This window comes from Mobula hypostoma, chromosome 6, assembly GCF_963921235.1.
Source record: "Mobula hypostoma chromosome 6, sMobHyp1.1, whole genome shotgun sequence".
In the NCBI taxonomy this organism is placed as follows: Eukaryota; Metazoa; Chordata; class Chondrichthyes; order Myliobatiformes; family Myliobatidae; genus Mobula; species Mobula hypostoma.
The window spans coordinates 96,738,368-96,983,742 of NC_086102.1; the positions used below are offsets into that span (position 1 = coordinate 96,738,368).

The following is a 245,375-nucleotide window of genomic DNA, read 5'->3' on the forward strand; positions in this document are numbered from 1 at the left end:
TACTCTACTGCTCCATGTCTGCATATCCACACTGTCCTTTACGCTTCTGCTCACAACTGCAAATCCACACTGTCCTGTGCTCTACTGCTCCATAACTCCATATCCACACTGTGCTGTACTCTACTGCTCCACGACTCCATATCCACACTGTCCTGTACGTTGCTGCTCCATGACTCCATATCCACACAGTCCTGCACTCCTCTGATCCATGAATCCATATCCACAGTGACCTGTGCTTTACTGCTCCATAACTCCATATCCACACTGTGCTGTTCTCTACTGCTCCACGACTGCATATCCACACTGTCCTGTACTGTACTGCTCCACGACTAGGTATCCACATGAACCTGTGCTCCACTGATCCAATGCTCCATATCCACACTGTCCTGTGCTCTACTGCTCCATGATTCCGTATCTACACTGTCCAGTACTCTACTGCTCCACGACTCCATATCCACACTGTCCTGTGCTCTACTGCTCCATGACTCGATATCCAGACTGTCCTGTGTTCTGCGGCTCCACAATTGCATATCCGCACTGTCCTGTACTCTGCTGCTCCACGACTCCATATCCACATTGTCCTGTGCTCTACTGCTCTAGGACTCCATATCCACACTGTCCTTTACTCTACTGCTCCACTACTCCATAACCACACTGTCTTATACTCTACTGCTTCACGACTCCATATCCACACTCTCCTTGTGCTCTACTGCTCCATCGCTGGATATCCACACTGTGCTGTTCTCTACTGCTCCATGCCTCCATATCCACACCGTCTTGTTCTCTACTGCTCCATGACTCCATATCAACACTGTCCTGTACTCTACTTCTCTATGACTCAATATCCACAGTCCAATACTCTACTGCTCCATGACTCCATATCCACACTGTGCTGTACTGTACTGCTCCACGACTCGATATGCACACTGTCCTGTACTCTACTGCTCCATGACTCCATCTCCACACTGTCCTGTGCTGTGCTGCTCCATGACTCCATATCCACACTGTCCTGTGTTCTACTGCTCCACGACTCCATAACCACACTGTCCTGTACTTCTCTATGACTCCATAACCACCCTGTCCTGCCCTTCTTCCATTTTTCAGAGAATTCTTATATGTGTGATGTGCAGTTGGCCCATTCGCCCTAACATTAACTTAATAATTCTTGACCTCACCCACAATATCCTTATTCTAGTCCTTTCCTTCACACTCCTGCAGTCTGAAACTCCTTTGAAATATTCTATTTATATGCTTCTAACGAAAATTGCATCTGAAAGAAAATCGCCAAATACCTGAGTCCGTTTTCCAGAATTTCCTCATTTAAGCTTTTTTTCACCTATAGAAATTTATGAATGAAGCTTTCAGGCCCACTCAACATCACTTCCCAGGAATATATTATTCCAAATCACTTGGTGTCTGTTTTGTTGGAACAGCTTGTAACAAAGATCCTTGGGACTTCTTTGAAGTTAAAGATCCAGCTATGATAGGGTAGGATGATACAGAGGGTATTTGAGGTTAAAGATTAAGTTGTGATAGGGTTAGGAAGGGTACAGAGGGTATTTGAGGTTAAAGGTCAAGCTGTGATAGGGTTAAGAAGGGTACAGAAGGTATTCGCAAAGGTGGTGCAATGGCTGACAAATTTTAGTTACGAGAAGAGATTGTGGCTCTTTATGACTCAGAACATCTGAGCAGAGATTTAATGAGGATTCATAAAATGCACATCAGATTTTACTAGAAAACCATTGCAATAAAATAACTTTTCGAGTTATGAGGTCTCCACTTGCTTGCTCGGCAGATTCTAAAATTGGAACTGGTATTTTGCCTGTCATCATTGTTGTTACTTGATAACACTAGCAAATATGTTTAGGCATAAACTTTTATTGCTGTAACTGTGTTAATCAGTGTTTTATGGCAGTTATAGACATACGCTGCATTTCCGTAATTAAGACTAAACAATAGTCAGTCAGCCAGTGGGTGCCGTCCCGAATCCAGGGTTGGCGGTTATGCACCTCCATTTTCTTCAATCTTGCGACAGCACCGAGTACAGTCTCTCCTCCAGTTTGTTCTCGCTGGCCGCCTTGTCACCGCCACCGACGCCCCCACCAAACTCGAGCCCGAAGCCGTGTCAGCCTCCAGCCGTGGCCGCTTCTTCGAGCTCAGCCCTTCCTTAGGCGGAGGCCTTGGGCAGGTCCAGACACACGGTGCAGCACCCAAGTTCATCATGTCTCCTCTAACTAGGTACATAGCATACGATTCATAGATACGTGGTGAGGCTTTAATCTCTTCCACGGAAGATGACCGTTGGCTCACAAGGAGCTCATCCACCCTTTGTCAGGTCTTGTTTTTTTTAGTCCTGCTTGGTGTCCTCACACTCTCCCAAATCACCAACCACCCGACCACGGCTCCCGTCCGAGCGCCAGGTGCCTGCCACCCCCCACCCCCCCAATCTCTTTGAGCATCCAGCGCCCAACTGGAAAACCATGGTTGAGCGGCTGGCGACCAAACCGGAGCAATAGTGTGGTTTTCCATGGCTGTTACTGGACAAACATCAACTCAATTCCTGGATACCAATATGATCCCCTAGACTTCCTCCTGTCCACCCCCAGACAGATAAATGGGCACTGGGCATCAGTGCCGAGCCTCGGACTCCAATACTGAGTAATTGTGTAATGGTTCATTGTCAGATTCAATTACATGAAAGTACTGGAAAAACAAGGCCTTCACCAAGAAATATGCAGAAAGCATAGCCAAGGTGAAGGCACAGCAAAGAATCTAGACATCAGATGTGAAGTATTCTCAGTATTGCTCTTTGTGACATGACTTAGTCAATGGCCTTGCTAAAGTCCACTGTCTCTCTTTCATCGATTTTCTTGGTAACTCCTTGTTAAACGCAACCTACCATGCACAAAGCCATCTTGACTATTCCTAATCAGGCCCTGTCCATCCAAATTCATATATATATATATATGGTCCTTTAGAATATCTTCCAATAATTTACCCCTGATTGATGTCAGACTCACTGACCTATAAGTTCCCTGTTTATTATTAGAGCCTTTTATGAATAATGGAACAACATTAGCTATTAACATTAATGACATGGGCATGGTATGGCCAAAGCGTTCTTGTCTTCTAGTGCAATGGCCTATTCACAATAGAATTCTGCAGGCTGGTATACTTCAGGGGGTGGTGCCATGTTCAACTTCCAGGTGAAGCTTAATTGTCACTCAACCATACCCATGAATGCAGCCAAGTGAAGCCGTGTTCCTCCGGGCCCAAGGTGCAAAGCACAGTACCAAAACCCATAGACAACACAGCACACACACAGACATATAACCACCAAAACCCATAGACAGCACACACACACACACACACACACACACACACACACACACACACACACACACATAACTACGATGGCTATAAAACATAGTCACAAATAGAACTCTAGCCCTGGTGCCTGAATGTCAGTGTCCTGACCTGTAGATTGATGTTGTCTTAGGGCCAGCTTTCTGCACACACCAGTCCTCATCACGTGTTGGTGTAGCCACAGGTGAACACAATCCAGCTCATCTTCCACTGATAGAGGGCAGCACCAATGGGAAGGGCCAGTCCCTAATCTAGCCAGGATATTCACCGTGTCACACCTTATCAAAGGCCTTACTGAAGTCCATGTAGACAACATCCACTGCCTTCCCTTCATCCACTTTCCTGGTAACCTCCTCGAAAATCTCCAATAGATTGGTCAAACATGACCTACCACACACGAAGCCATGTTGACTCTCCCTAATAAGTCCCCGTCTATCCAAATGCTTGTAGATTCCGTCTCTTAGTACTCCCTCCAATAACTTACCCACTACCGACGTCAAACTTACCAGCCTATAATTTCCCGGATTACTTTTCGATCCTTTTTTAAACAATGGAACAACATGAGCCATTCTCCAATCCTCCGGCACCTCACCCGTCGACACCAACATTTTAAATATATCTGCCAGGGCCCCTGCAATTTCAAAACTAGTCTCCTTCAAGGTCCGAGGGAATACCCTGTCAGGTCCTGGGGATTTATCCACTTTAATTTGCCTCAAGATAGCAAGCACCTCCTCCTTATCAATCTGTACAGTTTCCATCATCTCACTACTTGTTTCCCTTAATTCCATAGACTTCATGCCAGTTTCCTTAGTAAATACAGACGCAAAAAACCCATTTAAGGTCTCCCCTATTTCTTTTGGTTCCGCACATGGCCGACCACTCTGATCTTCAAGAGGACTAATTTTATCCCTTACAATCCTTTTACTCTTAATATACCTGTGAAAGCTCTTTGGATTATCCTTCACTTTGACTGCCAAGGCAACCTCATATCTTGTTTTAGCCCTCCTGATTTCCTTCTTAAGTATTTTCTTGAACTTTTTATATTCCTCAAGGAACCTTATTTACTCCCTGTTTCCTACACATGTCATACAACTCTCTCTTCTTCTTTATCAGAGTTGCAATATCCCTTGAGAACCAAGGTTCCTTATTCCTATTCACTTTGCCTTTAATCCTGTCAGGAACATACAAGCTCTGCACTCTCAAAATTTGTCCTTTGAATGCTTCCCACTTACTGATCACATCGTTGCCAGAGAACAACCTGTTCCAATCCACGTTTTTTAGATCCTTTCTAATTTCTTCAAATTTGGCCTTCTTCCAGTTTAGAACCTCAACCCTAGGACCAGATCTATAGGTGCTGGAACATGTCAGAATAGAAATGAAACACTAGTTTATTCTTGTGGAACATCCCATACTAATGGAGTAGGAATTCTTATGGATGAAAACATGGCAAAAAGTGTTTTAGAACATTGGGCAATATCAGAAAGAGTGCTCTTTGTTAGATTCAGAGGACAACCATTTGATTTAGCAATTGTACAGGTATATGCACCAACAACAGATGGAACAAATGAGGATACACATAAATTCTATGAAGAGCTTGAACAAGCAAAGAATGGATGCAAGTCTCAAAATCTCAAAATGTTATTGTCATGGGAGATCTAAATGCTAAAGTAGGACAAGGTGCTGATGGAAATACCATAGGAAAATTTGGACATGGGAAAGAAATGAAAGCGGTGACAAATGGGTAGAATGGTGCAAGATGAATAATCAGGTCACTATGAATACCTACTTTAAAAACCATCCAAGACGCTTGTTGACCCGGAAAAGTCCAGGTGATAACACTAGAAGTCAAATTGACTTTATTACTATAAACCAAAGATTTAGAAACTCAGTGACTCAATGCAAAACATATCCAGGTGCAGACTGTAATCGTGACCATAACCCAGTAGTATGTCATGTAAAAGTAAAACTTTAAAAAAACTAAAGAAGCAAAAACCTTGACTACTTGCAATTAATTAAAGAAGAAAACTTAAGATAAAAATTTACAATTGAAGTAAGGAATAGATTTCAAAGTCTAGAAATAGAATCTGTTGAAGATGATTGCAATCACGTAGAAATGAAATTTAACACTCTAAAGGATGCCTTGGTAGAGTCAGCAAAGTCTGTGATTCCTAAAAAAGCAACAAGCACAAAGAATAAACGGATGACAGGTGAAATCAAAAATCTAATGGAAGAAAGGAGATGGAAGAAAACAAATCCTGTAGAATATGAGTCCTTAGATAAAAAAGTTAAAAGCTTATGTCAAAAAGCCAAAGAAGAATGGTTAAACCAGGAATGTGAGCAAATAGAAAGAATCCTTATTATAGATCCAAAAAGGTTATATCAACAAATCAAGAATATCACTGATAAAAAGCTCCTCTGTTCTTCAGTGGATGTTTGAAAGCAAAGGACGGTACCATTATCATGGAAAAAAATGAGATTATGAACAGATAGACTGAGTATATTCAGGAATTGTTTGAAGACGATCGAGGCGAAAAACGAGAAATTAAGAAAAACATTGAAGGTCCAAGTATTTTAAAATCTGAAGTTCGTAATGCAATAAATAAGATGAAGAAAGGAAAGGCAGCAGGTCCTGATGAATTAGTAATAGAATAAATTATCACCCTTGAAGATTATGGAATTGAAAAACTTACTGATTTAATCAATGACATTTATGAGATTGGAATAATACCAGAAGAGATGAAAAAATCAGTATTTATCACTCTTCTTAAGAAAGGAAGGAGAATCCTATCTGCAGGCTGAGAATAAACGGGGAAGACATAAAATAAGTACAGAACTTTTGTACTTTGGAAGCTGGGTGACATCAGATGGCAGGTGCGACATGGACATCAAAAGAAGAATAGGGATGGCAAAAGACACCTTTACGAGAATGAAGAGTATACTCACCAATACTAAACTAGGCATGACAACCCGCCTCAGAGTACTGAAATGTTACGTTTATCCAGTTATGTTATATGCCTCAGAATGTTGGACAATATCTAGCAACATGAGGAAACGAATTGTAGCAGCAGAGATGTGATCTTTGAGGAGGATGCAAAGAATATCATGGACAAAACGAATATCTAACAAGGATGTGATGAACAGAGCAAACACAAAAAGAGAAATAATGTATGAGATCATGAAAAGGCAACGTAACTTCATTGGACATGTGATTTGGAAAGAGGAGTTAGAACGCATGGTAATCATGAGAAAGATTGAAGGGAAGAAAGCAAGAGGAAGACAAAGATGAATGATGATGGAGACAGCAGCCAGAGAACTGGAAATGAATACCAATGAATTGATCCACTTGACCCGAAACAGGAGTGAGTGGGCCATGGCAGTCAAAGCTCAAACTGGGCATGGCACCTGATGATGATGATGAATGCACAACTAGGTCTTGCAATCTCAAGAAAGATGTCCAAGACGCTCGTTTGCACCATTTGTTGGACTGTACACTGCTTCTGACAACTTCACCATGGGTTGCTACAGCAGGCAGCAAAACAGCACTTAATCCAGCTCCACCACTATTGAGCAACTTACGATTGGGGTCGATATGAACGACTTGATTTCCTCTAAATCCAGCAATGACTTTTAACTGTAAGACTCGTTGCATCTAGTGGCATGATCTCGGGGGTGGCACCCCCTCCACAACCAAACTTTAGCGCTCTTGTTTGGGTGGATGCTGTGTGTTGTGTCCCCTGTGTAACATCAGTACCCCGAAATAACATTCAGGCCACAACGCACCGTTAAACGATTAAGATTTTATATTTAAGTATGGGGTTAGTAGAGAAACAAAAGAAAAGGAAAACAAATAAAAGGAACCAATAATCTCATAAACATGTCCAGTGCACAAATGCTGGAGCTCACGGATTCCCTTTCACTGATCCTCCTTTGCTAGTCGGCCCCTGGGCTCCCGCCCCGAGGCCAGGCCCAGCGAGTCCGGCAACTGTCTCCTCAAGCCACGTCTTCTCTCTTCCTTCTCCTCGTGCCTTGTCCTCAAAGCCTGCACAAACTTACAGCTTTCACACAGACAGAAAGAATAACATCTATCCCAATTGGTTAGCAAATGAATACAATTCCCGTTATCAGTAATTATAACCCAAACAAGCTGTTACCGTTAACTCAGCAACATTACAGAGAAGCCATTTTATTATAACATAACAAAGAAGCCATTTTATTAGCCTTAGCAAATAACATGAAAGAAGAAACCCCTTACATAACCATTAAAATAAGACGTACAGAATGAACAATTGCACTTTTGGTTGGACCCAGAGAGGCCGTGGTGACTGAATACATCGCCATCATTGTATACATACTGAAGCTTGGATCAAACAGCATAAAAACTTGCTGGGGAAAGGCTCTTGTTTAGTGCCCTCCCACCATTGTATAATGAGGGCCTGGAGGCCTGGAGTTTGTTTAAAGGCATCTCAAATGGTTTACTCATGAAATGTAAGAAAGGGAATATTGATTTCATGCCAATAAATAGCAAATACTCTGCATTGGTAGAATGCTTTGCCTTGTACTGTGGAAAGTGGTGCGTTCCAAATTGCAATTTTTTTGAATAAATTACATTTGGGAAAGATAAACTATGAATATGCCAAATTTTCCAGCAAGCCTTTCTTCAGCTTTAGTGAATATTAACAGCATATACAAATTATTGTAAGTAATATTTCTAACTGTTTTAATGGATTTAATCCAGGAAATTATAAACCAATGAGTCTTACTTCAGTGGTTGGTAAGTTGGTGGAGAAGATCCTGAGAGGCAGGACTTATGAACATTTGGAGAGGTCTAATATGATTAGGAATAGCCAGCATGGGTTTGTCAAAGGTAGGTCGTGCCTTACGAGCCTGATTAAATATTTTGAGGATGTGACTAAACATATTGATGTAATGTATATGGAGTTCAGCAAGGCATTTGATAAGGTATCCTATGCAAGTCTTATTGCGAAAGTAAGGAGACATGGGATCCAAGGAGACATTGCTTTGTGGATCCAGAACTGGCTTGCCTACAGAAGGCAGAGAGTGGTTGTAAACATGTCATATTCTTCATGGAGGCCGGTGACCAGTGGTGTGCCTCAGGGATCTGCTCTGGACCCCTACTCTTCGTGATTTTTATAATGACCTGGATGAAGAAGTGGAGGGATGGGTTAGTAAATTTGCTGATGACACAAAAGTTGGAGGTGTTGTGGATAGTGAGGAGGGCTGTCAGAGGTTACAGCGGGACATCGATAGGATGCAAAACTGGGCTGAGAAGTGACTTTTTACATTAAAATTGAAATGTTTCAAACCATCGGTCTGAGCGTATCCCTTCTCTATTACCTGCCTACCTTCATTCTCGCACTGCCTCCAAGCTTTCTCTATTTGTGAGCTAACCAGCCCTTCCTCCATCCCTACAGTTCAGTTCCCACCGCGCCCACCCCCCCAACAATTCTAGTTTAAACTCTCCTCAATAGCCTTAGCATACCTCCCTGCCAGGATATTGGTCCCTCTCGGTCATGCCTGCCCCAAGAGAGGTCCCAATGGTCCAGAAATCGTGTGGATAGTCAGAGGCTTTTTCTCAGGGCTGAAATGGCCAGCACAAGAAGGCACAGTTTTAAGGTGTTTGGAAGTAGGTACAGAGGAGATGTCAGGGGTAAGTTTTTTTACGCAGAGAGTGGTGACTGCGTGGAATGGGCTGCCAGCAACGGTGGTGGAGGCGGATACGATAGGGTCTTTGGACAGGTACATGGAGCTCAGAAAAATAGAGGGCTATGGGTAACCCTACATAATTTCTAAGGTAAGGACATGTTCGGCACAGCTTTGTGGGCCGAAGGGCCTGTATTGTGCTGTAGGTTTTCTATGTTCTATGCATTTCAGATGATCTTTAGGGAAATGAACAAAATAGACTTTGGTTAAAATTTCCTCCTTGAAAGAATTATTTCCTCCTTGAAAGAGTAATGCACTTGGGAAACTGTGAGGTATTTTAATTTCTCTGTTGACCTGCACAAAATTTCAATTGTCCAGAAAAGCTTTTACTGGACTTTCCTTTGCGAGTCTGATTAGAGCAACATTTTAATCAATTCTAACTGCAGTCGTGACAGACAGTTTGCGAAGATACATAGGTTGTTTACCAGATCATCCTAGTTTAATAATTAAACCTTGTACAAGCAACCATTTTTGGTGGAAGTTTATCTATCACAGAAAACAAAAGGTAGTGTCCTGTGTGGCTTATTCCTTTGCAGTGTCCTTCATTATGGAGATGTGGTTTGTGCTTTTGCTTATTCTTTTCAATCCTTTTATGGCTGCAGGGTCTGGAGCCACAGAATTGGGTCTGATCTGTCTGAAAGGTATGTTATGTGACTGAAGCTCCATATTTGTCAATTTCCATCTTGTATGCTTATACCAATGTAATTATGTGAAACATTGCAGTGACCAATTGCACTTATTATTTGACTTTTGCGATCACATAATTTCAGATTTTAAAAATCTAATTATATATTAAACAATGCCAAAATCAGATTTAAAATCTCATTCAGAAATGACTATGAAACTTACAATGTTATACAGACTTGGTATGGTTTAGCTTCTTCTCACTCAGCAAAAAAGAACTTAAAAGACTTTTATAACAGCATTTGGGATCTGAGGATGAGCCAATCTGCACAAGCTAGTTCATGTAATGGCAGTGTAGTAGTGACTAGATAATCTGTTTTTGCAACTTTAAAGGATAAACGTTATCTGAAACTCCAAAATAGCTCTCTTGATCGTCTTCAGAATAGTGCCATGGCCATGTGTTTCTTTAAAGTTCTGAGACAAGAAGTGGTCAATGTTTTAACAATTCATTCACCACTACTTACCCCAGTGCACTGATCCAGCAGTATTGCATGCAAAGTTAGGGGAAATCTCAAGAATAAGATTTCAGTCTACAACTTCCTGGCTCAGCTAAGAATACTTCCAGCTTAAGAAAGCTGACATAGTTTTGGAATTGTATTCAGCAATACGGGGTATCTTTTGAACAAAAAATCAGCTTCTGAGTGAGTTTGATATTTTGTTCGTTATCATTCATTTCAGATTCACCAAATGCATTTAAAGTAAGAATCAGCCTGAAAGCAGCTCTTGGAGACGAGGCCGTAAGTTCATCCTCATTAGAGACATGTGTTACAACATGTTAAGTATGGGTGATTTAAACCGACTACAGACGGAAAAAAATGCTAATAATGCTTCTGGAATCCAAAATGAGTTTTGCTACATTAAAGAACTGACACTGGAATAGGCTATTTTAGATTGTGCTGTGCAATGACAAAGATTAATTAAGTATCTAATTTTAAAGAGCCACTTGGTGACCATTAAATGATAGAATTTTTAACAGTTATTTCAATATGAAAATAACATTTTCAATCAAAACAATTCGAACTATGTAAGTATGAGGGCAAGCTAACTGGGTAGACAGCATGAAAGAGTATGATAATAGAGAGGCATGAAAGAGTATAATAGCATGATAAGCACGATAATAGCATGAAAGAGTATAATAATAGAAAGGCAGATGCTAGCATTTTAAAAATATGCAATTTGCAGCATAGATGCAATGATTTAAGGCACAAAGGTACAACAGAAGAAGTGGCCCAACCATGGTACAACAGAAGAAATTGAAGATTTATAGGTACATCTTTGAAAATCTCTACCTTAAAAGGCTGTGGAGTCTCAAGTTAAATAATTTCTGGATTTTAGAGGGAACATGGAATCCAGTGATGGGGTATAAATGTGTTGTTGTAGTAGTTTAGCTTTAACCTCCTCAAAAGGAGCATTTGACAAGGTTCCACATGGTAGGCTTATTCAGAAAGTTAGAAGGCATGGGATCCAGGGAAGTTTGGCCAGGTGGATTCAGAATTGACTTGCCTGCAGAAGGCAGAGGGTGGTGGTGGAGGGAGTACATTCAGATTGGAGGATTGTGACTAGTGGTGTCCCACAAGGATCTGTTCTGGGACCTCTACTTTTCATGATTTTTATTAACGACCTGGATGTGGGGGTAGAAGGGTGGGTTGGCAAGTTTTCAGACGACACAAAGGTTGGTGGTGTTGTAGATAGTGTAGAGGATTGTCAAAGATTGCAGAGAGACATTGATAGGATGCAGAAGTGGGCTGAGAAGTGGCGGGTGGAGATCAGCCCGGAGAAGTGTGAGGTGGTACACTTTGGAAGGACAAACTTCAAGGCAGAGTACAAAGTAAATGGCAGGATACTTGGTAGTGTGAAGGAGCAGACGGATCTGGGGGTACATGTCCACAGATCCCTAAAAGTTGCCTCACAGGTGGATAGGGTAGTTAAGAAAGCTTATGGGGTGTTAGCTTTCATAAGTCGAGGGATAGAGTTTAAGAGTCGCGATGTAATGATGCAGCTCTATAAAACTCTGGTTAGGCCACACTTGGAGTATTGTGTCCAGTTCTGGTCACCTCACTATAGGAAGGATGTGGAAGCATTGGAAAGGGTACAGAGGAGATTTACCAGGATGCTGCCTGGTTTAGAGAGTATGCATTATGATCAGAGATTAAGGGGAGCTAGGTCTTTACTCTTTGGAGAGAAGGAGGATGAGAGGAGACATGATAGAGGTGTACAAGATAATAAGAGGAATAGATAGAGTGGATAGCCAGCGCCTCTTCCTCAGGGCACCACTGCTCAATACAAGAGGACATGGCTTTAAGGTAAGGGGTGGGAAGTTCAAGGGGGATATTAGAGGAAGGTTTTTTACTCAGAGAGTGGTTGGTGCATGGAATGCACTGCCTGAGTCAGTGGTGGAGGCAGATACACTAGTGAAGTTTAAGAGACTACTAGACAGGTATATGGAGGAATCTAAGGTGGGGGCTTATATGGGAGGCAGGGTTTGAGGGTCGGCACAACATTGTGGGCCAAAGGGCCTGTACTGTGCTGTACTATTCTATGTTCTATGTTCTATGAAACATAGAAAACCTACAGCACAATACAGGCCCTTCGGCCCACAAAGCTGAGCCAAATATGTCCTTACCTTAGAAATTACACATAGCCCTCTATTTTTCTAAGCTCCCTGCACCTGTCCAGGAGTCTCTTAAAAGACCCTATTATATCCGCCTCCACCACCGTCGCCGGCAGCCCATCCCACGCACTCACCACACTCTGAGTAAAACCCTTACCCCTGACATCTCCTCTGTACCTGCTTCCAAGCACCTTAAAACTGTGCCCTTTCATTTTAGCTATTCCAGCCCTGGAAAAAAAGCTTGACTACCCACATGAACAATGCCTCTCATCATCTTGTACACCTCTATCAGGTCACCTCTCACCTCCGTCACTCCAAGGAGAAAAGGCCGAGTTCACTCAACCTATCCTAATCCAAGCTGAAGAAACTAAGCACTGAGTCCTGCTTCTACTTATTATATTCCGATTGAGGTTTGTTGGGTAGATCGGGAGAGTTATCTTTCTCTGGTGAGGATCCAGTTTGGAGGTAGGTTGTTCAGAGTTTTGGTGAGGAAGCAGATTAGATGGAAAGGAAAATAGAACCTATACAAAAACACAATTAAACCTGAAATCTAACTGTGAATTTCAAGACGGTTAAGGATAAATTATTGTTATGCTCACACAGTCAGGGTAATGGGACTTACACAGGTGATAAGATTTAAGATTCACATCATTTTTCTATATGACAGTACAGGTTTGAGATATTGAAAAGTTATTACATAACTGTGATGAATAAAAGCTGAGCAGAGTTTTATTTATAAACCCAGGAATCCAGGATATGTTTGCCTATCCAGCCATTTGTCTTGAGGGATTTGAAATATGTAGAGTTGACAGTCAGTGCCAAACTGGGTAACTGATTATTCTTGAAATGAGAGATTAACTTTATCACAGCATCTAATGGAAATGATTCCATGAGAGTTTGACAGCTCTTTTAATCTGTCCCTTTTTTGTACAGAGAAGCTTTACCAAAATCACTGAAGCAGCAAGAGTGATAATCATGTGGGTTCGGACAGAGCTGAATGTTAAACATTACTGCCTGTGTTTGCTTTTAGAAAACGGAGATAGGAAATAGGAGATAGGCATGTGAATGCAGGCTTAATGATTTTAATTCTTGTTCAATGACAGTATGATTGGGATGACAATGAGCAGTTCTACTTTCAAGCGACAGTGGCGTATGGTATGAGAAAATTAATGAAACAACCATTCCAGTGAGTACTTTGTTGGTGAATCATGGGACTATGCTTTGATTGTCCCATTTCTTCCAGTATCATAACATAGGCAAACAATCTATTTTTATCAAGTCAATTAGATTGAAGATTCAATCATAATTCGAGTATACGTATGGAGGATTATGGAAGCCCCAGAAAGCCTATGTCTGGTCAGGCACTTTTCCTAGTGGTTATGGCTTGCTGAGTGCTGCCAATCTGTTGTATAGGGCAGAGAGATGCCGAGAATCACTGAGTTACAGCATAGAAACATGGAAAACCTACAGCACAATACAGGCCCTTTGGCCCACAAAGTCGTGCCAAACCTGTCCCTACCTTAGAAATTACTAGGCTTACCCATAGCCCTTTATTTTTCTAAGCACCATGCATGTACCTATCCAAAAGTCTCTAAAAAGACCCTAACGTATCCGCCTCCACCAACATTGCTGGCAGCCCATTCCACGCACTCAACACACTCTGCATAAAAAACTTACCACTGACATGTCCTCTGTACCTACTCCCAAGCACCTTAAACCTGTGTCCTCTTGTGGCAACCATTTCAGCCCTGGGAAAAAGAAAGACCTTCACAGGCGTTTTCTTCAACAAGCCAAATGCTGCTAGATAAGAGATTTTATTTCCCATAGACAAGAGAGCTGGGAATCTATCAGGCAATAAATCACAGGAAGTCTGAAACAGCCTCTTAGCACAGCTCAATCCATTCAGAGTGGGTGTGGGTGATATTAGTCTCCGGGGAGTCGGTGTGGGTGATGTGTGTCCCGGGAGAGTGGGTGTGGGTGGTGTTAGTCCCCGGGAAGTGGGTGTGGCTGGTGTTAGCTCCTGGGAAGTGGGTGTGGGTGATGTGAGTCCCTGGGGAATGGGTGTGGGTGATATTAGTCTCCGGGGAGTCGGTGTGGGTGATGTGTGTCCCCGGAGAGTGGGTGTGGGTGGTGTTAGTCCCTGAGGAGTGTGTGTGGGTGATGTGAGTCCCAGGGGAGTGGGTGTGGGTCGTGTTAGTCCCCGGGGAGTGGGTGTGGGTGGTGTTAGTCCTCGGGCTGTGGGTGTGGATGATGTGAGTCCCCGGGGAGTGGGTGTAGGTGATGTGAGTCCCAGGGGAGTGGGTGTGGGTGATGTGAGTCCCCAGGGAGTGGGTGTGGATGATGTTAGTCCCCGGGGAGTGGGTGTGGCTGGTGTTAGTTCCTGGGGAGAGGGTGTGGGTGATGTGAGTCCCTGGGGAGTGAGTGTGGGTGATATTAGTCTCCGGGGAGTCGGTGTGGGTGATGTGAGTCCCCGGAGAGTGGGTGTGGGTGGTGTTAGACCCGGGGAGTGTGGGTGATGTGAGTCCCAGGGGAGTGGGTGTTAGTGGTGTTAGTCCCCGGGGAGTGGGTGTGGGTTGTGTTAGTTCCTGGGGAGTGGGTGTGGGTGATGTGAGTCCCCGGGGAGTGGGTGTGGGTGTGGCTGGTGTTAGTTCCTGGGGAGTGGGTGTGGGTGGTGTTAGTCCTCGGGGTGTGGGTGTGAGTGATGTGAGTCCCTGGGGAGTGGGTGTGGGTGATGTGAGTCCCTGGGGATTGGGTGTGGGTGATATTAGTCTCCGGGGAGTGGGTGTGGGTGATGTGAGTCTCCGGGGAGTGGGTGTGGGTGATGTGAGTCCCTGGGGAGTGGGTGTGGGTGATGTGAGACCCCGGGATGTGGGTGTGGGTGATGTGAGTCCCTGGGGAGTGGGTGTGGGTGAAGTGAGTCCCCTGGGAGTGGGTGTGGTCTACATTAAATTAGTAGCGAGCTCTTGCAATGGGCTTTATTTTAATCTCTAATTACATGGATGTGCTTCCGAAATTGACAATGTCTCAATTATAGTTGCTCGGATGTTTGTCCAGGACAAAAGCAGTAACCTCCAGACTATTTACTTTCTGTATAGAAGTGCAAGCAGGTGGCAACTATTATAATTGTTGGTTCTAAAATAACTGGAAAATTAGGCGGGGAAATTGAATTGTTTTGAAAACTAGCATCGACTCAGTGAGCTAAATGATAAGGAAAATGCTAATTATAATAATTGTGCAGCATGTTAGCATAGTCGTCAGGTCACTCGTCTGAGTGCTACTGGTACCATGTAACCCAGTACTACCTGTCGCATGGTCAGGTGGTCGGCGACTAAACAGGCTCCCCCACCAGGCTTGCCTGCTGAGGAGGGTGGCTAGACACCCTGCAGGACAAAAACAAGACCTGTCAAAGGGCGGATGAACCCTCTCGTGGTGTCAACGGCCATCTAGCAAACACGTGCCGTGAAGCGCGAGAAGGGCATCCCTTGCATCGAAGCCTGGTCTGGCCATTCACTGCAATAGAACTTCCCCCAGCCGTCTTGGACCCCACCATGCCGCTGGATCCCGGAGGGGATGTCAAGAGGATGGGTCTGCACCTGTGCGACCCCCTACTCACCTAAAATCCATTCACGCACATGCTGTTCCTTTCTGAGGAGTGGGGTACCACCCACTAAATGACTGAAAGGAATCATCATCATCCTATGGGATGGATAGCCAGAGAGAGGGAGAGAGAGAGAGAGCATAGTGGATAGCACAATGGCTTACAGTACCAGCGGGCAATTGTACCTCCTCCCATGACTGTGTGGGTTTCTCCAGGTGCTCCGGTTTCCTCCCACAGTCTAAAGACGTACCGATTGGCAGGTTTATTGATCATTGCAAACTGTCTCATGATTAGGTCAGCATTAAATTGGGGAATCGGTGGGCAGCTCACTCGAAAGGCCAGAAGGGCCTATTCTGTACTGTATCTCAATAAAAAAATAGGTTTACCTGAGATGTTCTGTTCCCAGAATGCAGTAACGTAGTCTGTTTAAGGGTTTAGCATTGTAGTTTCTGTCATAATAGTGACAATCTGAAAATATGCAGTGAATAGTATCATGTGAATTTACAGTATTTTAAAGGAATAAAGTTCATTTGTTTTATAATAAGCTAGTTTCAACTAGAATTTCTGGGGGCAATTCAGAAGATGTAGGACAGATACATCCAAAAAATGAAGAAGTATTGTAAATGGAGGATAAGGCAACAAGGGAAGTCAAGGACAGAAGTAAAACAAAGAACAGGACAACTAAAAAAACCATATGGAGAGAAAAGCTGAAGCATGAAGGTAAACTAGCCAATAATATCAATCAATACCAAAGTTTTTTTCAAACATATAAAGGGTAAGAGAGGTGAGGGTGGATATCGGACCACTGAAGAGGCAGTAATGGCGGGCAAAGAGATAGCAGAAGAACTTAATAAGTATTTTATGTCAGTTTTCACTGTGGAGGACACTAGCGGTATGCTAGAAATTCAAGAATGTTAGGAGACAGCAGTGAGTGCAGTTGCATTGCTAAGGAGAAGGTGCTTGGGAAGCTGAAAGGTCTGAAGTTTGATAATTCACTTGGACCAGATGGACAACACCCAGTGTTCTGAAAGAGGAAACCAACGAGATTGTGGAGACATTAGTATTGATGATCCAAAAATTACTAGATTCTGGAAAGGTTCTGGAGGACTGGAAAGTTGTAACTGTCACTCCACACTTCAAGAAGGAAGGGAGGCAGAAGAAAGGAAGTTATTTATTTATTTATTTATTTTTACGATACAGTGCCGAGCAGGCCCTCTCAGCCCCCCAATCTGCATTGTGCAGCAACCCCGATTCACTCGTAGGCTAATCATGGGACAATGACCCATTAACCTTCCAACCAGTACGTGCAGGAAACACGTGCAGTCACGGGAAGAATGTACAAACACCTTGCAGGCAGTGTCAGGAATTGAACCATAGTTACTGGTACTGTAAAGTATTGTACTAACCACTACACTACCATGCCCCCCATTATAGGCCTGTTAGCCTGACATCGGTGGTTGGGAAGATGTTGGAGTCTATTATTAAGGATGAGGTTTTGGAGTACTTGGAGGCACATGATGCAGTACACCAAAGTCAGCATGGTTTCCTTTAGGGGAAATCTTGCTTGATAAATCTGTTGGAATTGTTTGAGGAAATAACAAGCAGGATAGACAAAAGAGAATCAATGGATGTTCAAGCTACAAGACCATGGTATTACAGGAAAGATACTGGCATGGATAGAAAACTGGCTGATTGTCAGGAGTCGAAGAGTGAGAATAAAGGGGACTTTTTCTGGTTGGCAAATGGTGTTCCGCAGAGGTCGGTATTGGAACCTCTTCTTTTAACATTGTATGTCAATGATTTGGATGATGGAATTCATGGCTTTGTGCCAAGTTTTCTGAAACTACAAAGATAGATGGAGGGGGAGGTAATGGTGAAGAAGTAGGGAGACTGCAGAAACACTAGGACAGATTGAGAGAATGGACAAAGGACAAAGACGTGGCAGGTGGAGGGAATAATGTGCAGGGGAGTGGGGAGAAAATTCAAAAATCAAAAATCAGAGGTGAAAGGGGTCTTAGGACTCCTCAGGTTGAATCGGTGGTAAGGAAGGCAACTGCAATGTTAAGTTCATTTTGAGAGGACTAGAATATAAGAACAAGGATGTGATGCTGAGGCTTCATAAGGCATTGGTCTGACTGCACTTGAGGTATTGTGAGCAGTTTTTGGCCCATTACCTAAGAAAGGATGTGCTGGCAATGGAGAGGGTCCAGAGAAGGTCCACGAGAATGATTCCAGGAATAAAAGGGTTAATGATGAGCTTTTTGTTGGCTTTGGGTCTGTACTCACTGGAATTTAGAAGAATGTGGGGGGATCTGACTGAAACCTATTGAATATTGAAAGGCCTAGATACAGTGGAGGTGGAAAGGAATTTTTTTTTATTTTCAGGAATTCTAGGACCAAAAGGCACAGCCTCAGAATAGAGGGATGTCCATTTTGAACGGAGATGAGAAGGAATTTCTTTAGCTAGGGAGTGGTGAATCTGTGGAATTAATTGCCACAAACGGCTGTGGATGCCAAGTCATTAAGTACATTTAAAACAGAGGTTGGGAGGTTTTTGGGTAATCAGAGCATCAAAAGTTACAAGGAGAAAGCAGGAGAATGAGTTTGACAGGGATAATAAATCAACCATGATGGAATGGCAGAGCAGTCTTCATGGGCGAGTGGTCTAATTCTGCTCCTGTGTCTTATGATCTTATAAGATGCACAGACCTAACTGCATTTCAGCTCCGGATTGCTTTAAGATCTGCCGTCAAGTATTTAAAAGGAACATTCTATGTCGTAACATAGTTCAGCTAAGTATATAACTTGCATTACCTATACTTGGTAGCCTGTAAGATTGAACAATCATCTGGTAGTTCCTCTCAGGTTTGTCTTATCTTGAACAGATAGCATTCTGCATCATTCCCATTCTTTTCAAAAACAATTGTACCTGTTCCGGAGACTTAACAAAATCTAAGGGCTGAAGATATCAGAATCAGAATCAAATTTAATATTATTGGCATATGTCATGAAATTTGTTAACTTTACAGCAGTACAATGATCTACTTATTAAATAAATATGAGTTACATTCTTCTTCTTACAGAAATATCTACATGCTATCTATTAAATAGTTAAGTTAAAATTACTGCAAAAATAGAAATAAGAAGTAGTGAGTTAGTGTTCCTGAGTCTATTTAGGAATCAGATGACAGAGGGGTAGAAGCTGTTCCTGAATCGCTGAGTGTGTCTTCAGTCTTCTCTCCCTCCTTCCCGATGGTAACAGTGAGAAGTGGGCATGTCCACACAATGGCCATTTACTATACTCGGTGCAGTAAGAGAAAAAGGGAAACTTAACAGAAACTTACCCAGAGCCAATGCTTCTTTCAAGTCGAAGCTTCCTTTGAGCCAAAGCCTGACACTCCTACTCTCACCACTTGCCTACTCCCAGCAATGGCCACGGCGTCAAAGGTTATAGGGAGAAGGCCGGGGAGAGGGGCTGAGGAGAGGAAAAACAAATCAGCCATGATTGAATGGCAAACTCGATGGGCCACATGACCTTATGTCCTGGGTGGTGGGGATCCTGAATGAGGGACGCTGCCTTCCTAAGGCACTGCTCCTTGAAGATATCTTGGATACTACAGCGGTTGGCACCCATGATGGAACTGACTAATTTTACATGTTTCTGCAACTTACTTCAATCTTTTGCAGTGGCCTCCCATACCAGATGGTGATGCAGCCAGTCAGAATGCTGTTCATGGCAGATTTGTAGTTTCCCAGTGTTTTAGCTGACAAACCAAATCTCCTCAAACTCCTAATGAAATATAGTCACTGCCTTCTTTATAGCTGCATCGCTATGTTGGGACCAGGTTAGATCCTCAGAGATATTGACACCCAGGAGCTTGAAATTGCTCACTCTCCCCACCTCTGATCACTCTATGAGGATTTGTGTTCCCTCCTCTTACCCTTCCTGAAGGCTGTAATCAGCTCATTCGTCTTGTTGACATTGAATGCAAGTTTGTTTTTGCAACACCACTCAACTAGCTGGTATATCTCACTCCTGTATGCCCTCTCATCACCAGCTGAAATTCTGCCAACTATCATCAGCAAATTTATAGATGCCGTTTGAGCTATGCCATGCCACACAGTCATGTGTATAGAGAGAGTAGAGCAGTGGGCTAAGCACATAAACCTGTCATGCACCAGTGCTAATTGTCAGTGAGGTGGAGATATTATTTTCAATCCGCACAGATTGTGGTCTTCTGGTTAGGAAGTGAGGATCCAGTTGCAGAGGCAGGTACAGAGGCCTAGGTTCTGTAGCTTTTTAATCAGGACTGTAGGAATGCTGGTATTAAACTCTGAGCCATAGTCAATAAATATAATGAGGTTGAATGGTATCGAAACAAATAGATTGTCGTAAAGCACCAAGAAAGCACAAATATGGATTCAGAGAAACTGCATGTTGTAATAGACTCTGTGAAAAGCACATGAATATGCAGAACATGGTAAGATGTGGATATTGTGTAGACAGAACAGATTCATTCAGTTGGGGAATTAATTGCTAATCTAGCAGTTCAGTACCACATCATGGACCAAAGGGCCTGTTCCTACATTCTAAGGAAGACAGGTGAAATATTTTAATATGCTACCCTCTTGTTAGTTGTGTAAACTGGATGCCAGGAAATTAATATAGGGTACAGAGGCCCATAGGCAATAAGTGACTGGTAATAATCCTCCCTGAAACATGCAGTAATAATCCTCCCGGAAACATCCAGTAATAATCCTCACGGAAACATACAGTAATAACCCTCCCGGAAACATACAGGAATGATCCTCCCGGAAACATGCCTAGAATTGGATGAAGAAGGTCCTTCTCTTATGTACCAGTTTCTTTCTGGCATTTTAGAGTGCAATTTTTAAGCACTTAGGATTCTAAAGCCTCACTGTAGCCTGAAGAACCTTTCATATCAAACTAATCCTCAATGCTTAACTTTCTAATATCCCCACGTTCCACAGCCGTACGGATTAGTAGGTGAATTGGCCACATGGGTGTAATTGGGCAGCATGGGCTCATTGAACTACGAGGGCCTGTCACTGTGCTTTATCTCTAAATAAAATAAATATAACATTTCCATTATGTTTCTTTTTATATTAAATATATGAATCTAGCAGTTGCAACATGCCTTACAATTTCAAAAACAGAATCAGGTTTGATATGACGGGCATATGTCATGAAATTCGCTAGCTTTGTAGCAGCAGTACAATGCAATACATGACAAATAAATATAGAGAAAAGATTGAGTTACGTTAAGTATACAATTTGAGAAGGAGAAACTAAATTCCAATGTGTCGGTATTTCAGGGGAATAAAGGAAATTACAATGGCACGAGAGGGGAACTGGCCGAGGTTGACTGGAAAGGGACACTAACAGGAAGGACAGCAGAACAGCAATGGCTGGAGTTTCTGCAAAAAATGAGGGAAGTGCAAGACAGATATATTCCAAATAAGAAGAAATTTTCAAAGGGAAGAAGGATACTACCGTGGCTGACAAGTGAAGTCAGAGCCAAAGTAATCCCAAAAGACAGAGCATACAAGGAAGTCAGAGCTAGTGGCAAGATAGAAGATTGGGACACTTTTAAAAACTTGCAGAAGGAAATGAAGAAGATCATTCAGAAGGAAAAGATGAATTATAAAAGGAAGCTGGTGACTAATATCAAAGAAGATACTCAAAGCTTTTTTAAGTATATAAAGGGTAAAAGAGAGTTGAGGGTAGATATAGGACAAATAGAAAATGATGCTGGAGATATTGTAATGAGAGACACAGAGATGGCAGAGGAGCTGAATGCATATTTTGCATCAGTCTTCACAGTGGAAGACATCTGCAGTATGCCGGACATTCAAGAGTGTCAAGGAAGTGAAGTATGTACAGTGAAAATTATGACTGAGAAGGTGCTCAGGAAGCTTAATGGTCTGAGTGTGGATAAATCTCCTGGACCTGATGGAATGCACCCTTGGGTTCTGAAGGAAGTAGCTGGAGAGATTGCAAAGGCATTAACAATGACTTTACCATTGTACTGGATGACTGGAAAATTGCAAATGTTACTCCACTATTTAAGAAGGGTGGGAGGCAGCAGAAAGGAAACTATAGACCTGTTAGCCTGACATCAGTAGTTGGGAAATTGTTGGAATCGATTGTTAGAGATGAGATTACGGAGTACCTGGAGGCATATGACAAAATAGGCCAAAGCCAGCATGGTTTCCTGAAAGGAAAGTCCTGCCTGACTAACCTACTTCAATTTTTTGAGGCAATTGCAAGCAGGGTAGACAAAGGAGATGCAGTAGATGTGCTGTGCTTGGATTTTCAGAAAGCCTTTGACAAGGTGCTGTTCATGAGGCTGCTTAGCAAGATAAGAGCCCATGGAATTAAAGGGGAGTTACTAGCATGAGTGGAGCATTGGCTGGTCATCAGAAAACAGAGAGTGAGAATGAAGGGATCCAATTCTGGCTGGCTGCCGGTTACCAATTGAGTTTCACAGTGGTCGGTGTTGGGACCGCTACTTTTTAACAATTTATGTCAATGATTTGGACTATGGGATTAATGGATTTGTGGCTAAATTTTCCAATGATACAAAGATAGGTGGAGGAGTGGGTAGTGTCGAGGAAACAGAGCCTGCAGAGAGACTTAGATAGTTTAGGCGAATATTAGCATTTATTTCTAGAGGTATAGAATATAATAGCAGGGATGTGATGTTGAGGCTCTATAAGGCATTCATGAGACCACACTTGGAGTATTGTGTGCAGTTTTGGGCTCCTTATTTTAGATTAGATTAGATTATAAGGACACGCAGTCCTCTTTTATTGTCATTTAGTAATGCATGCATTAAGAAATGATACAATGTTCCTCCGGTGTGATATCACAGAAACACAAGATAGGCCAAGACTGAAAAGCTGACAAAAACCACATAATTATAACATATAGTTACAACAATGCAAGCAATACCATAATTTGATAGAAGGACAGACCATGGGCATGGTAAAAAAAACGTCTTAAAGTCTCTCAAAAGTCTCAACATCTCACATAGATGGTAGAAGGAAGAAAACTCTCCCTGCCATGAGCTTCCAGCGCTGCAAACTTGCCGATGCAGCATCCTGGAAGCACCCGACCACAGTCCGACTCTCAGTCCGTCCGAAAACTTCGAGACTCTGACCAGCCCTCCGACACGGAGCACCGAGAACCATCTCTGCCGAGCACTTTGACTCCAGTCTCGGTGTCAGCAACAGGCAAAGCCGAGGATTTGGGGCCTTCCTTCCAGAGATTCTCGATCGCACAGTAGCAGCGGCAGTGAACCAGGCTTTTCAGAAGTTTCTCCAGATGTTCCTCCGTGTTTCTCACGTCCATCTCCATCAAATCAGGATTGTGCACGGCCCCTTTTTAAAAATATGATATCATTTCACCGGAGAGGTCGCGCGCGCTGCTTTTAGAAAGGATATACTGACACTGGAGAGGGTTCAGAGAAGATTCACGAGAATGATTCCAGGAATGAAAAGGTTACCATATGAGGAACATCCGGCAGCTCTTGGGCTGTATTCCCTGGAATTCAGGAGAATGAGGGAGGATCTCATTGAAACATTCTGAATGTTAAAAGTCCTAAACAGATTAGATATGACAAAGTTATTTCCCATTGTCGGGGAGTCTAGCACAAGAGGACACGACTTCTGGATTGAAGGATGTCCATTTAGAACAATGGTGCAGAGAAATTACTTTAGTCAGAGGGTGGTAAATCTGTGGAATTTGTTGCCATGAGCAGCTGTGGAGGCCAAAACATTGGGTGCATTTAGAAACATAGAAAACCTACAGCACAATACAGGCCCTTCGGCCCACAAAGTTGTGCCAAACATGTCCCTACCTTAGAAATTACTAGGCTTACCCATAGCCCTCTATTTTTCTAAGCTCCATGTACCTATCTAAAAGTCTCTTAAAAGACCCTGTCATATTCGCGTCCACCACTGTTGCTGGCGGCCCATTCCATGCACTCACCACTCTCTGAGTAACCAACTTACCCCCGACATCTCCTCTGTACCTAGTTGATCAGCCAGGGCATCAAAGGATATGGGGAGAAGGCAGGGGAGTGGGGATGACTGAAAAAATTGAATCAGCCCATGATTGAATGGCAGAGCAATCTCAATGGGCCAAATGGCCTACTTCTGTTCCTATATCTTATGGTCTTACATATATGTTTACTAAGTAGTTAAGTTAAAATAAGTAGTGCAAAATAACATAAATAAAAAAGTAGTGAGGGAGTGTTCATGGGTTCAATGTCCATTTAGAAATCAGATGGCAGAGGAGAAGAAGCTGTTCCTGAATCGCAGAGTGTGTGCCTTCAGGCTCCTGTACCTCCTACCTGATGGTAACAGTGAGAAAAGGGCATGTCCTGGGTTCTGGAGGTCCTTAATGATGGACAATTTCTCATATATTCTCTTTGTATACCTGCAAAGTCTTTCTCTTATCACAGCACTGTCCTGGGTATGTTAGCTGTATTAAAAATATTATTCAGAGAGAAGTTGTTGAAATTGTACCCCTTGCTGTTTTACAGTGTATCTGATGTGCACATCTGCGAGGAAACAAAAAGGATCTCATTTTATTTTGTGGTGACAGATCCAAATAATGGATCAAAACCTCTTCCCAAGACAGATGTGGAGAAAGCAATCAGGTATGCTTGACAGTGTTTTTACAGAAAGGACCATTTAATTTTTTTTATGAGATTAATTTTTGAGTTAATTTTCTGTTTTCATTTCAGAATGGTCAGAGCCAGATTCAATAACGCCTTTTCCCTGGACGAAGACACACTGGAGTTTGTGGGCATCATCCCCACGTTGACCCCAGTCCCAGAGCCACCTGTCACTGTGTGGCTGATCATTTTTGGCATCATCATGGGGTTGATAGTGTTTGGTTTAATTGTGATAATTGTGACTGGCCAGCGTGATAAAATGAAGTAAGTACATTAAAGTATATTTTCTACCTTTTCGATCCTGGATCAAATAGTTACGAAGTGAGAATTTTTCACTTATAACGTGAATAGAGTCCTTGTGAACAATCAATTGAAGGCATGTAAAAACGTCCTGAAAAGCTTCTCTTGTTTTTTGTTTCCTTTCATACAGTTAAAGGAATTATGAAAAACATAAGCATTATGAGTTGAGTAAACCATGTCTCAAGCTTCCTCCAGCAGTCAAAACAATTACTGATCCATTGTTTCAGCTCCACTTTCTGATACCTACAATATAAGATAAGATCCAAAATTCTATCTCATCCCTGAAAGTAGTCAACAAGCCACCATTCACAGTTCCGCCCCTATACGTCAGTCACTACACTCCAGTGTAAACACTTTAAACCATTTTTTCTAATGCTGCTTCCATTGTAAATGCATGGAGGTACTTATGTATTGACACACATTTGATTCGATATCCATACCTCTAATTCTTTATATAATTCTTTTTCCTTATCATTGTTGAATGTTGTTTTTTGTTGCATGTCGAACTAGTACATCACAGCAAATTCCTAATCTGTGTAAATGTAAATGGCAAATAAAATTGACCCTTGACCCTCACTGTAGTAAAAAATTCTAAAGATTTACAACCCTCCATAAGAAAAAAATAATGCTCATCACTAATGGGGTCATCACTCTGGCAACAGAAGGCCCAGAATCTACACTGTCACACTCTCTGAGAATCTTGCACTCATCTCTCATTCTCCAAACTCAGTAGGCCAATCTTATTCAAGATTGAAGGACAGATTCAATCTGTTGAACCTTTATTACACTGCTGCATTAGGCACAGACCAGTGTAATACACAACTGATAAAGTCTCACAACTGTCTTTCTGGGCTCTGCTGTGTTTTTGCCACGCGAGGTATCCAGATATCACCTTCCATCAGTTCTCTGCTAAGTCTCCTGACAAGACCACCAAGCCTACCAATCACTCAATCCTTGATTACCCCTCTGATCCTCAGCTATCCCTCCTCTGTCCTATCATCTCTGCTCTTCTCTCTGCTGCAAATTCAAGACCTAGTTGGGACCGCAGTCACTGCAGCAGTTAACGAGAAAATTTTAAGCAATCATGTTTCTATATTTCCTGCCCCAATAGTTTACCTTTGCTTCAAACAGGACTTCAGAATGTTCAGTTCCTCTGGACATGATGTTAGGTTTTCAGAAACTGTTTTGCCTTAACTATTATTTCAATCCTGAGCAGCATTCTGCATGCTGCAGACATGGAAATAATCTGAACACATAACCTGGAAGGAGGAGGAGAGAGGCTTTTGATGCTCAGGGTACAATTGCAACTTCATCACTAAATGTGTTGCAATCCATTTTTCAGTCCAATCTGGTTAGAAACGCAACAACAGACCAAATTAAAGCCAATTTTTATTCTTCAACTTTATTCCTTTTCAAAAGTGACTGCATGTTTGAAATACCACTGGCAACTATAGTTCTCCAGTATTTTTTTGGTTGACAGTTGTTGATGTTTAAGCCATTTTCATATTCTGTATTCTTTTTAAGTGCTTTTTCCATATGTTGTTGAAGGGCACAGAATCATCAGTTAAGAGAGAAAAGCAGGTTGTTTCCTTATCTACATTTGACCGGGTGTAATGAGACTTCAAGGAGTCTGGAATCAATGTCAAAGACTCCAAGCCTGTTCAGCACTGTAATTCTGTCTCTGATGCTTGTGATGTGCTAGTGGGCAGGATGCAGCCAAGGATTTGATGGAGAGCTCTATCTCAAAGATGTAATCGTAAAGCTGCTGCTGCCCAAGTTGTTTGTAAGACAATTCTCTCAAATAATTTTCAAATGTTTATATGGCAGCATATGGGTTGCAGGTGTCCTTGATTTCATAGAATCTATTGCCTGCATCAATGTTGCGTGCTCCCTTAGGTTTCTTAATGTTTTTCTTTAGCAGTCTGGCATTGAATTAAAGTTACTTAATTAGCTCAATTTAACTTTCCACTGTTGGTGTAATTCTGGCACAAATGCTGAACGCGTGATCTTTATTATGGTTGCACCTCCCTGTTTATTAGTCATTAAAATCTGTATGAGAGTGAAATTTGCATTGGTCATGCAGTCAATGGGTCCAATGTTCAGTAGTAAATGTATGGGGAAACAACCAGCACTAACACTCAGCAAGAAATCATTTGTTTACTATTTTAAAACATCGTTAATCTCCTTTTGAAACTTAGGAACTGGCTTCTGGGAGATTGCATGAGATAGTTGTAATTGCTGACTATTATCACTATGATTTGAACAGCTGATGACAGAACCACAGAACGATTCAACAACAGAAAGATTTGTGTAGCAAACTTTACCTTAACGTGGTATTCCAAATACTACACAGGAGCAAATGCAAGCTGTATGAGGTTAAGGGTAGGAATAAGAGAGAGAATAATTAGTGACAGAAATGCATTGCATGAAAGGGAGATCTTCATACCCTTAGTTTGTTCGCTGCTGTGGAAAGGTCAAGTGCATGACGCAGTCTTAAATCTCCTATACAAATTAAATGGTTTGTCCCTTAACAAGTGGTTCCTTCATCAAATCCTAATTGTTCCAATAAAATCATAATAAGAAATAAATAAACTAGGCTTTGTTTCTTTGTCTGGGTTTGGAAAGGGTTTATTCCAACTGCATATGGTAATATATTTTGCTCTAACATGCCGTTGCTGTTGCAGGAAAGCAAAAGCTGAAGAAAAGGAAAGAGAAAACAAAGAGTCAAGTTTCAGAGGGGCTGAGAACAGAATCTCCTGTCAAACACTGTATCAGGCGGAAGGCTGTCAAAATGAAGCATTCCATCTGTATGATGAAAAATTAACAACCCTGTAAAATCAGCTTTCTGCTGTCTGAGGGTCATTGCGGCCTTTAGAACTTTAATGGAAAAAATCACTTGGTCAGTGTTATTAAAATTAAATTATAACCTTTAAATCAGCTCAGTTTTACTTTTTCATTTTTAGAGAGTTCAATTGCTTCATGCTGAATGAAGACAAATGTGGAGCAATATTAAATGGACCAGCAAATAAATCAATCTTAAATTGTGTCTAAAGTTCAAGTCCTGTTAATCTCCCTTCCTTTTATGATGAATGTTTACTACTTCAGGGGTATTTAATTGGCACCAACAAATTATAAAAATATCTGGGTTCAAAAAGTATCATGATTTTCTAGCTGAAAATACTGTAATAGACAGTTTAATGATTTCAAACTTTCTGTGCAAGAAAAAATTAAATCCAAACTGATTTCAAACTTTGCTCAAATGGTGGCATTTGTACTTCAAAATGAACAGTTTGGCGACCTTGCACAGTTGATGGACCTTGGGGGAACATTTTTTGCATCTAGTGCGGACTGCGAGTGAGCTTTTAGCGGAATGAATCAACTCAGAAATAAGCTGAGAAACCATTCATGTGAATGTCATTGGATATGTTAATGAGAATCAAAAGCTATCAATTGGATGGAAGTTCTATTGGTCTAGATAGAGTTTACAAAGAATGGGTAAATACCAAAGAGAGGAGAGAGAAAAAATAACTGAGTGACTTAAATATGTATGTCAATTTGTTGTTATTCTGTGCATTTTTATGTCAAATAATTTGTAAACCTACATAAACTCTGCCATGTGTGCATTCGGTGCGCACATACTTTTGTCACAGGAGAAAAATTTGCACAACCTAAGATTTTTACGCACATTGACTACTAAAAATTATAGGGAACATTGATTCACACCCCTCTGTTACCTAAACAATCCCTTATCCACTGCTCTACCCCACCCTTTTGTTACCTTTACAATCCCTTATCCACTCCTCTACCTCCACCCGTCTGTTACATACACAATCCCTTATCTAGTCCTCTATCCCCACCGATCTGTTACCAATACAATCCCTTATCCTCTCCTCTACTCCCACCTCTTTGTTACCTTTATAATCCCTTTTCCACTCCTCTACCCCTACCCCCTTTTGTTACTTTACAATCCCTTATCCACTCCTCTATTCCCACCCTGTTACCGTTACAATGCCTTATCCACTCCCCTATCCACATCCCTCTCTTGCCTACACAATCCCTTATCCACTCCTCTATCCCCACTGCTCTGTTACCTGTACAATACCTTATCCACTCCTCTATTCGCACCCCTCTGTTACCTACACAATCCCTTATCCACTCCTCTATCCCCAGCCCTCTGTTATCTATACAATTCCTCATCCACTCCTCTATCCCCACCCCTCTTACCAACACAATCCCTTATCAACTCCCATGTCTCCACCTCTCTGTTACCTTTACAATCCTTTATCCATTCCCTTATCCCCACCCTCTGTTACCAAAACAATCCCTTATCAACTTTTCCATCCCCACCCCTCTATTACCTATAAAATCCCTTATCAACTTTTCCATCCCCACCCCTCTGTTACATATACAATCCCTTATCTACTCCACTATCCCCAACCCTGTTACCTTTACAACCCCTTATCCTCTCCTCTATCCCCACCCTCTGTTACCTAAACAATCACATATCCACTCCCCACCCCTCTGTTACTTACACAACTCATTATCCACTCCTCTATCACCACCCGTCTGTTACCAACACAATCCCTTATCCATACCTCCAGCCCCACCCTCTGTTACCTATACAATCTCTTATCCACACGCCTATCCCTCAACCCGCTGTTAGCTATACAGTCTCTTATGCACTCCTCTATCCCCAACATCTGTTAACTATATAAACCCTTATCTACTCTTCTATCCCCACCCCTCTGTTACCTACAAAATCCCTTATCCACTCCCCTATCCTCACATCATGATGACTGTTTCTAACCCGTATCCACTCCTCTATCCTCACACCTGTTACCTACACAATCCCTCATCCACTTCTCTATCCCCACCCCTCTGTTACCTACCTACACAATCCCTTATCCACTCCTTCATCCCCACCTCTCTGTTACGTACACAATCACTTATCCACTCCTCTATACCCAACCCTCTGTTACCTATACAATCCTATATCCAATCCTCTATCCCCACCCCTCTGATAGCTTTACAATCCCTTATCCACTCTCTATCCCCACCAATCTGTTACTGTTACAATCCCTTATCCACTCCTCTATCCCCACCCCTCTGTTACGGTTACAAACCCTTATCCACTCCTCTATCCCCAACCATCTGTTACCTATACAATCCCTTATCCTCTCCTCTATCGCCACCCATTTGTTACCTTTATTATCACTTATCAACTCCTCTATTCCCACCCCTCTGTTAACTTTGCAATCTCTTGACCACTCCTCTACCCCACCTCTCTGTTACCTGCACAATCCCTTATCCACTCCTCCATCCCCAACCCTCTGTTACCAACACAATCCCTTACCCACTCCCCTATCCCCACCCCCCTGTTACCTATACAATCCCTTATCCACTCCTCTATCCCCACCTCCCTGTTACTTGTACAATCCATTATCCTCTCCCCTATCTCCACACCTATGTTACCTAAACAATCATTTATCCACTCCCTTATCTCCACACCTCTGTTACCTAAACAATCCATTATCCACCCCTCCATCCTCACCCCTCTGTTACCTACACAATAGACAATAGGTGCAGGAGCAGGCCTTTCGGCCCTTCGAGCCAGCACCGCCATTCATTGTGATCATGGCTGATCATCCACAATCAGTACCCCATTCCTGCCTTCTCCCCATATCTCTTTACTCCGCTATCATTAACAACTCTATCTAACTCTTTCTTGAAAGCATCCAGAGAATTGGCCTCCGCTGCCTTCTGAGGCAGAGCATTCCATAGATCCACAACTCTCTGGGTGAAAAAGATCCACTCTCTATCCCCACCCCTTTGTTACATTTACAATCCCTTATCCACTCCCTTATCCCCACCCCTGCTACCTACACCAGCGGTCCCCAACCACTGGGCCGCAAAGCATGTGCTACCGAGCCACTTGGAAACCTTTCCTCATTCCCTGTCATGCACTGTTGAGCCATTACGCATAAGAGGTCATTACCCGTGCGTCATCCATGTCAGCGCGGGAAGGAGATCAACTCCTCGAGCTTGCAAATGACGGTGTGCTGAAAAGTATGTTTGACGTAACATCTCTGCCAGCATTCTGGATCAAAGTCAAGACTAAATATCCTGAGATAGCCACGAAAGCAATGAAAACATTGCTTCCATTTCCAACATTTTTCTGCGAAGCTTGAGTTTTCTGCAATGAGTGCAACAAAAACTAAATTGCGGAATAGACTGGACATAAGGAACCCCCTTCAAGGACAGTGTCGCTGTCTCCCATCAGCCCTCGATAGGACCATGTTGTTGCAGGGAAACAAGCCCAGGGCTCCCACTGATTCAGCAATATTGGTGTGTTGCAATGATTTTATATGTTCATACGGGGAAAATATGTGCTGTGTGTTTAATATCCAAGCGTTACTTAAGATGTTATGATGCTTTTGACTTATAAGTGACTTATATAACCATATAACAATTACAGCACGGAAACAGGCCATCTCTGCCCTTCTAGTCCGTGCCGAACGCTACTCTCACCTAGTCCCACCGACCTGCACTCAGCCCATGACCCTCCATTCCTTTCCTGTCCATATACCTATCCAATTTTTCTTTAAATGATAATATCAAACCTGCTTCTGCCACTTCTACTGGATGTTCGTTCAACACTTACTTCAAGCTCCCCTGCCCTCCTCTGATAATTGACTTATAACTATATTCATACGAGGAAAATAAGCGCTGTGTGTTTAATATTAAATTTGTTAGATAAACCCTTTTAGAAAGGAAATCGAGTGTATTAGCCACTTATCACCTATATTCCGGTTGTGATTAACACCCCCCTGACCTGTACAGAATCGCCGAAAATTACCTGTGGCGGGGGGGAGAATCATCTGCAGGTACACGCATGCGCATTGGTGCCCGCGCAAGACTTCATGGTCATTGTAGTATTTCTTTGGCCAAACTGCTACTCTTGTCCATTGGCAACCCTACCCCACCCTTCCCCCTCACCCCGGGTTGGCCGGTCCGCACGAATATTGTCAATATTAAACCGGTCCGCAGTGCAAAAAAGGCTGGGGACCCCTGACCTACACAATCCCTTATCCACTCCTCTATCCCCACCCCGTTACCGTTACAATCCTTTATCCACTCCCCTATCCCTACCCCCTTTTGTTACTTTGCAATCTCTTATCCACTGCACTATCCCCGCCCTTGTTACCTATACAATCCCTTATCCACTCCTCTATCCCCACCCTGTTACCGTTACAATCCCTTATCCACGCCCCTATCCGCACCCCCTTTTGTTACTTTACAATCTCTTATCCACTGCACTATCTCCGCCCCCATTATCTACACAATCCCTTATCCACTCCTCTATCCCCACCTCTCTGATACTTGTACAATCCCTTATCCACACCTGTTACCATTACAATCCCTTATCCACTCCACTATCCAGACCCCCGTTACCTATACAATCCCTTATCCATTCCCCTATCCACACCTCTCTATTACACCTATACAATCCCTTATCCACTTCCCTATCCCCACCCCTTTGTTACCTTTACAATCCCTTATGCACTCCTCTATTCCCACCCCTCTGTTACCTACACAATCCCTTATCCACTCCTCTATCCCCACCCCTCTGTTACCTTTACAATCTCTTCTCCACTCTTCTATCCCCACGCCGGTGTTAGCTCTACAATCCCTTATCCACTCCTCCATCCGCACCTATGTTCCCTCTAAACTCTGCATGTGTGCGCGTGCACGCACGTTTTTCAACCAGTGCAGAAAGGAAATTTATGTGCGCACGAAAGGTTTGTTACCTAAAATAATGTATTAATTAATAATTATACTTATTGAAAATAATCTTTTAGCTAAATGTTTCTGTTATCTAGTCAGTTGGTTTTTCAAATACCACAAAGTATGTCACTAATTTACGTCACCTCACCTTTCCTGTGTCCGGTTTGTACAGCTGCATCACGGTGGCAGCCATCTTTGGCGGACAGTGTTCATATCATAAAGTTTACAAAGATCTGTTTCAAATCCTGTAGATAGCTTACTAAATTTTTATCGAAAATGATCAGTCAAATGATCCTGTGGCTAAATACTGTCACAAGAAATTGATAAACATCACATACAAAGTAGCTTTACAGGTTTTAAGTGATGTCTTTGGTGAACTGGCTGCACTGTGCAAGATTCTGCAAAAGAGTGGCCTAACACCGATTCATTCACTTCATTTTGCGCGAGGCAAAATTAACAATATGAGAAAGCAGTATCTGGGGGACAATGTTTTGTGGAGTGACAAAGTTAAAGTTTTGCTAAGCCAACAACGTGAAGAAAACATCACAGTAGATACAAGTTCGTTGTTGACCTTTATAAATGGTCTTTGTGTTCATTTAGAAGAAAGGTTTCCTGAAGATGAGGTACAAGAATGGTCGGTGTTTGATTTCTCCGCAATTGCAGATTGTGACTTCACATTTGGCGATGAACAAGTTAATGCCTTATGTCTAAAATATCATGATTTTCTCGCTGAAAATAGTGTAATAGTTAGACAGTTTAATGATTTCAAACTTTCTGTGCAAGAAAAAATTAAATCCAAACTGATTTCAAACTTTGCTCAAATGGTGGCATTTGTACTTCAAAATGAACAGTTTGGCGACCTTGCACAGTTGATGGACCTTGGGGGAATATTTTTTGCATCTAGTGCGGACTGCGAGTGAGCTTTTAGCGGAATGAATCAACTCAGAAATAAGCTGAGAAACCATTCAGGTGAATGTCATTGGATATGTTAATGAGAATCAAAAGCTATCAATTGGATGGAAGTTCTATTGGTCTAGATAGAGTTTACAAAGAATGGGTAAATGCCAAAGAGAGAAGAGAGAAAAAATAACTAAGTGACTTAAATATGTATGTTATTTTGTTGTTATTCTGTACATTTTTATGTCAAATAGTTTGTAAACCTACATAAACTCTGCCACGTGTGCATTCAATGCGCACATACTTTTGTCACAGGAGAAAAATTTGCACAACATAAGATTTTTGCACACATTGACTACTAAAAATTATAGGGAACATTGATTCACACCCCTCTGTTACCTAAACAATCCCTTATCCACTCCTCTACCCCCACCCCTCTGTTACATACACAGTCCCTTGTCCAGTCCTCTATCCCCACCGATCTGTTACCAATACAATCCCTTATCCAATCCTGTATCCCCACTCCTTTGTTACCTTTAAAATCCCTTATCCACTCCCCTATCCCTACCCCCTTTTGTTACTTTACAATCCCTTATTCACTACTCTATTCCCAACTCTCTGTTGCCAACACAATCCCTTATGCACTCCTGTATCCCCACCCCTTTGTTACCTACACAAGCCCTTATCCACTCCTCTATCCCCACCGATCTATTACCAACACAAACACTTATTCACCACTCTATCCCCATCACACTGTTACCTATACAATTCTTTATCCACACCCGTATCCCCACCCTCTGTTACCTATACAATCCCTTATCCGCTCCCCTATCCCTATCTCCTTTTGTTACTTTATAATCCCTTATCCACTCCTCTATGCCCACCCCTCTGTTACCAACACAATCCCTTATTCACTCCTGTATCCCCACCGATCTGTTACCAACACAAACACGTATCCACCACTCTATCCCCACCACACTGTTACCTATACAATCCCTTATCCACACCCATATCCCCACCCTCTGTTACCTATACAATCCCTTATCCACTCCACTATCCCCACCCATCTATTACCTTTACAATCCCTTATCCACTCCTCTATCCCCATCGCTCTGTTACCTTTATAATCCCTTATCCACTCCACTATTCCCACCCTCTGTTACCTATACACTCCTTTATCCACTCCTCTATCCCCACCCATCTATTACCTTTACAATCCCTTATCCACTCCTCTATCCCCATCGCTCTGTTACCTTTATAATCCCTTATCCACTCCACTATCCCCACCGCTCTGTTACCTTTATAATCCCTTATCCACTCCACTATCCCCACCCTCTGTTACCTGTGCAATCCCTTCTCCACACCCGTATCCCCACTCTCTGTTACATATAAAATCCCTTACCCACTCCTTTATCCCCACCGCTCTCTTACTTTTATAATCCTTTATCCACTCCACTATACCCACCCCTCCGTTATGTATAAAATCCCTTATCCTCTCCCCTATTATTACCCCCTTTGTTACTTTACAATCCCTTATCCACTCCTTTATCCCCACTCGTCTATTCCCACTCCTCTGTTACTTATACAATCCCTTATCCACTCCCCTAACCCCACCCCACTTTTACCAACACAATCACATATCCACTCATCTATCCCCAGCCCTTTGTAACCTTTACAATCCTTTATCCACTCCCCTATCCCCACACCTCTGTTACCTACACAATCCCTTCTCCACTCCTGTATCCCCACTGATCTGTTACCTCCACAATCCCTTATCCACTCCTCTATACCCACCCCTCTGTTACCTATACAATCCCTTATCCACTTCGCTATCCACCCCACTGTTAGCTTTACCTTCCCTCATCAACTGCTCTATCCCCACCTGTCTCTTAATGTTACAATCCCTTATCCTCTCCCCTATCCCCACCCCTGTGTTATCTGCACAATCCCTTATTCACACCCCTAACCCGATCTCTCTGTTACCTGTACAATCCCTTATCCACTCCCTTATCCCCACCTCCCTGTTACCGTTACAATCCCTGATCCACTCCTCCATCCCCACCCTCTGTTACCTAAACAATCAGGTACCCACTCCTCTATCCCCACCCCTCTGTTACCATTAAAATCCCTTATCCACTCCCCATTCCACACACGTCTGTTACCTATACAATCCCTTATCCACACCTCTATCCCCACCTTATGTTACTTACACAATCCCTTATCTACTACCCAATCCAGACCCCTCTGTTACCTACACAATTCCTTATCCATGCCCCTACCCACACCCCTCTTTTACCTATACAATCCCTTATCCACTCCTTTGTGCCCTGACCTCTGCACCTACACAATCCCTTATCCACTCCTCTATCCCCACCCTCTGTTACCTACACAATCCCTTACCTACTCTGTTACCTGTACAATTGCTTATCCAGTCTTCTGTTCCCACACCTCTGTTACCTACACAATCCCTTATCCACTCCTCTATCCCCGCCCCTTTGTTACCTATACAATACCTTATCCACTTCGCTATCCACACCCCTGTTACCTTTACATTCCCTTATCCACCGCTCTACCCCCACCCCTCTCTTAATGTTACAATCCCTTATCCTCTCCCCTATCCCCACCCCTGTATTACCTGCACAATCCCTTATCCACTCCTCTCTCCCCATCTCTCTGTTACCTGTACAATCCCTTATCTAATCCCCTGTACCCACCCCTCTGTTACCTAAACAATCGTGTATCCCATCCTCTATCCCCACCCCTCTGTTACCTAAACAATCCCTTATCCACTCCTCTATCCCCACGTCTCTCTTACCTATACAATCCTTATCCACTCCTCTATAACCAACCCTCGAATACCTATACAATCCCTTATCCATTCCTCTATCCCCACCCCGCTGTTAGCTACACAACCCTTCTCCACTCCTCTATCCCCAACCCTCTGTGTCCTATACAATCCTTTATCCACTCCTCTATTCCCACCACACTGTTACCATTCCAATCCCTTATGCACTCTTCTATCCCCACTCTCTGTTACTTGCACAATCCCTTATCCACTACCCTACCCACACCCCTCTGTTACCTATACAATCCCTTATCCACTCCTCTATACCCACCTCTCTGTTACCTGTACAACCCCTTATCCACATCCATATCCCCACTCTCTGTTACATATAAAATCTCTTATCCATTCCTCTATCCCCACCCATCTGTTAGCTTTACTATCCTTATCCACTCCACTATCCCCACCCCTCTCTTAACGTTACAATCCCTTATCCTCTCCCCTATCCACACACGTCTGTTACCTACACAATCCCTTATCCAGACTTCTGTCCCCACCTTATGTTACGTATAGAATCCATTATCCACTTCACTATCCACACCCCTTTGTTACCTTTACATTCCCTCATCAACTGCTCTATCCCCACCCCTCTGTTAAAGTTACAATGCTTTATCCTCTGCCCTATCCCCACCCCTCTGTTACCTATAGAATCCCTTATCCACTCTTCTATTCCCACCCCTTTGTTACGTACACAATCCCTTATCCACTCCTCTATTCCCACGCCTCTGTTACCTATACAATTGCGTATCCATTCCTCTATCTCCACCCCTGTTACCGACGCAATCACTTATTCACTCCTCTAACCCCACCCTTTATTTACCTTTCCAATCCTTTTCCACTCCTCTATGCCCACACCTCTGTTACCTTTACAATCCCTTATTCACTCCTCAATCCCCACTCCTCTGTTCCCTGCACCATGTGTGGTGATTCACTTCAGCGTTTCACTGTCCTGTGTGTGGTAATTCAATTTTCAGTTTCCTGCCCAGTGTGTAATGATTCAGTTTTCAGTTTCCTGCCCTGTGTGTATTGATCCAGCTTTCAGTTTCCTGCCCTGTGTACAATGACTCAGTTTTCAGTTTCCTGCCCAGTGTGTAATGATTCAGTTTTCAGTTTCCTGCCCTGTGTGTAATGATTCCGTTTTGACTTTCCCTGCGCCGTGTGCAACAGTTCAAGTTTGAGTTTCCTGCCCTGTGTGTAATGATTCAGTTTTGACTTTCCCTGCGCCATGTGCAATAGTTCAGGTTTGAGTTTCCTGCCCTATGTGTGATGATTCTGTTTAGTTTTCCTGCCCCTTCTGTGGGATTCTGTTCTGAGTTTCCTGCCCAGTGTGTAATGATTCAGTTTTCAGTTTCCTGCCCAGTGTGCAATGATTCAGTTTTTAGTTTCCTGCCCAGTGTGTAATGATTCAGTTTTCAGTTTCCTGCCCAGTGTGTAATGATTCAGTTTTCAGGTTCCTGCCCTGTGTGTAATGATTCAGTTTTGACTTACCCTGCACCGTGTGTAATAGTTCAGGTTTGAGTTTCCTGCCCTATGTGTGGTGATTCTGTTTAGTTTTCCTGCCCTGTGTGTTGTGATTCTGTTTTGAGTTTCCTGCCTCATCTGTGGGACTCTGTTCTGAGTTTCCTGCCCAGTGTGTAATGTTTCTGTTTCCAGATTCCCTGCCTTGTGTGTGATGATTCAGTTTTCAGTTTCCCTGCCCAGTGTGTAATGATTCAGCTTTCAGTTTCCTGCCTTGTGTGTGGTGATTCAGTTTTCAGTTTCCCTTCCCTGTGTGTATTGATCCAGCTTTCAGATTCCCTGCCTTGTGTGTAATGATTCAGTTTTGAGTTTCCCTGCCCTGTGTGTAATGATTCCTTTTTGATTATCTCTGCCCCGTGTGTCATGGTTTAGTTTTGTGTTTCCCTGCTCCGTGTTCCTCTGCACTTGTGTCCATCTGTCCTTGTAGTCCACAACACCCCTCATTCAAACCAGCCTGGCACCATGCTTCTTGCAGCAAAACCAAGCCAAATCATTGATCTAGCAGACTATGAGCCTCTCTGATCAGTGTTGATCAACCAGGAAGACACAGTTGGTAGACATGAGCATATGCTCCAGCAGATCTTGATCTTCCTGCTGACACTCACCAAAATTGACGTGCTGAGCCAGCAAACCCTTCCTGCCACCCTTACCCTGAGTCTCCAGCCAATATGTCTTGTTCTGCTCTCCATCGTGGTGCCCCAACCTTTGTGATTGAATGGCAACCCAGGGACATGTAGAGGGTTACTTAACCTGTGTTCTCTGGCTTTGAAGCTGCCACCCACATTCCCCTCTGACTTATATAATCTGCCTCATCTCTGCAAAACTCTTGCCTGGGTAGCAGCACTTTGGGAGAAGAACTCTCCAAGTTGGGCAGACATATGCCTCTTCACCAGGGAAATGAAGAGGATGGTCAACCATTCAGTCAGTAGACGAGAGGCACCCAACTGACTCCCCCATCTTCGACAGAGTACCTGTGGTGTGGCTGGCTATGCGATCTAGTTCTGCACCCTGGTGCTAAAGTGGGTGGGACACTGAGGCCCTCATAGTCATGTTCCACCTTGGGTTATCTGGTGAAATTAGAGATGAATTGGCAGCCAGAGACCCTGTTGATGATCTTGAGACTCCATTTTGGTTGGCAATTGTCTCCAGGAAAGAAGAAGAGAGCGCTGCAGTGAGTACTCTAGGTAGTACTCTGAGTGCCTCTAGCCTCATCCTCATTGGTGTGGTCAACGTCCTCCAGAAGAGCTGATGCAACTGGTAAAGAACTTGACTTTCTCCGGATGCCTGTTCTGAGTTGTTGGGAAACCCGTTCAGGGAAGGGGGATCTATCACAGGTTTCACCATTCCCATCAGGTGTGCTGCATCTGTGCACCACTATCTTCTGGGGTGAACGACACACCTTGGAGCCCTCGTAGATTCTGCTGCAGCAGGCAATTTCATGGATCTCAGACTAGCAAGACATCTCTGAGTTCCCCTGATTTGTCTCCACCATTTGGTCATGGCCATTGTTCTGGATGGAAGAATCTGGGCCCTGCAATCTGCCACGTCTGTCTACATATCGAATAGCATACTGAGATTATCCAGTTTTACTTTATTCATTCTCCTGTGTTCCCATTGGTCTTGGGACACCCCAGTTAGCCCTCCACAGCCCACAACTTGACTGGTCCACCAATGGATTTTGTAGATGGTCTTCTTGCTCTCTGGCCATCTAACTACCTACTTCTGCTGGGGTGCCTGCCTACCCACCTCTCCCGGGCTGTGCTGAGTTCCTCCTGCGAGAGGTTTTCAGTAAGAAAAGGGCCATAACACTGCTACCTCATTGTACCTCTGACTGTGCATTTGAATTGCAGCCTTCCTGAAGAAGAGTCTTCCCTGTCAGCTCCAGACAGGGTGGCCATAGAGGTGTACATCCAAGATGCTCTAGTGGCTGTTTTCATCCACCCCTCCACATCTCCTGCTCGTGTAGGTTTCTTTCTCACAGCAAAAATGGATGGCGGACTCTGACCATATATAGCTTATTGAGGCAACAGTAAGATCACATTGAAGAACTGGTACCCTTTTCCCCTGATGACCATGCTTTTCAAGTTGCTCAAGAGGGCAACCATCTTTGCTGAACTGGAGCTCCAAAATGCAAACAACCTGGTCCACATTTGGGAAGATCGCTTTTAACATCCTCACTGGACAATACGACTATTCCGTGATGCTGTACAGTTTAGTCAATGCCCCTGTTGTCATCCAGGCTCTTATCAATGATGTTTTATGAGAAATGCTGCATCATTTTGTCTTTGTGCACCTGGATGATATACTCATCTTCTCCAAGACCTAACACAAACATGTCCAATATGTTCAATGGTCCTTGTTTACTCCCAACCGAAATATCGTCACACTGGAGCAGTCTCCTTCCTCTGGTTTATGGTCTCAAAGGAGAACCTACAGTAGGACCCTAGCAAGACCCAGACTATCAGGGGTTGGGTCCAACCCCCCACCGTAAAGCAGCTCCAGTGGTTTCTTGGGTTCACAATTTTTTTACCAGAGATTCATCCACAACTTCAGTTCTATCGCAGCATCCCTTACTGCTCTGATCAAATGAACCTCTGGTCTCTTTCGCTGGACCCCAGAGGCCAAGGTTGTTTTTCAGAAATTAAAGCGTTGCTTTGTAGTGGCTTCTGTTGATGTTCTCCCTGTCCCAGAGCTGAGCTGCCACTCACTGTTGAAGTAGACAACTCAGATGTTAGGCATTGGGGCTGTTCTTTTGCCCCCCCCCCCACCCAACCTGACCAGGACTACTGTCCCTGTGTTTTCTTCTCCTGATGATTCTCTCTCGCAGAGAGGAATTATGACATAGGGAATAGAGAGCTGTTGGCAGTTAACTTCTCCCTGGAGTAGTGAGGACATTGGCAGGAGGAGGCCAAACATCCACCTGTAGACTGGACAGACCACAAGAACCTGGTCTATATTCAAGAGGTAAAGTGGTTAAATTCGCTCTGGGCTCAGTGCTCTCTCTTTTTTAACTATTTTGATTTTATCTTTACCTACCATCCAGGTTCAAAGAACTAGAAGCTAGATGCCTTCTCCAGGGAATGTAAATCACTATATTTGTCTGCTGTCCCGGAATCCTTCTTTCTGAGTTCCAAGTTAGTGGTACCAGTCCAATGGGAGGTTGAGACCACCATCAGAAGGCAGATCTAGGCATCGGCTCACCTGGTCACCTTTTCATCCTGAACTCTGCCAATTCAGATGTGTTACAGACGGGGGGAGGGGGGCATTCATTATGAATCACAGGACACCTGGGTACTGCTGTAACGGCAGATTACATCAAGAGGTGGTTCTGGTGGCCAAGCATTGATGGGGATGTCAAATCATACAATGTGCCTACAGGAGTTGCTGCACCTACTGCCCATTCCTTTCCATACCTGGTCTCATATCTTCATGAACTTCATTACTGGTCTACCACCATGGTGAGATAATTATGGTGGTTGACCAATTCATAAGGCCTGTCACTCTGTGCCTCCCTCAGCTCTGGAGACGGCCAGCCTTCTGCTCTTACATCTGTTTAGAGTACATGGATGTTGTTTCTGACTATGGCCCTCAGCTTACCTCCCAGTTGTGGGGGGCCTTTGTCGGCTCTTTAGAGCTACAGTCAGTCTCACATCGAGACTTCAGCCCCCGGTCTAATGGGCAGATGAAGAGGACCAAAAGGACCTGGAGAAGACTGTGAGGTGCCTTGTATCAGGAAATCCCACCACCTGGAGTGATCACCAGCTCAGGGGAGAGTTGGCTTACAACACTCTGAACCGATCTTTGCTCAAGATCTTTGCCTGTCAGTTTGGTTATCCACACCCTCTGTTTTCCAAGCAGTAGTCTGAGATGGAAGACCCTTCTGCTGAGCAACTGCTCCTTCGTTGCCTGCAGAAATGAACAGAAAAATGGCCATCTCTTCTGAAGGCCTCTCTGCAATGACAGTGGCAAACCAGCCATCAGAGGTGGCTGAGGCCTTAATTTTATCCTGTTCTAAGTGTGTGGCTCTCCACCAAAGACCTTCCTCTGTGGGTTGAGTCTTGGAAACTGACACCATGTTACATCAGACTGTTCAAGGTTCTCTGTCAGATTACCCCAATTACTTACTGACTCCAGTTGCTACACACCATGCATATCAACCCCACCTTCCATGTGGCCTATGTAAAGCCCCTCCTGTGCAGTCCGCTGGTACCAGTCCCGAGATTGCCCCAGCTCCTCACATGACCGATGGTCAGCGGATGTGCACCACCATCAGGTTGATGGCTGGCTCAAGTACTTGTTGGATAGGGGGTGTTCTGGTGCAGAGGAAAAGTCATGGGTTCACTCCCATGATATCCTGGAACCGTGCTTGGTCAGAGACTTCTGTGTCACCACCCGAATCACCCTGGGCCTTCAGGCGCCAGTCATGGGGTGAGGGCTGGGGAACCTGCAATGCCTTGGTCAGACCACCTAAGGACGCTGGAGTCCTTCAGCTCCTCCTCCCTTGATTATTTGATTATTTTCACCTATGTCTTGCTTTTATCAGTGCACATGTGCCTGTTTTTGTCCATTTAAGTTCCCTCCACTTTGTTCATCTTTGCTCAGTTCTGAGTTTACCTGCCCTGCATGTAGTGATTCTTAAGTCCTGGCCTGTGTTCTCTACTAACAAAACCACAAGAAATGATTCTTTGTTCAACTTCATTTTGTCTCTGGACTCCTTTGCATTTTGATCCACCTGGTCGAAGTCTCTCCCTGTGTCCACTGGTTAAAGATATGGATCTTTACCTGAACAACCCTGGTTCATATCCTGCCTGGCAACCATCTCTGTTACAGTATGGATGGTGGCCACAAATAAAAAAAGTGGTTACTTGTAGTGTCATGTACCCAGTGACGGGTTAAAGAACCAGCAGAAATGGAAAACACCTTGGAGTCCAGTATTGCTATTAACTAATGGTATTTATTAGTAACTATACAATACAGTAATATAAATGCAGATAAATCAAACAGATTAGCAATGATTATATGTCAGTAAGTATATCAGTAAGTGTGGAAGTATATGAAAACCAAGCTTCTTCAAGTCTAGGGGTAAATAGATAGTCTTATGAGGATGAGTAAAGTTCGGTTCAGTTCGTGGTATTGAGTTGAGTAGTGATGGAGAGGGAGAGATTTGAGTCTTCAGGTGAGCTGACGCTGTCGATCTTCCCATTGTCCTCCGAAATCCTTTAGAAGTCACTGACTGTGACCACAACAAAAGGGTTCTTCTGTGGGGGAGCAATCAACCCAGGCGAGGGTTGGACACACAAATATCTTCCCACTGGTCACACCCTGTTCATACTGCGAAAGCCACTGATCGATCCTCCAAAACCCACTTTTTCTGTGGGCACAACAAAGCTCATTCAGTGTCCAAAACCATGTGTCTGAGGTCTATCATCTGACCTTCTATTTATCTGCCCGTGCTGAATACCAACTGCTACTCAAACAGCTCCTCCCTTTTCTGTCTGTAAGAATACAGAAGCTGAAACCAGTGACCTTGTAGAAATGTAAACATACTGTGAGCAATCTTCGCCCCTCTCTCTCTCTCTTAAAACAAGATGTTGGTGTTAAATACCTCTCTCTCTCTCTTTTCAAAAGCACAGTTCATGGAGTAATCGAGCACAGTCCATATGGGTAATTCAGGATCCCATTACACCCCCTTCCTTCAGAGAAAAAATTTTGACGAAGGCAAAATTTTTGTTTAACTGGAAATTTTAAGAGTTTGAAACAATACATACATAATCATCAGATGACAGAGCAAAAATATGTACAATTTCCAACTTAATATCTAGATAAACAATCAGCTATAATATTGTCAGTACCTTTCACATGTTTGATTGTCAGATCATATTCTTGCAATATCAGACTTCAATTTAATAATCTTCTATTCTTATCCTTCATCTTAGTTAGAAACACCAAAGGATTGTGATCCGTGTAAACCACAAGTGGTCTCTGGGCAGGACAAATATAGACTTCAAAATGTTGTAAAGCCAGAATAAGTGCCAGCAATTCCTGTTCAACAGTGGAATAATTTTTCTGGTGCTCATTAAATTCTTTTGAGAAATAAGTTACTGGGTATTCAATGTCAGCCACTCCCTTTTGTAACAGTACTGCCTTAGCAGCTTCGTCACTGGCGCCTGTTGCTATAGAAAATGGGTTGGAAAAATCAGGTACCTTGAGCATAGGATAATAACACAGGATGGTTTTCAGGTGTTCAAATGCCTCCTGGCAAAAATCACTTTATACAAATCTTTCACTCTTCCCTAGAAGTTTTGTTAGCGGGAGAGCAATGTCTGCAAAGTTCTTACAAAACTTACGATAATACCCAACCATTCCCAAAAATCTTCTTAAAACTTTCTTGCCTGTTAGAATGGAAACCTCAGCAACAGCTTGAACCTTGGCCTGTACAGGAGCCAGTTGGCTCTGGCCTACTACATAGCCCAGATATGTAACTGTGGCATGGCCAAACTCACTTTTAGCAAGGTTCACAGTAAGATTGGCCTTGGAAAGTCTGTCAAACAGTTTTTCTACTGCTGCAATATGCTCTTCCCACGTGTCATTCCAGACAACTAAATCATCAATATTAGCCCCTGTGTTTTCTAAACCTCTATTTTGAAATGTCTCTGGAGCATTTTTCATCCCGAAGGTTAAAACATTACATTCATACTGCCCCGAAGGTGTGATCCTCGGGAATGGAAGAAGGTGTGCATGTTTCTACCCCAAACACTGATGTTGTGTGGCATCTTATCTCTGATGCCAAGACCTCAGACTTCCCCAGCTTTAAGCAGTACACTGTCTTTCTAGTGCTCACTGGCCAAACAGTACAATTGTGTAGCTCCATGATCTGTATAAGGGATAGTTGTCTAGTGTTTCAAATTTCATCCTGAGCTGACAGTGAAAGCTGGTATATTTACATTTAAATCTTCGTATGTTGGGGTTTTAACTGAAGCTTGAGGTTTCAGGTGAGGAGGTAAATGTGGTACCTTTTGAGAGGGAATCTCCTCCTCTACATCTTTCAGTTAACTACAGCTGTCTGGAATAGGCTTTGGTGGGAGGGTTGTGGCAGCGTTACAACTTGTAACCTTCAATTGGACTATGACATTGGTGCTAGTCAGATAGATGATTGGAGTGTACTTTCACTTTAATTGTTCTAGTATATAACACAGAGAGGGGTCATGTTTTAAAGGGCCCTTTCTAAATTAGATAAAGCAGGGGAGTTCAGTTCTGTGTGTTGTTTGGGCTGTGTGAGGGCTGAGGGCTGGATGACCATGATTACAAAGAAGTGCCTGCGGTTTGACAAGCTCTAGCACCAGCTGGAAGCAGTATGGTATGTCTGCAAGGCACATGTTCCGCCGTGGTTGTCATGCAGTTTAAGGGAAAGCGTTCAAAGGAGGAATGGGTGACCACGAGAAGAGAAAGAGTGGCAGGTGGGTAGTTAGGGAAACCTCAATGCATCTTACTCCAGAACGATTTCTCATTGTTAGAAAGTGGTGGGAATGCAGCCAGAGCTGGTTCTGACACTGTGAGTGGTCAGGGTGTTGGATGAGCACTGGGCAGTATATGGGATTCTGATGCTGCTGCAATCATACACATGGTTTAAAGGAGGACAGGACTAGCAATTAAATCTTCCAGGATACAGAACCTACAATGGTGATGGGGAGAAGATGTAAATCAGGATAAAACATTGCAACTTTGATTAGTGCCCACCCAGTATTTTGCAAGGCTGCCTAAGAATGCTCTTCAAATCGGTTATAGAAACAGAAGGGAGACAGTCACATTGCTAGCAGGCAGAGGAGAAGTAATGTAGACAAACTGTAGGAATAAGAAGGATCTGCACTGGAGGTTCACCTGGTTTGGCAGTCTTTAATATGGGGCGAGGTTTGATACAATTGGCTTGTGTTTTCTGGAATGAAAGATGCTGAAGGATGCAGAGAGCATACATTTAATGTTGGAAAAATGTTGGAAAAAAAGTTTTAAAGGGAATCTGAGGGTCAATTTCCAATCCTAAAACCCCATCCACCAACACCACACAGACACTGGAAGGTGGTGGAGTCAGGCAGAATCATTATGTTTAAAAGATTTTAAAGAGACTTAAATATGTAAAGACATAAATTTGTGGAGCATAGAAGGACACAATCTAAATGCAGACAAATGGGATTTGTGAAGTTGGGCTGAAATGCTGATGTTGACGTAGAGCTACACTACAGGCTCTATAGTATGAGATTTCAACCTGCTGAGTATTCTTCAAGCAGTTGTGGAAAGGGATATCGACAGTCTGGTACCTACTGTCCTGAATTGGGTAAGGCCAATTTTAATATCATTAGAGAGGACCTGGTAAAAGTAGACAGTGAGCGACTATTTGCAGATAGATCTAAGCCTAATCTGAATTAGTACAGGGCCAACACAATCTATAAGGCCAAGGAGTCAGTCATAGAACATAAACAACCGGCACTTCAGGTCATTGTCTCTGCCAACCATCCAGTACCTATTTATGCCAATCCCATTATTTTTAATTTTCCTGTATTTAATTATTCCCTAGGTTTGGCCATTGATTTACACACTGGGACCATTAGAGTAACCATTGATTTGCACACTGGGACCATTAGAGTAACCACTAATTTACACACTCGGACCATTAGAGTAACCACTGATTTACACACTGGGACTATTAGAGTAACCCATTGATTTGCACACTGGGACCATTAGAGTAACCACTAATTTACACGCTCAGACCATTAGAGTAACCACTGATTTACACACTCTGACCATTAGAGTAACCGCTGATTTACACACTTGGATTATTAGAGTAACCACTGATTTACACACTCTGACCATTAGAGTAACTAGCTAGGGCCTTACTCTTTGGAGAGAAGGAGGATGAGAGGAGACATGATAGAGGTGTACAAGATAGTAAGAGGAATAGATAGAGTGGATAGCCAGCGCCTCTTTCCCAGGGCACCACTGCTCAATACAAGAGGACATGGCTTTGAGGTAAGGGGTGGGAAGTTCAAGGGGGATATTAGAGGAAGGTTTTTTACTCGGAGAGTGGTTGGTGCGTGGAATGCACTGCCTGAGTCAGTGGTGGAGGCAGATACACTAGTGAAGTTTAAGAGACTACTAGACAGGTATATGGAGGAATTTAAGGTGGGGGCTTATATGGGAGGCAGGGTTTGAGGTCGGCACATTGTGGGCCGAAGGGCTTGTACTGTACTGTACTTTTCTATGTTCTATGTTAACCACTGATTTACACAAGCTGACCATTAGAGTAACAAGTGATTTACACACTCTGACCATTAGAGTAGCCATTGATTTACACACTCTGACCATTAGCGTAGCCAGTGATTTACACACTGTGTCCATTAGAGTAACCAGTGATGTACACACTGGGACAATTTAGAGTAACCAGTGATTTACACACTGGGTCAATCAGAGTAACCACTGATTTTCACACTCAGGACATTAAAGTAATCACCCATTTACACACTGGACCTATTTAGAGTAACCAGTGATTTACACACTGGGTCAATCAGAGTAACCACTGATTTTCACACTCAGGCCATTAAAGTAACCACCCATTTACACACTGGGCCTATTTAGAGGAACCACAAATCTCTCGGGATGTGGAAGGAAACCCACAATCACAGATTTTTCGAACTGCACAGGCCAAACCAGAAATCAGCATCAAATTTATGAGGTAACAGCTCAATTAGCTGAGGTACTGTGCTGCATTTGTGGAACAGAACTGATCACAGAACTTCAGCTATGGCCTCGCTAAACTTATGTAAATTCTGTATGATAGCCACCCTGTACTGTCAGCTGATAAATATCCCATATGCCTTCACCTCCTATCTACCAGTGCTGCCACCTTTAGGGATACTTGGCTATATAACCCAAGATCCAGTCTCAGTATTCCCTAAGACCCTACTATTCTGATTTGGACAATCCACACTAGGGGTGTGTGAGAAGAGCTACTCTTTGGTCAGGGTGGCAATCAAGATTTTGAAGAGAGAGTTTTGCTGCAATTTTTCTGATTTGAGCAGCAACCAATCAGCAAGAGGGATTCATTCAAAAGGGCCATTAAGAATAATTCAAGTGCTGGCTGAGCATCCATTCTTTTAGAGTGTGCCAGTGTTTAGACTGGCTTTGGCGCATCAGGCTCAGGCAAGATCAGGTTTGGGTGAGGTATATTGTCTACTATGTTACTCTCCCTCTGTTCTTATTTGTACATTCCTCATCTATTAGTGCATCGTATGGTGAGAATGGCTCCAGGGCAGTGTTTTGTACAGTGTGTGTAATGTGGAAAGTCTGGGAGACCTCCACCCCACAGATAAGCATATCTGCACCAGGTGCATTGAGTTGCAGAATATATCCAGGAGCTGGAGCTGCAGGCTTGACTCTACAGGAGAATGAGGAGGTGATAGACAGGAGCTACAGGGAGGTAGTCACCACTAGATTGCAGGAGACAGGTAACTGGATGACTGTGAGGAGAAAGATGTCACAACAGAGGCATTGGGAACAGACCCAAATACAAGACACAGACACTGAAGTACAAGGAACAGGACTTGACTAGAGTAAGGACGAAGGGTCTGGGCTAGGACTAGGAATAACAGACCGGCAGGTCCAGGACATGAGACTAGGAACTAGGAGCCTGGGTGTGGACTCCGAGCCAGAGACTGGACAAGGACCCAGAACCTGGGTCTTGACTCTGGCTCGGATCCCAAAACTAGGCAAGAACATGACATGGCTACCAGAGAGAATATGGCTGGGGTCTTGGCTCCTGAGGCTTGCGGGCTGGGGTCTTGGAGGCCAGAACAGGACATGACAGAGCAAGGGTACTTCGAGGCAACCCCTGGGCAGGACGCGGGACTCCTGGGCAGGATGCAGGAATCTTACCCGACGGAGGCAAGGGACAGGAAGGGACAGAACCAACCGCAGGGTAACGGCAAATGGCCTGGCTTACCCGACAGAGGCAAGGGACATGAAGGAAGCTAGGTCCAGGGTAGCTCCAAGACTCAAGGCGGCCGGTAACCTCAGCAGGCTACGGAACAGCCAAATCTATATCTCGATGACTGCACTAGCCTTCCACCGGTGGGTTGCTCCAAGGTGAGACTGACGAGATGCAAGCGAGGGTCACAAGTGAGGCAACAGAAGGAAAGGAAGGGGTTTGGACAGGAACAATCCAGCAACTGAGCCCTGATCTCTGGAGGTATTTATGAGTCTGCCCAAACTAGAATCATGTGCCTCAATTAAAGTGCTCAACAGAAATGGGGTAAACCGGAAAACCTGGAACAAGGGTCAATGAACTGCGCCGTGAACCGGAATGCGGACTTCATGGACCGGACCATGACAAAAGAGGGAAAATGCACAGCCAGTGCAGAGTGCACCTGTGGCCATTCCCCTCAATAATAAGTATACAGCTTTGGATACTATCGAGGGGGAAGACCTACGGGAAGTTGGGGGGGGCAGGGGCAGGGGGAGCCAGAGTGACTGGGTCTCTGGCACTGAGTCTGGTGCTGAGGCTCAGAGAGCGAGGGGTGAAGAGGACTGCAGTACATACGGTAACTTGGTTCTGCAAAAGCCAGCACAGGCGCTCTTGTCAGCAACTCCTTCATCAACTGAAAGGCCTCTTAACATTTTGCATCCTATCTTGCTCCAAAAGGCTCTGAAGGGCTAAGATAACCTTTACCATCCTTTGCTTTCATCCTCCCTTTCTTCCCCAAGGGAGGGTAACTGCACAGAAGCTGATTTAAAGGGTGACTCAGTTTAGAGGAGTCCTTCATGAACCTCCGATAGTAAGCACAGAATGCAGCGAACAAGTGCAGAGCGCTCACAGTCTGGGGCCTTGGCCACATGGTCACTGCCTCTATCTTAGACGGATCTCTAGCTACTCAATCCCGTGAGACTATATGCCCAACATAGTTGTCTTGCAAACCTGCACTTTTCCAGGGGGCCCAGCACCTTCAGTAGCCTTGCTTCTTGTTCCTCCAAGGTGGACCCAAACACGATGAGATTGTCCAGGTATACCAACACCTCAAGCAAATTCATATCCCCCACCATTTTTACCAGGGCTCTCAATATGCCTTGGAGCATCCTTTCAAAATGGAAGAATCCCATTGGACATATGAATGCCATATTCTCTTTGTCAGCCTCATTCATGGGGTTCTGATAATATCCACTCCTCAAGTCCAGCACACTGAACCACTTCGCACCACTCAGGCAGGCCAGTGCGTCTTTTGTTCTCAGGACTGTATCCTGGTCGGGGACTGTGCCTGCTTAGAGTCCGATAGTCCACACACATCCATACCTTCCCATTCTTCTTCCTGGCCACCACTATGTTGAGGAGCAAGCACAGGGTGCTCACAATTGAAAGGCCTAGATACAATGGATGTGGAGAGGATTTTTCTTATAGTGGGGGAGTCTACGACCAGAGGGCACAGCCTCAGAATAGCGGGCTGTCCATTTTGAACAGAGATGAGGAATTTCTTTTGCCAGAGGGTGGTGAATCTATGAAATTCATTGCCACAGATGGCTTTGGAGCCAAGTCATTAAGTGTACCTAAAGCAGAGGTTGATAAGTTCTTGGTTAGTCTGGGCATCAAAAGTTACAAGGAGGGGGCAGGGGAATGGGTTTGTGAGGGATAATGGTGGAGCAGCCTGGCCCAATTCTACTCCAATGTCTTTTCATTTTATGGTCTTATTATGCAGGGGCCATATCCATAGAGCTTTCAGACATGCAGATACTCTCTAGTGTAGCTCCAAAACCCAGCACACAACTTGGCCAAGGTGGTCATCCAGACCACAAGGAGCATCTCAGAATTACAACACACTGCAAGCATTATAACATATGGAACCAACATCAACTGCCATGTTTTTAGTTATAAAGGATCCTTCAAAATGTACACATTCTCTGCACCATACATTGTTTAACTGAAAATATGAGGGATGATTGATATGTTCATGGCCTAAGGTAGAAGGAGTCATTTTTAGAAAACCTAGCACATTTATTTTTCAACATAATCCCCTCCTACATTTACACACAGTCCAGCAGTCGTGGAGCAGACGGATCTTGGACCTCCAGAAAGTGTCCACAGATGGGTGATTGATTAGTTCGTGGCTTAAGGCAGAAGATGAGTTATACAGCTCTCGTTACAAGCACCCGCAGGTCAACTCTTTGAGTGATTATGCAGGAAGTTTGAAGTTAATAACTCATCTACTTCTACCTCAGGCCACGAACTTATCAATCACCCCTGATAAGTTATTAACTTCAAACTTTCTGCATAATCACTCAAAGAGTTGAACTGCACATGCATGTAAAGAGAGCAACCTCTTAACTCTGGTAACAACCTCTCGCTCTGGCAGTGTGTGGTATCCACCTGCTTCAAGCAGGCTTATAGAAAAATACAAAACCTACAGCACAATACAGCCCTTCGGCCCTCAAAGTTGTGCCGAACATGTCCCTACCTCAGAAATTACTAGGCTTACCCATAGCCCTCTATTTTTCAAAGCTCCATGTACCTATCCAAAAGTCTCTCAAAAGGTCCTATCATATCAACCTCCACCACCATTGCCGGCAGCCCATTCCACGCACTTACCACTCTCTGCGTAAAAAACTTACCCCTGACATCTCCTCTGTATCTACTCCCCAGCACTTTAAACCTGTGTCCTCTTTTGGCAACTGTTTTAGCCCTGGGAAAAAGCCTCTGACTATCCACACGATTAGTGCCTCTCATCATCTTATACACCTCTATCAGGTCACCTCTCATCCTCCGTCGCTCCAAGGAGAAAAGGTTAAGTTCACTCAACCTGTTTTCATAAGGCATGATCCCCAATCCAGGCAACATCCTTGTAAATCTCCTCTGCACCCTTCCTATGCCTTCCACGTCCTTCCTGTAGTGAGGTGACTAGAACTGAGCACAGTACTCCAAGTGGGGTCTGACGAGGGTCTTATATAGCTGCAACATTACCTCTCGGCTCCTGAATTCAATTCTATGATTAAGAAAGGCCAATACACTGTATGCCTTCTTTACCACAGAGTCAACCTGCGTAGCAGCTTTGAGTGTTCTATGGACTTGGACCTCAAGATCCCTCTGATCCTCCTCACTGCCAAGAGTCTTACCATTAATACTATATTCTGCCATCATATTTGACCTACCAAAATGAACCACCTCACACTTATCTGGGTTGAACTCCATCTGCCACTTTTCAACTCAGTTTTGCATCCTATCAATATCCCGCTGTAACCTCTGACAGCCCTCCACACTATCCACAACACCCCTAACCTTTGTGTTATCAGCAAACTTCCTAACCCATCCCTCCACTTCCTCATCCAGGTTATTTATAAAAATCACGAAGAGTAAGGGTCCCAGAACAGATCCCTGAGGCACACCACTGGTCACCGACCTCCATGCAGAAGATGACCCGTCTACAACCACTCTTTGCCTTCTGTGGGCAAGCCAGTTCTGGATCCACAGAACAATGTCCCCTTGGATCCCATGCCTCCTTACTTTCTCAATAAGCCTCGCATGGGGTACCTTATCAAATGCCTTGCTGAAATCCATATACACTACATCTACTGCTCTTCCTTCATCAATGTGTTTAGTCACATTGTTTACATGTTTAGGCTTCAATCATACCAGTGCCCAAGAAGAGTAACCTGTCTAAATGACTATCGCCCAGTGGCACTTGCATCCACAGTGATGAAGTGTTTTGAGAAGCTGGTGTTGAAACAAATCAACTCCTGTCTGAATGGCGTCTTGGATAAGCTCCAATTCATCTACCGAAGCACAGGTCTACAGCAGAGGCCATGTCATTGGCTCTTCACTCAACCCTGGAACATCCGGACAGTAAAGATGTATACATCAGAAAGCTCTTTATCAATTACAGCTTGACATTTAACACCATCATCCCCTCAAAACTAATCAGTAAACTCCATGACCTTGGTCTCAATACCCTCTTATGCAATTGGATCTGGATTTCCTCACTTGTAGACCCCAGTCAGCTGGGATTGGCAAAAACTTCTCCTCCACAATCGCCATCAGCACAGGGACATCACAGGGATGTGTTCTTAGCCCCCTGCTCTACTTGCTTTACACCTATGACTGTGTGGCTAAGTACAGCTCCAACACCAGATACAAGTTTGCTGACAACACCACTGTGGTGGGCTGTATCAAAGATGGTGATGAATCAGCATACAGGAAGGAGATTAAAAATTTGGCTGAGTGGTGTCATAACAACAGCCTCTCACTCAATGTTAATAAGACCAGGAACTGATTGTAGACTTCAGGAGAAAGAAACCAGAGGCCCATGAGCCAGGAATTAACGAAGGATCAGAGGTGGAGAGGGTCAGTAATTTTAAATTCCTGAGTATCACTGTCAGAAGACCTGTCTTGGACCCATAATATAAATGTAATTGCAAAGAAAGCACAACAGCACCTCTACTTCCTTAGGAGTCTGTGGAGGTTCGGCACGTCAGCAAAAACCTTAGCAAACCTTAGATATGTGGTGGAAAGTGTGCTGACTGGCTGTATTACGGCCTGGTATGGGAACACCAATGCATTTGAATGGAAAATCCTACAAAAGGTAGTGGATTCGGCCCAGTACATCACGGGTCCAAATCATCCCATCCATTGAGCACATCTACATGAAACGTTACCGTAGGAAAGCAGCATCCATCATCAAAGATCCTCACCACCCAGACCATGCTCTTTCTCAATGCTGCCATCAAGTAGAAGGTACAAGAACCTCAGGACTCACACCACCAGGTTCAAGTACAGTTACTACCCCTCAACCAGGATGACAGAGCTGAGGCTGAACCAGCAGGTTTACAAGTAGATGATGGGTGCAACTTGAATGTAAGAAAGGACAAGCCAATGATTGGGTACAAATGCAGACAGTGTTAAATTGTACCACAGAGGCAAAATTCAAAAGGGCGAAGCATGCAGGACTGAAGGTGCTGTGGTTAAACATGTGTAGCATTCAGAATAAGGTAGGCAAACTGATGGCACAATTGGAGATGGATGGGTATGACATTGTGAGCTTCACTGAGATGTGGCTGAAAGAAAGCCATAGCTAGGAGCTTAACATCAAAAGATATACTTTGTCAAAAGGACATCAGGAAGATTTAGGCAGTGATGTGGTTCTGTTGGTAAGAGATGGAATTACCCCTTTAGAAAGAGGTGACATAGGGTCTGAGAATGTTGAATCTTTGTGGGTGAAGTTAAGAAACTGCAAGGGTAAAAAAAATTATGAGAATCATATATAAACCTCCTAATAGTTGCCAAAATGTGGGGTTGAGATTGCAAAGGGAGTTGGAAAAGGCATGTAATAAGGGTAATGTCACAATTGTAATGGGAGACTTCAATATGCAAGGGGATTGGGAAAATCAGGTTGGTGTCAGATTGCAAGAGGGAGAATTTGTTGAATGCCTATGCGATGGCATTTTAGAGCAGCTTATGCTTGGGCCTACTTGGGGAAAGACTATCTTCGATTGGGTGTTGCATAATAACCCAGATCTTATTAGGGAGCTTAAGATAAAGGAATCCTTAGGAGACTGTGATCATAATATGACTGAGTTCATACTGCAATTTGAGAGGGAGAAGCATAAGTCACATGTATCAGTATTGCAGTGGAATAAAGGGAATTATAGAGGGGTGAGAGAGGAGCTTGCCCGGGTGGATTGGAGGAGGATACTGGTAGGGATGACGGCAGAGCAGAGATGGCTGAAGTTTCTGGGAACCGTTCACAAGATGATGAATAGACATAACCCCCACAGAAGAACTTGTTCTCAAATGGCAAGAGTAGGCAACCATAGATGACAAGGGAAGTTAAGGATTGCACAAAAGTAAGTGGGAAGTTGGATGATTGGGAAGCTTTTAAAATCCAACAAAAGGAAACTAAAAAAGCTATAAGAAGGGAAAAGATGAAACGAGGGCAAACTAGCCAATAATATAAAGCAGGATACTAAAAGATTTTCAGTAATATAAAGAGTAAAAAGGAGATGTGAATTGATATTGGATCACTGGAAAACGATGCTGGCGAGGTAATAATGGGGGACAAAGAAATGGCAGATGAACTTAATGGGTACTTTGCATCGGTCTTCACCGTGGAAGACACTAGCAGTGTGCCAGAGGTCTGTGAGTGACAGGAAGCAGGAGTGAGTGCCATTGCTATCACAAAGGAAAAGAGCTAGGCAAACTTAAAGGTCTTAAGGTGCAAGTCACCTGGACCAGATGGACTACATCCCAGAGTCCTGTAAGAGGTTGCCGAAGAGATAACAGATGCATTGGTCATGATCGTCAAGAATCACTTGATTCTGGCATGGTCCCAGAGGACTGGAAGATTGCAAATGTCACTCCACCCTTTAAGAAATGAGGAAGGCAAAAGAGAGGGAATTATAGGCTAGATAGCCTAACCTCAGTGGTTGGGAAAGTGTGGGAGTCTTTTTATTAAGGATGAGGTTTCGGGGTACTTGGAGGCTAATGATAAAATAAGTCAAAGTCACCATGGTTTCTGTAAAGGGAAATCTTGCCTGACAAATCTGTTAAAGTTCTTTGATGAAGTAACAAGCAGGGTGGACAAAGGAGAGGTAGTGGATGTCATTAATTTCGATTTTTGGAAGATGTTTGATAAACTGTTTAACAAGATAAAATCCTGTGGCATTACAGGAAAGATACTGGGATGGATAGAGGAATGGCTGACAGGCAGAAGGCAGGGAGTGGGAATAAAAGGGGGCTTTTCTGTTTGTCTGCCAGTGACTAGTGCTGTTCCTCAGGGATCAGTATTGGGACCGCTACTTTTCACATTGTTTGTCAGTAATTCGGATAATGGAATTGTGGCAAGGTTTGTGGATGACACAAAGATAGGTGGTGGGGTAGGTAGTGCTGAGAAAGTAATGCGTTTGCAGCAGGAGTTAGAGAAGAATGGGCAAAAAACGTGGCAGCTGGAACACAGTGTTGAGAAATGTATGATAATGCATTCTGTTAAATGGAACAATAGTGCAGACTGTTATCCCTCTGCACCTCTGAAGGTTCAAACATCAGAGGTGCTGAGGGACTTGGGAGTCCTCATGCAACACTCCCAGAAGGTTAATTTACAGGTTGAGTCTGTGGTAAAGAAGGCAAATGGAATGTTGGCATTTATATCAAGGGGAATAGAATATAAAAGCAGGGAGAAAATGCTGAGCCTTTATAAGACACTAATCAGGCCGCATTTGGAGTACTGTCATTAGTTTTTGGTCCCATATCTCAGAAAGGATGTGTTGTCATTGGAGAAAGTCCAGAGGAGGTTCACAGGATGATTCCAGGAATGAAGGGGTTAACATATGAGGATCGTTTGGCATCTTTGGGCCTGTACTCACTGAAATCGACTAGAATGTTGGTGGGGGGGTGGATTTTATTGAAATTTACCAAATGTTGAAAGGACTAGATAGGGTGGATATGGAGATGTTTTCTATGGTGGGGGAATCTAGAACTAGAGGGTACAGCCTCAAAACTGACACATGACTTTTTAGAACAGAGGGAAGGAGGAATTTTTGTTTTTAGCCAGAGGGTAGTAAATCTGTGGAATGCTCTGCCACAGACTACAGTGGAGGTCATGTTCGTGGGTATATTTAAGGTAGAAGTTGATAGTTTCCTGATTGGTCAAGGCATCAAAGGATACGGTGAGAAGGCAGGTGTATGGGCTTGAGTGGGGTGGGGGATCAGCTATGATGGAATGGCGGAGCAGAGTCGATGGTCTGAATGGCCTCATTCTGCCTTTATGTCTTATGGTCTAACCATCAGGCTCTTCAACAAAAGGGGATAGCTACACTCATTTAAAGATTGGTATTTCATGCTCATTATTTATTTATATCTGCATTTGCACAGTTTGATTGCAGTTAAAAGTTCCTGGTGTTTACAGTTTACAGTTACTGCTCCATAGAAAATGAACCTCGGGATTGTATGTGGTTACATGTATGTACTCTGATAATAAATTTTACTTTGAACTTAAATCTCCTCTGTGTTCTTTCCTGTGTAGATATCAGAACACTATCTCACCAGGACAAGTCAGACAAGGCAATAAATAACAACCATCCTACAATGGCATTTTACAATTGAAGAGTAAACTGGAGAATTGACAGCCATTATGACACAAACTGGGCAGAATTCTCCTTGCACGGGGAAATGATTCAAATTCTGTAGTTTGAGCTGAACCATTGTCATTGCAGTAGATCATATATTCACAATACATTAAAAAATCATAATTCAGTATTTGCAGAACAATCTATTTGTGATTTGTTATGTTTAGTAACTTCAAAACATTAAACTAATTCAAACAAGTCAAGTCACTTTTTATTGTCATTTCGACCATAACTGCTGGTACAGTACGCAGTAAAAAGGAGATAACGTTTTTGAGGACCATGGTGCTACATGAAACAATCTAAAAACTACACTGAACTACGTAAAACAACACAAAAACAGACCTACCCAGGACTGCATAAAGTACACAGAACAGTGCAGGCATTACAATAAATAATAAACAAGGCAATAGGCACAGCGGAGGGCAGTAGGTTGGTAGTCTGATGGCTTGGGGGAAAAACTGTTACATAATAAACAGCCGAATGGCGGCGTCCGGGATTCCATCCATTTCTGTACTCCCACCGAGTATTTCGTTGGAGTCAGATGTAGCCCAATTTAATGTCCATTGGAGAGCAAAATGGACATGACAGCCAGCTGGCTAGGGCTTGCTTTTTTCCTGGCATGGACTCCTGCCCGTTTGCTTCGTTTCCACTTCCTTGCACACTGCTTACAACGTCCCCACCTCCGGCCACCAGCATCACACGACTCCGAGGACTGCAGGCACGATTCCCTCAGCAAGCAAACAAAGACAGGGGAATCTGAAGTACAGGTCTAACTTCGAATTTACTTTAAGCAAGTCACATCCACACGTCACGTGCTAGCGTGGTGGTGGCATATGCAATTAATGTATTTTATATCTTAATTATTTAAATGAACAAGAAGACTTAATCATACAATATATATGCAAGATTACTCAAATATCACTGAAATGTTAAATACACAGCACTCGTCCCTGCTTAGCTATAAACTCTAACTCAATAGAGAATGCATCTCAACTATATTCAGTCTATACTATATAATCCAACTACTTTAACAGACATCTACAGCATAGTAAACTTTAAATTGTCCCATTCTGGGTTAGAGATGGGGGCTTTCTTGCTCTCCTGGGATAACGTCTTTCCTGACAAGAGGGATCACTCTGCTTGGCAGGTGAGATTTGTGGTTGTGAAACAATCTCAGGTTCTGGGGCCTCCTCCGTGATGGTTGCAGGAGTTGACTCTGGGTCTACAGGAAGTGGTTTTGAAAGCTCTGGATACCTTTCTTCTTCTTTTCTCTCTTTGGATCCACTTCAATCGCTTTCTTTTTCTTTCTCACATTCATTCTCATCATCTTATCCCTCCTTTTTCACATTTACCAACATTGTACTCCATCTGCCAGACCCTTGCCTACTCACTTAACATATTTATATCTCTCTGCAGACTCTCCACTTAATTTAGAAACATAGAAACATAGAAAACCTACAGCACAATACAAACCCTTTGGCCCACAATGCTGTGCCGAACATGTACTTACTTTAGAAATTACCTAGGGTTACCCATAGCCCTTGATTTTTCTAAGCTCCATGTACCTATCCAGGAGATCCTTAAAAGACCCTATCATATCCACCTCCACCACCGCTGCCGGCAGCCCATTCCACGTACTCACCACCCTCTGCATAGAAAACTTACTCCTGACATCTCCTCTGTACCTACTTCCAAGCACCCTAAAACTATGAAACTATGCCCTCTCGTGTTAGCCATTTCAGCCCTAGGGAAAAAAACCTCTGACTATCCACATGATCAATCCCTCTCATCATTTTGTACACCTCTATCAGGTCACCTCTCATCCTCCATCACTCCAAGCAGAAAGGGCTGAGTTCACTCAACCTATTCTCGTAAGACATGCTCCCCCAATCCAGGCAACATCCTTGAAAATCTCCTCTGCACCCTTTCTATAGTTTTCACATCCTTCTTGTAGTGAGATGACCAGAATTGAGCACAATACTCCAACACGAGGAATTCTGCAGATGCTGGAAATTCAACCAACACACATCAAAGTTGCTGGTGAACGCAGCAGGCCAGGCAGCATCTCTAGGAAGAGGTACAGTCGACGTTTCGGGCTGAGACCCTTCGTCAGGACTAACTGAGGGAAGAGCTAGTAAGAGATTTGAAAGCGGGAGGGGGAGGGGGAGATCCAAAATGATAGGAGAAGACAGGACGGGGAGGGATGGAGCCAAGGGCTGGACAGGTGATTAGCAAAAGGGATATGAGAGGATCATGGGACAGAAGGCCCAGGGAGAAGGAAAGGTGGGGGGGGGAACCCAGAGGATGGGCAAGGGGTATAGTCAGAAGGACAGAGGGAGAAAAATGAGAGAGGGAGAAAGAATGTGTGTATATAAATAAATAATGGATGGGGTACGGTGGGGAGGTAGGGCATTAGCGGAAGTTAGAGAAGTCAATGTTCATGCCATCAGGTTGGAGGCTACCCAGATGGATTTCAAGGTATTGTTCCTCCAACCTGAGTGTGGCTTCATCTTTACAATAGAGGAGGCCATGGATAGACATATCAGAATGGGAATGGGATGTGGAATTAAAATGTGTGGCCACTGGGAGATCCTGTTTTCTCTGGTGGACAGAGCATAGGTGTTCAGCAAAACGATCTCCCAGTCTGCATCGGGTCTTGCCAATATATAGAAGGCCACATCGGGAGCACCGGACGCAGTATATCACCCCAGCGAACTCACAGGTGAAGTGTCGCCTCACCTGGAAGGACTGTCTGGGACCCTGAATGGTGGTAAGGGAGGAAGTGTAAGGGCATGTGTAGCACTTGTTCTGCTTACAAGGATAAGTGCCAGGAGGGAGATCAGTGGGGAGGGATGGGGGGTACGAATGGACATGGGAGTCACGTAGGGAGCGATCCCTGCGGAATGCGGGGGGGGGGAGGGAAAGATGTGCTTTGTGGTGTGACCTGTTGGAGGTGGCGGAAGTTACGGAGAATAATACGTTGGACCCGGAGGTTGGTGGGGTGGTGGGTGAGGACCAGGGGAACCCTATTCCTATTGAGTTTCAGGAGGATGGAGTGAGAACAGATGTGTGCGAAATGGGGGAGATGCGTTTGAGAGCCGAATTGATGGTGGAGGAAGGGAAGCCCCTTTCTTTAAAAAAGGAGGACATCTCCCTTGTCCTGGAATGAAAAGCCTCATCCTGAGAGCAGATGCGGTGGAGACGGAGGAATTACGAGAAGTGGATGGCATTTTTGCAAGAGACAGGGTAGGAAGAGGAATAGTCTAGATAGCTGTGAGAGTCAGTAGGCTTATAGTAGACATCAGTAGATAAGCTGTCTCCAGAGACAGAGACAGAAAGATCTAGGAAGGGGAGTGAGGTGACATAAATGGACCAGGTAAACTTGAGGTCAGGGTGAAAGTTGGAGGTAAAGTTAATGAAATCAACAAGCTCAGCATGCGTGCAGGAAGCAGCGCCAATGCAGTCGTCGATGTAGCGAAGAAAAAGTGGGGGACAGATACCAGAATAGGTTTAGAACATGGATTGTTTCACAAAGCCAACAAAATGGCAGGCATAGCTAGGACCCATATGGGTGCCCATAGCTACACCTTTAGTTTGGAGGAAGTGAGAGGAGCTAAAGTAGAAATTATTAACAGTAAGGACTAATTCCGCTAGACGGAGCAGAGTGGTGGTAGAGGGGAACTGATCAGGCCCAGAATCCAAAAAGAAGCGGAGAGCTTTGAGACCTTCCTGATGGGGGATGGAAGTGTTTGTATATGGGGACTGAACATCCATGGTGAAAATAAAGCAGTGGGGGCCAGGGAATTAAACTCATCGAAAAGTTTAAGAACGTGAGAAGTGTCACGAACATAGGTAGGGAGGGATTGAACAAGGGGGGATAAAACCGTGTCGAGGTATGCAGAAACGAGTTCGGTGGGGCAGGAGCAAGCTGAGACAATAGGTCTGCCAGGACAGGCAGGTTCGTGGATCTTGGGTAGGAGGTAGAAACGGTAAGTGCGAGGTATGGGAACTATAAGGTTGGTAGCAGTGGATGGGAGATCCCCTGAGCGGATAAAGTCGGTGATGGTGTGGGAGACAATGGCCTGGTTCTCCTTAGTGGGGTCACGATCGAGGGGTAAATAAGAGGAGGTATCCACAAGTTGCTGCTGTGCCTCGGCAAGGTAGAGGTCAGTACGCTAGACTACAACAGCACCTCCCTTATCGGCGGGTTTAATAGTAAGGTTAGGATTAGTGCAGAGGGAGTGGAGAGCAGAGCATTCAGAAGGAGTGAGGTTGGAATGGGAACAAGGTGTGGTGAAGTCGAGACGGTTGATGTCCCATCGGCAGTTAGCAATAAAGAGATCCAGAGCAGGCAGAAGACCAGAGCGGTGTGTCCATGAAGAGGAGGAGGGTTGAAGACGGGAGAAGGAGTCAGCGGTGGGGGTGGAAGAATCCTTGTTGAAGAAGTAGGCTCGGAGACAGAGACAGCGGAAGAAGAGTTCCACGTCATGGCGAACACGGAACTCGCTGAGGTGTGGGTAAAGGGGGACAAAGGTGAGGCCTTTACTGAGGACAGAGTGCTCTGCCTCAGACAGTTGAAGGTTGGAGGGGATGGTAAAGATCTGGCACGGATGAGAGCTGGGATCAGAGGGGGGAGGGGGGAAGCTGGAGGTGTCAGTGGAGAAGGGAGGGTTGGGGTGAGAGGAAGATGGAGTCTCTGAGGGCCCAGGAGCTGACGGTGGGATCTGAGGGAGACGGGGTTGCAGAGTGGTGGTGGAGGAAGGGGAGACAGGAGTCACAATAGCAGCACATAAAGACCCGGCCTGGAGTTCAAGGCTGGAGTCGCAGTTGGTGGTTGCGCAATCGCTTTGAAGGTGTCCATGGCTGATGCTGGACAATACTCCAAGTGGTGTCTGACCAGGGTCCTATATAGCTGCAACATTACCTCTCAGCTCCTAAACTCAGTTCCACAGTTGATGAAGGCCAATGCACCGTATGCCTTCTTAATCAAAGAGTCAACCTGTACAGTAGTTTTGAGTGCCCTATGGACTCAGACCCCAAGATCCCTCTGATCCTTCACACTGTCAAGTGTCTTACCATTAATACTATATTCTGTCATCATATTTGACCTACCAAAATGAACCAGCTCACACTTATCTGGGTTGAACTCCATCTGCCACTTCTCAGCCCAGTTTTGCATCCTATCAATGTCCCACTGTAACCTATGACAGCCCTCCACACTATCTATAACACCCCTAACCTTAGTGTCATCAGCAAATTTACTAACCCCTCCCTCCACTTCCTCATCCAGGTCATTTATAAAAATCACAAAGAGAAGGGGTCCCAGAACAAATCCCTGAGGCACACCACTGGTCACCAACCTCCATGCGGAATGTGACCTATCTACAATCACTCTTTGCCTTCTGTGGGCAAGCCAGTTCTGGATCCACAAAGCAAGGGTCCCCTTGGATCCCATGCCTCCATACTTTCTCAATAAGCCTTGCATGGAGTACCTTATCAAATGCCTTACTGAAATCCATATACACTACATCTACTGCTCTCCCTTCATCACCATGTTTAGTCACATCCTCAAAAAATTCAATCAGGCTCGTAAGGCATGACCTGCCCTTGACAAAGCCATGCTGACTATAGTTAATCATATTATGCCTCTCCAAATGTTCATAAATTCTGTCTCTCAGGATCTTCTCCATCAACTTACCAACCACTGAAGTAAGACTCACTGCTCTATAATTCCCTGGGCTATCTTTATTCCCTTTCTTGAATAAAGGAACAACATCTGCAACCCTCCAATCCTCTGGGACCTCTCCTGTCCTCATTGATGATGCAATGATCATTGCCAGAGGTTTAGCAATCTCCTCCTTCACCTGGGGTACATCTTCTCCAGTCCCAGAGACTTATTCAACTTGATGCTATCCAAATACTCCAGCACATCCTTTTTCTTAATGACTATATGCTCAAGCTTTTCAATCCACTGTAAATCATCCCTACAATCACCAAGATCCTTTTCCATAGTGAATACTGAAGCAAAGTATTCATTCAGTATCTCTGCTATCTCCTCCGGTTCCATATACTGTACACTTTCCCACTGTCACACTTGATTGGTCCTATTCTCTCACATCTTATCCTCTTGCTCTGCACATACTTGTAGAATGCCTTGGGGTTTTCTTTAATCCTGCTCGCCAAGGCCTTCTCATATTGTCAAAGTTGCTGGTAACTAGCAACTTTGATGTGTGTCGCTTCAATTTCCAGCATCTGCAGAATTCCTGTTGTTTGCCTTCTCATATTGTATCAGGAAACCTTCCTGAACACACCTAACAAACTCCACCCCATCTAAAACCCTTGATCTTGGAATATGCCAATCAATATTTGGGAAATTAAAATCTCCCATCACAACAACCCTGTTATTATTACACCTTTCCAGAATCTGTCTCCCTATCTGCTCCTCGATGTCCCTGTTACTATTGGGTGGTCTATAAAAAGCACCCAGTAGAGTTATTGACCCCTTCCTGTTCCGAACTCCCACCCACAGACACTCAGTAGACAATCCCTCCATGACTTCCTCCTTTTCGGCAGCCGTGACACTATCTCTGATCAGTGCCACACCTCCACCTCTTTTGTCTCCCTCCCTGTCCTTTCTGAAACATCCAAAGCCTGGCACTCTAAGTAACCATTCCTGCCCCTGAGTCATCTAAGTCTTTGTAATGGCCACAACATCATAGCTCCAAGTATTGATCCATACTCTAAGCTCATCCACTTTGTTCATGATGCTTCTTGTGTTAAAATAGACATATCTCAAACCATCGGTCTGAGCACGTCCCTTAGAGTGTATTCTTCTTCTAGTTTGAGCATCTTGATCTTAGGAAGGTGCACTTAGTTCACTGGAGTATTCTTGTATTAATCCTTCTATTGCCCTCTTTATAATCTGATCCATTACATTATCTGCCAAATCTTTTGTTTTCATTTCTCCATTGACTCCTTTCTTTTTAGCCTTCTATTCATCCAGCTGGGCTTTGGTCTTTGCATCTACTTCTACAAGCAGCTTTTTGTCTCCCACATGAAGGTCATGCAATGACCTTAATGGAAGCAGACTAGAATGCTTGCAACTTTTCTGAAGCTCGTTGAACTCTCTTCCAGCTTAAAACCAAGCCACATTTCATCATTAACTGCCTGATTAACATATTGGAAGCTTTCTCAGTTATGTTGCCTTCGAAAACTGTTGTAGTCAGATCACTACTTTCGTTACTTTCGTGATTCTTCAGACCAGCATGGTCTTTCCTTGGTCCAATATGCTTTCCAACCAGAGGCACAAAGGATGGTACCAACACCTGTTTGTCCTCTTGGGCAACGGTTCATGGTGCTCTGCATAGAGACAGTTGTGGCATCATTGAGCATCTTGCTTAATTTGCTTTCACATGGTTTCATTGCAGGGGATATGGCATGCAAATTGCAGATGGATCTCGAATCAACTAGTAGTTGTCTCAGCCAATCACAGCCCCACAATGCTGGCCCTTCTGTTTATACCACATACAAGCTCAATGTGGCTTGTTGGTTGTTGTATTTCACAGAGCATGGATCAGTACTTGGAGCTATGATGTTGTGGCCATTACAGAGACTTGGATGGCTCAGGAGTTATTTTTCCCCCAGTGTAAGTTCTTCATTGGATATCCACAGGCTTCAGTTTGGTATATTTGAAATGCTGTTCAAACTTATTTTGTGGAATGACTGAAGCAACTGAACCAGTGTCCAATTTCATTTTAATTAATTTTCCATTTGCTTCTGACATAAGCCATAGTGCTTGTCTATTTTTAATTTTCACCGTAAATCTCAAAGCTTCACAATTTGGTGTCACTCTCATCATTATCAGATTTTTCATCAACGACGTGCAGATTAGTGCTCTTTTTGAAACTGCAACTTAACTTTTTAGCATTTTCTTTTTCCTGAGCAGTCCATTTAGCTTTGTCTGCCTGACGTGTTGTTTATATGTGACCTGCTTTTTTGCATTTTCTGCAAATCTTGCCTTTAAATCTGCATTTGTTTAATGTATGTGGGCCCCTGCACAATGATAACACAATTTCTTTGGCCATACCAGTTTCTGTTTAGATGCTACAATTTTGTTCACGCTCTCTTTCATTCCTGACTGCAACTCAATTGTGTTTCTGTCTGTGGTTCCATTGAAACCGTGATTTCCACTGCTCTTTAAAATGTGAACTGTGCTTCAGATAGAAGCTGTTTTTGAATGCTTTCTTGTAAGATTCCACAAACTAAATGACCTATTGTTGAGGGGTCAGAGGGGTACTCTGTACTGGCTGCTTTGCCCCCTTTCGCTTTCCTGTCTTCTCTGTCTTGCACCTATGCTGTAACTACCTCTCTATCTGTTACCACCTCAGCCTCCTGAATGACCAGAGTTCATCCAGTTCCAGCTCCACCCCCTTAACACAGTGTGTTAGAAGCTGCAGCTGGATGCACTTCTCGCAGTTGTAGATGTCAGGGATACCAGAGGTCTCCCTGCCTTCCCACATGCCCCTAGAGGACCATTCAACAATCCTGCCTGGCATTCCTACTGTCCTAACTGTGTAAATGTAAAGAAGGGAATAATAAGTAAACTGGAGAAAAACATCCACCTACAGCTTTTTTAATCCCCTCTCACACAAGCTTCTCCTTGCTGAAGCCTCGAAGAGCCAAAGCCTCAAATAATATAATCACTGTAACACTCTCCGCTCCTACAGCGGCCACTCAAACAATGGCGACTCCACTTGCCCCTGCCATATTTTATATTTGTTCTTGCCAATCATTTCTGATCACTGCTCAAAACACCAACTGCTGCGAATTGATGCCTTAACTACTCAATCGTTAAACATTTCTGATCACATGGTGCTCAAAACATTTCCTTGCAAATGCATTGTTAGCATTGTTAATGTAATGGTTAGCACAACACTTTATAGTTCGGGCGACCATGACCAATACAGGTTCAACTCCCAGTGTACGGTAATGTAGTGGTTAGCACAATGCTTTATAGTTCGGGTGAATAAGGTCATAGAACCATAGAACACTACAGCACAGAAAACAGGCCATTCAGCCCTTCTAGTCTGTGCTGAAACTTTTTAAATTAATTTTTAAAATTTTTTATTTATCACTAACAAGCAAACGAACAAAACGAACAAAAAAAACCAACAGCACATCCACAAAAACCAGAACCACAGCAAAATCAAATTAACTATTGAGCAGCAAAAAGGAGAAAAATATAAAGGCAAAAGTAAACATACACAGCAGAGGTGCACTGCACCAAAAAACCTCAGTCCTCACCCCGTAAGAAAGCCAATACAGAGCCCCATATCCTTTCAAAGATGTCCCCTCTGTCCTCATTACATAGTCTCAGTCTTTCCAAACGTAAAGTATTTGCCAGTTCTCTCAGCCACAGATCGTACGTAGGCACAGAGTCCATTTTCCACATTTGTGAGATTAACTTCTTAGCAATCACCATTCCAAACAATACAGCTGCTTTTTCATGCATATTGGCTGAAGATAGGGAGCTTGTTGCTCCAAGGATGGCTATGAGCGGGTTTGGTTCCCACCGCCTCAGAGAAACAGTGAAAAATACATTTCCAGTATGCATAAAGCTTACAACAGAATGAATGTCACAAGTTACTGTTCACAGATTTACATCTATTACAAACTGGCATCAGGGTAGAAACTGTGCAACTTTTCTTTGGAATAATGGAGTCTATGTAGTGTTTTAAACTGTATAAGTCTGTGTCTAACATTGCCCGAACAATCATGTATACTCTTTAAACACTTATCCCAGACCTCCTCTGTCAATTCTGTACTCAATTCATCCACCCACACCTGTTTAAGACCTGCAGTATTCACCCGAGCTCCATTATGTAGGATCTGATAAAAATAGGATACCGCACTATGAGTAACAGGATCAAAATTATTTTTTGCCTCTAGGGACTCATGTTTGTCTAAAACCTCGAAGTTAGGTATATATTTCCGAACATAATCTCGACTTTGTAAATATCTAAAAAACTAGATGCAGGGATATTGTAAACTGCTTGTAACTGTGCTAATGAGGCAAAGTTACCATTAATATATAGGTCACTTATATTACAGATGCCTCTCTGTTTCCTGATGGAAGAAAACGGTATCATTCAGGTCAGGCAAAAAGGAATGACTGTCACAGATCAGAGTGTCAATATAAGTTTTTAGGGCCTTAATGTGTAATTGAATCCAAGTTCTTATAGTGCTGCCGACCATGAAGTTGTTATTAAAATGTGACTTTTTAACTGCAGTGGGGCGATTAAGGAGAGCTGGTAAGGAAGACTTCTTACAAAGCATTCACTCTATGAGTAACCATGCTGGGCACGAGTCTAAGGTAGAGGGTGGGCCTTTTTTCCACCATGCAAGAATCGATAGGTGGGCAGCCCAGTAATACACTTTATCGTTTGGTAGGGCATAACCACCTGTTTCCTTGGGCTTTGACAAGTGTTTTTTAGTAATTCTAATGGCTTTATAATTCCAAATAAAGGGTATTATAATTGAATCCAATTGCTTAAAATATGACAGAGGAATAAAACGTCGAATTGACTGGAAAAAATGAAGAAATTGTGGCAGTACAATCATCTTGATTGCGTTAACCCTCCCCACCAAAGAAATTGGAAGAGTTTTCCAAAAGTCAATATTGCGTTTAACCTGCTCAACTTTGTTTCGCCAATTCACTTGCAAAAGATCATTTGGGCTTTTTGTAATAGTCACACCAAGATAGGAAAAATTATCATGTTATTTTAAAGACCGTAGATATGCTGTATTAACCACAGCAGTGCCTGGCATTAGTTCACTGGCATTAGTGAAACTGCCAAAATTATTAATTAGAGTCAGAAGCGTGGGTATTGATGTTTGTGGGCTGGAGATATATAAAAGGACATCGTCAGCGTATAACGAAAGGTGATGTTTATGTCCATGCATATCAGTGGGAGATATCAAAGGGTCCTGTCTGATGCTAACAGCCAATAGCTCAATGATGACTGTAAACAAAAACGGAGAAAGGGGGCAACCTTGATGAGTCCCACGATGAATTGTAAAAGGGGAGGAAATATTCTGATTCGTGATAATTGAAGCAGATGGGTGTGAATAAATGATCTCAATCCATTTAATGAAGGATGGTCTAAATCCAAATTTCTTAAGTGCAAACATTATATATGGCCATTCCACTTGGTCAAACACACGTTGTGCATCTAATGAGATGACTACAGCCTCATCCACATGCTTTGCATAGAAAATATTGAAAAGATGGCGCAAATTAAAATACATATGTCTACCTGGCAAAAAGCCAGTTTGATCTGGATGAATAATAGAACAAATACGTTCTTTTAACTTATTGGCCAGGACTTTCACAAGAATTTTGGTTTCAATGGGCAGCAGCAAAATGGGGCGATATGATGAAACCAGCTCAGGATCACGGCCTGGTTTTGGAATCAGAGAGACATTGGCTTTACATAAAGTGGGTGGCAATCTGGAAGCTAACCTAGAGTGACTGTGCCAAAACTTTATTCCGCTAGTCCCATTGACCTCCACCCAGTCCATAACCCTCCAGACCTCTCCCATCCATGTATCTATCCAATTTATTCTTAAAACTTGAGTGAGCCTGTGTTTACCATGTCAGATGGCAGCTCGTTCCACACTCCCACCACTCTCTGAGTGAAGAAGTTCCCCCTAATGTTCCTCCTAAACCTTTCCCTTTTCACCCTAAAGCCATGTCCTCTCATATTTATCTCTCCTAATCTAGGTGGAAAGAGCCTACTCGCATTTACTCTGTCTATACCCCTCATAATTTTGTAAATCTCTATCAAATTCCCCCCTCATTCTTCTACACTCCGAGGAATAAAATCCTAACCTGTTCAATCTTTCCCTGTAACTCGAATCCTCAAGACCCGGCAACATCCTAGTAAATCCTCTCCGCACTCTTTCAATCTTATTGATATCCTTCCTATAGTTAAGTGACCAGAACTGCACACAATACTCCAAATTTGGCCTCACCAATGTCTTATACAACCTCACCATAGCATCCCAACTCCTATACTCAACACTTTGATTTATGAATGCCAGGATGCCAAAAGCCTTCTCTACAACCCTGTCTACCTGTGACACCATTTTCAGGGAATTATGTATCTGAAATCCCAGATCCCATTGTTCCTTCGCCCTCCTCAGTGCCCTACTGTTTACTGTGTATGTCCTACCTTGATTTGTCCTTCCAAAATGCAACACCTCACACTTGCCTGCATTAAATTCCATCTGCCCCTTTCTGGCCCATTTTTCCAGTTGGTCCAGATCCCTCTGCAAGCTTTGAAAGCTTACCTTGCTGTCCACAATGCCTCCAATCTTAGCAAACATGATGAAATCTGCAGATGCTGGAATTTCAAGCAACACATATAAAAGTTCAAACACGAGGAATTCTGCAGATGCTGGAAATTCATGCAACACACATCAAAGTTGCTGATGAACGCAGCAGGCCAGGCAGCATCTCTAGGAAGAGGTACAGTCGACGTTTCAGGCCGAGACCCTTCGTCAGGACTAACTGAAGGAACAGCTAGTAAGAGATTTGAAAGTGGGAGTGGGAGGGGGAGATCCAAAATGATAGGAGAAGACAGGAGGGGGAGGGATGGAGCCAAGAGCTGGACAGGTGATTGGCAAAAGGGATATGAGAGGATCATGGGACAGGAGGCCCAGGGAGAAGGAAAAGGTGGAGGTGGGAAAAATCCCAGAGGATGGGCAAGGGGCATAGTCAGAGGGACAGAGGGAGAAAAAGGAGAGAGAAAGAGAAAGAATGTGTGTATATAAATAAATAACGGATGGGATACGAGGGGGAGGTGGGGCATTAGCGGAAGTTAGAGAAGTCAATGTTCATGCCATCAGTTTGGAGGCTACCCAGACGGAACATAAGGTGTTGTTCCTCCAACCTGAGTGTGACTTCATCTTTACAGGAGAGGACGCCGTGGATAGACATATCAGAATGGGATTGGGATGTGGAATTAAAATGTGTGGCCACTGGGAGCATCTAGCTCTTCTTTCTGTTAGTCCTGACGAAGGGTTTCAGCCCAAAACATCGACTGTACCTCTTCCTAGAGATGCTGCCTGGCCTGCTGCGTTCACCTGCAACTTTTATGTGTGTTGCCTCCAGTCTTAGTGTCATCAGCAAACTTGCTGATCCAATTTACCACATTATCATCTATATCATTGATATAGACAACAAACAACAATGGTCCCAGCACAGATCCCTGAGGCACACCACTTCACAGGCCTCCAGTCTAGTAAGCAATCATCCACTATCACTCTCTGTCTTCTCCCACACAGCCAATTTCGAATCCAGTTTACAACCTCCCCATGGATACCTAGTGTCTGAACCTTCTGAACGAACCTCCCATGCGGGACCTTGTCAAGGGCCTTACTAAAGTCCATGTAGACAACATCCACAGCCTTTCCTTCATCTACTTTCTTGGTAACCTCCTCGAAAAACTCTGCAAGATTCATTAAACACGATCTACCACGCACAAAGCCATACTGACTATCCTTAATCAGCCCTTGGTTGTCCAAATACTTGTATATCCGATCTCTCAGAACACTTTCCAATAATTTACCTACTACTAATGTCAGGCTCACTGGCCTGTAATTTCCTGGTTTACTTTTGAGCCTTTTTTAAACAACGGAACAACATGAGTTACCCTCCAATCTGTTGGCACCGCACCCGTGGCTAAGGACATTTTAAATATTTCCGCCAGGGCCCCTGCAATTTCTACACTAGTCTCTCTCAAGGTCCGAGGAAATATCATGTCAGGCCCTGGGGATTTATCTACCTTTATTCGCTGTAAGGCAGCAAGCACCTCCTCCTCTTTAATCTCTATGTGTTCCATGACACTACTGCTTGTTTCCTTTCCTTCCATATACGCTATGCCAGTTTCCTGAGTAAATACTGATGCAAAAAAAACCTGTTTAAGATCTCCCCCATCTCTTGAGGCTACACACATAGACGACCACTCTGATCTTCTAGGGGACCAATTTTGTCCCTTACTATCCTTTTACTCTTAATATACTTATAGAAACCCTTCAGCTTTACCTTCACATCATCTGCCAAAGCAACCTCATGTCTTCTTTTTGCCTTCCTGATTTCCTTCTTTAGTATTTTCTTACATTTTCTATACGCTTCAAGTACCTCATTTGTTCTTTGTTGCCTATACCTGCTATACACCCCTCTCTTTTTCTTAACTAGATTGCCAATATCCCTTGAAAACCAAGGTTCCGAGGACTTCCGGGTCAGCAAGAGAATGGCACCGTAGGAAAAGGTCTCTCGACAAAAAAGAACGTAAACTGCCCCGAAGTTGAAATTAGACAAATATTTAGTATTGCATAACTATATCAATAAAAAGGGGCAAAGATGGAGTCTAAGTAGAAGAATGAAAAGTCCGCTCAGAAGGCTGATAAATATAAAAAGACACAGTAAGACGAGGGGCCTAGCTCCCCCATGGCTAGCCAGGACGGAAATAATGTGGAAGTATCGGTGAAACTGACTTTGATTCTTAGAGAGATTCGTGATTTCTGACAAGATATCAACAAACAGCTGGAAGATATTAATGGAGAAATAGGAAAAACTAATCTGAGGTTAGATGAAGCCAAAGCGAGGATTGTAGGGACTGAGGAGAGGCTGCAAAACGCAGAGGAGGTGATAAGAGAAATGCTGAAGCTACAAGAACAGCTCCAGTGGAAGTTAATAGACCAAGAAGGCCTCTCAAGAAGGGAAAATGTGAGGATCTATGGAGTTCCCGAAGGAGCTGAAGGTAAACCCGGACTGGTGATTCCCTTTGTGGAGAAGCTGCTTAGAGAGAACCTTGAAATACCAGACTCAAAAGACCTACAGATAGAAAGGGCCCACCATGCGTTGGCACCACAACCCCCGGCAGATGCCCAACTCAGATCAATTTTTGTCAGACTTCTCATTTGCAAAATGAAGGAAGAAGTGCTTAAGCTGGCATGGCAAAGGAAAGGCTTCATGTGGAACCACTGGAAAATCAGTTTAGACCACGATTACGCATCGGGGATCCTTGCCAGATGGAAGGAATACGCAGAAACGTGGAGGGTCCTGAAGGAAAACAACATCAGATTTCAGACCCTGTATCCAGCTCGGCTAAGAGTCTTTTACGACAAAGGGACAAAAATCTACGCTACAGTGGAAGAGGCAACGTTGGATCTAGTGGTTCGGGGACTACCCATAAAAATTATCACCCAACCGGAGTCGTTACTGGAGAAGATTTGGTGGTGGACATGGCAGCCAGTGCGGCAAGGACACTCCACTAGAACCAGAGTGTCAAGTTATAAGGAAAAGCTGCAAGTATTCAGATGCGAACGTACAGAAAGTGTAGAATAATTGAGAAATGTCTGAAAAGAGTAAATCATACTTAAAGGTAAAATGAAAGCTGATAATTGAAAATAATCTTGACAGAATAACTTGAATGATAGCAATATAGTCGAGACATAAAAAGGAGAGAATTCTCTATGAATATTCACACTGCGGGGGGCCCTCTAACACAGACTGGAGATAGGGGTTATCCCTCTGAACTGAGGCAGGTCAGTGCTCAGGCCTCACTGTTGGAAGTCGGGAAAAATTTTCAAATGTTCTATGTTCAAAAATGCCTAGGGCTTGGTTTTATATTCTGGTTTACTGTTGAGAAGGGATTGCTTACTGTTGGTTTAGAAAAGGGGAGTGTTTTTTTTCTATTAGAGAAAAATGCAAATTGAACTGGTAAAAATAATTTCCTATAATGTAAATGGGGTTTTGAATCCAATTAAGAGAAATAAGATTATGTTTAAATTGAGAAAAGAGAGGGCACAAATAGCTTTCCTTCAGGAAATGCAAATAAGCCAATCCGAACATGCAAAATTAAAAAGAATGGGCTTTAAGCATGTATTTTATTCATCATATAAATTGGGCCACAAAAGAGGAGTAACTACTTTAATATCAAGTGCTCTTAATTATGAACATATTTCAGAGACTAAAGACAAGGATGGATGATCTGTAAAAATTACAGGAAGAATAGAAGGTTTGAATGTTTCTGCTCCACCAGGCTGTGGATGGTCATTCTAAAGAAAAGATCTGGGGAAATTTTGGAACAGAAAGAAATGGACCAGAAGAGATACATGGAAAATAGTATTCAACCACTATTATTAATATTTTTATAACAACTATTACCATTATTTAGTTTAAGAGAGTGGAATTACAATTGCACATAAACATCTATTTGAGTGCCGAATTATTTTCTATATTATCTCAAAGTGCACTTGTGAAAAATTAATATAGATTTTTGTACAAATTAATATAGATTTACTCACATTAAAAAATGGAAAAGGTTATATATGTAAAAAAAAGTTTGTGTATTACTTGTGAATACCTTATCCAAATAAAAAGAAAATTAAAATAAAGGGAAATGAACCACAATCGAGTATATTTCACATACTGGAAATAAAGTGATTCTGATTCTGAAAAAAAAAGAAAACCAAGGTTCCCTATGCCTGTTGACTTTGCCTTTAATCCTGGCAGGAACATGTAAACTCTGCACTCTCAAAATTTCGCCTTTAATGGCCTTCCGCTTACTGAACACATCCTTGCCAGAAAACAACTTATCCCAACCCACTCTTCCTAGATCCTTTCTCATTTCCACAAAATTGGCCTTTCTCTAATTCAGAACCTCAGCTCGAGGATCAGACCTATCCTTATCCATAATTAACTTGAAACTAATGGCATTATGGTCACTGGACCCAAAATGTTCACCTACAAATACTTCTGTCACCTGACCTGTCTGTTTCCCTAACAGGAGATCAAGTATTGCATCCTCTCTCATTGGTACCTCTATATATTGATTTAAAAAAACTTTCCTGAACACATTTGATAGACTCCCAGCCATCTAGTCCTTTCACAGTGTGGGAGTCCCAGTCAATATGTGGAAAGTTAAAATCCTTTCCATTACAACTTTATGTTTCTTACATCGGTCTTCTATCTCTCTACAGATTTGCTCCTCCAATTCTCTCTGACTATTGGGCGGTGTATAATACAACCCTATTAGTGTGGTCTCACCTTTCCCGTTCCTCAGCTCCACGCATATGGCCTCTGTAGACGAACCCTCTGGGCTGTCCTGTATACACACAGCTGTGATATTTTCCCTGACTAGTAATGCCACTCTTCCCCCTTTCATCCTTCCCCCTCTATCATGTCTGAAACAACGGAACCCCAGAACATTAAGCTGCCAGTCCTGCCCCTCCTGCAACCAAGTCTCACTAATAGCAATAATGTCATAATCCCACATGCCAATCCATGCCCTAAGCTCATCTGCCTTACCTACAATACTCCTTGCATTGAAATAGATGCACCTGAGAACATTTCTATCATGTACAAACCTTTGATTTCTGTCTGTACATGCAGTCCTCGCATGACCTTTATTCTCCTCCACCTCACTATCTGCCCTAACACTCTGGTTCCCCTCTGCCTGCAAATCTAGTTAACTCCCCCCCTCCCACCCCGGAGCAGCACCAGTAAATCTACCGCCAAGGATGTTAGTCCTGTTCAGGTGCAAACCATCCCGTCAGAACAGGTCCCACCTTCTCTAGAACAAAGCCCAATTGTCCAGAAACATGAAGCCCTCCCTCCTGCACTATCTCCTTAGTCACGTATTTAGCTGCATTATCTTCCTATTTCTAGCCTCACTAGCATGTGGCACGGGTAGCAATCCTGAGATTGCGACCCTGGAGGTCCTGTCCTTCAACTTTGCACCCAACTCCCTAAACTCTCTTTGCAGGACCTCCTCCTCCTTCCTACCCATGTCATTGGTCCCTACATGGACCACGACATCTGGCTGCTCACCCTCCCTCCTGAGAATACTGAGAACCTGATCCGAGATGTTGCGGACCCTGGCACCAGGGATGCAACAGACCATCCGGGATTCTCGATCTCTCCTACAGAACCTCTTATCTGTCCCCCTAACTATCGAATCCCCTATCACTACTGCTCTCCTCTTTTCCCTCCTTTCTTTCTGAGCTGAGGGTCCAGTCTTGGTGCCAGAGACGCGACCACTACAACTTATCCCTGGTAGGTCGTCCCCCCCAACAGTATCCAAAACGGTATACTTATTGTTGATGGGAATGGCCATGGGGTGCTCTGCTCTTTCTGTCTATTCCTCTTCCCTCTCCTAACAGTCACCCAGCTACCTGCCTCCTGACTTTCAGGGGTGATTATTTCCCTGAAACTCCTGTCTATTTCTGCCTCTGCCTCACAAATGATCCAAAGTTCATCCAACTTCAGCTCCAGTTCCCTAACTCAGTTTGTCAGCAGCTGCAGATGGATACACCTTTTACAGGTGTAGTCATCAGGAACAATTGTGCTGTCCCTGACTTCCCACATACTGCTTACAGAGCATTCGACTGCCTCCATTAAGTTAATTTAATTAATTAAAGGAACTTACCCGACCTTACCTCACTGGGAGCAAGCTCGTCCTCAGCCTCTGCTCACTGAAGCCTCTCGAGCCAAAGCCTCAAAGCTCCACTCCTACCCTGAGCCACTCACACACTGGCCTCTCCTTGCTGCCAACTCCTCTTCAGTTACCCCTCCTTATATTTGTCCCAATACAGGTTCAATTCCCATCGCACAGTAGTGTAGTGGTTAGCACAACACTTCACAGTACCAGTGACTTGGGTTCGATTCCCATCGCACGGTAGCGCAGTGGTTAGCACAACAGTACAGGCGACCATGGCCAGTACAGGTTCAATTCTCACTGCTGTCTGTTTGGAGTTTGTACATTCTTCCCATGACCGTGAAAGTTTTGTCTGGGTGCTCTGGTTTCCTCCCACAGTCCAATGGCAGTTGGTAGGTGTAAGGTGTCCTGTGATTAGGCGAGGGTTAAAATGGTGACAGCATAGCTCAAAGGGCCAGCAGGGCCTGTTCCACGCTGTATCTCAGTAAAATAAAAAGAAACAATGTATGTGATGCTGAGGCTTTATAAGGCATCAGTGAAACTGCACGGAGTATGGTGAGCAGTTTTATGAGGCATCAGTGAGACTGCACGGAGTATGGTGAGCAGTTTTATGAGGCATCGGTCAGACTGCACGGAGTATGGTGAGCAGTTTTATGAGGCATCGGTCAGACTGTACAGATTATGGTGAGCAGTTTTATGAGGCATCAGTGAGACTGCACGGAGTATGGTGAGCAGTTTTATAAGGCATCAGTGAGACTGCACGGAGTATGGTGAGCAGTTTTATGAGGCATCAGTGAGACTGCACGGAGTATGGTGAGCAGTTTTATGAGGCATCGGTCAGACTGCACGGAGTATGGTGAGCAGTTTTATGAGGCATCGGTCAGACTGTACAGATTATGGTGAGCAGTTTTATGAGGCATCAGTGAGACTGCACGGAGTATGGTGAGCAGTTTTATAAGGCATCAGTGAGACTGCACAGAGTATGGTGAGCAGTTTAATGAGGCATCAGTGAGACTGCACGGAGTATGGTGAGCAATTTTATAAGGCATCAGTGAGACTGCACGGAGTATGGTGAGCAGTTTTATGAGGCATCAGTGAGACTGCACGGAGTATGGTGAGCAGTTTTATGAGGCATCGGTCAGACTGTACAGATTATGGTGAGCAGTTTTATAAGGCATCAGTGAGACTGCACGGAGTATGGTGAGCAATTTTATAAGGCATCAGTGAGACTGCACGGAGTATGGTGAGCAGTTTTATGAGGCATCGGTCAGACTGTACAGATTATGGTGAGCAGTTTTATAAGGCATCAGTGAGACTGTACATATTATGGTGAGTAGTTTTATAAGGCATCAGTGAGACTGCACGGAGTATGGTGAGCAGTTTTATAAGGCATCGGTCAGACTGCACGGAGTATGGTGAGCAGTTTTATGAGGCATCAGTGAGACTGCACGGAGTATGGTGAGCAGTTTTATGAGGCATTAGTGAGACTGCACGGAGTATGGTGAGCAGTTTTATGAGGCATCGGTCAGACTGTACAGATTATGGTGAGCAGTTTTATAAGGCATCAGTGAGACTGCACGGACCATGGTGAGCAGTTTTATGAGGCATTAGTGAGACTGCACGGAGTATGGTGAGCAATTTTATAAGGCATCAGTGAGACTGCACGGAGTATGGTGAGCAGTTTTATGAGGCATCGGTCAGACTGTACAGATTATGGTGAGCAGTTTTATAAGGCATTGGTGAGACTGTACAGATTATGGTGAGTAGTTTTATAAGGCATCAGTGAGACTGCACGGAGTATGGTGAGCAGTTTTATGAGGCATTAGTGAGACTGCACGGAGTATGGTGAGCAGTTTTATGAGGCATTAGTGAGACTGCACGGAGTATGGTGAGCAGTTTTATGTGGCATTAGTGAGACTGCACGGAGTATGGTGAGCAGTTTTATGAGGCATCGGTCAGACTGTACAGATTATGGTGAGCAGTTTTATAAGGCATTGGTGAGACTGCACGGAGTATGGTGAGCAGTTTTATAAGGCATCAGTGAGACTGCACGGAGTATGGTGAGTGGTTTTATAAGGCATTACTGAGACTGCACGGAGTATGGCGAGCAGTTTTATGAGGCATTACTGAGACTGCACGGAGTATGGTGAGCAGTTTTATAAGGCATCAGTGAGACTGCACGGAGTATGGTGAGCAGTTTTATAAGGCATTGGTGAGACTGTATGGAGTACGGTGAGCAGTTTTATAAGGCATCGGTCAGAATGCACGGAATTTGATGAGCAGTTTTAAAAGGCATTGGTGAGACTGCACAGAGTGTGGTGAGCAGTTCTGGACCCCATATCAAAGAAAGGATGTGTAGGGGACTGAGTTACCAGAGCAGGTTCACAAAAATTATCCTGCAATGAAAGGATAAACATATGATTAGAATTTGATAATTTTGTGTCTTGTAACTCAAAAACATAAAAACTAATTGAAAGGAAAAGGCCAGAGTCCTAAACATGAATCTAACTTAGTTTTATTTTAAGCGAGGAGTGCACGTCTGTGGTAGCCTCATGACGTATGCAATTCATATATTTTTACATACAGCCTGTAGTGAATTATTTAAATGAACAAGAATGTTTAATCAAACAATATACTTACAATTTTACTCAAGTATTACCAAAATACTAAATATACAAGACTTCTCCCTGCTTAGGTACAAACTCCAACCCAATATAGAACATATCTCAACTATATACAGGCTTCCAGAGCATTGTAAATTTTAAATTGTTTTATTCAGGCTGAAAGATTTAATCACTGTGGAGGATTTCTTACTCTTATGGGATAATGTCTTTCCTGACAAGGGGAATCCCTCTGTTTAGGAGGTAAGACTTGTGGTTGTGAAACGTTCTCAGATTCTGAGGCCTTCTCCATGGTGTTGTAGGAGTTGACTCTGGGTCAGCAGGAAGTGGTTCTGACAGCATTTTCTTCTCCTTTCTTTTTCTTCTTTGTGTATCTTGATCTTGGGAAGGTACATTTAGTTCACTGGAGGATTCTTTTATTAATCCTTCTGTTGTTCCCTTTATGATCTGATCTCTCCTCTGGTTTCCTCATCCACATTATCCAACAAACCTTCTGTTTTTGTATCTCCATTGACTCCTTTCTTTTTGGTCTTCCATTCATCCAGCTGGGCTTTGGTCTTTGTATCTACTTTTACAAGCCGCTTTTTGTCTCCCACATGAAGTTCTTTCAATAACTTTAATGCTCACAGAGTAGATTCTGGTTCTTTATACTCACAAAAACCAAATGCTTGCAACTTTCCTGAAGCTCCTTGAAATCTCTTCCAGCTTAAACCAAAGCCCCATGTTGCAAATCATTTCCTGATAAACATATCAGAAGCTTTCTCAGAATCTGTTGTAGTCGGATCACTGCTTTCATCACTTGCACAATCCTCTGAGCAGCATGGTCCAAGATGCTTTCCAGTTTGAGATACAGATGTTGGGACCAAGACCTGCTCACGTTCTTTTGTACAACAGTTCATGGTGTACAGCATGGAGACAATTGTGGCATCATCCAATACCTTTATAAATTTGTTTTCAGTTGACTATTGCAGGGGATGTGGTGTGCAAATGGTGGATGGATCTCTAATCAAGTTGTAGTTGTCTCAGTCATTCATAACCCCACAATGCAGTTTTCACCACATACAAGCTCAATGTGGCTTATTGGTTGTACTTTTCTGCTACAAATTATTCCCAAAGGAATGACCTTTTCTCCAATATAAGTTCTTAGTTGGATATCTGCAGGCTTCAGAACAGTATCTTTGTAATGCCATTCAAACTTATTTCGTGAAATGCCAGTGTCCAATTCCATTTTAATTAAGTTGCCACCCACTATGGTAAACCATATTGCTTGTCCCTTGTTAGCATTCACATTGTAAGGCTAACCAGTCGTGTGTCACTCCCATCATTATCCAATTTCCTATCAAAAGCATGCAGCTTAGTGCTCTTTTTAAAACTGCACCTTGACTTTTTATCCTTTTCTCTTCTCTGTGTATTCCATTTATTTTTGTCTGCCTGAAATGTTCTTTGTATGTGTCTGATTTTGTTTCATTTTCTGCAGGTTTCACCTTTAAACCTCCATTGGTCTGGTGTTTCTGAGCCTCTGGCACAATGGTAACATAATTTGTTTGGCCAGGCCAGTTTCTGTTTAGATGTTGCAATTTTGTTCACACTCACTTCTATTCTTGACAGCAACTCCGCTGCAACTCTGCTGGTTCTATTGAAATAGCGATTTTGACTGCACTATTAAATGTAAGTTGTGCTTCAGTTAGGAGCTGCTTTTGAACGCTTTCTTTTAAGATTCCACAAACTAAGCAATCTCTTAGTGTATCATTAAGTCTATTACCAAACTGACAATGCCGAGACAATCTCTTCATTTCAGCCACATACACTGAAATGGACTCCCTTTCCTTTTGATTCTGCTTATGGAATCTAAAGTGTTCTGCAATCAACAATAATTTTGGTTTTAAGTGTTCAGGCGTTACTTTCATGATATCAGCAAAGCTAATTTTGGCTGGTTTGGCTGGAGCAGCCAAGCTCTTAACCAAACTGTATGCCTTTAAATCCAATGCAGTCAGCACAATTGCAACTCACTTCTCTTTGGCTATCTCATTTGCTTCAAAATACTGTTCATTCCATTCAGTATATAAAATGCAGTTATCTGTTGAGTAATCAAACATATCAATCTTTCCAATGTAGCCAGCTATTTCCGCTCTTTTTAAAAAATTTATGATTATTACTCACTGTGTATGAACCTGTAAATTTTTCAGTTTTCTGCCTTTTCTTGAAGTCTATAATGTCTTCCCTCTGAAGAACATATGCTGTGCTCTTTTTTAAAAAAAGTCAAATGTCTTGTTGCACTTCCACTAAGTAGTTTTGGGTTCATTTTTAAAATACCTCGTCACCGCTGTTATTATTTGTAACTCCAGAACATAAAAACTAATTAAAAGGAAAAGACAGGCATCCAAAATGTGAATCTAACTTAGCTTTACTATTTTACTAAGATTACCAAGCTATTTACTAAGTTAGCGAGGAGTGCATTTACATGTGGTAGCAATTTGCATATTTTTATAGATAACCTGTAGTGAATTATTTAAATGAACAACAATACTTAATCAAACAATGTATTTACAATATTACTCCAATATTACTGTACTATTAAATACACAACAGATGGCTCTGGGTATGTACTCTCTGGAGTTTAGAAGAATGAGGGGGGATCTCATTGAGACATATTAGATATTGAAAAGCCTGGTTAGAGTAGACATGGCGAGGATGTTTCCAGTAGTGGGAGAGTCTAGGACCTCTCGGATCAGAGGGCACAGCCTCAGATTAAAAGAGCAAGAGATGAGGAAGAATTTCTTTAGCCAGAGTATGGTGAATCTGTGAAATTCATTGCCACAGATCATCATGGAGGCCAAGTCATTGGGTGTATTTCAAAGGGAAGTTGATAAGGCTATTGATTATTATGGGCATCAAAGGTAGTGGGGAGAATGCTCGGGATTGGCTTTGAGATGGAAAATAAATCAGCCATGATTGATTGGTGGAGCAGACTTGATAGGACAAATGGCCTAATTCAGCTCCCATGTCTTATGGTCTTATGGTCACATGATTACAATGAAAAGAAGAATGTTCTGGATAAAGTTGGATTAACCTAGAAACACTCACAACATGCTGGAGGAACTCAGCAGGTCGGGCAGCATCCATGGAAACGATGAGTCGACATTTCAGGCCAGAACTCTTCGTCAAGACTGGAGAGGGAAGGGGCAGAGGCCCTATAAGGAATGTGGGGGGAGGGTGGGAAGGAGAAGGCTGGTAGGTTCCAGGTGAAAAATCAGTAAGGGGAAAGATAAAGGGGTGGGGGAGGGGAAGCAGGGAGGTGATAGGCAGGAAAGGTGAAGAAGGAATGGGGAAAACACAATAAGTAGTAGAAGGAGGCGGAACTATGAGGGAAGTGATAGGCAGCTGGGGGAGCGGACAGAGTGAAATAGGGATAGAGAAAGGGAGGGGGAGGGAATTACCAGAAGTTGGAGAATTCTATGTTCATACCAAGGAGCTAGAGACTACCTAGACAGTATATGAGGTGTTGTTCCTCCAACCTGAGTGTAGCCTCATCATGCCAGTAGTGGAGGCCATGTATGGACATATCTGAATGGGAATGGGAAGCAGAGTTGAAGTGGGTGGCTACCAGGAGATCCTGCCTGTTGTGGTGGATGGAGCAGAGGTGCTCGACGAAGCGCTCAGATTGGATGCCATGGTAAGGCTATACTTATCCGCCTCCTTCTACTACCCATAGTGTTTTCCCCTATTCCTTCTTCACCTTTCCTGCCTATCACCTCCCTGCTTCCCCTCCCCCACCCCTTTATCTTTCCCCTTACTGGTTTTTCACCTGGAACCTGCCAGCCTTCTCCTTCCCACCCTCCTCCCACCTTATTTATAGGGCCTCTGCCTCTTCCCTCTACAGTCCTGATGAAGGGTTCTGGCCTGAAACATTGGCTCATCGTTTCCATGGATGCTGCCCGACCTGCTGAGTTCTTCCAGCGTGTTGTAAGTGTTGCTTTGACCCCAGCATCTGCAGATTATTTTGTGTTTGGATTAACATAGAACTTTGGAATGTCTCAATGCTCTACAGAAAGTGAAGTAGGTTTTAAGTGTCATTCCTGTTATAATATAGTGTCACGTACCCTATGATGGGTTAAAGAACCAGCAGAGATGGAAAACACAGGGTATTGCTATTAACTAATAATATTTATTAGTAACTATGCAGTACAGTAATACAAATGTAGATAAATCAAAAAGGTTAGCAATGTTAGTAAGTAAATCAGTAAGTGTGGAAATATAAATGAAAAACCAAGCTTCTTCAAGTCTAGGGGTAAAAAGATACAGTCTTACGATGATGAGTAAAGTTCAACTCAGTTCATGGTTTTGAGTTGAGTAGTGATGGGGAGAGAGAGAGAGAGAGTCCTCAGAAATCCTGTAAAAGTCACCAACTGTGACCACAACAAAGGGTCCGGTTTTTCTGTGGTGGAGATGTCAACAACTCCCCACCAGTTACTGCATTTTCTTCTCACTGCAAGAGCCACTGATTGACCTGCCTGATCGATCCTCCAAACACCCACTTTTTCTGTGGGCACAACAAAGCTCAGTGTCCAAAACATGTGTCTGAGGCCTATATCATCTGACCTCCTAGTTATCTCCCCGTACTGGGTACCAACTGTCATTCAAATAATTCCTCCTTCCTTTCTCTGTGTAAGAAATGTACAAGCAGGCAAATGTCCTTGAGAAGTATAAACACACTGCCGAAAAATCATAACATCGAATGTCCATCAAATATTGCTGCCCTCGGTTACCATAGCAAATTACAAGCTGCTTGGTCTCTCCAACTCAGCAGAAATCCAAAAGTTACTCCCAGTGCCTTAAAGTTAGTCTTCGTCTCTCTCTTTCTTTCTTTCTCTCTCGCTCTCTTTTCAAAACAACATGTCAGTGTTAAATACCTCTCTCTCTCTTTTCAAGACCACAGTTCATAGGGGTAATTCAGGACCCCATCACAATAGGAAACATGTGGGGCAATTTGTACACAATAAGTTCCCTTAGGCAGTGCAAGAAAATTACCAGGTAATTTATTTTCACATAATGCTGTAGGATTCTTTCTATCCACCTGAGAGTGCCAATCAGCACTGCACTAGAGTCTTAGCTAGGGTCACCACGTTCAATCCTCTGGAACAGGACCCAGTTTGGGGCACCACAGTAGCACAGCAGTTAGCATGACGTTATTACAGCTTGGAGTGTCAGAGTTCAGAGTTCAATCCCACTGGTCTCTGTAAGAAGTTTGTACATCCTTCCTGTGAGCACATAGGATTCCTTCAGGTGCTCCTGTTTCTTCTCTCAGTCCAAAGATGTACCTGGTCATTGTAAATTGCCCTGTGATTAGGCTAGTGTTAAATAGGTGGATTGCTGGGCGGCACGGCTTGGTGGGCTGCACTGTACCTCCAAGGAAATAAAATATACATTGAATAACTCCTGGCTCTGTATTAAAAGCAAGTGAACAACATCACAGTATTGCTTCCTGAACAAACTTATTTCAATTGAATGCCATTGGACAGGTTTCTCCTGGAGTGAATGGCACAGGTGATGGGCACAGAATTGGCAAAGACTGATGTCTCTTATTCCACCTAGTTCATCAGCAGTTTTGCAAGCAGATTTACCTACTGCAAACTTTTCTTGACTAATGCTAATCCATTAATCACCAATGAAAGTTTAAGAGTAGCTCTTTACAGAATATCATTCTGTCTGGCCATCTATGAAAATCCTTGTGTCACACTCCAAACTGAAGACTGCAGCAGTTAGAATAAATGGTAGCCATTTCATCTCACTACATACAGGATCTGAAGAAATCTCACCAACCCATTTCTTTCTTCATAGCACAGCCTGCTGAGTACTTTTAGCATTTTGCCTCACATCTAGAACCAGGCTATCCTTGAGTCTGATTGGAGCCAACTAAATGCCATTTTCTGGTCAGATATGGCATATTTTATGGCAACTCTTGGATCCTGCTCAGATCAGATCAGGACATACTGTGCCAGATCATTATCCGGGTCAGGGTAACTCACATTGCAATACTGGATAGGATACACTTGTGTTGATATCCAGAGACAAGTACAGGTTGGGGTCAGTTGGTGATAATGTTGGCTTTAACTTTATAACTGAATACATGCCTACTCCTAATGGATTTAACCCTTACATACTGTTTGGGTCAAATTTGACCCGTTTTGATATTTGACAGCAGTTAAAAACACCCTAAATGCCATTTTTAAGCTGAAATTTGATGACTTTTCCTAAAGTGACCCAAAATGTGCAAAAATGAAAATATTTAAAAATTTTATACTTTTGTACAGGTGCTACAAATGGATTTTAGATCTCTGAAACATTAATTAAGGATTAATCACCCATTTATTAATATCAGATAGGCTATTTATACATTCTAAATAGATCTGTGGTTCAAAATTTGGTGTAGATACTTGTTATGAGGGGATTCTTGGGCCGGGTCAAATTTGACCAGAACCATACTGTGAAGGTATAGAATATGAACAGGTTGCCTAGGTTAATTGAAAGAGGAAAACGTCTAGAGGAGCCATGGGAAGAAAGGACAGACAAATAGAGCAGAGCAAGAAAACACCAAATGTTTGTGTGTACATCCAATGTCTCTTTTCCCTCTAAACCTGCAATAATTATGTTGATGGCTAGTAAGATATTTCCTACCTCGGAGAGGATACAATCAGATTTCTTCAGACTACAGACAGTAGACTTCCTATTCCATCAAAGATCCCCAACATCTGTGCCAAGCCATCTTCCCATAGTTACCATCAGGCAGGAGATACAAAAACCTGAAGTTGCATGTCTCCAGGTTCAAGAACAGCTACTTCCTTTAACCATTTGTTCTTGAACCTACCTGCACAATCCTGATCACTACAACAATATAACAACACTTTGACAACAATTTTTGTAAAATTGCATGTAATTTATGTTTTTTCTTTTGAATGATGCATCTCTAATGCTATGAGCCTATCATGCTGCTGCAAGTAAGTTTTTTATTGCAACTGTGCATATGACAACAAACTCAACTTCGACTTTGACTTTGAACTTACAGCAACTTGTAGATTATTCATTAAATGTACTGAAGTCCACAAACAGGTTAACTACTTCAGTCTTATCTCACCTGCAGCTAGAGGGCACATTTCAACCGATTAGTTTTCTGAGCCCCTTTTTCTTGTTCAAAGGCCATTATGATACGGGCTGATTAAGCAGTAGTACTTGGACAAATTAGTCTCACTTGGAGATATTCAACCCGTGGTGAGAATGTTTCTGCAAGGGCTGTGTATTCTAAGCTTCACCACAGTTGTACTCTCCCTGTCACCTGAGGAAGAAGCCAGGAAATTTCTGGAGAAGTTTAATGCAGATGCTGTACTGGTGGTCTATGAATCTTCAAAGGCATCGTGGAACTACAATGTCAATATCACCCAGGAAAACGCAGAAAAGATGGTAAGTGTTCTGTTAAGCATGGTCATGAAGGCCGAACTGTGATCAGCAGGTTGGAATGTCTACTTTAATCATGAATACAGAGGCACATGTTTGGGAGATTTCAATGCAGTTGTGCCAGGTACTTTGACACCTATCTGCTTCATTCTGCTACCTTTTTCCCTCTTTGAAAAAGACATCAAATCATGCTGGTCCATCAATAGTAGAATGAGCAAAATCTCTCCTTTATCTACGAAAAAAACATGGCAAATAAAAACAAGAGTAAGACTGTCAGCTCTTCGAGACTGTGCTGTCATCCAATGGCTGACCTTCTAACTCAATACCTTGTGTTGAGTGCCACTGCCTCCCAGCTCCAGAGACCTGGGTTCAATCGTGACCTTGAATGCTGTGAGTGTGGAATTTACATCTTCTCCTTCTGATCACGTGTGTTCTCTCAGAGTCTCCAGTTTCCTCCTACATCCCAAAGATATGCTGGTTCGAAGGTAAATTGGACCAAGTGCAGGTAGATGGCTGGGGGAATAAGGGCAGACTATGGAGATACAAGAACATATTTGGGATTAGTGTAATGGGCAGTGGGGTGTGATGTATCAAGTGCCTGTTTTGGTGCTGTACTTAAATACTTATTGCTCGTTACACTGCTGGCATTTAAGGCAGCAATGGACGTCCTCCATCTCTGTCTGTCCTTGGCCATCTTCTCCATTGTTCCCCAGCTGTGGTTGATACGGCACCAAGTCCTCTGCGTTTCCTCATCCATTCAAGGGCCACTGAAGTGTACTATTGATGATGGAGCTGGCCTCTCTTCTGATGAGGTGTGCAGCCTATCTCCATGACGGTTGTGGCCATATCCTCTGAAGGAGTAGGGTGTGGTTGGAGATTTTTCTTGGCCACAAGATACAGAGGATTCTCCAGAGGCTTGTGGTGTGAAATGATGACAGCTTGGCAAGGTCGCTGTCTGTCATGTGCCAGTATTCTGACCCGTACAAGAGCGTTGACAGGACACAACTCTCCTATTGCTTCACCTTGGTGTGGGCACTGTATTTCGTTGATCCCCATATGCTGCTCATTGTTCTGAAGATGTTTCTAGTTTTGCTGAGACTTACTGGATATCACCCCACTATCCTGCCAAATGATGCTGCCCAGGAAGGTGAACCTGCCGGTGCTGGGTAAGTTGACACCATATATATCTTGACGGGAGAAGAAGACACTACATTGAGGGTCATGGTCTCAGTCTTTCTCTGGTTCTCTGGCTGACTCTGGCCTGTCCACCAAAGGTACACAGGCAGTAAGTTTTCTCTTACATGTTCTGGTGTGTATGTGATAGTAATGCAGAGTCATCTGCAAAGTTGAGGTCTCTAAAGTAGAGAATAGAGTCCATCTAATGCCTCTCTGCTCCTCTTTCATTGTTTGTCTCATAACTCAGTCAATCACCAGGTTTAACAATATCACCAACATCACATAGCCTTGTCTTGCCTTCAGAGTTTAAGCCACTGAATACTACTGTGCAGGTGCTTAGCATAGAAACTCTGGATGAGCTGGACGGGTTTGGAAGGGGTCCCCAATGACCTGAGAATGCAGCAGAGGCTCTCCCTCTGGATGCTATCAAAAGCCTTTTCAAAGTCCACGAAATTGACATACAGTTGTCTCTGCCACTCTGTGCACCGCTCTATGATGTGTGAAGATCTAATCGACATGGCCTCTGTTCTTCCTCAATCACACATCGACAGCATCTGTAATGACTTTGGTGACAACCCCCGCATGGCATTGACAAAACTGCAATTCCATGGCAGTTGTTGCAATCACTTAGTGATCCTTTCTTGGAGATCTGAACAATAACTCCCTTTGTCCAGTCCTTGGTACTTATCCCCTTTCCAAGATTACAGTTAAAACTGGTTGCAGAGTGGTTGCTGCAACTTTTGGTTCAGCTTTCAAATTGTCATCAAACTGTCGACTTTTTCTCTCTCTCTCATTCTTTATGTCACCCTCTCTCTGTTTCTCACCTTCTCTCCCTCTCTCTCTCTCTGTTTCTCACCTTCTCTCTCTCTCTCTCTCTCTCTCTCTCTCTCTCTGCCTATCTCTCTGTCTGTCTGTCTCTCTCTGTCTCTGTTGCTGTTTCCCTCGGTCTGTCTGTCTGTCTGTCTGTCTCTCTCTCTCTCCTTACATTTACATTGAGATATATTGTGCAAAGCCAGGACCCTAGAACCGATGTCTGTTGTATCCTAATAGACACTGCTTGCTACATGAAAAAGGAGCTGTTTATTCCAGTTCCAACCTCTGTTTCCTATCTGACACCTAACTCTCCATGCTGGTATAATTCACCTATCCAACATGCTCTAATTTTGCATACTAAATTCAAATCTGGGACTTCCAGATCTCCGTGTGGGCAGAAAGCAAAGAGTCAATGACTCTCCACCCTGACCCAGGTCAGCAATCCCAGAGCCAGAGGTCCATGTGGGTGTAGAGTTCGAGGACTGGAGTTCGGGACCCCGTGATCGGCAAGTCCTGGGTTTGATACCAAAGATCAAAGCCGAAGACCGAAGACCAAAGTCGGTGAACCAGAAAGTTGAGACCCAATTTGAGTCCAATGGGAAGCTGGAGACCTGATGTCTCCAAGTCTATTGGCTAGCTGGAGACTGGAGGCCCGGATGTGTGTGTGAATAGGTGGGCTACTGCTGTTGTGTTGTTCTTTTTGCTTGTGTTGTCTTGCTGAACCTTGTGAACACACTATGAAGGTGCCTTAATGTGCAGGCTGCTCTCCTCACATTGTTAATGAAAATAACACATTTCACTATATATTTCAAAGTACATATGATAAATAATTTCGAGACATAGAGTCATAGAGAAGTATGGCACAGAAACAGGCTCCTTGGCCATCTAGTCCGTGTTAAACCATTTTATACTGCCTGGTCCCATCAACCTGCACTGGGACCACACCCCTCCATACCCCTACCATCCATGAACTTCTCTTAACTGTTGAAATCAAGTTCCCATGTACCACTTGCACTGGAAGCTCATTCCATACTCTCACGACCCTCTGAGTGAAGAAGTTTCTCCTTATACTTCCCTTTAATAATTCACCTTTCACCCTTAACTCATGACCTCACCCCCACAGTGTAAAAAGCCTGCTTGCATTTACCTTATCTATACCCCTCATAATTTTGTATACCTCTTTCAAATCTTCTCTCAAACTTTTGTATTCTAAAGAATATTCCTAACCTATTCAATCTTTCCTTATAACTCAGGTCCTGCAGACCCGGCAACATTACTGTAAATTTTCTCTCTACTCTTTCAACTTTGTTTACATCTTTCCTGCAGGTAGGTGACCAAAACCGCATACAATACTCCAAATTAGGCCAATGTCTTATACAACTTCAATATAACAAACAATCTCCTGTACTCAATACATTCAGTTATGAAGATAAATGTGCCAAAAGCATTCTTTACAACCCTATCTACCTGTGTTGCCACTGTCAACGAATTATGTACCAGTATTCCCAGATCCCTTTGTTCTACCACACTCCTCTGTGCCCCACTGTTTACTATGTAAGACCTACCCTGGTTGGTCTTACGGAAGCACAAAACCTCAACATGTCTCCATTAAATTCCATCTACTATTTTTCAGCTCATTTTTCCAGCTGATGCAGATTTCTCTGCTAGCCATGATAGCCCTCCTCACTGTCCACTACACCCCCAATCTTGGTGTCATCCACAAATCTGCTGATCCAGTTAACCACATTATCATTCAGGTCATTGATGGAGATGACAAACAATAAAAGGCCCAGCACCGATCCCTGTGGCACTCCACCAGTCAAAGGCCTCCAGTCAGAGATGCAACCATCTACAACCACTCTCTGGCTTCTCCCACAAAGGAAAAGTTTAAACTAATTTACTACCTCATCCTGAATGCCAAGTAACTGAACCTTCTTGACCAGCCTCCCACATGGAATTTTGTCAAAGGCCTTGCTAAAGTCCATGCAGACAACATCCACTGTCTTGCCTTCATCAACTTTCTTGATAATTTCTTCAAAAACCTCTATAAAATTAGACATGACCTACCACACACCAAGCCAGGCTGCCTATCCTTAACCAGTCCATGTCTGTCCAAATACTTATATATCCAATCCCTTAGAAAACCTTACAATAACTTTCCCACTGTTGATGTCAGGCTCACTGGTGGATAATTTCCTGGTTTCTGTTTAGAGCCTTCCTTAAACAGTAGGACAACATTAGCTATCCTCCAATCCTCTGCTACCTCACCCATCGCTAAGGATGATTTAAATATCTCTGATAGGGCCCTGGCAATTTCTGCACTTGCCTCCCCTAGGGTCCAATAAAACACCCTGTCAGGCTCTGGGGTTTATCCACTCGGAACTAAGTCAATCTGATCTGTCTTTATCAAAGACCTTTCGAAATCAAAATATACCACAACCACTGGCTCTCCCTTATCTCTTCTGTAAATCTCATTTTTCAGTGGGTATTTCAAACACTATTATCATTTCATAATCTATGGTAACTTTGTCTAATCTCATCCCAGGTGTCCTATTGTCACTTCCTCAGTAATAGACGCGACATTTTCCCAACTACTGAAGTTGGGCTAACTGGTCTGCAGTTCCCTGATTTCTCCCCTCTCCCTTTTTAAATAATGGGGTTACATTTGCCATCCTCTTTTCTGCAAGTTATTCTATAATTTATAGAACTGTGGAAGGTGATACCAATGCATTTGCTGTTTTCATGGTTACGGGCTTCCGTAATTTAGGATGCAGATTAACAGGCTCTGGAAATTTATCGGGTTTTAGTCGCTATAATCTCTTCAGTGCCACATTTTTATGAAAACGAATTTCCGTTAATTATTTCTTTTCATAAGGTCTTCCTAGCAATTCTGGAAAGTTCTCTTCCACTGAAACAGAAAAAATTTTTGTGTTCCATTAATTTGTTCCTCATTAGAAATTCTGCCATTTCTGATTGTAAAGGACTTATGTTTATCTTCACTAATCTTTCCTTTACAGACTGTGTTTGTGTTCCTTATGAACCTACTCTCAATACTCCAGTTTTATTCTTTCAATCGAACATTTGTTCTGTTTTTGCTTGTTTATAAACTTATCCCATCCTTCAGCCCTGCATTTTCTGGCAACTTTGTATTCCTCCTTTTTACAAATAATACTCTCTCAAACTTCTTTAGTTGGCCATGGTTGGGTCATATTTCCTTCAGTATTTACACTGCACAGAAGAATGAGTAACTGTTGCGGTTCCTCTTCATTCTTTCCTCAAAACATCAGGAAATCATCGCAGAAACAGGCCCTTTAGCCACAGTACCTATGCCAACCAGTAAATCCCTCCCCACACTAATGGGTCCTTTGGCCACAGTATCTATGCCAACCAGTAAATCTCTCTCTACACTGGTGGGCCCTTTGGCCACAGTGTCCATGTCAACCAGTAAATCCCTCCCCACACTAATGGAGATGGTATCATGCTTCATTTTTTCTAGCTGCAACAAGATCTCATCAGCAGACACATCTTCTCCTCGCCACCCTTTTCACATTCCGTAGGGACCACTACCTCTGTGACTTTCTGGTTCACTCTGCCACTTTCATCTGCATCTGTAAGAGAGGCAACACTTTTTCATACACCTCCTTCCTCACTAAGGACCCAGGGACCTAAAGAGCCTTTCCAGGAGAAGCAGACATTCATAAGCATTTCCTGCAATCTTGGCTGCTGCATTTGGTGCTCCTAATGTGGTCTCCTTTACATCGCTAAGACCATTCTCCTCTGATCCTAATATTTTTGTCCCCTTTTCCATTGACCCTCTACCCCTATGATAAAGGCTTTTTCTCCAGGCCATCGTAAGGGGGCCTAAGGGGACATTGGTGTGCGTCTTGGTGGGCAAAAGCAAATGAGGGAGAACATAGATCAACACGAACCCAAGAGTGAGGTAGCAATAAGTGAAAAGGAAATGAATTTACTGAGGAGGCTGCCTACATACCAACTCAGCTGTGGAGAACTGCAGGTCCTCCTTTGGAGCCCAGCAAGACCCATGGGAGATGATCTTGCCAACACTCATCCATCAGGGAAACCCTCAGAGCCAGTGGTGTATCTAAGGTATGACACATGCCCTGGGCGCCACTTGAAGTGGGGGGGGGGGCACTGAGCAGTTTTTATTAAAGTCAGACAAGCCATCCTCGGATAGTGAAAAAAGAATTTTCTTCAGATGTACAGTCCGTGTTAGAGAGTCCTTCCTTGGTTTTATCCAGATAAGCCAGAAGGATGCTGAGAGCTTGGTTGAAGACATCTCGAAACAGCTAGAGAAGGACGAAATGGAGCCACAAGATTGTCGGTCACAGTGCTATGACAACGCTGCTGTGATGGCTGGACACAGAAGTGGTGTTCATCAAAGAATAAGTGAGAAAAACAATCTGGCAGTGTTTGTGAATTGCGACAATCACTCACTCAACTTGGTGGGTGTACATGCAGCCAAGCAGGATACAATGATGGTCACATTATTTGGAACCATCGAAGCTCTCTATGTGTTTTTCTCTCATTCAACACAGCGCTGGGAAAAACTCAAAAATGCCGTGCCTGTGGTTGTTAAGTCGGAGTCCGAAACCAGGTGGAGTGCAAGGTCAGAAGGAGTGAAGCCCGTCAACAAGTACCTTGAGGAGATACTTCAAGTTCTCCAGGACATGATAGACAATGAAAACGAGACCAGTGAAACAAGAAGGGACGCAAGGCAGCTGTACAACCGAATGTTGAGTTATGATTTTATGATTGTGCTGGATTTTGGAACAAAGTACTCATTCGCATTGACCGTATTCAAAAGAGGCTGCAGGATCCCATCATGAACTTCCACGATGCTGCCTTGGATTTGAAAGCCCTCCAAGATCATTTTTATGATGAAAGAGAAGTGTTGGTCAGTGAGTCACTCGAAGAAGAAGTTGGTCTCTGTCAGGAATGGAATATTGAAGCTGAAAGACGTCAGAGATGAAAAAACTGAATGGCTGATGAGAACTCGAGAGACACTGGGATAACATCTAAGGAGGAAATGGAAAAAGTCATGAAGGGAACACTTGACCATCTTCACAGAGAAATGGATGAAAGGTTCACTTGTCTGCACGACACTGAAGCCAAGTTTGGGTTCCTTCTCGATGTCGAGAGACTGTGTTATGGCGCCAACAGTAATGACCTAAAGAAGAAGTGCGAAAATTTGGGTGAATTGTACAGCTCTGATGTTGATGGACAGCGGCTAGATGAAGAAATTTTGGATTGCAGAATGTTGCTATCAAGGTGGGTCAACATGAAAATATCAAGACCTGAAGAGCTTCTTGAATTTATTGCCCAGTATAGAGATGAGAGCATCTTCCCCAATCTTCCCATTGCTGTTCAGATAATGCTAACTATCGCAGTTTCCATCGCCAGCTGTGAGAGATCATTCAGCAAGTTAAAACTAATACTTTCGTATTTGAGAGCCTCCATGGATCAAGGCAAACTATGTGATCTTTCTCTACTGAGTGTAGAAAGAGAAGAAACTGAAAAAACTGACTTTGATCACATCATACACCAATTTGCATCAGTGAAAGCAGTTATAATTTTCACGTAGTGCCATAATTTGTTAATTAAAAGATTAACGAGCTTGACTTGTATTTTTGAGCTGGTATTATGGTAAAGTTATCTAAAAGATGGGTGTCAGCTGTTTGGACGGGGCGCAATTTCAATGCTTGCCATAGGCGCTATTTTCCATAGATACCCAGTGCTCAAAGGAGGCTTTAAGGAGCGGCGAAACCGCTCGTATAGGCCAGTGTACTGTGGGATATACGCCATGGTGTGATGTAGCCTGACGCTGAGGTTCTGGGCCATTGTCATTGTCTGAAATGAATTGGGGTCTGTGGTCAGAGGAAATATCAGATGGGGTGCCAAACCGAGCAACCCAGGTGCTGATGATCACTCGAACCATGTCTGCAGCTGTTGTCGATGCTACAGTGATGACCTCTGACCACCTGGTGGTACAGTCCACCATGGTAAGAGGTGCATGAAACTGTGGGGAGGGTGAGGAAGAGAACGAACAGGGTCCACATTGACATAGTCAAACAATTGCTCAGAGATTTCAAAAGGTGCCAAGGGCACCTGAACATGACGGTTAATTTTTGCCCACTGGTTCTCCACACTGGCTTCTGTCCAATTATGCACATCCTTTCTAAGGGCATGACACACAAATTTTAATGCAACCAGTTTCTGTGAGGCCTTTCAGCCTGGATGCAAGAGGCCATGTAACAGTCCATCTCCAGTTTCTGGACACTAAGGGGCGAGGGCAACCAGTTGAGACATCACACACCCAGCTTTCTCGAACTTAATGTCAGCCAATTGCAGGCCCTTGACTGTTGTTCGGTAAGCCTGAACCTCTGGGTCAGTAACTTGGTTGTCTGCCATACTGGATTAGTCAACTCCAATGTGTACGGCCTCAATGGCTGGTTGTGAGAGGCCATTGTATTTCCTCTTGATATCAGCTGTGAACTTGGATATGTAAGCCAGGTGGTGCTACCGACGTGCAGACCAAGAGTCTGATATTTTGGCCGTCGCATGCACGAAGGGTTTGCGGTCACCAAACACTCTGAAATGGCGACCCTCCAGAGGAAAACAAAAATGGCAAACAGCCAGATAGAGACCAAGAAGCTCACGATCAAATGTGCTGTACTTCCTTTCAAGGGGATGGAGCTGTCGGCTGAAGAAGGTGAGCAGCTGCCACACACATGTCCAGCTGTCTGTGCATGGCACCCATAGCACAGCTTCAGTAGTGATGGCTTTAGGTGTGTTGGGGAGCGGGTACACCAGTAGGATCATGTTGGAAAGAGCTTGTTCGGTATCATCAAATGTCCTGGTCATATCCGCTGACCAGTCAAGAACGTGATTCCGGGCATTACCTCAAAGTGCACTATACAGGGGAGCATAAATTCAGTAGCTTGCGGAATGAAGTGGTGGTAGAAATTAGCCAAACCTGAAAACTCCTGTAGTCTTTTAGTAGTGCGGGGTAGTGGGAAATCCATAATAGCATCGACCTTTAATTGGAGGGTTTTGCACTTTCTGCGGAGATGCAATGGCTGAGAACCTAGACTGGCATTTAGCAGGGTTCATAATCAACCCATGTTGGCACAAGCGCTCAACGTGTGTGGAGATCAGATCCCTGTTTGGATTTGGATGCACTGGCAACAAGTATGTCATCCAGGTAAACTAAAGGAAAATCTAAGTCTTTTAATACAGAATCCATCAGCCTTTGGAAAGTCTGTGCTGCGTTTTTCAGCCCAAATGGCATGTGTAGAAATTCAGAGGCTAAATGGGGTTATCACAGCCTTTTTGGGAATGTCCTCCAAGCACACAGGCACCTGATGGTAGCCCTAACTAGATCAACTTTGGATAAAATTAACTTCCTGGCCAAAAAGTCTTGGGTGTGTGGGACCGGGTAACAGTTGGAGGTAGTGACCTTGTTAAGACATCCCCTCTTGGGCGGCAACTACCAGTTTTTCTGGGTCCAGCTTACACACATGGGCATGTACTGCCAGACCAGTTGTGGAAATGTGGTGCTTCACCCCATGCTTTGTGACTGTAGTGGAGAATGTGGGCCTGGTGAGGTTTGGGAATTCCTCTCGCAGTCAAGTAAACTCAGATGCGGTGGTGCATGTGTCTGACAGAGTTCTTTTGGGAAACTTACTGGGGGAGCAGGATAACAACCCAAAGTCCTTGACATCCAGAAACATAGAAACATAGAAAACCTGCAGCTTCGGCCCACAAATCTGTGCCCAACAGGTACTTACTTCGAAGTTATCTCGGGTTACCCATAGCCCTCTATTCTTCTAAGCTATCCAGGAGTCTCTTAAAAGACCCTATTGTATCTGCCTCCGCTACTGTTGCCAGCAGCCCATTCCACGCACTCACCACCCTCTTCGTAAATAACTTACCCTTGACATCTGGTCTGTACCTACTTCCAAGCACCTTAAAACTGTGCCCCCTCGGCATTTCATAAGATTGACTAGCAGTCCTTGGGCATAGAGGAAATCTGCTCCAAGCAAAGGTCTAGCCACTTTAACCAGGATGAAGTTCCATGTGTAACGTCGCCCACTGAAGCAAAGCTTTACCCATCATGTCCTGCAGTTCTGGATCCTGCTGCCGTTGGTAGCCTCCAGCCGGGTTTCATCGCTCTTTGCCTTCTCATCAAGAGGTGATGCTGGCAGCACACTTACTTGAACACCTGTGTCACACAGGAAAGCATTGCCCTGAAAGTGTGCCTGTAGTGAACAGTAGATGTCCCTGCCAGCTGGAGCCCATGGTGTTCACAGACCTCTGATGCCCCGATGAACTGGCACTGTCAAAGCTGCCAGGCGGTCGGCACTTCCTGGAGTTCCTGCCAAAGCTAGCGTGGTAAAACATAGGCCCTGTGTCGTCTGTTTCACAGCCATGAGCATCTTTGTATTGGGGGCCTTGCTGATCGGGCTTACTGAGGCAGGGAAAAGAGGAGGATTTATGCACCTCAGCCTAGCCATGTGCAGCCCATCAGCCATTTTAGCAAGCTCCCTATAGTCCACCATGGGGTATATTAGTTAGGGCTTCGTGAACTGGATCAGGCATTTACTGCATGAAGAATTCTTTAAAAATAAAACAAGGATGGTGATTTCCCATGAGAGACAGCATGTGGTCCGTTAGCTCTGGAGGCCTAGCATTGCCAAGACCGGAAAGGAGAGCAACTATTTGACGTGCTCAGACTCTGATTGTCCAAAAGTCTGTAAAAGGTGAGTTTTCAGCAATCGGTATTCTCATATCCTGGAGGGTGTTCTAGTAGACTCACCACTCTTGCAGTTGTGGAGTTACTGAGCGATGCTACCACATAGAAATAATTGGCATTGTCAGCAGTGAATTAGATAGATAGATAGATAGATAGATAGTCATAGTCATAGTCATAGTCATACTTTATTGATACCGGGGGAAATTGGTTTTCGTTACAGTTGCACCATATATAATAAATAGTAATAGAACCATAAATAGTTAAATAGTAATATGTAAATTATGCCAGTAAATTATGAAATAAGTCCAGTACCAGCCTATTGGCTCAGGGTGTCTGACCCTCCAAGGGAGGAGTTGTAAAGTTTGATGGCCACAGACAGGAATGACTTCCGATGATGCTCTGTGCTGCATCTCGGTGGAATGAGTCTCTGGCTGAATGTACTCCTGTGCCCACCCAGTACATTATGTAGTGGATGGGAGACATTGACCAAGATGGCATGCAACTTAGACAGCATCCTTTTTTCAGACACCACCGTCAGAGAGTCCAGTTCCATCCCCACAACATCACTGGCCTTACGAATGAGTTTGCTGATTCTGTTGGTGTCTGCTACCCTCAGCCTGCTGCCCCAACACACAACAGCAAACATGATAGCACTGGCCACCACAAACTCGTAGAACATCCTCAGCATCGTCCGGCAGATGCTAAAGGACCTCAGTCTCCTTAGGAAATAGAGACGGCTCTGAACCTTCTTGTAGACAGCTTCAGTGTTCTTTGACCAGTCCAGTTTATTGTAAATTCATATCCCCAGGTATTTGTAATACTCCACCATGTCCACACTGACCCCCTGGATGGAAACAGGGGTCACTCGTACCTTAGCTCTCCTCAGGTCTACCACCAGCTCCTTAGTCTTTTTCACATTAAGCTGCAGATAATTCGGCTCACACCATGTGACAAAGTTTCCTACAGTAGCCCTGTACTCAGCCTCATCCCCCTTGCTGATGCATCCAACTATGGCAGAGTCATCCGAAAACTTCTGAAGATGACAAGACTCTGTGCAGTAGTTGAAGTCCAAGGTGTAAATGGTGAAGAGAAAGGGAGACAAGACAGTCCCCTGTGGCGCTGATCACTCTGTCGGACACACAGTGTTGCAAGCACACGTACTGTGGTCTGCCAGTCAGGTAATCAAGAATCCATGATACCAGGGAAGCATCCACCTGCATCGCTGTCAGCTTCTCCCCCAGCAGAGCAGGGCGGATGGTGTTGAACGCACTGGAGAAGTCAAAAAACATGACCCTCACAGTGCTCGTTGGCTTGTCCAGGTGGGCGTAGACATGGTTCAGCAGGTAGACGATAGCATCCTCAACTCCTAGTCGGGGCTGGTAGGCGAACTGGAGGGGATCTAAGTGTGGCCTGATCATAGGATCATAGGCTGGAGCAGCTCCAGAACAAGTCTGTCCAGGGTCTTCATGATGTGGGAGGTCAATGCCACCGGTCTGTAGTCATTGAGGCCGCTGGGTGCAGCGTCTTCAGCACAGGGATGAGGCAGGACGTCTTCCATGGTACAGGAACCCTCCGGAGCCTCAGGATAGATAGATATGCTTTATTGATCCTGAGGGAAATTGGGTTTCGTTACAGCCTCATCAACCAAGAATAGAGCATAAATATAGCAATACAAAAACCACAAACAATTAAACAACAAAATGCAAACTATGCCAGATGGAAAATAAGTGCAGGACCAGTCTATTGGCTCAGGGTGTCTGATCCTTCACGGGAGGAGCTGCAAGTTCGATGGCCACAGGCAGGAACGACCTCCCGTGCCGCCCAGTGTTGTATCTCGGTGGAATATGGCCGAAGTCCAACAGTAAAAAGTTCAATATCCAGTCTACAAACACGTTCCTTAATCGTAATATGACCTGGATTGCACCATCTGTTGTTAACCAGAACAGTAAGCACCCAACTCCTTTACGCTTACCACTCTCAGTGCACTTCCGGTCAGCCCGAACGATCTGGAAGCCATCCACGGAAAAGTTTTGATCGGGTATGTCCTTGTGCAGCCCCGTTCCAGTGAAACACATAACACTGCACTCCTGAAATGTTCTCTGACGCTTGGCTAACGTCGTGAACTCATCCATTTTATTACCCACCAAACTCCTCTTTTCCATAAGTCTCTGTTGTCTCAACCTGGTCCTCTTTCCTCGACTTTGTGATCCCCCTCTGCATCCTTTGTGTGTTTTCCTTCAGATTTCAGCAGGGGTGTCTGCCGCTCTGCTCGCTAAACCGGCCGGCATAAGCGCAAACAGCTGGTCCCTGGAATAAACAATGCGACCATGCTTCTGTCCCGCTAATGAGACGTGTCGGAATGTAACTATTTCCAGCGCTACGTAAGTTAAAAAGTAAGAAGAGAAAAGTAAGAATACTGATCGGAACGGCTGTAACAGGCTGCATGCACAACCGGCGCATGTGCCACGTGGGTCAGGCCTCAGCCTGTACAAACTAAGCAATGGCATTTTGCTCCCAAAACTCCAGCAGTTTCAAAGCGACTGTGTTGGCCAACATGTTCAATAACTCTGGAATCGTCCTAAAGCAACAAAGTAACCAATGTAGGTTTCGTAAATCATTTTTAAGAAAAACCATAACAACTCATTTATTGTAGTCCAAACACTGAACGCAAAAACCGTGGTAACAGAACTTCACATCATCATGTCAGACCAGCTTCTTAAAGTGAACTGCAACTGAACATCGGTGGGTATGAGTTATGTATATTTCCACTGATTACATTATCCTACAACAGTAATCAGGCTGCTGGCAAAACTGAAACCAATAGCAGCATTCTAGTGTTTGAGTCTGTTCTTTACAGAAAGGAGGATAGGTCAACCATCCCAGTCCCTCTGCAGGCGTTTCTCAGGTCCAATCACTTAAAGCTGCTTCAGCAATAACCTTCCTTTCCTCATATGGTCAGAAAAGGATAATTCCACAATAGATGAGACTGGAGAATGAGCTGTCTCCATGCTCTGTTACTAAGGCAATATGTTACTTAAGATGCATTGACCCTTTCATTTTGTTAACCATCTGTAAGTCCACAGGTTGGAGGTTAACAGGTAGCAGTGTTGCCTCATTAACTTTCTCTATTATCTATTAACACTTTAAACAGGTTAGCCAAACTCAATTTACCTCTGGCAAATCCGTGTTGGCTCTTCTATTCACAAACTTCACCAAGTTGCTTCCTGAATGTTATTTTTCACAGTTTCCCAAGAACCGGTACCTTCAGTTGTCTGGTTTGTTCTTCCACTTATCTCAGCCCCTCCCAAAATCTGGGGTGGCTTGAAATGTTATTATATGCCTTACAGTGCCATCCACCCTCTCCTTCCCTAACCTGGCACCCAACCCATCCAGTACTGGTGAAACTTTTCAACATAGCCACCCTTTCTAGTACCATCTCCCTATCAAATTTCACCCACACATCACTTTTACTGAACTTTGGCAGGATCTTTTTTCTAAAAGACCAATACAAAGGACCTATTATGTATTCCACTCAGGCCCTCAACAGCAATGTGTTGGTAACTCTGCAATTTATTGCTCTGAACAGGCTGCAAGAGATTGCAGAGAGCTGCGAACACAGCACTCCATGACTGAAACCAGGCTCCCTTCCTTTCACTTTGTCTGTACTTTGTACTGTCTTAGGAAAGCAGTCAGCATAATGAAGGATCCCTTCTACCGTGGTGATTCTGAGGCTGGGGCACTGTCTGGTCCAGGAAAAGGAGAGTTATCAGCCTCCTCAGTAAGAGAAAGCTTCATGTTCACCAGAAACTGCAGCTGACACCTTCTGCAATGCCAATCTTTCAAGCACAAAGAGCACCGAGGCTTGTTTGGAGGTGGTCAAACTCCCAGATAAGGCCAGACACAAACTTGAGCCTCTGTGTGCTCACAGTACAGATGAGCCCACTCTTCTGCTACATTCTGTATATTCTGGTCAGGTAAAAGCCAGACAAAGTTGGTGGTATGCTTTCTGCCTAATATTATATCTCAGCCAGAACTCCTCTTCCCAATCTAAGGTATGAAGGTAGTACAGTGAAAACAGAATGCAGAATATGGTGTGACGGTTACAGAGAGACTGCTAAGTGAGTTTCAAGACACTTGTAGAGGTTGACTGACAGATTAGGAGTTCCGTATTGTACATCTGCCATCAGTCTTTTACCAAAGATCTCCACACCTTCAGAACTAAATGACTACTGGTTGTTGGCACTGATGCCAATAATCAAGAAGTGCTTTGAATGGGTGAACTCCATTCCGCCCACAATATACTTACTGACAGAACCACTCTACAACGGATGTCATAGCATCAGTCATACACCTAGTCCTGATACACCTAGAAAACAAGAACTCTTACGTCAGAATGTTATTTCTGGATTTCATTTCAGCATTCAACACTATTGTACCACAGACCGTGATGAATTCCTTGGTCAAAATAGACCACTGTGCAACTGGGTGCTGCACATCCTAACAGATAGTCAGGATGCAGAACCCCTCCTCTGTCCCCATTATTCTCAACACCGGTGCCGCCAGAGCTGTGTGCCGAGCCCATTGCTGTTCACTCTGCTCACACACAACTGCACAGCCAAACTCCCGAGCAATCACATTGACAAATTTACCAATGACTCGACAGTGCTGGGGTTCATCACAAGGTGACTTACAGAGTGGAGGTGGAAGAGCTCGAGGCCTGGTGCCAGGCAAATAACCTCTTCCTTAATGTCAACAAGGCAAAGGAGATGATTATCAACTTCAGAAAAACTCGCACCATTCACACCCTCCTTTAGATCAGTGGCACAGCACTGGAAACTGCGAGCAGTTTCAAACTCCTGGGAGTGCACATCACATAGAACATATTATGGTCCCAGGATGCATCCTGTACTGTCAATAAAGCTCACCAACTTTCCAAGGAGGCTGAAGAGGGCTGGACTTTACACATCCATACTCAGGCCATTCTACAGGTGCACCATGCTGACAAGCTTCATCACTGCTTGGTATGGAAACCAAACTGTGACAACGGGAATGCCCTACAACAGGTAGTCAAACCTGCCCAATACATCTCCAGCACCAGCCTACTCACCATCAAGGATATTTGTACAGAAAGGTACCAGAACATCATGAAGGATCCCACACACCCAGCTCATGGACTTTTGTCCCACTCCCATTAGGGTGGAGGTTACATAGCATCCATGTCAGGACCACCAGATTCAAAAACCATAACTTTCATCAATCTGTAAGGATGATCAACACTTCCACCTACTAACAGCCCTCTACATTCCCAACCCCCAATACTTTATCATTTCCTGTCAGAGTCACCTTATGTACAGTCACTCCTGGGCCCTGCCTAACTTTATGGACATATAATCAATCTATGTATATAATCTATCTTGTGTATTTATACTTATCGTGTATTTTTACTACTGTGTTCTTTATCTTATTGTGTTTTTTGTGCTGCATTGGATCCGGAGTGACAATTATTTTGTTCTCCTTTACACCTGTGTACTGGAAATAACATTATATAGTCTTGAATCTTGAAGAGGACCATCCAAGTGTTTTATAACAGTAGACTAGAACCTATCCTTAAGCCTGGTGTCACGTGTTCTCAAGTTTATGAATCTTCTGCCCTCCCCTCCATTGAAAGTAAAAGATTGAATGAGCACATAGAACTATACAGCACAGATCCTTTGACCAGAATACTGTGCCAACCAATAGAAACCTGCTCCGCAATCAATCTAACCCTTCCTTCCGACACAACCCATAACTCTTTTTTTTAACCCATGTGCATATCTAAGAGTCCTTTAAAATGTCCCTATTCTTTCAACGTCTGCCACCACCCCTGGCAGTATGTTTCAGGCACCCACCATGCTCTGTGTAAAAAACTTAACTCTCCTAAACTTTCTTCCACTCACCTTAAACTGATGACCTCTGGTATTGGTTATCACTGTACTGAGAAAAGGGGCTGGCTGTCCTCTGTATCCATGCCTTGTATAGCTCTGTCCAGCCACTTCTTATCCTCTGTTATGTCAAAGGGAAAAGCCTTAGCTTGCTCAGCCTTTTCTCATAAGACATGTATTACTTCCTGCCTCTGGAAAGCATGCAACAGAAACACCCCTCCCTCTCCAGTCATTCTCTCTTCCTGCTTCTTTCAGGCTTGAAAACACCAACCACCAAGCTGAAAGGACATCTTCTATCCTGCTCTTATAAATCTCTTGAATGGACTTTTTGGAAGATAAGATGAACTCTTGATCTCTCAGCCTACCTTGTCACAGCGCTTGAAATTCAATTGTCAACCTGCTATGCACTTTCTCTGTAGCTGCAACACTCTATTCTGCATTCTGTTTCTCTTTTGTACTACCTTCATGTACGTACATTTGAAATGTTCTGTTTTAATGGCGTACAAAACAAAGTTTTTCATTGTTTCTTGACAGATATGACAATAAAACCCAATTCCAATTGGAAAATCCCAGCATTCCTATAGAATGCCCTTGTGGCAAAGCGAAGTGTCTTGCTGATGTATCTTGTGACTTTCTGATTCAGATGTCAGAGTGCTGTACCCTGTCACACTGACATCTGATCTGATGACAGACGGTGAAGCCACACTTGAAGTACTGTTTGCAGTTCTTGCTACCATGCGTGGTTAAGCAAGGAAGAGTGCAAAGAAAGATTTAAAGAATGTTGCCAGCACAGTGGGTGTGAGTTATATGGAGAGGATGGGCAGGCTAGCTCTTTATTTCTTAGAGCACTGGCAAAAGAAAAGTGAAAAGGTTTATAAAACTATGAGGGCCATAGATAAAGTGGTTGGTAGCAATCTTTGCTTTGGGGTGGGGTGTCCAAAACTAGAAAGAATAGGTCTAGGGTACAAGGGGAAAGATTTAAAAGGGATCAGACTTTTCACACAGAGGGTGGGACTGGATGAGTGGACGTCATGGTTGGCATGGACTTGTTGCATCTGTGCTGCGCTGACCTATGAATCACTGTTTTATGATGGGGATACCAGTTGATGGCATTCAGATGATAGGTACCAGTAACACCCTTTCTTGTCACTTATTAACTAGGAGATTGTAGCTGACTTGTATCAGGAAGCATATCAAAAGATCGTAAACTGCAGGAACATTTCATGGAAAAAAAATGAATGATTAACGAGAGCAAGGTGACGGTGATACAAGGTTAAGTATAAGAGACATAAACGAAGACAAAAAATATGTCTTGTCACACTGAGTTGTGAAGCTGCAGAGCTCTTTCCTAGAATTAGTGTGAGCTGGGAATTGGAACATAGACCACCCTACAGGCCTTTTACAGGGTGCCTCACATTAGGCTGCTTAGAAGGTAAGAGGAATGGTCTGATAGGAAAGACACTGGCATGGATAGAAGAACTTTAAATTCCAATGTAACTGCCATTATATTAGTAATGATTATTATTATTTCTTTTCTTTTTGTATTTGCACAGTTTGTTATCTTTTGCACACTGGTTGTTTGCCTCTTTCTGTCCTATGCAGTTTTTCATTGATTCTTTTGTGTTTCTTTCTACTTACTATGAATGCCTAAAAGAAACCAAATTTCAGGTTATTACATGGTGATATATATCTACTGTGATAATAAATTTACTTTGAATTTTGAACTTTGGTTGGCTGATTGGCAGGAAGCAAAGAGTGGGAATAAAGGAGTCCTTTTCTGGGTGGCTGCTGGTGACTAGTGGTGTTCCACAAGGGCCGGTGTTGGAATTGATTCTTTTCTCGTTAATATGTCAGTGACTTAGATGACAGAATTTGCAGATGATCCAAAAATAGATGGAGGGGCAGGGTCAATGTTCAGTGCATTTATTATCAAAGTATATAGACCATATACAACCTTGAGATTCGTCTTTTTGCAAGCAACTGAAAAACAAAGAATAAAATACAATAGTACATGTGAAAAAGCTCACACCACAAAGACCATCAAACGCCCAATATGCAATAAAGAGATCAAAGTGTTCAAACAATATAAAAATAAACAAATATCACAGAACATGAATGGCAGAGCCCTGAAAGTGAGTTCACAGCCACAGAGCCTGTTCAGTGCTGCAGCTGGTCCAGGAGTCCGATGGCTGCAGACCACAGCCACAGAGTTAGATCAACATGTAAAGCCTATTGGAGTGGAGAGCTGAACACTGGTTCATCCTTTGCCCCTGGCCTCAATGCTTTCATTTTTTAATCTGATTCAGCACTTGAGGAAAAACTTTTTCACCTAGAGAGTGGTGGATATATGGAATGCTCTGCCCCAGAAGGCTGTGAAGGCCAAGTTTCTGGATGCTTTCAAAAAAGAGATGGATAGAGCTCTTAAAGATAGTGGAATCAAAGGTTATGGGGATAAGGCAGGAACTGGATACTGATTGTGGATGATCAGCCATGATCACAGTGAATGGCGGTGCTGGCTCGAAGGGCCGAATGGCCTACTCCTGCACCTATTGTCTATTGTCTTAAATAGGCTAAACTTCAGTTTGTTTTTCACTCTCAGGCCTGGGCATCATTTCTGTCCAGCCTCAGGTCCACTCCAGCAATGGCCATTGTGGCCATATCTGCCTACTTATGACTCCAGTTCATCGAACCCTTGAGCATACAGCAAAATAAGCCAGGATCAAAGCACAATTCCCACTGCAGATTGCAGAGCTGGTAGTCCAGAGAAGGTATTTTTAGTAGAATAGTTGCAGTTTTGTGATGGTAGTCCAAATAGAGAAGGTATATTTAGTAGGATAGTTAGTAGTTTAGTTAGCTGCCTGCACAATGTCACCAGCGCCACTTTGGTAGTGTTGAGGAAGCAGGTAGACTTCAGAAGAACTTGGAGAGATTAGAGAATGGGCAATGAAGTGGTGGATGGAACATAGCGTAGAGAGCTGTATGGTCATGCACTTTTGTAGAAGGAATAAATAAGACCATAAGACAAAGGAGCAGAGTTAGGGCATTCAGCCCATCGAGTTTACTCTGCCATTCCATCATGGATGATTTATTATCCCTCTTAACCCCAATCTTCTGCCTTCTCCCCATAACCTTTGATTAATCAAGAACCTATCAACCTCCACTTTGAATATACCCAATGACTTGGCCTCCACCTCTCTCTCCGGCAATAAAATCAGAGGTGCAAAGGGCCTTTGGAGTCCTCATGCAGGATTCCCTAAAAGTTAACTTGCAGGTTCAGTCAGTGGTAATGAAGACAAATGCAATGATAGCATTCATTGCAAGAAGACTAGAATATAGAAGCAAGGATGCAATGCCAAGGCTTTATAAGGCATTTGTCAGACTGCTTTTGGAGAACAATGAGCACTTTTAGGCCCCTTATCTAATAAAGGATATGCTGGCATTGGATAGGGTGCAGAGGAGGTTCATGAAAATGATTCTGGGAATAAAAGGCTTATCATATAAGGAATGTTTGATAGCTCTGGGCCTGTACTCACTGGAGATTAGAAGAATGGGGGAGGGGGGAGGATATCCTTGAACCCTATTGAATATTGCAAGGCCTGGATAGAGTGGATGTAGAAAGGATGTTTCCTATAGAGGGGAGCCTAGGACCAAGTTGCATAGCCTCAGAATAGAGTGATGTCCGTTTAGAACAGAGATGAGGAAGAATTTCTTTAGTGAGAGGTGGTGAATCTGTGGAATTTTTTGCTAAATAAGGCTGTGGAGGCCAAGTCTTTGGGTTTGCGAGGGATAATGAATCAGCCGTGATGGAATGGAGGAGTGACCTGCTGAGATGAATGGCCTAATTCTGCTCCTATGTCTTATGGTCTTTAAAGTCTATCCCTCAGGTTCCTTTTGATACTCCACCTTCTCAACTTAAGCCAATGCTTGTGGTTCCGACTCTGGGAAAAAGACCATGTGCATTCACCCAGTCTATACCCCAGCTTAGAAGGGCACCCCTCAGTTTTCTGTACTCCAGTGAGCTTAGTCCTAGCCAGCCCAGCCTCTCGCAGATCCTCAAAGCAGCATGGTGACCTAATAGTTACTGCTGCTGGCTCGCAGCTCCAGAGACCTGGGTTTATCCTATCCTCTGGTACTGTCTGTGTGGAGTTTGCACATTCTCCTGGACCTTGTGGATTTCTCCCAGGTTCTCTGGTTCCCTCCGCATTCCAAAGATTTGCTGATCAGAAGGTTGATTGGTCAAGTGTAGGTGGTTGCAAGGATCATTGGGGGAGGGGTGCAGGTGCAGGTGTGCTGTTCATGGGCCTGTGTTAGAGAGAATGGTCTCAAAGGAAATTAGGGAGAGTGAATGTCATAAGGAAGCGTACTTTGGCAAAAACATGGAATTAATGTTTGGATTTCAGTGATTGGATCATAAATCCTTTATAAATCCCTCCATGTATTCACTCAGTAGCCTTTGCCCTGGTAGCTAGGAAGTAGATTAAAAAGCTAACGACCTCTGTCCGACCCACAGGCAGGAGAGAAGCTGCAGTCAGCAAAACATTGAACTATCCTCAGCAAAATCAAACCTTTACAGCACCTTATAATGTCATAAAAATCCATATATTGAGCATTACGAAATAGCAAGTTTCCCTTTGCCAGAACTGAAGATAAAATTTACAACATGGCAATAAATTATTGGAAGAGTTCTGAGGAGCAGAATTAGTTTGTACTTGGGGAGGCAGGGATTAGCTAGAGGTATAGTAGTCAGCACAACTTTTTTAACAGTTGATCTTGTCTGGATTACTTGATTAAACCTATAAAAGAGGGAACTAAGTGTGTCTGTATAGACTTTGATAGAGGAAACTAGTCCAATAGTGAGCCAGAGCAATTTTGAAAAATTGGCTTGGTAATTGGAGGCAGAGGATGATTGTGAAGTATTGATTTTACGATTGAAACCCTGTGCTCTATCAGAGAGAAGGGTGCCAGTTTTATACATCAACAATCTGAATGTGAATGTAATAAGTTTCCAAATATTGACTCTACATCTTTCAATCCTATTTCTAAGGATTTGAATTCATTTTTTACCAGCAGAGCCACACCACGCACTCTGCCTACCTGCCTGTGACAGAAAAGTACAGCACCAAAACAGGCCCTTCGGCCCATGTACACCATGCTGAAATCATTTAAACTGCCTACACCCATCAACCTGCCCCATAGCCCTCCACACCCATGCCATCCAGGTACCTAGTAATTCTATTCTTAAATGTTATAAACAAACTCACATACATCACCTATGCTGGCTGCTCACTCCACACTCCCATGGCGCTCTGAGTGAAGAAATTCTCCCTCATATTCCTGTTAAATGCTTCACTATTCACTTTTAACTCATGACACATTTTTACACATTTCTATGTTTCGATGACCTCTAGTTGCAACACCTCGCATTTGTCTACATTAAATTCCACCTGCCATTTTTTAGCCCATTTTTCCGGCAGTTCCAGATCCCACCGCAAGCTCTGATAGTCTTCCTCACAGTCCACTACACTCCCTATTTTGTTGTTATCCATGATTTTGCTGATCCAGTTAACCATATTATCATCCAGATAGCTGATATAGATGACAAACAACAACAGACTCAGCACTGATCCCTGCAGCATACCACTAGTCACAGGCCTCCACTCAGAGAGGCAACCATCTCCTACAACTCTCTGGCTTCTCCCACAAATTTATTATGTCATTTTGAATGCCATGCGACTGAACCTTTTTGACCAGCCTCCCATGTGGGACCTTGTCAAATGTCTTGCTGAAGTCTATGTAGATAACATCTAGTACCTTGCTTTCATCAGCTTTTCTGGTAACTTTCTCAAAAAAGTCTGTTTGGTTTGGCATGACCTATCGCACACAAAGCCATGCTAATCAGTCCATGTCTATCCAAATATTTATATATCCATTCCCTTGGAATACTTTTCAATAACTTTCTCAAGACTGATGTCAGGCTCACCAGGTTAAATTTCCTGGTTTATTTTTAGAGCCTTTCTTGAACAGTGTAACAATATTGGCCATCCTCCAATCATCTGGTACCCCACCTATCTCTGCTGGAGCACTTGCCTCCCACAAGGCCTGAGGGAACACTCTTGTCAAGCTTTTGGGATTTATCCACCCTAATTTGCCTCAAGACTGCGAACACCTCCTCCTCTGTAATCTGCATAGAATCCTTGGCCTCGCTGATGCTTTTTCTCACATCTATAGACGCTATGTCCATCTCCCGAGTCAATACAGATGCAAATAATCCATTTAAGATCTCACTCATCTCTTTTGACTCTCCGCATAGATGACCACTCTGATCTTCCAGAGGACCAGTTTTGTCCCTTCCAATCCTTTTGCTCATAGGCAGCAAATGACATTACCACGGGGGACAGTCTCCAGATGGTCCACAAGACTTTTTCGTCTTCGTTTTCTTTTCAATGTGGTTCTGGTCCTGTTGGAGTCTGTGATCTGGAGTTTAATGGTGTAAGATGGAGCGATCTGGGCTTTGCTGTCTCAGAGAAGATTTTGGGACGCCAGAAGCCTCGAGACAAAGAAGCGTAGAGGCGAATCCCTGATCGAATCCATTTTTTGCCAATTAATATTCCTTGACTGAAACAACGGGGTGAGTGCGAAAGGCGAGTGAGTGTTAGGCGCTGTCTACCGGCCGTTCGCTTACTGCTCCTGAGGGAAGGTGTTTGCATATGATGATCTCTCTCTCTCTCTCTCTCTCTCTCTCTCTCTCCCTCTCCCTCGCCCACTGCTCCTGAGGGAAGGTGTTTGCATATGATGATCTCTCTCTCTCTCTCCTTCTCTCCCTCTCGCTTGCTGCTGCTGAGGGAAGGTGTTTGCATATGATGATCTCTCTCTCTCTCTCCTTCTCTCTCTCTCTCTCTCTCTCCCTCGCCCACTGCTCCTGAGGGAAGGTGTTTGCATATGATGATCTCTCTCTCTCTCTCCTTCTCTCCCTCTCGCTTACTGCTGCTGAGGGAAGGTGTTTGCATATGATGATCTCTCTCTCTCTCTCTCTCTCTCTCTCTCTCTCCCTCTCCCTCGCCCACTGCTGCTGAGGGAAGGTGTTTGCATTGATGGTCTCTCTCTCTCTCTCCTTCTCTCCCTCTCGCTTGCTGCTGCTGAGGGAAGGTGTTTACGCGTGATGGTCGGTCTCACTCTCTCTCTCTCTCTCTCTCTCCCCCCCTCTCTCCCTCTCTCTCACTGCTCCTGAGGGAAGGTGTTTACACGTGATGGTCGGTCTCACTCTCTCTCTCTCTCTCTCTCTCTCTCTCTCTCTCTCACTCTCTCCCCCCCCTCTCTCTCTCTTGCTTGCTGCTGCTGAGCGAAGGTGTTTACACGTGATGGTCGGTCTCACTCTCTCTCTGTTCTCTCTCTCTCTTTCTCTCTCTCTCTCTCTCTGTCTCACTGCTTCTGAGGGAAGGCCCCTGCATTTATAACCATATAACCATATAACAATTACAGCACGGAAACAGGCCATCTTGGCCATTCTAGTCTGTGCCGAACTCTTATTCTCACCTAGTCCCAGCAACCTGCACTCAGCCCATAACCCTCCATTCCTTTCCTGTCCATATATCTATCCAATTTAACTTTAAGTGACAACATTGAACCTGCCTCAACCACTTCTGCTGGAAGCTTGTTCCACACAGCTACCACTCTCTGAGTAAAGAAGTTCTCCCTCATGCTACCCCTAAAATTTGCCCTTTAACTCTCAACTCATGTCCTCTTGTTTGAATCCCCCCCCCCCACTCTCAATGGAAAAAGCCTATCCACGTCACCTCTATCTATCCCCCTCATAATTTTAAATACCTCCATCAAGTCCCCCCTCAACCTTCTACGCTCCGGAGAATAAAGACCCAACTTGTTCAACCTTTCTCTGTAACTTAGGTGATGAAACCCAAGTAACATTCTAGTAAATCTTCTCTGTACTCTCTCAATTTTGTTGACATCTTTCCTATAATTTGGTGACCAGAACTGTACACAATACTCCAAATTTGGCCATACCAATGCCTTGTACAATTCCAACATTACATCCCAAATCCTATACTCAATGCTCTGATTTATAAAGGCCTGCATACCAAAAGCATTCTTCACTACCCTATCCACATGAGATTCCACCTTCAGGGAACTATGCACCATTATTCCTAGATCCCTCTGTTCTACTGCATTCTTCAATGCCCTACCATTTACCATGTATGTCTTATTTTGATTAGTCCTACCAAAATCCAGCAACCAAGTCTCACTAATGGTTACAATGTCATAATCCCAGGTGTTGATCCATGCCCTGAGCACATCCGTCTTTCCTACGATACTTCTTGCATTGAAATATATGCAGTCTGAGGTCTTACCAACATCTGCCTCCACAACCTCTCCACTAACTGTTCTGACACTCTGGTTCCCATCCCCCCGTAACTCTAGTTTAAACCCCATCATGCAGCATTAAACCTTCCCAGTAGGATATTAGTCCCTTTCCAGTTCAGGTGCAAACCATCTCTCTGTACAGGTCCCACCTTCCCTGGAAGAGAGCCCAATGATCCAAAAATCTGATGCCCTCCGTCCTACACCAACTCCTTCACCACATATTAAACTATATAATCTTCCCAGTTCTGGCCTCAGCAACACATGGCACAGGTAGCAACCCTGAGATCACAACCCTGAAGCTCCTGCCCGTTAACTCAGCACCTAACTGCCTGCCGAACCTCGAAGTTGCCTTACCCACATGGGCCATGGCCTCTGGCTGCTCACCCTCACACTTAATAACGCTGTCCTTTCAATACAATGTGTATCCTTGGATGTTAAGCTCACAACTATAATATTCTTTCAGCACGACTCAGTGATGTCTACAATGCCAAACTATAACTGCGCCTACCTTATTCCATAAACTGTGTGCATTCAAATATAAGACCTTCAGTCTTGTATTCATCACCCTTTCCAGTTTTGTCCTTCTGTTACACTGCAGCTCATCCCACTGATTGAAATTCTGCCTGATCGTTTTTCTGTCCCACCGCACACTGCCTCTGCCCCACCTTCAGCCACATTGCATGCTGAAAAGCGTGCTCTGATGTATTTTGGGAGGACTAATAGGGATGAATAGGGACTAATACAGTGTGAACTGTAGAATCCAAGAGGGTGCTAAGGAACAGAGTGATGTAGGTACGAAGTGCAAGGATCTCTGAAGATGGTTGCACAGGTATACAGACTGGTGAAGAAGTCATACAATTCATGTGCCATCTTTAGCCAGGGCATAGGACACAAAAGGTGAAAGGTTACAGTACAACTTTATAAAACATCAGTTAGGCCACAGCTAGAGTACTCTATGTGGTATAAGAAAAATATGATCCCTTTGAGAGGATGCAGAAAAGATTTTGCCAAAGTTCAAAGTACATTTATTATCGAAGTATGAACCTTGAGATTCGTTTCATAACAGGCAGCCATGAAACAAAGAAACCCAAAATAAAACCAGAAAAAAAGACATCAAACACCCAATGCGCAGGGAAAAAAATAAGCAAATCATGCAAACAATAAATGGAAGCAAATCGCATTCTGAACTGAAGCCCACAAGCACAGTCCTGTCTATGGACCTCTCGTTTAACGCAGAATAGAGCAGCGAGCTGAACGGGCCTGTCCCTCGCATTGGAGCCCGACACCCTGACCTTTTCAACCTGGCTCGGCACCTAAATCATCATCCAAACATTGGGTGCAGTCACTTCAATACTCTCTGGAACCTAGACCCTGCCACCTCGAATCAGCCTGTACCCAATCTTTCTGTTCAGCCGGTTGCTTAAATTGTCATCCAAAGAACAGGTTCTGTCGCTTCGATACTCTCTGGGGCCTAGACCCCACTGCCTTGACACAGCCTGGACCCGACCTTTCTGATTTGGCCCAGTGTTTAAATCGTTGTTCAGACATTGGGTTCAGTCACTTCGATACTCTCTGGGGCCTAGACCCCACTGCCTTGATACAGCCTGGACCCGACCTTTCTGATTTGGCCCAGTGTTTAAATCGTTGTTCAGACATTGGGTTCAGTCACTTCGATACTCTCTGGGGCCTAGACCCCACTGCCTTGACACAGCCTGGACCCGACCTTTCTGATTTGGCCCAGTGTTTAAATCGTTGTTCAGACATTGGGTTCTGTCGCTTTGATACTCTCTGGGGCCTAGACCCCACTGCCTTGATACAGCCTGGACCCGACCTTTCTGATTTGGCCCAGTGTTTAAATCGTTGTTCAGACATTGGGTTCTGTCGCTTTGATACTCTCTGGGGTCTAGACCCCACTGCCTTGATACAGCCTGGACCCGACCTTTCTGATTTGGCCCAGTGTTTAAATCGTTGTTCAGACATTGGGTTCAGTCACTTTGATACTCTCTGGGGCCTAGACCCCACTGCCTTGATACAGCCTGGACCCGACCTTTCTGATTTGGCCCAGTGTTTAAATCGTTGTTCAGACATTGGGTTCAGTCACTTCGATACTCTCTGGGGTCTAGACCCCACTGCCTTGATACAGCCTGGACCCGACCTTTCTGATTTGGCCCAGTGTTTAAATCGTTGTTCAGACATTGGGTTCAGTCACTTCGATACTCTCTGGGGCCTAGATCCTGCTGCCTTGATTCGGCCTGTACCCAATCTTTCTGATTCAGCCCGGTGCTTAAATTGATCGAACCTCGGGTCTTCCTCGCTCTTGGCCACAAGCCTGCTGCCTCATGTCGCCTCAGGTCTGCCACATCCAATTGCCGGGGATGGAGTGTTGCAGTTGATTAGTTTAGAACATAGAACATAGATTAGTACAGCACATTACAGGCCCTTCGGCCCACAAAGTAGTGCCGACCCTCAAACCCTGCCTCCCATATAACCCCCCACCTTAAATTCCTCCATATACCTGTGTAGTAGTCTCTTAAACTCCACGAGTGTATCTGCCTCCACCAGTGACTCAGGCAGTTTTCCTTAGAGCTGTTGAGGCCAAGGGGGACTTGATAGAGGTGTACAAAGCTTTGAAGGGCACAGATAGTGTGAATAGCAAAATACTTACCCCCATTAGTAGAGCTATCTGAAATTAGACTGCATAGCTTTAGGGTAAGGAGCAATAGATTTAGAGAGGAGATGCAAAAGAGTTTTTCAGCCAGAGGTGTGGTTGAAATTGCCTGGAAGATGGTGGGGACAGGTTCTCCCAAAATACTGAAGGAATTATTGAGTGAAACTGCACAGACGCAAGATGCATTCAAAGGATATGGCGAGAAGGCAGGTGTATGGGGTTGAGTGGGATCCGGGATCAGCCATGATGAAATGGTGGTGCAGACTTGATGGGCTGAATGGCCTAACCTGCTCCTGTATCTTATGGTCTTATGGACCTTCAGCCTTCCATGTTAATGCCAACCATCAAACATCACGAATCTCCTTGCTGCTTTCCTTCCCTGAGTACCTACCCAAACCCTGGCCTCTTCTGGAGACTGAACAACTCTCTGACCAGCCAGGAGAAATGTCATCATAGGCATCAAGAGGGCAAAGACTGCCAACACACAAAAAGTTCAGGATAACAATCCCTGCCATATGTTTCTGTGCATCAGGGGCATTACTAACTACGCAAAGAAAAACAGCGTCAATATACCAGTGATGCCTCCCTCCCCACTGCTCTAAACAACTGTTATGCACACTTCGAGGCATGCAACACGAAGTACCACCACCCTCTCCCTTTCCAGGTGTGCAGCAGCAGACATGAGAAAGTCTCTGTAGACGGTCAATCCCTATAAGGTGGCCAGGGAGAGTACACAGGCAATGTGCACACCAGCTCACTGATGTCTTCGACATTGCACCCATCCAGGCTGCTGTCCCCACATGTTTCAAGTCAACCAGTACCAAAGAACTCTACACCTTCAGAAGAAAATGACGACTGCCCAGTGGCACCTACACCAATCATCGTGAAGTGCTTTGAATGACTGGTAACGGCACACATCACAAACTCCATTCCTGCTAAATGGGACACTCACCAATATGCTTACTGACAGAATCACTCTATGACAGATGCCAGAGCATCTCAGCACCTGGCCATGGCACACGTAGAAAACAAGGACATATGTCAGAATGCTGTTTCTGGATTTCAGTTCGGCATTCAACACTATTGTCCCACAGATCTTAGTGAACAAACTCCTACTCCTCGGTCACCCACTGTGCAACTGGGTGTTGATCTTCACAACCGACAGAACTCAGATAGTCAGGATATACAACTGCTCCACCTCCCTGTCATCTTCAGCACGATGACGCAACGGTCGTGTTATGGCTAACACGAGAGGGCACCGTTTTAAGGTGCTTGGAAGTAGGTACAGAGGAGATGTCAGGGGTAAGCTTTTTATGTAGAGAGTGGTGAGTGGAATGGGCTGCCGGTGGTGGTGGTGGAGGTGAATATGATAAGGTCTTTTAAGAAACTCCTGGATAGGTACATGGAGCTTAGGAAATTAGAGGGCTATGGATAACTCTAGGTAATTTCTAAAGTAAGGACATGTTCGGCACAGCACTGTGGGCCAAAGGGCCTGTATTGTGCTGTAGGTTTTATGTTTCTCTGGTGGGGTTCATCACCAACACCAATGAGACAGCCTACAGAAAGGAGGTGGGAAAGCTCCAAGTCTGCTGCCAAGGAAATTACCTCTTCCTCAATGACAACAAGACAAAGGAGATGGTTATCGACTTGAGGAGAACTCACACCACTCCTTATATCAGCAGCACAACTGTGGAAATTGTGAGCACTTTTGAACTCTTGGGAGTGTACACCTCACACATCTGGTCGTAGGACACATCTTATTCAATCAAGAATGTTCATCAATGCCCCTACTTTCTGAAGAGACTGAAGAGAGCTGAACAATACACTTCACCTGCACAGCACTGAATGGTGCAGAAACTGCACTGTGGTGGGCACAAAGGCTCTACAGCGGGTAGCAAAAACTACCCAACACATCACCAACAGCAGCCTACCCGCCATCAAGGAGATAAATACAGAAAGGCGCCCAAGAAAGGCCAGCAATATCATGAAGGATCCCACCCACCCTGCTCATGGACTGTTTGTCCCACCCCCATCAGGGAGGAGGCCATGCAGCATCCACACCAGGACGACCAGACTCAAAAGCAGTTTCTTTCCTCAAGTCGTCAGGCTCATCAACACCTCCACCCACTAGCCCATCCCTCAATCGCCACTACTTTATTATTTCCTGTCAGTCACCTTATGTGGACACATGATCAATCTATGTATATAAAATATCTTATGTTTTTATTATTATGTCCTATACCTTATTGTGCTGATCTTGTGCTGTATCAGATCTGGAGTAACATGAATTTTGTTCTAGTTTATACTTGTGTAATGGAAATGATATTTAACAATCATGAATCTTGAATCGATACTGTTCTACGTATGGAATTACTACCCAGCTGCACCAGGGACAACTTATAGTGGTCAATTAATGTACTAGCCAACACATCGTTGGGATGTGGAAGGAAAGCAGAGCAGTTGGAGAAGGAACTTTATGTTTTGGTGGCTAGTATATACCAGACTGCAGGAATTCATGAAGTTCAGAAAAGAAATTAGAAGGCTGTGATCGGTAGTCCAAAAGTCCAATTTAATGTCAGACAAATGAATACAATATACATCTTGAAATGCTTTTTCTTTGCAAACATCCACAAAAACAGAGAAGTGCCCCAAAGAATGAACAACAGTTAAATGTGGGAACCCCGAAGTCCCTCCCAGCGCCACCCCCCACGCGTAAGCAACAATCCGCCTTCCCCCACCAGCAAAAAAAAGCAAGCATTGCACTCAAGCATGAGCAAAGCAGTAGCAAGGACACAGACTTGCAGTTACCTCAAAGACTTCATCTTTCATCTGGCATTTGACATACCACAGGTGCTCTGTCTCCCTCTCTCTCTCTCTCTCTCTCTCTCTCTCTAACAAGGGAGAGGGAGGGTTATTGGAAAAAGGTTCTAGGGACAGGACAAATGATCACTTGGAAAGGCAAGGACTGATTAGTGATAAGGCAAGGCTCTGTCAAGGACAGATCCTGGTTGACCTATCGGACTGAATTTTTGAGGCCTAGATCTCTTGTCCCTGCAGTGGAGGGGAATAAAGAGGACAAGACTGAGATATATAAAATTCTGATGAGTAGACTTCAAGAAACCTTGTCCTTTATCAGAGGTGAATAAAACTAGATTTAAGATAAAGGATAAGAGGGGATCTGAGGGGCATTTTTCCACTGAGAGTGGAGAGGACCTGGAATAGACTACTACATGAAGCAGAGTCACTGCTGGCCATTAAGAATCGTCCAGACAAGCATTTGTATCACCCAGGCAGAGGAGGCTTACAAGCCAAGTACTGGAAACTGGGATTAATGTGAATGGGTTGGTATAGAAACATAGAAACATAGAAAATAGGTGCAGGAGTAGGCCATTCAGCCCTTCGAGCCTGCACCGCCATTCAGTATGATCATGGCTGATCATCCAACTCAGAACCCTGTACCAGTCTTCTCTCCGTACCCCCGATCCCTTTAGCCACAAGGGCCATATCTAACTCCCTCTTAAATATAGCCAATGAACTGGCCTCCACTGTTTCCTGTGGCAGAGAATTCCACAGATTCACCACTCTCTGTGTGAAGAAGTTTTTCCTCATCTCGGTCCTAAAAGGCTTCCCCTTTATCCTCAAACTATGACCCCTCGTTCTGGACTTCCCCAACATCGGGAACAATCTTCCTGCATCTAGCCTGACCAATCCCTTTAGGATTTTATACATTTCAATAAGATCCCCCCTCAGTCTTCTAAATTCCAATGAGTATAAGCCTAGTCGATCCAGTCTTTCATTATATGAAAGTCCTGCCATCCCAGGAATCAATCTGGTGAACCTTCTTTGTACTCCCTCTCTGGCAAGAATGTCTTTCCTCAGATTAGGGGACCAAAACAGCACACAACACTCCAGGTGTGGTCTCACCAAGGCCTTGTACAACTGCAGTAGTACCTCCCTGCTCCTGTACTCGAATCCTCTTGCTATGAATGCCAGCATACCGTTCGCCTTTTTCACCGCCTGCTGCACCTGCATGCCCACTTTCAATGACTGGTGTATAATGACACCCAGGTCTCGTTGCACCTCCCCTTTTCCTAATCGGCCACCATTCAGATAGTAATCTGTTCTCCTATTTTTGCCACCAAAGTGGATAACCTCACATTTATCCACATTAAATTGCATCTGCCATGAATTTGCCCACTCACCTAACCTATCCAAGTCACCCTGCATTCTCTTAGCATCCTCCTCACAGCTACCACTGCCGCCCAGCTTTGTGTCATCCGCAAACTTGGAGATGCTGCATTTAATTCCCTCATCTAAGTCATTAATATAATGTCAGCAAGACAATGTATGGGAGAATGAATTGTCAAAAAGCACAAGTAGAACCTACATTTGGAGACACCATTCTGAAACAAAACCAGAAAACAGTGGAATTGCTCAGCAAGTCAGGTAGTTCCTGTGGAGAGGACACTCCTGCTGACAGGTGAATGCAAAACTTAATTGAAACTAGACACAATGTATGGCAAAGATTTTGATTCAAATTGACTTACTTTCTTTTGCAGAACAAGGCAGGTGCTATATGGTCTCAGTTTTACCAACAAGCTTCTGATAATGCCAGCAAGATTGACCTCACCGAGATAAAGGATGCAGCAATCAAACAACAACTGGAAATGCTTCGAGACAAAGGATCTGGCATTTTATCCACAGACGATTATAACCTCGTAAGTAACCATCCTCTTTAGAGCAGTTACCCACTGTATTCTATTGAAAGTGTCAGCAGACATGCAGAAGCAGCTGGCTTGAAATTAATGATAAGATGGTGTTGTTAAGTGCCAACTCTTTGCGTGCAGATCTAATGGGAATCATCAAATATAGCTACAGCTGAAATCCACAGTCACAGAAAGCAACATCGTTTCAAGATGTTTAAAAAAATCTATCGATACTCCAAATTGACGAACCTCAGATGGCAGATTCAGGTTGCGAGTGCAGTTCCCCTTTAAGAAACTGACAAACCTCAGATGCTGGACTCAGGTTGGAGTGCAGTTCCCCCTTTAAGAAATTGACAAACCTCAGATGCCGGACTCAGGTTTGAGTGCAGTTCCCCCTTTAAGAAATTGACAAACCTCAGATGCCGGACTCAGGTTTGAGTGCAGTTCCCCTTTAAGAAATTGACAAACCTCAGATGGTAGATTCAGGTTGTGAGTGCAGTTCCCCTTTAAGAAACTGAAAGCGGGCAAGTTACTCCGGTGCACACAGTTGTCACCGACTTCATCAAGACCTGTGTGGATGTGTGTGTGCCTTCAAGAACATAGCAGAGATTACCAAACAAAAGCTGTGGATGAACCATACCAGTCATAGTCTGCAGAGGGATAGATCTTCAAGACTAGTGATCCAGAACTATGCAAGAAGTTTAGGTATGAACAATGGGAGGCTATTTTAAGGGCAAAAATCAATTCCGATTGAGGTTAGAGATGGAATCAGATGCATGTCATCTCTGGCAGGGTTTGCAGGTCACTAGTTCCTACAAACTGAAACTTAACATTACGAATGGCTGTGATGCTTCGCTCTCAGATGAGCTCAATGCTTTTTATGCTCAGTTTGAAAGAGAGAATAAAATTACACCTGTGCGAACCCCTGCAGCATCTGGTGACCTTGTGATCTCTGTTTTGGAGGCCTACATCAGAACAATTTTCAAGAGGATGAACCCTTGCAAGGCATCAGGCCCCGTGCTGTCCCTGGTCGGGCTCTGAAAACCTGTGCCAACCAACTGACTGGACTGTTCAAGTACATTTTCAACCTTTCATTGTTGTAGTTGGAGGTTGCTACCTGCTTCCAAAGGGCAACAATCATTCCAGTGCCCAAGAAGACCAGGGTGAGAGTCCACAACTCTTGCCCAGTGGCACTCACATCTACTGTGATGAAGTGCTTTGAGAGTTTGGTCATGGCTAGAACAAACTCATGCTGAACCAAGGACCTGGACCCTCTGCACCCTCCTTCTGAAACTGAATCCTTGACTTCTTCACTGGGAGACCACAGTCTGTGAGGATCAAAAATAACATCTGCCCCTCGCTGACAATCAACACTGATGCACCTCAAGGATGCATGTGCAGCTCTCTGTTCTGCACCCATGACTGTGTGGCTAGTGTTACGTACCCCGTAACTGGGTTGCCAAACCAGCAGAAATGGATCACTCAGTTGGAGTCTGGAGTACTAGAACTAAGAAAGTTTTATTAAAGAAACAAGCAACACAGTAATCGAAAGGATAATAAATGCAACAGTTCAGTGATGATAAACACACATGTGCACAGCATTAAGATAACAGCATCAGTCAAGCTCTATCGTTGTCTAGGGGTAAATGACCAATTTCAAAATGACTCGAAGTTCAGTCCAGTTAGTAGTTCAGTTCGCAGTAATCGTTGCCATGGCGGTGGACAACGTGGGAGAAGAGAGACATAGAATAGGAACAACTGATCATTCAGAACACTGCCTCACTCACAGACCAGCGGGATGGCTCACAAACAGCATTTGGGCGGGTCCTTGGTGATGTCACCTGAGGTCACCGACTGTGACCCCTCCTCCAGATGCGGTCGATCCTCTGCAGTGAACCCGGCACCCAGGCAAGGGCGGACACACACCGGGTTCCCGCTGATCGTACCTTTCCACCCTGGTCGTTGTCTGGCACTTCTCACCCACTCGTGAGAAGCGTACCGCTTCCAGGGTCTCGTTACCTCGGGTGGCGTGTCCCTGTCTTAGCGAACCTGTCCCTTTTTATCCCCCTGCTGGGGTATCGCCTGTCCATCACTTCAAACAGTTCAGGGTTCAAAGGGGGGAGCCGCTCCAGACAGCTCTCCCTCCCACATCCCTTCATTACACATCTCCAGACGCTGCTCCATTGTTCCTTATCTCTCCTTCCCCTGAGGGCAGGTGGCAGACCAACTGCTGATGCCACTGATGCTAGCCCAGGCCAGCAAACATCTTAATTTTATGTGTATTCTCGTAACACTAGGCACAGCTCAAATGCCATCTATAAATTTCAGATGGTGATGAGGAAGTGTACAGTAGAGAGAAAGATAAGCTGGTTGAGTGGTGTCACAATAATAACTTTGTACTCAACTTCAGTACGACCAAAAGTTCAAAGTAAAATTTATTATCAGACTACATACATGTTGCCACATTAACCCTGGGGTTCTTTTTCCTGCAGTATATTCAGCATTCTCAACAAATCCATAGACAGGAACTGTAAACAGGATCAATGAGAGAGCAAGGACATAGAAGACAACAGACTGTGCAAATGCAGATGTAAATAAATAGCAATAAATAATGAGAGCATGAAATAACAAGATAAAGAGTCATTGGTTGTGAGAACATCAGAAATAGAATAAGTGTTCAGGAGCCTGATGGTTGAGGGGAAGTAACTGTTCGAAGAAGGAGTCTGAGAGTCTGAGTGGGAGTGCCGAGAAAGACATTTTTGAAATTTTCGTTATGTTTTTTTCTCCAACGGCGTTCTGAAAGGTGGGACTGCGCAGGCGTGTGACGTCGGGCAGTGCAGCGCGGCAGATTTAAAAGGAACAGAGCATCATAGAGTGGGCAGCGTAGTTTGCAGGCGGCGGAGTGAGCCGGGAGCAGAGTGAAGACTTAAGGGCTTCGGCTCAACGGGCTTAGGTGGAAACGGGCGAGGCGAGGAAGGTTTGACATTCATTTTCTGTTGCTATTTGAGGAGAGGGGCATTATGACTGTGAGGGCAGTTTGCTGTTCTCGGTGTCGGATGTGGGAGGCCCTGGAGTCTCCAAGCCTCCCGGACGTCCACATCTGCGCCAAGTGCATCGAGATGCAGCTCCTAAGGGACCGCGTTACGGAACTGGAGCTGCAGCTCGATGACCTTCGTCTGGTCAGGGAGAGTGAGGAGGTGATAGAGAGGAGTGGAAGGCAGGTGGTCACGCCGGGGCAACGGGAGGCAGACAAGTGGGTCACGGTTAGGAGGGGGAAGGGGAAAAGTCAGGTGATGGGGAGTACCCCGGTGGCTGTGCCCCTTAACAACAGGTACTCCTGTTTGAGTACTGTTGGAGGGGACAGCTTACCGGGGGGAAGCGACAGTGGCCGTGCCTCCGGCACAGAGTCTGGCCCTGTAGCTCAGAAGGGAAGGGCAAGGAAGAGGAGGGCAGTTGTGATAGGGGACGCGATAGTAAGGGGGTCAGATAGGCGATTCTGTGGACGCAGTCCAGAGACCCGGATGGTAGTTTGCCTCCCTGGTGCCAGGGTCCGGGATATTTCTGATCGTGTCCAAGATATCCTGAAGTGGGAGGGTGAGGAGCCAGAGGTCGTGGTACATATAGGTACCAATGACATAGGTAGGAAAAGGGATGAGGTCCTGAAAGGAGAATATAGGGAGCTAAGAAGGGAGTTGAGAAAAAGGACTGCAAAGGTAGTAATCTCGGGATTACTGCCTGTGCCACGCGACAGTGAGAGTAGGATTGCAATGAGGTGGAGGATAAATGCGTGGCTGAGGGATTGGAGCAGGGGGCAGGGATTCAAGTTTTTGGATCATTGGGACCTCTTTTGGCGCAGGCGTGACCTGTACAAAAAGGACGGGTTACACTTGAATCTTAGGGGGACCAATATCCTGGCAGGGAGATTAGCGGGGGCTACTGAGGTGACTTTAAACTAGAATGGTTGGGGGGTGGGAATCAAATTAAAGAGGCTAGGCGTGAGGAGGTTAGTTCACAACAGGGGGATGGGAACCAGTGCAGAGAGACAGAGGGGTGTAAAGTGAGGGTAGAAGCAAAAAGTACAAAGGAGAAAAGTAAAAGTGGCAGGCCGACAAATCCAGGGCAAGCATTAAAAAGGGCCACTTTTCAACATAATTGTATAAGGGCTAAGAGAGTTGTAAAAGAGCGCCTGAAGGCTTTATGTGTCAATGCAAGGAGCATTCGTAATAAGGTGGATGAATTGAAAGTGCAGATTGTTATTAATGATTATGATATAGTTGGGATCACAGAGACATGGCTCCAGAGTGACCAGGGATGGGAGCTCAACGTTCAGGGATATTCAATATTCAGGAGGGATAGACATGAAGGAAGGGGAGGTGGGGTGGCGTTACTGGTTAAAGAAGAGATTAACGCAATAGAAAGGAAGGACATAAGCCGGGAAGATGTGGAATCGATATGGGTAGAGCTGCGTAACACTAAGGGGCAGAAGACGCTGGTGGGAGTTGTGTACAGGCCACCTAACAGTAGTAGTGAGGTCGGAGATGGTATTAAACAGGAAATTAGAAATGTGTGCAATAAAGGAACAGCAGTTATAATGGGTGACTTCAATCTACATGTAGACTGGGTGAACCAAATTGGTAAAGGTGCTGAGGAAGAGGATTTCTTGGAATGTATGCGGGATGGTTTTTTGAACCAACATGTCGAGGAACCAACTAGAGAGCAGGCTATTCCGGAGTGGGTTTTGAGTAATGAGGAAGGGTTAATTAGCGATCTTGTCGTGAGAGGCCCCTTGGGTAACAGTGACCATAATATGGTGGAATTCTTCATTAAGATGGAGAGTGACATAGTTAATTCAGAAACAAAGGTTCTGAACTTAAAGAGGGGTAACTTTGAAGGTATGAGACGTGAATTAGCTAAGATAGACTGGCAAATGACACTTAAAGGATTGACGGTGGATATGCAATGGCAAGCATTTAAAGGTTGCATGGATGAACTACAACAATTGTTCATCCCAGTTTGACAAAAGAATAAATCAAGGAAGGTAGTGCACCCGTGGCTGACAAGAGAAATTAGGGGTAGTATCAATTCCAAAGAAGAAGCGTACAAATTAGCCAGAGAAAGTGGCTCACCTGAGGACTGGGAGAAATTCAGATTTCAGCAGAGGAGGACAAAGGGCTTAATTAGGAAGGGGAAAAAAGATTATGAGAGAAAACTGGCGGGGAACATAAAAACGGACTGTAAAAGCTTTTATAGATATGTAAAAAGGAAAAGACTGGTAAAGACAAATGTAGGTCCCCTGCAGACAGAAACAGGTGAATTGATTATGGGGAGCAAGGACATGGCAGACCAATTGAATAATTACTTTGGTTCTGTCTTCACTGAGGAGGACATAAATAATCTTCCAGAAATAGTAAGGGACAGAGGGTCCAGTGAGATGGAGGAACTGAGCGAAATACATGTTAGTAGGGAAGTGGTGTTAGGTAAATTGAAGGGATTGAAGGCAGATAAATCCCCAGGGCCAGATGGTCTGCATCCTAGAGTGCTTAAGGAAGTGGCCCAAGAAATAGTGGATGCATTAGTGATAATTTTTCAAAACTCGTTAGATTCTGGACTAGTTCCTGAGGATTGGAGGGTGGCTAATGTAACCCCACTTTTTAAAAAAGGAGGGAGAGAGAAACCGGGGAATTATAGACCGGTTAGCCTAATGTCGGTGGTGGGGAAACTGCTGGAGTCAGTTATCAAGGATGTGATAACAGCACATTTGGAAAGCGGTGAAATGATCAGACAAAGTCAGCATGGATTTGTGAAAGGAAAATCATGTCTGACGAATCTCATAGAATTTTTTGAGGATGTAACTAGTAGAGTGGATAGGGGAGAACCAGTGGATGTGGTATATTTGGATTTTCAAAAGGCTTTTGACAAGGTCCCACACAGGAGATTAGTGTGCAAACTTAAAGCACACGGTATTGGGGGTAAGGTATTGGTGTGGGTGGAGAATTGGTTAGCAGACAGGAAGCAAAGAGTGGGAATAAACGGGACCTTTTCAGAATGGCAGGCGGTGACTAGTGGGGTACCACAAGGCTCAGTGCTGGGACCCCAGTTGTTTACAATATATATTAATGACTTGGATGAGGGAATTAAATGCAGCATCTCCAAGTTTGCGGATGACACGAAGCTGGGTGGCAGTGTTAGCAGTGAGGAGGATGCTAAGAGGATGCAGGGTGACTTGGATAGGTTGGGTGAGTGGGCAAACTCATGGCAGATGCAATTTAATGTGGATAAATGTGAAGTTATCCACTTTGGTGGCAAAAATAGGAAAACAGATTATTATCTGAATGGTGGCCGATTAGGAAAAGGGGAGGTGCAACGAGACCTGGGTGTTGTTATACACCAGTCATTGAAAGTGGGCATGCAAGTACAGCAGGCGGTGAAAAAGGTGAATGGTATGCTGGCATTTATAGCGAGAGGATTCGAGTACAGGAGCAGGGAGGTACTACTGCAGTTGTACAAGGCCTTGGTGAGACCACACCTGGAGTATTGTGTGCAGTTTTGGTCCCCTAATCTGAGGAAAGACATCTTTGCCATAGAGGGAGTACAAAGAAGGTTCACCAGATTGATTCCTGGGATGGCAGGACTTTCATATGAAGAAAGATTGGATGAACTGGGCTTGTACTCGTTGGAATTTAGAAGATTGAGGGGGGATCTGATTGAAACATATAAGATCCTAAAGGGATTGGACAGGCTAGATGCAGGAAGATTGTTCCCGATGTTGGGGAAGTCCAGAACGAGGGGTCACAGTTTGAGGATAGAGGGGAAGCCTTTTAGGACCGAGATTAGGAAAAACTTCTTCACACAGAGAGTGGTGAATCTATGGAATTCTCTGCCACAGGAAACTGTTGAGGCCAGTTCATTGGCTATGTTTAAGAGGGAGTTAGATATGGCCCTTGTGGCTACGGGGGTCAGGCGGTATGGAGGGAAGGCTGGGGCGGGGTTCTGAGTTGGATGATCAGCCATGATCATAATAAATGGCGGTGCAGGCTCGAAGGGCCGAATGGCCTACTCCTGCACCTATTTTTTCTATGTTTGAACCTGGTGGTGTGAGTGCTGAGGCTCCTGTACCTTCTACCTGCTGGCAGCACTGAGGAAAGGACATGGTCTGTTCAAGGAAAGGGAAGTTGTAGCAACAGACACCAGTCCTCACTGAGGGATCAGAAGTAGAAAGGGTGAGCAGTTTCAGGTTCGTGGGTGTCAACATCTCTGAAGATCTATCCTAGGACCAACATATTGATGCATTTAGAAAGAAGACGCGATAGAGGCTATATTTCTTTAGCAGTTTGAGGAGATTTGGTATATCACCAAAGGCTCTCTCAACTTTCTTGTACCGTGGAGAGCATTCTGACTGGTTGCATCACTGTCTGGTGTGGAGGGGCCACTGCACAAGACTGGAAAAAGCTGCAGAAGGTTGTAAACTCAGACAGTTCCATCATGGACACAAGCCTCTCCAGCGTCCAGGACACCTTCAAAAGGCGGCATCCATCATCAAGGACCCCTACCACCCAGGACATACCCCCTTCTCATTGCTACCATCAAGGAGAAGGTTCAGGAGTCTGTAGACACACACACACAACATTCAGGGACAGCTTCTTCCCCTCCACCATCAGATTTCTGAATGGACAATGAACTCATATGCACTACCTCAGTTTTTTTCTCTCTCTTTTGCACTACTTATTTAATTATTTTAAAAATATATATTTCTTATTGTAATTTATAGTTTGTATTATGTATTGCATTGTATAGCTGCTGCGAAACAACAAATTTCATATTTGTCAATGATATTAAACTTGATTCCGATTCTGATTCCAAATTATTATTACATTAGCAACCCATGAATTATGAATTTTGTAGCCTTTATGAATGCATTACGAGGATGACACAGTGGCGCAACTAATAATTGATAATCTGTTTATTATTATCACATGTGCCAAGATGGTAAAGCTTTTGTTTGTATGCCACCCAGACAGGTCATTCCAATTAAAATGCAGAATGTAGTGTCACAGTTACAGAGATAGTGCAGCACAAACAGAGAAATAAAGAGCAAGGATCATGGCAAGGTCGACAGAGCGATTAAGATTTCATTGTGACCATACAAGCAGTCTGTTTAAGACCATGATAACAGCAGAGACAGTAGGAGCTGCTGCTTTACAACTCCAGTGACATGGGTCCAAGCCTATATCCCCTTGCTGTCTGTGTGGAGCTTGCATGCACTCCATGTGGCCTTGCAGGATTCTTCTGGATGCTCCCGTTTCCTCGAACATCCTGATTGGCCAGTAAATAGTCCCAAGTGTATGATTGAATCTGGAGTATTGTTAGGAATGGAGGAGATTACAAATTATGTAAATAGGTGTTTAATGGTCTTTTTAAAAACACAAACACGAAGAATTCTGTAGATGCTGGAAATTCAAGCAACACACATCAAAGTTGCTGGTGAACGCAGCAGGCCAGGCAGCATCTCTAGGAAGAGGTGCAGTCGACGTTTCAGGCCGAGACCCTTCGTCAGGACTAACTGAAGGAAGAGTTAATAAGAGATTTGAAAGTGGGAGGGGGAGGGGGAGATCCAAAATGATAGGAGAAGACAGGAGGGGGAGGGATGAAGCCAAGAACTGGACAGGTGATTGGCAAAAGGGATATGAGAGGATCATGGGACAGGAGGCCCAGGGAGAAGGAAACGGGGGAGGGGGGAAACCCAGAGGATGGGCAAGGGGTATAGTCAGAGGGACATAGGGACCTCGTACCCCATCCGTTATTTATTTATATACACACATTCCTTCTCTCTCTCTCCTTTTTCTCTGTCTGTCCCTCTGACTATACCCCTTGCCCATCCACTGGGTTTTTCCCCCCTCCCCCTTTTCCTTCTCCCTGGGCCTCCTGTCCCATGATCCTCTCATATCCCTTTTGCCAATCACCTGTCCAGTTCTTGGCTCCATCCCTCCCCCTCCTGTCTTCTCCTATCATTTTGGATCTCCCCCTCCCCCTCCCACTTTCAAATCTCTTATTAACTCTTCCTTCAGTTAGTCCTGATGAAGGGTCTCGGCCTGAAATGTCGACTGTTCCTCTTCCTAGAGATGCTGCCTGGCCTGCTGCGTTCACCAGCAACTTTGATGTGTGTTGTTTAATGGTCTGTTGGGTCGATGAGCTTCAGGGCCTGATTCTGTGCTGTTTAATTCTATGACAAAAATTTTCAACATAATACTTCAGGGATTTTTTGTACTGAAATGTTTCTTCCAATGATAACCACCTTTCAGTGGTTATCATTGTTTGCCAGCACTGAATTAGCCCCTCACACCTTCCACTAGGAGTGGGAGGTGCTGATGAGAACAGGGAGTTCCTGGAAAGTGGAGAAGTGTGTGTTGCTGTTGATTTTAATGCTGTTGTTTGTCCAGCAGTAGCTAAGTTAACAGGAGGGAACCGGGGACAGGGAACAACTCTTGACTTTGGCAGGTGGATGGACCTTGTGACTTGGGTTTGCTGAGTGTTGTATGACTGTAAGAGATGAAAGACTCGGTGGGAAGAGGTGTTTTGGGACTGGGAGAAGCCAAGGTTTTCTCATCTCTAATGTTTCCCAGCATGGAGATTGGCAGATAAAGGACTCAGCAGGCAAACGGCTTGCTAGTGTTATTGACAGTAACAATCATGAGAGTGCAAATGTGGGTTTTCACTCTACCCTAGTAGCAAGCAGCTCACTGCATGTGATGTCATCACAGCACTTTGATCGCATGACTTATTAAGAAATTGTTTTGGAAGATGTGTAAACTTTCCTCTGTTACTCCCAGTCATATGGCTGACTGCCTTCCTTGGACTCAGTGTTCGTTCCTGGTATGTTTTTTTCTGCAACTTGCAATTCCCAGCCTTATAGTTTGCTTTTCTGATGTCCACAGCTCCTGAATAATCAGAATAAATGTTCATTATCTCAGCATGGTGAGACAGTAGAATGCAGATGTTCAAAGCAAAACACTTTATTAATATTTCTTATTACAGCTGAATAATATTCTGAATAATATGAGCACAATCTATGGCACTGGAACCGTCTGCTATCCAGATCAACATTCCAACTGCTTGGAACTAGATCCAGGTAATGAAAGTCTCTCATGTCTTAACTTCTTCTAATATAGCTCTTCCCATCGATGTACAGTGCACACACTCGCACTCACACACTCAACACTCACACTCACACACTCACACTCATACACGCACACTCAACACACACTCACACACTTACACACTCAACACTCACACACTCACACACTCTCACAAACTCAATACTCACATTCACATTCACACACTTAACACTCACACTCACATACTCACGCACAATCAACACTCACTCATTCACAAACACGAGGAAATCTGCAGTTGCTGGAATTTCAAGCAACACACATAAAAGTTGCTGGTGAACGTAGCAGGCCAGGCAGCACTTCTAGGAAGAGGTACAGTCAACGTTTCGGGCCAAGACCCTTCATCAGGACTAACTGAAAGAAGAGCTAGTAAGAGATTTGAAAGTGGGAGGGGGAGGGGGAGATCCAAAATGATAGGAAGACAGGAGGGGGAGGGATGGAGCCAAGAGCTGGACAGGTGATTGGCAAAAGGGATATGTGAGGATCATGGGTCAGGAGGCCTAGGGAGAAAGAAAAGTTGGGGGGGGGCCCAGAGCCCAGAGGGCAAGGGTATAGTGAGAGGGACGGAGGGAGAAAAAGGAGAGAAAGAAAAAGAATGTGTGTATATAAATAAATAATGGATGGGATATGAGGGGAAGGTGGGGCATTAGCGGAAGTTTGAGAAGTCAATGTTCATGTGCTGTTCCTCCAACCTGAGTGTGGCTTCATCTTTACAGTAGAGGAGGCCGTGGATAGACATATCAGAATGGGAATGGGACGTGGAATTAAAATGTGTGGCCACTGGGAGATCCTGCTTTCTCTGGCGGACAGAGCATAGGTGTTCAGCAAAACGATCTCCCAGTCTGTGTCGGGTCTCGCCAATATATAGAAGGCCACATCGGGAGCACCGGACGCAGTATATCACCCCAGCCCACACATTCACACTCACACACTCAGCACTCACACATTCACACACATCCAACACTCACACACTCAGCACTAAAACACTCACACTCACACTCAACACTCACACTCACTCACACTCCACACTCCCACACTCAACACTCACACTCACATACTCAACACTCACACACACTCACACACTCTCACAAACTCAATACTCACACTCACAATCCACACTCAACACACACACTCACATACACTCAACACTCAGACATTCACACTCACACACTCAACACTTGCACAGTCACACACACCCAACGCTCACACACTCAACACTAAAAACACTCACACACATTCACACTCAACACTTCCACACTCAACACTCACACTCACACACTCAACACTTACACACCCAACACTCACACTCACACACTCAACACTAAAACACTCACACACACTCAGACTCCACACTCACACACTCAACACTCACACACTCACACTCACACATTCAACACACATTCTCACTCACACACTCAACACTCACACACAGCATTCACACACTCAACACTAATATACTTAACACTCACACTCACACTCAACACTCATACTCAACAAATTCAACACACACTCAACACTCAAATGCACACACTCACACTCAACACACACAGCACACTCAACACACTCAACACACTCACACACAACACTCCCACACTCACACTCGCACACTCAACACTCATACACACTCACACACTCAACACACACACTCTCGCTCACACACTCAACACTCACACACAGCATTCACACACTCAACACTAATATACTTAACACTCACACTCACACACTCACAGACACACACTCACACACTCATACGTGCAACAAACTCAACACACTCACACACACACTCAACACTCACATACTCTCACTCATACACTCAACACTCGCACACTCACACTTACACACTGAACATTCCCACACTACAGTCACACTCAAGACTCATACACTCAACACTCATTCACTCAACACATTCACACACTCCCATACTCAACACTCACACACACAACACACTCAACACACACTCAAGACTCACACACTCAATACTCACACTGTTACATAATGTACTCCACTACATAATGTGCTGGTTGGGCACAGGAGTACATTCAGCCAGAGACTCATTCCATCGAGATGCAACACAGAGCGTCATAGGAATTCATTCCTGCTTGTGGCCATCAAACTTTACAACTCCTCCCTTGGAGGGTCAGACACCCTGAGCCAATAGGCTGGTCCTGGACTTATCTCCTGGCATAATTTACATATTACTATTTAATTATTTATGGTTTTATTAATATTTAATTATTTATGGTGCAACTGTAACAAAAATCAATTTCCCCCGGGATCAATAAAGTATGACTATGACTATGACTATGACAGTTTTTTAATTAATATGTATTGCAATGTAACAATGTAGGAATGATTGTGTTAAATGCTGAGCTGTAGTCAATAAGCAGCAGCCTGATGTAAGTATTAGTGTTGTCCAGTTGATCCAAAACCGATGAAGAGCCAATGAGATTGTATTTGCCGTAGACCTATTGTGGTGATAGGCAAATTGCAGTGGGTGCAGATCCTTGCTTAGTCAGGCTTTGATTCTAGCCATGAGCAACCTCTCAAAGGCATATGGACAAAAGACAAGTGGTGAGCTATGTGAGTGGGGAGGGTTGGATTGATCTTGGAGTATGTTAAAGGGTTTTCACAACATTGCGGGCTGAAGGGCCTGTAGTGTTCTGTGTTCTCTCTCTCTCTCTCTCTCTCTCTCTCTCTCTCTCTTCCCCTCCTCCCTCGCTCTCTTAAGAGTTTATTAACAATATAACATTATATAATGACTTGATAAACTGGTTTTCATTTTCTTTAAAAATTCACATTGAGCTTGATTATCTGATAGATTATAACTAGAACACAGCACCAGATGAATGAAGTAAAAAGTTAGAGTAAAAACATTTAAAGCATCAACAATTGTCTACAAAGGCTTTTGCATTCACAATTTCAACCTTGAATGCATACTGGTAACATGGTGTCATTGTTGTATGATTCAGATTTAAACATTCTTCCCACAATTGTTCACCATTGCCCCTAATCCTCCTGCCACCAGCTTTGATCTGACTGGATAAAGTAATTAGTGAGGCATTGAAATCACATACTTCTGATTCAAAAGGTAAGCTTGTGATCCAGTTGGAAGCAAACAGCCATTGTGCTCAGTTCAAGGTGCCGAAACCTTCTGGGATCCTCCACATTACTGACTGATAATTCAGCAGTATAGGTGCACAGATCTGTCAGAGTCAAGACACCCAAGGGGGACCTTCTCAGGGGCAAAATGATGCCTTTGGTTGTATTGTGAAGGCTCCTTCATGAGCCTGTTGGACACTTGCTAATACTCTTGCTTCTGTTCAGAGTTGACTAATCTAATGGCCCAAAGCAGAAACTATAACGAGAGGCTGTGGGCCTGGGAAGGCTGGCGAGTTAATGTGGGGAAGAAACTCAGACCACTTTATGAGCAATACGTCGTTCTGAAGAACAAGGCTGCCAAGCTGAATGGTAAGTAAGCAAACAATTTCATGTGAGATGATGAGTGGTCATGTGAGAGTGTATCCAACAATCTAACTGGTTATTCTGTGCACGATGTGTCCAATAGTCTAACTGGTTATTCTGTGCACGATGTGTCCAATAGTCTAACTGGTTATTCTGTGCACGATGTGTCCAATAGTCTAACTGGTTATTCTGTGCACGATGTGTCCAATAGTCTAACTGGTTATTCTGTGCACGATGTGTCCAACAATCTAAATGGTTATTTTGTGCACGATGTGTCCAATAGTCTAACTGGTTATTCTGTGCACGATGTGTCCAATAGTCTAACTGGTTATTCTGTGCACGATGTGTCCAATAGTCTAACTGGTTATTCTGTGCACGATGTATCCAATGGTAACAAAGGACATTAAAGACATCCTGAACGCTAAAAAGAGGGCGTTTAGAGATGGAAAGAGGGAGGAGCTGAGGGCAATACAGAGGGACCTGAAAGCCAGGATCAGGGAGGCTAAAGACAGGTACAGGAGGAAGCTTGAGTGGAAACTCCAGCAGAACAACATGAGAGAGGTCTGGAGGGGGATGAGAACCATCACTGGGTTCCGGCAAACTAGCAACAGAGGAGCTGAAGGCAATGTGGACAGGGCCAATGAACTTAACCTGTTCTTTAACAGATTTGACATTGTGGCCCCTGCCCATCCCCCACATGAGTCATCTGTTGTCGGGCCCCAACCAACACATATTCCACTCTCCCCTCCTACCCCTCCTCACAGTCCCCCAACCTGCTCTCATGACTATACCCCTTCCCCACACAAAACCACCACGGTGGGCTTCACAGTTGAACAGGTGAGAAGACAGCTGAAATGTCTCCACCCAAGCAAGGCTGCAGGACCAGATGGTTTCAGTACCAGGGTGCTCAAAGCCTGTACCCCTCAGCTATGTGGAGTACTTCGCCATATCTTCAACCTGAGCCTGAGGCTCCGGAGGGTTCCTGTGCTGTGGAAGACGTTCTGCCTCGCCCCCGTGCCGAAGATTCTGTGCCCCAGCGGCCTCAATGACTACAGACCGGTGGCATTGACCTCCCACATCATGAAGACCCTGGAGAGACTTGTTCTGGAGCTGCTCCGGCCTATGGTTAGGCCACACTTAGATCCCCTCCAGTTCGCCTACCAGCCCCGACTAGGAGTTGAGGATGCCATCGTCTACCTGCTGAACCGTGTCTACGCCCACCTGGACAAGCCAGCGAGCACTGTGAGGGTCAAGTTTTTTGACTTCTCCAGTACGTTCAACACCATCCGCCCTGCTCTGCTGGGGGAGAAGCTGACAGCGATGCAGGTGGATGCTTCCCTGGTGTCATGGATTCTTGATTACCTGACTGGCAGACCACAGTACGTGTGCTTGCAACACTGTGTGTCCAACAGAGTGATCAGCAGCACTGGGGCTCCACAGGGGACTGCCTTGTCTCCTTTTCTCTTCACCATTTACACCTCCGACTTCAACTACTGCACAGAGTCTTGTCATGTTCAGAAGTTTTCTAATGACTCTGCTATAGTTGGATGCATCAGCAAGGGAGATGAGGCTGAGTACAGGGCTACTGTAGGAAACTTTGTCACATGGTGTGAGCAGAACCATCTGCAGCTTAATGTGAAAAAGACTAAGGAGCTGGTGGTAGACCTGAGGAGAGCTAAGGCACCGGTGACCCTTGTTTCCATCCAGGGGGTCAGTGTGGACATGGTGGAGGATTACAAATACCTGGGGATACGAATTGACAATAAACTGGACTGGTCAAAGAACACTGAGGCTGTCTACAAGAAGGGTCAGAGCCGTCTCTATTTCCTAAGGAGACTGAGGTCCTTTAACATCTGTCTGACGATGCTGAGGATATTCTATGAGTCTGTGGTGGCCAGTGCTATCATGTTTGCTGTTGTGTGCTGGGGCAGCAGGCTGACGGTAGCAAACACCAACAGAATCAACAAACGCATTCGTAAGGCCAGTGACATTGTGGGGATGGAACTGGACTCTCTGACGGTGGTGTCTGAAAAGAGGATGCTGTCCAAGTTGCATGCCATCTTGGACAATGTCTCCCATCCACTACATAATGTACTCGTTGGGCACAGGAGTACATTCAGCCAGAGACTCATTCCACCGAGATGCAACACAGAGCATCATAGGATGTCATTCCTGCCTGTGGCTATCAAACTTTACAACTCCTCCCTTGCGGGGTCTGACACCCTGAGCCAATAGGCTGGTCCTAGACTTATTTCCTGGCGTAATTTACATATTACTATTTAATTATTTATGGTGCAACTGTAACGAAAACCAATTTCCCTCAGGATCAATAAAGTATGACTATGACTATGACTAACTGATTATTCTCTGCAGGATGTGTCCAATGGTCTAACTGGTTATTCTGTGCAGGATGTGTCCAATGATCTAACTATTTACTCTGTGCAGGATATGAGGATTATGGTGACTACTGGAGACATAACTATGAAACCACTGGCACGGGAAAGTTTGCATACACCTCCAATGAGCTGATGACAGATGTGGAACGGCTGCTCAAAGAGGTTCAGCTTATTTCCATTACTGATCTTGTGTTCTGTCTATGCATGGTGCATTGGGATTGTTTATTATGAATTCAGGACTGCACACGTCTGCTGCAGAAGTTATATTTTGCCTGTCTGTGATATCTTGATGCATTTTAAAGAAAATTTAATTCTTCTATTTATCAGTTCCATTGCACAAAACCCAGAGAACTAGGCATGTTGAACCAATCTGTGTCTGATATTTTAAAAAGGATCCATAATAACAGAGTGCCACGCCTTTCCTTAGTTCCAGGAGAAGTACAATATTGGCCACTAATAATTATTGACATGAAGAGTAAGATATGAGGATCTTCTGGTTAAGGATGGCATCTTTTCCTAGCACTACGTCATGTCATAGCCTGTGATATGCATTGAACTCAGTGTCTTCTTTATGGGTTAGATAAGTCTGGATCCGCAAAACCAGGAAGAAAGACCATCGTGAACTTTGATGTCTGTTTTTCCCAGTATCTCTCCAGGGTTCTGAAATTTCAATCTATCTCCAAGGACCAATACATATTCCTTCATGGCCGTTGCTCCACAGAGTCATCCAGTTTAGGCAGAGATCCCTCTACTGCTCTTTGATTCCAAGTAGAGTTTATTCAATGGCATCTGCTAAATGGTGCATTGAAACAGGAGAAAGTAAATGGTGGACCATGGACAACTTGACATCAGGAGTGGGGAGATGGCTGGAACTTTTGAGTGGGGTAGTGGCAATAGGGCACTCTGAAAATAACAATACAATTGTGCAGAGAATGCATTGGTTTATGAAAGGGAAAGCATTCTACACTTCTGTTTGTTCTTTGGAATTGTAAGCAGCAAAGTAGATAAGGATGAACCAGTTGATGTGGAATTGGACTTTCAGAAGTCCTTGGTTAGGTTCCACACATGGAAATCCTTGAGTAACATTACAGATTTGAGAATTGTTTAACAGAACACAAGCAGGCAAATATCCAGATCAGTTTATGGCCTGGAGTCTATGCATACCATGGTGTCGGTTCCAGGTATTTGCAATCTGTATCAAAGATTTATTCAAAGGGATCACATATAATACATTTCAAGTTGCTGATGATACAGAACAAGGTCTAGGAGTGGGATTATTAGAAGGACACAGAGAGGGACATATGCTCAATCTACCAACAGAACATAGAACAACACACTGTAAAAGAGAGGTGAGAGTGGATATCGAACCGCTGGAAAACGATGCTGGAGAGGTAGTAATGGGGGACAAGAAAATAGTGAATTAACTGGATAAGTATTTTGCATCAGTCTTCACTGTGGAAGACACTAGCTGTATGGTGGAAGTTCCAGATGTTAGAGGCATGAACTGTGTGAAGTTACCATAACTAGAGAGAAGCATAACTGTGGAGGCATTAGTCATGATCTTTCAAGAATCACTAGATTCGGGAGTGGTTCTGGAAGACTGGAAAATTGCAAATGTTACTCCACTCTTCAAGAAGGGAGAGAGGCAGAAGAAAGGAAATTATAGGCCAATTAGTCTGACCTCAGTGGTTGGGAAGATGCTGGAGTCAATTATTTAAGATGAGGTCTCAGGGTACTTGGAGTCAGCATGGTTTCCTCAAGGGAAAATCTTGCCTAACAAATCTGTTCGAATTCTTTGAAGAAATAACAAGCAGGATCAACAAAGGGGAATTGATTGACAAGGTGCCACACACGAGGCTGCTTAACAAACTATGAATCCATGGTATTACAGGAAGGATCTTATCATCAATAAAGCTGTGACTGATTGGCAGGAGGCAAAGCATGGGAATAATGGGAGCCTTTTCTGGCTGGCTGTTGGTGACTAATGGTGTTCCATAGGGATCTGTGTTGGCACTGATTCTTTTCACATTATATGTTAATGATTTGGATGATGGAATTGATGGCTTTGTTGCAAGGTTTGCAGACAATATGAAGATAGGTGGAGGGGCAGATAGTTTTGAGGAAGTAGAGAGGCTACTCACGGACTTATACAGATGACAAGAATGGGTAAAGAAGTGGCAGATGGAATGGCAGTGTCGGAAAGTCTATGGTCATGCACTTAGGTGGAAGAAATGAAAGGGTTGACTATTTCCTAAATGCAGAGAAAATACAAAAAAAAACTGAGGGGCCAAGGGACTTGGGAGTTCTTTTGCAGGATTCCCTAAAGGTTGAGTCTGTGGTGAGGAAGACAAATACAATTTTAGCATTCATTTCAAGAGGGCTAGAGTATAAAAGCGAGGATATAATGTTAAGACTTCAGAAAGGATGTGCTGAAACTGCAGAAGGTTCAAAGGACGTTCACATAAATTATTCCTGGATTGAATTGCTTATCATATGAAGAGCATTTGATGGCTCTGGACCTCTATTCACTGGAATTCAGAAGAATGAGGCATGACCTTATTGAAACCTATTGAATGGTGAAACGCTTTGATAGACTGGATGTGGAGAGAATGTTTCATATGGTGGAAGAGTCTAAGATGAGAGGACACAGCCTCAGAGTAGAGGGGCGTCCTTTTAGAAAGGAGCAGAGGAGGAATTTCTTTAGCCAGAGAGTGGTGAATCTGTGGAATTATTTGCCACAGGCAGCTGTGGATGCTAAGCCTTTATGTATATGTAAGGTAGTGCCACAAAGGGGGGTGTTGGGAACGGACCCAAATGCAAGACACAGACACTGAAGTACTAGGAACAGGACTAGGATGCAGGACTTGTGCTAGGACATGGACAAGAAACAGGGAAACTGGACAAGGAACTAAGAACTAGGAGCCTGGGCTAGGGAGAGCAGGACCAGGACTAGAAACCATGGACTAGGAGACAAGGCTTTTGGACTCCAAGCCAGAGACTGGACAAGGACCCAGAACCTGGGTTTTGCCTCGGGCTCGGACCCCAGAACTAGGCAAGGACATGACATGGCTACCGGACAGGACGTGGCTGGGGTCTTGGCTCCTGAACTTGGAGACAGGCTGGGGTCTAGGCTCTTGAGGCTGCAGGCTGGGGTCTAGGCTCTTGACGCCACAGGCTGGGCTCTTGGCTCTTGAGGCTGCAGGCTGGGGTCTTGGCTCTTGAGGCTGCAGAAGCTGATAACTCTGAGGCTGGAGCTCGGAGACAGACTAGGAACTGTACATCAACATAGAGCCAGGACTTATCCTTCGAAAAGCCGGGACTCATCTTTAACACAACACCAACATGAGACAGGACAGTACATAGACATAGAGTTGGGACTCATCCATAGACAAGCCGGGACTCAACCTTATCTCCACACTAAGGTGGGACAGGTCCACCCATTAGGTAACGGCAGAATGGTCGGACTTACCCAACAGAGGCAAAGACAAGACAGGACAGATCCCCCCTCAGGGCAACGGCAGAATGGCCTGTCTTACCTTACAGAGGCAAGGATAAGACAAGATAGATCCTCCAGCAGGGCAACGGTAAAACGGCCTGGCTTACCCTACGGAGGCGAGGACAAGAAGAGACAACACCAAAGAATGACAGACAGTTCCATCTCTGCTCCGGGGTAGCTCCAACTCTCAGTTTGGCCAGCAACCTCAGCCGGCTACGGAAACAGCCAGATCCCTACCTAGCTCGGAGTAGCTGGCAGCCACTCAGCTGGCTCGGGAAGCAGCCGAATCCATACCACAACAACAGCTCCGACTACCAACAGCAAGGCTCCATGAGCAATGGTTCTCCAACACAGCCTAAAGATGGCAAGTGGCCGCTCTGGCCTTCCACCAGCAGGTTGCTCCCATGAAATCTTGGCAAGACAAACCAGCAGCCCACACTCAACCCCAAGGCTACTTATATTCCAAGCCCCAAGATGGGAATCAAGTGCCTATGATTAACTCAAACAAAACAAGGGACAGCTGGAAGACCCAGAGTCCTGAGTCCACGGACTGAACCGTGAACTGGAATGCAGACTTCACGGACCGGACCATGACAGGTAGCGGTTAATAGAGTCTAGATTGGTCAGGGCATGAAGGGATATGGGGAGAAGGCAGGAGATTGGGGCTGAGAGGAAAATTGGATCAGCCATGATGAAATGGTGAAGCAGACTCGATGGACCTAATTCTGCTCCTATATCTTATGGTTTTATGGTATAATGTAGAGTATCTGAAATATGAAGTTATACCACCACTAAGAAATCAAAAGCAGCCAATGTGTCTGTTGTGTGATTTTTTTTGAAAATTGGGGCAATAAAACCATCCAATCTCCTTGAGCATTTGAAGAGAATACACTCTGAAAAAGTGAACAAGAACTTGACCTATTTTAAGTCAATTTGTAAAAAATTCAGAAACAGAAAACACTTCAAAACATGTTTGCCAACACTTCACAACAGAACAGTGATGATTTGCATGCTTCGTACAACCTATCATTCCTCATTGCTAATCTGGAAAGTCCTTACAATTGGAGAAGAACTGATTCTGCCCAGCAATGGAGGTTCTGAGTACAGTTTTGCATAAGCTACAAGACCATATAATTAAAGTGATTCCACTCAGCCACAGCTCTGTTCAAAGATGAATAGATGAAATATCTGAGAATGTAGAAGATACATTGTGCAAGAATTTGCTCTGCAGTTGGATGAGTCAACTTTGCCAGGCAATGAATCTTTGCTTCTTGGTTATGTTCACTTCATAGAAGATGAAAGTATGGTTCAAGAGTCATTATTTGCAGGGGGACAGGAAGCAGATATGAAAGGGAGTCAATACTTTTGGCTGTTGAGCAGCTTTTCTGCTCACCAACATTCATGCTTGTGCAACAGTTGGGGCACCATTAATGACAGGATGCCACCAGGGAGTTATTATTTTCTTGAAAAAAGCTGTACCTAACATACTTACCATTCACTGTGTAATTTACAAACAACATCTTGTCACAAAAAACTTATGTAATCGGCTACACAAATCATTCAAGACTGTTATCAGAGTGGTAAATAAAATCAAGTCCCAGGCTCTCAGTTTGTGACTATTTCAAGAGCTTTATATTGAGAATAATAAACAGTTTTATTACAAGGATCTACCACTTAGAATTAAAAATTAGGGAGGCACAGAGAGAATCTGCAATTACCACAAGTACCTTTATTGTCTCAATGAAAGAACGCATGAATTTACACAACCGTTTAGTTGTGTGCACACTTACTAAGTCTTCCTGACCCTCCGTGAACTGTCAAAAAATTAAAAGGTAATATCAGCAAAAAGAGTCTACGCTGGCCGTATATTTCTCATAGTCCGATCTCCACGTGTCCTTGGGGTACTCCACATCTGGGATGGTCGGTCTCCAGAGAATTATCTCTGCTAGATCCCTGCTTTTATATTCATTCCTTCCCGGGTCAGATGTTGCATTTCAGTGTTATTGACTAAGGATCATCTGATTGACTGTTAATGGCCTCTTATTGGCTCTGGACCAAAACAGCATCAATTTATTGCTCTTCTTCCGCAAGTGACAATGAGTATTTTATAGATCTTTGTTCTCTTCGACTCTGAATCAAACCAGTAATCAGTTCAAATCACCCAGGGCAGACACAGACCACACCTTTCACAAACCTGCATATTTACATTATATCAAAGAAGACCCCACAAATAACTTCTTATTTGGAAATGCTCTCTAGTCCAGTAGATTACCTAGAGCATAATTGTGTCTATTTTAAAACACAGATCAAGCCAAGCAACTTCAGTTCACAAAATGGAGGTTTCAGAGCAGCTTCACAAAATGGAAGCCTTCATCTCCTTCAAGCACATGGCAAGACCAAAGACAATTGGACTCTCTGCTTCCACTGTCCATGAATCATTTAAATTCACTGATTTGTAGACTAGATCTGGCCAACAGTTTGAACTCCTGTCAAGGGAAAACTCTCTGAGATATTTTTATGCGCTTTTTGAAACTGCGATAGAATTATTTGAAGGCTCAAATGCTTCATTCAGTAATCAACTGAAGAACATTAGGTATGACATTACATATTTGTCAGAATTATTCACAAAGTTTAATGAAATTGATCTTCATTTGCAAGGAAATGATGTGGATCTTATCAAAGTCAAATCAGTCACTCTCACACTTCTGTCCAAGTTAACTCTATTTAAGTTGCAAATTGTCTGTCACAACCTTTTCCAAATTCTAATCCTCTCTAAGTTGGAAGAGAAAGAAAGAATACCAGATGATGATCTACAGGTATACTGTGTGAGTTGCATAAAGACATATCAGAGAGATTTCAGAATATTTTCTTGAACCAAAATCCAGATTGGGCAATAAAATTATTCCTTAGTAGTTGTAATGAGGAATTACCAGGCAGGATGGAGGAAGAACTGATCTCACTACAAGATGACTTTGACCTGAAGTTGAGACTCAAAAACATTATATCAAGTCTTGTGGTTGCAGAAAGAAATCTCTGAATGCTATCCTGCACTGTGAAAAAGGATCAAGATGTTCCTTATTGTCTTTCCAACATCATATTTAGTGGAAAATAGTTTCAGTGTAGTCACAATACTTCATTCAAAATAATAAAACAAACTGCAAATTTCGAATATAGAGATCTGAAATTCCTTCTGAGTGACATTCAGCCTGATGTTGAGAAGGTGATATCACTGCATCAAGCCCATCCATCTCATTGAAAAGTGAAAAAGCAATGAAATAATGCATAGTTGGACTACTAAGGTACACTCTAAAATTAGAGTCATAGAGTCATAGAAAAGTACTGCACAGAAACAGGCCCTTTGGCCCATCAAGTCTGTACTGAACAATTTAAACATTCTAGTCCTATTGACCTGCATCTGGTTCATAGCCTTCCATACTCCTCCCATCTGTGTACCTACTCAAACTTCTCTTAAATCTTGAAATAAAGCTCACATACATCACTTGCACTGGAAGCTCGTTCCGTACTCTCACGACCCACAGAGTGAAGAAGTTTCCCCTTATGTTCCACTTTAATGTTTCGCCTTTCACCCTTAACCCATGACGTCACCCAACCTCAGTGGAAAAAGCCTGCTTGCATTTACCCTATCTATATCCCTCATAATGTTGTATACCTCTATCAAATCTCCCCTCAATATTCTACATTCCAAAGAATAAAGTCCTAATCTATTCAATCTTTCCTTATAATTCAGGTCCTCCAGTCCTGGCAATATCCTTGTAAATTTTCTCTGTACTCTTTCAACCTTATTTACATCCTTCCTGTAGGTAGGTGACCAAAACTGCACATAATATTCCAAATTAGGTCTCACCAACGTCTTAAAGAATGTCAACATAACATCCCATCTCCTGCGCTCAATACATCGATTTATGAAGACAAGTGTGCCAAAAGCTTTCTTTACCTGTTATCTACCTCTTTCGGCACTTTCAATGAATTATGGACCTGTATTCCCAGATCCCTTTCTTCTGCCACACTCTTCAGTGCCCTACTGTTCACTGTGTCAGACCTACCCTGGTTGGTCCTACCGAAGTGCAACACCTTGTACTTGTCTGCATTAAGTTCCATCTGTCATCTTGCAGCCCATTTTCCCAGCAGGTCCAGATCCCACTGCAAGCCATGATAGTTTTCCTCACTATCCACTACACTCCCAATCTCGATGACATCTGCAAATATGTTTTTCCAGTAACCGCTTTATCATTCAGATCATTGATATAGATGACAAACAACAATGGACCCAGCACCAATCCTTGCAGCTCTCCACTAGTTACAGGCTTCCAGTCAGAGAGGCAACCCTCTACTACTACTCTTTGGCTTCAGCCATAAAGCCAATGTCCAGTCCAGTTAACTACCTCACCTTGAATGCCAAGCGACTGAACCTTCCTGACTAACCTCCCGTGTGGGACTGGTGCAGAGCCAACAACCTGTCTCTGAATGTGAACAAAACAAAAGACATGGTTGTTGACTTCAGGAGGACATGGAGTGACCACTCTCCGCTGAACATCGACGACTCCTCAGTAGAGATCGTTAAGAGCACCAAATTAAGACCCTGCAGCGGATAGTGAGGTCAGCTGAGAAGATCATCGGGGTCTCCCTTCCCACCATTACAGACCTTTACACCACATGCTGCATCCGCAAAACAAACAGCATTATGAAGGACCCCACACACCCCTCATACAAACTCTTCTCCTTCCTGCCATCTGGCAAAAGGCACCGAAGCATTCGGGCTCTCACGAACAGAGTTTCTTCCCCCAAGCCATCAGACTCCTCAATACCCAGAGCCTGGACTGACACCAACATACTGCCCTCTACCATGCCTATTGTCTTGTTTATTATTTATTGTAATGCCTGCACTGTTTTTTGCACTTTATGCAGTCCTGTGTAGGTCTGTAGTCTAGTGTAGTTTTTGTGTTGTTTCATGTAGCACCATGGTCCTGAAAAATGTTGTCTCGTTTTTACTGTGTAATGTACCAGCAGTTATGGTTGAAATGACAATAAAAAGTGACTTGACTTGACTTGACTTGTCAAATACCTTATTAGAGTCCATGTAGACAATATCCACTGCTTTGTCTTCATCAACTTCCTGGTAACTTCCTCAAAAAAAGTTATAAGATTGTTTAGATGCAGCCTACCATGCACGAAGCCATGCTGACTATTCCTAATCAGCCTCTGTCTATCCAAATACTCACATATTTGTTCACTGAGAATAGCTTCCAATAATTTTCCCACTACTAATGTCATGCTCACTGGCCTATAAGTTCCTCATTTGGTTTTAGAGACCTTTTTAAACAGCAGAACAACATTAACTCCCGTCCAATCCTCTAGTACCTCACCTGTCGCTTAGGATGTTTAAAATATCTTGGCTAGGGCCCCCGAAATTTCTGCATTTGCCTCCCACAAGGTCTGAAAGAACACCTTGTCAGGCCCTGAGGATTTATCTACTATAATTTGCCTCAAAACAGTAAACATCTCTTCCTTTGTCATCTGTATAGGGTCCATGAACTTGCCTCTGCTTTGCCACACAAGGTAGCGGCAAACAGCCGGACCTACCTAGCGAAGGCGAGGACACAAAGACAGATCCAAACAACGAAAGACAGTTCCTTATCTAGACACAGCAATCCTCCGGTCTTGCTCCAGCAGCAGAACTTGACGGCGAGAACGCTGGCGAGGCTTCAGGCGAAAGGTAGCAGGTGAGGCTTCAGCCAAGGGCTACAGAAGGAAAGAGAAGGGAAGGGAAGGGAACAGTCTAGCAGCTGAAGCTGAACCCAGGAGCTGTTTATGTAGCCAGCCCAAAATGAGAATCATGTGCCTCAATTAAGGCACCAACAGAACAAGGGAAAACCAGAAAACATGGAATAAGGATCGATGGACTGGTCCGTGAACCGGAATGCGGACTTCACAGACCGGACCATGACATTCTCCCATAGAGCTTCTTCCTGGATTCCACAAATATGTAACTTGCAAAACTGCCATTATCTGTAAGCGTTCATAGCATGGTTCAGCTATTGATGACTCTCCTTGCTCCTGATTCCTTGTAATGGACATGTGAAGGCCAACTCTTTAACCTCTGGATAGGTTGACATCTGCTCATTATGTGTGGAATGCATTCTTGAAGGTCTCATTTGAGGGCCTTGTGATAGGATGCACTTCACTCTCCTTTTGTGATCAATGATTGTTGTCGTTGTTGTTGTTCGTCCTTCGTAGTCGAAGATGACCATGGCTTCAAAGTCAAATGGGAGATTGGTGGCTGTGGGTCCGGAGGTGACTGATGAGGCCAATCCGGGCCCTGAAGTCTCACCCACATGTGGGACACAAGTGGGTGGGTGCTGTCGTGGCAGTGGATGCTGCTCGGGCCTTGCGCACAGCACACTTTCGTTGCGCCTCGATGATGCGCCTGACTTCAGCTGCACGGGCTCCTGTGGTGATCTTGCTGTGCCAAGCTGGATGGTCGAGGGCAAGCGTCTCCCATGTGATGATGTCGACACTCAGGCCTTTGAGGGATGCTTTGCGGCAGTCTTTGAAACATTTCTTCTGCCCCCCGACTGAACGCTTGCCCTGACACAGTTCTCCATACAGCAGCTGCTTAGGCAATCGGCTGTCTGGCATTCTGACCACATGTCCGGCCCACCTGGCTTGGGCTTTCAGCAGGAGGGTGTAGACGCTGCAGAGCCCAGCTCGTTCCAGGATTTCCGTGTCGGAGACTTAGTCCTGCCACCTGATGTGGAGGAGTCTGCGGAGACAGCTCAGGTGAAAGTGGTTGAGCTGTTTGGCGTGTCTGCTGTAGACAGTCCAGGTCTCGCTGGCGTAAAGGAGGGTGGTAAGGACCACTGCACAGTAGACCTTCAGCTTGGTGGTAAGGCTGAGTCCTCTCCGCTCCCAGACATTCTTACGGAGTCTCCCAAAGGCGGTGCTGGCTTTAGCAATCCTGTTGTTGACCTCAGCGTCTATGTTCACTGCGCGAGAGAGTATGCTGCCCAGGTAGGTGAAGTTGTCAACTGCCTGGAGGTTCTGGCCCTTCATCGTGATGCGCGGCTCCTGGTATGGCTTTCCTGGGGCAGGCTGGTACATAACTTCGGTCTTTTTGGTGCTGATAGTGAGACCGAAGTTATCACAGGCTTGTGAGAAGCAGTCCATTTCACGCTGCATCTCCTGCTCTGTGCTGGCGTTGAGTACGCAGTCATCAGCAAACAAGAAGTCTCTGAGGACAGTCTCTTGCACCTTTGTAACTGCCTGCAGGCACCTAAGGTTGAACAACCTGCCATCAGTCCTGTACCTGACGTGGATTCCTTCTTCGTAGTTACGGAAGGCATCTGTCAGCATGGCAGAAAATACCATACTGAACAGAGTCGGGGCAAGAACGCAGCCTTGTTTGATGCCATTTGTCACTAGGAAGGCCTCCGACTTGTCGCCGTCATCCAGAACTTTCACCGTCATACCGTCGTGGAACTGCCAGACGATTGTGATGAACTTGCTGGGGCAGCCAAACTTCTCCATGATCTTCCACAAGCCTTCTCTGCTGACCATATCGAAAGCCTTGGTTAGATCGACAAAGGTCACGAAGAGGTCGCTGTGTTGCTCCTGGCATTTTTCCTGGAGTTGGCACACAGCAAAAATCATGTCCACGGTCCCACATTCAGCACGGAAGCCGCACTGGCTTTCTGGGAGCAGACCTTGTTCAAGATGTTGGAGAAGGTGGTTGATTAGGACGCGGGCCAGAATCTTCCCCGCAATGGACAAGAGGGAGATGCCTCGGTGGTTGTTGCAAGACTGGCGGTTACCTTTCCTCTTGTCGATGTGGACTATGCTGGCATCTTTCAGCTGTTGCGGGACCTGTCCCTTTTTCCACATGGACTGGAAGAGTACAGTCAGCTTTTGCATCACGACAGGGCCTCCTGCTTTGTATACCTCAGCAGGGATTGCATCGGATCCTGGCGCTTTGCCACAGAAGAGTTGCTTCACTGCCTTCCTGACTTCATCTACTGTGGGGAGGGTGTCAAGGTTCTTGTTGATCCCTACCTGGGGCAGGCGGGCAATGGCCTCGTCGTTGATGTCGGCAGGGCGGTTAAAGACGTTGTTAAAGTGCTCAGCCCACCGATCCAGAATCTGCTTCTTCTCTGTCAGCAGCTGCATCTCATCTGCGTTGAGGAGGGGTGAGGAGCCGGAGGACTGGGGTCCGTATACAGCCTTAAGCGTATCGTAGAAGTGCTTTATGTCGTGGCTGTCTGCATAACCCTGGATTTCATCAGCCTTCTTGCTGAACCAGCTGTCCGGCATCTCGCGAAGTTTTTTCTGCACCTTTCTTCTTGCGTTGGTAAAGGCATCTTTCTTGGCTAGAGACGTGGGGTCATTCTGATGCACTCTGTAACGTTGATGTTTCTCCGTTAGTAGTGCCTGTATTTCTTCATCATTCTCATCGAACCAGTCTTGGTTTCTTCGGGTTTCTGGTCCGAGATGTTCGAGGCCGGTAGTGTAGACAGCGTCTCTGAAGGCCGTCCACTGTTCCTCAACGCTGGTCCCATGTTCCTCTGGTGTGTCTGGCAGTCTGCCTTCAAGGTCATCGACGAATTCTTCTGCAACCCTGCTGCTTTTCAGCTTGGAGACATTCAGACTTTTTGCAGTCTTCTGCCCTTGGAGTCTTCTCATGGGCAGAATGCAAAGCCTGAACTTGGACACAATGAGGCGGTGGTCGGTCCAGCAGTCGGCACCACACGTGGCTCTCGTCACTCTGACATCCATCCTGTCCCTCTTCCTGGTGATGATGTAGTCAATCAGATGCCAGTGCTTCGAGAGTGGGTGCATCCATAACGTCTTCTTATGGGTGGGTAGGCGGAACAGGGTGGTAGTGATGACAAGGTCGTGTGTGGCACATGTCTTGAGGAGCAGAAGGCCGTTGTTGTTACACTTGCCAATGCCGTGTCTTCCAATGATCCCTTCCCAGGTTTGGTAGTCTGTCCCTACTCTGGCATTGAAGTCCCTGAGAACGATGAGCTTCTCTGACTGTGGGATTGCTGAGATGAGGGCGTCGAGTTCTTCATAGAACTTGTCTTTAATGTCATCCAGGTTGGTCATGGTGGGAGCGTAGGCACTAATCAGCCTAGCACTCTTCTTGTTTGCAAGTGGGAGCTGAAGTGTCATCAGGCAGTCGTTGATGCTTTCTGGGTGCTTGGTGAGTTTACGGGCGAGGTTAGAGTTGATGGCAAATCCCACGCCTGCTTCTCGTCGTTCAGCGCTGCTGCGACCGCTCCAGAAGAACGTGTATCCACCACTATGTTCTGTCAGCTGGCCCTTGTCTGCTGGCAGCGTTTCGCTGAGAGCTGCTATGTCCATGTTGTAGTGAGCTAGCTCTTTTGCAACCAGTGCAGTTCTTCTCTCTGGTCTGTCTGCCTTGATGTTATCTTGCCGAGTTCTCACGTTCCATGTGCCAAGGTTGAGCACCATCACTTTCTTCTTCACTTTTGGATTTGAAGTCATGACTTGCGCTTGACTTGGATTAAAGTGAGGGAGAGTTGCGCAGGTTGTCAGCCTCACTCTCTCGTGCCAGCCTATCTGGACCCAGTGGCAAGACATAGTCGAGACGGCTAGAGATAAGTCAGGATGCAGTGGATGGCCAGCAGTGTTCTATGTGTCTCACTGTGCCCTCTTAGCGCTCCACGACGCATTGCTGAGAATCGCCTTTCTGCCCGTTGAACCAGTGATGGTTTCTTCCGCGCAGTCCGCCAAATCCAGGCTTCACACGCTAGGTAGACAAGCCCTGAGTGTTGTGGGTCTACGGCTGTGATCAATGATACACAGTAACATACTCATTTAGCTCTGTTATCTACTGTGGCCAGCTCAGTGCACCTTGTAAACTCACTTTACTTGCAGTTCAAGCATCCTTATGTATTCTAGTGGACACCCTCTTTTTAAACCTCACCTCTTAGCATACACTCAAATCTTTATCAGTGGGGTGGGTTCACACCAAGGGTTTGCTATTCCACTTCAGAGATTCAATCTACATTTCATTCAGTGTATTTCCTTCTAAAATACAGGACAATAGGCAGTCATTTAAACAAGGGAAATCTATTGAAAGAAGACAGTATTCTCTTTCATGGCCTTCCACAGAGACAGGCAGACTCTGCAACTTCCACACTGAACAATGCTTCAATAGCTTGTACATGGTACTAAAGTTTTATAATGCACATGTCCAACCTCACAGCATCCTGAAGAACATCTCGTCACCACCCTTACTCCAGCACCAGGGGTTGTGGTTACACTGTTCACTATCTATTAAAAACACACATCATTCAACAGTGTTTCTTCAATAACACCTGACAATAGGTCTCTGTATGTTTCATTCAAAGGCATATGTCATTCTGATGTGAAAATCATGGAATTCCCTCATTAACAATATTGTGAATGTGTTTTCACTAACTAGACCGCAGTGTTATTACATAACTTCCTGAATCTTGAGCATGCCATAAGATTTCTTAATCAATAACTAGGCAATGATTTCTGTTGGATAGCACTGGGCTGAATGCTATGTTTCAATGGCTAAAGAGCATGATCAGCTGTAATGTATTAATGATCTCAAATATAATCTGAACTTTCTGTGAGAAGCACAATTTTTGTAGGCATCCATATCAATAGCAATATTGTACTTATGTTCACCATTTCAAGAGCCACGAAATCTGCTTTCTAAATTAATCATGTCCTAGAACAAAAATATTACTGTATATGCTGAGCGTTATATATTTAATAAGTGATTCATGTGATAGTTCATTAACATACTAATAACCACAAACTTTTCCTCCAACATCATTAGATAATGCCACTATACAAGGAACTGCACGCGTACGTACGAGCAAAGCTCAGAGATACCTTCGGTCCACAACGTATCAGTCCAACAGGATGCCTCCCTGCTCATTTACTGGGTAAGATCATCTTGTTCTCTAAAGAGCATGCAATTACATGAGAACAGCTTGACAAGACTGACGGAGGTTCAAATGCTGTTGATATAATTGCACCTGGAGTAATATGGCACCACTTATTTAATGCTTGGAATTAAATTCAGGCATCAGATTATAAGTGAGCCACTGTTAACCTGAAACCTGGCACCAGGAAGCTCTGCAGAACTATTTCAATTTCCAAGTAATGATTTACGACTACTTTCATTGAATTTGTTTTCTGTAAGTGGCCAGCTACTGACAATTTTATTATGTTTAAACAGACGTCCTTTGCTAACTGTATTCATGGCGCAAGCAGAAACAAAGTATTCAATATCCATTAAAAGGAAATGACATGGTTACCACATTCTTTTTATCTCAAATACTATCTGCTCACTGTACAAAACAGATTCCAAAGCCACATGTTTAATAACAAAAGGTCATGAGAAACAAATATCTATAGCACTGAAATTATAAAACTATGATTTTTTAAGTAAATACTGGTGGAAGAGGAAGACCCGAGTAAACCTGGAACTATTGGGATAATGTCCATACATTATCCTAGAGTGGCACACAGTTTATCAATATCTTTTCATGCTGACCTTTCCCTAGATATTGAACATCATTGTGCTGTTATATTTCCCAAAGTACAATGGCTACTGATGGTTGAAATACATCAACTTATGATATTGTGTGAAAACTCACTATTCCACGTTCATGTAGATAACTTCCTCAGTGTCCTCTCCATCATCTCATCGTTCTTGCACACTGGCAAGAACTTTTGGGCTTCACTAGGCTTCGGACTTTTGACCAACTAACTCTGCTGTTTCCCCTTTTTGCTGAACTTTCTTGTGGTCCTTGAATGTCCTATGTTTACAAATTCACAGACACCTTACTCAAAAGTCTAAGTTTGAATCTCTCTTCCTAGGTGTCCACCACAGTGTTGAAAGGTTCTGATCAAAGTCACTCTTGATATTGTGATTTTTGACACCTCTTCACATTTTTAATCACCTTTATCTGGTCTCACATTTACATAAATGGTTGTAAACAGAGTACTACCTACAATCATTATTCCTCTCACATCTCCTCTTTTACTTCTGATGTTCTCCGAGGATTCATGCTTAACCCTTGTCTATTTCATGTCAAGTCAAGTCGCTTTTTATTGTCATTTCGACCATAAACTGCTGGTACAGTACACAGTAAAAATGAAACAGTGTTCCTCCAGGACCATGGTGCTACATGAAACAACACAAAACTACACTAGACTAAGTGAGACAACACAAAAACTACACTAGACCACAGACCTACGCAGGACTACATAAAGGGCATAAAACAGTGCAGGGCAGCATAAAAACTAATAAACAAGACAATCGGCACAGTAGAGGACAAATTACAATATAATAATAGATGATGTAGATATCACTCTAGAGTCTGGGTATTAAAGAGTCTGATGGCTTGGGGGAAGAAACTGTTGCACAGTCTGGTCATGAGGGTCCGAATGCTTCAGTACCTTTTGCCAGATGGCAGGAGGGAGAAGAGTTTGTATGAGGAGTGTGTTCAGTCCTTCACAATGCTGTTGGCTTTATGGGTGCAGCGTGTAGTGTAAACGTCTGTAATGGCGGGAAGAGAGACCACGATGATCTTCTCAGCTGACCTCACTATCTGCTGCAGGGTCTTGCGATCTGAGATGGTGCAATTTCCGAACCAGGCAGTGATGCAGCTGCTCAGGATGCTCTCAATACAACCTCTGTAGAATGTGGTGAGGGTGGGGGGGTGGGAGATGGACTTTTCTCAGCCTTCACAGAAAGTAGAGACACTGCTGGGCTTTCTTGGCTATGGAGCTGGTGTTGAGGTTCTCTGCCAGGTGAACACCAAGAAATTTGGTGCTCTTAATGATCTCAACGGAGGAGTCATCAATGTTCAGCGGAGGGTGTTTGCTCCGTGCTCTCCTGAAGTCAACAACCATCTCTTTTGTTTTGTTCACATTCAGAGAGAGGTTGGTGGCTCTGCACCAGTCCATTAGCCATTGCACCTCCTCTCTGTATGCTGACTCATCGTTCTTGCTGATGAGACCCACCACGGTCATGTCATCGGCGAACTTGATGATGCGACTCAAGCTGTATATTTGCTGCACAGTCGTGGATCAGCAGAGTGAACAGCAGTGGACTGAGCACACAGCCCTAGGGGGCCCCCATGCTCAGTGTGATCATCAATGTAATGCCCTTCAGCAGTTGTGAAATATTGAATTTCATCACAAGTGTCTACAACCTTTGTGCTATAATTGTGGGGAATTGATCTGATCTGCCATATTTATCTTTGCCATTATTGCCCATGTTTGCCCCTGTTGCATTAGTTATCCTTTAACCAGGGGAGGTTAGTAACCTCAAGAGTTTAGAGGTCTAACCTCCATGATCTTTCTCCTCCAAGATACCTCACTTTCCCAGCTCCAGTTTCTCAATCATTCCTAAATTTAATTGCTCCACTCTTAGCATTTAGCACCTATAAACTATCAGGACCAAAGGAGCACAAGATATAGGAGCAGAATTAGACTATCTGAGCCATCGAGGCTGCTCTGCCATCACTTCACGTCTGTTTTATATCCCACTCAACCCCATTCTCCTATCCTCTAGTAACCTTTGATGCCCTTATTAATCAAGAACCTATCAACCTCTGCATTAAATTACTTGGATCTCACAGCTGCCTGTGGCAATGAATTCCGCAGATTCGCCATTCTCTGATTAAAGAGATTTCTCTACATCTTTGTTCTAAAGGGACATCCTTCTATTGTAAGGCTATGCCCTCTGGACCTGGAGTCCTCCACTTTAGGAAACATGCTCTCCATGTCCACTCTATCTAGGCCTTTCAATATTCGTTAGGTTTCAGTGAAATTCCCCCCTCATTCTTCTAAACTCCAGCAAATACAGGCCCAAAGCCACCAAACACTTCTCATACGCAAACCCTTTCATTCCCTGCAGCATATTTGTGAACCTCCTCTGCACCCTATCGAATGCCACCACATCCTTTCTTAGAAAAGGGGCCAAAAACCGCTCACAATACTCCAAGTGTGGTCTGACCAATGCCTTAAAAGCTTCACCATTACATCCTTGCTTTTATATTCTAGTACTCTCGAAATGAATGCTAACATTGCATTTCCCTTCCTGACTACTAATCTTTAGGAATCCCAAGTACCTTTGCACCTCTGTCTTTTGGATTTGCTCCATTTAGAAAATAGTCTACATCTTTATTCCTTCATTCAAAGTGCATGAAAATATACTTACCTACACTGTAATCAAACTGCTGCTTCGCTGCCCATTCTCCTAATCTGTTTAAATCCTTCCTCAGTCTCTCCAGCTATCATCCATAAGCTTGGCCACATAGCCATCAATTCCATCATCCATTGACGTACAACACAAAAAGCAGTCCAAAATCAAAGTCTGTAGTAAAATGCTCTTGTGAAATGTCAACACAATTCGCAAATTAATGGGGCTGCAAAAAAAAAGTTATTTTCAAAAACAGTTGCTCTTTGAAATTTTTGATTGTAATTAGTACAAGAGTTCCAGCACCTCACACTTACCTTTGTAACATGTAATACCTCACATTCATTTAAAAAGCAATGATTAGACCATGACATAGGAGCAGAATTAGGCCATTCATTCCATTGAGTCTGTTCCATTTTATCATGCTTAATCCATTTCCCTCTAACCCCCATTCTCCTGCTTTCTCCACATAACCTTTCACATCCTGACTAATCAAGGGTCAATGAGCCTCCACCATAAATACACCAAATAACCTGACACTGTATTCCATTTGCAGAACTTTGCTCATTATTCTAATCTGTCTAAGTTTTTCTTCAGCCTCCTTGCTTCCTCCACACTACCTACTCCTCCTCCACACTACCTTCATGTCATTCGGGCACCAACAAAGCACGTCCATAACTGACTAACTCTAACCATACTTCTTTCGACTGTGGGATGAAACTGGAGCACATCTATGCAGTCTCCTTATAGACAATGGCAGGAATCAAACCCCAATCAGTGATCACTGGTATTGTAAAGTCATTGCACTGCTGTGTTACTGTGTCCCAAAACCCTCCTGTAGATTAATCAACCTCCAATTTAAATATACTCAAATGCTCCTCATACATTAACCCTTTCATTCCTGGAATCATTCTCATGAACCTCTCCAATATCATAGCTTTTCTTATGAAACCCCTTTTTACTGGGCATGTCTAGAGATGTGGCTCACAGCCACTGGACTCAGCAATGAAAAACCACCTTTCTCAAACTCCATATATCTAGGGTATATATGACTTGGGTCCTGTCAAAACCGTGAGGTTGAGATGTATCGCCCACCCAAATCCCGACCTGCGTGAATACTGTGTGATTTACTGCCCCCATGCAATCGCCCGTCGGCAAGAAATAACAGACCATACACTACATTCGATTGTAAAGAAAATAATTTATGAATGTTAACTTAATCAAACAGTTATGAAAGAAAAGAAAAAGAAACAAAAGGGCCTATCATAATTAAACAATCAAATGTTCACCGGTTGGAGTGCAAATTTTCCAAAAGCTATTGTGTCTGATGTACTCAATCCACTCTCTCAGCTCCCTCAGATCGCACATTCCCATCTGATTGAATCCTATGGCCAGTTCTCTTTAGCTTCTTCTCACTCCATCTCCCACCAAAAAACACATTGACCCACCTCAGTGTCTGTTACAAAACCTCTCCCCTAGCATTCTATAGAACCTTCTCCTAGTTCCCTCATCCTGATTGAATGGTACAACATTCCTAAGCATCCCTTATCTTTAACCGTCAGTCAAACACTACCAGCAGAACACACTGCTTCTGTAGAAAACCATTACATGAAATACCCTACAACATTATCAGTAAAATCTTTACCATGGTGCTACACTTAGATAAGGGGCTTAAAACTGCTTATAATACCTTAAGTGCAATCTGACCAATGCTTTATAAAGCCTTAGCATCACATCCTTGGTCTTATATTCTCACCCACTCAAAATGAATGCAAACATTGCATTTTCCTTCCTACCTCAACTGAACCTACAAGTTAACCTTTAGGGAATTCTACACAAGAACTCCCAAGTTCCTTTGCATATCTAATTTTTTAATTTTCTGAATTAGAAAATAGTCTATACCTTTATACCTTCCACTAAAGTGCATGACCACACAGTTCCCTACACTATATTCCATCTGCCACTTCTTCCAATCTGTCCAAGTCCTTATGCAGACTCCGTGCTTCCTCAACACTACCTGCACCTCTGTCTATCTTTGTATTATCTACAAACTTGGCTACAAACCCAAGAATTCTGTCATCCAAATAATTGACATATAACATGCAAAGAAGCAGTCAAAATAACAATCCCTGCAAAAAAACACCAGTCACCGCAACCAACCACAAAAGGCCCCTCTTTATTCATACTCTTTGCCTCCTGTCAGTCACCCAATCTTCCATCCATACTAGAATCTTTTCTGTAATACCATGGGCTCTTATCTTGTTAAGCAGCCTCATGTGTGTCACCTTATCAGAGGCCTTCTGAAATTCCAAATAAATAACTCCTTTCTCTGTCTACCTTGCCTGTTATTTCCTCAAAGAAATCCAACAGATTTGACAGGTAAGATTTCCCCTTGAGGAAACCATGCTGACTTTGGCCTAATTTATTCTGTGCCTCCAAGTACCACAAAATCTCATCCTTAATGATGGGCTCCAATATCTTCCCAACCAGTAAAGTCAGGCTAACTGGCCTGTAAATTTCTTTCTTCTGCCTCCCTCTCTTCTTAAAGAGTATAGTGACATTTACAATTTTCCATTTCTCCGGAACATGCCATAATCTATTGATTTTTGAAAGGTCATTACTAATCCTTCCACAATCTGGTCAGTCACCTCTTTCAGAACCTTGGAGTGTAGTCCTTTTACTCCTTATATATCTGAAAAAATGTTTCATATCCTCTTTGATATTATTAGCTATCTTTTTACCTTAGCTTCATCTTTTACCTTTTCTCTCCTTGTGGCTTTTTAGTTGCCTTCTGTTGGTTTTTAAAAGCTTCCCAAACCCTTAACTTCCCTGTAATTTTTCCTGTATTATATGCCCTCTCTTTTGCTTTTATGGTGGCTTTGACTTCCCTTGTCACCTACAGTTGCATCATCCTGCCATTTAGATTACTTCTTCATCTTTGGGATGTATCTATCCTGCACCTTCCGAATTGTCCCAAGAGCGTTGCTGCTCTGCCATCATCCCTGCTAGTGTCCCCTTCCAGTCAACTTTGGCCAGTTCCTCTCTCATGCCCCTTTACTCCATTGTAATACTTCTGACTTTATCTTCTCCCTTTCAATTTGCAGGGTGAAGTAGAACATGGAACATGGAAATCTACAGAACATTACAGACCCTTCAGCCCACAATGTTGTGCCAACCACATAACCTACTCTAGAAACTGCCTAGAATTTCCCTACTGCATAGTGCTCTATTTTTCTAAGTTCCATGTACCTATCTAAGACCCTATTACATCCATCTCTACCACCATCGCTGGCAGTGTATTCCATGCACCCACCACTCTCTGTGTGAAAAGCTTATCTCTAACATCCCCCTATACCTACTTCCAAGCACCTTAAAACTATGCCCCCTTGTGTTAGCCATTTCAACCCTGGAAAAAAAACCTCTGGCTAGCCACATGATCAATACCTCTCATCATCTTATTCTATCATTTAACGATCACTGCCTCCTAGGGATTCATTTACCTTAAGCCCCCTAATTAAATGCAGTTCACTGCAGAACACTCAATCCAGAATATCTAAAAAGCCATCTCGTAGGCACACTAGAAATTCCCTCTCTTGGGATCCAGCATCAACCTGATTTTCCCAATCTACTTGCATATTGAAGTCCCCCATTATTATCATCGTAACTTTGCCCTTTTGAATTTTCTATCTCCTGTTTTAATTTATAGCCCACACCCTGGCTACTGTTCAGAGGCCTATATTAACTCCCATCAGGATCTTTTTATACTTGCAGTTTCTTAACTCTACCTACAAAAATTCTACATCTTTTCTCTTCCATCTGTTTCTAAGAATTTGATTTCATCTTTTACCAACAGAGCCACCCCTCCCCCTCTGCCTACTGCTTGTCGTTTCAATACAATGTGAATCCTTGGACATTAAGCTTCCAACTATGATCTTCTTTCAGCCACAACTCACTGACAACCTCAATGTCATACCTGCCCATCTCTAACTCCAGTACATGATCATCTACTGCATACTACATGCATTCAAACCTCCAGTTCTGTAGTCATCACCCTGTTCAATTTTTATCCCCACTACACGGAAACTCATCCCACTGACTACAATCTCAACCTACCACCTACCTGTCCTTCCTGAAAATCTCACTACATACTTCCTGAGTTTGTATACCATCTGCTCTATCCTCAGCCCTATCATTCCGGTTCCCATATCCCTGCCAAATTACCTTAAACTCTCCCCAATATTTCCAGCAAAAACTGCCCACAAGGATATTGGTCCCCCTTTTGTACAGGTCATACCTTCCCCAGAAGAGATCCCAATGATCCAGAAATCTGAAGCCCTGCCCCCTGTAACAATTCCTCAGACACCCATTCATCTGCCAAATCATCCTCACTGGCACATGACACAGGCAGCAATCGAGAGATTACTACCCTTTCAGCTTTCTATCTAGGCCCCTATATTCTCTCTTCATGACCTCCTCCCTTTTCCTACCCATGTCATTGGTGCCAATATGTATTAAGACTTCTAGTTGCTCACCCTCCCCCTTTAGGATGCTGTGGACCCAATCTGAAACATCACTGACCAGGGCACCTGGGAGGTATCATGCTACCCAGGTGCCTCTATTGCATCCACAGAATCTCAAGTCTGCTCCTGAAACTATGGAATCTCCTATTCCTCCCCTCCCTTATGAGCCACAGTACCAGACTCAGTGTCAGAGACCCATTTGCTGCAGATTCCCCAGGTAGGTCATCACCTCAACAGTATCGTTAAGTGGAATACTTATTATTGAGGGGAATAGCCACAGGAGTACTCTGCACTGACAGCCCATTTCCTTTCCCTCTCCCAACAGACTCCCAGGTACCTGCCTCCTGCAACTTAGGGGCAACTACCTCCCTGTAGCTCCTGTCTATCATCTCTTCAGTTTCCCATATTACGTATCTGTAGCTGACAATGAGATGACTTGAGGTCATCAAAGAGGTCACAAAAAGGTAGGCTCTGTCGTTTTTAATATGCGACCTTCTGAACCATAGGTATATGCAAACTGAGATGAAATCTCAGTCAGGTTGAGTGAAGGCCTGGCGTCAATTAATAGGGAACTTTCTCAGGCTTGTCCTGCGGCTGTTTCTGGGTTTTGTACTCGACCATTTGCTTCATGCCATCTTAATGGCAATCTGACCCAAATTCTTTCTCATCTTCAGGTGACATGTGGGGAAGATTTTGGGGAAACCTATATAATTGGTCAATTCCATTTCCAGAACAGAAAGATATAGATGTGACATCTGCAATGGTAAATAAGGTAAGTTATTTACCGCCTTTGCTAAACTCAAGTATCATTGGATTAAGCTAAACCATTCAGAAAGAGCATATCTTTGATATACTGCTGGTATGAATGGGTCAAGTTATTAGTTAAATCCTTTCTGTGTTTGGAATATTATTGGATTCATTTAATCCATTGCTATCAAATAATGTCTCTTTCTGTATCGGGGTCATTAATAGTTTTGTTCAATGGGTTCTTCAGAAACTTACATTGTTAATGGGTTTATTTATGCGCAATCAAATGCAACATATCTATTCTACACTAGGACTGTCACCTCGACGCTCCCATTAACCATCTCGCTGGACCTTTTCTATCATTTGGATGTAGTAATTGCATTCTCGTAAATTCACCTTTCTTCGTACCTGGACATATCCTGGGGACAGAATTCTTTTCATTTGTCTTCCTAGCCCTGGCTATCATTTCCAGATTTACTTAGCCTATAATTCCTTTGTCAAGTACCAGTAAGAATATTCATATTATCAAGAATTCCCATATTCCTTCACTTGGCATCAAGATCGTTGCTAATTAGCAGAATATCTACCTTGCTGAGAAGTTGATGTACAAAAATTGTATAGTTACTGAGACTAACACTGACAGAAGTGGTATCAAATGAGGATAAGCCCATCAGATTACCTAGAGAATCATCGTCAAGGGGTATATATACCTCATCAAAATCCCCTGAAGCAACAATATCCTCACCTTCTCTTCATCAAGAATACCTACAACACCATCAACCTGATTAAAAGCAGCTATCTGCCTGATAATTAAACATCTTATTCTTAGCCAGCCCCTCAGGACTGAAATTGACTAACTTCCACTCTGCCTTTGTGAGTTTTGAGTGACCAATGAGGCCAATGTGGACACTGGCATAGGGAAAACATGCAAACTACACACAGACTTTACCAGATACATCTCTTGCACTAGAGCACAATAAAAAATTAGACAACATGGCACAGAATGCAAGGACCCAGTCAGGCTCATTTGAAATATTGAATCAATACACATGGGTTGGAACAAAATTAACAAAACCTGTGGCATCATAGACAGATAGGGTTGTAAAGAAAGCTTCTGGCACATTGGCCTTCATAAATCAAAGTATTGAGTACAGGAAATGGGATGCTATGTTGAGGTTGTACAAGGCCAAATTTGGAGTATTGTGTGAAGTTCTGGTCACCTACCTACAAGAAAGATACAAATAAGATTTAAAAAGTACAGAGAAAATTTACAAGGATATTGTCAGGACTTGAGGACTGAGTATAGGAAAAGGTTGAATAGATTTTGTTCTCCAGAGCATAAGAGAACGAGGGGAGATTTGGTAGAGGTACACAAAATTACAAGCAGTATAGCTAGGGTAAATGGAAACAGGCTTTATCCACTGAGATTTGGTGAAACTAGAACTAGATATCATAGGTTAAGGTTGAAAGGTGAAATATTTAAGGGGAATATGAGGGGGAACTTCTTTCCTCAGACGATAGTGCTAAGTTGGAGCAAGCTGCCGGAGGACGTGGTGGATGTGGATTAGATTTCAACATTTATCAGAAGTTTGGGTAAGTATGGAGGGCCATGGTTGCTGGGACTGGGCAGAATGACAGTTTGACATGCACTATATGGGTCAAAGAGCCATTCCTGTGCTGTAGTACTCTATGATCAAAGGATAAACTTTCCCAAAACCTGTTTAGGAAATCTTTAAAGTTCAGTAAAGGAGACCCAAAACATTGGTAAAGAAAGGAAAGCAGAACATGAGAGCTGGCCAGATAGAAGCATGAAAACAGATTGTGGGATATATAAAAACAGAAAGATTAGGTGAAATTAATGAATATCCTCTACAGACTGAGTCAGAAAAATTAAACATCGATCATCAGTGAAGATACAAACTGCTCAGTGTAGAGTAAACGAGGAATTCAAATGCATGTGCATTAATGGACAGCTGGATTTTGAGAAAGTAATAGCACTTAAAGCTGACAAATCCACAAGATCAACTGACCTGCATGTGAGAGTTATCAAGTAGTTGGAGATGGAAATAGTTGATGCTCTGGTTCATCTTCCTAAATTCCATAGATTCTTGAATATTTCCCACAGGTTAGCAAAATATAACCACACTGTTAATGAAAGCAGGGAGAGATAGACAACTCAATTTATGTAGTGCATTTGGACTTAAAAATCACCTTTAAGATGCACAGAAGAAGATATGAACCAAAATTTGAGCACATTGAATTCTGAGGAATAAATTCATTTAGACTATAAAATACAGCACACCTGTCCTGTAATAGGTTACTAAAGTATTCAAGAACTATTTTATATCACTGTTCAGATTTCAAGAATAATGACCCCAAAAACAACATAGTCAATGACTAGAAAATCAGACCAGCCATCTGACAATGCCTGATTCCTTTCACTTGCAGAATTGGGATCCAACAAGGATGTTTCGGGAGGCTGATGAATTCTTCCAGTCTTTGGGCCTCAAAGCAATGAATAGCAACTTCTGGAACCACTCCATGATCGAGAAACCTACTGATGGCCGTAAAGTTATCTGTCATCCAACAGCTTGGGATATGGGCAATGGAAAGGACTTCAGGTACAGCTTGTTCAGAATGTGAAACAGCAGATCCTCCAACACAACACAACACACAGCAAAGAACAGTACTCTACCACGTCTGCACCCAAGTTAACTAAATCTCTTCTGACTGTACATGATCAATATTGCTCCATTCCCTGCACATTCATGTGTCTACTAAACACCTCCATGATACCTGCTTCTACAACCAATGCCCACTTCAGGAACCTACCATTCTCCATAAGATCTTGCCCCAATCATCTCTAACATCCCCTCTCTCACCTTCGTACTTGACGTTTCTGAGACATCTAATGATTAATTTACATTATATCAGGTGGTAATACATTTAGAGAAAAAAAACGTAATTTTCATATGTATTGCAAATTTCCACTTCTGATTAGTGTCATATTTGGTGTAGTTGATGTGAAAGTCAAATTTATTGAGCTTGTTCATCACCATGAACTTCCTTCCTTGTCATTGATTATCCCTGGAATAATCACCCTGAGCATTCTACAGCCTGTTGGCCACATTATGAAATCAGAAACATTCCAAGGGCCTCAAGTGTTAAATAAAACTTTCCTCTGAGTCATGCAATCAACCAAAGCTGGATCAAAGAAGGAGAGTTTAAGGAGTGTCTTAAAGGAGGAATGATAGAAAGCATCAGAAGGTTTAGGGAAGGAATTCTGAGCTATTCATCAAACTCTCGAGCTGTCCATAATGAAGGAGCGATTAAATTCAGGTATGACTAGCGTTATATTTGTTCTTAATAAAGACAAACTAAGCATGGGTTTATGGTAGAATTATAATGTCCTGGGTAAGATTTCTACTGCTATGTTGTGAGGTATTCTTATTTTAGTAGTGTGGCCTGATAGTCAGAGCGTTTTGGGTTCAGCTAAAAATAAGGAGTCATGTTGCCGAAGTTAGGACAGTTGTGCCAGCCAATCAGGACTGATTGGGTACATGTTGTGACTTTCTGCCCAGCGGGATGCCAGAGAAGATTCTAAAGTGCTGGGTGGAAAGAGATTTCTGAAGGCAGGAGTCCAGCTTGGGGAGTTTTTGGTGGAAGTGCAGAGAGAAGAGCACCAGGGAAGACGCCTGGAGGGTCTCATCCGAAGGGGAGACCCGAATGCAAGGAATGCTTTGCAAAGAATTCCAAGAAGGGAAATTTTACCTATAGTTGGTGATGAGAATTCAGTGCAGTGAATAAAGCAATACACCCAGCTACTACAGAAATGAGCTCCAATGTTTATGTACCTTCCTTTTCTTTTACCTTTAACTGTTCGATGAAGTTGAAATATACTTTCTTTATAATTTTATACTGGTGTATCATCCAACGATAATTGGCGACAATAATTGTGTGTGAGCAGTATTTACACAGCGTTCGCTTAATCATTTACACAGTGCTCCTTAATCAGAACATCACAACTTTCCTGCTTGGTTAAACCCCCAATCATACTGACCCTAGATGTATATTATTTATGAAAGCTGGTTTTCTCATCGCTGACTCATGTGGCTGTTAGCAGACTTAGCTAATGCGCCAAGTTTGTATATGAGCCCCTGTGAGAGGGTTACACTTATGGGGGCTCATCCAGGATTCCGATACTGCATGAATGCTGTTTAAGGATTGATTAAATGATTTATTTGTGTGTTTAAGCCAGTGTTTGTGGAAACTGAGGTGCATTGTAATTCTTTATGATGGATGCTGTGGGGATTAAGGTTTGGTGTGATTTGAAGACCATATCTATAAGTAATGCTTATTTTCTGAGCCGGGTGGATATTTGAATTCTTAATGAACTGCTACTTAGAGTGTTGAGTTCTGTATAAGTACTGGGGATAAATACACTGATTGAATGGCATTTTGACCAATCAGTGGGTAAGGATGTTGTGTACGTCCAGGCTACCAGAATTGTGACTGAAGATGCACTGCCGATAAGATATAGGCACCTGGAGAGGTGGGGCAATGTGCAGTCCATATTTTTAGAGAAAAGGGGATGTAACTGAGGGTGAAGGCTTTCAAGACAAGTTGTTCTCATTTTTGTGAAGTGAGGGAAAGGAGCTGTCTGATGTGAAAGGTCAAATGGGTCTTTCAGTGGTTGATTTAAATTCTGAGCTAGTTTTGGCTACTACATTACTGGTTGATAAATGTCAAAGTGTACACATTAGGGAGCCAAAGTTATTATAGGCTCAAAGTGTTCTCTGAGCGAAGCCCAACCTAATGGCAAAGAAGAATATGAGGCTCAGGCAGAGCAGACATCTAAGTTACTGGATGAGTGGAAGTGCTCAGATAATATGAAAAAAACAGCGACTGGTAGAAAGTTTAAAAGGTCAGGCTGCTGAGCTGGTGAGGTCCTTAAAGGCAGAGAACCTGTTGGTCACGTCTTTGAGCTTCATGCAAGTGTTAGAAAAGGGGAAAAACTTTCCGCCTGCATTCAGGCTAGAGAAACAGCTGCATTGCTTGTGCCAAAAAGGGGCCATTCAAATGGCTGAGATAGATCAATTAAAGATGGAGCAAGTTGTGACGGGCGTGCTGGCACATGGCGTGATTGTTTTTGACATTCAAATGACTCACAAGAAGCATCCACTTCTCTGAGCTGCTCAGAGAAGTAAGAGAGGAGGAGTGGGAGGCGTCCACCAGTCGGACAATGTCCTTAGCAGTAGACTCTGTTGCTGAAGTGACCACTGATGCTACACAAGTGAGGGTTTTGCAAGATGAAGTGGAAAAACCTGCAAACCAAGGTATTTTGGTTGATGACAAGCCCGATAGGAAATCTGACTCACCTGTAGGATATCCTGAGCACAGGGATGTTGTTGAAAGGGGTCTTTTGACAAGGGAAGCAACTGTTGCAACTGTGGAGAAGATAGATACTTCAAGCGGGAGTGTGAAGGACGAGAAAACCTTTGGAAAGTAACCCAGTGGTTGCTTAAACAAAAAAGGAAGTCAGAAAACTTCAGAGGGACCCAGTATGAGAAAGGTCTGGTGTCTCGAGAGAACACATTCCAATCAGCATATCAAGAGAGATACTAAAGTGCAAAACCCTATTCCTGAAGGGAATCAAGTTCAATGAAGTTTGGATGTTACAATATGGATTGAGGGTATTTATGTTAGAGCCATACCTGAAACAGGTTCTCAAGTTACCTTACTTTACAGATCCCTTTACAACCAGCATTTGATGCATTTACCATTGATGGCACTCAGTGCCCTAGAAATTCATAGAAACATAGAAAATAGGTGCAGGAGTAGGCCATTCGGCCCTTCGAGCCTGCACCGCCATTCAGTATGATCATGGCTGATCATCCAACTCAGAACCCTGTACCAGCCTTCCCTCCGTACCCCCGATCCCTTTAGCCACAAGGGCCATATCTAACTCCCTCTTAAATATAGCCAATGAACTGGCCTCCACTGTTTCCCGTGGCAGAGAATTCCACAGATTCACCACTCTCTGTGTGAAGAAGTTTTTCCTAATCTCGGCCCTAAAAGGCTTCTCCTTTATCCTCAAACTCTGACCCCTCATTCTGGACTTCCCCAACATCGAGAACAATCTTCCTGCATCTAGCCTGTCCAATCCCTTTAGGATTTTATACGTTTCAATCAGATCCCCCCTCAATCTTCTAAATTCCAACGAGTATAAGCCTAGTTCATCCAGTCTCTCAACATATGAAAGTCCTGCCATCCCAGGAATCAATCTGGTGAACCTTCTTTGTACTCCCTCTATGGCAAGGATGTCTTTCCTCAGATTAGGGGACCAAATCTGCACACAATACTCCAGGTATGGTCTCACCAAGGCCTTGTACAACTGCAGTAGTACCTCCCTGCTCCTGTACTCGAATCCTCTTGCTATAAATGCCAGCATACCATTCGCTTTTTTCACCGCCTGCTGTACCTGCATGCCCACTTTCAATGACTGGTGTATAATGACACCCAGGTCTCGTTGCACCTCCCCTTTTCCTAATCGGCCACCATTCAGATAATAATCTGTTTTCCTGTTTTTGCCACCAAAGTGGATAACTTCACATTTATCCACATTAAATTGCATCTGCCATGAATTTGCCCACTCACCTAACCTATCCAAGTCACTCTGCATCCTCTTAGCATCCTCCTCACAGCTAACACTGCCACCCAGCTTTGTGTCATCCACAAACTTGGAGATGCTGCATTTAATTCCCTCATCCAAGTCATTAATATATATTGTAAACAACTGGGGTCCCAGCACTGAGCCTTGTGGTACCCCACTAGTCACTGCCTGCCATTCTGAAAAGGTCCCATTTATCCCCACTCTTTGCTTCCTGTCTGCCAACCAATTCTCTATCCACATCAACATCAATTCGGGGCCTTAGTGCTGATGATTACACATAGGATGGTTACTTGTCATTGAAGCTGGAGTTTTCAGAAGCAGATCTTAGAGTAGCTGAGACCGTTGATACATTAGTGTTGGTCTGTCCGGATCCAGATGAAAAAGGGGAAGCTTCCATTCTTGTGGGAACAAGTGCTTCCATTGTGAGAAGGCTTATGGGAGCATACAGAAAGAGAGGGAAGAATTTTTTTGAAAACCCTGCCCCTGTTCAGAGCTGCTTTTGAGAAGGTGCAAGTTCATCCTAAGCAGGATGATGAGCATAAATGAGGAACTATGTGGCATACCCAGTCCAAACCCGACATGCTACAGCCTAGGGAAGTAGCTAGAGTGGCAGGAAGCCCTAAATTCCCCAGAATGCCTGAAGCTGAGGCCCTCCTGGTGGATGATCTGGAGGATCATGAAGAAGAGTCACACTTACTTGCTGGAGTGCTGATGAGACCTGATCTGCAGAAAGCTTCGGCTGTGCACATGAACAGGATGGCAGTAGTAGTCAGGAATACCTTGGAGAGAGATGTTAAATTAGATGGGAGATGCCAATAGTGCATCGTTTCACTGAGATGGTAATCTCTAGTTTTCTAGTGAGAAGACCAGGACAGACAGTCTTCCGGATTGGGAAAGTTAACAGCAGTCATTCAAATTCTACCCAGGGAATGGAAGCAGAGACTAACTGAGAAGATGTTGAAGCTCAAAGATGTCTTTTCTACTGACGAGTTGGATGGTGATTTTTCCAAAAGTTCTTGCCACACTATTAAAGTGATAGAGGACACCTTTTCTGAGAGAGTTCTCAATGGTTAACACCAGCAGAGGTTGAAGATGTTTGCCATATCCTGCTGAAAATGAAGGAAACTGGAATTATCACAGAGTCGAGAAGTCCTGATGAGTCACCTGTAGTGGTCGTGAGGAAGAAGAATGGGAATGTACGAATATGTGTTGATTATCGGACCCTAGACGTCTATTGTTTACGAAAGATTGCATTTTTATTGCATTAATATATGCTGCTTAACAATATCATGATTCAGTGCTTGCTCAGCATCTAAAGCTGTATAAACTTGTTGTGCCTTGCCTTTAATTACACTTTGTAACATCACTGGCCGTTGGTCTTTTGGCCACTTTAAACTCAGAGCCATAGTTTCAAAATGCTGGAAATATTTGTCCACTTCAGCTTCATTAAATGGAGGAGCCAAAATAATCTCACAACTAGCAATAAACTGTTTCGTAGAACCAGAAGACTGATTCCCAGACTTTAATTTCTGCATCTCTAGCTCAAATTTCCTCTGGTTTTCAGCTTCTCTTTCTTCAAATTCCCTTTTTTTAATAGCCTCCCTAGCCTCGAATTCCTTCTGTTTATTTACAGCTTCTAACCGACTCTTTTCCAAATCAGCTTCTAATTGCCTTAACTTTATTTGTTCAAGATGTAACTGCATTTCCAGATTACTCATTGGAAACTTATCTCCTCATCAAAGAAATTCAAAGTAATATAATGCTCGGCGATTTTTCTTTGTGTAAAAGCCTTGGTGGAATTCCTTGTAATTCCTTCAATATCCAACTTCCTAGCAATCTCCAATACCTCAGGTTTTCTCGCATCCCGGACGAGTCTCCACAGATTATGTTACGTAAATGGCAACAATGAATATCAATCGAGACAGGTTATATAAAAGCAACCAAACATTTATTAAACATGGATAAACAATAAAAAAAAACAAACGAAAACTTTAACTGGAAGTTAACCGATATGCAGCTGTTCAACAAATCGTCACTTGGCACTGGTTCTTAAAGCGCTAAATGTGAAAACAATTCTTAAAGCGATGAAGTCAGATATAGTTCTTAAAATGGTAAATTTGAAAGTCCAACAGATTTATACGTTCAATTGGGAGAGACGTCTCTGGAGAAGGATTTCTTCATAGGAGCGACTTTCCTGCTGGTTCTAGCCAAAGGATTCACGATGCAGTAAATAAACAGTTTAAAACAACTGACCTTAATTTCTTTTAGAGAGAGCAAACCTTTGCATGAACTCTTTGCTCCTTTTGGCAAGAGTTATCTCGATGCAGGTCATTACCTCTTCAATGAAGACTCAATGAGGTCGAGCCTTTATTAAACTGCCGACCGATGCCGACTCCTCTCAATCCTTCGGTCCAGTACTTCAATAAAGTCTTCACTCTTCCTTCTACTGCTGGAATTGAGTAAATCAGCACATCTAGCCAAAAATTTCCAGTCCAATAATATTGTATCTTGCAAAGACCATTACATCATTCTCACAAAAAAAAATCACAGATCTCCTTGAGGCATGTAACAGCTATATAGAAAATAAACTGAATTAAAGTATGTATCTTAAATAGTTAAATTAAAATAAGCAGTGAAAATCAGAAATAAAAAAGTAGAGAGGTAGTGTTCGTGGGTTCAATGTCCATTTAGAAATCGGATGGCAGAGAGAAAGAAGCTCACTAGGTTTCAATAGGTACATTTGATGTCAGAAAAATGTATACAATATATATTCTGAAATTCTTTTTCTACACAAACATACAGCCCCCCCTTTTACTGGAACATTCTCTCCAGTGTAGCTGTTCCTAAATCACTGAGTGTGTGCCTTCAGGCTTCTGTACCTCCTTTCTGATGGTATCAATGAGAAGAGGGCATGTCCTGGGTGGTGGGTATTCTTAACGATGGATGCCACCTTTCTGAGGCACCACTCCTTGAAAGCGTCTTGGATACTAGAGGCTAGTACCCATGATGGAGCTGACTAATTCACAGCCTTTTTCCAGTGTCCAGTCTTTCTCATGCAATAGTCTCCCTCTGAGTCCATTATCTGGAATTCCCCAAACCATTCTGTCTCTAACTAGTAAGTTTCTCAAATCTCCAAACTCACAGGACCTACTCAGTGTGTGAAGCTCGGCTAAGTATTGGTCAAGGCTAACACCTCATTTTCGGTCACAGAAAATAACTTATATCTCTCAAACGTGATGTTTTTACTCGGGACAAAATACTCCTCAAATTTTGTCATCTGTGTCCAATGTAAAAGCTCTCTCAATAGACAATAGAAAATAGACAATGGGTGCAGGAGTAGGCCATTCGGCCCTTCGAACCAGCACCGCCATTCACTGTGATCAGGCTGATCATCCACAATCAGTACCCCGTTCCTGCCTTCTCCCCATATCCCTTGACTCCACTATCATTAAGAGCCCTATCTAGCTCTTTCTTGAAAGCATCCAGAGAATTGGCCTCCACTGCCTTCTGAGGCAAAGCATTCCACAGATCCACAACTCTCTGGGTGAAAAAGTTTTTCCTCAACTCCGTTCTAAATGGCCTACCCCTTATTCTCAAATTGTGGCCTCTGGTTCTGGACTCCCTCAACATTGGGAACATGTTTCCTGCCTCTAGCGTGTCCAATCCCTAAATAATCTTATATGTTTCAATCAAATCCCCTCTCATCCTTCTAAATTCCAGTATATACAAGCCCATTTGCTCCAATCTTTCAACATATGACAGTCCCGCCATCTCGGGAATTAACCTCGTGAACCTCCGCTGCACTCCCCCAATAGCAAGGATGTCCTTCCTCAAATTTGGAGACCAAAACTGTACACAATACTCCAGGTGTGGTCTCACCAGGACCCTGTACAACTGCAGAAGGACCTCTTTGTTCCTATACTCAAATCGCCTTGTTATGAAGGCCAACATGCCATTAGATTTCTTCACTGCCTGCTGTACCTGCATGCTTACTTTCAGTGACTGATGAACAAGGACACCTAGATCTCGTTGTACCTCCCCTTTTCCTAACTTGACACCATTCAGATAGTAATCTGCCTTCCTGCTCTTGCCACCAAAGTGGATAACCTCACATTTATCCACATTGAACTGCATCTGCCATGCATCTGCCCACTCACCCAACCTGTCCAAGTCATCCTGCATTATCTCAACATCCTCTGCACACTTCACACTGCCACCCAGCTTTGTGTCATTTGCAAATTTGCTAATGTTACTTTTAATCCCTTCATCTAAATCATTAATGTATATTGTAAATAGTTGTGGTCCCAGCACCGAGCCTTGTGGTACCCCATTAGTCACCACCTGCCATTCTGAAAGGACCCGTTAATCCCTACTCCTTGTTTCCTGTCTGCCAACCAATTTTCTATCCATGTCAGTACCTTACCCCCAATACCATGTGCTGTAATTTTACTCACTAATCTCCTACGTGGGATCTTATCATAGGCTTTCTGAAAGTCCAGGTACACTACATCCACTGGCTCTCCCTTGTCCATTTTCATAGATACATCCTCAAAAAATTCCAGAAGATTAGTCAAGCATGAGTTCCCCTTCGTAAATCCATGCTGACTCGGACCGATCCTGTTACTGTTATCCAAATGTGCCGCTATTTCATTGAGTCCAGCATCTTCCCCACGACTGATGCCAGGCTAACTGGTCTATAATTCCCTGTTTTCTCTCTCCCTCCTTTCTTAAAAAGTGGGATAACATTAGCTACCCTCCAGTCCTCAGGAACTGATCCTGAATCTATAGAGCATTGGAAAATAATTACCAATGCATCCACGATTTCTAGAGCCACCTCCTTAAGTACCCTGGGGTGCAGACCATCAGGTCCTGGGCATTTATCAGATTCAGTCCCATCAGTCTATCCAACACCATTTTCTGCCTAATGCGAATCTCCTTCAGTTCCTCCATTACCCTAGGTCCTCCGGCCACTAATACATCTGGGAGATTGTTTGTGTCTTCCCTAGTGAAGACAGATCCAAAGTACCTGTTCAACTCATCTGCCATTTCCTTGTTCCCCATAATAAATTCACCCGTTTCTGTCTTCAAGGGCCCAACTTTGGTCTTAACTAATTTTTTTCCTCTTCACATACCTAAAGAAGCTTTTACTATCCTCCTTCATATTCTTGGCTAGCTTGCCTTCGTATCTCATCTTTTCTCTCCGTATTGCCTTTTTAATTATTCTCTGTTGCTCTTTAAAAGTTTCCCAATCCTCTGGCTTCCTGCCCATCTTTGCTATGTTATACTTCTTCTCTTTTATTTTTATACTATCCTTGACTTCCCTTGTCAGCCACGGTCGCCCCTTACTCCCCTTAGAATCTTTCTTCCTCTTTGGAATGAACTGATCCTGCACCTTCTGTATTATTCCCAGAAATACTTGCCATTGTTGTTCCACTGTCATCCCTGCTAGGGTATCTTTCCAGTCAACTTTGGCCAGCTCCTCCCTCATGGCTCCATAGCTCTCATCAATCTGAAAGCTGTTGTAGATGTTCAAAACAACTTCACCAATTATATGCAGAAAAATTGACGCTTTCAGTTTTTCATCAGTTCCCTCCACTTCACTAGACTTCAAGTATATGCTGAATTGCTGTTTGAAGTGTTTCTAGTTATCAGCTAGGATGCCGATAAACTGCATAGGTGTGGGAGGACTTAGATTATCCATGATGGGAATTCTCAGTCTTTCACCTGAAACACCTGAATCTCTCTTGCTGAAATTTGAGAACAACGTCCTCTCTCTTCTCGCTGGCCAGCTACTTTCGATCACTTGCTGCTTGCACCTTTGTAATCACACTCTCTTTCTCAGTTGCACACGGTATTCACTTACTCTCTTTATTTAGACCTGACGCAGACTCCTGACTCCATGTTACGTTTGTTCTTAATAAAGACAAACTTGGCGTGGGTTTACATTGGAACATTTTACTACTGAACCTATGCTCAACACTGCATGTGCACACTCGGTCACCATTGTAACTTCTGGTTCCGGGTAAACCGCTTGCATTGCCTTTTGGGAATTGAAATTTTTTACTATGTGCACATAATAACACAGCCAGGAGGATAGAAAGGGAGGAAGTCAGCCGCCTTAAAGGCTTGTAATCAGATCAGGATGAATATCACTCTGGCAGACTGTATGCTGTGAAATTTGTTGTTTTGTGGCAGTAGTACTGTGCTTTGCATAATAAAAATTCATAAATTACAGTAAGAAATATAAAATATATATACATATAATAAATTAAATAAGTAGGAGAAAAAGAGAACAAAATAAAATAGTGAGGTAGTGTACATGGGTTGATTGTCAGTTCGGAAATCTGATGGCAGAGGAGAAAAAGATGTTCCCGAAGCGAAGCGTTCAGTGTGTGTCTTCAGGCTCCTGTACCTCCTCTCTGATGGCAGTGTGTCCTAGATGATGGGGTCTTTAACGACAGATGCTGCCTAATCCGAGAGGTCAGAGAGATATTGTGATACAAGGTCATAGGAGGTTCAAAGGTTCAAAGAAAACCTCAGGGCCTCTCACCCTGTCCAACCACATACGCATGGTTCCATTTCTACTCACCTTAACATAGAACATTAAACAATAGAGAGCACAAAATAAACTAATATTAACCCTATTTCTCTCTTTCTACAGATGCTGCTTGAATGCTGAGTATTTCTATCATTTTTTGTTTTTCTCTCTGATTTCCAGCATCCTCAAGTTTTTGCTTCTTGGTTTCTATTATAAACTCTTTCTGTCAAAAATGAGCTTATTAGCTGCTTGACAGTGGTGTATATAAGCTGGAGCCCAGCAGCGGAATCAAATAGGAATTGTCCCATTATGAAAGGAAATGGAGAGAGGAATGTAAGCCTAAAATCTAAATACGTAACCTTGTTTTAAATCCAGGATTAAAATGTGCACTAAGGTTAACATGGAAGACTTCCTAACTGTCCACCATGAAATGGGACATATTCAATACGACATGGAGTATGCGAACCAACCATACTTATTCCGAAACGGAGCCAATGAGGGTTTCCATGAGGCTGTTGGTGAGATCATGTCACTCTCTGCAGCCACCCCAAAGCACCTGAAATCTCTGGGCCTTCTTTCGGACTCTTTTATTGAAAATAAAGGTATGTACCAGCTCTTTATAAAGTTACATCCAGATGTTGAATTCCAGCCTCGGTAATTTTATAGTTGAAATGAATATTGGAACATAGAACACTTCAGCACACTACAGGCCCTTCGGCCCACAATGTTTTACCAACCTCTTAACCTACTCTAAGAATATTACTGGGATGCAAATAATAATTGGTAAATCATTTTTTATTGTCAGAGAGAGTGAAAAGCTTTTGTTTGCATGCTATTCCATACATAAGTACATTGAGGTAGTACAAAAGAAAAACAGTAAGTTTAAAATATAGTCTTAGAGTTAGAGAAAATACAGTGCAAGAAGACAAATAAGATACAAGGACCATGACAAGGTTGACTGAGACATCAAGAGTCCCCCTTTGGCTTGTTTGCTCATAGAACATAGAACATCGAAAACCTACAGCACAATACAGGCCCTTCTGCCCACAAAGTTGTGCCGAACATGTCCCTACCTTAGAAATTACTAGGCTTACCTACAGCCCTCAGTTTTTCTAAGCTCCATGTACCTATCCAAAAGTCTCTTAAAAGACCCTATCATATCCGCCTCCACCACTATTGCCGGCCGCCCATTCCACGCACTCACCACTCTCTGAGTAAAAAACTTACCCCTGACATCTCCTCTGTACCTACTCCCCAGCACCTTAAACCTGTGTCCTCTTGTGACAACCATTCCAGCCCTGGGAAAAAGCCTCTGACTATCCACACGATCAATGCCTCTCATCATCTTATACACCTCTATCAGGTCACCTCTCATCCTCCGTCGTTCCAAGGAGAAAAGGCCAAGTTCACTCAACCTATTCTCATAAGGCATGCACCCCAATCCAGGCAACATCCTTGTAAATCTCCTCTGCACCCTTTCTATGGCTTCCACGTCCTTCCACATTCTGGTGAGGCGACCAGAACTGAGCACAGTACTCCAAGTGGGGTCTGACGAGGGTACTATATAGCTGCAACATTACCTTTTAGCTCCTAAATTCAATCCCATGGTTATTGAAGGCCAATACACCGTACGCCTTCTTAACAACAGAGTCAACCTGAGCAGCTGCTTTGAGCGTCCTCTGGACTCGGACCCCAAGATCCCTCGGATCCTCCACACTGCCAAGAGTCTTACCATTAATAATATGTTCTCCCATCATATTTGACCTACCAAAACAAACCACTTCACACGTATCTGAGTTGCACTCATCTGCCACTTCTCAGCCCAGTTTTGCATCCTATCAATATCCCTCTGTAACCTCTGACAGCTCTCCATACTATCCACAACACCTCCAACCTTTGTATCATCAGCAAACTTACTAACCCATCCCTCCACTTCCTCATCCAGGTCATTTATAGAAATCACGAAGAGTAGGGGTCCCAGAACAGATCCCTGAGGCGCACCACTGGTGACCGACCTCCATGCAGAATATGACCCGTTTACAAACACTCTGCCTTCTGTGGGCAGACAAGTTCTGGATCCACAAAGCAATGTCCCCTTGGATCCCATGCCTCCTTCCTTTCTCAATAAGCCTTGTATGGGGTACCTTATCAAATGCCGTGCTGAAATCCATATACACTACATCTACTGCTCTTCCTTCATCAGTGTGTTTAGTCACATCCTCAAAAAATTCAATCAGGCTCGTAAGGCACGACCTACCTTTGACAAACCCATGCTGACTATTTCTAATCATATTATACCTCTCCAAATGTTCATAAATCTTGCCTCTCAGGATCTTCTCCATCAACTTACCAACCGCTGATGTAAGACTATAATTTCCTGGGTTATCTCTACTCCCTTTCTTGAATAAAGGAACAACATCTGCAACCCTCCAATCCTCCGGAAGCTCGTGAGTTTGATAACAGCAGAACATAAGGTGTCCTTCAGTCTGGTGGTACCTGTTCTCAAGCTTTTCTATCTTCTGCTTGATGGAAAGGAGCGAGAAGAAATCAGGGCAATTCATGTAGCTCCCTTTTGTCAGTGCCTTGATCAAGGATATTATCTGACAAAGCTGACAAAGGAATGTCTAACTTGGATCAACCTTCTGACTAAGGAATTCTTATTGATAGGTGTTAAGAATCATTTTGCTGTTTTTTCCACTGCTGTTCAAAAATTTCAATGTTGTATATGTCTTATTCAGATCTTTCCTACACCCAGCCCACATCCTCTGATTCCTACAATACTCAAAAGTCTGCTGAACTTGAGTCACTAATTCCAGAAAATACTCAGAGACTGAGCCTCAACAGCTTACTTAGACAGAGAATGTCAAAGGTTCATTCCTTGTAGAATGAAGAAATTATTCCTCATCTCTGACTTCAATGGCTAACTTCTTAAAGTGGAGTTAATATCATAATGTGGATTCTTCTCATTCCGATTCCATTCCCATTCCTATTCCCTTTCCCATTTTTATTCTTACCATTGATGAAAATGCTGAAGCTTCATAAGGCATTGATTAGTCCACGTGCAGAGTATTGTGAGCAGTTTTAGCACCCTTATCTAAGAAAGATGTACTGCCATTGGAGAGTGTTCAGAGGATTATTCTGGGAATGAAAGGCTTAACGTATGAGGAGCATTTGATGTTCTGGGCCTGTACTCACTGGAGTTTAGAACAATAGGTGATGTGGATTTAATCGAAACCTACCAAATATTGTAGGGCCGAGAGAGAGTGGATGTGAAGAGAATGTATCCAATAATGGGAGAGCCTAGGGCCAGTAGGCACAGCCACACATTAGGAGGATGTCCCTTTAGAACAGAGATAAAGAGGAATTTCTTTAGTCAGAGGGTGGCAAATCTGTGGAATTCACTGGCAATCGACTCTGGAGGCCAAGTCATTGGATAAATTTAAAGAAGATGTTGATAAGTTTTTGATTAGTAAGGGTGCTAAGGTTATGGGGTTGAGAGGAAAAATAAATCAGCCATGATTGAATGGTGGAGAAAAATGGGCTGACTGGATTATGGCCTTCTGGTTTTATTATTCCCAAGCGAAATAATGACGTCAGTGTAACTGACCCACTCCCACCCTAGCAATCGACCCAAAATAGGGGTGTAGTCATAGTCATAGTCATACTTTATTGATCCCAGGGGAAATTGGTTTTCGTTACAGTTGCACCATAAATAATAAATAGTAATAGAACCATAAATAGTTAAATAGTAATATGTAAATTATGTCAGTAAATTATGAAATTAGTCCAGGACCAGCCTATTGGCTCAGGATGTCTGACCCTCCAAGGGAGGAGTTGTAAAGTTTGATGGCCACAGGCAGGAATGACTTCCTATGGTGTTCTGTGCTGCATCTCGGAGGATTGAGTCTCTGGCTGAATGTACTCCTGTGCCCATTCAGTACATTATGTAGTGGATGGGAGACATTGACCAAGATGGCATGCAACTTAGACAGCATCCTCTTTTCAGACACCACCGTCAGACAGTCCAGTTCCATCCCCTCAACATCACTGGCCTTACGAATGAGTCTGTTGATTCTGTTGGTGTCTGCTACCCTCAGCCTGCTGCCCCAGCACACAACAGCAAACATGATAGCACTGGCCACCACAAACTCGTAGAACATCCTCAGCATCGTCCGGCAGATGTTAAAGGACCTCAGTCTCCTCAGGAAATAGAGACGGCTCTGACCCTTCTTGTAGACAGCCTCAGTGTTCTCAGACCAGTCCAGTTTATTGTCAATTCGTATCCCCAGGTATTTGTACTCCTCCACCATTTCAACACTGACCCCCTGGATGGAAACAGGGGTCACCGGTACCTTAGCTCTCCTCAGGTCTACCACCAGCTCCTTAGTCTTTTTCACATTAAGCTGCAGATAATTCTGCTCACACCATGTGACAAAGTTTCCTACCGTAGACCTGTACTCAACCTCATCTCCCTTGCTGATGCATCCAACTGTGGCAGAGTTATCCGAAAACTTCTGAAGTTGTTCTGAACTTCTGAAGATGTTGGCTTATTATTAAAATGCTCAGCATATATTCAACCAGATTTCTTACTGCAGACAATGAGAATGAAAATCAGACATCTGATTAAATAACACCGGTTATATACCCAAAATTAAAATACCAGAAGGATTTAACTGAGAATTGCTTTTGTTTTGATGGAGTCAATTCACCATTTAACATTGTTTCCTTCAATAGAGTCATACAGGATCTCTGGCTCTACACAGCCATGAAAGCTGGTCCTGCTGGCTTGTGTTTGACCTACATACCTCACAACCTTTCCTATTCACATGCCTGTCCAAATGTCTTTTAAATTTTATAATGTTACTTGCATCAATTTGGCAACTCTTTATACATGCAGATTAACCACTGACTGAAAAAGATGCCCCTCAGGTCCCTTTTAAATCTTGCTCCCCTTACCTTAAAACTCTGGCCACTAGTTTCTGACTGCCTTTCCCTGCCTCGCTCTATCAATGCTGCCCCCCCCCGCAGATTTTATACACCTCCATAATATCATCCCTCAGTGTCCTAAACTCCAAGGAATAAAGTCCTAGTGTGCCCAGCCTCTCCCAACAGGACAATTTTTCAGATCCTGGTAACATCCTCATAAATCGTTTCTATACTCTTCAGGTACTTAGCTACCAACAGCTGTCTTGAAGGACAATCTGTCCAGTTGATGTTAAGAGGATACTGTTAGTGGGCAAAAGTTAAACATGGCCTGACAACACAAAAATATCCCACACAGTTTCCCTGAAATAGTCAAAGTACGCAAATCAGTGTTGACTTCAATATTTCTGTGGGAGACAAAGGGACATTTCCATTTTCCATCCCCATATATTTCCATAACACTTGATCTTGTCACCAATGTGACTTCAGTCACTTTGCAATGAAGAGATCTCCCCAGGAAAGTGAAGTGTGTCTCTCAGATTTAACTGTAAGATTCCACAAGATTAACTACTGTTTGAGTGGTGACTTGGATCTGCTCCAACTTACCTATGGAAGGAGCAGGTCCACAGCAGATGCCAACTCATTGACTCTTCACTCAACCCTGGAACATCTGGGCAGCAAAGTTGCTCTTTATCAATTACATCTCAGTATTTAATACCATTATCCCCTCGAAACTAATCAGTAAACTCCAAGACCTGGGCCTTAATACCCCCTTGTGCAATTGGATCCTGGCTTTCCTTACTTGTAGACCCCAGTCATTTTGGATTGATAAAAACATCTCCTCCACAATCTCTATCAGCACAGGTTCATCACAGGGCTGTGTGCATAGTCCTCGTTTACACCTATGACTGTGTGGCTAAATACAGCTCCCACACCATATACAAGTTTGCTGACGACACCACTGCTACGGGGTGCAACAAAGGTGGTGATGAGTCAACATACAGAAGGGAGATTGAAAATTTGGCTCAGTGGTGTAATAGCAACAACCTCTCAGTCAGTATCAATAAGATCAAGAAACTGATTGTAGACTTCAGGAGAGGGAAACCAGAGGTCCTTGAGCCAGTACTCAGTGGAGGATCAGAGGTGGAGATGGTCAGTAAGTATCTCTGAGGACCTGTCGTGGACCCATTATATAAATATAATTACAAAGAAAGCACGACAGTACCTCTACTTCCTCAGGAGTCTGCGGACATTCTGCATGTCATCAAAAACCTTGGCAAACTTCTATAGACATGTGGTAGAAAGTGTGTTGGCCAGCTGCATTATGGCCTGGTATGGGAACACCAATGCCTTTGAGCGGACGGTAGTGGATTTGGCCCTGGAAAAAAGACTGAGTCCTCTCACCTTATCTATTTTATACACCTCTATAAGATCATCCCTCATTCTCCTTCATGTTTTTAGTTTTTTTTAAAAATTAGACTATCTGCAATATGAACAATTTCTATGATATTAATCAGAACATAGTTGTAAAGTAACAGCTGTGAAATCTGTGGTCTCTTCTTCTGTAGAAATTGACATCAATTTCCTGCTGAGGCAAGCCCTGACTATTGTCGGCACTTTGCCTTTCACTTTCATGATGGAGCAATGGAGATGGAAAATATTCAGAGGAGAAATACCCAAAGATCAGTGGATGAAAAAGTTCTGGGAAATGAAGTAAGTTCTAGCGCCATTCAACATTTAAATCTGATTTTTGAATTCCTCTTGTTTGCTGGTTGAAATAAATAGCATCAGTCCTTAGACCCTTCCTGAATGCTTCAGCTGCATTAATATCTTTCCTTAAGTAAAGAGACCTATACTGTAGGCAGTACACCAGATGTGGTCTCACTAATATAACTCCATATAACTGAAACATCCAATACCCCATGTCTCTTTATAACAAAGAAGGAAGCCATTTGGCCCACTGAATCTGTGCCAGCTCACATATTTCTCGACTGATATTCTTTGTAGTTTATCCTCCCTGAATTCCCATCATTGGTTTTCAGTCGAAGCAAGTAGCTGAAGAAGTAATTGGGTTGAAAAAGTCGTGTTTCTTTCAAAAACTGCTCGGGGAGAAGGGTCTGCACTGCGCAGGCGCGTGACATAGCGCGCCAAGGTTTAAAAAGCAGACCACCATATACAGCGGCCATCGTTGTAGCGGCCATCGTCGGAGTGGACTGAGTCAGAGTGGGGTGGCTTTGGCTCAAACAGGCTTCAGCGAGAACAGGAAGAGGCAGGGTAGGTTCTGGTAAGTTTTATGTTCAGATTGTTTAGAGTAGAGAGAATGCCAGGCAGGATGTTGGAATGCTCCTCTTGCAGGATGTGGGAAGTCAGGGAGCCCTCCGGTGTCCCTGACAACAACACCTGCAAGAAGTGCATCCAGCTGCAGCTCCTGACAAACCGTGTTAGGGAACTGGAGCAGGAGCTGGATGACCTGCGGATCATTCGGGAGAATGAGGAGATTATAGATCGTAGCTACAGGGAGGTAGTTATGCCAAAGGAGCAGAGGACAGGAAATTGAGTCACTGTCAGGCGAGGGAAGAGGAAAGGGCAGACAGAGCAGGGTTCCCCTGTGGCCATTCACTTCAACAACAAGTATACCGCATTGGATACTGTTGGGGGGGATGACTTACCTGGGACAAGCTGCAGCAGCTAGATCTCTGGCACTGAGTCTGGCTCTGCAGTGCAGAAGGGAGGGTGGAAAAAGAGGAGAGCGGTAGTGATAGGGGACTCGATAGTTAGAGGTGCAGATAGGAGGATCTGTGGTCGTGACAGAGAATCCAGGATGGTTTGTTGTCTCCTGGGTGCCAAGGTCAAGGATGTCTCTGATCGCTTGCATGACATTCTGAAGTGGGAAGGTGATCAGCCAGATGTCGTGGTGCTCATCGGTACCAATGACATAGCAAGGAAGAGTGAAGAGGTCCTGGACAGTGAGTATAGAGAGCTTGGTAGGAAGTTGAAAAGCAGGACCTCGAGGTGGTAATCTCAGGATTGCTACCTGTGCTACGTGCCAGTGAGGGTAGGAATAGGATGCTCTGGAGGAGGAACAAGTGGCTGAGGAACTGGTGTAGGGGGCAGGGTTTCAGATTTCAGGATCATTGGGACCTCTTCTGGGGCAGGTGGGACCTGTACAAGAGAGACAGGTTACACTTGAACCACAGGGGGACCAATATCCTTTCAGGGAGGTTTGTTAGTGCTATTGGGGAGGCTTTAAACTAGATTTGCAGGGGGATGGGAACCAGAGTGCCAGAGCTGACAGTGTGGCTGGAGTGAAAATAAATGATATTGAAAGTTTAAGCAAATCCGCTGATAGAAAGGTTGTGAGTGGTGGTAAAAATCTTCTGAGGTGTATATATTTCAATGCTAGGAGTATTGCGGGGAAGGCGGATGATTTGAGGGCGTGGATTGACATGTGGAATTATGATGTTGTAGCAATTAGTGAAACTTGGCTACAGGAGGGGCAGGACTGGCAGCTTAATATTCCAGGGTTCTGATGTTTCAGATGTGATCGAGGCAGAGGAATAAAAGGTGGGGGAGTAGCATTGCTTGTTCGGGAAAATATTACAGCAGTGCTCAGGCAGGACAGATTAGAGTGCTTGTCTACTGAGTCCTTATGGGTGGAGCTGAGAAACAGGAAAGGTATGGCCGCATTAGTGGGATTGTATTACAGACCACCCAATAGTCAACGAGACTTGGAAGAGCAAATCTGCAGAGAGATAGCAGGCAACTGCAGGAAACATAAAGTTGTGGTGGTAGGGGATTTTAATTTTCTATACATTGATTGGGACTCCCATACTGTTAGGGGTCTAGATGGTTCAGAGTTTGTAAAATGTGTTCAGGAAAGTTTTCTAAATCAGTATATAGAGGGACCAACTAGAGGGGATGCAATATTGGATCTCCTGTTAGGAAACGAATTAGGGCAAGTGACAGAAGTCTGTGTAGGGGAGCACTTTGGTTCCAGTGATCATAACACCATTAGTTTCAATTTGATCATGGACAAGGATAGATCTGGTCCTAGGGTTGAGGTTCTGAACTGGAAGAAGGCCAAATTTGAAGAAATGAGAAAGGATCTAAAAAGCCTGGATTGGGACAGGTTGTTCTCTGGCAAAGATGTGATTGGTAGGTGGGAAGCCTTCAAAGGGGAAATTTTGAGAGTGCAGAGTTTGTATGTTCCTGTCAGGATTAAAGGCAAATTGAATAGGAATAAGGAACCTTGGTTCTCAAGGGATATTGCAACTCTGATAAAGAAGAAGAGGGAGTTGTATGAAATGTATAGGAAACAGGGGGTAAATCAGGTGCTTGAGGAGTATAAGAAGTGCAAGAAAATACTTAAGAAAGAAATCAGGAGGGCAAAAAGAAAACATGAGGTTGCCTTGGCAGTCAAAGTGAAGGATAATCCAAAGAGCTTTTACAAGTATATTAAGAGCAAAAGGATTGTAAGGGATAAAATTGGTCCTCTTGAAGATCAGAGTGGTCGGCTTTGTGTGGAACCAAAGGAAATGGGGGAGATCTTAAATAGGTTTTTTGCATCTGTATTTACTAAGGAAGCTGGCATGAAATCTATGGGATTGAGGGAAACAAGATCATGGAAACTGTACTGACTAAAAAGGAGGAGGTGCTTGCTGTCTTGAGGAAAATTAAAGTGGATAAATCCCCGGGACCTGACAGAGTGTTCCCTCGGACCTTGAAGGAGACTAGTGTTGAAATTGCGGGGGCCCTGGCAGAAATATTTAAAATGTCGCTGTCTACGGGTGAAGTGCCGGAGGATTGGAGAGTAGTGGCTCATGTTGTTCCATTGTTTAAAAAAGGATCGAAAAGTAATCCGGGAAATTATAGGCCAGTGAGCTTAACGTCAGTAGTAGCTAATTTATTGGAGGGAGTACTAAGAGACAGAATCTACAAGCATTTGGATAGACAGGGGCTTATTAGGGAGAATCAACATGGCTTTGTGCATGGTAGGTCATGTTTGACGAATCTGTTGGAGTTTTTCGAGGAGGTTACCAGGAAAGTGGATGAAGGGAAGGCAGTGGCTATTGTCTACGTGGACTTCAGTAAGGCCTTTGACAAGGTCCCGCATGGGAGGTTAGTTAGGAAAATTCAGTTGCTAGGTATACATGGAGAGGTGGTAAATTGGATTAGACATTGGCTCGATGGAAGAAGCCAGAGAGTGGTGGTAGAGAATTGCTTCTCTGAGTGGAGGCCTGTGACTAGTGGTGTGCCACAGGGATCAGTGCTGGGTCCCTTGTTATTTGTCATCTATATCAATGATCTGGATGATAATGTGGTAAATTGGATCAGCAAGTTTGCTGATGATACAAAGATTGGAGGTGTAGTAGACAGTGAGGAAGGTTTTCAGAGCCTACAGTGGGACTTGGACCAGCTGGAAAAATGGGCTGAAAAATGGCAGATGGAGTTTAATACTGACAAGTGTGAGGTATTGCACGTTGGAAGGACAAACCAACGTAGAACATATAGGGTTAATGGTAAGGCACTGAGGAGTGCAGTGGAACAGAGGGATCTGGGAATACAGATACAAAATTCCCTAAAAGTGTTGACACAGGTAGATAGGGTTGTAAAGAGAGCTTTTGGTACATTGGCCTTTATTAATCGAAGTATTGAGTATAAGAGCTGGAATGTTATGATGAGGTTGTATAAGGCATTGGTGAGGCCGAATCTGGAGTATTGTGTTCAGTTTTGGTCACCAAATTACAGGAAGGATATAAATAAGGTTGAAAGAGTGCAGAGAAGGTTTATAAGGATGTTGCCGGGACTTGAGAAACTCAGTTACAGAGAAAGGTTGAATAGGTTAGGACTTTATTCCCTGGAGCATAGAAGAATGAGGGGAGATTTGATAGAGGTATATAAAATTATGATGGGTATAGATAGAGTGAATGCAAGCAGGCTTTTTCCACTGAGGCAAGGGGAGAAAAAAACCAGAGGACATGGGTTTAGGGTGAGGGGGGGAAAGTTTAAAGGGAACATTTGGGGGGACTTCTTCACACAGAGAGTGGTGGGAGTATGGAACGAGCTGCCAGACGAGGTGGTAAATGCTGGTTCTTTTTTAACATTTAAGAATAAATTGGACAGATACATGGATGGGAGGTGTATGGAGGGATATGGTCCGTGTGCAGGTCAGTGGGACTAGGCAGAAAATGGTTCGGCACAGCCAAGAAGAGCCAAAGGGCCTGTTTCTATGCTGTAGTTTCTATGGTTCTATGGTTCATACCTCAGGTTTGAATTGAAGACTGATGAGCATCTTAAATATTCTCATCCATACGTTTTTGAGAATTCCATGTAGACAAGGGGAGAACATGCAAACTCCACACAGACAGTACTTCAGGTCAAGACTAATCATGTGTCACTGGAGCTATGTGACAGTGCCTCTACTTGTGTGAAGCACAATTTACCTTTGTATTCATTTCCCATACCAATAAATTATAATGTTCTAGTAAGGTGTGTAATTACTTGATGTACCAGAACACCAGCCTTTGAGATAACAGGACATCGAAAAGCCTCTTAAAACAAAAAGAATGAGTGTTGAGGCTTTAAAAGTAAGATGAGTTTACAGCAGCATTCACATCAGTGTGAAATCTTCACAGAATAATTCACAAGTACTGAGGTACAGTGTTTATGGAATTAGTCAGCATGGTATAGTGAGATAACCATGATAGTTATTTACACAAACAATATAATGATGGTCAGGAAGTTCCAGAACCACAGCGATCCACCAGTGAATATTTTCGTCACACTATCTCATTTGACTGTGTGGTCTGGGATCAATGTTGACCAACTGTCACACAACAGGTCATATTCAGAGAAGGACCATGGGATGAGACTCTCGTCTGAGGGATGTATTGCAGTAGAGTGACAGCTCAGGTTTTTATACTCAGATCTCTAAAGTGGAACTTGAAGCCACGATTTTCTACCCTGTAAGCAACAGCTCCCCATATCTATGAACAAAAGTAGGGGCTACAAATGTATGAGTTGTTTTAAAGCCTTATGTAGCATTGGGTAATCCTTGGCTAGAGCACTATGTCCAGTTACAGTCATATGGAGTGATTGTTTTCTGTAGAGCAGAGAAGGCTGATGCTTGAGAGAGATAGTCAAACATGGTGAGAATAAGAATGAAATACAATTTCCTGGGCAGACTGTTAAACCCTGGTGTCCAGGTTCAAGTTTAATTGTCATGCAACCATACACATGAATATAGCCAAATAAAAAAGCATTCCTCCAGGGCCAAGCTGCAGAACAGGCACACACAGCACACAACACATATAGCAAATATAATTATGATGCAGTTACAAAAAATATGAAATATAATACCAGTATGGCTGACAATAGGATGGAGGCAATCAAAGAGAAGTATATTTTATAAATACCATTATATTCTAAATAAAAATATTAGATTCTCAATATAATATTTGAAAGAGTGTGGGAAAAAATTCAAAACAAACTGTTCAAAGGGGAATTTAATAAATTGTTAAAATGGACAGGGCTGGAGGGAAAAGGCTGGAGAGCGGAGCTAATTGGAAAACTCCTTTGTGGGTATGAGGAAGTGAACTGGCTTTCTGTGCTGTGTTGTTCTGGGACAGCTCTGTCTTTCACTCCACTGAAGAAGTTAATTCTTTTCACCTGTCTTTAGACGAGAGATTGTTGGTGTTGTGGAGCCCCTCCCCCATGATGAAACCTACTGTGATCCAGCTGCACTGTTCCATATCGCCAATGACTACTCCTTCATAAGGTGGGTGTGGTTGCTTGCTCTCTTCTTACAGGCACCAGGTACAGACTGAGCCTTGAATAGCACTTCAGTCTTTGAATGAGTTGTGAAAGATTTTGGTCAAATGCTGTATGCATCCTTGCTGGCCGCAGGACTGGAGGGTGGCAAATGTTATTCCTGTGTTCAGGAATGACAGAGGGGTAATCCTGACAATTCTAGACCGGGGAGTCTTTGTCAGTGGTGGGCAAATTATTGGAGAGGATTCTTAGAGACACGTCTTACATGGTGAGTGGTGGAGCACTGAGGATTGCACAAGAGAAGGGTCTGGCAATGCAGATCCACAATTCCTTGAACATGGTGCCGCTGGTAGCTCGGACTGTAAAGAAAGCTCTTGACATATTGATCTTCATAAATCAATGTATTGAGCACAGGAATTGGGATGCTTGTTTTGAAATTGTTGTTGTCGTCATGGCTATCCCTCGGGTCGAGGATGATGGTCTTCATTCTGAAGAAGTGGCCCACAGAGTGAAGACGCCTGTGCGTATATTTGTTTAATGTGTACTTGGTGTGCACTCCAAGAAGCACACGATACTTCACAAATCAACCAACTGGCAAATGAAGTACAATGTTGGAAAGTGTATGGTTATGCACTTTGGCAGAAAAAATAAATGGGCAGACTATTATTTAAATGGGGAAATAATTCAAAGTTCTGAGATGCAACGGGACTTGGGAGTTCTCGTACAGGATACCCTTAAAGTTAACCTCCAGGTTGAGTCAGTAGTGAAGAAGGCGAATGCAATGTTGGCATTCATTTCTAGAGGAATAGAGTATAGGAGCAGGGATGTGATCTTGAGGCTCTATAAGGCGCTGGTGAGACCTCACTTGGAGTACTGTGGGCAGTTTTGGTCTCCTTATTTAAGAAAGGATGTGCTGACTTTGGAGAGAGTACAGAGAAGATTTACTAGAATGATTCCGGGAATGAGAGGGTTAACATATGAGGAACGTTTGTCCACTCTTGGACTGTATTCCTTGGAGTTTAGAAAAATGAGGGGAGACCTCATAGAAACATTTCGAATGTTGAAAGGCATGGACAGAGTGGATGTGACAAGGTTGTTTCCCATGATGGGGGAGTCTAGTACGAGAGGGCATGACTTAAGGATTGAAGGGCGCCCATTCAGAACAGAAATGCGAAGAAATTTTTTTAGTCAGAGGGTGGTGAATCTATGGAATTTGTTGCCACGGGCAGCAGTGGAAGCCAAGTCATTGGGTGTATTTAAAGCAGAGATTGATAGGTATCTGAGTAGCCAGGGCATCAAAGGTTATGGTGAGAAGGCGGGGGAGTGGGACTAAATGGGAGAATGGATCAGCTCATGATAAAATGGCGGAGCAGACCCGATGGGCCAAAAGGCCGACTTCTGCTCCTTTGTCTTATGGTCTTATAGTCTTATTCCAATGGCATGGAAACCACGACAATTGGAGCTGATGGATTTGTTGCAGACTTCATCCGCCTTCACAGCCGCTGGGTTCGAAGTAACTTCGTCCTCCTGTTCCACCATTGAGGTGTTGGTTGGATTGTTCTTTGTCAGGGACCTCACCCTCGACCTTACTGCCATGCGTAGCCCTACCAGGAGTATAGCTCCAGATGGCATTGCTCTCAGAATCACAGGACCACACAAGCCTCTCCACCACGACAAGGTGACAATCCACGGAGAAGTGAAATTGTAAAAGATGTGCCACAGTAGTGCAATGGTTAGCACAACACTTTATAATACCAGCAACGTGGGTTCAATTCCCACTACTGCCAGTAAGTTGTCCCTGTGACAGCATGGGTTTCCTTTGGGTACTCCGGTTTCTTCCCACAGCCCAAAGACTTACTGTTTGGTAGGCTATTGGTCATTGTAAATTATCCCGGGATTAGACTAGGGTTAAATCGGGGGTTGCTGAGGACTGAAAGAGCCTTCTCTGTTCTGTATCTAAGACACTAGGTAAACAAACAAACAAATAAATGGATAGGTAGATTAAAAACAGGCATTGGTGAGGCCCAATTGTCCAGTTTTGGATACCTACCCACAGGAGAAGTGTAAATAAGATTTAAAGAGTACAGAGAAAATTTACAAGGATGTTGCCAGGACTTGAGGACCTGAGTTATAAGGAAAAGTTGAATAGGTTAGGAGTTTATTCCCTGGAGCACAGAAAATTGAGGGAAGATTTGATAGCGGTATACACACTTATGAGGGGTATAGATAGGGTAAATGCAGGCAAGCTTTTTCCACTGAGGTTGAATGAGACAAGAACTAGAGGTCATGGGTTAAGGGTGAAAAGTGAACTTTTTAGAGGAACATGGGTGAATTTTTAAGAGGGAATTTCTTCACTCAGAATATGCAGTGAGTTGCCATCACAAGTAATGGAAGTGGCTTCAATTTAAGAGAAATTTGGATAGGTGTATTGATGGGAGGGGTATGGAGGGATGTGGTCCAGATGCAGGTCAATGGGACAAGGCAGATTAATTGTTTGTTACTGACTCAATGGGCCAAAGATCCTGTTTCTGTGCTGTAGTGTTCTATGAATCTATTCAAGTAAGTAGGGCATTCATTGAAGGGTAGGCTCAGTCAGAAGGTCGGGGGCATGGGATCCAGGGAAGCTTGGCTGCATGGATTCAGAATTGACTTGCCCACGGAAGGCAGACTGTGGTTATAGATGGAGCATATTTTGCCTGGAAGTCTGTGACTAGTGGTGGTCCACAGGAATCTGTTCTGGGGCCCCTGCCCTGTGTGATTTTTATAAATGACTTGGATGTTGAAGTAGGAGGCTGGGTTAGTAAGTTTGCAGAAGACATGAAGGTTAGTGGATTTGTTGATGGTGTAGAAGGTTAAAATGGCACATCAATAAGCTGGGCTGAGAAGTGGCAGATGGAGTTTAATCTGGAAAAGTGAGAGGTGATTCCCTTTGGAAGGTCAAACGAAAGCAGGATACAGGTTTAATGGCAGGGTTCTTAAGTGTGTAGGAACAGAGGGGTCTCGGGGTTTACGTCCATAGATCTCTCAAATTTGCAGTGCAAGTTGAGAAAGTATTCAAGGAGGTATATTGTGTATGCGGATTGAGTTCAAGAGCAGCAAGGTAATGTTACAGATCTACAAAGCTACACTGTTATGTTGTGCAATACGGCAGCTCCATAAAACTCTGCTTAGACCACAGTAATGCATTGAGGATTGTGTTCAGTTCTGGTCGCTCGTTATGTTTAGGATATGAAAGCTTTAGAGAGGTTGCAGAGGAGAGTTGCCAGGATGCTGCATGGACTAAAGAGAATGTCATATGAGAAGAGGTTAAGTGAGCTATGGCTTTTCTCTTTGGAGGGGCGGAGGATGAGGTGTGGCTTTAAAGAGATATACTGAAGATAAGAGGCTTGGATAGAGTGGATAGCCAGAGACCTTTCCCAGTGAGGAAATGGCTAATAATGAGGGGGCATAAGTTTAAGATGTTTGAAGGAAGGTGTAGGGGAAATGTCAGATGTAAGTTTTTTTTATAGAGCGTGGTGGGTGTCTGCTGCCAGAGGTGGTGGTAGAGGTAGAAACATTAGGGATGTTTAAAAGACTCTTAGCTGGCACAAGGTTGGAAAAAATGGAGTGCTATGTGGAAAGAAATGGTTAGATTGATCTTAGAGTAGCTTAAAGGGTTGACACATGGTGATGTTGATGAAGGTAGAACAGTAGTGTATACAGATTTCAGCAAGGCATTTGATAAGGTACCCCATGCAAGGCTTATTGAGAATGTAAGGAGACATGGGATCCAAGGGGACATTGCTTTGAGGATCCAGAACTGGCTTTCCCACAGAAGGCAAAGAGTGGTTGTAGACGGGTCATATTCTGCATGGAGGCCAGTGACCAGTGGTGTGCCTCAGGGATCTGTTCTGGGACCCTTACTCTTTGTGATTTTTATAAATGACCTGGATGAAGAAGTGGAGGGATGGGTTAGTAAATTTGCTGATGACACAAAGGTTAGGGGTGTTGTGGATAGTGTGGAGGGCTGTCAGAGGTTACAACGGGACATTGATAGGATGAGAAGTAGCAGATGGAACTCAACCCAGATAAGTGTGAGGTGGTTCATTTTGGTACATCATATATGATGACAGAATATAGTATTAATGGTAAGACTCTTGGCAGTGTGGAGGATTAGAGGGATCTTGGGGTCCAAGTCTATAGGACACTCAAAACTGCTGTGCAGGTTGACTCTGTGATTAAGAAAGCATAAGGTGCATTGGCTTTCATCAATCGTGGGATTGAGTTTAGGAGCTGGGAGGTAATGTTGCAGCTATATAGAATCCTGATCAGACCCCACGGAGTACTGTACTCAGTTCTGGTTGCCTCACTATAGGAAGGATGTGGAAACCATAGAAAGGGTGCAAAGGAGATTTACAAGGATGTTGCCTGGATTGGGGAGCATGCTTTATGAGAATAGGTTGAGTGAACTAGGCCTTTTCTCCTTGGAGCGACGGAGGATGAGAGTTCACCTGATAGAGGTGTATAAGATGATGAGAGGCATTGATCGTGTGGATAGTCAGAGGCTTTCTCCCAGGGCTGAAATGGCTAGCACAAGAGGGCATAGTTTTAAGGTGCTTGGAAGTAGGTACAGAGGAGATGTCAGGTGTAAGTTTTTTTACGCAGAGAGTGGTGACTGCGTGGAATAGGCTGCTGGTGACGGTGGTGGAGAAGGATATGATAGGGTCTTTTAAGAGAATCCTGGACAGGTACATGGAGCTCAGAAAAATAGAGGGCTATGGGCAAGCCTAGGTAGTTCTAAGGTACGGACATGTTCGGCACAGCTTTGTGGACCAAAGGGCCTGTATTGTGCTGCAGGTTTTGTTTCTATGTTTCTATGGTGGGCTGTACTGTACTTTATTGTTTTATGTTCTATGCACTGTTATGTCCAGGTACTTCACCAGGACCATCTACCAATTCCAGTTCCATGAAGCACTGTGTGAAACTGCAAACCAAGTTGGTGAACTGTACAAGTGTGATATCACTAATGCCACAAAAGCAGGCACAAAGCTCAGGTAAATGGTCAGTCTGGATCCTGGAACACAGGTGTCTGGATGCTTCCAAACTCAACGTTGTTCTGAAACCAAGGCTGTCTAGAAATTCTGACACGTAGTGCAAAGATTCAAAATGTCATGATATTGTTTCTGATTTGGTAATCGATTTCTTTCATCAATAACCACCTGCAAACTTATGTTTCCACCACAATCTTCCTTGCCTATGGCATGCTCCTGAAGCGAAGCCCCTAGATATACTGCAGTGGTGGTCGTTGGTGGGGAACACATGCTGCTGGTGTGATATTCTCGTGCTGATTGGCTACAACAAGTAAATATGCAGAAACTAACAAAAATAGATACAATTTCTATGGTTGGAAACTCATAAAAAGAATTTAAATTCCTTTGCTCATTCTCCAGCTGTTTGCTAAAGCTCGTTAGTCATCTGGGAGCAATATTTAAATGAGGATCAGATGCCATCATTTCCCCCATAGAGATCCAGTCCTGAAACAGACCAATCAGCCCACTAAATCCATATTATCCATCAATCTCCCATTTATTCTCATTCTATTTTGCTCTCTTCATGTTCTTCCCCTCACCTACACAGCAGCACCAGCACATCCTTCTGTGTGTTGGTTGTTAATGCAAGCAACGTATTTCACTGTATGTTTCTATGAGAGTTCGGGTGATAACTAAATCTGAATCTGAATCAATCAGTCCAACAGCCCGACTTGTCAGGCATCACCAAGGCAGATACTGCAAGAATATCTCCCCTCGATATAAATTAGAGGTGTGTTTGCAACTGGCAGCAACAGCCAAGTGTTTGCAAACCTTATAGCTATGTAAGCTGTTAGAAAAAGAAAAGGCACTTCAGCCCATGATGTCTAGTATGATGCCAAATTAAAGTAAATCTTTTCTGCCTGCTCACCATCCATTCCTGCATATTTGTGCATGTACTGTACAGCTTCTCAATTGCCACCATTTTCAGAATTAGGCCATTCAGCCCATTGAGTCTGCTCCACCATTCCATCATGGCTGATCCCGGGTTCCACTCAACCCCATACACCTGCCTTCTCAGCACATCCTTTAATGCTCTGACCAATCACCAACTTCCACCTTAAATATACACACGGACTTGGCCTCCACCACAGTCTGTGCAGAGCATTCCACAAATTTACTCCTCTCTGACTAAAACAATTCCTGCTTACTTAGGTCCTAAAAGGCAGCCCCTCAATTTTAAAGCCGTGCCCTCTAGTTCTGGATACCCCCTGTATAGGAAACATCCTCTCCACATCCACCCTATCCGGTCCTTTCAACATTCGGTAGGTTTCAATGGGATTCCACCCCCCCCCCACCAATTCTTCTATCCTGCGTCTTGTGAACTATTCCCAGAAACTTCAGCCATCTCTGCCGTCACCCCCACCAGTATCCTCTTCCAATACACCTGGGGAGGCTCCTCTCACATTCCTCTATAATTCCCTTTATTCCATTGTGATACTGATACATGTGACTTGTGCTTCTCACTCTCATACTGAGTATGAATTCAATTATATGATGATTACTCCTAAGTGTTCCTTTACATTAAACTCCCTAATAAGATCTGGGTTAGTACACAACGCACAATCTAAGATAGCTGTTCCCCAATTAGGCTCAAGCACAAGCTGCTGTAAGAAGGCATCTCATAGGCATTCAACAAATTCCCTCTCTTGCAATCCGACACCAACCTGATTTTCCCAAACTCCTTTCGTATTGAAGTCTCCCATTACAATTGTGACATTACCCTTACTACATGCCTTTTCCAGCTCCCTTTGCAATCTCAACTCCACAACTTGGCTACTATATGATTCCCATAATGGTTTTTCTACCCTTCTAGTTCCTTAACTCCACCCACAAAGATTCAACATTCTCTGACTCTGTCGCGTCTTTCTAAATATGTAATTCCATCTCTTACCAACAGTGCCACACCACCGCCTATGTCTTCCTGTCTGTCCTTTTGGTACAAAGTATATCCTTTGATGTTCAGCTCCCAACAATGGCCTTATTTCAGCCACAACTCAGTGGTGTCTGCAACATCATACCAACCAACCTGTAATTACACCACGAGTTTTTCCACCTTACTCCGAATACTGCATACATTTAAATACAGTACCACCAGTCCTGCATTTTTTACCCTTTTGAATGTTACCTCCGTGGTACAATTTAACTCTTTGCTCTGTCTGCATTTGTACCCAGTCATTGGCTTGTCTTTTCCTGCATTCATGTTACACCCATCATCTACTTGGAAACCATCCTCAGCTCTATCACACTGGTTCCCATCCCCCTGTCATATTTGTTTAAACCACTATCAACAGCTTTAACCTGCTCGCAAGAATATTGGCCCCCCTGTGTATAAGAAAACTTACTTTCCGCCAAACAATTTGAAGTTCGGCCACCTTGTGTTAACCATTTCCTCCATGGGACAAAGTCTCTAGCTATCCACTTGAGGCAGTACATTTGAGATTCTTAGATAGGCACATGGATGCTCGCAAAATGGAGGGCTATATTGGAGGGACAGCCTCGGCTGGGGCAGCGTGTGTGTCCTTGAGCAGGCACTTAACCACACGATGCTCTAGTTTACCCAGCTGAGAACGGGTACCGGCAAAAATGCTGGGGGTTAACCTCATAATAGACTGGCGTCCTATTAGGAGGTTAACCCCCAGCATTTTTGCCGGTACCCGTATTCTTAGTCGCTTCACGCCACGGAACTGGCATAAGCACCGGCTTACAAACATAGAAACATAGAAAATAGGTGCAGGAGTAGGCCATTCGGCCCTTCGAGCCTGCACCGCCATTTATTATGATCATGGCTGATCACTCAACTCAGAACCCCGCCCCAGCCTTCCCTCCATACCCGCTGATCCCTGTAGCCACAAGGGCCATATCTAACTCCCTCTTAAATATAGCCAATGAACTGGCCTCCACTGTTTCCTGTGGCAGAGAACCACTCTCTGTGTGAAGAAGTTTTTCCTAATCTCGGTCCTAAAAGGCTTCCCCTCTATCCTCAAACTGTGACCCCTCGTTCTGGACTTCCCCAACATCGGGAACAATCTTCCTGCATCTAGCCTGTCCAATCCCTTTAGGATTTTATACGTTTTAATCAGATTCCCCCTCAATCTTCTAAATTCCAACGAGTACAAGCCCAGTTCATCCAGTGTTTCTTCATATGAAAGTCCTGCCATCCCAGGAATCAATCTGGTGAACCTTCTTTGTACTCCCTCTATGGCAAGGATGTCTTTCCTCAGATTAGGGGACCAAAACTGCACACAATACTCCAGGTGTGGTCTCACCAAGGCCTTGTACAACTGCAGTAGTACCTCCCTGCTCCTGTACTCGAATCCTCTTGCTATAAATGCCAGCATACCATTCGCCTTTTTCACCGCCTGCTATACCTGCATGCCCACTTTCAATGACTGGTGTATAATGACACCCAGGTCTCGTTGCACCTCCCCTTTTCCTAATCGGCCACCATTCAGATAATAATCTGTTTTCCTATTTTTGCCACCAAAGTGGATAACTTCACATTTATCCACATTAAATTGCATCTGCTATGAATTTGCCCACTCACCCAACCTATCCAAGTCACCCTGCATCCTCTTAGCATCCTCCTCACAGCTAACACTGCCGCCCAGCTCCGTGTCATCTGCAAACTTGGAGATGCTGCATTTAATTCCCTCATCCAAGTCATTAATATATATTGTAAACAACTGGGGTCCCAGCACTGAGTCTTGCGGTACCCCACTAGTCACTGCCTGCCATTCTGAAAAGGTCTCGTTTATTCCCACTCTTTGCTTCCTGTCTGCTAACCAATTCTCTATCCACATCAATACCTTACCCCCAATACCGTGTGCTTTAAGTTTGCACACTAATCTCCTGTGTGGGACCTTGTCAAAAGCCTTTTGAAAATCCAAATATGCCACATCCACTGGTTCTCCCCTATCCACTCTACTAGTTACATCCTCAAAAAATTCTATGAGATTCGTCAGACATGATTTTCCTTTCACAAATCCATGCTGACTTTGTCCTATGATTTCACCGCTTTCCAAATGTGCTGTTATCACATCTTTGATAACTGACTCCAGCAGTTTCCCCACCACCGACGTTAGGCTAACTGGTCTATAATTCCCCGGTTTCTCTCTCCCTCCTTTTTTAAAAAAGTGGGGTTACATTAGCCACCCTCCAATCCTCAGGAACTAGTCCAGAATCTAACGAGTTTTGAAAAATTATCACTAATGCATCCACTATTTCTTGGGCTACTTCCTTAAGCACTCTGGGATGCAGACCATCTGGCCCTGGGGATTTATCTGCCTTTAATCCCTTCAATTTACCCAACACCACTTCCCTACTAACATGTATTTCGCTCAGTTCCTCCATCTCACTGGACCCTCTGTCCCCTACTATTTCTGGAAGATTATTTATGTCCTCCTTAGTGAAGACAGAACCAAAGTAATTATTCAGTTGGTCTGCCATGGCCTTGCTCCCCATAATCAATTCACCTGTTTCTGTCTGCAGGGGACCTACATTTGTCTTTACCAGTCTTTCCCTTTTTACATATCTATAAATACATATCTATGATGGGCCACAAAGGCTCATGACAGACTTTAATCTATTGTTGGAGGGGAGGGTTAAATTGACCTTAGAGTAGGTTGAAAGGTCACCTTGGAGTAGGTTGAAAGGTCACTGTGTGGAACCAGTAGACATGGGTGCAGTTCTAAATAAGTACTTCTCATCTGTACTCACCAAGCAGAGTGGCATCAGAGAGGGGGGTCATCAGTGAGGTAGCTGAAAGTCTGGAGCATGTCATTATTAAGAAGGTATTAGACATCTCAAAATCTATAAGGATGGGTAAACTCCAAGGTGAAAATGAAATCTACCCCGGAATGTATTTAGATATGCACACAAATAGACAAGGCATGTCAATCTCTATATAAAGAACCTTGCTTTGTAAATCTGCTTTTAAACTTTCTCTCTACCCTTAAGTATTTGGTATTTCCATCCTGGTTAAAAGACTGACAGTCTACTGTGTCTGTGTTCCTTCATTCCGCAATGGATGGCAGCATCCTCACAGGACTATACACTCATTTTTGGGGTTCTTTCCCAGAACCCCTCAGCCTTTACTCTTTCATTTAAAGACCTTCTCTACACAAGGCTTCTTGTCATTCTTCTTCCATTGAGTCACGAAGTCAACAGTACGAAAACAGGTCCTTTGGTCCAATTGGTCTATGCTTAACAAGATTTCCATCTAAGCTAGCCCATCTACCAGTGTTTGTGCCATATTCCTCTGAACCATTCCTGTCCAGTGTGTTAAATATTGTAAGTATCCTTCCACTTCCTCTGGAAGCTCACTCCATATACAGACCACATTCTGGTTGAAGAAGTTGCCCCTCAGTTTTCTATTCAAATCTTACCCCTTCTGAGGTAAAACCTGTACCTTCTAGTGCTTGATTCCCCAACACTGGGAGAAAAACGGTACACATTGATCTTTTCTATTCTTGTCTTGATTTTATACACCTCTATAAGATCACTCCTCACTTTCCTATACGCCAATAAATAAAGACCTAGCCTGCACAAACTCTCTCTATAACTCAGTCCCCTGAGTTCTTTAACATCTTTGTATATATACTGTGTATATTTGCACTCCTTCCAGTCCCTCTTGTAGCAAGGCAACCACAACTGGACACAATATTCCAAATGTAATGTCTAATACAAATGCAATATAAAATCCCAACTACTATACTCAGTGCCCTGACTGAAGTCCATCACACCCAAAGGCTTCTTCAGCACACTATCTACCTGCAATGGCACTTTCAGGGAAGCATGTATAGATACTCACAGGTCCCTCTGTTCTATAACACTCCCCAAAGCCCTTCTCTTCACTGTGAAAGTCCTACCTTCATTTGTGTCACCAAAATGTAAAGAACTCACACTTATCTGAATTAACCTGCATTAACCTTACTCAGTTGATCTGTAATTCCTAATAACCACCTTCACTGCCTACAAGCCAACTAACCTTAGCTAACTTATTGACCATGCCTTGTGCATTCTTATCCAAGTGTGTGGATGTTGTGTACTGTTTCTATCTTTTACATTTTTGTGATGACATTTAGCTTTGCCAACAACTCCTTTTCTCAACTAACTTTACCTATTTTTTACATACTTTACATTAATATAAAGTAATATGGATCTATAGAATTCAGTTAAAGCACGCTTGGCTTTGTTGTCTCTTCCAGTAACATGCTCAAACTCGGGAGCTCCAAACCATGGACCGAGGCACTTTGGCAAGTAACTGGGCAGACCAGAATGAATGCCACACCTCTCCTGAACTACTTTAAACCCTTATATACTTGGCTGAAGAAAGATAATCAAAACAGTGCTAGAGTTGTTGGCTGGGACACCAATTGGAGCCCATGTAAGTGAAGTGTTAATGAAACAACATGTTATTAACTTTACAGTTTTCATTGCTAATGACTATATTCAGCTTTCCTGACAAGAGCAGCTGTTGTCAATAGTTTTAGTAGTAAAAACTTCAATGAGACAAATGCAACACTGGAGGATCAGGAGAGGGAAAAAATTGAGATGGTAGGTTGTAGTGACAGGATCTGTAGGTTGCAGCAATGGGAAGTTACAATGGATGGAAAATTCTGTGTGGATGATGAGAAAATGGGCAGAGAACAAAAGGGTTTAAACACACTACACTTAAATGTATGTGTGTGTTTCAGACTTCTAACTTCCAAATTATTGTTCTTCATCTGAATCACATTTTATGCCCTCTGTTTTTTACAGATCAAAAAGATTCATTTAAAGTACGGATTAGTCTGAAAGCTGCCCTCGGAGAAAATGCTGTAAGACTTACCTTGTTAATAGTTCCAAAAATTTCCCTGTGAGTCCGCAGAGTGTGGTTCAAATATGAGTAACCTTCTTGGTCCCCAGAGCTTGGGTTTGTGTGTGCACCAGACTGCAGGATGGTGAAATAAAATAGTTTGTTTAGACAATAGTAAATCAGAAGGATTGGGTATCCAAAGTGTTACTTGCCAGCAATTTAATTTAATTTAATTTACATTAAGCATACATTTAAGGTGAGAGGGGTTAATTCCAAAGGGCAAGTTTTTTTTCCACAGAGTGGTGGGTGCCTGGAATACAGTGACTGAGGTGGTGGTAGAGGCTGATACGTTAGAGACGTTTAAGAGATATTTAGATAGGCACATGAACATGAGGAAACTGGAAGGATATAGACATTTGTGTAGGCAAAGGGGATTAGTTTAGTTGGCTATTTGATTACTAATTTAATTAGTTTGGCACGATACTGTGGGCTGAAAGGCCTGTTCTCTGTTCTACAAGCAAAAATCATTTATGGACAAAATGTGAACACTTTTCAACCTTACTTTTAATACATATATGGTAAAATGCTGGAAATACTCACCAGGCCAGGTAACACCTGTGGTGAGTAACAGAGTTAACATTTCATGTTAATGATTCTCCATCAGAACTCGTTCTGACTGTTTCCGGACTATTGTTTTTATCAACAATCAAATCGCTGGAGGACCTCAGTGGGTCAAGATGCATCTGCAAGAAAGGACTTGTCCATGGTTCAGCTTAAAAAACATGATGTTGGGTTTTGAGCCAAAATATCAACAATTCCTTTCCTCCCACAGTCACTGCTCGATCCACTGAGGCCCTCTAGCAGATTGTCTGATTTTTGTTTCAGATTTTCAGCATCTGCAATTTTTAGATTTTCAGACTGTCAATAATATTTAACTGCCTGCTCCCTGAAGCTTTGAATAAATCAGCATGAATCCCTCATATTCTTTCACAATGAGGCCTCCTCAGCTGCAGCAAGGGGAAACCTCACTGAATCCTGCTTTCTCCCACCTCTGCTCAACCACACTGTGTTGTAACTCAGTGCAGTGAAAGTTATAGAACATAGAACACAGAATAGTACAGCACAGTACAGGCCCTTCGGCCCACAATGTTGTGCCGACCCTCAAACCCTGCCTTCCATATAAGCCCTCAGCTTAAATTCCTCCATATACCTGTCTAGTAGTCTCTTAAACTTCACTAGTGTATGTGCCTCCACCACTGACTCAGGCAGTGCATTCCATGCACCAACCACTCTCTGAGTAAAAAACCTTCCTCTAATATCCCCCTTGAACTTCCCACCCCTTACCTTAAAGCCATGTCCTCTTGTATTGAGCAGTGGTAACCTGGGGAAGAGGCGCTAGCTATCTACTCTATCTATTCCACTTATTATCTTGTACACCTCTATCATGTCACCTCTCATCCTCCTTCTCTCCAAAGAGTAAAGCCCTAGCTCCCTTAATCTCTGATCATAATGCATACTCTCTAAACCAGGCAGCATCCTGGTAAATCTCCTCTGTACCCTTTCCAATGCTTCTACATCCTTCCTATAGTGAGGCGACCAGAACTGGACACAGTACTTCAAGTGTAGCCTAACCAGAGTTTTATAGAGCTGCATCATTACATCGCGACTCTTAAACTCTATTCCTTGACTTATTGAAAGCTAACACCCCATAAGCTTTCTTAACTACCCTATCCACCTGTGAGGCAACTTTCAGGGATCTGTGGACATGTACCCCCAGATCCCTTTGCTCCTCCACACTACCAAGTATCCTGCCATTTACTTTGTATTCTACCTTGGAGTTTGTCCTTCCAAAGTGTACCACCTCACACTTCTGCGGGTTGAACTCCATCTGCCACTTCTCAGCCCACTTCTGCGTCCTATCAGTGTCTCTCTGCAATCTTCGACAATCCGCTACACTATCTACAACACCACCAACCTGTGTGTCGTCTGCAAACTTGCCAACCCACCCTTCCACCCCCACATCCAAGTTGTCAATAAAAATCACGAAAAGTAGAGGTCCCAGAACAGATCCTTGTGGGACACCACTAGTCACAATCCTCCAATCTGAGTGTGCTCCCTCCACCACAATCCTCTGCCTTCTGCAGGTAAGCCAATTCTGAATCCACCTGGCCAAATTTCCCTGGATCCCATGCCTTCTGACTTTCTGAATAAGCCTACCGCATGGAACCTTGTCAATTGCCTTACTAAAATCCATATAGATCACATCCACTGCACTACCCTCATCTATATGCCTGGACACCTACTCAAAGAACTCTATCAGGCTTGTTAGACACGATCTGCCCTTCACAAAGCCATGCTGACTGTCCCTGATCAGACCATGATTCTCTAAATGCCCAGAGATCCTATCTCTAAAAATCTTTCCCAACAGCTTTCCCACCACAGACATAAGGCTCACTGGTCTATAATTACCCAGACTATCCCTACTACCTTTTTTGAACAAGGGGACAACATTCGCCTCCCTCCAATCCTCCGGTACCATTCCCGTGGACAACGAGGACATAAAGATCCTAGCCAGATGCTCAGCAATCTCTTCCCTCGCCTCGTGGAGCAGCCTGGGGAATATTCCATCAGGCCATGGGGACTTATCCGTCCTAATGTATTTTAACAACTCCAACACCTCCTCTCCCTTAATATCAACATGCTCCAGAACATCAACCTCACTCATATTGTCCTCACCATCATCAAGTTCCCTCTCATTGGTGAATACCGAAGAGAAGTATTCTTTGAGGACCTCGCTCACTTCCACAGCCTCCAGGCACATCTTCCCACCTTTATCTCTAATCGGTCCTACCTTCACTCCTGTCATCCTTTTTTTCTTCACATAATTGAAGAATGCCTTGGGGTTTTCCTTTACCCTACTCGCCAAGGCCTTCTTATGCCCCCTTCTTGCTCTTCTCAGCCCCTTCTTAAGCTCCTTTCTTGCTTCCCTATATTCCTCAATAGACTCATCTGATCCTTGCTTCCTAAGCCTCATGCATGCTGCCTTCTTCCACCTGACTAGATTTTCCACCTCACTTGTCATCCATGGTTCCTTCACCCTACCATTCTTTATCTTCCTCACCAGGACAAATTTATCCCTAACATCCTGCAAGAGATCTCTAAACATCGACTACACGTTCATTGTACATTTCCCTGCAAAAACATCATCCCAATCCACACCCGCAAGTTCTAGCCTTATAACCTCATAATTTGCCCTTCCCCAATTAAAAACTTTCCTGTCCTCTCTGATTCTATCCTTTTCCATGATAATGCTAAAGGCCAGGGAGCGGTGGTCACTGTCCCCCAGATGCTCACCCACTGAGAGATCTGTGACCTGACCCGGTTCATTACCTAGTACTAGATCTAGTATGGCATTCCCCCTAGTCGGCCTGTCCACATACTGTGACAGGAATCCATCCTGGACACACTTAACAAACTCTGCCCCATCTAAACCCTTGGAATTAATCAGGTGCCAATCAATATTAGGGAAGTTAAAGTCACCCATGATAACAACCCTGTTATTTTTGCACCTTTCCAAAATCTGCCTCCCAATCTGCTCCTCTGTATCTCTGCTGCTACCAGGGGGCCTATAGAATACCCCCAATAGAGTAACTGCTCCCTTCCTGTTCCTGACTTCCACCCATACTGACTCAAAAGATGATCCTGCTACATTACCCACCCTTTCTGTAGCTGTAATAGTATCCCTGACCAGTAATGCCACCGCTCCTCCCCTCCACCCCCCCCCAATCCTTTTTAAAGCAGTGAAATCCAGGAACATTGAGAATCCATTCCTGCCCTTGTGCCAGTCAAGTCTCTGTAATGGCCACTACATCATAATTCCGCGTATGTATCCAATCTCTCAAAACATCTTTGTTCCTGATGCTTCTTGCATTGAGGTACACACATTTCAGCCCTTCTACCTTACTACCTTTACACCCTTTATTCTGCTTCTCTTTCCTCAAAGCCTCCCTATATGTTAGATCTGGCTTTACTCCATGCACTTCTTTCACTGCTGTATTGCTCCGGGTCCCATCCCCCTCGCAAATTAGCTTAAACCCTCCTGAACCATGCCAGCAAACCTACCTGGATGGATATTGCTCCCCCTCGAGTTCAGGTGCAACCCGTCCAATCTGTTCATCAAGAGGACAGTGGCATTTTATGCCACAACGTTATAGACCAGATGTAATGATAGATGTTTTATGTTAGTCTTAATTAAATAAATTACATGTGACTCATCTATAGCTCCCCATTTTGCTGACAACTGTAATTACTTTAATTGCCATCAGAGTCATTATCTTAATTTACTCATTTAATGATTAACATGGGGGCAAAATCGAAAAGTGTGATACTGCAGATGTACATTTGATAGCATGCACTTTATAAAATATAAGACCATAAGACATAGGAGCAGAATTAAGCCATTCCATCATGGCTGATCCAATTTTCCTCTCAGCCCCAGTCTCCTACCTTCTCCCCATATCCCTTCATGCCCTGACAAATCAAGAATCTATCAACCTCTGCCTTAAATGTACCCGTTGACTTGGTCTCCACAACCACCTGTGGCAACAAATTTCATGGATTCACCACTCTCTGGCAAAAGAAGGATCTCCCAAAATCCTGAGGCTATGTCTTCTGGTCTTAGACTCTCACATCATAGGAAACATCCTCTCCACATTGACTCTATTGAATATACCCTCTGGTGTTTGACACTTCAAGCCTGGGAAAAAGACTCCATGTACCTTAGGCACGCCTCCTATAAATTTATAAATTTTTCTCTGGTCTCTATAATCAGAGGGCATATAATAAAGAAATAATTAGTGGGAAGTTAGAGGATTGGGAAGGTTTTAAAAACCAACAGAAGGCAACTAAAAAAAGTAATTAAGAAGGTAAAGATGGAATACGAAAGTAAGCTAGCCAGTAACATTAAAGAGGATACCGAAAGTTTCTTCAGATACATAGAGTTATAAAAGACAGGCGAAAGTGGATATCAGACCGCTGGAAAATGATGCTGGAGAGATAATACTGGGGGACAACAAAATAGTGCATGAATTGAATATGTGCCTTGTATCAGTCTTCACTGTGGAAGTGTGGTGGTAGTTCCAGGTGTCAGGGAGCATGTAGTATCTGAAGTTACCATTACTAGAAAGAAAGTTTTTGAAAAACTAAAGAGGTCTAAACGTAGATAAATCTCCTGGAGCAGTTGGTGTACACCCTAGAATTCTGAAAGAGGTGGCTGAAGAGATTGTGGAGGCATTAGTAATGATCTTTCAAGAATCACTAGACTCTGGAATGGTTCCAGAAGAATAGAAAATTGCAAACGTCACTCCACTCTTCAAGAAGAAAGAGAGGCAGAAAAAAGTAAACTATAGACCAATTAGTTTGACCTCAGCAGTTGAGAAAATGTTGGAATCAATTATTAAGGGTGAGATCTCAGGATACTTGGAGGCACCTAATAAAATAGGTGATAGTCAATGTGGTTTCCTCAAGGGAAGAAATAGCAAGCAGGATAGACAAAGGAGAATTGGTTAATGTTGTTTACTTGGATTTTCAGAAGGCCTTTGACAAGGTGTCACATATGAAGTTGCTGTGAACCCATGGTATTACAGGAAAGATTCTAGCATAGATAAAGCAGTGGCTGATTGGCAGGAGGCAAAGAGTGGGAATAAAGGAAGCCTTTTCTGGTTGGTTACCAGTGACTACTGGGGTTCCATTGGGGTTTGTGTTGGGACCAATTCTTTTTACATCATATTTGGATGATAGAATTGATGGCTTTGTTGCAAATTTATAGACGATATGAAGGAATATGGAGGGGCAGGTAGTTTTGAGGAAGTAGAGAGGCTACAGAAGGACTTAGACAGATTAGGAGAACAGGCAAAGAAATGGCAGATGGAATTGAGTGCTGGGAAATGCATGGTCAAGCATTTTAGAAACATAGAAACATAGAAAACCTATAGGCCCTTCGGCCCACAGAGTTGTGCCGAACATGTCCCCACCTTAGAAATTACTAGGCTTACCTATAGCCCTCTATTCCATGTACCTATCTAAAAGTCTCTTAAAAGACCCTATCATACCTGCATTCACCACCGTTACCAGCAGCCCATTCCACGCACTCACCACTCTCTGAGTAAAAAACTTACCCCCAACATCTCCTCTGTACCTACTCTCCAGCACCTTAAACCTGTGCCCTCTTGTGGCAACCAATTCAGCCCTGGGAATTTTGTATAAGAAATGAAAGGGTTGACTATTTTCTAAATCGAGAGAAAATACAAAAAACTGAGGTACAACGGGATTTGGGAGTCCTCGTCCAGGATTCCCTAAAGGTTAATTTGCAGTTTGAGTTTGTGGTGAGGAAGGCAAATGCAATGTTAGCATTCATTTCATGAGGACCAGAATATCAAAGCAAGGAAGTAATGTTGAAACTTTACAAAGCATTGGTGAGGCCTCACTTGGAGCATTGTGAGGAGGTTTGGGCACTTATCTTAGAAAGGATGTGCTGAAACTGGAGAGGGTTCAAAGGTGGTTCACAAAAATGATTCCAAGATTGAATGTCTTGTCATACAAAAAGTGTTTGATGGCTCTGAGCCTGTATTCACTAGAATTCAGAAGAATGAGGGGTGACCTCATTGAAACCTATTGAATATTGAAAGGCCTTGATAGAGTGGATAGGGAGAGAATGCTTCCTATGGTGGGAGAGTCTAAGACCAGAGGACATAGCCTCAGAATAGAGGGGCATTCTTTTAGAAAGGAGACGAGGAGGAATTTCTTTAGCCAGAGATTAGTGAGCCTGTGGAATTCTTTACCACAGGCAGCTTTAGAGGCCAAGTCTTTAGGTATATTTAAGGCAGAGGTTGATAGATTCTTGTTTGATCAGGGCATGAAGGGGTAAGTGGAGAAGGCAGGAGATTAGGGTGAAGAGGAAAATTGGATCAGCCATGATAAAATGACAGAGCAGACTCGATGGGCCAAATGGCTCAATTCTGCTCCTATATCTTATGGTGTTATGGTCTCCCCTCAACTTCCGATGCTCAAGAGAAAACAATCTGAGTTTGTCCAATTTCACCTTATCATCCCGACAAAATCTTGGTGAACCACTTCTGCAAGTCCTCCACATCCGTTTTATAGTGAGTCAATTGGAAGTACACACATGCACTTCTGTAAAAGTTGTTTACTATGGGCTTAATATACCATGCTGTAGTTAATGTGTTTAGTTCCAATAATAATATTGTGTCTGTTACATCTTTGTAAGCACAGGGTGAGAATGTTAACAGTGCACTGTAATTTGATTTCAGTATACGTGGGATTCAAGTGAAAAGTACTTTTTCCAATCAACTGTGGCATTTTCAATGAGAAAATACTGGCAAGAATCTAAAGACCAACCTTCCAACTTTGTGTAAGTTACTATCCATCTATTTAAGTTCCTCTCTTTTACACTGTTGACTTGCTTAGAGTTTAGGTTTTAAGCCAAGGGAATGCTAATGATGCCAGGTTGAGCAATATAACATAAGGACAAATGTTATGCCATTACAGGAATGAATAGGGAGCTGCATTGTCTTTGCCCCTGTACGCTATTTAAGTCTGAGTTGGAGCTGCTGCCTCACAGAAGGTGAAATCAGACCATAGGATCAACATTTCCAAATTTGAGGCAGGTTCCAGGTGAACTTATTGAACATCTCCTTACGAGTCAGTAAAAGAAACAGTAAATACACATAAATGGATGAGGGGTCAGAGCCCTAACTCATTTGGAGCCCATTGTAGTCAGATACTTTAATTGGGAAGGAAGCTCTTGTAATCACATTGGTCCTTGACTAGATCTGTGGAAAGAAACAGTTACACAACAGAAATAACAGAATTTTTAAAAAGGTGGAAAGGCAATGCAGAGGCTGTGGATAATAACATGAGTTCATACTGAAAAAATATGCCCTGTCTTCAGATGAACCTTGATGTGTAAGTTGGAAAAGAAAATATAGAGAGGAAATGTCAAAGGAAGAATAAAAGGATTAAGTCAGAATAAGCATCCTGTGCAATATGATGGGGAGTTTGTGAATACACAACTACACTCGCACTGCCCTAAAATGAAGCTTAAGAGCAACTGTGATGCTTGAGTTAAGAAGCTGTTGTTTACTGTAATTCCAAAGCCTATCTATGACCCACCCATACTAGGGGCACTTAATGATCAATTAACCGACCAGTCTAGGTTAGATTTGGGATATGTGAGGAAATGGAGCTGTTGAAGGAAACACATGCAGTTACAGGGAGAACATGCAAACTCCACGCAGGCAGCACCAGGGGTTAGATCAAATCCAGGACTCTGGAGCTGTGTAACAGCAGAACTGCCTGCTGTGCTCCACCTTTCAGCTTCCTCTGGCCACAGACTGCACTTGTTCAGCATAATCTGGCAGCAACAGGTAACAACGACCCCACCTCAGTCTCCCAAATTAGTGAATTTACCAGCCCAGCTGCCAGCTATCGCCTCAGTTACCTGCTGATAGTTCCCATTCAACTTAATTTCACACCCCTGTTGCACTCTGAATCTCATCAGCCCTCTGTGTGAATTACTTCCTCCTCATTTATTCACTTCAGCATGGTTATTGATCCACACCTTCTACAAAACCCTCTGGAAGTTTCAACATCTTTATTGGCTCTACCTCTGAGCACTACAACCCTAGTTTCAATCCTAGAATCAAAGCCTAACATGAATTCATAGTCATTTATTTCACATCGTAAGACAAAGTATAAAGGAAAAAGTAGTGGAAACTAGTCATGAAGATGCAGATATAATTCTGAGATATTTTAAGTTGCCTTCTGACTGACAATGACTACATTGGGTAAGACATATATAGTGTATTTTCATGATAGTTTCTTAGAATAGCACATTCTGAAATTGGCCACGGAATATACACTAATTTACAAGATCATATTCCATTATTCTATGGTCTACAACTTGCTGTAGTACACAACCTCAGCTCCCTCTGCTCCCACTGCTCCTGAAATTTCCTCTCATTACAATAATCCTTATCTTCTCTCCATATTGATTCATGTTATTGAGTCAAGCAGCACAGAAAAACACCCTTCAGCCCATGCCCACCAAAATGCCAATCTCCGGGGTCTCCTTTGCCCAAATCTTTCCAATCCGTGCACCAGTCAGGTGTCTTTTGTATGTTGTTACTGTATCTGCTTTTACCACATCCTCTAGCAGCTTGCTCCACTAGCCTCTGTGAGAAAATGTGCACCCCCCACCCCCAGTCCTCTTAAAACCTTTCACCTGCCTCCTTACAGCTATGGTCTCTCATTGTTGATTCACTTTCCATGAGAAAAAGACCTCATACTTTTGCCCTATCTATGCAGCTCGTGATTTTATATACCTTTATTTAAAACTGTAGGACATAGGACCAGAATTAAGCCATTCAACCCATTGAGTCTGCTGGGCCGTTCCATCTTGGCTGATTTACTGGTCCCTCAGAATTTCACCGAGATCCTCCCTTATTCTTCTAAACTCCAGCAAAGACAGAGCCAATAGACACTCCTCAAATGTTAACCCCTTCCTTCATGGGATCATTCTCATGAACCTCCGCTGGACCCTCCCCAATGCCAGCACATCCTTTCTCAGATAAAGGCCCAAAAACTGCTCACAATACTCCAAGTGGTGTGACCAATGCCTTTCAAAGCCTCAGTGTTACTCAGTATGAATTCTTGTATTGGTTATGAAGGTTATGATATATAAATGAGAAATCTTAAATGCCTAACCTTTAAGGAAGCAATCATGATGAATATTCATCAATATTAATATCTTCCACAGGGCATTTGATAAAGACCCTCATTCTGGATTTATTGGGATACAGTGGCTGAGATTATTAAAGAAACAACAATACCTGGAGAAGGAATTGACGTTGAAAATGGAATTGGATAGGAAGATTATGGAATGGGATCCCCAGGAATTAAATTAAATTGTGTTCAAGGATCTTTTTCTAATAAAATTATTGATGATACAAAACTTGACAATATAATAATGATAAATATATTATCAGCCGACCATGAGGGAAAGAAGTTCAAGGCATGGGCAGGCATTTAGGAGAAACAGTTTAAATGGCACTTTGGAAGAAAAAGAGGGTATTGTTATCAAAATTTACAAGGGGATCTTGATCAGCTGGGTAAATGGACTGAAGAACGACAAATGGTGTTAAATCCAGATAAAATTTAAACTGTTTAATTTTTGAAGGGAGATTCAGTGGCTGCAGAAAAGTCATCAGAATCGTGTGTTGCCTCCCGCTGCCAGGGTCAAACATATTTCCGGACGGCTGCAGATATAGTTCTTGGGGAGAGGATGAACTACCACAGATTGGTACAAAGAATGAGGGCCTGTAGAATGAGCATAGGAATTAAGAAATTAAAATACAAGACCTCGAGGGGAGTGACCTCTGGTGCCACATAAAATGGGCCAGATGAATGCAGGGCTGAAAAGTTTGTCCAGGGAGCAGGGATTCGAGTTTTTCAGTAATTTGGATCTCTTCTAGGGTAGGGGTGACAGGCAGCTATAGAGACCTTGATTGTTCAAGACATCAAAGGTTTGGGGGAGAAGGCAGGAGAATGGGGTTGAGAGGGATAAGAAATCAGCCAAGGTGGAATGATGGAGCTGACTCGATGGGTCGAATGTGCTAATTCTGCTCCTATGTCTTATGGTCCTATAGTCTTATTTTCTCCTCCAGAATGTCTTTGGTAGTCCCTCATCAGTGACATTGGTGTGTAGTTATCAAGTTTATTATTTATGTCTTTTCTGAATGAGGTACCATGTTCTTTAACATGCTTCCACATCCAGGGAAGACTGGAGCATGAAATTTGATTTTGTGCTGTTTCCATCTCTGCCTTTCTCAGTACCTTATAATGTATCTGTCCAGACCAGATGACTTGTAAGTTAACCAATTAATTTAACCTTTCCTCTCAATCTACATTTATTTGATCCAATCTTTTCCTTGCCCTCCCATTGTAACAATCATCCTTTTTTAGTGTAGATAAATATCTAGCCAATACCTCAGTCATGCCCTTTGCCTCTGCAAGATGGTATCCCTCATTGGCCCAACATTCTTTTAACCACGTTTTACTTTTCAACCGCGTACAAAATGCACTTTATAATATCTGGTGATGTGGCCTTAGACTATGTTTTGTCCTTAAATCCAGGCCATTCTTGTTGTTCATTATCAATCGTTATTTCACTGTTCCCATGGAGTAAGACTGTGTTGACATTACAATGTACTGCATAGTTTCTGATCCATCTGCAGATTCACAGTAGAAATGGGTGATAGTAGATTTGCCTCAGAGTCTGGGTGCAGTGAAATAGATAATAGAGACCAAGAATTGCTGGGAAGGAGTGGAAGGAATTTCAGCTTCACTGTTACCTGCAGCAGTGCCAGTGTATGGCACTCTCTGGCAAGTTGCCACCTCACTCCATGCACACAGGCTTGCAGATACACAGGGTGTGAAGATTCCTCTTCCTGCCAAACCAGTCCCTGAGCTGGCAGCCAGGTAGGCTGTTACTGCGCAGCCTCTACTTGAAGTTCCACTGGGTTCTCATGTTTGCAAACTTTGCTCTAATTTCACATCTCACATAAAGCAAAGCCCAGGTATCAGGCTAGAGTCTGCGCTCAGGCTTCAGGAAGGAACTTGAACATGTAACGTGATTCCATACTGAGTGAGCTGCTACATGAGCTCAGGCCAGTCTGTCTGAATCCAGTTTGTGATTGGAGCAGGCTGTTGGTCACTCCCACAAATACTGCCTTCAGTTTGCAGTCTAACCAGTGTACATATATGAGTATATGGAGAATGTGAGGGAGATAGACTACCAATTTTAATCAATGCCTACCTGCTTTTCTTTTTTTCACACAGGGCCGAAAATGTCCACATATTCAATGAAACAAAAAGGATCTCATTTTATTTCTTTGTTGTCAACCCAAACAACACAGAGATTATTCCAAAGGCCGATGTGGAGGAAGCCATCAGGTACCTTCTGGAGCTCCTCGTTAGCACTGAAAAAATAACCTATATGGCACGTTCTGCAAAACAACAGTTCATTTCAGAAGGAACACTCCACAAGTGGGGTCGGGTGAAACAACAGCATTGCTTCCTTACAGCTTTTAGAAAAATATCTAAGTTGAAAATGAATGTATGGTTCTGACTGAAAGAATAAAGCAACCAATAATCTGCAATCTCCTCCCTCTGTCCTGCTCGGCAACCTCGCCTATTGCCTGGTTACTTTTCATTCATCATGTGGCTCATAGAACAGAGGCTGGCAATGAATCAAGTTAAAATGGCATCCAGTGTAACAACCAAACCCATTTTGGTCAAATGCTTGACGTACCAATATTTTCAATTTTAAACATACAGCTAAAATGAAATGGTAATTTGGCCAGCCTCCCTTCATTGGGAGGAGGTACAGGAGCCTGAAGGCTCACACTTGGTGTTTTAGTTCTTCCTAAAACTCAGTTTTCAGGACGAGGTTCTTCCCTTCTGCTGTCAGACTACTGAATGATCCATAAACCCAAACACAACCACATTACCATGCTTTTCAACTATTTATTATTGTTGTAAGTTACAGTGATTTTTATGTCTTGCACTGAACTGCTGCCACAAAACAGTAAATTTCACAACATATATCAGTGATAATTAACCTGATTCTGATTCTCACCTCAGGAGAGCAGCCAGCATAACCAAGGACCCCACCCAACCAGCCATTCTCTCTTGTCTCTCCTGTCAGAGTTGAGAACATGTAGCACCAGGATCAAGGACAGCTTTTATCCTGCTTTTAACAGACCCTCTCTCATACATATGATAAAAATGAACACTTCTGTGGTCCTTGCCTTTTACTTATTTGCACAGTAACAGTAACACTAAATGCTGCATTCTGCTTTCCCTTTTTGCTACTTCAATGTATTTATATGTAGAATGATCAGTCTGGATGGCACACAAACAAAAGCTTTAAGCTGTGTCTTTGTACAAGTGCCAGTAATAAACAATTACCATTCCTTTTGCATGGCAGGACTGCGCACACTCACTCCCAAACTACCCATACTGTCTTTGTGACCTAAGCTGTCAAATGGATATTAATTATTGCCTTTTATATGGTAGTTACACACACCAGAGAAACTTTCCTTGAGCAGTTCATTAGTTTAATTTAGAAATGTATTGCAGAATTTCTGAGACTGAACACAAGTTACTTTCTGTCACAGGATGAACAGAAATCGATTCAACAATGCATTCCTACTAAACGATGACACACTTGAGTTTGTCGGTATTCCACCCACTTTTGCTCCAGTAAGTGAGGCTCCTGTCACTATCTGGCTCATCGTGTTTGGAGTTATCATCAGCTTGGTTTGCATCGGACTAATTATCTTGATCGTCAGTGGATACAGAGCTAAGAAACGGTGAGTACCCTGGAAATGAGTATCTTTGGAATTAACTAGGAGAGAGAAAATTGTCTAAAAATAACTAAATTCCATTAACAAGAGAAAATAACTAGAATCTGATATATAGTGAAGAAGCATTCCTATATAAATATGTAAAAATAGTTCTTATTTCTAATGTAAAATGGCAGATGTCAGAAGCAAAAGATGAAACTACAGTAGAAAAATAGGTGTAGAGCAGCAGATAAGTAAACAAGGGCATATCAGCAAAGGAATCTTCTGCAACAATAGTACTGCAAAATTACGGTCTATGAAAAAGAGTGTAGAAAGAGAGAAACAGTAATGACATGAAGAATAGCAAGGAACATGGGGAAAACAAGGACTTTGGAACAGTAATGGCGCTGGGAAAAAGAAGAGTAGAGAGTAATGGTTTATTATAATTCTCATGCAAAATACCACAGGTGCTGGAAACTGATACAGTATAGGGATGGTAGGCAAGCAGAACCTGTAGAGAGAGAGAGAGAAGGAGATAGAGTTAATTTTCTCTTTGACAGGTAGCACAGTGACACATCTAATAGAGCCCTGCAGTTCCAGAAAACTCAGGTTCAACCCTGACCTCAATTGCTGTCAGTATGTAGTTTGCACGCTCTCCCTATGACTGTGCAGATTCCTCTAGGTGCTCTGGTTTCTTTCCATATACTGGAGACTTGTGGGATGATAGGTCAGTTTTCCACTATAAATGTCTCTAGTATGCAGGTAAAGTGGAAGTATTTGGGTAGAATTGATCAGAATTTGTGGAGAATCAAATAGGATTAGCATAGAATTCGTGTCATTGGGGCTTGATAGCCAGCACTCTGTGTTCTGCGTTCTGATTGGATGGACTGTTTCTGCGCTGCATAACTCTGACCCCATGACACCTTATCAGAATCAGGAACAGAAATTATAGTTAGAAACAAAAATGTTAGAGAAGGGAGAGGGGCTGGAGAGAACAATGATGTGAAAGGAGACAGCAATCTGTAGTGCCAGCCAAGGGACGACGGTAAAGGTTTATTTGTTGTATCTGGTCTGTCCAGGGGAAGGCATAGAAAGCAAAGAAAGAGAACAGAACATAACCAAAAACAAAACAATGCTAAAACTGTGATACTGTACCCTGCCACTGGGAGAGGGACCCCCTCTCCTTCACCATTCCCCATCCCGTTTTCCCTCTCTCACTTTATCTCCTTGCCTGCTCATCGCCTCACTCTGGTGCTCCTCACCTTTTCTTTCTTCCACGGCCTTCTGACCTCTCCTATCAGACTCCCCCTTCTCCAGCCCTGTATCTCTTTCACCATCAACTTCCCAGCTCTTTACTTCACCACTCCCCATCCCGGTTTCACCTGTCACCTTGTGTTTCTCCTTCCCCTCCACCCACCTTCTAACTCTGACTCCTCATCTTTTTTTCTCCAGTCCTGGCGAAGGACTTCGGCCCAAAATGTCGACTGTACTCTTTTCCATAGCTGCTGCCTGGCCTGCTGAGCTCCTCTTGCATTTTGCATTTCGTGTAGGACTTCCAGCATCTGCAGATTTTCTCTTGTTTAGCTTGTTACCATTAAGGGTGCATTTGGTACTGAATCCTATGATTAATAATCTGCCCAAACAGAAAATTGGATGCTCTTCCTTCGTCTGCATTCAGTTTCTCTACAGCAGAGGAGACCACACTGTGAGCACCAAATACAGGACTCTGAATTGGAAAAACTCCAATTCACCTGAAAGATAGGAAGGAAAGAGACGAAAAGAAAACTGTTGCACCTTCTTCCCTTGCATGAGAAATTGCTGTGGCAGTGAGAGTGAGTATTCATGGAGATGAAAAAGTGGACCAGAAAGTCACTCAAAATGGAGCAGATGTGTCTTTTGCTGGCATAATGTTGAAAGCAGCATAGTTGTCAAAGGTGGAATGGGAGGGTAAGATGAACCCCATCCCTTGTTTGTGTGGGGAAATAAGGCGTGGGGTGGAAAAGATGGGATTGGGAAACCTTCAAAAATGTATACACAGTTAAAAGTTTTATTCCCGGAGCATACAATAGATCTGAGGACACTGGGAGATTGAAGTGAAGTCCTTCCAGGAGGCACAGTGTACAGAAAGTTTGTCAGGGTATCTGCGTGAGTTGGTGGGAGTGTGATAGATGTTGGTCTCTAACATGTCCCCTAAGATAGAGATAGAGGCTCTTGGGGGGAGAGTCCAAGAAGATTATGTGAACATCAGAACAGGGTGGAAATGGGCAGCAAATGGTTCAGAAAAGCTTAAGCTCTTCAGGAGAGAAGCAAACCACACCAATATGGGCATACAGTCGCAGTGTTATACAGCATAGAGAAGACAGTCCTACAGGTTATAGAGTTACACAGCATTAGGGTTATACAGTCAGAGAGGTATACACTCGGAGAGGTATACACTCGGAGAGATATACAGTCAGAGAGATATACACTCGGAGAGGTATACACTCGGAGAGATATACAGTCAGAGACATATACACTCGGAGAGATATACACTCAGAGAGATATACACTCAGAGAGGTATACACTTGGAGAGATATACAGTCAGAGAGGTATACACTCAGAGAGATATACACTCGGAGAGGTATACACTCGGAGAGATATACACTCAGAGAGGTATACACTCAGAGAGGTATACAGTTGTAGAGATGTACACTCGGAGAGATATACAGTCGGAGAGGTATACAGTCAGAGAGATATACAGTCGGAGAGGTATACACTCGGAGAGGTATACAGTCAGAGAGATATACACTCGGAGAGGTATACACTTGGAGAGATATACAGTCAGAGAGGTATACACTCAGAGAGATATACACTCGGAGAGGTATACACTCGGAGAGATATACACTCAGAGAGGTATACACTCAGAGAGGTATACAGTTGTAGAGATGTACACTCGGAGAGATATACAGTCGGAGAGGTATACAGTCAGAGAGATATACAGTCGGAGAGGTATACACTCGGAGAGGTATACAGTCAGAGAGATATACACTCGGAGAGGTATACACTTGGAGAGATATACAGTCAGAGAGGTATACACTCAGAGAGATATACACTCGGAGAGGTATACACTCAGAGAGGTATACAGTTGTAGAGATGTACACTCGGAGAGATATACAGTCGGAGAGGTATACAGTCAGAGAGATATACAGTCGGAGAGGTATACACTCGGAGAGGTATACAGTCAGAGAGATATACACTCGGAGAGGTATACACTTGGAGAGATATACAGTCAGAGAGGTATACACTCAGAGAGATATACACTCGGAGAGGTATACACTCGGAGAGATATACACTCAGAGAGGTATACACTCAGAGAGGTATACAGTTGTAGAGATGTACACTCGGAGAGATATACAGTCGGAGAGGTATACAGTCAGAGAGATATACAGTCGGAGAGGTATACACTCGGAGAGGTATACAGTCAGAGAGATATACACTCGGAGAGGTATACACTCGGAGAGATATACACTCGGAGAGATATACAGTCAGAGAGATATGCAGTTGTAGAGATATACATAGAGTCATACACCCATAGGATTAAGCAGTCACAGAGACATACATCTGTAGAGTCCTACAGCCTTAGAGTCATGCGCTCATAGAGTTATACAGAATAAAGTTATACATGACCCTACGACTGCATGACTCTACGAATGCATGACTCTGACATAATAACTCTGTGACAGTATAACTCTGTGATAGTATAACTCTGAGACTGTGTAACTGACAATATAACTCTGTTAATATCACCGGCATGTGTTATGAAATTTGTTAACTTTAGATGGATTGATAGATACTTTATTGATTCCAAAGGAAATTAAAGTATCACAGTAGCATTACAAGTGCACAGATTAGAAGAGAAGTAAGAAAAGATTAAAAAAAATAAGATACCTCAAACAGTCTCACAGGATGGGGGTCGTCATTCCCTTGGCTATAGGTTGACACATTACAGACATTCCACCCTGCAAAAACTCATTTCGGGGAGACCTCAACCTCATTTCAGGGAGGTCTCAACCGGAAGTCTCAACCTCATAGCAGTCTGGGTCAATGGATTTGTTAATTTTACAAGTGTTCTGTGAGACAGCTGACTTCTGAATTCTGTCTTAATGTGCCATGTTCACATTAGCTGCTGTCTTGGTTGATGAGCAGGCAGAGTTTTTTGCTATTTCTGAATCAGGAAACATTTTCCTGAATAGCTTGCCTGTGTGCTTACACACCTGGAGTGGCAGGTTATGCGCAACGATGTAAAGATGTAAAGATGTAAAGTACACCTCAGCTCTAGTGACCTTCTCTGTCAGACTTTGGTTTTCTGCTGAAAAGAACTGTGAAATACTTGAGCAGCCTTCCCTGTGCTTAGCCTCCCTAATATGTTGTGGTCCCTAAAAGAAATGAAAGCATAAGGTGTATGCTTATTACAGGTGTGCACCGCTTAACGTTCATTCGGACAACGTCCGATCGCATATACGTCCGTAGTCTCTCACACACACACACACACACACACACACACACACACACACATATAAACACACACACAACCTGCAATAATCGGGATCAGAACTTACTTTTTTACATCGAAATGGGTGATTTTAAATGAGTGATTTAGAAGTTCTGTATCTTCAAGTTCAGGTTTATTGTCACCTGGCTGATTGTCCACAAACGAAACAACCTCTGTCCGGACCACGGTGTAGCCCCAATACATATATCACGCATACCACATAAAACAATATATTACCATACTATTAATAAAGTGTAATTCGAAATGCATATAAAGTGCGCAGCACAGGTAAGCTGTTCGCTGTCCTAATGACGAGACCTCAGTGGGGGCTGGGTATTTATTAAAATCGGTTTTTCTTCTGAAAACGGCTGCACTTAAACTCAGCCCATCGTGGGCTTTGATGTACCTGTAAGTGGAAGTATTTCAGGAAAAAAACCCTGAAGAATTTGCTTGCTGCAAGCATGTTTTTAAAGATATCTTAGTGGACCATTTTGGAATTTTGCTTCAATTTAAACCCCGCTCTAATTCCCTTTAAGTCGCCAATGTGCCCTGCCCGTATAGGACAGCCTCGCGTAGTCAGGTTGTCACCACCAGCCTTGGGAATTTCTTCGCCAGACTTTTGTACTTCATCACCGACAGTTGTCCAGATGGTTTCAGTGTCATTACAGATGGCAGTAACTGAACTGATGGAATATGGAAGAGAGAGAGAGGTCGACTGTAAAGCCCGCCCACAGAGAAAACTGATAGGTCTATTTAGCACAAAGAGAGATCAAACAGGATTCATTTATTTTCTTTCTTTCTTTTTTTTCCCTCTCCCTCTCCCTCTCTAAAACATCGATTTCCAGGATATTGTATATAATTTGCGGGCATTAGGGAGCCACTATCGATATGCGGGAGACTCCCGGAACTCCTGGGAGAGGTGGGATGTCTGTCATTATAGAGCCTAATGATTAGATTAGATTAGATTAGATTAGATTCAACTTTATTGTCATTGTGCCGAGTACAGATACAAAGCCAATGAAATACAGTTAGCATCTGACCAGAAATGCAAAGAATAGTGTTATTTACAAAATAACTGCGAATAAAAAGTAAGTGCTACAGCATACAAATATAAAAGTACTGAGACATTAAAATATGGATGCAATACTGCTTAGCACTGTGATGTGAGGTTTAGCAGGGTCACAGCCTCAGGGAAGAAGCTCTTCCTGTACCTGCTGGTGAGGGAGCACCTACCAGATGGGAGGAGAGTAAAAAGGGTGAGATGCATCCTTGATAATGCTTTTCGCCCTGCCCAGGCAGCGTTTATGGTAGATGTTCTCAATGGTGAGCAATTGGGTGCCGATAATGGTGTTATAATATAGCATTCATATAACACTCTTCGGACCAGAGTAGTTGTCTTAGTCTATTACTAAAAGTGCTCCCCTGTTCAGCCAAGGTGGCATGCAGAGGATGAGAACCATTGTTCAGAATTGTCAAGATTTTCCGTAGGGTCCTTTGTTCTACCACAGCCTCCAGTGTGTCCAGTTTGACTCCTATCGTAAAACCTGCCTTTCTAATCTTGAGCCTGTTGGCATCACTAATGTTGATGCCATTACCCCAGCACACCACTGCATAGAAGATTGTACTGGCGTCAACAGACTGGTAGAACATGTGAAGGAGGGGCCTGCATACTCCAAAGGACCTCAGTCTCCTCAGGAAGTAGAAGAGAATCTGACCCTTCTTGTACACAGATTCTGTGTTGGTGCTCCACTTGTCTGTCATCCAGGTGCACCCCTGGTACTTGTAGGTCCTCACCAGCAATAGTAACAGGGAGCAATGCAGGCTTAGTCTTCCTAAAGTCCATCACCATCTCCTTGGTCTTACTGATGCTGCAGATGATTCAGCTTGCACCATTTGACAAGTCTTCCATCAGAGCCTGTGTTCATCCTCCCACATCTGAAGCCCGCCAGTCTTTCCCTTGTGGAAAGACCGGCTCGTCAGTCTCAAATGACCCCCAAAGATGGAAATTCCACCGGATGAAAGCCTTCCCCATGGAGCTAATTGCAACTGGGTAACCTGGAAGTGCCTTAACAGACTTAGGACTGGAATAGGTTGTTCAAAGGTGTCAGTAAGCAAATAGGGATATAGAACCAGCCCAACAACTTGTGAATATGGAACTGAACCACAAATTATGCAACATCTCCTGCAATGCCCATCGCTAGAGGAACCCTGTACTGTTGCAGATCTTGCCAAATTCAACAACAAGATGCAAAAGTGCGTTCAGTTCTGGCTGGATCATGTACAGACTGTTCATGGACACGATAAGAAGAAGATTCATCCTCCCAGCCTCCCTTTCTACGTCTAACTATTGTTGAATGATCAAAGAATTTCTGAAGATGACATTACTCAGTTTTATATCTAAAGTCCAAGGTATACAGGGTAAACAGGAAGGGAGCCAATACAGTCCCCCATGGGGCCCCACTGCTGCTTATAGCCATGTCTGACACACAGATCTGAAGCTGCACAAACTGGGGTCTGCCAGTCATGTAGTCCATTATTCAGGATACAATAAAAGGGCCAACCTGCAGTGAATGGAGTTTTCCCCCCCAGCAATGAGGGCTGTATGGTATTGAAGGCACTTGGGAAATCAAAAACCATGATCCTCACAGTGCTGTCCTGCTTATCCAAGTAGGAGTAGGCTCTGTTCAGCAGGCAGGTAACAGCATCGTCGACTCCAATTTATGGCAGCAATACAATGATAAATAAATAGAGAGAAAAAAAATGGAATTGCAGTAAGTTCCCAGAGGAAATAATGTCAGTGACTGACTGGAAGACAGAAGCCTAGAATTCAGTGGTGAAGGTGCTGTCTGAAGCGGAATGTGAGGAGCTGTGAGAATGATGCCTGCAGATTGAAGTCAGTTCAGCAAACCAGATCTAAACCACATTTATCAGCAGGTATGATGTCAATAGTATACGTAACCCTTAGTAAGAAGAATATTGCAGGCTCAGCACTAAGAACTGTGGAGAATGAGAAGTCAGGAGGATGGGAACAGTAAGGATTATAGTCACAGACTATAGGGAATAGCAGACTCTTTAGGAACTCTAGGAATGAATGGGATAATAGAAATTACCATAGCCCATGAAGATCAGTGATGATATGGGGAATATAAAAGGACAGCAAGATGTATGGGTAGTTCCCCTATAATGCCACTATTGTGTTCCTAAGAAAACATGCCTTATAAAAACACGTGTTTTAAAAACAATTGTGCCAATGGGAAAAGGTAGTTAGGGGTTAAAGAGTTTAAGACTTGTAACAACTAAATTATTTTCCTGCAGGTCATTTCAATAGCTATTTAAATATTTATTTTGTACTGCCAGCTGAAAGTGCAAAAGGTGGAATGTTACATAATTCAGTAGAATATCACTGCACAAGTGTCAATAGAAGAGTTTGTTTCTATTGGTCTCGCACAGTGAAATTGGCAGCCTGGGAATTTAAGAGAGAGTGTTGTCTGATTACTGTAGGGCTAGCTCCCCATCAAAACCACTTTTTACTTGGTAGGGGGGGTTGACTCAATAGTGCAGTGGTTAGCTTGAAGCTATTAGACGCCAGAGACCCAAGTTCAATTCCACCACTGCCTTTGAAGAGCTTATATGTTCTACACCAGACAGCGTCAGGTTTCTCCCACATTCCCAAGATGTATTGGTTAATTGGTTGCATGAGTGTAATTGGGCTGTGCAGGCGTGTGATGTCAGGGACTGAAGCGTGGAAGACTTAAAAGGAACACAGCCTTATACAGCGGGCAGCGTCGTTTGCGGGCTGCGGAGTGAGCCGGGAGCAGAATGAAGGCCTAAGGGCTTTGGCTCAACGGGCTTAGGCAGAAATGGGCGAGGCAAGGAAGATTTGGTATTCATTTTTTGTTGTTTGAGGTGAGGAGCAGTATGAGTGTGAGGGCAGCTTGTTGTCCTCAGTGCTGGATGTGGGAGGTTGTGGAGTCACCCAGCCTCCCAGAAATCCACATCTGCGCCAGGTGCATCGAGATGCAGCTACGAAGAGACCGCATTAGGGAATTGGAACTGCAGCTCAAAGACTTTCGTCTGGTCAGGGAGAGTGAGGAGTTGATAGAGAGGAGTTACAGGCAGGTGGTCACACCAGGCCCACGGGAGGCAGACAAGTGGGTCACGGTTAGGAGGGGGAATAGGAAGAATCAGATAATAGAGAGTACCCCGGTGGCTGTGCCCCTTGACAATAAGTACTCCTGTTTGAGTACTGTTGGGGGGGGACAGCATACCTGGGGGAAGCAACACTGACTGTGCCTCCGGCACAGAGTCCGGCCCTGTAGCTCAGAAGGGTAGGGAATGGAAGAGGAGGGCAGTAGTAATAGGGGACTCAATAGTTAGGGGGTCAGATAGACGATTCTGTGGACGCAGTCCGGAGATCCAGATGGTAGTTTGCCTCCCTGGTGCCAGGGTCCGGGATGTTACTGATCACGTCCAAGAGATCATGAAGTGGGAGGGACAGGAGCCAGAGGTCGTGGTACATATAGGTACCAATGACATAGGCTGGAAAGGGGAGAGGTCCTGAAAGAAGAATATGGGGAGTTAGGAGAGGGTTGAGAAAAAGGACCGCAAAGGCAGTAATCTCGGGATTACTGCCTGTGCCAAGCGACAGTGACAGTAGGAATGCAATGAGATGTAGGATAAATGCGTGGCTGAGGGATTGGAGTAGGGGGAAAGAATTCAGGTTTTTGGATCATTGGGACTTCTATTGGCACAGGCATGACCTGTACAAAAAGGACAGGTTACACTTGAATGCTAGAGGGACCAATCTCCTGGCGGAGAGATTTGCGAGGGCTACTGAGGTGACTTTAAACTAGAATGGTTGGGGGGAGGGAATCAAATTAAGGAGACTAGAAGAGAGGAGGCTGGTTCACAAATGGAGAAGGCAGGTAGGCGGTGTGTGAGGGAGGATAGGCAGGGAACAGAGATCAGGAGCAATCAGACCAAAGATGTAGGGGAAAAGGAAGAAAAAGATAACAAAGTTATTTGAGCAACACACATCAAAGTTGCTGGTGAACGCAGCAGGCCAGGCAGCATCTCTAGGAAGAGGTACAGTTGATGTTTCGGTCCGAGACCCTTCGTCAGGACTATCTGAAGGAAGAGCTAGTAAGAGATTTGAAAGTGGGAGGGGGAGGGGGAGATCCAGAATGATAGGAGAAGACAGGAGGGGGAGGGATGGAGCCAAGAGCTGGACAGGTGATTGGCAAAAGAGATATGAGAGATCATGGGACAGGAGGCTTAGGGAGAAGAAAAAGGGGGAGGGGAGAAGCCCAGAGGATGGGCAAGGGGTGTAGTCAGAGGGACAGAGGGAGAAAAAGAAGAGAGAGAGAAAGAATGTGTGTATATAAATAAATAACGGATGGGGTACGAGGAGGAGGTGGGGCATTAGCGGAAGTTAGAGAAGTCAATGTTCATGCCATCAGGTTGGAGGCTACCCAGACGGAATATAAGGTGTTGTTCCTCCAACCTGAGTGTGGCTTCATCTTTACAGTAGAGGAGGCCGTGGAGAGACATATCAGAATGGGAATGGGATGTGGAATTAAAATGTGTGGCCACTGGGAGATCCTGCTTTCTCTGGCGGACAGAGCGTAGGTGTTCAGCAAAACAATCTCCCAGTCTGCGTCGGGTCTCGCCAATATATAGAAGGCCACATCGGGAGCACCGGATGCAGTATACCACCCCAGCCGACTCATTGGTGAAGTGTCGCCTCACCTGGAAGGACTGTCTGGGGCCCTGAATGGTGGTAAGGGAGGAAGTGTAAGGGCATGTGTAACACTTGTTCCGCTTACAAGGATAAGTGCCAGGAGAGAGATCAGTGGGGAGGGAAGGGGGAAACGAATGGACAAGTGAGTCGCGTAGGGAGCGATCCCTGCAGAAGGCAGAAAGTGGGGGGGAGGGAAAGATGTGCTTAGTGGAGTGGATCTGCTCTCCACTCCCTCCGGACTGATCCTAACCTTACTATTAAACCCGCCGATAAGGGGGGTGCTGTTATAGTCTGGCGTACTGACCTCTGCCTTGTCAAGGCACAGCGACAACTTGCGGATACCTCCTCTTATTTACCCCTCGATCATGACCCCACTAAGGAGCACCAGGCCATTGTCTCCCACACCATCACCGACTTTATCTGCTCAGGGGATCTCCCATCCACTGCTACCAGCCTTATAGTTCCCACACCTCGCACTTCCCGTTTCTACCTCCTACCCAAGATCCACAAACCTGCCTGCCCTGGCAGACCTATTGTCTCAGCTTGCTCCTGCCCCACTGAACTCATTTCTGCATACCTGGACATGGTTTTATCCCCCCTTGTTAAATCCCTTCCTACCTGTGTTCGTGACACTTCTCACACTCTTAAACTTTTCGATGATTTTAAGTTTCCTGGCCCCCACTGCTTTATTTTCACATTGGATGTCCAGTCCCTATATACTTCCATTCCCCATCAGGAAGGTCTCAAAGCTCTTCGCTTCTTTTTGGATTCCAGACCTAATCAGTTCCCCTCTACCACAACTCTGCTCCGTCTAGCGAAATTAGACCATACTCTTAATAATTTCTCCTTTGGCTCCTCCCACTTCCTCCAAACTAAAGGTGTAGCTATGGACACCCGTATGGGTCCTAGCTATGCCTGCTTTTTTGTTGGCTTTGTGGAACAATCTATGTTCCAAACCTATTCTGGTATCTGTCCCCCACTTTTCCTTCGCTACATCGACAACTGCATTGACACTGCTTCGTGCACGCATGCTGAGCTCGTTGACTTCATTAACTTTGCCTCCAACTTTCACCCTGCCCTCAAGTTTATTTCTGACACCTCCCTCCCCTTTCTAGATCTTTCTGTCTCTATCTCTGGAGACAGCTTATCCACTGATGTCTACTATAAGCCTACTGACTCTCACAGCTATCTGGACTATTCCTCTTCTCACCCTGTCTCTTGCAAAAACACCATCCCCTTCTCGCAATTCCTCCGTCTCCGCCGCATCTGCTCTCAGGATGAGGCTTTTCATTCTAGGACGAGGGAGATGTCTTCATTTTTTAAAGAAAGGGGCTTCCCTTCCTCCACTATCAACTCTGCTCTTAAACGCATCTCCCCCATTTCACCTACATCTGCTCTCACTCCATCCTCCCACCACCCCACTAGGAATAGGGTTCCCCTGGTCCTCACCTACCACCCCACCAGCCTCCGGGTCCAACATATTATTCTCCGTAACTTCCGCCACCTCCAACGGGATCCCACCACTAAGCATATCTTTCCCTCCCCCCCTCTCTCTGCATTCCGCAGGGATCGCTCCCTACACAACTCCCTTGTCCATTCGTCCCCCCCATCCCTCCCCACTGATCTCCCTCCTGGCACTTATCCGTGTAAGCGGAACAAGTGCTACACATGCCCTTACACTTCCTCCCTTACCACCATTCAGGGCCCCAAACAGTCCTTCCAGGTGAGGCATCACTTCACCTGTGAGTCGACTGGGGTGACATACTGCGTCCGGTGCTCCCGATGTGGCCTTTTATATATTGGTGAGACCCGATGCAGGCTGGGAGACCGCTTTGCTGAACATCTACGCTCTGTCCGCCAGAGAAAGCAGGATCTCCCAGTGGCCACACATTTTAATTCCACATCCCATTCCCATTCTGACATGTCTATCCACGGCCTCCTCTACTGTAAAGATGAAGCCACACTCAGGTTGGAGGAACAACACCTTATATTCCGTATGGGTAGCCTCCAACCTGATGGCATGAACATTGACTTCTCTAACTTCCACTAGGCCCCACTTCCCCCTCGTACCCCATCTGTTACTCTTTTTTATGCACACATTCTTTCTCTCACTCTCCTTTTTCTCCCTCTGTCCCTCTGAATATACCTCTTGCCCATCGTCTGGGTCACCCCCCCCCGTCTTTCTTCCCGGACCTCCTGTCCCATGATCCTCTCATATCCCCTTCCGCCTATCACCTGTCCAGCTCTCGGCTCCATCCCTCCCCCTCCTGTCTTCTCCTATCATTTTGCATCTCCCCCTCCCCCTCCAGCTTTCAAATCCCTTACTCACTCTTCCTTCAGTTAGTCCTGACGAAGGGTCTCGGCCTGAAACGTCGACTGCGCCTCTTCCTATAGATGCTGCTTGGCCTGCTGTGTTCACCAGCAACTTTGATGTGTGTTGCTTGAATTTCCAGCATCTGCAGAATTCCTGTTGTCTACTATAAGCCTACTGACTCTCACAGCTATCTTGACTATTCCTCTTCTCACCCTGTCTCTTGCAAAAATGCCATCCCTTTCTCGCAATTCCTCCGTCTCTGCCGCATCTGCTCTCAGAATGAAGCTTTTCATTCCAGGACGAGGGAGATGTCCTCCTTTTTTAAAGAAAGGGGCTTTGCTTCCTCCACCATCAACACTGCTCTCAAACGCATCTCCCCCATTTCACGCACATCTGCTCTCACTCCATTCTCCCACCACTCCACTAGGTTCCCCTGGTCCTCACTGAGCACCCCACCAGCCTCCGTGTCCAAAATATTATTCTCCGTAACTTCCGCCACCTCCAACAGGATCCAACCACTAAGCACATCTTTCCCTCTCCCCCATCTCTCTGCCTTCCGCAGGGATCGCTCCCTACACGACTCCCTTGTCCATTCGTCCCCTCCATCCCTCCCCACTGATCTCCCTCCTGGCACTTATCCTTGTAAGTGGAACAAGTGCTACACATGCTCTTACACTTCTTCCCTTACCACCATTCAGGGCCCCAGACAGTCCTTCCAGGTGAGGCGACACTTCACCTGTGAGTCGGCTGGGGTGATATACTGCGTCCAGTGCTCCCGATGTGGCCTTCTATATATTGGTGAGGCCCGACGCAGACTCGGAGATCGTTTTGCTGAACACCTACGCTCTGTCCGCAAGAGAAAGCAGGATCTCCCAGTAGCCACACATTTTAATTCCACATCCTATTCCCATTCTGATATGTCCATCCACAGCCTCCTCTACTGTAAAGATGAAGCCAGACTCAGGTTGGAGGAACAACACCTTATCTGGGTAAATCTGGGTAGCCTCCAACCTGATGGCATGAATATTGACTTCTCTAACTTCTGCTAATGCCCCACTTCCCCCTCGTACCCCATCCGTTATTTATTTATATACACACATTCTTTCTCTCTCTCTCTCCTTTTTCTCCCTCTGTCCCTCTGACTATACCCCTTGCCCATCCTCTGGGTTTTTCCCCACTCCCCCTTTTCCTTCTCCCTGGGCCTCCTGTCCCATGATCCTCTCATATCCCTTTTGCCAATCACCTGTCCAGCTCTTGGCTCCATCCCTCCCACTCCTGTCTTCTCCTATCATTTTGGATCTCCCCCTCCCCCTCCCATTTTCAAATCTCTTACTAGCTCTTCCTTCAGTTAGTCCTGACGAAGGGTCTCGGACCGAAACATCAACTGTACCTCTTCCTAGAGATGATGCCTGGCCTGCTGCGTTCACTAGCAACTTTGATGTGTGTTGCCTGAATTTCCAGCATCTGCAGAATTCCTCGTGTTTCCGTAACAAAGTTGTTTGCTCCATTAAGGATAAACAGAGAGTGGGAGGTGGAGAGTTTCTTAAATACATCTATTTTAATGCTAGGAGCATTGTAAGAAAGGTGGATGAGCTTAGAGCATGGATTGGTACCTGGAAATATGATGTAGTTATTAGTGAAACGTGGTTGCAGGAGGGGTGTGATTAACAACTAAATATTCCAGGATTTCGTTGCTTCAGGTGTGATAGAATAGGAGGGGCAAGAGGGGGAGGTGTTGCATTCCTTGTCAGAGAATATATAACAGCAGTGCTCTGGCAGGATAGATTAGTGGGCTCATCTAGGGAGGCTATTTGGGTGGAAATGAGGAATAGGAAAGGTGTTGTGATGTTTATAGGGGTATATTATGGACCACCTAATGGGGACCGAGAACTGGACAAGCAAATTTGTAAGCAAATAGCAGATATTTGTAGTAAGCACAAGGTTGTGATTGTGGGAGATTTTAATTTTCCACACATAGACTGGGAAGCCCATTCTGTAAAAGGGCTGGATGGTTTGCAGTTTGTCAAATGTCTGCAAGATAGTTTTTTGGAGCAATACATAGAGGTACCAACTAGAGAAGGGGCAGTGTTGGATCACCTGTTCGGGAATGAGATAGGGCAGGTGACAGAGGTATGTGTTGGGGAGCACCTCGGGTCTAGTGATCACAATATCATTAGTTTCAGTGTAATTATGGAGAAGGATAGGACTGGACCTAGGATTGAGATTTTTGATTGGAGAAAGGCTAACTTTGAGGAGATGAGAAAGGATTTAGAAGGAGTGGATTGGGACAATTTGTTTTATGGGAAGGATGTAATAGAGAAATGGAGGTCATTTAAAGGTGAAATTTTGAGGGTACAGGATCTTTATGTTCCTGTTAGGTTGAAAGGAGAGGTTAAAAGTTTATGAAAGCCATGGTTTTCAAGGGATATTGGAAACTTGGTTCGGAAAAAGAGAGGGATCTTCAATAAATATAGGCAGCTTGGAGTTAACGAGGTGCTCGAGGAATATAAAGAATGTAAAAAGAATCTTAAGAAAGAAATTAAAAAGCTAAAAAAAAGATATGAGGCTGCTCTGGCAAGTAAGGTGAAAATAAATCCAAAGGGTTTCTGCAGTTATGTTAGTGGCAAAAGGATAGTGATGGATAAAGTTGGTCCCTTGGAGAATCAGAGTGGATGGCTATGTGTGGAGCCAAAAGAGATGGAGGAGATTTTGAACAATTTCTTTTCTTCGGTATTCACTAAGGAGAAGGATATTGAATTGTGTAATGTAAAGGAAACAAGAAAGGTAGTTATGGAAAGTATGACAATTAGAGAAGAGGAAGTTTTTTTAGTCAGAGGGTGGTGAATCTATGGAATTTGTTGCCACGGGCAGCAGTGGAGGCCAAGTCATTGGGAGTATTTAAAGCAGAGATTGATAGGTATCTGAGTAGCCAGGACATCAAAGGTTATGGTGAGAAGGCAGGGGAGTGGGACTAAATAGGAGAAAATAGATCAGCTCATGATAAAATGGCGGAGCAGACTCGATGGGCCGAATGGCCTACTTCTGCTCCTTTGTCTTATGGTCTTATGGTCTAGGTACTGGCATTTTTAAGGAATATAAAAGTGTTTAAATCTCTGGGTCTGAACAAGATATTCCTAGGACCTTGAGGGAAGTTTGTGAAGAAATAGCAGGGGCTCTGACAGAAATATTTCAAATGTCATTAGAAACGGGGATGGTGCCGGAGAATTGGCATATTGCTCATGTGGTTCCATTGTTTAAAAAGGCTTCTAAGAGTAAACCTGGCAATTATTGACCTGTGAGTTTGACGTCAGTGGTAGGTAAATTGATGGAAAGTACTCTTAGAGATGGTATATATAATTATCTGGATAGACAGGGTCTGATTAGGAACAGTCAACATGGATTTGTGCATGGAAGGTTATGTTTGACAAATCTTATTGAATTTTTTGATGAGGTTACTAAGAAAGTTGACGAGGGTAAAGCAGCGGATGTTGTCTATATGGACTTCAGTAAGGCCTTTGACAAGGTTCCACATGGAAGGTGAGTTAGGAAGGTTCAATCGTTAGGCATTAATATCCAAGCAGTCAAATGGACTCAGCAGTGGCTAGATGGGAGACGCCAGAGAGTAGTGGTGGATAACTGTGTGTCAGATTGGAGGACAGTGTGAAGCGGTCTGCCTCAGGGATCTGTACTGGGTCAAATGTTGTTTGTCATATATATTAATGATCTGGATGATGGGGTGGTAAGTTGGATTAGTAAGTATGCAGATGTAGGTGGCGTTGTGGATGATGAAGTAGGTTTTCAAAGCTTGCAGAGAGATTTAGGCCAATTAGAAGAGTGGGCTGAAAGTTGGCAGATGGAGTTTATTGCTGAAAAATGTGAGGTGTTACATTTTGGTAGGACTAATCAAAATAAGACATACATGGTAAATAGCAGGGCATTGAAGAATGCTGTAGAACAGAGGGATCTAGGAGTAATGGTGCATAGTTCCCTGAAGGCAGAGTCTCATGTGGATAGGGTGGTGAAGAAAGCTTTTGGTATGCTAGCCTTTATTAATCAGAGCATTGAGTATAGGAGTTGGGATGTAATGTTGAAATTGTATAAGGCATTGGTAAGGCCAAAATTGGAGTATTGTGTGCAGTTCTGGGGTAAACTGGCACGGGATATAATTGGATGTTTGTTCTAAGTAATGTTACTCTTCATTTCTCAATTCCAGGAAAGCAAAAGCACAAAACACTGAAGAAGATGGTGGTGAACTTCACAAGAACAAAGATGAGGACATCAATATGGAAGGAGGAATAAAGAATGAAGCTTTCCATCCTGATGAGCCAGTGTATACAGAGATGTAAAGGATCCACTTCCTTATAATTTTCTCTCATTCCCAGGACTAGGTGAATGCCCATTGATTAGCCTTTGAACCCATTCCAATTATACTGAAGCTCTTGAACAGATATGATTATTGCAAGCTGTCCTGCTATTTCCAGCAACAGAATTAGTGCACAATTATCAGTTTAGATGTTGCAAGCTGCTGAAATTTATCCCATAGACATGTCCCTGAGAAATCTAGAAATAAACAAACTACAAGCATTTGGCTTCTTTGGTCTACATCTTGGAAATCCTTCCACAACAGTACTATAGGAGCACCTTCACTGTGAGGACAGCAGGGGTTCAAGAAGGCACCCTACCACTGCCTTCTCTTAGGAAATTAGAGATAGATAGTAAATGCTGACCTTGCCAGTGACACTGGGACACCTGCCCTCAAAAAAGAAAATAATCCTACTCTATAGTGTCATTTTCATCTTGAAAGAAGGGAGAAGGATCAACTCTGAACTGTAGCAGTAGAAGGATCCTTATCAGTCAGGCTTCACTGGTCTTAATACCTGCCTGGCCATAGAATTTAAAATACCATCTAATATTGTGAACTGCAGAATCTGGTGATATTTTATTGACCCTAGGAGTAGGTGTGACCAAAACCAGCAGCACTTGAAGGTTCTACTTGTACCTTGCACACTGGCAACACAGTGTTAGAACCTGCCACTTCTCAGTGCTGCAGGGTTGGACTCTTCTCCCACAATCTTCCAAGAACCCCAATCATTCAATAAGAACACCTTGATATAACAAACTGGAGAAGATTCATACTGTTAATAACATGCTGTCATCTTCTGTGAACCCTTTGATTTGACTCTCTGGTCCATTTTTGTGCCGTAGAGTTTAGTAAAGTAACATAAAGATATTAAATGATATCCCAAGGTGATTGTCCAGGCAAGATTTAAAAGCACATTTTCCCACCACAGACTACCACTGGTGTTTAGCTCTGCTCTTTTGGACAAGTTTTACTGTAAGCACTGAATGAAAGTTTCAAATAAATAAAGATATATCAGAGCCCCTTTCTTTGGTTTGCCCTTGTGAATAGTTACTGTTTTATGGGTAAATATGACCTTCGCCAATTTTTACAGATACACCATAGAAAGCTGTGTATCACAGTTTTGTACCACAGCTGCTCTGCCCAAGTTCACAAGAAATTGTAGAGTAGTGAACACAGATAGATTCATCACGAAAACTAGCCTCTCCTTCATCACTCCATGACTGTCTACACATCCCACTGCCTTGGGAAAGCAGGCAATATAATCAAGGACCCATCCCACCTCAATCATTCTCTCTTCTCTGACTTCACGTCAGGCTTGAGAATACATGCCACAGCTTCTATTCCACTCTTGTGGGACTCTTCAATGAACCTCTCCAAAAGTTCAAAATACATACATATTATGATATACTACCCTGAAATTCAGTTTCTTGTGGGCATTCACAGTAAACACTAAGAAACACAATAGAATCAATGAAAAACCACACAACAAAGAGAGACACACAACCAACGTGCAAAAGACAAGTAAAAGAAAAATAAAACTAATAATAAATATTATTATTAATAATAATAATAAATAATATTGATATGTATAAATATTGAGAACATGAATGGTAGAGTTCTTGACAGTAAGTCCATAGATTGTGGAAGCAGTTCAGTGTTGCAATGAGTGAAGTTATCCGCTCTGCTTTAAGAGCCTGATAGTTGAGGGATAACTGTTCCTGAATCTTGTGATATGGGACCTAAGACTCCTGTATTTCCTTCCTGATGGCAGCAGTGAGAAGAGAGTGTGGCTTGGATGGTAGGGTCCTTGATGATGGATACTGGTTTCCTGCAACAGCAGTCCTTGTAGATGTGCTCAGTGGTGGGAGGACTTTACCTGGGATGGACTGGGCTGTATCCATTCCCTTTTGTAGGCTTTTTAATTCAAGGGCATTGGTGTTTTCATAACCAGTCATGATGCAACCAATCAGTATAATCTCTGCTGCTAAAGTTTTAGATGACATACCAAACTTTGTAAATTTCTAAGAAAGTAGAGGCATTACCATGCCTTTTTTTGTAATGGCACTTATGTGCTGGACCCAAGACAGGTTCTCTGATTCCTGTCTCAGCAAGGACCTGGACCCACTGCAATTTGCCTATCACCACAATAGATCTACAGCAGACGCGAACACATATGGTGCATTGACCTTCATCAATCGTGGGATTGAGTTCAAGAGCCGAGAGGTAATGTTACAGCTGTATAGGACCCTGGTCAGACCCCACTTGGAATATTGTGCTCAGTTCTGGTCGCCTCACTATAGGAAGGATGTGGAAACTATAGAAATGGTGCGGAGGAGATTTACAAGAATGTTGCCTGGATTGGGGAGCATGCCTTAGGAGAGTAGGTTGAGCAAGCTCAGCCTTTTCTCCTTGGAGTGACGGAGGGTGACCTGATAGAGGTATATCTCTCTGGGCTGAAATGGCTAACACGAGAGGGCACTGTTTTAAGGTGCTTGGAAGTAGGTACAGAGGAGATGTCAGGGGTAAGTTCTTTACGCAGAGGGTGGTGAGTGTGTGGAATGGGATGCCGATGATGGTGGCGGAGATGGATGCGATAGGGTCTTTTAAGAGATTCCTGGACAGGTACATGGAGCTTAGAAAAATAGAGGGCTATGGGTAACCTAGGTAATTTCTAAAGTAATGACATGTGGGCCAAAGGGCCTGTATTGTGCTGTAGGTTTTCTGTGTTTCTATATTTCTATGAACCAACACACTTGACCATCGTTACACCACCGTCAAGAGCACTTACCATGTTATCCCATGCCAACACTTTGGAAAGTCTGGTACTTGTACTCCCTGATTATAGGCAGAGACTGAAGACTGCAGTGCCAGTAGTGAGGACCAAGAAGGTATGGACAAGGGAAGCACAGGAGCATCTACAGGACTGCTTTGAATCGGTGGACCGGACTGTATTCAGGGATTCATCTTCGAGTTTGAATGAGTATGCTACAGCTGTTACTGACTTTATTAAAACCAGAGTGGATGAGTGTGCGTGCCTACAAAAACTTACCTCACATACCTGAATCAAAAGCCGTGAATGAGCCAGGAGCTTCAAATCTGCAGAGAGCAGACTGGCATCCAAGTCTGGGGGCCCAGATTTGTACAAGGAAACAAGGGAGCTTGCAGAGAGCTATTTCAAGAGCGAAGAAACAAATCCAAGCGAGGTTGGAGGTGACATTGGATGTACGTCAACTGTGGCAGGGTTTGAAGGACGTTACTTCCTACAAAGTAACACCCAACATCATGAACAGCAGAGATACTTCACACCCAGACAAGCTCAATGCCTTTTATTCCTGCTTTGAAAGGGAGAATAAAACTTCAGCTATGAGGATCCCTGCAGCACCTGGTGACCTATGATCTCTGTCTCCGAGGCTGATGTCAGCCTGTCTTTTAAGAGGGTGAACCCACACAAGGTGGCAATCCCCGATGGAGTACCTGGTAAGGCTCTGAAAACTTGTGGGGGTGTTCAAAGACATTTTCAATCTATCTCTGCTACAGTTGAAGTACCCACCTGCTTTAAAAGGGCAACAATTATACCAGTGGCCAAGAAGAGCAATGTGAGCTGCCTTAACAACCATCATTCATCTACAATGTTAAAGTGCTTTGAGAGGTCAGTTATGGCTAGAGTCAACTCCTGCCTCAGCAAGGACTTGAACTGATTGCAATTTGTCTGCTGCCATAATAACTCCACAGTGGATATGATCTCAATGGCTCTCCATATAGCCTTGAATCACCTGAACAGTATAATACTATGTCAGGATGCTGTTTGTTGACTACAGCTCATCATTTAAAACAATCATTCTTACAGTCCTAACCGATAAGCTACAAAATCTACGCCTCTGTACCTCCCTCTGCAACTGGATCCTCATCTTCCTAACTGGAAGATCACAATCTGTATGCATTGGAAATAAGGGCATACAGGAGCGAGATGTACCAGCTAGTGGAGTGGTGTCGCAGCAACAACCTGGCACTCAATGTCACCAAGATCAACGAGCTGATTGTGGACTTCATATGAGGGAACACAAACCAATCCTCATAGACAGATCAAAAGTGGAGAGAGTGAGCAATTGCAAGTTCCTGAGTGTCAATATCTCTGAGGACCTAAGCTGGACGCAACATATTGACACAGCTATGTAGAAGGCAGGGCAGTACTTATATTTCATTAGAAGTTTTGGAGATTTGGTTTGTCAACTAAAACACTTGAAAGCTTCTATAAATATGAGGTGGAGAGCATTCTGATTGGCTGCACTACCATCTAGATTGGGGGGTGGGGGTGGCTACTGCACAAGGCCAAAGGAAGTTGCAGCAAGTAGGTCTAAGATTAGTCAGCTCCATCATGGTTACTAGCCTCCGTGGTACTGAAGACATCTTCAAGGAGTAGTGCCTTAAGAAGGCATCTTCCATCATTAAGGATCCCCACCACCCAGGACATGCCCTTGTCACACTGTTACTGTCAAGAAGGAGGTACAGGAGCCTGAAGGCACACATTCAGTGATTCAGGAACAGCTTCTTCCTCTCTGCCATCCCATTTCTAAATGGACATTGAAACCATGAACACTACCACACTACTTTTTTTATTTGTTTTTTTTGCACTATTTATTTTAACTTAACTATTTAATTGACAGATATATACTTACAATAATTCCGTTTTCTTTGTCTCTGTTTTATTGATCACGTGTTGTATTGTACTGCCGCCATAAAGATTAGAAATTTCACAACATACTGTATGCCGGTGATATTAAACCCAATTCTGATGCTGACCTCACTGGCAATCAACACTGGACACCTCAAGGGTGTGTGCTTAGCCCACTGCTCTACTCTCTCTACACCATGTGTGGCTAGGCATCGTTCAAACGCCATCAGTAAATTTGCTGATGATTCAACCATTGTTGCAGAATCTCAGAAGGTGTGCAGGAGCGAGATACATCAGCTAGGTGAGTGGTGTCACAGCAACAACCTTGCACTCAGTATCAGTAAGACCAAAGAGCTGATTGTGAACTTCAGAGAGGGTAAGACAAAAGATCCTTCATGGAGGCTTCAGAAGTGGAGAGAGTGAGCAATTTCAAGTTCCTTGGTGTCAAGATCTCTGACCACCTAACTGTCTTCCAACAAATCGATGCAGCTATAAAGAAGGCAAGACAGCAGCTATATTTCATTCGGAGTTTGAGAAGATTTGGTATATCAACCTGAAGCACTCACAATTTTCTATAGATTTACCATGAAGAGCATTCTGACTGGCTGCATCACTGTCTGGTATGGGAGGGGGAGGTGGTGGGAAGGGTGCCTACTGCACAGGATCGAAGTAAGCTGCAGAGAGTGGTAAAACTAGTCAGCTTCATCGTGGGTACTACCCTCCTTAGATTAGATTAGATTATGAGGACACGCAGTCCTCTTCTAGTGTCATTTAGTAATGCATGCATTAAGAAATGATACAATGTTCCTCCAGAATGATATCACAGAAACACAAGACAAACCAAGACTAAAAAAAACCTGACAAAGACCACATAGTTATAACATATAGTTACAACAGTGCAAAGCAATACTGTAATTTGATGAAGAACAGACCATGGGCATGGTAAAAAAAAAGTCTCAAAGTCTCTCGAAAGTTCCATCATCTCACGCAGATGGTAGAAGGGAGAAACTCTCCCTGCCATGAGCTTCCAGCGCCGCAAACTTGCCGACACAACACCCAGAAAGCACCCGACCACAGCCGACTCTTGAGTCCGTCCGAAAACTTCGAGCCTCTGACCAGCCCTCCGACACCGAGCACCGAGCACCATCTCTGCCGCATGCTTCAACCCTGGCCCTGGCAACATGCAGTAGGCAAAGCCGAGGACTTGGGGCCTGCCCCCCAGAGATTCTTGATCGCATAGTAGCAGCAGCAGTGAAGCGGGCATTTCAGAGGTTTCTCCAGGTGTTCGTCCGTGCTTCTCACGGCTGTCTCCATCAAATCAGGATTGTGCACATCCTCTATTTAACGAATATGATACCATTTCGGAGCGGCCGCGCGCGCTGTGTTGCACCGCCATCTTCTCCTCCCCAAGACATCTTCAAGGAGCGATGCCTCAAAAAAGCGGCGTCCATCATTAAGGACCCCCACCACCCAGGAAATGCCCTCTTCTCACTTTGACCATTAGGCAGAAGGGACAGAAGCCTGAAGGCACACACTCAGTGATTCAGGAAAAGCTTCTTCCCCTCTGCTATCTGATTTCTAAATGAATATTGAACCCATGAACAGTACCTCACTACATGTTTTTCATTTCTGTTTTTGCACTAATTTAATGTAACTATTTAATAAACATATACTTACTGTAATTCACGGGTTTTTTCTACATTATTATGTATTGCATTGTTCTGCTGCCACAAAGTTAACAAATGTCATGACACATGCTGATGATATTAAACCTGATTCTGATTCTGAAATGATAACACTGAGTAATTTAACGTTACCAATCCTCTCCATCTCTGATCCCTTGATAAGGCCTGGCTCATGGATCTATGTTTTTTTTCTCATATAGTCAATAATCAGTTCTTTGGTTTTGCTGACATTGAGTGAGAAGTTGTTGCTGTGGCACCATTCCATCAGATTTTCAATCTCCTCCTGTATGCTGTTTCATCACCACCTTTGATTTGGCCAACAACAGTGGTGTCATCTGCAAGCTTAAATATGGCACTGGAGCTATACTTAGCCACACTGTCATAAATAAGCACGTAGCCTCGTGGAGCACCTGTGCTGACAGTGATTATGGAGGAGATGTTTTGAGGGGGTGGTAATGTTGAATGCAGAGCTGTGGTCAATGAAGAGCATCCTGACTTATGCATCTTCGTTGCCTAGCTGTTCCATGTTTGAGTGGAGAGCCAATGCAATGGCATCTGCTATGATGGCAGGCAAATTGGAGTGGATTCAAATTGCTCCTCAGGCAGGAGTTGATACGTTTCATCACTAACATCTCAAAGCACTTCATCACAGTTTGATGTAAGTGCTACTGATGATAGTCATTGAAGCAGATTACCACGTTCATCTTGGGCACCGTTATAGTTGAAGTAGGTGGGTACCTCAGACAGCCAAAGTGAGAGGCTGAAGATGTCTATAAACACTCCAGCCAGTTCAGTACTCAGGCACGTACCTTCTGGGTCAGATGTTTTCCATGGGCTCAGTGATGCCCTCAGGGACTGAAATCACAAGGTCATTGGGGACTCTGAGAGTTGATCAAGATGCCAACATGTTTTGAGCTCAATGTCTAAAAGACACTCATCTCATCTGGGAGCAAAATACAATGCTTGGTTTTGCTTTGTAGAAGGTACTAGCATTCAAGCCCTGCCACAGATGCTGAGCATCCTTCCGTGATTCAAGTTTGGTCTGGAATTGCCACTTTGCATGTGGTTGTACCTGGACCTCCTGTATTTTACTTAGTCACCAGACCTGAACATCACTGATCTGACGCTCAGCAGATTGCAGATCTCTCGGTTCATCCAGGGCTTCTGGTTGGAGAAGACTTTGAATGATTTTATATGGATACACTCATCCATGAGTGACTTTGTAAAGTCCGTAACACTGACGCAAAGCTATCTCATAGCCACTCCTCTACCTTCCGCGATCATCTCCTTGTTGTCCTTATTTTTGGAGCCCTGCTCTTTAGCCTCTGCTTGTACACAGGTAGGAGGATGATAGCTAGATGATCAGGTTTCCCGAAATGCAGTGTAAGGATGATAGGGTAGGCATTCATGATCATATTCTAACATTGGTATAGTGTGTTGTGGCCCCTGGTGCTGCAGTTGATATGTTGATGATAATTGGGCAGAGATTTATTCAAACAAGTCTGATTGAAGTCCTCAGCAATGATTTGAAAGGCTGCAGGGTAGGCGTTTTCTTGTTTACTAATTATGGCGCTCAATACATCTAGCACTTGCTTAACATTTGCCCTTGGTAGTATGTAAATTACAGTCAGGATCACAGAGGAGAACTCTTTCAGTAAGCAGGATGCATGGTATTTAATCATTAAGTGTTCCAGATCAGGAGAACATGGGTGCAACAAGACTGCTGTGTCCAAGCATGACGATGAGCTTATCATGAAACCCCTACCTTTTGCCTTTCCCAAATGTCCGGCAGTTCAGTTCATCTGGTGGATTGAGAACCGTTCATATCTGGAGTGACCCACGTCTCCATGAAACAGAGAATGTAGAAACTGTGTTCTCTGAATTAAACTTGTCAGGACTGTTGCATTTTATTTGTTTCCCAGTACTACACTTTCTCTATAACTGTAGCACTATACTACATTCTACTTTCCTTTTGTACTACCTTGATGCATGAGATGATCTGTCTGACTGGCATTCAGACCAAAGCTATTCATTGTATCTCAGTACATGTAACAATAATAAACTAATTACCATTTACTTTCACCCATTCTTAAGCAGCCCTTGAAAAATGAAGTTCAGACACGTAGGACCTATTTTTAGGTGCTCCATAGCCACATTTGACTCACATCATTGTGAAGTGCTTCTAGAGGCTTGTCATGATACATGTCAACTGCAGCTTTCCAGATAACCTCCACCCACTGCAATTTACCTACCACCGAAGCAGGTCTACAGCAGAGACCACCCCCGCCCCCAACCCTACACACATCTCTGGAGCATCTGGACTGTAAAGATGCCAATATCAGACTATTGCTTATTGATTACAGTTCTGCCTTCAATGCTAATATTCAAAGAAAACTCAGCACCAAACTTCGGACCCTTGCAGTCAATCCTCGCAATTGGACCCTTGACTTCCTGACCAACAGACTGCAATAAGTTAGGATAAGCAGGAACAACTCCACTGCAATTATTCTAAACACGAGTGCTTGCCGTGTACCATTCGGCTTGGTCTTCTAATTCACAGAAACAAACTACAACAAATTCAGAGTGGATCACATTAGAGCACATTTATTATTCACTTGCAAGTGTCATGTACCCTGTGACGGGTTAAAGAACCGACAAAAATGGAAAACACTTTGGAGTCCGGTATTGCTATTAACTAATGATATTTATTAGTAACTACACAATACAGTAATATAAATGCAGATAAATCAAACAGGTTAGCAATGATTTTATGTATATGTGGAAATATGAAAACCAAGCTTCATCAAGTCTAGGGGTAAATGGATACAGTCTTATGGTGATGAGTAAAGTTCAGTTCAGTTCGTGGTGTGGAACTGAGTAGTGATGGAGAGAGAGAGAGGTGTTTGGTTCTTCAGGTGAGCTGATGCCGTCGGTCTTCCTGTTGTCCTCTGAAATTTCCAAGTTAGCCAAACTTGACCAAATTAAGAGCACTGTCTTCGAATGATAGTCTACCAACCCAGGCAAGGGTTAGACAGACTAGTAGACTCCACAGGGTCGACCTTTCACACACTAATAATCACAGATTGATACCTCGTAATCGATCCACAGTCCCACACTCGTGGGCACCTGAACAAGATAGTGATAACTTCACCACACCCTTGTGCATCTGCGTGTCCCGTGTCCTGTGAAACAAGCAATTTAAAACAACGCTGATTTAAATATTGTTGTGCTGAACACCAGCTGTCCATCAAGTAGCTCCTCCCATCTCTCTCTGTAGGAACATAGAAGCTGCCAGTGTCCTTGCAGAAATTCCAAACAAACTGTGAGCAGTCTTCTCCTCTCTCTCTCTTAATAACAGGGTGTCTGTGTTGGACACCTCTCTCCCTCTCTGTCTCTCTCTCTTTTCAAAAAGCACAGTTCATAGGGGTAATTCAAGATCTCGCCACACAAGAAAAGTTTTATCTCCAGACGAGTGTCTGGAAAATAGCTTCAATTTTATGTCTCAAACAAAGCACTTTCATACTTTTTACAGAGAACAGCAATTAAATTTCTCCATTCCATAACATTCCTCCATTATCTTGTTCTGACATTTGTCATCAGCCATTTGCCTGACCTCACCAGCTCTATAATGTGGTCAGCAGTAGATCAGAAAGAGAGGATTCTGCCCGCTTTGGTGAGTGATTTCCTCACTTTCCTCTCTTTGCAGGACACTGCCTCCAACTATGGACCGAGAAGCCACACTGTAATGAATCACCTCCTTCACCCTCCCTCGTCTATTCCGGCAGTTCCTCACCACATTCCCCAGTTGCCGATACACAAACCAAGTTCCCCGTGGCATCACAGCAGCTACATTCATTACAACACTTTACAACTTCTCTTCCCCTTCCTCTAGTCCATCACACCGGCCCACGACATGATTGTGGAGTAGGTCGATCCCACCACCCTGCCCATATCTAAAACTTCCTGGTGGGCTGAGCTCACGCCTTCCTTCAGCATTTTGAGGAAGACTGGATCGTCCCTCCCTGGATTATCCAATCCAGAATACTCCTCGTACTCTCGATATTTACGTCCTGCATAATCCATGACTGTCTCATCAGCTCTTTGAATCACGGACATTATCATTCTCCAGTAACTCTCACCTCCCCCATCCCCCGTCACTGCCTCACTTCCCCTTTAAATAGTGAAATCCCTCTTGCTGGCATTTCAGGTAGTTGCCCAGGTACCATCCCGCACCCCCTGGGCCATCCTGTCCCACATATTCCTCGGGCACTCTGCTTTTATCAACACACATACATCTTAGAGGTGCAGCTGGTGAATTTCAACCATTTCCTTGAGCTTGCGCCGGAATTCTGAATTCCCACAGACAAATTTAAGTGACGGCAGCTCTGACAAAATGCTCTGCTTCTCGCCAGAGGTGAAGGGCTTATGGATGGTCATAAACAAGGTCAAGGGCTGGCTCGGGTTGTCAGAGTTCTCTACCTGATATTGCTTGACCTCAACAGGTGCCACCTCAACAGATATAGCTCACTATAATCTCTCCCTCAAATATCTCCCCACTAATTCCCACACCACACAAAATATAAATGATGGATAAAAATTCAATCGTATACACTGAAAACCACAGAGTACATACTCTGCAATCTGCCACTTATGTACATCTGAAACCATTATGCCTGTTGTATTCCTATGCAGTTTAAATTATTACACCAAGGTTTCACACTTACTCTTAAAACACACAAACACACTCGCAAAGGACTCTGCTACTATACAGTTCCCTAAATGGGTATACACACACCCCACAGGCACTCCGATGGTCTACAACTGGTGGCCCCGTCTCACCAAATTACCCAAAAATGTCTAGTCTCTTACATAAACACTCATGCACACACACACACACCACACTACCTTTATATCTACCAGTTCAGCTCTCCACCGTGCTCTTGATACTTTGTGATATCATGGTCACCGACCCACACAGACCCAAATGTTGGTACTAATCTTAAAAATACTCACCCACTTTGACTGCTGAGATCGCTAGCCACACGGTGAATCACAGACATATCCCGGACGAGTTGTGACTATGAACAAAGTGACTGGAGAGACACTGTATCTGGTGAATATGGGTGTCTTTATTCAGCAAAACAAACAGGCATTTCTGGAGAGACTCTTAGAAGAAGAGACTCCCTAAGCCAATATTACATGGCATTTTATATGCCAAAGATCAAAGGTAACAGCAGGACAATTCTATAATTACAATGTACAATGCCTTCTTTGAATTACATATAGTTTTTAAACATCTAGATCCTCACACCAACAGCCCAGACACCCAAAATGAACGTTAAATACCACTTTCTTTGAGCTGCATTCAGTGGCAGGAGCAGGCCACAGCAACAAAGTTTCTCGCAGGTTGTGACTCTTGTTTAAAGTACAGAAGGGACAAGCAGGGTGGCCATTGTTGGGAGTAGGCCAGTGCTGAGAGTAGGAGTGTCAGGGTTTGGCTCAAAGTAGGCTTCAGCTTAAAAGGCTTTAGATCTGGATAAGTTTCTGATAAGGTTTCCTTTTTTTTCTCTTGCTGCACTTAGTGTAGTGAAAGACTGTTGTGTGTTCTTCATGCTGGATGTTGGAGTCCTGGGAGACCCAGAGTTCCCAAGGGAACTACATCCACATGCAGATCCAGCTGTAGCTCCTTGAAGATCGTGTTAGGGATCTGCAGCAGCAGCTGGACAACCTCCGGCTTGTACGGGAGAGTGAGGAGATAATTGATCAGAGCTACAGGGAAATAGTCACCCTGAAGCTGCAGGAGGTGAGAAGCTGGGTGATAGCAGGAGAAATGGAAATGTGAATAAGCAGTTAGTGCAGAGCTCCCCTGTGGCCATTCCCCTCAATAACATATATACCATTTTGGATACTCTTGTGAGGGATTACCTCCCAGGGGAATTGCCATAGAGACCAGGTTACTGGAACTGAGCATTGGTCTGTGGTGGAGAAGGGAAAGAGGGAGAAGAGGGGAGTGGTAGTGGTAGGGGACTCAGTAGTCAGGGGAATAGACAGGAGATTCTGTGGACATGAACAGGATACCCGAATGGTATGTTGCCTCCCAGGTACCAGGGTCAGGGACGTCTCAGATCATGTCCGCAGCATTTTGGAGAGGGAGGAAGAGCAGCCAGATGTCTTGGTACATATTGGTACCAATGACATAGGAAGAAAAAGCAATGAGAATTTAGAGAGCTCGGTAGAAAGCTGAGAAGCAGGACCTCCAGGGTAGTAATTTCTGGATTGCTGCCTGTGCCATATGCTAGTGAGGGTAAAAACAGGATGAATTGGCAGGTTAATGCGTGGCTGAGAAGCTAGTGTAGGGGGCAGGGCTTCAGATTTTTGGATCATTGAGATCTCTTCTGGGAGAGCTAAGACCTTTACAAAAGTGATAGGTTGCACCTGAACTCGAGGGAGAACCAATATTCTTGCGGGCAGGTTTGTTAGAGCAGTCCGGGGGCGGTTTAAACTAATTTGTCAGGGGGTTGGAAACCAGAGTGAAGGGACTCAGGATAGGAGAGTGAAAAAGCAAAGATAGTGTGTAATCAGACTGTCAGGAAGGGCAGGCAGATGATAGGAAAAAATTGCAGCCAGCAGGGTGAGTATCAATGTATTAGTGATGCAGAATCAAAAAGGGTAGCAAGTACAGTACTCAAAGTATTATATCTCAATGCATGAAGTGTTAGAAATGAAATGGATGATCATGTTGCACTTTTACAGATTGTCGGGTTTGATGAAGTGGCCAAAACCGAATCATGGCTGAAGGATGATTGTAGTTGGGAGCTGAATGTCCAAGGTTACATGTTGTATTAGAGGGATAGGAAAGTAGGCAGAGGAAGAGGTGTGCCTCTGCTGGTAAAAAATGGCATCAAATCAGTAGAAAAATATGACAGAAGATGTTGAATCCTTGTGGGTTGAGTTAAGAAACTGCAAGAGTAATAGGACCCTGATGGCAGATATATACAGTGGCTGTGAGGTGAACCACAGATTACAATAGGAAAAGGCGTGTCAAAAGGGCAATGCTGTGATAGTCATGGGAGATTTCAACATCGAGGTCGATTGGGAAAATCAGGTTGGAAATAGATCTCAAGAGAGTGAGTTTGCTGAATGCCTGCGAGATTTTTTTTTAAAACAGCTTGTCAATGAGTCTACAAGGGAATTGGATACACTGGATTGGGTATGATGTAATGAACCGGAGGTGATTAGGGAGCTTAAGGCAGTGATCACAATATGATTGAGTTCAACTTGAAATTTGATGGGGAGAAAGTAAAGTCTGACTTAGCAGTACTTCAAGGAGTAAAGGAAATTAAGTGGTATGAGAGAGGAGCTGGCCAAAGTACACTGAAAGGAGATGCTGACAGGGATGACAGTAGAGCAGTAATGATGTGAGTTTCTAGGAAAAATGAAGGTACAGGATAGATGTATTCCAAAAACCGAAGAAATACTCAAATGGCAAAATAGTACAACAGTGGCTGACAAGGGACGTCAAAGCTAATGAAGAAGCAAAAGAGAGGGCATACAACAAAGCAAAAAGTAGTGGGATTAGGAAGCTTTTAAAAACCTACAGAAAGCAACTAAAGAATCATTAGGAGGGAAAAGATGAAATATGAAAGCAAGCTATCAAACAATATCAACGTAGATAGCAAAAGCTTTTTCCAAGAATGTAAAAATACAAGAGAAATGAGAGTGGATATAGGACCGCTAGAAAATGAGGCCAGAGAAATAACAACAAAGAACAAGGAGATGGCAGATGAACTAAATCAATATTTTGCATTATTCTTCACTGTGGAAGACACTAGCAGTGTGCCAGATGTTGAAGGGTGTGAGCGAAAGTAAGTAAGTGCAGTTACTATTACAAGGGGGAAGGTGCTCAAAAAGCTGAAAGACCTAAGGGTACATAAATCACCCGGGCCAGATGAACTGTACCCTAGGGTTCTAAAAGAGATAGTGATAGAGATTGTGGAGGTATTAGTAATGATCTTTCAAAAAAAATCATTGAACTCTGGCATGGTGCCAGAGGACTGCAAAATTGCAAATGTCACTCCACTATTTAAGAAAGGAGGAAGGCAGCAGAATGGAAATTATAGACCAGTTAGCTTGACCTCAGATGTTAGATGTTAGAAGGTGTTAGAGTCAGTTCTCAAGGATGTGGTTATGGAGTACTTGGTGACATAGGACAAGATAGGACAAAGTCAGCATGGTTTCCTTAAGGGAAAATCTTGCCTGATGGACCTATTGGAATTCTTTGAGGAGATTACAAGTAAGGTAGATAAAGGGGATGCAGTGGATGTTGTATATTTGGACGTTCAGAAGGCAATTGACAAGGTGCCACACATGAGGCTGCTTACCAAGTTAAGAGCCCATGGTATTACAGAAAAGTTACTAACATGGTTTGAGCACTGGTAGGAATAAAAAGATCCTTTTGTGGTCGGCTGCCAGTGATTAGTGGTGTTCCGCAGGGGTCGGTGTTGGGACCACTTCTTTTTATGCTGTATATCAGTGATTTAGTTGATGGAACAGATGGCTTTGTTGCCAAGTTTGCAAATGATACGACGATTGATGGAGGAGCAGATAGTGTTGCGGAAACAGGTAGGCTGCAGACCTAGACAGATTAGGAATATGGGCAAGAAAGTGGCATATAGAATACAATGTTGGAAAATGCATGGTCATGCACTTTGATAGAAGTAGTAAATGTTCAGACTATTTTCAAAGTGGGAAGGAAATCCAAAAATCTGAGTTGCAAAGGAACTTGGGAGTTCTTGTGCAGAACACCCTAAAGGTTAACTTGTAGGTTGAGTCAGTGGTAAGGAAGGCAAATGTAATGTTAGCACTCATTTCAAGAGATCTGGAATATAAGAGCAGGGATGTGATGCTGAGGCTTTATAAGGCACTGGTGGGGCCTCACCTTGAGTATTTTTGAACAGTTTTGGGCTCTTTATCTAAGAAAAAGATGTGCTGGCATTGGAGAGGCTTAGAGGAGGTTCACAGGGGTGATTCCAGGAATGAAAGAGTTATCATACGAGGAACATTTGATGGGTCTGGGTCTGTACTCGCTGGAATTTAGAAGGATGAGAGGGGATCTCATTGAAGCCTTTTGAATGTTGAAAGGCCTAGATGGAATAAATGTTGAAAGGATGTTTCCCATGTTGGGGGAGTCTACAATAAGCGGGCACAGCCTTGGGATAGAGGGTCATCCATTTAAAACAGAGATGTGGAGAAATTTCTTTAGCCAGGTCGTTGGGTGTATTTAAGACAGTGTTTGATAGGTTCTTGATTGGACACTGTATCAAAGGTTACAGGGAGAAGGCTGGGGAGTGGGGCTGAGGAGGGGAAAAATGAGGAACAGCCATGATTCAATGGTGGAGCACATTTGATGGGCCTAATTCTGCTCTTATGTCTTATGGTCTTATATGCAGACATCTCAAGTCAATGGAATGTTTCATGGTTTGCAATCAACCCCAGTGTGCCGCTGCATTCTAACTCAATCTAGAATCCACATTGTTTGCTATTGAAATTGATATTTGCTATATTCCATAACTCTAGGATATGCCCTAACAACACCACTTAAAAGGAATTACGGACCTGTATTCTCAGATCATTTTGTTCTACCACACTCCCAAAGGCGAAGGTAACAAAAATCAAGTGATGTAGGGTTTGAGGAAGCAGGCGGTGCTGAGTAAAAGATTATGTTGAATTGCACAGCAGACATGGCTGAATCCTGAGGATACCCTCTCAGGAGTTTTATCATTTGTAATGCTACCGATTGTGATGGTGTTTCTGTCACAACTCATCCCTTTGTGACAGTTATACAATTACATATTCGGAGACACAGGAGGCTGTAGCCGGAATTTCAATCAAAGAATAATCTGTTTGGAGGAACTCAGAGAACTGAGTGCTTCTGTGGGAGAAAATGTCGATATTTCAAATGGAAACCCTGCATTTGGACAGAGAGAACAGAGACGAGGTGGTCAGCAGAGAGAGGACAAAGGGAGTGAGGAAACAGGTGTCTGAGATCATTGGTGGACTGAGGAGGGAGGAAAGTTGATGTCCAGGCTAGGTCAGGTAGAGGAGATGGGATTGGAGTAAGGAGACATTTGCAGGCAGATGACAGTGGGGGCAGACAGAGAGATAGAAAATAATAATGAGAAGCAGATGGAATAAGGTTGGGGGAATGAGCTGAAGGTAAAGGGGGAAACAGCTGCAGGATGAAGATAAACATGAACACCAAGAGCTATCCGTGCTTGAGTCTGGTAAATAAAGGAGGTGAGTTTGGGAAGCATTATGGGAGAGGTGAACAGCAGGTTGACTCAGAACTGGAGTGATAGTGCTGAGGATGAGGCAGTGGGTTTACAAACAGAGGAAATGTCTATTGAGACTGGTTGCAAGGAGAGGCTGATAATAGGGCAAAATTGCAGTCAACAAGATAAATTGCATTGTAAAAGGCAGACAACATCGAAAAGAGTGAACACCTAAATGAAGGTGCTATATTTAAATACTTGCAGTACACGGAATGAGGTAGATGAACTTGCAACACAAGTGGCCATGTGGGCATCACTGAGTCATGGCTGAAAGAAGATTAGAGCTGTGAGTTTTATGTCCAAATATACTCATTGTATTGAAAGGACAGGTGGGTAGGCCGAAGGGGTGGTTTGGCTCTGTTGGTACAAAAATGGAATCAGATCTTAGAAAGAGGTGACATAGGGTCGGAAGGTGTTGCATTATTGTGGATAGAGCTAAGGAAGTGCAAAGATAAAAATACCCTGATAGGAGATGCATACAGACTCCACAATAGTAGTAAAAATGTGGTCTGCAATTTGCAATGTGGGATAGAAAATTCATGAAAAAAGGCAATTTTACAATTTCAATATGCAGATAGATTGGAAAAGTCAGGTTGGTGCTTAATCCCAAGAGGTGGAATTTCTAGAATCCCTGAGCAATGGCTTTTAGAACAGCTCATGGTTGAGCCCACTAGGGGATCAGCTATTCAGTAATGGATGTTATATAATGAACCAGAAATCATTGGAGAGTTTAAGGTAAAGGAATGTCGAGCTCTATGATGACTTACCGATGCTCACCACTAAAATCGAGGCGAGAAGACTGCAACTAGCGGGGCACTGTCTATGCCACCCAGAGCTACCTGCCAGCATAGTCTTCATATGGGAGCCCAAGAATGGGAGGATGAACCCTGGGCGCCCTCCCAAGACTATGGTCAACACACTCCTAGAAGACAGCGGCGTGGCTAATGTAGATGAACTGAACACACTGATGATGGAGAGGGAGAAGTGGAGAGTCCATCATCGTGCCTGACACTGGCCCCCTAGGCCTGAATCGACGTAGTAGTAACCCTTAGGGGTCAGTGATTATGTTAGAATTCAGCCTGCAATCTGAGAAGGAGAAACTAAAGTATCGGTATTACGGTGGAGTAAAGGGAATTAAAGAGACATGAGAGGACAGCTGGCTAAAATAGAGTCAATAAGAACACAGACAGGGATGAAGGCAGAGCAGCAATGGCTGGAATTTTTGGAAGCAATTTGGAAGGCACAGGATATACACATCCTAAAGAGGAAGAAGTATTCTCAAGGCAGGATGACATAACCTTGGCTGACAAGAGAAGTTAAAGTCAACATAAAAGACAAAGTGAGGGCATATAATAGAGCAAAAAAAATAGCTGGAAGTTAGAAGATTGGGAAGCTTTTAAAAGCCAACAGAAGAAATGAAAGGGTAGACTATTTTCTAATTGGAGCAAAGGTTCAAAAATCTGAAATGCAAAAGACTTGGGAGTCCTCATGCAGGGTTCTCTGAAGGTTAATTTTCATTTTGAGTCTGTGGTGAGGAAGGCTAATGTGATGTTGGCATTCTTTTCAAGAGAACTAAAAGCAAGGATGTAATGTAATGTTTATAAAGCACTGGTGAAGCCTCATTTGAAGATTTGTGAGCAGTTTTGAGCCCATATCAAAGAAAGGATGTAACACACATAAAAGTTGCTGGTGAACGCAGCAGGCCATGCAGCATCTCTAGGAAGAGGTGCAGTCGACGTTTCAGGCCGAGACCCTTTGTCAGGACTAACTGAAGGAAGAGTGAGTAAGGGATTTGAAAGTTGGAGGGGGAAGGGGAGATCCAAAATGATAGGAGAAGACAGGAGGGGGAGGGATGGAGCCAAGAGCTGGACAGGTGATAGGCAAAAGGGATACGAGAGGATCATGGGACAGGAGGTCCAGGAAGAAAGACAAGGAGGGCGGGGGGGGCACCCTGAGGATGGGCAAGGGGTATATTCAGAGGGACAGAGGGAGAAAAAGGAGAGTGAGAGAAAGAAAGTGTGTATAAAAATAAGTAACAGATGGGGTACGAGGAGGAGGTGGGGCATTAGCGGAAGTTAGAGAAGTCGATGTTCATGCCATCAGGTTGGAGGCTACCCAGACGGAATATAAGGTGTTGTTCCTCCAACCTGAGTGTGGCTTCATCTTTACGGTAGAGGAGGCCGTGGATAGACATGTCAGAATGGGAATGGGATGTGGAATTAAAATGTGTGGCCACTGGGAGATCCTGCTTTCTCTGGCAGACAGAGCGTAGGTGTTCAGCAAAGCGGTCTCCCAGTCTGCGTCGGGTCTCGCCAATATATAAAAGGCCACATCGGGAGCACCGGACGCAGTATATCACCCCAGCCGACTCACAGGTGAAGTGTTGCCTCACCTGGAAGGACTGTTTGGGGCCCTGAATGGTGGTAAGGGAGGAAGTGTATGTCTACTATAAGCCTACTGACTCTCACAGCTATCTGGACTATTCCTCTTCTCACCCTGTCTCTTGCAAAAACGCCATCCCCTTCTCGCAATTCCTCCGTCTCCAACGCATCTGCTCTCAGGATGAGGCTTTTCATTCCAGGACGAGGGAGATGTCTTCCTTTTTTAAAGAAAGTGGCTTCCCTTCCTCCACTATCAACTCTGCTCTTAAACGCATCTCCCCCATTTCACGTACATCTGCTCTCACTCCATCCTCCCGCCACCCCACTAGGAATAGGGTTCCCCTGGTCCTCACCTACCACCCCACCAGCCTCCGGGTCCAACATATTATTCTTCGTAACTTCCGCCACCTCCAATGGGATCCCACCACTAAGCACATCTTTCCCTCCCCTCCTCTCTCTGCATTCCGCAGGGATCGCTCCCTACGCAACTCCCTTGTCCATTTGTCCCCCCCCATCCCTCCCCACTGATCTCCCTCCTGGCACTTATCCGTGTAAGCGGAACAAGTGCTACACATGCCCTTACACTTCCTCCCTTACCACCATTCAGGGCCCCAAACAGTCCTTTCAGGTGAGGCAACACTTCACCTGTGAGTCGACTGGGGTGATATACTGCGTCCGGTGCTCCCGATGTGGCCTTCTATATATTGGCGAGACCCGACGCAGACTAGGGAGACCGCTTTGCTGAACACCTACGCTCTGTCTGCCAAAGAAAGCAGGATCTCCCAGTGGCCACACATTTTAATTCCACATCCCATTCCCATTCTGACATGTCTATCCACGGCCTCCTCTACTGTAAAGATGAAGCCACACTCAGGTTGGAGGAACAACACCTTATACTCCGTCTGGGTAGCCTCCAACCTGATGGCATGAACATCGACTTCTCTAACTTCCGCTAATGCCCCA

At 43.7% G+C, this 245,375-nt stretch overlaps 2 protein-coding genes across 4 annotated transcripts; both read left to right on the forward strand.

Moving 5' to 3' along the window:
- Window positions 1-9,570: 9,570 nt before the first annotated feature.
- Window positions 9,571-28,216, forward strand: cltrn (collectrin, amino acid transport regulator). Its single transcript, XM_063049951.1, has 6 exons — window positions 9,571-9,728; window positions 10,450-10,508; window positions 13,486-13,568; window positions 24,551-24,667; window positions 24,755-24,949; window positions 27,670-28,216. The coding sequence occupies exons 1-6, from the start codon at window positions 9,635-9,637 to the stop codon at window positions 27,818-27,820; spliced, it is 699 nt and encodes a 232-aa protein (XP_062906021.1). The 5' UTR covers window positions 9,571-9,634; the 3' UTR covers window positions 27,821-28,216.
- A 57,223-nt stretch (window positions 28,217-85,439) lies between these two features.
- On the forward strand, window positions 85,440-226,359 carry ace2 (angiotensin I converting enzyme 2). Of its 3 annotated transcripts, none has more exons than XM_063051286.1 (18): window positions 85,445-85,755; window positions 118,036-118,194; window positions 128,215-128,308; window positions 131,676-131,819; window positions 134,259-134,371; window positions 148,558-148,666; window positions 157,130-157,227; window positions 159,651-159,823; window positions 170,789-171,015; window positions 176,905-177,049; window positions 183,015-183,113; window positions 188,017-188,139; window positions 194,382-194,560; window positions 194,935-194,993; window positions 202,300-202,400; window positions 206,888-207,001; window positions 208,228-208,422; window positions 225,194-226,359. In XM_063051286.1, the coding sequence occupies exons 1-18, from the start codon at window positions 85,573-85,575 to the stop codon at window positions 225,324-225,326; spliced, it is 2,448 nt and encodes an 815-aa protein (XP_062907356.1). In that variant the 5' UTR covers window positions 85,445-85,572; the 3' UTR covers window positions 225,327-226,359. The 3 variants fall into 3 exon arrangements, with proteins under 3 accessions (XP_062907358.1, XP_062907356.1, XP_062907357.1); XM_063051287.1 differs by lacking the exon at window positions 85,445-85,755 and adding an exon at window positions 103,721-103,864; XM_063051288.1 differs by lacking the exons at window positions 206,888-207,001; window positions 208,228-208,422; window positions 225,194-226,359 and adding an exon at window positions 204,807-206,858 and having other exon boundaries at window positions 85,440-85,755.
- The last annotated feature ends 19,016 nt before the right edge of the window (window positions 226,360-245,375 follow it).

What these genes read in the sequence shown, in the direction of transcription:
- cltrn (XM_063049951.1), top strand. Translation starts at nt 9,635, where the DNA reads ATGGAGATGTGGTTTGTGCTTTTGCTTATTCTTTTCAATCCTTTTATG. An exon ending in CAGCTCTTGGAGACGAGGCC is followed by an intron (nt 10,509 to 13,485) that starts GTAAGTTCATCC and finishes GTTCAATGACAG; the next exon opens with TATGATTGGGATGACAATGA. An exon ending in GATGTGGAGAAAGCAATCAG is followed by an intron (nt 24,668 to 24,754) that starts GTATGCTTGACA and finishes TTTTCATTTCAG; the next exon opens with AATGGTCAGAGCCAGATTCA.
- ace2 (XM_063051286.1), top strand. Translation starts at nt 85,573, where the DNA reads ATGTTTCTGCAAGGGCTGTGTATTCTAAGCTTCACCACAGTTGTACTC. An exon ending in GGCAATGGAAAGGACTTCAG is followed by an intron (nt 159,824 to 170,788) that starts GTACAGCTTGTT and finishes TTTTAAATCCAG; the next exon opens with GATTAAAATGTGCACTAAGG. An exon ending in AAAAAGTTCTGGGAAATGAA is followed by an intron (nt 177,050 to 183,014) that starts GTAAGTTCTAGC and finishes ACCTGTCTTTAG; the next exon opens with ACGAGAGATTGTTGGTGTTG.